Source organism: Lepidochelys kempii, chromosome 2 (assembly GCF_965140265.1).
Source record: "Lepidochelys kempii isolate rLepKem1 chromosome 2, rLepKem1.hap2, whole genome shotgun sequence".
In the NCBI taxonomy this organism is placed as follows: Eukaryota; Metazoa; Chordata; order Testudines; family Cheloniidae; genus Lepidochelys; species Lepidochelys kempii.
This window is the reverse complement of record NC_133257.1, coordinates 208,747,820-208,962,448: the sequence shown is the minus strand read 5'-3', so window position 1 is coordinate 208,962,448 and position 214,629 is coordinate 208,747,820. Positions and strand designations below refer to the sequence as shown.

At 42.2% G+C, this 214,629-nt stretch overlaps 2 protein-coding genes across 13 annotated transcripts; both read right to left on the bottom strand.

The window, feature by feature from the left end:
• Window positions 1-14,881: 14,881 nt before the first annotated feature.
• Window positions 14,882-46,312, bottom strand: GSDME (gasdermin E). 3 transcript variants are annotated; one of them, XM_073329534.1, is made up of 10 exons: window positions 46,030-46,309; window positions 40,336-40,566; window positions 38,531-38,723; window positions 27,744-27,915; window positions 26,391-26,511; window positions 22,227-22,415; window positions 20,210-20,337; window positions 19,825-20,017; window positions 17,214-17,287; window positions 14,882-15,733 (listed from the first exon to the last, which is right to left on the bottom strand). In XM_073329534.1, the coding sequence occupies exons 1-10, from the start codon at window positions 46,220-46,222 to the stop codon at window positions 15,503-15,505; spliced, it is 1,725 nt and encodes a 574-aa protein (XP_073185635.1). In that variant the 5' UTR covers window positions 46,223-46,309; the 3' UTR covers window positions 14,882-15,502. The 3 variants fall into 3 exon arrangements, with proteins under 3 accessions (XP_073185635.1, XP_073185637.1, XP_073185636.1); XM_073329536.1 differs by lacking the exon at window positions 46,030-46,309 and adding an exon at window positions 45,812-46,010; XM_073329535.1 differs by having other exon boundaries at window positions 15,641-15,837; window positions 46,030-46,312.
• Window positions 46,313-68,582: 22,270 nt separating this feature from the next.
• On the bottom strand, window positions 68,583-206,860 carry OSBPL3 (oxysterol binding protein like 3). 10 transcript variants are annotated; one of them, XM_073333694.1, is made up of 23 exons: window positions 206,720-206,860; window positions 156,336-156,582; window positions 139,220-139,336; window positions 139,001-139,054; window positions 138,685-138,798; window positions 137,382-137,552; window positions 128,694-128,820; window positions 127,002-127,105; window positions 126,792-126,884; window positions 126,050-126,203; window positions 119,603-119,733; window positions 113,014-113,121; window positions 104,029-104,163; window positions 103,163-103,256; window positions 97,420-97,670; window positions 92,492-92,629; window positions 89,644-89,707; window positions 86,931-87,009; window positions 78,082-78,226; window positions 76,089-76,233; window positions 75,302-75,428; window positions 72,583-72,705; window positions 68,584-70,694 (listed from the first exon to the last, which is right to left on the bottom strand). In XM_073333694.1, the coding sequence occupies exons 2-23, from the start codon at window positions 156,426-156,428 to the stop codon at window positions 70,598-70,600; spliced, it is 2,664 nt and encodes an 887-aa protein (XP_073189795.1). In that variant the 5' UTR covers window positions 156,429-156,582; window positions 206,720-206,860; the 3' UTR covers window positions 68,584-70,597. The 10 variants fall into 10 exon arrangements, with proteins under 10 accessions (XP_073189800.1, XP_073189802.1, XP_073189803.1 ...); XM_073333696.1 differs by having other exon boundaries at window positions 156,336-156,474; XM_073333695.1 differs by lacking the exon at window positions 206,720-206,860 and adding an exon at window positions 205,444-205,660.
• Window positions 206,861-214,629: the final 7,769 nt, after the last annotated feature.

Below are 214,629 nucleotides of genomic sequence, written 5' to 3'. Positions count from 1 at the left end.
TTAAGCAGTTCATGAGGTACCATAAAATGTTGTGTGTGTATCTATAGAGTTACAGAGGAAATATTGGGTTCATCCTGTGAACGCTAGCTTTTTGCTAGAATGCAATCAGAATGTCATGAACCACAAATTATTCCATGGCAGGATGGAAAAAAATTGATGCTTTCTTTTAAAAGATTAAAAAGAAAAAATTGGATTTTTTAATTTAAATTAAATGCAGGTTTATTTTTAAAATATCTATTTAAATTTGAAATAGACCTTAGCATAGGTTGTCAAACTTATCTATTAAAATAATTTAAATTAAATACAAAAATAATAAATGATCAATTTTTGCTGCCAACTTTTAAAGAAAATCAAACTACTGAGCTGGTAGTAATCACTGGTGAAGCACCTGGAATCAAAGTCTGTTTAAGGGCTAACACAGCAGTTTTGACAGCAGTAGCCTCTTCTGCAGGTGCAGAAGCAATATTTTATTTTATTTCAGTTTATTCAACTAGTTCAATTCAGTTACTAGTTCATTCATAATTAAGAAACCAGGTGGAAAGGTTGTTTTCCTCTTCCAACCTAGGAATAAAGACTAGGTGTCAGGATGAGATCTACTAGTTCTAAAATCTTGAACAAAGTGACCAGAAACTATCAGTTCAATTTTAATTTTAAATGCAAAACATATTTTGATCAACTTTTTTCTTAGGCGTGTAGCACATTTAAGGTAGTTTAATATTTTTAAAAAGCTGGTTTTGTGCATCTTTAATTGAATTAGAATATCCATCCAAATACATCTTGAAACAAATCATAAGTAAAATAATCATCTAGTAAATAAGAAATGCATCATTCACCGTTTTCTAACATAATAAAAGATTTTAAAATTAAGTATCTGAATAAATGTATGTTAAGCTACATAATTGCTTAAATAAATATGTATAGATATAATGTATCCTCCTGATTAGCAAAACAAACACACCAGTTTAGTGTAAAGGCTATATTTAGTTGCAAATCAACATGTTTTCATGGTTACCAACGAATAAGAATCAACCTTTCTTTAGAGAAAATAACTAAAAAGTACACATGCAAAACACAATTAAAATTGATTTTTTAAATAAAGGGTTCCTGATTGCTGATTTAAATCACTTCGATATAAATCAATCCTCCCTGTTTCGTAAACTAATTTAAGTAAACACCAAACTAAACTTTAATGCAAATACTTTGGGTGCATAACCGATTAGTTCATAATAGCTCTATTCTTTAAAAGTTACGTTATTGATTCAACTTAAGTTTCTAAATATTGTGACAAGCCCACAATAGTCTGTTTAAGGTTCAGTGTGGTAAACCATAATAGAACCTGTCAACTTATATATATTTTATGAAGGGCTTTTAAAATGTTTAGTAAATATAAAATAAAAGATGTGAAATTAGAGCAGTATCATAAATTGACACCGGCAAGGAAACTCAGCCTTGTGGGCAATACAGTATTATTTTTTGCCTTGTGCAGTATTCTCAGATCAGAATTTCTGTGTGTATTGAGGTGCAAGAATTGAGAGGAACAGGATGGCAAGTCAACCTTAACTTTGAATGTCTGTGCTTAAAAAGACTGTCAAGGATTGTGAAGGCTCAAAATTTGACCTACTTTACTGGCTCCTTACATGCTATCCTAATTATGTCTTTTAAAATCAAACTTCAGTGCTTTCATTTTACAAAATGCCTGATGCTCAGCACTCAAGAGCTGTCCTAGGTTTCCAGATGATGCAAATATGAAATAGAAAAATGTTTTATGAAATATGAAAAATGCCTGGCTGGGTGTCCTTTTTAAAGTTTGTGTGTCCATACCGTTCCTTATTTTAGCTACAGCAAAGACAATGTGGATCTGGTGGGTTGGGCACTAGACTGGCAATCAGGAGACCTGGGTTCTTTTTCCAGCTCTGCCCTTGATCTGATGTATAACCTTGCCTATGTCAGATCCACTCTCTGTGCCTCTGTTTCCCCTCCACACTTTGTCTTGCTTATTTAGGCTGTAAGCTTTCAGAAACAAGACTGTTTGTTTCTCACTGTGTCTACATAATGCCTACTGCAATACAGTCCCCAGCTCAGGTGGTGCCTCTAGGCACTACTGTGATACAGATATGAGGCTAGATTCTAAACTTAGTGTGGTCCATAGGGGTTTTTGCCTCAAAATGCACCAGTTGAGAAACCCAGTGGGGAACATACATGCATGTGTTCAAAGGCAGGTTCATGCTTCTGCAATTAGAACTCTGCCCCATTCATTAAATCCTGGAGAGATTAAGTATAATTTATATCTCCAAATTCAGTGTAGAAAAAGTCAGGTCCTACTTGTTTTTAAAAGGGATATTTTGGTACATTAGTTCATAACAGGAGTAGTGGTTAACATGTCCATCACCATTTTTCAGCATAGAGAATTCCCAAGTAAGTCAGTGGGTGTTGTCTGTAAGAAATTATTTGCAATATGTTGTCTTTTATGTCGTTCGCAGTATGTTGTATTTCTATTCAAGTTCTAGTTTAACTGTATAAAATATGAAAAGCATCTTGACTAAAGGCATTCTGTAGAGTAAGTAGTTCCATTTCTGTTAAGTAAACCCACCTATAAACAGTTAATTACTTTTGTAGTTGGCAGTATTTCTATTCTATGGGGTAAATTCTACTCTGAAATAAATGTGAAATCATACATGTACATTAGAAGGAAAGACTTTTGGTACTCATAATTTTCAACTTTCATGCTCATGGGTGTGGATTCCCCTTCCTTTGCTGCTAAGATAAGATTGGGTCCTCAAGCATGAAAGAGTTACATTGGCTATGGGGACACTTTCGCCTGTACTACTTTCTTTTTAATGAGACTCTGCAGCTGTTATCCAAACTCAAGGACAAGATAGTTGGGCACCTGTAAGGCTGACCTAAATATTGCTCCATAAGATACCCTTCTCTAGAACATGAAGAATAATAAAGCTTTCTCCAGAACCCAAGTGGCTTTTCTGTACTATCTCACCTCTCAAATAAGGGGTCACAAGATTCCTCTTAACACTGGGTTTCGTTGGATGGCAGTATATTGGCCGGTACAGTGCAGTTTTGAACAGGTGTTTCAAAACACAGTCCAGGACATCACACTGTGTTCATGATGTACAAAATATTACTTCCATAGACTTTTTCTTGACTTTTAAAAATGCATGTTGAGTATGCCCTTCTCCCACAAATCTTACACTTCCTATGTATAATGTTTCTATATATTGTGGTACAGTAAGGGTACCCACTATTACTGAAGGAGTCTAAACTCTGGAGTTTTTGTCAGGGATTGTGCTAAGAAATTCAAGATTTTGGTCAAATTAAACTTTGATTTACATTTATATTAAATATGTCTCTGTCCCCTTGAATTAAGATTTGACTTACCTTGCGTGTTTTCACAAGTGGCTTTTTCTTTTGGATGTTAACATGCATGCTTTTTGTGTAGCTTATTAAATTTTAAAACTAGACTTGGTACTTGTGAGTTTTAAAAATTGTTCTCTTCTGATGTATACAGGTCTCAGCAGTGCAAAAAACAAAACTAAGAAAACCTTGTCGTTGCCACATTAACTAAGACTGTGAAAATAACTTAGCAACTAAACTTTTGCCTAAGAAACACGATATATGGAACAGGTCCAACAAATGGGACCTGTTAGTATTATATCTTTACGTGGATAAAATCAGCTGACATGTCGGACTACGTTTTTAATCATTTTGTATTCTAAGATCTCCTCTCATTATCATGTTGTCTTTTACACAGTCATCTTTTTCATGTCATGCATAGTCCAGCATAAAAATAATGTACAAATATGTGAAATTCTGTTAATTCGCAACAAAATATTTTTGTATATAATAAAATAAAGATTTAATATTGGGGAAAATGTAGTCTTTTTTTCATGTTTGCTATACTGTGACTCTTAACCAAATAGTAAAGTTGACAAGATTAGACCACACTACACATTAGATCAGGAGTGGGCAAACTTTTTGGCCCGAGGGCCACAACAGGGTGCGAAATGGAGGGCTGGATAAGGAAGGCTGTGCCTCCCCAAATGGCCTGGCTCCCGCCCCCTATCCAACCGCTCCCACTTCCAACCCCCTTAGTAGTAGTATTACTCCGGATCCCCTGCTCCCTGTCCCCTGACTGCCCCCTGGGATCCCCTTATCCAACCCCCCCATCCCTGGCCCCATTACCATGCTGCTCTGAGCAGCATGTCTGGCAGCTGTGCCACCTGGCTGGAGCCAGACATGCTGTCGCGCTGCCCTGCATGAGCACGCTGCCCAGAGTGCTCATGCTGTCGCGCTGCCCTGCATGAGCGCGCTGCCCTGCATGAGCACGCTGCCCAGAGTGCTGCCCGCATGGCTGCGGGGGAGGGGCTGGGGGCTAGCCTCCCAGGCCAGGAGCTATGGAGCTGGGTAGGACAGTCCCGCGGCCCGGATGTGGCCCACGGGCCATAGTTTGCCAATCTCTGCATTAGATCCTACCTCAATAAATCCCTAACTAGAGCCATCTTATTCTCTTAAGTGCAAAAATTCCTCTGGTATTGCAAGTGGACTGTCTGTCAACCAAGGCACTTAATCAGTATACCTAGAAATTCTGCTACAGTCTTCTGGCAGACATCATACAAACCAAGGCTCTGTGATCTGATCAGCACCAGTTAATCTTTCTGCCAGGGCTGAATCTCATTAAAGTCAAAGGGGTTACACATGGACTCAGGTCTATCCTCAAGGATCAGATTGCCAGTTTGAGCCCGAAGCACATAAATGTAGTAGTTTTCCTTAGTTACTAAAAATCAGTTTTAACATTCACTCCATGTGAAGTATGGTACTGTTCTCAGAAGTGGACAAGGAAAAAGGCCAGATGTAAAAATGAAATGAAAGTCTTATGTTCTACAGAAATGGCTTGAACCTCTTTCATCAAACAGATATTTTAAAGTTTCTCTGTTTTGTGTCTAAAATAGTAGCAGTGGTCCTAAAGTTTGCCTCTTAACACTTCCACTGAAAATTTATATGAGAAACTAGTTTAGACATGGCCTATCCAAAACTCTCTCTGGGAGGCCAACAGGCAACTTTCCAATAAGGTAATTTAACTTGAAAGAGTCATACAGTGGAGACTATATTGGTGGGATGTATGCTTTAAGTTTAAAAATATCTATGGGGGAAATACCCTGGGTCCTTGGATATCCAGAAGCACTTTGGTGCTTGTGTAACACCACAATCTATTCTAAATTTTTTGGGAAAACCATTCTATTCCTTCCATATATGCCAATGGAAACATTTTTTTTTCCGCTCTAGAGATTGTGTTTTGGCAGGTCTTCTGGCTGTTGTGCTCTTACAGCACAAAAACACCCTATCACCTGCGGGTGAACACTTTTTTCACAAAATGATCACTATATCTGACTTCTCAGTCCTCATGCTCAAAGGAAACCTACACACTTAAATTCTTGTGCTCTTTACAGCACAAAGAAAGGTAGAACTTTGCAAGTGACCCTCATCCTTTCCCTGCTACTAGTGGTTGTGTGCACCACTCAGGGCTCTAACCACTGTTCTTAGGCAACAAAACTATTGGAAGTTTCTTCCTTAGTGAAGGAACTCGTCTCGTCTTCCACCAGGAGCAGTCTCTGGTCAAGATTTTTTAGGCACTTTTCTCAGTTTGCCTTGGCCTGGCCTTGCCAGCGCCTGTATTTGCAGTACTCTGTTGTTCCATCTCCTGTCAGGGTTTTGGTGAGTTGTCACCTTGCCTTGGTGCTTCAGTGTCTGTGTTTTGGGAACACTGGTGCCTTAGTGCCTGTAGTTGGGCTCCTCCATGAAACATTTAATAAAGCCTCAGTTTTCTCTGTGGCTTCAGAGTTTTGGGCTTCAAAACTGCCTGCCTCAAGTATAGTTTATTTTTTAGGATTATACAGAGACAAGGTGGGTGAGATTTTTTTTATTGGATCAACTTCTGTTGGTGAGAGAGACTAGCTTTCCAGCTACTCAGAGCTCTTCCTCAGGACTGGGAAAGGTACTCAGAGTGCCACTACTAAATACCGGGTCAAACAGATAGTTTAGTACAAGTACTTAGCACATACTCTAAGGAACCATTCAAGGTGAAAAGAAAAGGAGTACTTGTGGCACCTTAGAGACTAACCAATTTATTAGAGCATAAGCTTTCGTGAGCTACAGCTCACTTCCTCAGAGCTGTAGCTCACGAAAGCTTATGCTCTAATAAATTGGTTAGTCTCTAAGGTGCCACAAGTACTCCTTTTCTTTTTGCGAATACAGACTAACACGGCTGCTACTCTGAAACCATTCAAGGTGAAGTGGCCTGTTAACACTCCTGTAGTGATAGGACAAAAATGGGGAACGGGGGCAATAGTAGGTTACAGATTGTTGTATTAAGCCATAAATCTAGTTCTTTAAGACTATGATTTTCAGTGTCTAGCAAAGTTATGAATTTAAGTTCCCAGGCTCGTCTTTTGAAAGCATTGAGTAGGTTTCCTTTGAGAATGAGGACCAATATAGTGATCACTTTGTGAAAAGTGTTCACCCACAGGTGATAGGGTGTTTTTGTCTTTTATCATTTTTCTTCATCCCTTCTAAGCCTGGAACTTCTTGCTGTTTGTTGAGGTATTGAGGCATCCGATGAAGTGGGCTGTAGCCCACGAAAGCTGATGCTCTAATAAATTGGTTAGTCTCTAAGGTGCCACAAGTCCTCCTGTTCTTTTTGTCTAAGCCTTGACTCTTGAAATTGATGGTACTAAGCTCTGCCTTATCCAATGAAGTATTTTGTCCTTAGAAGAAATGATGGATAATGGTGCATGGAGGAGACTAAACTGGGAGTTCGGCACCTACTCAGCTTTTCAAAATGCCCTATCTGAATCTTTAGGTGCCTAAATACCACTAGAAATCTGGCCGTAGGAGCTTACCCATTTGCTGCACAAGGCCACAAATCTGGCTCAGCATCAGTTCTGGGTTAGCTATTCGTACAGGAAAGTGTGTGTGTGGGGGGGGGGGGGGGGGGCAGGGGCAGGAAGCTGCTGCCTCAGCTGTTGGTATAACCAAAGAAAACTTGGGAAGAACATGCCCTCAACCTCTAGTTCTAGCTGTAGCCTCAGCACTGGAGGCCTGCAGGCCATGGTCTACGAAAGAGTCCTATACCTAATCTCTAAAAAGGGTCTATCCGCAGAACAGAAAAGATGAAAGCTGGCTTGCATTCTCTTAGGTCTGTGTCTTGAAGAGTTGGAGGAGGCAGGAAGACGGTGGCAGCAGCAGCTGTATGTTCTCCAGTGACTACAGCTGTTAGCTATTCTTGTGAGACTTCTTCAATGCCAGATCCCACCCTCTCTTCTTGTACCTTCCATCTCCCTTGTTAGGGTGAAAGGGAAAGGAAGAGAGCTACTAATTACAGCTCTGTTAAGAGTGCAAGACAGGCTCAATTACAAGGGCCTCCATTAACACCTAGAAATGAATCATACATGTGTCCAGAGTAAACCTTATCCTTGTGTGAACTGAAGTCCCTGCAAGGTTCTACTGACCTTAGTCAGCTTTGTTCAGGACTTAAGGAGTGTTTCAGAAAGATCCAAAGTGACCCAAACGTGATGTGAAAGGGTGGCAGACACATTGGCCTACTTCAGGTCATTCATCCGTAGGCAGGAAGGCTTTGGAACAGTGGGGCTGCATCTCTTGGTGTGGCCAGAGCAAGAGGTGGCACAAAGGATAGAGAAAGTGGTTTGCTAAGTCTGTGTTCTGTGATCCTTGAAGAAAAGATGTGGAACGCTTTGCTTCTGCTGTGGAGGGCAAGCACCCAGTGCAATGAAATGCTGCTCCCACTGAAACCCGTGGCTGCCATGAAAGCCAGCTTTCCAAATGGAACCCCACCCAAAGGACAGCACCAGGAGAGGGGGAGAGTAGCAGCTGGAGCACAGCAAAGTCCTCCTGGAATGCTCCCCTCCCTCCTCCTCTGCAGCAACTCATAAGCCAGTCTTTTGATTGGTTGCCAGGTGATGACTGCCCTGTCTGTTCCTTCACCTTCCCATGCTTCCTGCAGCATCCCTCACACAACCTCCCCCAGCTACTCCCTTCATATGCAACGGGAGGAGCTGTTATCTATGCTTTTCCTGAGTCACAGAGCTCCCAGCCTGCTGCAAGCAGAGTGGGTCAAAGCTGCACTCAGTTAACAGCTTTCTCCCCAACTTCTCCAAACCTAACCGAGAACATTGAAGGGCCCTGAGAGCGGTTGTTGGCTAAGGGAGATCCTCTCAGTCCTGCTCTGCCTACCGCTCTTTCAGCTGGGGAGTGGGAAGAAACCTCGGCAGAGAAACACCGCTCCTTTCTACCCGCCCCCCAAACAGAGCAGGGGACCTGGAGGAGGAGGAAGAGAGACAGAACTGCAGGCTTCTTAGGACAACTCCCAGTCCAACCCCTCTTTCAGCAACCCCTCCCTCTCAGCTACTCCCTTCCTTCTGATTCCCCACACGGGTGCAGGAAGGAGCAGTTTACAGGTGGGCATTGGACTTCTGCCTCCAATCCAATCCAAGGGGCTGCAGCCTTGTCTAGACTAGAATTTAAGGTGTGATATTTGCACCTGTTCACTAATGTGCTGATGTGTTTTGAAAGCATAGTCTAGACAAGCACATTGCCTGTAGCATGCTAAATTGCTTGAGTTACAGCCAAGGTGAGTGCCAAATCTATTTTAGCTACCACAAACACATTATACCTTACCTATTAATCTAGACAAATCCTAAAACTTTGGCTCGGGAGCCAGCCCTGCTGTTTGGGAGCTGCTACAGAACACCCCGGCTTCATTCTGCTGCTCCTGTCTCCGTCCGTCCAACCTTCCTTCAACCCTCTTTATTAGCACTTGTAAAAGGAACAGCTGGCAGCAGAAGGGACTTCAAAATCCCACTGCTGCTGCTTCTCCTGGAGCTGCTTCCCTCAGAATGATCCCTAACAAGGGAAGGGGCTCCAGGCTCCCCATCACTCAAGTGGGTGGCTGTGCCTGCTGAAGAGGGGGAGTCAATAGGGGGGCGGGCACATTTCCACCTTTCCTTGAGGCATATCCTAGCAGAGCTACAGGGAAGATCCCGACCTTTTCCCCTTGGAGCTCTTCTTTGCAACTGATGGAGGGCTTCACAGAGGAAGCCAAGTGCAGTGCATGTGTTTTGTTCCTCGGTTTTGCACAGGACTAAATGAGCGCCAGCCACTGGCACCTGTTACCCATTTACCTATAGGCACATGTCATGTGTATTAAGGCAGGGAGCAGTTGCCCCTTTGTCACTAGTTGTCAAGAGACAGTTGGAAAAGCAGGAGCAGTTATGGTAGCCATGAGCTGCACTGCTCTTCTTCTGCTTCCTTAGCTTTCACCGCGGGGGTCCTGGTCACCCCGTGGCTGCTGCTTCCCCTCCCTTCCACTGCTCTAGCAGCTCTTGTCTCCTCTTGGCCGTAGGATAGTTACAAGGGGAGGGGCCCTGCTGCAGTGACACAGCAGTATTTCCAACCTTAGGGGAGGGGGGGGGGGATTAGATCTCTCCCTCTGAAGCATTATGAAATTAGCCTCAAAATCTTTTTTTTTTTTTTTAAAGATGCTAGACCGAAACACACTATCCTCTTGAGCTCCTAGTGCCCATCCCCAGTGTGGGTGGGACAATTACAGTGCTACTACATCTCTCAAATTCACAGTGAAAAATGTGTTTTGCCCCCAGTGCAGGAGCTCTTAGGGCGGGGTGGGCAAACTATGGCCCAGGGGGCACATCCTGCCCTTCAGATGTTTTAAACCAGCCCTTGAGCTCCTGCTTGGGAGTGCGGTCGGGGGCTTGCTCTGTGCAGCTCCCAGAAGCAGTGGCACATCCTCCCTCTAGCTCCTACATGTAGGGGCTGCTAAGGGGCTCCATATGCTGCCCCTGCCTGCGGATGGGGCAGCACACAGAGCCACCTGGCCGCGCTTCTGCGTAAGAGCTGGAGGGGGGACATGCTGCTACTTCCCGGAGATGCTTGAGGTAAGTGCCACCCAAAGCCTGCACTCTCTGACCCCCTCCTATGCCCCAACTCCTTGCCCCAGCCCTGATCCCCCTCCCACCCTTCTTAACCCCAGAGCCCACACCCCTGCTGGAGCCTTTGTCCCCCCAACCCCTTGCCCCAGCCCTGATCCTCCTCCTGCACCCTGAATTCATTCCTGGCCCTACCCCAGAGCCCACAACCCTAGCTGGAGCCCTCACCCCCTCCCATACCCCAACCCCCAATTTCATGAGCATTCATGGCCAACCATACAATTTGCATATCCAGATGTGGCCCTTGGGCCAAAAGGTTTGCCTACCCCTGTCTTACGGGAAGACCCAGCTGAGGTCAAATGACACAAATTTGTAGATGGTGTCCCCAAAATTCCCATGAAGGCCATGGGCCCCCTCCCCCACTGCCACCGCATCTGCCTATTTCCTTGCCTAGCAATTAATTACAAAGCCCCATGTAAATCTGTGCCCCTCATGAATGGTGTTCAAGCCCTTACATGTGCCCCAGTCTTCAGCCCATCAACTTTGCCTCCTCATGACTGCACCAGTTCTAACCACCACACCACACCCCGCCCACACTCTCAAATAACCCATGTGTGCCCCCAGCAGCCCCACCTCTACTCATCCTGCACTTGTGGAGCCTCTTCACACAAATCTTCCCAGCTGGAGCCCTCACCCCACCCCCCCCCTCGCATCCCAACCCCCTACTCCAGTCTTGAGTCAGGGTGGGGGAGAGTGAGTGATGGGGAGGGGGGGCTTCAGGGAAGTGGCAGTGGTGCGGCAAGGGCTTCTGACTGTGACCAGTGTTTCACCCATGTCCATCTTTGAGATTCAGGGGGCTGCTGGCTTGGGGACCTGTGCAGGAAAATAGGCCTGGCAGTGGCAACACTGTGGGCACCACCATCCCCGAACCGGCACCCTCAGAGCCAGCTCCTTGGCATTTCCCCCCTCACCCATGGCACTGCCCACCCAGCACCTCCCTGCCCCATGGCACACACCCCCCACTCAAAGCCAGCACCTCCTGCCTCCATGGCATCGCCCACCAAGAGCCAGCACCTCCCACCCACACACTCAGAGCCAATGCCCCCCCCCCCCCGAGCACCTCCCTCTCCCACACACCAACATCCCTCCCAGTGCCATAGGGGATGGTGGTGCCTGGGCAGTGTTGCCACTGCCAGGCCTTCTTTCCTGCACAGCCCCCCACATCAATCCCCCACCCTGAGCCAGCAGAGCACGCCCTGCCCCCCCCAGCACCTCTCCCCCCATGGCACCCTTCAACTGAGCCAGCACTGCCTTCCCCCCCCCCCCATGGCACCACCTAGGAGGCAAGGCTACTATTGTTCCTTCTGCCAGAGGAAACCTGGCACCATCCTTCCAGCTCAAGCTGGGCCTGTGGAAATCTCACACCCCAGCAGCAGGGCCCCTGGGTGGGAGCCTCAACATGCATGTGTAGCAAGCTGGCCTACTACTGGGACGCCTGCATCTAGGCAGCAGGGTGTCTAGCGCCATCTTGTTATAGGGGAGATGGTATCGTAGTTTGGGAAGGTGGGCCATTGGCCCTCCTGGGTGGTGTCCTGAAGAACAAGCAGGGGAAGGACATTGGCCATGTCAAGTTTGCCGGGGGGGGGGGGGGGGGTGTTCCCAGCCCTAGGGGAGAGGAGCAGGACCCATGGAAGGAGGAAGGTACACATGAGGGTTGGGTGGCACAGGGGCAGGATGGTGGCTCGGGGGGGGGGGAGAGCAGAGCAGGGTGGGGGAAGAGGTGGTGCATGGGGTAGTTGGCAGGTGTCACACACAGCTGGAGAGAGGTGCCCCCCTCCCCCAACTCACTCAGTAAAAGTTGATCCCCCAGCTGCTCGTGCTGCTGCCACCTCAGAGGCTGTACGGCGCCTAGCTGGTGGGGCTCCTCCTAGACCCCATAGCACATGACAGAGGAGCTTGGGCAGCTGCTGGCTGGCAGGGGTGGGGCTGCCCACATGCTGCTTGTTAGGGCAGGAGGTGCCCATGGGCGGCATGTATCGTAGGCTGGAAGAGGCTGTGCCTTCCCAAACAGCCCAGTGTGACCCTGCCCATGCTCTGCCCGGAAGCCGCCCTTCCCCCTTGGCCCCAGCCCAGGCAGGCTGGTTGCTTGTCTTCATGGAAGCGTGATGGGGCTGGGACTAGGGTGGCTGCCAGTGCTGAGGCTGCCCACCCTATGCTTGGGGGGAAGGGGGCCAGGGCTGACAGCCCTAGGGCTGTGTGTGGCTCTGGACTCCGGCAGGGGAAGGAGGGGCAGGGCTGGACCAGGGCTAGCCTCCCTGAGCCAGCAGCTCACCTGCCACCCATGGATGTGCTGGGTAGCTGCCTCGGTGGGCGGGGGGGGCAATGGAGGAGGGGGTGCTGGCTGTGGGTGGAGAGGACAGGTGCTGCATCTGGGGAGGGTGCCATGGGGCAAGGAGGAGCTGTCACTGTGGGGGAGGGACACTGCTGAGGAGCTGGTGCCCTGGGAATAGTGTTTTCTCTGCCAGGCTTTTTCCCTGTGCAGGCCCCACCCAGGAGCCCAAACTGCACCACTCTCTCCCAGTAGTGCCCAAGGCAGAGTAAAGCCAGGATGGCTTGATCCCAAGCATTGAGCCATAGCAAAGGGCCCAGTCCAGCCTGCTAGTGAGGAGGGAGCAAGGTGGTGCACAGAAGCAGGTCATGGTTTTGTTGCAGGATCACAACTTGTAAGGCCTCCCACACCCAGACTCCAGCCCACCACTTGATTTGTCACAACATCCTAGGTTATAGAGGCCCTAGCTCATGGAGCTGATCCAACTGTTCCAGGAGCAAGGAACTGCATGGTGTGGCCTTCACCCCTGCTTGAGGCCTCAAGTGGCACTACTGGTAGTTGAGGGGTAAATAGGGGGAAACATCAAAAGACCACTGCTGGGGGGTTTGGGAGGAGGGAGTCAAAGCAGTGCAGAGGGGCTGTTGGAAGGGAGGGCAATTGGAGGTAGGTAGGGTTGCAGGCATCTGGTTTTTGTCCAGAAAGGGACCCTGCGGGGTCTGGACAGCACAGCTGACTGGGCCATTAAAAGTCTGGTCAGCAGCCCACTGCGGCTAAGGGAGGCTCCCTGCCTGCCCTTGCTTTGTGCAGCTCCCAGAAGCAGCTGTCCAAAGTCCTGAGATGAATGTGGGCATGCCTGCCTCCAGCCCTTTGGGAATTTGTGCTTGGTCCTGTCGGAAGATGTCACCCGCTACCCTAGCTATATTGACTTGAGCTTTAGTTATGGGCTGTGTGGGAGGAGCCTCACACAAGTTCATTCAACTGTGCTGTTGTCCCGTTTCATCTTTCTTTGAAGAGTCTTCCTAAAGAAGGCACATGACGGCAGTGGCAGGTAATCAGTACCATACAGGACCCTTAAAACAGAAATAGTCCTTGCTCCAAGGTAAAAGCCATTTCCTACTCTCCTTTCTGTTCCATTAGCCCAGCAATTCTGAGTTTGTGTACTAGTATGGTGGCTCCTGACACATCCATGGAAGAATTCTGGGTAGAAAGTTTATGCAAGTCTCTAGCCATATTTCCCTCTATTCACCAACAGACAGGGGTAGAAACCTCCTTCCGCTCTGGAGCAGATCTGTGGCCATTCTACTCTGGGTATGCCTACACAGCATTTTGGACCCAGCCGGGTCAATAAGCCTTGCACTAAAAGTAGCTGTGTCGACAGGGCATTGAATCCACTGCTCAGAGTGCAGCTCAGCCTCTGAAGCCTAGGGAAGGGGGAATTCAGCCCTCATAAAAATCCATTAGTCTAACCCTGTCACTGAAGTCCTTGAGCAAAATACTGTATGCAGGCTTATCCCAAAATTATTTCAGTCAAATGTGCCAGGGACTCTAATTGCTCATGTGTGGGGTGATGTATTATGCCCAAGAGACTGACTATGTCCATAATGTATAAACACAACGGAACAAAATGAGAAGTAAGTTATGGTTCTGTTTTCAGATCAAATGTTAAATTCAAACAGTTGATAATTTACACTGTTACAATGAAAATGCTTTCAAAGAGTTAGTGGTTGGCAGTTAAACAGCAAAGTAGGTTAATTATTATTAGACAAAGGGACTCCACTTTCCCCACTTACAAATTAACACATGACTACAGTAAACGATAGACAGTGTCAGGTTTCAGAGTAGCAGCTGTGTTAGTCTGTATTTGGAAAAAGAAAAGGAGTACTTGGGGCACCTTAGAGACTAACAAATTTGAGCATAAGCTTAAGTGAGCTGACTTCATCGGACAGACAGTGTGTGTCTAGTAAAGGAATTATGTGGCCTTTGCCACCATAGAAGTTGAGCACCTCACAATCTTTATGTATGTATCCTCCCTGCATCCTGTGAGGTAAGGCAGTGCTATTATCTCCTGTTTTACAGATGGGGAATGGAGGCTTAGAGCCCGGGGACCAGATTTTAAAGGTATTTAGGTGCCCAAAGATGCAGATAGGCACCTAATGGGATTTCCAAAAGCTCCAAAGCAGTTTAGGCACCTTAACGGCCATTGCAATCTTAGCTTGTAAATCCCTTGGTGTCAATCTGTACTTTTAGTCACCTAAATATCTTTGATAATCTGGCCCTAAATGACATGTTTAAAATCACAGAGGAAGGGAGCAGGGAATTGAACCCCAATCTCCTTAATCCCAGGTTAGCACCCTAGATACTGAACCATTCTTCCCGCCTAGGCACACTTCCACAATGCTGCCTTTGTTCACTTTACGATCCACTACACGCAGTATAAGAACATGACCCTCAGTCTTTTAACTGAAATCTTCCCAAACCAACATTTACAATTATTTGCACTGTATTTTTAGAGCAGTGATATTTTTATTTTTAGAGCAGTGATATTTTATCACCATTCACACGAGGAGGAAAACACCCCAATTAGGATTAAAGAGGACAGATAGCAAAGTAATGCACTGAGAACAAATACTTTACTTTTATTAAAAAAATCACCACACTGAAGAGGTCAGAAGGGTAGAACAAGTGTTTGTCTGGACTGAACCAGAGTGAAGTACATACATACACCTCAAAAGGAATCATTACATTTTTAAGCGAGAGTTTAGGGTGTAACAAACATCGCATGCTGCTGAAACTTGCACAAAAAAGTGATCGGTAAAGATGCTGTAGTGAGGTCTAATCACTAATTCGATTAGTTTTAGGAAAGTAAATGAGAGACATGGAGTATTTGCTATACTGTGGAGTATTGCCATAAATCAATCTAAACTACTACTGACAAAATAAATGCCTGATTTTGCAAGGTGCCGAGTTGAGTAGCACTTGAGGGCACTCTGCAGGCCCAGGCCCTAAATGAACAATGACCATGCTGGGATGCAGTGCCCTTGTATTTTTCATGTTCATTTACTCACCCACTTGGTTACAAAATTCAGTGATTTGCAGTTGTCTCCCAGGCACATGAGTGCAAAATTTGCAGGGTTCTATAGCACGGCAGATCTGGCATTTATTAGTGCAGTATGTTCAGCTATTATTCTAGGTTTTTCTTTTTTCCTCAGATGGTCCCACCTAAGGCATAAAATCCATACAAGGCAATATAAAGAATGAATGGGAAAAAGCTAGGTTCTTTCATGGTTACAGCTTTCATTGAAGACTCCATCATTTCAAGGTTGATGTTTGACAGGGCAAACAGCCTTTGCACTATGTGAAATCTTCCTGTGTCAGTCAGGGGGGCCAGGGCAGGATCTCTCAGTGTCAAAGTGCCATCAGCTGAAGCGACATTAGGCTGTGTTTATATAGACAGAAAGAGGTTAAAGCTATTTTCATAGAGTACAGTTTCTGACATCATAGATCTTTGCTCTCTGCAGTAAAACTCAGGGGACTCAGGTTCTGGAAAAACGAGAAAATATATTGTCTTGCTGCCAAAAGATACATTTAGGTAGAGTAAAGATTAACAAGTGTGATTCCATTCAGACTGAATCAAGACTTAAGCTCACACAGACATTCTCAAAAGCGTCCACTAATTTTAGATGCCTCCGTTTTTGGTGTCCAATTTGAGACAACATGAGCCTGGCTTTCAAAGGAGCTGACACCCTGCTGCTCCTGGTGACTTCCTTGGGAGTTTGGGGTGCTTGGCAAATCTAAAAAAATCAGGCCCAAGATATCTCAGACTGGCACCGACAATGGAGGCGCTCGTTTTGCCCCAACACTCACTTAAAGTAGGGGCTTGGTGTCAAAGGAAAGTGATGCTTTAACTGCAAACCTTTTCCTCAAAGCAGCTGAGTGAAGCCTCTTGCTCAGGTCCTCACTGTGGGGGCTACTATTTCCATATGTAATCCTTAGCCCCCAGTGCCCTATAGAGACTGCCATTGCTCCGATAGATAGAAAGGATGAGACCCACATCTTTTCTGGCCACTATCAACGTAAGCCCCTGGACCAGCAATCGAGGGGGCGTTGTGACAGTTTCAGCTGGCCAGAGGACTTCCAAAGAAGTTCAAAGCTCAGGGTTCCTACATGCATGGTTGTGTAGTGGGACAGAGTGGTCCATGGCCAAGAGCACTCCAGCCTATCCTACAACCTCAGCTACCTATCCTTCCTCTGCAGGCCTCTGATCCCTCCCCGACACCAGTCATTCTGCTTCCAGATGGCAAGTTCAGCTCCTCTTCCCCTAGCTGACTTTCCACTCTGATCCTTGTTCTTCACAAGCCTGCCTATAGCTCCCTACCAAAGTTTGGTCACTGAACCCAACAGAACCTAGAGCAACTGAGAACTCCCACCCCTCTCCTCACAACCTCTAACAAAGTATTGTAACAGGCAGGCTCAGAGCTTCTGCACTTCAAACCTATCACTGCCTACATATTACTGTTTTCACAATGCAATTCCTACCTCTGATGCCCACTGCAGGTTTTTGGTTTATGAAGTGGTCTAATTAGATGTTTAGTAAAATAAAATTGTGACCTTTGACACTTGAACCAAAGTTCCTATTTTCTCTTGCTTCACATTTCATTTAGTTTTCTACATGCCACAACGTGTCAGAAGGAAGAAATCCAGTTTTGGTTTAAACTAGCTGCACTGTTTGTCATTTTAAAACACTGGACCAGATGGTGACTAGGCTTAATCAATGCCTACTGATGTAATTTGTAGCATATTCTGACCTCTCCTTTATTTAATGACAGATACAATCAGCCAGAGCCTACAGACTCCTTACAGTCACTAGGACTGACCTCTGAACACTAAGGCAGTCCACTCCCTTTTGGATTACTTACCAAACAACACAGGATAGGGACTATTTGTATATCACAGCAAGCACGCAGCAGAGCCAGCGTGTAGTCGGACAATTCTGTGGAAGGAGATATAAGAAGAAGAGTTAAGTTTCCATGATCTCTAAAGCAGGCTGGTTGCTAAAAAGTAGCCTGTAGGGATGTATATGAACAAGCTAAGCCTACACACACACAGTTATGAAATTCCATTGCTGGGCAGTGACAGCCCCACTGCTTCTCTTCAGTGCTGTCCTGATTAGTATAAAGTGCTCTGGAGACCAACACAAACCCACCACTGAAGACTATTGTGTGTTTTATTGAGCACTGTCAGTGTGCTTTGTGCTGTACATCCATAAGAGCCAAATCTAGCCCCTTCCTTGTGTGTGTACAAGCTCTCCAGGCAGCAGAAGCCGCCTTCCAAGCGGCGCAATGGGGGCAAAAAACCTAACTGGCTTCAAGACTGAGCTTGATAAGTTTACGAAGGGGTTGTTATGATGGGACTGCCTACAATGGCATGTAGCTGATCTGCGACTGCTAGCAGCAAATATCTCCAATGGCCAGTGATGGGACACTAGATGGGGAGGGCTTGGAGTTACTACATAAAATTCTTGCTAACATACGCAGGGTCTAACTGATTGCCATATTTGGGGTCAGGAAGGAATTTTTCCCCAGGTCCAATTGGCAGAGACCCTGGGTTTTTTGCCCCCCCCCCCCCCACCACCTTCCTCTGCAGCATGGGTCACAGGTCACTTGCAGGTCTCAACTAGTGCAAATGGTGGATTCTCTGTAACTTGAAGTCTTGAAATCATAATTTGAGGATTTCAGTAACTCAGAGGTTATGATTCTATTATAGGAGCGAGTGGGCAGGCGAGGTTCTAGTCTGACCCCCTGCACATTCCAGGCCATAGATCAGGAGGTGGGCAAACTATGGCCTGCAGGATCCTCCAGCCCAGCCCCTGAGCTCCTGGCCTGGGAGGCTAGCCCCCGGCCCCTCCCCCACTGTTCCCCCTCCCCTGTAGCCCCAGCTCACTGCACCGCCGGCACAGTGCTCTGGGCAGTGGGGGGGGCTATGAGCTCCTGGGGCAGTGCAGCTGCAGAGCCCGGCCTGACCCGGTGCTCTGTGGTGCATGGGAGTGCAGCTGTAGCATTCCCAGCCACCAGTGCTCCAGGCAGCATGGTTCGGGGGGGGAAGGGTTTGGATAAGGGTTTGGTCAGGGGAGTTGTGGGGGGGGCAGGGCGTGTGCTGTTTGGGGGCACGCCGCCTCCCCTAAACAGCCCTCCGTACAATTTTGGAAACCCGATGCGGCCCTCAGGCCAAAAAGTTTGCCAGCCCCTGGACTAGATGATCGTGATGGCCCCTTCTGGCCTTACAGCCTTTAAGTCTACGTGGGGGAGGAAACGGATGCTAGGAGCTGCACTAAGTGTGTACACTCTCCGTGTGAACCTAGCGGCAGCATATCGGGCGGTGCAAGTAGGTTGGCAGGGGGTGGAGCTAGGAGGGCCATGTAAGCCTTTGGGTGGTAAAGGCAGCTTTCCAGCATGGGTGGGAGAATTTCTCTCTCCTTGTCTCCTGCCTATCCTAGTGCCAGGCATGGTATTAGGTCTGGGTGCTGGACAGAGGATTTGGGCTTAAAGGAAGACAGGGTCTTTGCCCCAACATTAATATGAGAGACATGCTGTATAATCCATATCGTTATAATTCCCAGTGGAAAACAGCTACAAAGCAGCTTTCTGGTTACGGATACTGCTTCAGGTATACATGAATGTCAGATCTAGATATTATGTCCAGAGCCAGGTTACATCTGATGAACTGTACATTACTTGTCAGACTATAAAAAGTATCAGTACATCAACAGGTCTGTTTTGTTTCAATTGCTTTTGAATCTCTGCACTGGGTCATGCTTTCAAAAGGTCTCTTATCTTTCATAAACTGGTGCTATGTAGTTGCATAGAAACTGACCTTCCACTGTACAGTGCTACATGGTTACCCAATATAACACTTCACTTCCTCTCAACACCTGACTTAATGGAACGAAGATTTTTATGAGAAAGAAAGTTGGATTTGCAGGTGGCTTTTAATTAACACTGTAGTGCCAATTTCATTGTGAGGGTGGCATTCATTTACATTTATGTTTAATTTCCTTTTTCTGTGGCAGCATAAAAACCCTCTAATTACAGATCTACATATTAAAGTATTTTTGCTAAATATGGTTTGTACTTCAACATAAGCCACGTATTCAGCAAATACAAGGAAGCCAGCACCTACAGTGCAACCCTGAGACACTAGATATGAAGGATTCGGATGCACAAGAACAGTAAATCATTTACAAAACTGAGTGAAAAGGTCTGGCTTCAATGGAAGCTCAAATCAAAGGATTTCCAGGGAACGTTAAATTTTACTTGTAAAATATGTAGTGAAAGGGGTTTGAATTTAATTCTTAGCCTGAACCACAAAGTGCTTTCTTCTCTATCCACCCTAGCCCCATAAAACTGAAACAGAAATCACTATAGGTACTGAAGCTACCCAGCTGTTGCAATTTACCTACAAAATAAAAATTCATGCTGTACACAAAAGAGGAGTTTCTAAGTGGGAAAGCTGCAATTATCTCCATTGTACCTGCCACTGCACTGATCAGGATGTGAGCAGCTGAGAAGAGGCCCTTATAATGAAGCTGGTCTTTCTGCAACAGCTCATTCTGTAAACTGTACCCAACCAGCTGCAAGAAGTCGGTTATGTTTTGCTGCTGTGGAGGTTTCAACTCCTTCAGGTCTGTAAAATCCGGCTCTTCTCCTGTGAAAATACTATCTAACTGGAAAGAGGAAAAAAAAAAAAGATACGTTATTAGGTTCTCACATTTTAAACTAGACAGAGAAACAAACCCTGATCTTCCTCCCACTGAAGTCAACAAAACTTGTTAAAGAATACTTATAAAAGTCGTGTTTGAATAGAGGGACGTGTTAGCTCTATTATTTTTAGAAAAAAAAAAGTTCCATCATCTTACCACCTCCTCCAGTGCAATCACAATTTCTTCATGATGCAAGAGCTCATAAAATATTTTATTTAAAGCTCCTTGCTTGTCTTCTGGAAGCTTCACAAAGGGTTGGAACTGCATCTTTAATAGCAACAGATCTTTTCAAGAAAGAAACACAATGTTAAACTCATGACTCTTACAAATGCCAGTATATGCAACTAAAATTCTGTAATCACTAATCTCTAGAATTCACAATGAAATGTAGGACACATTTGGTTACAGGTGTGTTTTACTAGTGACCCTTGCAAATTAATGAAGTGTCAGTGCAAACTGAGAGAAAATAAATACTGTTATTAGGCATCAATATTCAGTTTTAAGATTTCAATATTTTAATACTGTTTTTCACATGAAAGCTGTTCATGATTCCCAGTAGGATGTTCATTTTTAGAACCAGGTAGTCTTACTTCTCAACCAGAATATTTTATTCCTGAACTGCTTCATATTATGGTAAAACATCATGAATAACTAAGGCTGATGATATTGTTCATACTTCAAATTAAAAACTCAGATAGTAACACTATTTTACTGTCCTCATATATTTCATCATCACCAGCTTTACACCTCTCTCCTTTGACCAAAAAACATACGTTTTATGTTTTACATAATATTTAACCTATTACAGTATGTAGTTTATAAACTCAACTACAGTTTATTAGATTCCTTTTCCTGCAGTGCAAACGTGGTATTAAGCCAAGATGTTTTATGAGTAGGAAATCAATATTCCAGCAGTGAGTTCCAGTCAACAGAAATATAGGGTTTGGGATTTTTTTTTATTTAATCCCTGAAGATGCCGGATGTTACTTTTAAAGCCTAATGTAACACTTGTCAAACAAACACATGATCTTTAAAGATGCCTGTTTCACATCAATAATTATAAGACATTGAAAAACAATAATTTTACTCTAGGTAGTGTCTCTCCATATGGGTCAACCAAATAATTATACAAATACTAGAACATCATGATGGGAGGAAAAGGGGGAAGGAGGTCAAACACCTTCCCCAAATTATTCCAATATAAAAGCATTTCAATAAATAGGGTAGGTTAATCAAAGAAACAGAATGACAATTCTTTAAGTAAGACAGGCACAGAGGGTATTAAGAAATAACAGTGCAACACAGAGTCCTTCCCACACAAAAAAACAAACCCATTATCCCTACAAAGAGAAGTTCTCTTAAGCAAGTCTACACTAGAGAAGAATAGGATTTATTCTAGTGCAATAAAATGGCTATTTTGGTCATAAATTATTGACTAAACTGAACTCAGGGCCAAATTCAGAGGTGACATAACTGGTAAATTACACCTTGGTATGGGGAAGTGGGTGTAAAGGCAGGACTACTGGAGGCAATATAAAAGAGGGATGGGGCCTCCTTTATTTTAGACCTTCTTACTCCTTCCTGTTTGTTGTTTTGGTACAACTGTACCTTTCCACTCCCTAGCCACTTAATTTACCAACATGTAATTTGCACTGCCATTTAGCTCACATCTGAGTTTAGTCCTAGTGTTCAACTCTGATTTTTTCAAGGTTTCTCATAACTCAGAGAGGTTCATAAAGAAAAAACTGCTTTGTATTTCTGGAGATGTCAAATAACCTTCCCTGAGAAGCTTTACTAAGAGAATGTTTTCACATCATGTGTCAAATATTCTCAATGAACATTTTTCAGTGCCAACATAAATTATTAATCTTGTGCAGTTTAGCAGGGATATAATAAAATGGATGTAAAACCAAAACTGTACAAGGTTATATTTATGACAAAGGGTAACAATATGTTCCTAGGAGAGAAACAACTTACTCCCATTCCCTTCATACATTCATTCCAGAAGTACAATATCTTCCAATTTTTTTCTAAGTGATCACCAAGGAGTTATTGCTAGAGGCTATTAAAACAGGACAGCATAATTTCTATGTACTATTCTGCAAGAATACCTCCTTCTGTTATCTTGCTTAAGACTCTGTAGTGTAATCAAATAAAGCGTTTCTGGTAATACCTTGTTTCAGTACACTTAAGGACGCATCGCTGGGAATGATGTTTCTGTCTCCAGAGTGCCTGTCACTATCCACAGCGTCTGGCTGATATAGAAAGGAAGAGTCTCTAAATGGTAAAGAATATGGATAAGATGAGCCTTCTGTGTTTTCTCTTTCAAAACCTCCTTCTTGCTCATTTAGCAGACAGAATTCTGTAATTAGAAACACAAGTGAATAAATAAATAAAACCACATGAGTGGACAGAAGCAAATATTAATGCTAGAACTTTCAATGTAGACATTAGAAACATGCACTCAGGAAGGCTATGTAACTGATTTCTTGTAGATGGAAAAAAATGGCTAACAGTCACTGTCTACATGAACTACGTACATTATATGTTGTTGCTTATTTAGAACAGTACTGTGCACAGATCTGCCTTGATGTAAATGGAAACAGGTACTAACTACAGAACGCGAGACAAGATTTTGTGGATGCATTTAATAATCCGTTCAGCAAATACCAAGAAAAGAAGCAATCTGCTAAATTAGAACAATGCTCCTCATGGACAATTAAAACCTGCATATTATATATGAGGGAAGAATCTATATATTTCTCACATTATCTATAAACTACTAGATGTTATATACAGTGGGCCAGATCACCCCTTCCTGCAGGAAACCCCTGTGAAAGAGCTACAAGTCAGAAAACTCCATGAGCATCCCTCAGAGCTTTGCCCTGGTTCTTCTATGGGGCTGCCTGGCTTTTGGAAGGCTGAAGGTCCATCCCTAAGCCCCATAGATCAGTGAGAGGCCAGGTCCATGCTAGCTCAGTAGCAGCCTGGCTCCCACAGAGTCGCATCACTAGGGTCTTCCTCTGGCCATGGATGCTTCCAGGACTACCCTTCAAGGGAGACACCCACTGTGGAGGAGACTCCATGGGAAAGGAAATACAGCTTCGAGCTGCATTACATTTCCAGTCTAGTCTCGGTCAGTTCACGATGGGCTGATGTACATCCTCTACCCCACCCAATGTGGGGCTGCCACTTCCTTGCCCCCAGCCAGATTTCTATGTGGGCTACTGGAAAGGAGGTGGGAGCAATGCCACAGAAGGCACTGATCCACCCTTCTGTGAAAGAGAGGGGACATTTGTGTGTGGAGGATCCCTTCTCTACTCAATTCAGAGGGCACAATCTGGCTCATCATATGGAAGACTATCGCTAGTAACAGAGTACTGTCTACCCAACAATGTCCAGCTTTACAGTTCTTCACAAACAGTAACTACCCTGAGAGTTAGGCAAGTTTCATTTTACAGATGGGGAAACCAAGGCAGAAATTAAGGACACAAAGGGAGCCACTGTCAGAGCCAGGATTAGAATGTACAAGTTTGTAACTTCCAGACCTATGCTCAGACCACTAGGCCATGCCCAAAAGAATAATATATGTGAAATAATCCAAGACCCTGTATGTTATTACAAAATTTAATGGCCCAAAAAGATATTGAACCATATACCATCCATGGCATTTTGTAGCAAAACAAATGGGTAGACTAAAAAAAGTAAGTCAGTCAGTTTTAAAGTAGTATGTGACAAAGAAGAAAGTCCAAAAGTAAACAGGTATTTCAAAGGGTGAGGGGGAAAAAAATCTCTGCTACAGAAGGAAGGGGAAAAAAAGCAATCTTTCAGAAAGCTGCTGTCACCTGTAAAACAACTTAAAGAGGAACAGAAAGAGATTAAAACAAATAAAAGCCTTTCCCAGCAAGGGCAGCAGCCAAGGCATTACTGACTAAGGAGTATAGTCTTGTCTCAGTATGCTTGTGTTACTCCCATTACTGTTAGAGTGATTTACATACGCACACCTGAAGGGAGAAGCTATCACTAAAAAAAAAAAAAGAAACACACAACAAAAAACCCAACTGCCCTTTATGGGAGAATGAGGCCAGTGACTGAAATACATACACAGCATCATGTGAAAATAAGTGAGGCAGTCACAACTGTCAAATCCCATAACAGATCTGGATTCAAAAGCAAACAAGTCTATGAAAGTTTGTATTGTTACTATCGTTCATTATTTTTATAGCACATTAAGTTTGCATGACTCTTTATAGAGGTGGGGGTGAGGGCAGAGAGGATTGGAAAGTCAAAATATCGTAATGCCACTATATAACATCATTGGTGCACCCTCTCCTAGAACACAGTCATCTGTTTCTGCCAGCATGTTTGAGATAAGGTGACAAGAACTGAAGAGATCCAGAGATGGGCAATGAAAATGATGAGACGCAGAGACACTAAGATTATTAAGGGGAGACATGTCAAAGGTATATAAAACAATGAATGGTACAAAGCAAAATCAGCCAGGTGCTACTATTTATCCGCTGTCGTAACACAAAACCAAGGGGACAAAATGAAATCAAAAGGGAAAAAAATTCAACCCTTTAAAAGGGAGTGTTTTTATATTCAGTGCATAATTAACCTGTAGAACACAGACACACAAAAATCACTGTGCTAAAGGGTTCAGCAGGATTCAAAAAAGGATTAGACATTTTTATAGCTAAGACCCTCCCTAGCCATGTTAGAGAGTGTATATACAGAGAGGAGGAGAGATAGAGAGAGACTAAACTCTCATGCCTTAGGGCATAAGCCAACCACTGACAGAAATGAGAACAAACAAGACTCATGTGAAGGTTATTCGATAATTATCCATTATGGAGATTCTTCCATCTTCCTCCGAAGCAGCTGGAGCTGGCCACTATCAGAGGCAGGACACTGGACTAGATGGACCTCTGATCTTATCCAGTATGGCAATTCTTATATTCTTAAGCAGATATTAATTCCACTCTTACTCTTGCTGAAGAGTACCTTACTCTGCAGTTAGTCCCACTGGTTTCCCTGCCCACTGAAAGGAAGGGAAGGGATGGATGATTATTGCAACAAACTAAAATTTAAAAAAAAAAAAAAAAGACACTAGACATATGTTGTTTATGAAGTCCAACAAATAAAGTCAACATGAGACATATGTTGTTTATGAAGAGAGAAAGACTAGATAATTAAAATGAAAATAGGGTCAGGCAGCAGTGAAGAAACACATGAGAATACGGATCAATGAATGCATGCACACACTAACTAGCTGACAGAACACAGGATATTCCCAGGGAGAGATTCCCAGCCACAAACTTTTACTAAATAATATTTCAATACACATCGTTGGCCTGATGTCTTATTAAGACCTGATTCAGCGTAGTGTAGTTAACTGGGAAATGCAGTTCAGTTCTGAAAAGCGACTATAAAATGCACGGCCTTATGGAATTTTCCTGTTCATCGTGTCTCGATGACTTTAGGTCAAATACATTTTGTTTACAATTTTTTTTTATTATTATTATTATTCCTGCCAGTCCTACAAACTCATCATCAGGAGATTAAAAAGTCAGTCCAGATTCCAGCTGGCCATCATCTCCTGTAACAGACCCAAATGAGATGCATTGTAGGTTTACATCTCAATTGCACGTTAAGGACATCGACAGTTCATCTCGGATGCGCTAACTTTTCTAACTGCCTGCACTGCACACTCACCCTGGGTTCTTTCCTTCTTGCACATTATCCTCTGTAACCTCACGTGGGTCTGGGATTTGTAGTTATGATACACAAGGAAGAGCCCAGATGGACTGTCCAGAGCAGGGAGTTACAAAACAAACCAAAAAACCCAGCAAAACAAACCAAAATCTCCAACCCCAATGTATTTTTACTTGTAATCTGAGTGAATCTGATCTGAAGTAACCAAGAGACAAAGACTGAACATGGCAAGGAAATTTTTACAGTCTTTTTCTGAGCTGATCTATATTCATTTGAATGTAAAATCAGTAAAGCTCATGAACTACAAGCGTCACACTTTATTTCTTCATTTTTTCTAATAAAATTTTGTACAGACAGGCAATACTGTGACTGTTGCCCTGCATCTTATGCAGTTATTTATACTAATGAAAAGTGAGTGTGAAGAGTGTATAAAATGCTACTAAATAAAAATGGTAGCAACATTTTATGCCCATTTTGCACTGGTGTAAACGACTATGCAAGATGCAGGGGCAATCAAGAACCAGGTGCTGTAAGCCTGCAGGTGAATGAAAGGCTTTACTTGAGGAGGTAGCTCTTTTCCATAGCAGAGCTACATGCAAAAGAAAACGGGCATTGTACTTACCGAACTGACCATCACGCTTTATATACAGTTCAGTTATGCCATAGGCAATAGTGGTGGGAGCAGGAATCTCTAAGACCACATTGGAATCCTTTCTCACATTCCCATTTTCGCTCACTGAAACCTGGGGGACAGATTCATCCACTGTTTATTTGATTCAACTACAGAGCAGCTTGCACACAAAATGAACTTCAGGGTAACAAAAATTAGATTAGGAAAAGCATTAGCTCAATTCTCCACTGTGCCCAAATCAAGATCACATGTGATATTAGAGGTCTGAACATTTATCTTAACAAAGCTCTCTGGGCCTGAGCTCAGCCCAGTGGTAAGAGACAAGAGCAGCACCTCAACCCTCAGCTTCCAGCCCCAGTGTGTGCAGGGGTTAGCTTTCACTTATGCTCCTGGTGTAAAGTCCCATGAAGTCAGGGGAAAAAACTGGTCCTTGCTTTGTCATACTGCTGCTCTGCCCTCCCATCCTGACACCCCTCCTGCTCATCCCCATCCTCTTTACAACCAGGTGCACAAGAACTGGTAAAGCAGGTACCTTTGCCAGCTTTAGGTCAGTGGAAGTGCCCCTACAGTGGGGATTTGTTGGTAGTTCTGATGATTTTGCCTCAGTTTGTTAGTTATTTCAGAAGCACATTGAACGCACCTGAAGAAAACGGTCAAACAATGAGGATCCTCATACTCTGTGGAGCTGGGTGACAGGGCAAAATCTGGTTTCTAAATAGTCACTTGAATTTTTACATGAATTGGCTTCAGCTGTGCTCTTGCCCCTTTAAAGTGCTGTTTCTTTAACATTTGTGTTATCATATGTCGTGGGCATGAATGTTCACAAAAACTGAATCACATGCCAAGAGTATTCATGGAAACCAGGTTCTAGATTCACCCCAAAAGAGCTTGCACGCTCATCCAACTAGGGAACTCTACCAATCAGTGACAACTAAACAATGTATCTAATACTTGTGGAGAACCATTTGCAATGGATACAGTTTAAAATAGACAAAAATTGCCAAATACTTAAAAATAATGAATACATATGAAGAAAGTGATCTGTTCTCAGAAAATTCATATGGAGGAGAAAGAGCTAAATTAATTAGATAACATGCTCATTGCCAGTTATGTGCTTAGCTCTAGCAGTAAGAAGAAACAGATCTATTCGATCAATTAATAAATCAAGGGCAGGATATGGTCAGTTATAATATGGTTTGTCCAAAATCAGGAGGAAAAAAAAGTGGAAATTTTCTCAGTTATTGTTTTTTTAATACCATAACTGAGGTTTTTAAGGCATCTAATGACGTTGAAGAAATATTTGTGTGCGCGCTGCATGGTTGGTGGGTTGTTTTGTTTTTTTACCTTTACAATTTTTGTACGGAGTCCCACCACGCCACCATATTTTTCTTCCGTCTGAATATGTTCAGACACCAAACACTTTTGAGTTGTTACGATCTTTTCTGTCAAGATACATAGTACCTCATGTTTTCTTCCTAGCACTTGTTGCAGTAAATTATTGTTTAGATTTATTGTTCTGAAATTTAAAAAAAAAGGATATTAATAGCATAAACACTGCAGCTGATAAAACATTCTTCTTAATTGTATGCCCAGCAATCTTTGTAAGAAGCTTTTATTGTAAAGTATAAATGGTTTCAGTATGAGTATCCTCCTCAAATTATTATGTTCTCTTTTGTTATCTGGTAGCAGCAAGACTCTAATGATCTGTTTGGAACAATTTAAATCCCACCATATTTAGTGAATTCTTGGTTCATTTCCAGCAAAAAGGCTATTTAGTTATTTTTATTTGTTTAAATAAAAGCCAAATAACTTCAGACAAATTTAAGACTCCTTTGTGATTTCAAAATAAATAAACCGATCTTGCAAACATAAGGGCATATCCTCAGCTGGTGGGTCAGTTGTCATGGACTTCAACAGAGCTATGACAATTTACACCAGATGAGACTCTGCCCCACTAGCTTCAATCTATTGCTGACTAACAAGCATAGCCCCATTGAAGTCACTGAGCCACATAATAGCCAATTCCCAAATAAGGACTGCAGTAAGTACCAAAATATATATATATATATTTGTGGTCCATCCAGTGGCATACCTAAGGATGCCTATCTCACACCCTTGTCTACTAGCCAATGTTTTTTGGGTGTAATTTGAAATTATTAGAAGAAAATTAAGGCTGCAAAGTCAAGCACTCAAACGCTAGAAAATACCAGAATTAATTTGCCTCCCAGTCCCAGCTCCCAGTTCCAAAAATCTCCTTGTCCCAATCTACTCCTTTTCCTTCCTCCCTGCTCTGTTTTTTATCCCCTCTGCATTTGATCAGACAGCTTTCTCTGTCTGGGTGCCAGCAGGGGTGAGGTATCATTGAGAGCATAGGAGAGACTGGCTCCACTGTGGCACGGAGCAGCCATTATAGGGGAAGTCCAGCTTTGGCCTCTGTAGCCCTGGGCTGGACCATGTTCTGTCATTCTATGGGGACAGTACATGTACAGTCTGGTCAACACCAGTAGCTGCAAGAGGTTCAAGCATGCTCAGTGAGGACAGAATCTTCCACGATTTTAGCTGGAATGCTCTAGCAAGTCTTGACTGACCATGTGTGAACTGCAATTTTTCAAAAGCTTGTAACTTGGGTAGTTTTATCAGGGGATAGCAAAAGGCACATCCCTGACACAAAGATCACCCTCCTGCAAATTTCAAGTCCCTGCTCCAAAGCATGGGGCCAACTACAGTTTTCAAAGAAAAGGACACCAGAATTTTTTTAAAATGGGCAAAACAAGATTTTTTTCCCTAGCGTTGTTCTCAGAAACAATGCAACTGTTTTGGCTAAAAAATGTTAAAAAAAATTCTGCTTGAGACAGACCTTCAAAGTGGAAAATTTCAGACGAATCAGCTAAAGTTTGGCAATGTTATAAACAACTGAAAACAGGTCTTATAATAGGACATATCAGGCAACCTTAATAAGACGACATTTTCCCAACCCCACCTATAATAATTACCTCCGTTTTCTAATCTTGCTATTAATAAATCCATTTTAGTGTCTAGTCAGACTCATGGCTGGTAAACTAGGGTCACAACTAACCAAGTACTTTACATGGTAGAAGTAGATAACATTTAATAGATTTTAAGGACAGAAGAGACTGTTAAAATCATCCAGTCTGACCTCCTGCATAACACAAGTCATAGACCTTCACCCAATAAACTATTTAGTCCATAAATTTATTTCAGTGATAGCATCCATCTTTTAGAAAAAAATCCAGTCTTGACTTAAAGAAGTTCAAGAAATGGAGAATCCCCCCTATCCCTAGGAAGTTGTTTCAATCGTTAATTACCCCTCATGGTTAAAAATGCAGGATTTCTAGCATGAATTTGTTTAGCTTAAAGCCCTTGCATGGACTAAAAGGTTACCTCAGTGTTATTCCCTGTGTCAGTTCCAATGCACCTGCAAAGGTCAAGGATACATTAAAAAAAAAAAAAAATCAGTTACCAGAACTGTCACATTCAAAAGATGGCGGGGTGGGGAAATGAAGAGGGGGGAGCGATTCTGCCCCCTTTACTCATGTTGAGTAGCACCTTATTATGTCCCCAATTTAGCAAATCATCCCAACTCAACAAAGCACTTAAGCATGTCCTTAAGTCCCACTGAAGTCACTCCTGAAGTAAGATGCTATTCAACATGAGAAAGGGTACCAGAATCATGCCCTAAAAATGTCAAGAAACCACAAAATTTTTCTAAGAAATGGATTACATACTTCATTACCACATCTTCTGGGGTCTATGATTGACAGGATTCAATCCTGTCAGTGAAGTTAAAGGAACTTTTAACTGTATTCCATCAACTAAAATGTGTTAATTATACCAACCTTTTTCAAAATACTCATCTGAGGTTCCTAAAAGAGGGGTCATACCTTCTATTAACAGACAGTTCTAGCTAGCAAGATAGCTAGAAGATTAAAAGATTGCCATCCTTGGCAGGAGTTATTTAATCTTTTCTTCTCCATTCTACTGTAAATGGGGTATTCAGACGGGTTAAACTATCATTCCCAGAAAATAGAATACAAGAGACACGTTCTGCATCAGATTCATTTAAATCAATACATCTCTAGCTCTTTTTTTTTAGGAATTAAAAAAGTTTAGACACCCCAGTTTCTGGAGCTTCAGACGTTACACAGACAGCACAACATCAGATTTAAGTCAGGTTGGTTCTTTAAAAACAAAAAACTAACCCACCCCCTCCCTCAAAAAAAATGAAACACACCATACTGTCAGACAATTTTTGATCAGTGTGGAATTTAGAAACCTCTGTTTCTGTGAAAGCTCAGTCATTCAGAAAGAATGGTCTAAAAACCCTAAAAATTGTGCAGATGAGGAACAAAATATATCAAAGCAATGTAATAATCGTTATAACAATGTACCCAAACATTCCTGAGATTTTTTTTTTTGTAAAGCTTAGTTTTATATCTGAAAGGTCAGGCTCTTTGAAATCCAAGAATTTTCAAATGGTCACAAACAACAGTGTTCTTGGAAACTCCCACCGACATGCAAAACTGGGGCTACTGAGCAGCATAGTAACTAACAGAGATTACACTTTCCATATTATTACTATAATTAAGCTTTATGCAGTATTCAGAAGTGTGCTAGGCATCTTGAAGATATACAGCAAGATGGGTCCATGCTTCAAAGAACTTGCAATAGGCAACATACGGACCAACAGGGATGCAACACTAGAACCTTTCCCCCATGCTCTCTTGTTTTCATTCCACCTATTTTGTGCCTATTTTAGGTGGTTACAAAGTTATAGGACATCCTCCATTCTATCCAGTTATAGGAAAAGAAATGAGAATGTAGAAAAATACAACCAGATTAATTTGGTACCAGAAATAGTACTAACTCAAGAAGTACTTCAAAACCTGCTTAAATTTTGTTAAAAATAAATGGCCCTTCAGAGTTCAGTTTCATCTATTGCAATGGAGTTAATCTGGCCTAAACCCTCTTATACCTTTTGACTCTGGAGTACAGCTAACCATTTAAGAGTCCTGTGTCAAAACTGAAGCCTCCTATTCTCAAGTCTCAATTCCATTGACTCCAACAGGACATACACTAAATGCTTTCCTGAATATGGTCCCTGTACACTAGCGGCCTCCCTCCTGTCCTCACTGACTTTAATATGAACATATATATATAATGGTAATAATTAATCCTGAAATGAGTCTTTTAAGGACAACACAGTGACTGAAGAGGGGAAGTGTGTGTGGGGGGTGGGGGGGGCGGAGAGAGAAAGAGAGAAAAAAAAAAAAAAAAAAAAAGAGAGCCAAGGCTCTCTGTTCCACACAGCTCCCCGCTAGGAGCCTCTTGCCTTAGACTGTGAGATCTGCACCTGGAGTCCCAGGACCCTGGGGGGCAGCAGGGCTCCTGGTGTGGAGCCTGAGTGGCAGCCCAAGCCTGTCTTGGAGTGGAGACCTGACAGCAGCTAACTTTCTTGTCAATTTCAGGGCTGGGGAGCCATGAAATTGACAAGATAGCCACCAGTTGATGTAAGAAACACAGGTTCATATCACCCTAACTACACAGAGGTAAGCCCTACACCTCTCATGGAGGTGGAGTTATGTCGGTGTAGCACAGCACTTACATCGGTGGGAGCAAGGCTGAAGGCTGTAGTGTAGACACTGACACAGGTCAACATAAGCTGCCTATGTCAACCTAACTCTGTAGTATAGGCCAAGCCTAAGACATCTCATTCACTCAGTTTTCCTTTGCCTTGTACTATGAGCATAGTTACCATGAGATGCAGGAAGGGCTACATTAAAATGACTGAGGATGCACACAAATGGAGCTGCAGTTTTTATTTCAACAGGTTTCAGAGTAGCAGCCGTGTTAGTCTGTATCTGCAAAAAGAAAAGGAGGACTTGTGGCACCTTAGAGACTAACCAATTTATTTGAGCATAAACTTTCGTGACCTACAGCTCACTTCATCCGATGAAGTGAGCTGTAGCTCATGAAAGCTTATGCTCAAATAAATTTGTTAGTCTCTATTTCAAAAGTCATATTTTAAAATGCTCTTATTTATGGTAACCAACATATCACTCTAATCTTTCACATTCTATTTTACAGCATCATCATCGATCTGGGTTAACTTCCTATCGCTCCACTGCATTCCTTTCAAACTCTTTAAAGGTGAGCTGAAATGCTTTACAAAGGAAACATTATAAAACATTTGAAATGCTGGATACCTCAAATCACAGATATATTTACTTTTAATTCTGTATGTGTTTTTGTAAGTTACAAGATGAAATGAAAGCTTTTATGATTTAGTTATACATTGTGTAATAAAAGCTTCCTTTTATCAATTTTAAACTCACTTGGGCTGATCCTGCCCCCAATGAAGTCAACAGCAAAACTCCAATTGACTTACCATGGGAGCAGGATTATGCCTACTGTCTTTCAATTTTATGGGAAGTTCTCTTCTTGTATTATAAGAAAGGGTAAATAGGTGCACTGAGTACTCTCTCTCTCTGCTGCAGAACAGAGGCAGCAAAGAGAAAAAGAGAGGAGCCAATAAAAGGAAGGAGCACGACAGGCGGATACAAGCAGCCCAGCATCTGGCACTACTGCATTCTAATAGGTAAAGGATCACAAATCTAGAGAAACAAACCTAGAGCCACCAGCTGAGTGGCCTCCTCAGGTCCCCAGCGGCCAGAGTTTCCTCAGGCGGGCTAGGACCACTCTTCCATCCAATCCTACCTAGATTTTCCAGGGGAAAAAGATGAAAGGCCTTAACCTGCAAACTTTTATGCTAAGTACTCAGCTATTTGCTGGGCTTTCTAAACAAAGAGAGGGCTTGCAATGTTGGGCCCTTAGGACGTTGCCCATCAGTGAGTGTGCCTATCTCCTAGCACCACATATTTCTGCTCACCACTTTAAAACTCAACTACGCTGCTGAAGAACCATTTCCACACGTGAACTGGTTTCTAGCTGCACCAATCAAATGTATGCGACATTCCCCCTGAAAAGAAATGCACCTACTTCTTCACATTGTAAAATGCATTTCTCGGACCTACTCAACAGAAAAGTGCTAGTCGGTTCAATCTTCTCTACCTCACTTATAAAACACAACAGCCTATTTCTTCTATTCACATACTACCTCCTACTTTACAAGGTCAACTCTTGTAAAGCTTTATTCCTTCTCAGAACAAAAGTCTGTAGCCAGGTCTCAGACAGCAGAGAACACCAGTCTAATCCACTGTCACATTCCACTAAACAGTTCCATATTATTTCCTTTATTAAGCCATTTAAAATATCAGTTTTCTGACTGATTACTTACCATCACACCATAACACAATACTTACTATAATATCCTTCAATTTATTTGAGCATAAGTTTCTGTGAGCTACAGCTCACTTTGCGATGAAGTGAGCTGTAGCTGATGGAAGCTTATGCTCAAATAAATTGGTTAGTCTCTAAGGTGCCACAAGTCCGCCTTTTCTTTTTGCGAATACAGACTAACACGGCTGCTACTCTGAAACCTGTCCTTAAATACAGTATTTCACAGTTCCCTTACAGAGACACCAGACAATTACTCTATGCCACATCTTCCCTGAGAGTACTAAAAGACTTATGACTGAGTTCAAAAGGGGGACACTGCTCCAGAATTTTCTTTCCAACTTCCTGTACTCTATTCCCCCTCACCTGATTGTATGCAATTCTGAGTGGTGACGTTTTATGAGTTCACTTAAGCCATATAATACTACTGATTGAAATCTACATTGAACAGATAACCGGTGGAGGTATCTTACCAGTCTAAGTATTTCCAACAGTGCTCAAAAACCCCTTAGGTGCTTTAAAGAACAAATACAAACACATGGTCCCTGCCTTGATGAGATTACAATTTAATTTCATGCATTACTTGACAAATGAGGGGAACAAATAATAGGGAGGGGAAAGAAGGACAAGATTAACAGCAATAAAACTCCCACCATTACTCAGTTTAGGCATATATAAATAAATCTGGCTAATTAACTCACTGCATAAGCAATAATAACGTGAATTTTAAGTTGGAATATACCAGAACATATTTCAATTTGGGCCCGGTTCTGTTCAATATCTTCATAAATGATTTAGAGCAGGGATCAGAAACCTTTGGCATGTGGCCTGTCAGGGAAATCTGCTGACGGGCCGGGCCAGTGTGTTTACCTGCAGCGTCCGCAGGTTCGGCCAATCACAGGTCCCACTGGCTCCATTTTAAAGAACTTTGCTGTGCCAGGCCAATAGGGGCTGTGGGAAATGGTGCAGGCCAAGGGAAGTGCTGGCTGCCACTTCCCACAGCCCCTATTGGCCTGGCATGGCAAACTGCCGCCAGTGGGAGCTGCGATCGGCTGAACCGTTGGACGCTGCAGATAAACAAACCATCTTGGCCCACCAGCGGATTTCCCTGAAGAGCTGCATGCCAAAGGTTACTGGTCCCTGATTTAGATAATGACATGGAGAGAACATATATAAAGTTTGCGGACGATACCACACTAGGAGTGGTTGTGAGTGCTTTGAAGGATAGGGTTAAAATTCAAAATCAGACCATTTCTCCAGTTTGTCCAAATGTAAATAGGATGAAATGCAAAGTACTCCACTTAGGAAGGAATTGCATATATACAAAATGGGAAATGATTGCATAGAGAGGAGTACTGCAGAAAGGGATCTGCAGGTTATAGTGGGTCACAAGCTAAATATGAGTCAACAGTGTAACACTATTGAAAAAAAAAAAAAAAAAGCAGACATCATTCTGGGATGTATTAGGAGGAGAGCTGGAAGCAAGTAATTCTTCCACTCTACTCCACACCGATTAGGCCTCAGCTGGAGTATTGTGTCCAGTTCTGGGTGCCACATTTCAGGAAAGATGTGGACAAATTGGAGAAAGTCCAGAGAAAAGCAACAAAAATGATTAAAAGTCTAGAAAACATGACCTATGAGGAAAGATGGGGGCAGGGAGGGAGGTTTGTTTAGCCTGGAGAAGAGAAGACAGAGGGCACATGATAACAGTTTTCAAGTACATAAAAGATTGTTACAAAGAGGAGGGTGAAAAATTGTTCTTGTTAGTCTCTGAGGATCGGACAAGAAGCAGTGGGCTTGAATTGAAGCGGGGGGTGGGGGTGGGGGGGTAGGTTGGACATTAGGAAAAACTTCCTGTCAGGGCAATTAATCACTGGGGCAATTAATCACTGGAACAATCTCCCTCATTGTCTAATCTGTTCTTAAAAACCTCCAAACACCTGTCAGAGACTGTCTAGCACTATTTAGTCCTGTCTTGAGTGCAGGAGATTGGACTAGATGACCTACTGAGGTCCCTTCCACTCCTACACTTCTATGATGGTATAAAACAAAACAATTATTCTTGAGCTTATTTTCTAACAAATTGATTAGTAGTAGAGCCTCATTTATTCACTCTAAGCAGCTGCAAAACAGTGAATTACTGCATTTTGTGAAATAGCAACTTAGTTCAGCAAACACAGCAAAAAAGAGCAAGGATAATGTATCACAAAATGCACTTTGTTCATGTATTTGACAAGAGTTTTAATTTTAATTATTTTTGATACTTCATATTAGGTTAACAGATGTTGTAGGGCATATTTTGTAAAAAAGTAATGAAATTTTATTTATGCAGGACCTTACATCACACCATTCAGTTGTTAAATCCTTGCTAAAAAAGGGGATACACCATAGGTTTTTTGTAATTTAATTCTGAGCTTTACTATGGTTCTCCTTTAGAAGGTACGTATAAGTGGAGGGAAGCTGATTTTACACCACGCAGGACAGTATCATGTATTATGTACATGGAGGACAAATTCTTTTTTAAACTTTATTTAAACTTCTGAATTATATCACAATTCAAGTAATGCAAAATAAGCACTGCATTTTTGCAAAGGAACAGTTAGGACACACATTAAAAATGAACAGAATAATTATAGATCCAACAAACCCTGGATAAGTCATTTCATTAGGTGAAATCAAGTAATTACGCTCCCTTGATAATATATTGCTTAAAATCAAACCCTCAGTTTCAAGCTCACCAGTGTTTAATATTATCACATAATGTTCTATGAGTAAGATAATAGGTAGATGCTGGAGAAAAATTTGTGGCACATCATGAAACAACTAAAATACAAATACAGGAAATTTCAATTTTAAAGAACTGCCTCAGCATGGTAAATTCTAAGGGCCATACTGCTTATGACCAGGGACACAGAAAAACTGCAAATTAATCTTGTTAATCTTGTTCTGTAATCTCCCAACTCCCAGTGAAACTAGGACTGGCTGGAATATTGGCAATATATTTTGTATCATAAGCATTAAGTTATGAAGTGTCATTTCTAGAGAAAATGAGCCAGATGCTTGGGTGCAATGCAGGCATATTGTGCTGGCATACTTCCAGTGCAAAATCTGCATAAACAATCCAGTGAGACTCAGATACAGTGCATATTACCTTCAGAAAATTAAGGGCCTCAATAATTGGTTTGAGTCTAACAAACCAAGGATTCTGCAGTCCCATGTGCGTTCCCACACTTCAGAAGCCAAATATATTTTTGCTAGATTAGGGCTTGTATGAATTTAATACACTACAGTTACAAACATGATACAAATCATTGGGATCTTAATTTTCATTTTAGGTATTCATAGATTGGTGTATACCTTATGACCATCCCGAGTGGAATACAGATAATGTTTGTAAATGCGGTTTAATTACTGTGAAGATTGTGAGCCCACAGACATTGGATTAACTTCAGTACATTTCCATTTGCTATGGGAGAGTTGCCTATTCTAATGGAGCAGCTAACTAGCTTTTTCAAAATTCATCTTTTCCAGGGGATACTAGGCATGACTTAGTGTGTCACTGTCATGACAACTACTCTAGATCTTAAGAGTTTTTCCCCCCTTTATACTACATATAAATTCATTTTTGAATCATGGCACACACATTTGCTAGGATATTTATGTTTTTAATCAGGAAATTTACTAAGAAAGTAACAAGGTGCCTTTCAATGGCTGTTTGTAAAGGCTTTGACAAGCAGAACAGCAGGCAATCCTTACTGTGAGAAATTGATTACTTTTAGAGGATCTGTTTAAAGGAAATTTACACTGCTTTGGACAACTATCATGCAGCTAGCGAAAAAACTAATTCCTCCATCTCATTTCTACACCTGCCACCTCTCATCATCAAAGCATTAGCAACGGTTGTTAAAGTATGTTGCATTGAATCCAAACAGATTAAGGGCTTGATTCTACCAAATGCTGAGTACCCTTGACTCCCATATGATTCATGCCCCAATCCTATAAGGCAAAAGTGCACAAAATTCCCACTGAAGTAAGTTGGGTTCCACAAAGGGGGTCTGTCCATGGGCAACTCATTGTAGTATGATGCCCTTATATGGGATTTAGGGGCACGCAGAGATTGTCAGGAGGTGCTCCGTATCTTATGGAACTAAGCCCCTGACTTCAGAAGTCTATTTTTCCTCAGGTTATAAGGGATAGTTTGTATTAGTGATAGGAAAGTGCTGTAAAATGTTTTCTTTGATTATTCATTTAATATTTAAATGAATTTTCACTGACATATTGCTCCCCTTTTGTATTTCACTCCTATTAAATTTGAACAATCAAGTTTTACTAGCTTGAACACTCAGAGAGCAGATTTTAAAGCTTGCTTACTAGAATACTGGGTATTTGAAGTTTGGTTTCCATGAGTATTTGCCCTAGACGTCTGGTGAAGAAAATCCTCAAAACGTTCTAGCTTGTAAACAACCAATATACATTAAAAGTATTCTTACTGGATCCATCAAGATCTACACACTCCTTACACAAGACTTAAAATCCAAGAAACTGCCTGATTCTAGTCCATATCTTTGGCATTCCCTTTTCCTCTCCCGTGGTTTGTTACTCCCACTGGTTACAACCTGTCTAAACTCAGGCTCCAGTCCTGCACTAACCACCAAAACAAACAGATCCCTGCACCCACACAGAGCCCCACAGAGGGAGGATTTGGCTCCAAGTTCAACGTGTAAATTCAGCATAAAAATAAGCCACTTGAAGATATATTTCACATGTTCATTATTCCTTTTTAAGCTTTACATGGATGGCAAAATTAAAACTCATACCTTCCCTTGAGGTCTTTCATAAGCTGCTGCAAATCAGCCTCCTGCTTTTTTAGGTTTCCAAACGAAGACTGGCTTTCTACAAAGCCTTTTCCTCCAGCACCCAGGTTGATCTTTCCAAATGAAGTTTCAATACTTCCTCTGACAAAGTCTTCAAACTTCCCCTCATATTTCACAAAGTCAGACTCAACAACAACTTGGAAAAGAAAAAAACAAAACAAAAACAAGCCCACAATAAAAAATGACTAATGCAGACTTGAAAACAATAGATCCTGAAACAGAAGCCTGTGGAAAATATGAACAGGTAAATAAAGTCACACAGAAGAGTTAACTGGCCTACAACCCTTATTTTTGTTTGTTCCATCTTTTCCCCCCCAATTTACACTATTTTTCATTTTGGCATTTTAAGGAAATGTATGATGTTTACAGTACTGAGTTCAAATCCTATGAGAGTTTTATAAAGTACCCTAGAGATTTTTTCCTGCCATACACAGAATACATACACAACTCAACTACCTATATTTTCAGCTTTTTATTTTCCATTATCTTGGTTTGTATCATCATGGGCCTGAGTCAAGATCCACTGAAGCCAATGGAAAGACTCCCATTGATCTAATGGGCTTTGGATCATGGCCTTTAATGCCAAAAATATAACACACTTTAGGCACAGAACTCAAAATTGGGAACTGTAATGTGCAAGTTATAAACATAGATCACTTCAGATTACTTGTTTATGTTGGATAGCATGTCTGCCGAGAGATACTGATCTTGGCTATGCTATTACCTTTCGAATGTTGGCCTAGCAGTGGTTCCCACCATTGAGTAACACAACTTGAGGAAACACAAGTACAGACACTCCACACAGGAGACGACAACATGGGGATAAAAATGCCTGAGCCCTGTCTACACAAATGCTTCCACTGTTGCTACCACCAGTAGATTTTCATTGGTACACATTAGTATAAACCAGTATAACCGGTATCAGAATCAGGCCCAGACTCCTTCACTTGCTGGTCACTCAATCAAATCTAGGTTTAGTCACCTGTGACCAAATGTCTTCAATTTTGGCAGAGATGACAAGGAATAAACAGGCAGGAAGACTGAGCTCTCCTCTGTATGCAACTGGAGCTGGACTTTCCAAGTCAGGGTTGATAAATATTGGTGGGGACCTGTGGGAAAGCTTGCATTCCTGCTACCTGCGCTGTTTCTGTTTTGGGGATCAATATAAAACCTTTTTTTCCCACATCAGCTGATTAAGCATCGGAAACAAACAGTTTTTAAATATGTATTATAAAAGGTCAGACAGCCGTCAAGACTGATTTGCCCCAAATTCATCATTTGCCCCAGGGCTTGAGGATTAGGAGATGCAGCTCACCTCACCTGTGGAATGGCAAGGGGTAACTGCTGAGCATATCGCAGTGCGCTCTCATCTAGAGTGCACTATGACAGCACAGTATTACCACACACTGGAGCCTGACACTGACTCTGAAAGAGCTCTTCAGAATGTCAAGCCATAAAATAATAACATTTAACAACACTGTCATTTGGAGTCTCCAGCATTCAATCACACTACTCCCACTGGGCAAGACATTTCACTTTTTAACTAACATTTTATTAGTATTGTTATTAGCTAAATGACAAGTCAAGCATAGAAAAGATCAAACCATCTCATATTTAAAAGTGCTGAATATTTCAGAGCCAAAAGAAACCCTACAGTAACATGCTATAAGAACTTTAGTTAATAATGGTTAGAACAGATTGTACTTTGCATTCTTATCTACTGTAATGTCATACAAGTATAGTTTTACCTGGTTTTATAGGTTTGTCTTCAGTAAGCACATCATTCAGCGTAACTGTCAAGAAATGGTACTTTGGTTTCTGCCAGCACCACAATTTCTTCTTCTTTGTTACTAAGTTGAGAAGCTGTAATTTATCTGAGTCATTCAAGCGGGATACAGGGATCAAGTCACCGCCACAGTCAGTCTCTCTCACAAAATTTTTTGTTGCTTTCGCAAACATCTTGTGGAATCGTTTAATATCTGAAAGAACAAATCCGCTTTAAAAGTACAATTGGAAAGTATCAGTGCTTAGTTGTCCCCTTTAAAGAAGCTTAGAGTTTTAGAGAGTTAACATGAGAATGTCCGTATTAGTATCACTTTTTGTTTAATGGCCTTCCTCTACCTAAGTCAGTGTATTTCAAAGATTCTTCTAAAAGAGGAACCATATAGAGGAAACAGTGAAAATGACTACATAAAGTTCATAAACTGAGGAAAATATTTTTCTCCCATCTCTGATTTTATATGCCTACGTGTTACTTGTACCAACAATTAAGTGAAATATTTTCAGAATGAAATATTTTTAACTTGACAGTGTTCTTTTAAATCTGACTGCGAAGACTGAAGAGTTCAAGTTGAAATGTAAAGTGTCTTATCTGTCCATTTCTTTTCTTTGAAGCTGTATATTCATACATTCTTCGTTAATTATCTGTTCTGTTCCACACAGATATTAGATCTGTCAATTAGAGGTGCAAACCACGATAGGGGAGGACAGACTTCAAAGCAAGGACAGACACTCAGTGAACATTGGTGCATATTGACAGAAGAGACAGAAAAAAAAAAATACTGAGGGGAGCTTGGCCATAGAGCTCGTTTCATTATTAAATAGAGGGAAAGAAGAAAATATCTTTAAAGACAGAAACTTGCCGTTCCGTTAACTCCCAAAATTCCATTTCAGATAATACTTCACACAATGTTAACCAATTGACGTTCAGGTATTTTCTCATGAGACCCCTGTGGCCTACTCTTAGTTCTGTATTTAAGCAAGTTTAGTAAAAGGTACTTCCTGACTACACAAAAAATGGAAGGAATTTTACAATGTTTTAAAGTCAAACAACATTTTACCTAAAGGTCTCTCAGCACTTTCATTATAATCTGCTATTGCAATGTACTTGGGGCACAGTCCAGTGTCCAATGGGAATATTTCCACTAACTTCAGTGGCTGGTGGATCAATTCCTTAGCTCTAAATTTGTTCAGATTCTTGCATTTTCAAACTCCCACTCGCATCATTTAGGCTCAATGACATGCATATGTACAAGTATGGAACGCATTTCCAGAACATTGTAAAATACAATCGTTCAACTCCATTTATATTTGGAAGGGAAGAACCTCAACCACCAACAGGCAGGGTTTCCCCCACAGAATTCTACTACGGTGAAGTTGACTTCTGGAACTAACCTGACAAATTATTTGCAGTGGAGGAGGAATACCAGAGAAATTCTCACTCCCTGCTAAAGTATCTGTTACCGGTTTCTAAATATCCAATGGCTTCTTATCCTCCCCCCTCTCAGTACACGCATACACCTGTGGTTTGCATATCCTTTGACTCCATTTCAGAATAACGAGTTATCCGGTCTGCATGGGCAGACCCTTCTACATATGAAGAGGGCCACTGACTTCAAAGAGATTAATGCAGAAAGGAGGTTCACCATTCACACATATACAATTGCAGAAATGGAGCCTAAAAATGACACATCATTTACCTCAGTCTACTCTACAGCAGCCTCATCTTCTAGGAATGTCAGAAATCTCTAGATTAACCTGAATCTCAAAGGAAGAATCTAGAACAGCTTTCGGTTAAGATTAGTTTCTGCTACATGAAGGAGTTACCTTGTTTTTTCAATTCAAATTTTAAACCTATTGCTCATAGAAATATTATTGTCTCCTTGAACTTGATGCCAACTAATCCTATATACCTTTTCACAGACTTCCATTCAGATAGAATTGTTTCAAAGGGACACTTCTAGTCTCAATGGTAAAACAATGTTGGACCGGGTTTCCTAAAAAACTTCAGGTGTGCTGGCGGATGGGCAGGGCGCTAAGTGTTGTTGAGAGGACATTACCTTTGAATTTTCTTGCTTTGGAGGTTTATGTTAGACCAGGGCTTGGATTGACAGAACTAGAGGGAAAGCTATTCCCCCCATGCCTAAATGAAACAAATTATTGCAAACTGATGAAAGAAACCAGCAGAGAAGAGGAGGGGTGTTTTGTTTGCTTGACTGGGGACTTGAGCTAAGCCTTTAAAATGAGTTTGCATGTGGGACGGGGAGGGGACAGTGTTTAATAAGAACATCACTAAAAAGATGCAGAGGAAAAACATGTCAGCTAAACTCATTCCCACCCTCCCCCCCCCCATGATGGACACCTCATTATTCTTTGGAGTAGAGATTGTCTTTTTTTCCCCCTGTATTTGTGCAGTGCCTATCACAGTGGGGTTCTGGTCCATATCTAGGGCTTGTAGGTGCCATAATAGTACAAATAAATAAAAAACAAACAAACGATCTAGTTCAGTGTTCTCAAACTTTTGTACTGTGACCCCTTTCACATAGCAAGCCTCTGAGTGCGACACCCCTCACCCCAAATATATCAAAAAGTGTTTTTAATGTAACACCATTATAACTGCTGGATGCAAAGCAGGGTTTGGGCTGCAGGCTGACAGCTTGCGACCCCACATATAATAATCTTCCAACCCCCTGAAGGGTCCCAACTCCCAGCTTGAGAGCCCCTGATCTAGTTAAATAAACATCTCCCTGTGCTTCATAATATTTGCATACATTTATTGCAATTCCATAGCTATATGTTTAGGAACATTACTCCAGTAATCTGTATTTAGGAATATTAATTCTACAGGAACATTTTTACAAGGGACAAAGAGGATTGTGAAAGTGAGTACATTTTACTCTGGACAGCAAAACAGGAAGTTTCATGAAAGTTAGTCAGTATTTCCCAAAAAGAAAAGGAGTACTTGTGGCACCTTAGAGACTAACCAATTTATTAGAGCATAAGCTTTCGTGAGCTACAGCTCACTTCATCAGATGCATATCGTGGAAACTGCAGCAGACTTTATATATACACAGAGAATATGAACCAATACCTCCTCCCACCCCACTGTCCTGCTGGTAATAGCTTATCTAAAGTGATCATCAGGTGGGCCATTTCCAGCACAAATCCAGGTTTTCTCACCCTCCACCCCCCCACACAAATTCACTCTCCTGCTGGTGATAGCCCATCCAAAGTGACAACTCTTTACACAATGTGCATGACAATCAAGTTGGGCTATTTCCTGCACAAATCCAGGTTTTCTCACATCCCCCCCACCCCCATACACACACAAACTCACTCTCCTGCTGGTAATAGCTCATCCAAACTGACCACAGTATTTCCCATTTGTCAGTATATTAAAATGTAATTTAAAAAAAAAATCAGTTTTGACTAAAGAACAAAATTGCTCAAAGCCTTAGGCAATATGAGGAGGAAGGCAGATGTGGAGGATGAGAGCAATACTACAGAATGTTAGAACATTGATTACAAATTCAAGTTGTACATAAATACTTCATAGGAGGGTCCTTATATACCAAACAAGTCTGAACAAGTAGCTTGACAGTCCAAAGAGCTATTAGACTTTATATTTAGTGAAGAACTGCACCAGAGGAGATATCCTTTGAATTCTAATGAGGCCTGAGTCTATACTGAGAGACATGTAAAGAGAGTAGGCGGCAACAAGTAGCATGTAAATTTTATTACCCTGTTATAGCAAAATTTGGAACTTATTTTCATTGCCTTATTTTTCTGGACAACTTAAATGTTTAAAAACCATAAAAGCAAACGCCAAAAGGTTAGTGTGGGAATTATTTTAGGGAAGTTCTAGGGCAGGGGTGGGCAAATTACAGCCCGCGGGCCACATGCGGCCCACAGGACTGTTCTGCCTGGCTCCTGAGCTCCCGGCCAGGGAGGCTCACCCCTGGCCCCTCCCCCGCTGTCTCCCCTCTGCTACAGCAATGCCGCCATGCGGGTAGCACGGCTTGCGCCCGCCCACCTCCCAGTCTTTCAAATAAGCCTGTCCTGCCACTCTGAGTGGCATGGTAAGGGTAAGGGGGTTTGGATAAGGGGCAGGAGGCCCCAGGGGACAGTTGGATAGGGCAGAGGTTTTTGGGGGGGGGGGTTGTATAGGGGGTGGGGTTCCAGGGCGGGCAGTTAAGTACAGCGTTCCCAGGGGACAGGGAGCAGGGGGGGAGGTTGGATAGGCATGGGAGCGGGGAGAGGGTTGGATAGGCCTGTCAGGGGTGTGGACAGGGGTCGGGACAGTCAGGGGAGAGGGAGGGTTGGATAGGGGTTGCCTGGGGGGGCAGTTAGGGGCAGGGGGTCCCCGGAAGGGGGTAGTCAGGGGACAAGGAGCAGGGGGGGTTGGAGGCTCTGGGGGGGGGGCAGTCAGGGGGCAGGGGCCAGGCTGTTTGCAGAGGCACAGCCTTCCCTACCTAGTCCTCCATACTGTTTCGCAACCCTGATGTGTCCCTCAGGCCAAAAAGTTTGCCCACCCCTGTTCTAGAGCCTGTGTTACACAGGTCAGACTGGGTCATCACAATAGTCCATTCAGGCTTCGGAAAAAGTTCATGCAGTTATTCAGTCCTCAAACGAGTTAATTTCAGGCCCTCCTCCCTGCAATCACATGCACATTATTTAGCAGCACTGAAAAGATGATTGTTTCCAATTCTGATGAACTACAGCCTTTGCCTCTAAGGGCTAGTCTACAGCGTTGTACTGAGTGAGCTGTAGCTCACGAAAGCTTATGCTCTAATAAATTGGTTAGTCTCTAAGGTGCCACAAGTCCTCCTTTTCTTTTTGCGAATACAGACTAACACAGCTGTTACTCTGAAACCAATAATTAAAGCAGTAAAAAAGAAATCCTAGCAGGGACCCAGTTTGCACTGGATTAAATTGCTTATGCTAGTACACTTCATCCCTGTAGGGGCAGAGGAATCTGTGGTGTAAGGTCTCTTTATAACTATTTCAGTTAAAAAAAAAACCACAAACACACACCCCTAAGCCCCCCCCCCAAGCCATACTTAGGCCTTAGGGTGTGTCTACACAGCAGCTTGCAGTTGTAACCCCGGGGCGTGGATACACACACCCGTGGTTAGCCAGACTGACCCAAGCCCGCCTGCAATCACCCTCAGGGCATCCAGGCACGACCTGGCACCGATGTCACTAAAGCCCCGCTAAAAGCAGCCAGCGCTTGGCGCGCACGGGGACCCCGACGGGGACCGGGGCGAGGAGAACAAAGGGAGAGAGCGGGAGGGCGAGGGCCCCTGGGGCGGGCGCCCGCAGCGGGAGGAGGGAGGAAGGGAGGGAGGACGCGGGGCAGCGGCTCCCCTCCCCAGAGCTGGCGTCTCCCCTTCGCCTTCCCGGCGTGCCGGGGCCGCCACCGCGGCGCGCTCGGCTCGTACTCACCAGCACGCCCGTGGCTCACCCCGCCGCAGCCTGCCCCGCGGGGGACGGATGCTCGCCGCGCTCTCTAGCCCATTGACTGGCGCCCGCAGCCGCGCGCCGCCCAGCACCGCCTCACTGCTGAGCTGAGTTTGCCGGGCCTCGGCAGCGCGGCTGGAAAGTAGTAACTAGGTTGGCCGCGGAGGGGGGGGGGGTATTATCAGCTGCGAGCACGCACACACCTGGGACGGGGGTGGCTCCCTGGCTGCGGGGGGGGGGGGGTGCGAAGAGACCCGCGGCAGGCAGCACGCTCTGCGGGAGAGGAAGGGCGGGCACACAAGGACGCTTCTCGCCGGGGTCAGTGGCAAAGCGAGCAGCTGAAGCTGGAGGGGAAACACCAGCTGCAGAAGAGGCTGAAACTGCCCTTCCCATCATGGTTTCTTTCCGCGCAGCCGGGAAGCCCTTGGGAGTCTAGAGTCTGAGTGCCCAGAACATGCAAAACCAGCGACTTTGGCTGCCACGCTGGGGTGGAGTGTCTCAGCGGCCCACAATTCCACAGCTGTGGTGAGTGACAGTCTGCAGAGACACTGCGAAGAAGGCACCCTGTGAACTGGTGTTGCCAACCCAGCTCCAGGATTGAAAGATTAATCTTTAATGAAAGATTATGTCATGTGATGAATCCTCCAGGAATACCTCCAACCAGAATTGACAACCCTAGTGTGAACACCCAGGCAATGGAGGGAAGGTAGCAGTTCCGCCAGATCAGTAAGGCCCCAGTCCTGCAAACATGCTCATGTGAAACTTTATTATTGGCGTAACCCCTAGAGTTAAGCGCAGGAGGAAGTGTTTGCAGGTTCGGGCCTAAGGCCTGGTCTAAAAATTACATTAAGCTACCTTAAACCTGTCATTAACCTACCTACAATTCTCAAGGCTCTGAAAGATTTCAGGCCTTGTTTGACAAAGTTAGATTGACCTAACCACCCACTGTAGATGCAGTTAGGGACTTGTCTTCACTGTGGGGAGATCCATGCAGCAGCAATCCATGCAGTGGGTGTTGATTTAGCGGGTCTAGTGAAGACCCAGAGGGCAATGAAAATTAGGAGGGGGCTGGGGCACATGATTTCTTAGGAGAGGCTGAGGGAACTGGGCTTATTTAGTCTGCTGAGGAGAAGAGTGAGGGGGGATTTGATAGCCTTCAACTACTTGAAGGGGGGTTCCAAAGAGGATAGAGCTCGGCTGTTTGTCAGATGACAGACCAAGGAGCAATGGTCTCAAGTTGCAGTGGGGGAGGATATTAGGAAAAACAGTTTCACTGGGAGGCTGGTGAAGCACTGGAATTGGTTCCCTAGGGGGGTGGTGGAATCTCCATCCTTAGAGGTTTTTAAGGCCTGGCTTGACAAAGCCCTGGCTGGAATGATTTAGTTGGGGTTGGTCCTGCTTTGAGCAGGGGGTTGGAAAAGATGATTTCCTGAGGTCTCTTCCAACCTTAATCTTCTATGATTCTATCATGCTATGAAATGAATGGTATTCTATTATTGTTTAACAGTGCGATTAATCACAATTAATTTTTTAATTGCTCGACAGCCCTATTATTTTCATTCCTTGCCATTCAGGAAACAATATAACTGTGTTTGTAACTTAAATTAACATGAAAGGTGCTTCCACCAAATTAAGAAAGTGCCATGTTAACATGAGGCTTTACACACGTACACAAAATGTAATGTTTTGCACTTTAGTGCTTTTTGTCTATAACTCTTAGTGTTCTTTAATAAGGATGGTAAACATAATTATTCACATAGTATAGATAATTGTATTGGATAATTCTGGGGATAGAATTGCCTCTAAGGCTTTATCTTCACTGACACAAAGGTGGTGTTTTTACAGCAAGTTAATTAGTATCTCGCTGTAAAATCCAAAGTGGATACAAGGCACTTGTAGGTGTGTTTTTGTTTAGGGATAATAACTAATGTGTATGAGCTATCCCACTGTGAAACCACAGCGGAGACAAGGCACTTTAATGTTATTATTAAGTAGATGAAGCAAGGTCTGCCAAAGGCAGGGTGCATAATACTGACGTCACCTAGCTACCTCCTGATAAACACTATAAGTCCTTGTCTCCACTGAAGATTTTACAGTGAGATAACTATTATGTGTTAGTTACCTTGCTGTAAAAATAAACAGACAAACAAAAAACACACCACCTTTGTGTCATCAGTGAGGACAAAGCCTAAGTCACCTATTCAAATCTGGCTCATGTCACTAGTGACCAAAAATCTGCTGGAGGTTCAGTTGCCCATATAAAATGAATTTGTTGGCATCTACCCCAGTTCTCCAGGTTGTCTACAACTCAAAAGATGTTATCACAAATACAATTGGCATTTTTGTCAGACTTAGCAGAGTCCAAGGACTGAATGACTCATGGGGACTGAATTACCCTCCTATTCTGAGATGTAGTCCTTCCATAACATGCTGGAGGCACGTTTTGTCAGGATGGCTTGGGGAAGCCTGTTCTGCTACTTACTTTCCTGGTTCAGTCTCCAGTGCAATCCAACTGATACCTTTCATAAGAATTAAGAGAAACATTAATTTCCTAACATAAATGTAGGTCCAATCCCCAATCTAGTCCCATATCTGAAGCCACATGGTATAAAACAAGATGCAAGTGAATAAAAAAACATATAAAATGGAGCGGGGGGATTTATGAAATACACTGTGAAACTATTTGTATGACACCATACACATATACTTATACACATATACATATACTTATAAGATCTTTAAATGATCTTTAAATGTAGCTCTGTTCCTAACTTTGCTCTTAAAGACATCAAAGGTCTGATTCAAAAGAAATATATTTGGCTTTTACACCGGGCTGCAGAAACAGAAGGAAGTCATTTTTTCAAGGAATGTGCACCTTTGCATAGAAATCAGAGATGCCTTTTTCACATGAATCACACCACACAACAGGTAGCTTCCTTGAGAGTCTGGGGGCAGGAGTTCTAGGCTGCAGTGAAATGGGCCCAGATCCAGGTATTTAGGCTCCCATTGAAATCAATAGGAGTTAGGTACCTAATTCCTAATACCTAATTCCTTTGAGGATCTCGGCCATAATGACAAAAATGTCAAATCACTAGGTGTTAATAGGCCCAAGATTGGGCTTTGGAACAAAAAGAAGCTCAAAGTCAGATGACCTTAAATTAACTAACAGACCCTGGTAACAGTTCCTTTTTTTTTTTTTTTTAAAGCAGGCCTATTCCCAGTTTTTCATTCCATCCTACCAAATGTCTCAGCTTCTCCTATGCATTTTAGTGAGGTTTAGATCTGACATTCCATCCCTTAATAGCCCTCATTAATACCCTTAATGACTCAATAATACTTACTTTTTAGTTAGTTACAGTTAAAAAAAAAACAGTGTGAAAAGTTACAAAACAAAAACTAATGACAAACTTTTATAAAGGCAACACGGCCTAATAATATAAAAACAAAGACAGAAAAAACAAAAATCCCTACCATAGCCTACCCCTTAAAATAGAGCCTAATCCTCAGCACCCACAGCTCTCTCTTACTTCAGCGCAAGTGCTCAAAGTCTTTCAGGATCAGGCCACAGCTGCAGAGTCACCAAGTCTTGCAGATGACAGTAAGAATCTCCCCCACTAGCCACCCACAGGTGTCATCCGTTCTCATAGTTTGGACTCTTTGCAGTTACAACCTCTGAGTCATTGTACATGGAAGTGCCTAGTGAAGCTCATTTGAGAAATCCAGCCAAGATGTCAGTGAAATGGATCACTGTGGAAACGTCAATAGGGAAAAAAAAGTATCCACAAATTGTGACTCTTGTCAGCCAGCTTGGGGTGTCTCTTATTGATAGTCAGGCGCTCTACTGAACAAGTGAAATCCTCCTCACTCCCCCAGTGATATTTCCATCTTACCAATGTTTAAGTTTAGCCAGCTGTCATTTATCCAATTTGCAGCATGGCAGGAATCCTGACAGTTTTGAGATACACTCACTGTGGTTGGAAGAGACAGTTATTTAGGTCGAGGTATCAGAATGATGATACCTCAAAACCATACAATTCTATTAGTTTTCACACATTATACACTGGTGGCAAACCTGACCCCTGGAACACTGAATATGGAAGGATGCCTGTGGCAGATGAGTAATCACTCGTACTTCAGTCAGAATATAAATAGGTGATGTTCAGACATGTAGGGCAGTTGAAACTGATAGAAGGAAGAGAGAGATCTTTGAATCATTGTGGATAGTTCTCTGAACACATCTGCTTGATATGCAGCAGCAGACAAAAAGCTAACCGTGTTAGGAACCATTACCAGAAGGAAATATAAGAAGACAGAAAATATGATGACACTACAGAAATCCATGCTATACCCACACCTTGAATACTGCATGCAATTTGGTCACCCCATCTCAAAAAACAATATGTTAGAATTGGAAAAAGTATGGAGAAGGATAACAAAAATGATTGGGGCATGGAACAGCTTCCATACAAAGAGGGATTAAAAATACTGGGACTGTTCATCTCAGACAAGAGAGGACTAAACAGAGATGTGATAGAGCTCTACACAATCATGACTGGTATGTAGGAAGTAAATAAGGAAGTATTATTTTACCCCTTTCCATAACACAAGAACCACAGGTCACCTAATGAAATTAATAGGCAGCAGGGTTAAAACTAACATAAGGAAGTATTTCTTCACACAATGCACAGTCAACCTGTGGAACTCCTTGCCAGCGGATGTTGTGAAGGCCAAAAGTATAAATGGGTTAAAAAAAAATTAGACAAGTTCATGGGGAATAAGTCTATCAATGGCTATTACCCAAGATGGTCAGGGATGCAACCAGGGATGCTTTGGGTGTTACTAAGCCTCTGAGTGCCAGAAGCTGGGGCTGAACGACAGGGGATGGATAATTCAATAAATGCCTTGTTCTTTTCATGCCTTCTGAAGCACCTGGCACAGGCCACTGTCGGAAAACCAGATACTGTGCTAGATGGATCATTAGTCTGACCCAGTGTGGTCATTCTTATGAAATTACTTCACTGGTGAACAGGAAGCCAACACAGTGGCCAAGGCGCTGAGGAAATACAGACTATCAGAGTAGCCTGTGTAAGAATCTCCTTGCCACATTCTGAACTTCTTGAAGGTGCTGGACACCAACAGCAGACGCTTGAAGTCCATTGTATAGAGCTGCATGAAAGAAAGGCACTAGTAGCTGAACCAGAACAAAACTGTAAACGTGTGGTCAGTGTGGCACAGGGTAGAACAACATTCAGCAAAGGACAGGGATGGAACCCAATCGGTTACATCACCCAAATGAAAAACAAAAATCAAACAAACAAACAAACAAACAAAAAAGGAGACAAAATGAAGCAAGCTGATCAAGAACTGAAAAAGTTACATCCCAAAATTTCACCAATGGAAAGTACACTTCACCTGTAAATAGTGACCCATACAATATGCAGGCAGAGAAGTCTGAAGTGAAAAATTCAAAAGTGTTAAGATGTTCCTCAAATGCCTTGGTGTGAGAATCCTCTCACATTGTGTCTGAACTATGGTAAGAGAGTAAATAAGATTTAAAAGCCACCAGGTGTCAGTATTGTAGAAAGATTGTTTCCTTGAACTGATTAATGCTACAGCTTATATTTTTATTTTATATAATAGTATCACACTGATTTATTTTTCAATCACTGATGTAAGGACAAAATTTTCTGCAAAGGGAAATTGCTTAGACAGAAAATAGTCAGTACTGTAGATCTATGGCCTGACTTGTACTTCTCTTCAATCCTTTAATTATGTGCATGTATTAATATGTACTGAATAAAAGTCCTATTAATGGTCATTCAGAGGTCTTTCCATCTGCATCTGTGCCTATTAGAGAATAATTAATATATATATGTTGCATGATTTCTTTCTAATAAGAGTTTAAAAAATCTTGCAAAGTTTGTGGTTCCATTTCAGGCCTCTTCAGCCATCAAAGTGGCTGGAGAAGGCTCCACTGGTCTAGATTCCTTCGGGGAAGTGGGATGAAGTAGAAAGACGGGGGACCTTTTGGGTTTTTATTTAGAATTTAAGGCTGTTTTGTGGAGCAAATTTCCTGTTTAAAGATAACCAACAAAGAAATGAGCAATTGGGTGCCCCTCCCTCCCCCGATTTGGCTTTTTCATTTCATATGAAAAATATCAGAATAGTTTTTCATTAAAAAACAAAGAACCCCCAAACCTTGCTTGTTTTGTTTACTAGGAAGAATCTAAGATTTTTTTGAAAAAATTTCCCACCATTGCTGTTAGTTGTACTGTATGTCTCACAGACACCGTGGTTAAAAAGCCAATGAAGGAGGTTAGAGGCAGAAGACATTTAGGAGCTATTTTGACAAATTTGCTTATGTGCTTATTGGCTCCCTTACAGGAGGAGGAGAAGGGAAAGAGAATTGTTTACAAATCTTTTCAAGCGGAAGGCACTTGGATACTATGGTGATGATGGACATAAAGGAGCCTAGATAGACAGATGAATGTACTTCAGTATAGTTTTGTTAGTTGATTTCAATGTAATGCAGAAATCACCGCTTGTGTCTGAGGTGTTGAACTTGGCTTTGAGAAAGAAGTTACAATATTTAGTTATAGCTGAGAAGTACATTATGTTGTTGGACTCCCACATATCATTGCTAAAACTTTTTTTCCTCTTCCTCAAGGAAAGGTTGGAGAGGATTAGAGATGGGATTTTGAGATTGCCAGACCTTTTTAAAGATCTACTCTTGAAGACCCAAAAATATGATGGTTCTTAGATCAGATGATTGAAGGAGATTGATCAAATGTGGCAGAAAGAAGATGGTTCCTTCCTAGTAAGTGGCATAGTGTTTTGCTTGCGGGTTGCTTTAGGAACCATCCAGCTGTGCCTCTCATATAATATAATGGAAAGCATATGTGATAATAGGTCTGGTAAACTCAATCCTTCAGTAGCTAAGTGATACTAAAACCATAAAACATGGACTAAATATAAAACATAGAAATGTCCTCTTTATTTCCTGTGTAACAGTGGTAAATTAAGGGTTAGGTATGGATAATGTTTCTTGCCTACTTCCAAGGTTGCTTAAATAATACCTTATTAAGAACCATCTGGTCTTTTTAATGTTTATTAAGGACCACCTGAAAGCTGCATTGTCCAAGATATAGGATTTTAACATAAATAAAGCAAAAGGAATAGCTATGAAGACAATAGAAAAGAGCACAAAACATTTTTATGTAGGTCCTACATAAATGTAAAAAAAATCCAAAGTATTTAAATATTCCACACCAGAAGATAAGAATTTTTGCAAATATACTAGATTAAAATTTGGAACCAAACTTCTTGACAGTATCTCTAAAGATTATAAGCAATTACTTTTTCCTTTCTTCTTCAGTCTTATATATTTAGGAGATTGCCTTCGCATAGTTTATGAAGTAAATGACAGACTATACTAGAATAAGAAATATTAGGGTTTGATTTCCAAAAGTGCTGAGAATCCAAGCTGTTAACTCCAACTGGAGTTGTGGGTGCTCAGCATGTCTGAAAATCAGGCCATTCATATTTATATTTCACCACCAATATATCTTTGGGACTCTGTGTTCTTTGGTGCAATGACTGTTACAATTATGTATTTGTATAATATCTAGCACAATGGGGCGGAACCTGGTTGTGGCCTTTAGGTGCTCCTGCACTATAATTGTTTAATAATATGATTATAACAACACAGAGTAGGTTATTACATAATTATTTTGTTATAACATTTATGTTACTCGATTCTTTTCTCTCCCTTTCCCTTCCCCATTTTCATTCTTTGTGTCATATTTTCTCCTTCTCCCATTTTCTTCAATAAAATCCTTTCTTTCGCTCTCTCTCATCTTCCTCAGTCTCTTTTCTACACAGACCACAACCAATTCTTCCTTGTCACTGCAGAATTGGCATGTGCTCTGATGACACCTAGTGTCTAAAGTGTAAAAGTTCATAAGCTGATAATTGCAGCACAGAGATATGGGACACAGACTTACCAACCTCAAATGTTTGAAAATCAAGCATCATCCTAAAAAAATCATGGGATTTGAAATAAATGTCATCTGGTTCTGAGGCTTTAGGGGGCACTTGGATCAAGTTTTCAAGCTTTTCTTCTCAACAATAACTCACTTATTGTTTCCTTTTATATCAAAGTTGAGATTCTTGCATAATTACATGATTCCAGGAGCTGGGGCTTCACACACCAAATATTGTGAGACTTGCTATAAAGTAAGAAGAGCTGGCAACACTGGGGGCATATTGCTGAAAATTACAGGGGTTGCCAATTGTGTGGGAAATTAGATACCAGGTATGATGAACAAATACACAGGGCCTAAATTGGAAACCAAAGAGGCTACCTGTGAGGAAGCAGATGGGGGGAGATTTAACAACCACCTCAGTATGCCAGTGGAATAGTGGAAATGGCCAAAACTGCCCCATTCCAGATAATTATTACTATTTATATTTAGGTTTGAACAGATAACATTTTTATTGGTAAATGTCAGTAATCTCAATTTTACCCTACACAGAAGCCAGGAAAAAATACTGCCATTGCTAATTGAAATGTATAGATAAGCCAAGTAAGAAAAATGCTTCCTGAGCACTTATTAGAGTTTGATGCAAATCAATTTACTTTGTGTATTTTCACGTGATGTTGACAGTTTGTTTAATGGTTATACAGCTTTAACTTTACTGTCATTAAACAATTGTCTTACTCCCCTCATAGTCGGATAAACCCACCCCCCACATAATTTCCTCAAACGGTGAAAATTTAAATAAATAAAAATAAAAAATCCTTAAAACCCAGCATTTTGCATGACTGTGAAAATTTAAATTGATAAGAATGTGCTTAAAAACAGTCAATTATAAAAAAAAATCTAATTCTGCCTAGCCTATTTCTATTGCAGTGGTACCTAGACACTATACAAGCCTAGAGCAAAGAGAGAGTCCCTCCTCAAAGAGTTTACAGTGTAAGCTGGGCGTTCAGTCACAGGATTCAAACAAATGCTCCCCAGCTCCTCTCTCCTTTTGAGCTTTCTGCAGAGCTGAATGGAGGGGTAGGTTGGAAGGTAAGCAGATGAATGGCTGCTGAAGAAGGTGATGCAAGTAGCCTCCATCAATGGCTTTCTTATGGGTGGCTGTGGCCTTTTCACTTTGCAGTGGTTGGAGACATACTACCTTCCATGGAACAGGTCTAAGCCTGGACTGATGAGGCAGAGCCACGGCCCTCCAGGAATTACTGGATGTGCATCAGGAGAGGAGTGACGCAGCCTTTGACTGAGGGGGAAGACAAGTTGTGTCCTGCTAGCCAGTGTTAAGCTAACAGGAACAAATGGTTAACTAGTACAGGCAAAGTGAGTGCTCCCTTGTTCTCTTTACCAGCACTTCCTGCCCACATACTTAATTTCCATGAATTTTATATGTCCTTTTTTTCCTTGTCATTTCAAAGTCGTGGGTAAACACTGTCATTTGTGTGCACCCTTGTCAGCCCAGTATTAATGAAAAAGTAATAACATAGCATTTCTGGAGTACTTTACATATTCAAAGAGCTGTGCAAAACTGATTAATTACTATCAGGGCCTCTTTTACCAGCTGCAAATTTGGTTGGAAGGAGGTGTAACAGAGCTCTCCTGGCTCCTGCCTCTGCTAGGCTCAGATAAAGTCACTTAGAGACCCTTGGGTTCTGAAACCACTGGTGCTTTTATTTACAAGTTTATGCTCCCACCACCTTCATCACCATACAGCATTCATAGCTCTGGGTTCCTGGTGTCTGAACCTGGGCGGGCACGCCAGCCAGCCAGCTAGACAAGCATCCTTCTTCCCAGCCTCTTATATAGCCCTGGGCTAATTGGGCTGGCAGCTGGCTCTCATTCCCCAATTAGGGCAATGTTCCTTCCAGCCAGCTCCAATTTATTCACCTAAATGGGGCTGGCGTGGCAGGGGGCTGATTCTGCAGTCTTTCTGCTCAGCACCCTGTCACGGAAGGTTTAAATTATTTTCTGAATAAAGATAGTTGAACTCCTTTCAAGTATCCCTGAACAAAAGACCCTCACTGTACAATAGGACAAACAGAATGAGTTTGTTTGAGGCAGAGTTTCTATCGCTTAAACACACTGAAGCAGTCAACTTTTTTTGGACAAGCACTGCAGTGGCTAACTAGGAAATGAGCATCCATCTTCTGCTAGCCTCCTTTTGTCCTCCCTGCCCCAACATTTAATCTGGCAGGCACAAAAGTCTGGATTTTGTTTATTTTCTGAAAGAAGGCTAGGTAGCAGTTTAGGACAGAGAAGGGAGTGGGTTTGCCATGTTTTGATATATACAGAACTAAATCAGATCACTATATAATTTTATTTTCCTTTAAAAATAAATTACACTTGTTATTGGCCTCCTCAGATAGTCCTTACTTGGCCAAAGCCTCCGTTGGAATCTGTGGGGGCTTTGCCTGAGGAAGGATTGCAGGATTAAGATCAGAATTTTAAAACCTTTAAGAAAATGCTGTCTTTTTCAAAGCTATTTAACAATTCTATCTTTAGCTGCTTCCAGAAGATTTGTTTGACTAATGGGTAAGTAGCATACATTGAATACAAGAAGGATGATCTCTTGACTTCACTCCATCTTCAGTTTGACCACCACTGTTTACTTTTGTGTCTGGCACCATTTCACAATGGTAAATCACTTCTCTCTGTTAGCTGTTAGACAGAATCCTGTCTAGTGATAAATCTATGTAATCCTTCCAAAATTCCAGACATTGCAGTGATGTTCTGACAAGAAACAAAGAGAAAAATAAGTTTCAAGCCACCTATTGTAATACTTCTTTTTAAACTAGTTTCTAGTGCAGTCTTTTGCTCAAGATCAAATCTTTTCATGCCATTTTTAAATATTCCAGTAATGATATGTTTGGTGATACCTCTAACTCAATTTTTGGTAAAAGAAAAGTATTGTTAATTATGCAAATATAATTCTTTTCTGAGGACTCTCGTTGGCCTTGGGGCAACAGAAGTTAAGATGGAATTACAGGAAGCATTTCAAATAAGGCTTAATAAGAGAAAGTAATGTCTCAACAAGTTACAAGAAGTTGAATCACTGTTGAAGTCTGTGGAGGTACAGACCAGAACTTCATCTGGTGTAAATTACTCTATGTACAAGTTCTTCTATTCTAGGTATTAACTGTTTTGTTTTTCCAAAAATTGTAAAAATTACATTGACAAATTCAAGGGGCCAAATCCTCAGGTGTAAATCAGCACAGTTCCATTGAGTTCAATGCAGCTATGCTGTTTTATATAATTTGAGATTCTGACCCACAATATTAGGAACTAGTTCTTCTCAGTAACAAATAAAGAGTCGTGTTGCAGATACCAGGGAAAAAGTCAGAAGCATACACCAAATAGTGATATATTACAGCATCCAGGCTTTCTACTTGACCTGATTTACAGACAGGCCCTGGTCCTAACAATTCTTGTGCACATGCATAACCCAATGGAACTAAGTCATGTGTTTTAAATTAAGCATGGACATAAGCATTTGCAAGATGGGAAACTTAAAATGATTTTATTAAAAACTTAACATTTGCAAAGAGCTCCTATACAGAGCTAGGTTTCAGAGTAACAGCCGTGTTAGTCTGTATTTGCAAAAAGAAAAGGAGGACTTGTGGCACCTTAGAGACTAGCCAATTTATTTGAGCATAAGCTTTCGTGAGCTACAGCTCACTTCATCAGATGCACTTCATCCGATGCACTTCATCCGATGAAGTGAGCTGTAGCTCATGAAAGCTTATGCTCAAATAAATTGGTTAGTCTCTAAGGTGCCACAAGTACTCCTTTTCCTTATACAGAGCTAGAGTATCTCGAATGTCAAAATGTATCCTTCTATTTAGTGGCAGTAATAGGAGCATCTCAAGTCATCGTGTAGCAAAAGCTGACTTTTAAAATGGAGAGTACTGTAGGACACTTGGAGAATATAGCGTAAGTACAGCAAATGTGGCTCATGAAAGTGTTGTGTCCAGTTTAGACTGGAAGCTCCTAAGAAGTAGGAACTGTGTATTGTGGTGTTTATGTACGCTGCTGATGCTTGGTCTATTATGATGGCCATTGGCAATCTGTAGAAACTGTACCACAAGCTGCAGAATTTAATCCTATAGGCTATGTGGAAATGTTTTGTGAAGTCTGACATTTTTAATGCCCATTAACTCAATACACATACAACACATTAATACATTGTCTAGTCTAGTAAGTTATCTGCATGTTTGTCTTTTGTATTCTTAAAAAAACACCCCACTTTCATCTTCCTCCTCAAATTGTCACATTTCTCTACTCCCTCCCCTCATCTCTTCTCCCACATCTTCCTTTCCCCTTAGGTCTTCAGTCTCTGCTCCCTATTCCTCTTGAGCTTTGAAGATCCTGCTGCTCTCACCCCCCCAATCAAATATTTTATAAAAAAACATTTGCTTCTGTGAAATGTTCTTTACAATTCCTCCAGCCACACTGGCTCTAGTACATTAGCTGATGTTTCTATCAACATAATCAGCAATGAAATAGCTACCATTTAAATGATCATGAAGATGTTAACACCTCACTGATATGAACCAGGGGTAGTTCACTGACATAAGGCCAAATCCTCAATCCAGCATGTGGCCAAAGTGGCTGGATTTCCCTAAGGGAACTAGCAGGAAAGAATTCTCACTCACTGTAGCCATACTTACCTTGGGCTCCTATGCTTGTTCTGCAGAGTGAAATCACTGTAATGTTATGGTAGTGAATTCAGTGATCACACTCTCCCAGCTCTACCATGGCATGCCCCCAAAGCCCTCTCTACAAGCAGGTGTAGGAAATGGAGCAGAGCTGTGCTCCGGGCTGATCAGAGTATATTCCATCTGTATGGGCTTGCCACATCCCATTCCACCCATCCCCTGTGCAACCAAACTACATCTCAGGACCCCTGCACCCATAAAAGGAAGGGCAAGATTTCCACCATAGTGCTATTGATTCAGTATCTGTGTGTGGACTCAAGAAGAAAGCACTGTACTGGTTCACATTCATGTTCTCTCTGCAGCCATAAGTACTAGTTTTATGTTTAAAGGTTTTGTTGCCGATAGAATGTGAAGACTGTGGTCTCTCTAGCTGTGTTATAGCATATTTCTGGGCTGTGCATTTTTCTATTGATCATTCTCATTAAGATTAAGTTTCTCTTTGGTGTAAATGTATGTATTCTGTGATTTTTCTTCCATCCCCTCCTCAGCATAATATCCATGATGTTGTGTTTTATAATGTATGCAGATAAGGGTAAACAGTCAACCTAGACCTTGCTGGGGAATGGCAAAGTTAAGTCCTAGGGGGATTGTGGAAGGGATGCATCAGCTCCACCAGACGAGAGTACTTCCAGCCTGTCGATTTTGGAAAGTATAAAATCATAAGGCATTACAGCAGATAGAATTGTTGGCGTCTGTATAAATGACAGCTAAAATAAATCTGAACAAAAATGAGGATGTTCTGTGACCTTTCATATGTAATATTTATTAACATCTAGCTAATCTGGTTAGAGAGAGAAAACAAGCCATAAATTACACAGTAGAATGATCCAGTATTTTTACAGCAAATGAAGAGGACAGAAATGATTCTGACTATGGAAGTAGTGTCTTCAAAATAGACAGTCGTGATAACTGTAATGAATAAAATACCTTCCTTGAATAGTGTCCAGTCTAGTGCCCCACTGAAAATCAAATACATCTTTTAATTTTTTTAACAGTATAATATTTGTAATAGCTCAGACATACACAATACACTTTTCGAAACATAGGAACTAGCAAAAAAAACCAAGAAAGGACATGATCCTGAGAGATTCCGAGTATGCTCAACTCCCACTGAACTCAGCAGAACTGAGAAAGCTCCCCCTCTCTTGTAGATCAACTCCCAAAAGTTCTCATGTAAAACAAAATTGTACAAAGCTCAAAACAGTAACAAGTATGGAAAGAATTTGTATAAAAATAACCATTTGAAATAATCTTTAATACATGACAACTGTTTACATCTGGGTTCAACTAAACTTGTTTTATTGTTCTCAAAATTAGAAGCTGCAGGAATTGTTTATAACAGCTGCAACATACAATAATGCAATTGGTGATACGTTTAGGCATTTATTAAGTTTTAACAGGAAAGCTAGTTAACATTTTGGCTCAGATCCGCAAAGGTTTCAATGGAAGAGGGAGCCTACTTACTTTTGATGATCTGGGACTTTGTAACCGCTTGTTAGCTTAAGACCTTACTCAGTGGAGGATTGCCCTCAGTAGCAGCCTGGACGGTACTGAGAATAGCAGAGTTATTGATGGCTGAGAAATCTATTTACATTCCATTTTAACTTCACTCATCTTTCCAATAGTACCACTAGCCCCTAGTAATTGCAATAGGAGCCAAATTCTGTCGAGGAGCTGGCTTTCATCAGTTTGTATTATGGGCCAAATTCTGCTTTCATTTATATGGTTGTGAATCCCAGATAACTTCAGTTGACTTCAGTAAGGTTAATCTGGAGATACTGGATGTACTTCTCAAAGCGGGATTTGGCACTGTGTATTGATTATTTGTTAAGCATGAGCAACATAGCCGAAGCTGTACAAAACTAGGGCCATGTCTACACTTACCAGGGATTGAGGCTGCTGCGATCGATAAAGCAGGTCTAGTGAAGACCCGCTAAATCAATGGCAGAGCACTCTAAATGTGATTTCGATTTTAAATTTAGATTCGGTCAACTCCGGTACTCCACCAGAGCAAGAGGAGTAAGGTAAGTCAATGGGAGCGCGTCTCCCATCGACGCAGCACAGTGAAGACACTGCAGTAAGTCGACCTAAGCTATGTTGACTCCAGCTAAGGTATTCACGTAGCTGGAGTAGCATAATTTAGGTCCACTTATCCCGGTAGTACAGACAAGGCCTAAGGTGTAGAGAGAATTTTTAAAAATCATCATTTTGTTTACATTGTGGTTTGTCCACCATCTTGGTACCACTTCTTGTTGGGCCAGTTGGTGCCCTTTTCAGTTAAGGTGGGAAAGATGGTGCCATGTGACCTAGGTAATCTGCCCAGTAACAAGAGGGCTTAAAAAATTTGTGTATCCAGTGCCAGAGACTGTCAGTCCTGTTGGCAGTCCAGTATTTAGGGTGTCCTAGCAAAGACTACTTGTCAACAAAAGAAGATCTACCTGCCATTCCTGTTTCTGATCCTGAGTGTGTCCACTCCTGAATCCTGTGTCATGTGGTCTTTGGTTCCTGATGTTGTTGGTGACCTGCTGTGGCCCTGGATCTGTGTGTGTGTTCCCTGTCCATGATAGCCTGTAATCCAGTGATGTACTGACTTACCTGAATTAGTTGTATGCCTATCTTATGTTTGTTTGGGGACCTTGGTTTAAGGCCAATCTGTTGAATTAACAACCGAGTGCTTTGTGTTACCCGTCAATGTGAACTGTTATTTAGTTGGGAGTCCTGTTTAATAAATTTGACCTTGTTTGTATTTTATATCCTGTTTGCTTTGTGTTATTCCCATGAATATCACCCCCAGTGACAGATGCAGGAGAAGTATGAGTCTGTAGGACAGGGGGCTGGTAGCTAAATTCGGTAGCTCCCTGTTGAATACCCTTTCTGGGTTAACAAAAGAAGGTAGAGTCCCTGCCCTGAGGAGCTTATCCCCTAAACAGATAACACAAGAATGCAGATCAGAGGATGGTGCTAATTTAGGATCGATTTCTGCCACCCTTACTCACCCTGAACAATACCTTACTCATTTCTGGATAGTACATTGATTTTGCAACTACTCTAGAAGTAAGGAAATACTCAAGGTAAGGGAGATGGTCAGAAGCAGGCCTTTAAACATAGCTTACTTGGTTTAAAATAGTACAGTGGGCTTAGCATTTACTAACGTGACAGCATTTGTGGGCCTTTGAGTAGTGAGTTTTGGGGAGGATTTTGAATGGAGAGAGCGAGAGAGAGAGAGTTTTCCACTGGTACACTGGGATAGGGATGGGTGTCCAGGCAGAAGAGGCGGCAGAGAGAAACTAAATTGTGTAACAGACAATTGTATTTTTTGTCTCTTTGGCCATGTCTACACTACCAACTAAATTGACACAAGGGCCATCCTTACCCATATACAAACTACGCAGCTGCATTGGGAACCAGGAAATTTGGGGCACCAAATTGCTCCAAATTTCCTGGTGCCCTATGCAGCTGCGTGCTGCTCCAGTGGCCAGCCCGATCCCCCAGCCAACTGAGCTAGCCAGGAAAGCTGCCCCTGCCCCGCCTCTTCCCACCCCTGCAAATGTGGTGCCCAGAACTGGACACAATACTCCAGTTGAGGCCTAATCAGCATGGAGTAGAGCAGAAGAATGACTTCCCGGGCCTTGCTTACAACACTCCTGCTAATACATCCCAGAATGATGTTTGCTTTTTTTCGCAACCGTGTTACACTGTTGACTCATTTAGCTTGTGGTCCACTATGACTCCCAGATCCCTTTCCGCAGTACTCCTTCCTAGGTAGTCATTTCCCATTTTGTATGTGTGCAACTTCTTGTTCCTTCCTAAGTAGAGTACTTTGTATTTGTCCTTATTGAATTTCATCCTGTTTACTTAAGACTTTCTCTAGTTTGTCCAAATCATTTTTAATTTTAATCCTACCCTCCAAAGCACTTGCAACCCCTCGCAGCTTGGTATTGTCCGCAAACTTTATAAGTGTACTCTCTATGCCATTATCTAAATCATTGATGAAAATATTGAACAGAACCAGACCCAGAACCGATCCCTAGGGGACCCCACTCGTTATACCCTTCGAGCATGACTGAACAACTGATAACTACTCTCTGGGAACTGTTTTCCAACCAGTTTTGCATCCACCTTATAGTAGCTCCATCTAGGTTGCATTTTCCTAGTTTGTTCACGAGAAGGTCATACGAGACAGTTTCAAAAGCTTTACTGAAGTCAAGATAGACCACATCTACCGCTTCCCCCCATCCACAAGTCGATGACGGGCGAGCACTCTCCCGTTGACGTCTGCAGTCCACCTCCTCGAAGGGCGGAAGCTGTGTCGATGAGAGAGCGCTCTCCTGTCGACATAGGTTGACTTACAGCAGTGTCTACACTGCCCTAAGTTATGTCGACTTCGGTTACATAATGTACATAACTGAACTAGCATAACTTAGATAGACTTACAGTGTTAGTATAGACCAGCCCTTTCTTAGATCACAATATGAGTGAGACATAAGTACGAGCCCATCAACATTATAATACAGCATATAAAGCAGGGTGGTGCTACTTAGTCTTTATGGAAGATATGGAGAAACCCAAACAAGCTGGATGTATCGTGACATGCTGAAGTTGCACATCTTGTGACGTGCCTATAGAGAAACCGAGTTGGCAGAGTCTTAGTTCACAAACTTGTTAGAATAACCCTAAACAAAATGGTTGGTTTACATGTGCCATTTGTTTGCCAAGTTTTTCACTCCCCTCAAAACCAGACTGATTTATAAGAGTACCCAGTAAGAGTACCTATAAATAAATATAAACCTATACTACATCCATGCTGCTGATTTACAGGTTTTGTTTAAAAAATAAAAATTTAACTCAGAAAACCAGCAAAAACTACATTAATTATTTGCTTCCAGGAAGATTGTTTTTCCAGTTCAGTTCTTGTTGCTCTATTGTCCAACCTGAAGGTATTTGCTGGGTAACAACCAAGGAACAACATGCTACGTGACAAAGGCTATTCCGATGAAAAATAAGCTGTTGAAATTCTAGGGTGCCACATACAAGTGTGAATGAAGTCCAGCTGATAGCTTATCAAGAGCCATAAACAAATTAAAGGAGTCTATTTTGTTGGGGGATGTTGAAAGCACTGCCTGAACATTTTTTATATAGTTAACACTGTTAAATCAATACAGGGCTATGTACCTGCCTCCAGTGGATCATTCTTTAATCTTACTCCCGTCCAGCAGTACATCTCAGCTTAAATAGTCATCCTTAAAAAGTCAGCATTTGCTTGCACAGTAGTATTTGAGATACTGAGACTAGAAACCTATGGCCACAGTTGGCAAGTGTCTTTTTATAATGGCAATCATGCTATACCCACTATGTATACACATAAAGTGTGTGTTAATGTATATGGCTGTAAATTGTGAAATTAACATTCAATAATTTAGGACTATACCAGTGTTTATCTGGTCTTTATTTGCACTCATTAAAATAAAAACATGAATCACAATTTAAACATTAAAAGGGGACAGAAGGATAGACTGGGGTGTAGCATTGTTGAAAAATCCTGCTGCACGTTGGAACAACTCCAGGAGCAGAAAAACTGGCTGGGGGTGCAATGGGAAGGCTTCTCAAACACTGTAGCAATACTCTATTAGGTAAAAACTAGAGAAGAGCTTTAGGACTTGTGAAACCCTGCAGCCACTCCCTCGCCTCTGTCCCAATATGGGAAACAAAATAGTTTCTAACTCTAGTTTCAAAATAGTTTCAGCAAAAAGTTTAACAGATGCTTTTGCAGTCTGGTCTGAAGTTGGAAGTTTTCCAACTGGCGGTAAGACAGCCATGCTAAATTCCAGTAGAAGAGACACGACATCTTTCAGGAGCTGAGGAACCTAGCAGTCCTCTGGTCTCGAATTCATTTGGATGATTGCCTCTGGCAACTTTTTTTTTTTTTTTTTTTTTTAAAGTGTTGGCAGCTCTAGCTCCAGCTGCACTAGGCATTAGGGATGTGACTACCCTGCGTGTGTACCTATGCTTGCACAGTGCTCATCGAGATGGCACCAGGGTAAACAGTTGTGTGGCCACGGTAGCACAGACAGCAGCAGCGGAGGCTTAGCCAGACCGAGTACAAACCTGCCTCAAACTGGTAGCTCGGTACTTGCTCCCCTGCCGCCACCTGTGCTGCCGTGGCTACACGGCTGTGTACACACATGCTAGTTCGGTAAGAGCTAGTGCAAGTATGTGTACACAAGCCGGGGAATCACCCCCCCCGTGTGGAGTGCAGTGCCCATAAACAGAGCTCCAACACGAGCAGCCGGGAGCCACTTCCGCAGCAGAAAGCCACGTTTAGAGGAACTGAAAGTGTTCCTCCCCACTACCAACCCTTTTAATGTAAGTTAGTCCACTAAGTCCGGTATATATCTCCCAAAGAACCATCTTAGCAACCTTCTCCCACATCTTCAGGTCAGTTCAGATGGGAGTTGGTTACATCTTGAGAAGCAACCAGGTGTTTCACAGGCCCACCCAAAAAAATGCTAAGATCTGCTCTGGTCAAAATTTCAACAGATTTTAATGAGATTCTGCTTACCAAGAATAGTAGTGTGGATTGATTTAGATTGAAGTGATCGAAATCGCCAATTTTAAATCACACTTTCAAATACATTTTTATTATTTAAATAGATAATCCATTTTAATCTTGTTTGCATTTGTACTTTTTATTTTCCTAAAGAAAGGTGGATTCTCATGGTTTAATAACCATTAAAATGTGTTCATCTGCAACTAAATATAGACTCACATTAAATTTAGAGCTCTACTATAGTTATGCTATATCTATACACATTTAAGCAATTACATAGCTTAACTCACATTTATTCCAATTCTTAACTTGTACATTTTTGTATTATGCATATTTTACTTACTAGATTTTTTTACTTGTGATTTGTGCCAAGGTCTATTTGCATACAAATTAAAATTCAATTTAAAATGCACCAAAAGAGCATTTTTAATTTTTTTTTTTTTTTTTTACACAAAATAGTTAAACAACACTCTTATCTGCTAGATACAAACTTTCTTATCAAGAAGGTTATCAAATCATCTTTTGCATTTTAAACCAACTGAATTATTAAATAGAAGTAGCAGTAGCTAATGAATTGAATGGATTGTTTCAGTTCATGAGGCCCTTCAAGATTTTAGAACTAATAGTTCTCATCCTCTCACACCCAGTCTTTTATTCAAAGCTTGGAAGAGGAACACAAGCTTTCTGCTTTTTCAACTCCCTCTTGGTTTCGTAACTGTGAATGACCTAGTCATTGAACTGAACTAGTTGAATAAACTGAAATGAAGAAATATTCTCTCTGCAGAAGAGGCTATAGATGTCAAAACTGGTTTACCCTTCAACAAACTCTGATTGCAGATGCTTGGACATGTCAGTGATTTGACTTTCTGTAAAGATTGGCAGCGTATGTGAATTGCTTCTTAAAAAATTAATTCAAATTTTACACTTCCAAAAAGGTTGTCCTATATAAGCTATACTACTGTTTAATTCCCCTAAAATAATTACATACCGAAAGGTGTGCGTGTGAAGAAAAACTATTTAAAGTCTAATAAACCAACAACAGCAAAATGGACAGAGTTAAAACCTCACTCCTGAAATTCTGCAAGTATTATAATTAGAGATTTTGGCTTTACGTTTACCACGTTTCTGAAATTCAGTGTTTGTTTTGCACAAATTGACTCATTTCAAAATGTCTGTTACTACAATTTTTTAGAAAATCCAAAGGCATGCTTCCCTATGTTCACTCAAATTTTCCTCCCAGTTACAGTGTTTTAGTTCAGGAGTCTGCTCTTATCTATTAACACTGAAAAGTCGGTAAAATTGAAGTCATGACAGCTCCTAATTTCTCATGAACAAATTAGGCGACTGAATCAGTTCTTTTCAGCGTTCATGTTTAAAATAACACCACCAGAAGAGGTAGCTTCAGATAGTTGCATGAGTTAAAACAGAAAGCCAGAATCCCTGGCTATAGCTCATAAGATGCGCAAGACCAGCTAACGCCCCAGAATAGAGGATGGTAGCAATGATACTTGCTCTTCATTTATTTTAAAGATGCATGTCTATTTTAACAGCTTCCTTGGTTTTGTGGGCGGATGTCAGGGCCTTTTTATTTCAATGCAGTTTTTTTGAAAAATGGACAATATGAAAGGAAAACACAATATTTTGTTCTCAGTATGCAGGGAGAAAGTGTGACTACACAGAAATCTAAATTAAACAAAATGTTATTTATTTAGTCATTAAAAAGAAAAGCTACACTATACTTCAGCAGGCTGGTGTGAACTGCATGTTCATCTTGCCATGAGTAATTGCTTACACATATGGGCTATGAATGGGTTTGTGTGCACACACACAGAATGTTTTCAAGGCATTTTTCTTCCACATCTGAACCTATTTGTAATTAACTAAAGGATCAACAACTAGCGTCAGCTAGCAGTGGAAATGTGGTGTAAGAGAAACACCACAGCTCTAACTTTCTCAGTAGCTTTACCTTTCCCAATAGTTAATATTCATGCTGCAAACCTGGGAAGCATACAATGAGAAGGGACTGCCAGGTGCAATTGTTTTACTTCGATATACAAGAAATATTCTGGATTCCTTTGGTACCACAGTATAAGAACTGGAGTAGTACAAAATTAACCCATCTTCCTGATCTAGGAGTTTTGCCTGAAAGAGGAGTGAAGGATTAGGCCTGTGTACCGAGTCATTGGTAAAAATGCATTTTTGCATTAGCTTAGGTCCTAAATTATCCAGGGGGTCCCAAACTGTAGTAGGCTTACCCCTGGGGTACATGAAACATCTCTGGGGGGTGGTACATGGGAGAAATTGGTGGATTTTCTTATTTTATTGCATTTTCATAATAGGCTAGTCAGACAAAGCTTTAAAACTCTGTGGGAATTTGTTATATATAATACGGTAGTTAATTTACTTCAAGATGTACCAGTGAGAAGAGAGATACACAGAACCCTCACCTCTAATCACTGTACAGCATGGGTTCAGTTGTCTAGCAACTGTCCAGTCTAATTGAGCTCAGAATTTAGGGTTCCCCTCACCCCCCCTTGGTTGTATACGTTGCACTATATCTGTACGCAACAGTGAAATAGGGACAAATGGCTAAAGACAGGTTGTTTTAAGAAGAACACACAAAATATCAGTGATGAGAAGGGTAGGGGTATGCAGGCAGCTGGTATATCTGGAAGGGGGTATGTAATAAGAAAAGTTTTAAAGATTTTAAATGGTCACAAATATCCCAAAACAGTATTGCCAACTCACAGTGCTCAAAAATAATGAGTCAAACTCCCCCTCCCCCAATCATGAGATTATCTTAGAAAATCATGAGATACACATTTGGGTTTAATTTGCCTTCTGGAGTCTGAGTTTTTAGGAGCTCGTGTTTGCAAGCTTTTCTCACAATCATGAGAGCTAGAAATATTCCTCAACCGACTCATGATAAAATTGTGAGAGTTGGCAACAGCCTGCTGCTTTGGACTCCATTAACTTACAGTTCTTGAGCCAGCTTCTGATTATTAATGAATTAAGCATATTACACAGATTTGGAGGAAAAAAAAAAACAGACAGCATGCAGAAGGTATAATAATGGTCACATCTGACAGCAATGGTGACACTTGCTAATTGTGACACAAACACTTAAATACCACCTTAGTCCCTTCCTCAAATTTTCCTTGAGAATTTTCTTTTTTAAAGTTAATTTTGTGGGAAAATAATAGTGATGGAAAGATTCTATTTAGAATGCCTGGTAACTACTGACGGCAGGGACAACTAGAACATAGAGATGACCTGGGCCTGCTGAGAGTGGGGGAAGGGGGGCAAAGTGAGGGCCGCAGACTTCAGCAGTGTTACTGAGCATGCTCATTCCATGTGAGCAAGCTCAGTACAAGCCAAGTAACCAATCTGGGGGGCACGTGACCCCCCCCCACATCCCCCCTCTGATCTTGAAGTAGCAATTAATTCTTCAGACAGCTTTTATGAGAAAATAAACTAAGATGGAGATGCAACAACGGATCGGACTGTGCAATTCCCACAACTCTCTCTCAAAACACTCCAACTATGCCCAGTGGATCAGTTTTCCTGTTGAGTCAGAAAGTCCAGATTTCACCTGTCTCACGCTGAGCATGTATTATTTAAAATTGCTGACTTTAAACAATTAGTGTGTCCTGCATCTTTAAAGGCCAGATTAAATAAAAGAGAACAATGCTTAAGTAACATTGTGCAAATGAGAGAAAGGCTGATTTGCAAAGTGAGTTAAACTCCTAAGGTAGCAGCTGTGGCTACGAAATCAGTGAAGTGGAATTGTAAAGGTGTTACCGGGCAAAATTAAATAATAAATTTAACTGACATCACAGAACAGTTTTAAAATGCAACTTTTATAGCACTTGTTTAATGTTATACATGATACAATAAACTTGCAGTAAAGAGATCTAATATTTAAAGGGTTTTCTTTAAGACCGCATCAGCACACAGTAAATTGGAAGTTTTTCAAAGCTTTTGATCTCTCTTAAGTCTTCATCTCCCCTAGCTGCAACTTGCACCAATAATAAACTGGTTAAACATAGCAACAACTTTTGACTCACTTGTGTTTTAATTTGTACAATCTCAAAACCTCCACTAATAATTTACTTTTTCTTTTTTTTGCACAGTGGAAACCTTTCAGTGTTGTTACCACAGAGAGTCTCGCAAAAGGTTTGCATGCAACAGACCTAGAAAATGTGGATCAGGCTTGGGTTCTAGTATGGCCAGGAATGTAAATTGCTTTGAGAGTACAATTTGTTTTGCTACATGTGCTACTGTATTACTTTGATTTTGAGGGAAGAGGGAACACCCCACCACCTCCACTCAAATGTGCAATTTTACATCTATTTTCTGCTGTGGTTTGATAGACATACTTTTGATCTGCATGAAAATACTACCTATATGTACAAAGAGTACAGAAAAGAGATAAAACCAATTTAGTGCAAGACACTTAAATATTTATCTGAACACAACAAGCAGTTAAAGGAAGATCAAAGATTCCATACATATAATTATAAGGCAGATGGTCTTTTTTTTTTTTAATACAAGATCTTAAATATGCTGCTTATAATAAGAGGTAGAATATATCAAAAATGTATTTAAGAAAACGTCTGTTACTTTAACACAATAATTTACTTTACTAAGTTTTTAAAAAGTATCCCTGTTTGATTTTTTCAGGTAAATAAAAGAAGTCCAGCTACGGAAGCAGAAAATTTTGTGCTCTATGTCTATTTTACTTACTGGAAAAGAGAGAAAAATCTTCTTTCATCCCGTCAGTGCTCAAGCATTAACCAAACCCTTTTTGGGGCTGTAAATTTGAAGATTCTGGGTGAGAAGATTTGGTGGTGATTCCTGATCTTCTAGTGTTACATGTAGCAGGGTACAATTGTCTAAGTAAGGCAGTAGAACCACAAATACAAGCTCACTATTACCTTTTTAAATAGGCTAGTGACAAGCAAATAAAAACAGGAATTTATTTAATCTCTACAGAAAAAAATAAAAAGGTTACTCAGACTCCAGCACCAGCAGACTCGCTTTGTTTCAGTAATTAAAAGCTGTCTTTCCAACCTTGGTAGCCCACTTAAAGTTCATGTAACCATGGCTTCCATTCATGTTTCTTAGCACAGCCAGGAGAGGCTGATATTTTCTCCTTTGTAATTCAATAAGGCATACATTAAATCTGAATTTGCATTATTAACTTTTGGAAAAGTAGTGTTAAAGCTTCTTTTTCTCCCCTCCCCAGCCATTAACATTCAATAATGTTTATTTTATTAAATAGTTTATAAAACCAGTTTTTTTATACATTCAGACAATCATGGTAACAATCAAATAGTAAAGAAATCAAATGAAGAAAATATATATGTCAAATTCTAAATGAAGCACAATTCTAGAAGGTACACTTAATGTATGAAGCTGTACACACACATAAATCAGAGAAACACAGATGAGCATCTTCTAAGGTCCTCTCTCACCAGAGAACAGGATTGTCCAGTTTGGAAAAACCAGGGTCTTTTCTAAGATCCATGTATGTTCCATTGCTCACCCAGGAGTCATCTGTGGATTTCCTGTCAAAAGATTAAATGATTTCCTGAATGTATAGCTGAACTTTGTACTTTTGCTGCCCTTTGGTTTCTTGGTCCTGCCACCCCCGTTTAGGTCTTGAGTTGTCCGATTTTCAGAGGTGGTAAGCACCCACAGTTTGCTTTGACTTCTGCTGGAATGGTGAGCGCTCAGTACTTTTTAAAATCAGGCTCTAGGCTTCTCCCTTGCCTCAAGGTTCACAGCCAACTTCCTGGAAACCCTTGTGAGAATGGTTTTCCTAAATGATCCACGATATTACTTTTGTCCACACTATGACTGTCTGAATCTGGACCTGTCTTTAACTTCACTCCAGGAATGGCTTATGGCAGTTATTTTTACGGTGGCAGTGCATAGAGGCCTCAATCAAGGGTCAGGGCCCATGGAGTTAGGCACTGTACGTATAGACAGGTCCTGCTTTGAGAAGATTACAATCGAACTTTAATCTAATGTAGAGCATTTATGCAATGGCAACAGCCATTTACTCTAAAATTATTTTAAATAAAGCCAGGTTTACTCATTTTAGAAGAGAGAAAATCCAAGTAATCAAAGGTAAACCCTGTAAATCCATATCTGAACTAAGGTTTGGGTAACAGCCTTGCTAGAGATTTTACCCTATTAATTTAAACCAAAGCACATGCCCCACATACTCTTAGAGTAACTCTACCTTCATGTTGACCTGCCCTGGCTCTCTGTTAGAGCTCACTACCCTCATAATTACACTTCTACCAATATACATTTTACATATGTTCCATCTTACCCAATATTTAACCAAATTTTGTTTCTCCAAATCAAGGGGCATTCCCTCCTGCAATCTGCCTTTGGGGAATATTGAATAGATCAACAATTTCTTCATAATAAAGGATCTGGGGGAATGCACAATTAAACAGTACTTGGGTCTCTTACCTGCTACACTGACTGGTTAGCCCGCTGGAGGCAAAGCTTGCTTCCCTTTCGTCAAAATCATCAAGTTACCATCCGAGTTTACCCAATATCAGTTATAACTACTAATCAGGGGTTAACTCATCCCCACTCCTCATACACACAAGGAATGTATTTTAGTCACCTCTTTATACGTACATTGGAAATGTTCCTACATTTCTCTCACAAATTCTCCCTCTAAAAGTAAGACACCTACCTCCACTGCAAAGAATTAATTCCTCATGAATCCCCAGGCCTTTTGTCTCAATAGATATCTGTTCTACTCTGAATCTGGCTCCAACCTTCTTACTAGATCCTGAACCAAGGACATGGCAGGTAAGTGCAATGTTCTCTCCAACATTCACTTTTAAACTTGTAGTCGCCAAAGCCTGTGTTAGCCATTTTATGTTATGAATGCAAGGTTTCTCTCTCCCCCCTTATATAGGCAAAACACATTCAAATGATGGAAGTGACTTCATTGCTTGCGTAAAGTGTCAGATTGCTAGCCCAGGAAACAAACCTGCTGCACATGGAATTCCTGTCGACTTCATTGGGAGGGCTATGCAGAGAGGGCTTACACAGACCAGGTGCCAAGCTTAATCCTTCCACTTCAACTGTGTGTCTTAACTCTTACTCGAAGGGATGAAAAGACAAGTTCATTCCCCAGGCAAATTCAATCTGCAGCCTTGGTATGGAGGCTGCCAACTGAGATTTGTTTTCCGGGATTACAAATACAAACAAAAAAAGTTTAGGGATGTCATGGGGAAGGGTATGTTTGTTCCTTGGCTACTAATCTAAGTCTGAAGCAAGTTTATATGGCCAGGTTCCAAAAAAACATGGTTGTAAAAGTTGACTTATGGAAATACTCACCCTCTGCCCCATGGTGGTACAAAGCCAGTGCTGTGACGCAAAAACTTCACTAAATTACAGTATTTGCCATTGTTTACATAGTACCTGAAAAATCTAGGTTGATGCTCCAGGTTGTTTTCTTCTAGAATCTTTCGCCGTTCTCTCTGCAACTGTTCAATCCTTTGCTTTTGCATTTCAGCTCCTTCAATATTCCCTTCCTCTAGAAACCTATAGTACAGCAATGGTATAAGAGCCAAAGATTATTGGTGCTTCCGCTCTTTGTTTTTGCAATGCCCTCTCATTGACTCAAAGTTTCAGAATCTGAACTCTAAGATCCTGCAGTTTGTAGTTCAGCTATTGTGAACAATTAAAATCAGCAGAGCAAGATTTTTCATTCACATAAAAAGAAAGTGATGCATCAAACCGGGAGAGGTTGCAAGCACTTTGGAGGACAGGATTAGAATTTAGATTACATTCAATAAAGACAAGTGCAAAGGACCATAGTTAGGGAGGAAAAATCCAATGCATAAATAAAAAAAAATGAAATAAATGGGTAGACAGCAGTATTGCGGAAAAGGATCAGGGGGTTATAGGGATCACAAATTGAATATGGATTTCCACCACATCTTCAACAATCACCGCCCATCCATCAAACACTCTCTAGAACATTCCCACACCAGCATCATCTTCAACAACGGAATCCTAAGAACAACTACATACAAGAAACCCACTGATCACCACACTTACCTCCACAGATCCAGCAACACCAAGAAATTGGTTTCTACAGCCAGGCTCAAAGATACCACAGAATATGCTCCAGAGAGAAAGTCCAGGATACACACCTAAACACACTTAAAACTGCTTTCACCAAACAAGGACACTCTGCCAGAGAAGTAAATCGCATCATGGAATGGGCCACCCAAATACACTAGGAGCATCTGCTTCAATACAGAAAAAAACACCTCACTGAGAACACAGCCCTAGCTGTCACCTACCCCATAGGGGTTCCATTGTGGGGTGGTGTCAAAGAATTACAATCCATACTTGATGGGGACCACATACTGAAAGAAATCTTTCCTGATCCCCATATTCCATCCTTCAAACCACCACCTAATCTTGCCAAGATCATCATCAGAAGCAAGCTCCCCACAGGCCAGGACACATTAACTGGAAGTGGCACCAGATCCTGCCAGAACAATAGATGCAAAACCTGCAGACATATCTCCACTGCTACGATGATTAAGGCTGCGAGCCTTTCATGGAAGTCTCGGAAGGCACTTGGGGTAGCCCTGGGGCCAGCCGTATCGGCCGCTGCTCTGGCAGCCCCAGGCAACTGGTCCCAGGCACTGTCCCGGGGCATCAGTCCAGGAGCCCCCTCCCATAGCACCTAAGGTTTAGTTAGGGGTATTTTTAGTAAAAGTCATAGACAAGTCACTGGCTGTGACATTTTGGTTATTGTTCATGACTTTTACTGAAAATACACATGACTAAATCGTAGCCTTAATGATGATCAGTATCCCCCTGCCCAACACTCTGTTCAATAACCATGGGTCCTACACATGCTTATCACAACACGTGGTGTAACTCATCCAGTGCATCAAATGCCCCAACAACTGTGTGGGTGAAACCAGACACTCATACAGAAATGTGATAAAAGACAAAACACCATAACACCCGGGGGTGAATACTTTTCACAAAGTGATCACTCCATATCTGATCTGTCAATTCTCATCCTAGAGAACACCTTCAAAAGACAAGCCTGGGAGTTTAAATTCCTAACTCCACTAGACTCTAAAAGTCATGGACTTAGAGATACTGTCTCCTTACAACAAATGTATAACACCCTGACTGCTAACCCTTAATTGCCTACTTCATTTTAAGTGGTCTCCCACAGCATGTGTGAACCCCTTACGCTTAACAATCTGTCAACTTGTTATATTTAGCTCAGGCACTCTGGTTACCTTCCCCAGACCTGAAGGAAAACTCTGAGAAGCTCAAAAGTTTGTCCCTTCCACCAACAGAAGTTGGTCCAATAAGAGATTACCTCACCTATCTTGTCTCTCTCAAACTGAATATGAGTGAACAATGTGATACTGTTATGAAAAGGCAAATGTCATTCTGGATTTATTACTGGGAGTGTCATATCTAAGATGCAGGAGGTAATTTCCCCTCCCCACCCCACTCTCCTCAATGGTGAGGCCTTTGCTGAGGTACTGTGTCCAGTTTTAGCACCATACTTTAAGGAGGATGTGAATAAACTGGAGAGAGTCCAGAGGAGAGTAACAAAAATGATAAAAGGTTTAGAAATCACAGTTGTCTGAGGAAAGGTTGAAAAAATTGGGCATGTTTAGTCTAGATAAGAGAAGACTGAAGAGGAACATGATAATTCAAATATGTAAAAGGTTGTTCTAAAACAGATAGTGACCAACTGTTCTCCATGGCCACAGAATAGCTGTAGTAATCAGCTTAGTTTTCAGCTAGAGCAATTTAAGTTAGGTATTAGGAAAAACTTTCGAACTATAAGGGTAGTTAAGCTCTGGAATAGGTTACCTAAGGAGGTTGTGGGATCCCCAACACTGGAGGTTTTTAAAAATAGGTTAGGAAAACACCTGTGAAAGATGGTGTAGGTATACTTAATCCTGCCTGAGCTCTGGAGGATGAACTAGACCAGTGGCTCTCAACCTTTCCAAACTACTGTACCCCTTTCAGGAGTCTGATTTGTCTTGCGTACCCCCAAGTTTCACCTCACTTAAAAACTACTTACTTACAAAATCAGACATAAAAATACATAAAGAATAAGGAATATATATGCAGAACATGTTACCTTTGGTCTGGCCTAAATCGTGTGTCAGTAGGTGGTAGGAATGGCCTAGTCTGTGGGTCCAGTTCATTTAACTCTAATGCAAACTGTGTAAATCCATAACACTGTTCATAATCTTTAGGCATGGGATCTAAAAAGAAACACGTATAAAGAGTGCAAATTAGGCTTTTATCTTTTTTTTTTAATGAAGTTCTGCTATTTTAATATGTTAAGGCTTTAAAGCTCATACCACCCCAAATAGCTTCTTGGAATCTCAGTCAAAATAAATAAAAAATGAATACATTACATATTGCAGAAGGGCATGACTTCACAGCTTGATACCATTTTGGAGAGAGATGGGTGCAAACCACCTAACTTTGTGGGAGTTCATATTTGAATCAGATTGCAGTACTGAACTTTTTGGGCCCATCTTTAATTTCTAAGAACAAGCATCCACTAAACATCTTCAGAAACTTAAAAACATCCCTTTTATTTTTTAGAAATAAACCCCTAACACCTATACTTGCCCAAATGTGGAATTGAGACCCAAAATAAGGGGAATATAGTGCAGAAAGAAAAAAAAAATCCATGATTAGTTTCTTTACCAGAAGTAATATTTGAGAAATCTAATTATACAATTTAGCTTTTCAGATTTAAGTTTTACACATTACAAGCAGAAGAGCAAATCTGTGTACAATAATAATAAACCTGGACCTAACATGTAGCGTGAGATGAGGTATGAACATAGGGGTAAATTCATTCTCAAGCAAACTTAAATTCTGCACAAGTGTTGATTATACTGGTTACTAACTTGCTCGCCATATGCAGGTTGGTGAAGACGGGGTTCCACAATATATACTCTCGTGCCATTTCCCAAAAAGCCGATGCACTACTTTCCCATCTCTGTCCATGACACTGCCTTCAATCTCATGCATATTAGGATTCCAATATTTTGCCTATAGTTAAAATGAACAGAAACAACATTGCTGCAAATTTGGAAGTATGAACTATTTTGCCATTTAGATATGTTATTGTTGTAGGACTCATCTGAGGGTGCTTTTTCTTAAAGAATAGCTATATGTAAGATCTGGGACACACATCCATTCATTTTCATCTACACTACACAGTGTTACAGACATCAAGCAACCCCCAGTAATTTTAACTAGTTGACTTGCAAAACCCCTTTAAATGTTTATAAAAATCTCTGAAAGTTCCATTTTTTTAAAGGGCAAAGTTAAGCAGAGAAAGGTAAAGCAGGGACTGGACTTTGATTTTACAAATCCCAAGGCAGAACCAGAGATGGGTCAGATCCATGGCCTGTTTATCTAAACTCCTTCACTTCTGCAAATTTGAGAGATTGATGCTCAGAGAAACAGTTCCACTTTTAGCCAGTTTACAATGCAGAATACTTAAGATTTGCAATACATCTCAAACTTTAAAATCTCAGTTCCAAACACGGACTGTATACAATGCCTTTGTAATTTTTCAGTTAAAAATAAGCATTTGAAAATCATTTCAGTGTTACCTAGAAAGTGACATAATAATCATGAAAAAAGAAAAGGAGTACTAGTGGCACCTTAGAGACTAAGGCATCCGATGAAGTGAGCTGTAGCTCATGAAAGCTTATGCTCAAATAAATTGGTTAGTCTCTAAAAAGAAAAGGAGTACTTGTGGCACCTTAGAGACTAACCAATTTATTTGAGCATGAGCTTTCGTGAGCTACAGCTCACTTCATTGGATGCATACTGAGAATACTTTCCACAGTATGCATCCGATGAAGTGAGCTGTAGCTCACGAAAGCTTATGCTCAAATAAATTAGTTAGTCTCTAAGGTGCCACAAGTACTCCTTTTCTTTTTGCGAATACAGACTAACACGGCTGCTACTCTGAAACCTGTCATAATACTCATGGGAACAAATGAACACAAAAATGAAATTTCAAAGGATGTTTTACAGTAGTTTATTTTCTCCTGTTGCAGATGCATGGTGCATGCAACAGCACTTACCATGTGGATGGAAGGGATGAAACAAATACTTGCGCCAAGAAACTTAGATAAGGAGAACCAGGATTTAGGCAAGTATCTCAATATGATATGCAAAAGTCTCAGTCAGGTAGCAACCAGCCTAGTCAACAGATGCCTTGCTGGGTTTCTAGTTGCCATGTGCTTCCAAGAAGCCATTTTAACCCACTGCTGATATAACTTTAAATTGCATGGTCAGGAGTACTTCATGCCTCCTACTGAAGCACACGCCTTACACAACAGCCCAGCTAGTGCTTTGGGTACACAAAAGGGAGAAGCAGAGTGCTGGCTGCTCAGCTGGAGTCTTGTTAGGCACTTGGCCTGTAAGTGCCAGATCTACAGCTGCTGGTAAAAGACAACTTGAAAGCAAACAGAACAGACTGCCCCACAGGGGCTTAGTGAGAGGCATGTGGGGAGTCACCACTAGTGGATACCTAGTGCCTGTCTTTAGTCAGAGGCAGCTGGAAAGTTCCCACTCTTCCCCGACCCTGGTGGTTTCTTTCCATACATCAGGAGTCTCCTCACACCAAGCAGCAACTTTTACTTTCTGCCTGGCCCTCCCGAATGAAATGCAATTCTTTTAGAGTTCGGTTCTCCCCCTGATGGACAAAAATCTCCAACGCACCTGTGTCAATTACAATTAGATCAAAGGGAAAATGTGATTCATAAGCAGCCCAAGGAACAAGAGTACCCTGCTGGGCATGGCTCTACTATATAGCATCCTCCTTACAGCAGTGCTCATCAGAAAAAGTATTAACACCACTGCGGTGAGTGAAAGTCACACCTTTATGAAAGTCAGTTTGCAGAGACAAGTGTCGTCATTCAGGTTTTTGATGATGATCTCGCCGTAGTGTTCAATCCATCTTTGCCCACTTAAGATGTTATGGATACAAGAAGTCACCTTATTCCACTCAAAATGGTCTCTGAAACTTGAAGCAAGATAAAGAGGTGAATGATGCCATCCCTAAAATAACCAATGAACTCATAACAATGACTAATGGAGGAATTTTCTTATTCAAAAATGTTAAATGAGTCTTCTCTCCCTTTCCCCTTTCCCTCCCTGCGGGGCAAGCACAATGACCCAGCAAGAAAATCAATTTCCCTGAAAAGCCTTTGCTGGTGTAAACTTCTGGTGTAAACCATAGCACTGAATTCAGTTAGTTCTCTTAGCTCATCCAAAGTTAAAAAAACAGTGCTCGTATTGCATATAACAATTGATTAAGGGAAGAAGCATTAATGGCACAGAAGCTAGCAAACAGAGCTGTAAACAGGGGAGTTTCAGTGGGAGTTTGTATTGTGGTGCTTGTTTGGGGTTTGTTTTTGCTGCGGGTGGTGGTGTTTTGGTGTGGTTTGTGTTTCCCAGATTAACAGGATTTAGGTGGGAAGGCTATGACAGATACAGAGGCAGCAGTGGGAGTGACTCATGTAGAGGAAGACACAATGAAGATGACTGGATGTGGAAGCTGCGGTATGTACTTGATCCTGGAGGGGGTACGTCGTAAGAGTTTTGTCTGCATGAAATGCTGTCTGATAGAGCTGATGGAGGAAAAGATCCGAGGTCTGGAGATGCAGGTGGAAAGTTTGGTTGAGTTTAGAAAGGGGTTCGAGCAGATTATGGAGCAAAGGCATGAGGTACCTGAAGGGAAAAGCTCAGACTTGCAGATGGAAGCAGGACTAAGGAATTCTGAGGGGAGACTGGGTGAGGAAAGTGGTCAGTGGAAGCATGTGACTAAAAGAACCAGGCAGAGGAAAAGACGGGCTAGTGAAGGAGAAATAGAGCTCAAGAACAGGTTTGCACAGTTGGAAAATGAAGAAGGGACTCAGCAGGTAGTCACTGAAGGTGGAAGGGCAAGGAAGAAGAGAAGAGCGGCTAGTCCTATCAGAAAAGGGGACGAGTCAATGGAGATTACACCAAATATGAGCCCCAGGAGGATACAGGATGGGTTGAAGAGGATTACAAGGGAGAATAGGAATGGAAAGAACTTGTAGCCAGAGGGAACAGGGGATAGACTGGAGAATAGCACCATCACAAGGAAAAGGCAGGTCTATGTGAATGGGGACTCCTTATTGAGAAGAATAGACAGGCCTGTAACCAGAGCTGATCCAGAGAATAGAAGGGTGTGCTGTCTTCCAGGTGCTAAGATACGGCATGTAGACCTGAAGTTGAAAAGGATCCTAAAGGGAGCAGGAAAGAATCCCCTAATTATCCTTCATGTGGGAACAAATGATACAGCTAGATTCTCGCTGGAAAGTATTAAGGGAGACTATGCTAGGCTGGGGAAGACGCTTAAGGAAATTGAGGCTCAGGTAATCTTTAGTGGGATTCTGCCTGTTCCTAGAGAGAAGGGCAACAAAGGTGTGACAAGATTATGACGATCAACAGATGACTTAGGCAGTGGTGCTATAAGGAGGGCTTTGGGATGTATGGCCACTGGGAGGCATTCATGGACAGAGGACAGTTCTCTCGGAATGGACTTCATCTGAGTAGGGAAGGAAATAGACTTCTAGGATGGAGGCTGGCACAACTGATTAAGAGAGCTTTAAAACTAGGAATTTGGGGGAGATGGTTGGGAGATGTCCAGGTAATTGCCACACTGGATTTTAGCATTGAGAGGGAAGAAAACGAAGTAAGAAAGGATACAGCCGTAGGTAGGAGAATGTATATAAGGAGGAAGGGCAGTGTGGATACCAGTCTAATAGGTCATACTGGGTGTAGAATGTCCATGCCTAATCAGGTACAGAATGTGAGCGAGGCCAAACAGCAAAAATGAAGATGTTTGTACACCAATGCGAGGAGCCTAGGGAACAGAATGGAGGAACTAGAGCTACTGGTGCAGGAAGTGAATCCAGATATTACAGGGATAACAGAAACATGGTGGAATAGTCGTCATGACTGGGCTACAGGTATTGAAGGGTATGTGCTGTTTAGGAAAGACAGAAATAAAGGTAAAGGTGGTGGAGTAGCATTGTATATCAATGATGAGGTAGAATGTAAAGAAATAAGAAGCGATGGAATGGATAAGACAGAGTCCGTCTGGGCAAAAATCACATTGGGGAAGAAAACTATTAGAGCCTCCCCTAGGATAGTGCTTGGGGTGTGCTATAGACCGCCGGGATCTAATTTGGATATGGATAGAGCCCTCTTCAATGTTTTTAATGAAGTAAATACTAATGGAAACTGTGTGATCATGGGAGACTAACTTCCCAGGTATAGACTGGAGGACGAGTGCTAGTAATAATAATAAAAAGAAAAGGAGTACTTGTGGCACCTTAGAGACTAACCAATTTATTTGAGCATGAGCTTTCGTGAGCTACAGCTCACTTCATCTGATGAAGTGAGCTGTAGCTCACGAAAGCTCATGCTCAAATAAATTGGTTAGTCTCTAAGGTGCCACAAGTACTCCTTTTCTTTTTGCGAATACAGACTAACACGGCTGTTCCTCTGAAACCAGTAATAATAATAGGGCTCAGATTTTCCTAGATGCGATAGCTGATGGATTCCTTCATCAAGTAGTTGCTGAACCGACAAGAGGGGATGCCATTTTAGATTTGGTTTTGGTGAGTAGTGAGGACCTCATAGAAGAAATGGTTGTAGGGGACAATCTTGGTTCAAGTGATCATGAGCTAATTCAGTTCAAATTAAATGGAAGGATTAACAAAAATAAATCTGTAACTAGGGTTTTTGATTTCAAAAGGGCTGACTTTCAAAAATTAAGGAAATTAGTTAGGGAAGTGGATTGGACTGAAGAATTTATGGACCTAAAGGCAGAGGAGGCCTGGGATTACTTTAAATCAAAGCTGCAGATGCTATCGGAAGCCTGCATCCCAAGAAAGGGGAAAAAATTCATAGGTAGGAGTTGTAGACCAAGCTGGATGAGCAAGCATCTCAGAGAGGTGATTAAGAAAAAGCAGAAAGCATACAGGGAGTGGAAGATGGGAGGGATCTGCAAGGAAAGCTACCTTATTGAGGTCAGAACACGTAGGGATAAAGTGAGACAGGCTAAAAGTCAAGTAGAGTTGGACCTTGCAAAGGGAATTAAAACCAATAGTAAAAGGTTCTATAGCCGTATAAATAAGAAGAAAACAAAGAAAGAAGATGTGGGATGGACTGAGGATGGAGTGGAGGGCAAGAATAATCTAGGCATGGCCCAATATCTAAACAAATACTTTGCCTCAGTCTTTAATAAAGCTAAAGAGGATCTTAAGGAAAATGGTAGCATGACAAATAGGAATGAGGATATGGAGGTAGATATTACCATATCTGAGGTAGAAGTGAAACTCGAACAGCTTAATGGGACTGAATTGGAGGGCCCAGATAATCTTCATCCAAGAATATTAAAGGAATTGGCACATGAAATTGCAAGGCCATTAGCAAGAATTTTTAATGAATCTGTAAACTCAGGGGTCGTACCGTATGACTGGAGAATTGCTAACATAGTTCCTATTTTTAAGAAAGGGAAAAAAGGTGATTCGGGTAACTACATGCCTGTTAGCTTGACATCTGTAGTATGCAAGGTCTTGGAAAAATTTTTGAAGGAGAAAGTAGTTAAGGACATTGAGGTCAATGGTAAATGGGACAAAATACAACATGGTTTTACAAAAGGTAGACCGTGCCAAACCAACCTGATCTCCTCCTTTGAGAAAGTAACAGATTTTTTTAGACAAAGGAAATGCAGTGGATCTAATTTACCTAGATTTCAGTAAGGTGTTTGATACCGTGCCACATGTGGAATTACTAGTTAAATTGGAAAGATAGGGATCAATATGAAAATTGAAAGGTGGATAAGGAATTGGTTAACGGGGAGACTACAGCGGGTCCTACTGAAAGGTGAACTGTCAGGCTGGAGGGAGGGAGGTTACCAGTGGAGTTCCTCAGGGATCAGTTTTGGGACCAATCTTATTTAGTCTTTTTATTACTGACCTCGGCACAAAAGGTAGGAGTGTGCTAATAAAGTTTGCGGATGATACAAAACTGGGAGGTACTGACAATTTAGAGAAGGACAGGGATATCATACAGGAGGATCTGGATGACCTTGTAAACTGGAGTAATAGTAATAGAATGAAATTTAATAGTGAGAAGTGTAATGCATTTAGGGATTAACAACAAGAATTTTAGTTATAAGCTGGGGATGCATCAATTACAAGTAACGGAGGAGGAGAAGGACCTTGGAGTATTAGTTGATCATAGGATGACTATGAGTCGCCAATGTGATATGGCCGTGAAAAAAGCTAATGCGGTCTTGGGATGCATCAGACGAGGTATTTCCAGTAGAGATAAGGAGGTTTTAGTACCGTTATACAAGGCACCGGTGAGACCTCACCTGGAATACTGTGTGCAGTTCTGGTCTCCCATGTTTAAGAACTGGACATTTAAACATTCAAACCGGAACAGGTACAGAGAAGGGCTACTAGGATGATCCGAGAAATAGAAAACCTGTCTTATGAAAGGAGACTCAAGGAGCTTGGCTTGTGTAGCCTAACTAAAAGAAGGCTAAGGGGAGATATGATTGCTCTCTATAAATATATCAGAGAGATAAATACCAGGGTGGGAGAAGAATTATTTAAGCTCAGTACCAATGTGGACACAAAAACAAATGGATATAAACTGGTCATTGGGAAGTTTAGACTTGAAATTAGATGAAGGTTTCTAACCATCAGAGGAGTGAAGTTTTGGAATAGCCTTCCAAGGGAAGCAGTGGGGGCAAAAGACCTACCTGGCTTTAAGATTAAACTCGATAAGTTTATGGAGGAGATGGTATGATGGGATAACATGATTTTGGTAGTTAATTGATCTTTAAATATTCATGGTAAATAGGCCCAATAGCCTGTGATGGGATGTTAGATGGGGTGGGATCCGAGTTACTACTTTCTTTCCTGGGTATCTGGCTGGTGAATCTTGCCCATATGCTCAGGGTTTAGCTGATCACCATATTTGGGGTCAGGAAGGAATTTTCCTCCAGGGCAGATTGGAAGAGGCCCTGGAGGTTTTTCGCCTTCTTCTGTAGCATGGGACACGGGTCACGTGCTGGAGGATTCTCTGCTCCTTGAAGTCTTTAAACCACGATTTGAGGACTTCAATAGCTCAGACATAGGTGAGAGGTTTTTCGCAGGAGTGGGTGGGTGAGATTCTGTGGTCTGCATTGTGCAGGAGGTCGGACTAGATGATCATAATGGTCCCTTCTGACCTTAGTATCTATGAATCTATGCCCATTTTGTTAAGTGTCCACTGTTCACAGTCCCTCACCAACATCTAGGGCCTGACTGAAAGTCCGCTGAAGTCAAGGGGAATCTATTGACTTCAATGCACTTCACTGCACAAGTGAGTTTGTGCTCTAGGTAAGAGCATAACAACACAGACTTAATTAGTTCCTGAAGAGGCAGTTGCATACTAGAGCAAGAGCAAAAGGAAAAAATATTAATAAAATAAACTAACAAGGTAATTATATAACATTAACATCTATATTCCAAGCAAACTGTCCATTTTTAAAAACAATGAACATTTAACAATGTCTGAAAATGAACAATTAAAGGAAGGTTGATAAGTGTTCAAATATCCTCTCAGTTCTTATGGTCTCCAATATATATGCATATTAAAAATACCACATTGCACATTCCCAAACCAACTTTAATTCTGCCAATCTTCTACCTATAGAAACCTTCCTGCACCCAACACTACATTGAACACTGTTTTCATAGGGATCATTGCCTGCAAACTGCACAGGGCCCGCAGACCATCTTCCAGTTCACCAGCCCCAAACCACTGATATCTTGCCTCTTACCCTCCATCTACAGATTTCTCCCTCCCCAATTCAGACTTTCTACAAGAGACCACAATGTATCATCCCCTATTTTTCATGTACAGTCCAGAAACACCAGCATTTCCAAATCCACGATTCCACTAGGAGGCAGAAAGTCTAATTTATTTCACAAAAAGAAAAGGAGTACTTGTGGCACCTTACAGACTAACAAATTTATTTGAGCTGTAGCTCACAAAAGGTTATGCTCAAATAAATTTGTTAGTCTCTAAGGTGCCACAAGTACTCCTTTTCTTTTTGCAGATACAGACTAACACGGCTGCTACTCTGAAACCTAATTTATTTCACTTATCCTCCCTCTGTGGAATGGAACACCATGTACGCTCTCTATTTACCCTCAAAAATGTGAGGAGAATCCCAGCCTTCTACTATTACAGAGTGACATATCTTTACCCAATGCAGTGTACACAAACCTTCATGTACTCCATTCATTACAGCAAGCTAGTACACTGATAATCAAGGAGCGGAGAAAGGAGTTGACACACCTGTATCCGTAGAACAGATTTTCAGTTTTAGTCAATGACTGCAAAGAATTTGGAAGTTCCAATTAAGATGTAAACTTACTCCAGATCTGTAAACACAACCTGAGATCTGAAAGTCAAGCTGAATTATCTTGTTCTTTCATGTACCAGTATCATCACCGGTAATAAAGTATCTGAGGGCCATATCATGATCTCAATAGCATCAATGAAGACTTAACCGCAACTGGGCTCTCAGATACCAGGCTGAGTTTACAGCTGGTAAAAATATTTTAAAAATTCTGCACTGAGTAAATTTGAGACAGAACCATTGAGACTCAAACCTAGAACTCCAGAATACCATTTTATGCAATCGCTTTTCAGACTAGAAATGCATTTTAAGTGACGTGCCTCAAATCATTCAAAGTGGATAGAAGAACTAGGATTACTACCCAGTTATCTTGATTTCCAATCCTGTGCTTTAACCATTACACTATGCTTCTTTATCTAATATTTGCCCAAACTCCTTCCCTTTCCTCCAAATCTCTCTATAAACCCACCTATTCCATTAATCATTTCAGTGAGTGTGATGCATGGTCATGAGTTTGCTTTACATGACATTATACAGGATTGTCTTTAGAACCGAAGTTTTTGGGACAGGGACCCATGCGGCACAGTGTACCTGCATCATGAACATTTACTGATATAGATATAGATAAAATTGTGTTCACAGATTTTACAAGTTGTGTTGCAAAGGAAATCTAGGACATCAAAAGACAAAGAAGACATGAAGAAGAGGAAAGAAAGTACACAGAGACCGGGTGTAGAGAGGCAGAGTGGAGAGAGGAAGTTGGTAGGAGTACACTTGTGAATATTTCTCAAGGAATAGTGTTGGGGCAAGTGTGAGGAACCCCACCTTTAAGTCTTACAGTAGATATCCAGATAGAAAAAAGGCTATTGCTGCTTCTATAGAAACCAGAGAAAGTGGGAATGGTGCTTGGCGAATCAATTCCTTCCTTTTTGCCCCAGTCTTTTCAACTCCTCCTCTGTTCTCTCTCACCTTGAAAATCTTAGTCTGAAGAAGTATTTTATTTCTATAGGTCTTAGAGTCCAGTGCTCTACTGAGTCAATAATTCTAGGACTCAGAAAAGAGTCACTGCTTCCAAAAGGTGCCAATTCAGCAAAACAGGGGACAAGCAGACTAGCCGGGACAGCAAAGTTAAAGGACCTTCAGTATCAAGGATACCTTTTAAATTACAACGAGAACAAAGGAGGAGGCAGCCACTCAAATGACCCTTCACTGGGGCTGTTTTGCACCAACAAAGCAAAATATATGGAACGAGGGTAGGGAGCAACATCATTTTGCTCATGAATTCAGGTAATGAAGAACAATTAGTGAGAATGATTTTAGCCTTTAACTTTTGTGGGTTGTATTTCACAGATCTATGTATGTTCTTCTTGGTGTACCACACAGTGCAGAGTCAACTTTAACAGGAATAAACTAATAAATGTGGACTCAATCATCTCTTCATGATAAAGCTCCTCTTCTTACTTCACCACCCCCTGAGCCCAGAAAGGAACCTGATGTAGCATAAGCATTGCCAGCTAATGAATACATGTTTTGTTTAATCTGTAGATGCATACAAGTTTTGTCTGTCTAGCCAGAGCTTTTAAATGGCAGGTTAATTCAATTTTATTGTTTAGGAAATAGCAGATTTAAATGGAACGCTGCTCAAACTTTAGACCTGTGTTTTGCAACAAAAGATTGAAATAGGCCAGATTCTACCAAGGAGTTTTAATCTTTCGATCTAGTAATGAATACTCTGTGCCACAGCAGCACAGGAACACCTTGTTTATTTCTTTTCTTTTTAATCAAAGGATATTTATTAAGCACTGAAGTTGTGTAATTCATCACGTTAGCTGTTGATTTCACACAAAAGAATATGCTGCTTTTGCTATTTATTATTAATAGTAATTACTTATATTGCAGTAGGGCCCAGTAAGGACCAGGATCATTGTGTTAGGCACTGTAGAAAACACAGAACAGAGTCCCTGACCCAAGGAGCGCTCTCATTATTAAGGGCAGTTAATGTAGCCAAAGAAAGAAAAGAGTCCGTGACCCCCATATACCACAAGTATGAAGCCTGCAGCCTTCTCTTAAAAAAAGGATAAATTAATTTTCTAAGTATTTGTAAAACAATTCTAACTGTGTATGGACAGAAGAACTGCTAAAGGATTTTAGACTTTAAACCAATAGCAAAGGCTCTGAGAGGTATACTACCATACTGTAGTTGTGGTTCTATTTTGTAAATGCAGCCCTGCTTTGTCTGTGGATAGTAATATGTTGATGCAGCACTCACGCTGGCAGAGTTACATGTGTTGTACCAATTGGAACGATTTCCATGGACTTTCCCCAGAATTTGTTTTTCCATCTCACATCTGAAACAGAAAAACATGGACACATTTAGTAGTAAACACAGGTCAATAAAACAATTTCTGAGAGGAATTATTTTGAAAAAGCCTTATGTAATAAAGTGTTTGAGATCCTAAGCAAAGTTTCAGCTATTGACCTGCAAAGCTCCATATAGTTTCTCATTTTTCCAAGGGATGCATGTCTAACATGTCAACCAGAAAGTCAAAGCCAGAAGCAGAAGAAAATGATAATATTCTTTATCCGATTTTGTTCAAATGAATGGAATTGGAATGAACAATTCCTAGATAACATATACTTCATTCACACTCAATATTTTATTAGAACGAGGCCATCTCCAAAAGCAAAGCTCATATTTCAAGGAAATTGAAATTGGGGACTCCAGTCAAAAACCAGGCACCTGGCAACCCTAGGGATACCTCAGGTTGGTGGGACAGAGGGCTCAGCAGTCCACAGTCTAGATTGCACCCCGGGAACCCTGTCACAACTTCGTATCACATAATAAGTAGAAGATCAACATTACCTGAAGTGCTGCCATATAACAGACATGTCAATGGTACACAGACCTCTCACAAAGTTTAAGTGTTAAGGTACTGTACAGATAGTTATGAGATGCTTTATGGTCTCTTATGTAGTTAGGCTGTCATATTTAAAGATCAGTATATTGGAAACATCTCAAGAAAAATGTAGCATGAAAATCCAGAAAGTTTGGATAACATTTGTACCAAATGAGGAGTTAACTGGAAGTCAAAGCACAGATGCTGCGATGGTAGGTGCTTTAGAAGAATAGAGAGACCAGTGTTTATCAAAGTCTCCTTAACATGTGACAGTGGAATAGGCAACCAAAAGTTTCAGTTTCACAATGTGGAAAAAAATGGTTACCAGAATAAACAGCACGGCCAGAACCCACTCTCCTGCCTCACAGAGTTTTAATGACCTCATGAATGAGAAAGACGCATCAGAGCCAGCTTAGAGGACAGAGTCACAATAGAAAAGGCAAGGTAGGGTTGGGTGGGGACGGAGGAGCAGAAAGAGGAATATTCTTCAGAAGACCCCCACAAAAACTGTCACTCAGCATCCAGTTCCTCCAAAACACACGAATGATCGAATTCCAGGAACCACAGCTCTCTCAAGAGGAAAGGAGCCTCTTAAATTTAGAGAGCCTAAAATACTCCATCCGGACAGCCTTGCCAGGCTCAGCAAACCCTGGACTAGACCAAAGTTCCCTCCTTTTAACAAAGAAGGATGCAGGATTGGGAAACATTCACATCATACGAAGAACTTTCCTCACACACTAGCTGCTTTAGGATTAAATTTCTTGATGCTTAGAGTTGCACAAATGATGGGGACTGTCCTGTGGGAAGAGGTGGCAGCCTTAGCCCCAGCATTCTCCTAGCAAAAATCAAAGCGTTGTCAGAGTTCTCTAACAGCTCATCCGACCACCTTTTAATGAACTACGTGTGCCCTGGTTCTGGCTCCTCAGGCACCCAAAAGGAAACTTTAGATTCTCACTTACAAGGCCAGATTCTTTCTGGAGGAGCATTTTGTTCTCACAATGCACAAGATGTTATCATAGCCAGAGATGGTATTTTAAAAAAACAAACACAAAACCAGCCATGTGTATCAGTGTCTTCAATTTTATTAGACAGTTTCTTCCTTGCCATGATGATACTATCCAGTCTTCCCTGTACATTGTCTGGCTCTTTTGCCTGAACTTTTAACCATTAGCTATTTCAGGTCAAGAATAAAGGACTCTTGTCTTGTATTTATTTGCAAGGAAGAGGAATACATTGGAAAGAGGAAAACACAGACTAGTAAGAGCCCCAATTATTTTAAATATGGCCACAGGTGTAATAACTATACTGAAGTCAGACAATACAATTAAAAGACAGACTTAAAGTAGCCCAGATATGTCATGCATTGTCAAACCTCTCAAGTTCAAAGGGTTTAACTCAGTTATGGGGACATGGTTAGGTTCCATCTACTCTATTTCTTAGACTAAGTATATTGGTCAAGGGAAAACCCTGTTGTAACTAGGTCCCATGACTTTGCCATAGTTGTGAAGCAGGCAAGGTCTTTGCACCCATGTTTTTTTGGAAAAATTGGGAATCCCAAGACAGGGGCTAAACAGTCAAACCACACAAATGCCTGTCATGTTGTAATGATTTCCTTTTCTCCTTATGGTTTCAGTTTTAAAAAATGGTACATAGGTTTCTCCATTGTCTTGTCCAAATCTCTTGGGTGGAAGTCGAGGTGGGAGTGGAATTAAAATGTGGTAAATCCTGCAAATGAATCAGACCAGGCCCTAGTTTTCTAGTTCTAATCACATTTTTAATTTTTTTCTAAACTTGAGATGCAACTTTTCCAGTGCTTTATTTAAGCTACAGAACAACATTTCCAGGTTGTTTTAGAAATGCAGACGTTTGTACTGGTGAAATACCATTCATTATTATTCAGGAATGATTTCACAAATGTTATAACAGGCATGCCATAGTCTAGGGGCTGAGATTGCCTAGAGCAGTTCTAATATTACTGAACAGCTGGGGAGGCCTGCCTTTATTGTTCGTCTGGATGTTTAATGTTAGACATAAAATGAAGCTACTATGAAAATGACAGCAGTTAATGATAAACTAAAGAATTACCTTGCCAAAAAGCAAAATTCACAGATTCAGCATGACATGCAGATATTGGTGGGTGATGACTGACCTAGTTGGAAGAAGGGAAAAAATGCATTAACATTAACAAGTTCATTAGAATCTGCTTACATTTTTTCATGTTTGAATTTTACAGTTTAAATGCCTCATTTTCCTTTCATAATTTTGTCCTCAAGGGGAGCTAGTAGAATAAACCGATAACCACTGATGATTAAAAAGGGTTGTGGAAAGTGGGATTTCAAGCAAATATTACAAAGAAAAGACCTGTGACTTTTGTGGGTTGGGTGAACTATTAACTGCATATGTTGCACAGTGTCACTCATGTGGTAATTACATATGGCCTGAGGACCCATGAATGTATTAACAGTAGCCACAAACAGATGTGCAAAAACAAAGGATCAAGTTCACCTCTGGTGTAAGCAGAGTAAAGGGAAAGTTGGCCTCATTTTTAAAGCTGCGGATACCCAAAAATCCCATTAACTTCATTGGAAACTGGTGCTGCTCAGCACCTCTGGGAAAAATCAGACCACATAACCCCATCTTCTGACAATAGCTGCTACAATATGCGGTCTTCTGCACTTGTTCTTCCCAGCAGAAAACCTCAACCACAGCATTTCCTCAGAATTGGGCTTGTGTAGTTGCGTAGATCTGAATTAGGGCAACCGCCAAATAAAGCCAGGGTTGTAAAATAAATAAATTTGACGTTGCAGAGAAAGAAAGAAGAGGAGTGTGGTAAAGCAACCACACAGGGTAGAAGCAGCAGCAATCACATTCACATTCATTTCTTGATAGCTGTGAGCAGGAACTGTGTTAAATGACAGACATTCAGTGCCAGACAAGTAACAGGAATGAGACAAAGAAATTTATTTTCTGTCAAGAGTAAATGCATGCTACTTGGAGTCACATTTCTGTTTTAGCTGGACATGTAAATAATGCAATTTATTTTCTCCTCCGTTATAATTTCTCTTATTCCTTATTAAATCCTTCTGTTTTTTCTGTAAAGGCATTCATGTCCTTATTGAATATCCTTTAATGTATTGTGGTGAGTCTAATATACAGCTAACCTTTAGCACTGTCCTAACCCACATTGGGGTGATAGTCTCCTTCTCAGATGGCACTGCATTCACCCTAGTTTCTAAAATATACTCTATGGGCTAAATATTTACACTGGTAACAGAGCAGAATTATTCTCATTTATTATCTGTATTATAGTAACACTTAGAGGCCACAACTAGGTGCTGGCAGATGCCTGGTAAACGACAATCCCTGCCCCAAAGAAATTTCAATCTAAATAGATCTGACAAGAAGTTGGCTGCCCTGCTTGCTGCATGTTGTGTTCTTTCTGTATTTCTCTGTACCTGCCAACAGCTCCCTCACCCTCTTGCCAGTAAATTCACTGTATTACCTTTCATTTTTATTGAACATATGCACATAGTGGTGTGTGTCTGTAGGATAATAGAAGCCTCCATGATGGTTCTTAGATTCCTAACAAGTTAGAACAAACAAGTTAGTGTTTTTATTATTTGCTTTATTAGGGTTGCCAGTTTTGGTTGGATGTATTCTGGAGGTTTCATCACATGACAATCTTTAATTCCTGGGGACTCCAGGACAATCCTGGAGAGTTGGCAACCATATGCTTTATACAGGGTAGCAGGGCAAATCTTTCCACATTAACTGAAATTACTGTGACATTGCAACAGCGGGCCTGATTCACCACTTCCTTACTCTAGGTCGGTTTTATGCCAGTGCAATTTTCACAAATCAATGGTTTTCATCACCATAAAACTGGAGAACCAGGAACACTAATGGAATTTTAAACCTGATACTTGCCCTACCCATTCCCATATTTCCATCTCAGTAATGCCTGTGACTCATTTCCTGGGGCTAGGTTAAGATTACATAGCACTTTTTTTGGTCACCTGCTTAAGATCTATTGTTCCAGGTTCTGCCTTTACAGTTTAAGAAAAAACTTGTTTCTTAATGGATTCTAATTTAGGGTTACCTGTGACCAAAGTCCTACAATAGGCACAGTTTTTCCCCCATGCCTTTTTATCATGTCTAGATGAGCTGAAACAGTTTTTAACCTGTTACTTCAGTGAATACCATAGTAACCAAAATTCCCCCCCACCCCTTTTAATTTAGTGCTTCAATAACCCCACCTGCTTTTGGTAGAGCCCTGTTTTTAACCTGGTATTATATTTCCTATACTTTAGTCATCTTCCTGTCTGGAGATTATTTGCAGAAATACTCAGACTCTTTGCCTAGCTGTATATGGCCTACAACTACATGAGGGGAGATCCCTGATCTTATAGAGTAAGGACCCAGCCAGTACCTGAAGACAACCCAGGATGCTACAGAAAGTTGCTGGTTGGACAGTTGGTTTATTGCAGTATGCGGGGGCACCATGCTGAAATGCAATAACAAGGTCTGGAGTATTACTGATTGTTAAAGATCACATGAAACTTTTCACAGGAATATGAATACGTGCCCTAGTCCAGGCCAGTTTTCAATATAGGCAATTGGCTTTTGCCCAGGGAAGTTCTTCTGTTACTTCAAGTAGATAAGCTGTTATTCTTTGCTTTGTGGCCGTAAACTGGTGTGTAATGTTAGCACTTCTATAATGGCTGTTACCATGTTTCACCCCAGAGGTAGCTACATTTTAGCAGATAGTGCAGTGATCTCTATAGCTTATAATTCTGCAATGTCTTCTGAAGATGCTATATATGACTTATGCCCACATTCTGTGGGGAGCCCCAGAGGACTGCTGCCATGTATACAGAATTAAACAGTCTATTAAGTGACTAGTGGGACAGTTAAAAGGCACAATATACAGTACCTGTTCTGAAAAAAATTGGAAGCCCTTATCTTCCCGGACACATTCATAGGTTTCTCCAAGCACCGGATTAAATGGCTTACTCCCAGCCCTGTAGTAACTGGATGCATATGCAGATACTGCAAAAGCAGCCACGTACACCTGAGAATAAACAGGATTTTGCTTAATTGGTCATTAACTGTTTTCATTATATAGACAAAAGAGAGGCCTCATACAGATGCCAGATACTACATTCTTCTGCAGTTTGCAAATGTGTGGCTTATTGCAAGCCAACCTTTAACATGAGCATTGAGGTGTGACTCAGTTTGCAGAGTCATTTCAAGGCCTTTATTAAAAATAGGAAGGATCCAAATTCATAAAAGATTAAAACGTACTTCAATTTCTCCTTTCACAACTATGCAGGAAAAAATGAAATCAGAGGCACACCCCAAAAATGGACAGAGAGAGAGACACACACACATGCAGTCTGTGAACTCCAAATGCTGGATCAAAGAATACTTGAGCTGTTAGTCTGCAGTGTTGCAGCCCTGTTGGTCCCAGACTATGAGACACACAAAGGCTATGTCTATACCAGCACTTTTGTCAGCAAAACTTTGGTTGGTCAGGGGTGTGAAAAAATACCCCAACTGACAAAAGCGCCGCTGTAGACTGAGCTATGTCAGTGAAAGAGTATCCCACCACTGACATATCTACCACCACTCGTTGGAGGTGGTTTAATTATGCCGGTGTGAGAGATTTCTCCCACTGGCATAGAGCAGCTACACAGGAAACCTTACAGCGACGCAACTGCAAGAACATGTGTAAGAACATAAGAACGGCTGTACGGGGTCAGACCAAAACTCCATCTAGCCCAGTATCCTGTCTTCTGACAGTGGCCAATACCAGGTGGCCTTGAGGGAATGAACAGAACAGGTCATCATCAAGTGATCCATTCCCTGTCTTCTATTCCCAGCTTCTGGCAAACAGAGGTTAGGGACACCATCCCTGCCCATCCTGGCTAATAGTCATTGATGGATCCATGAATTTATCTAGTTCTTTTTTGAACTTTGTCATAGTCTTGGCCTTCACAACATCCTCTGATTATGTCTACACAGACCATGTTACCAAAGTGGGTAAGGTAATATCTTTTACTGGACCAACTTCTGTCGGTGGAAGGGACAAGATTTCGAGGATTGAGAGGTCAGATATGGAGTGATCGCTTTGTGAAAAGTATTAGTCTATGGGTGATAGGGTGTTTTTGTCTTATCATTTTGCTGTACACGTTCTTTTGAAAGCATAGTGATTATCTGGTTTCACCCATATAGTTGTTGGGGCATTTGATGCACTGGATGTGGTACACCGTATATCTGACCTCTCAATTCTCATCTTCAAAAGGAAACCTACATGACATCTTCAAAAGACAAGCCTGGGAAATTAATTTAATAACTATGCTAGACATTAAAAATCATGGGCTTAACAGAGACACTGCTTTTATGGCTCATTTTATGGCCTAGGACTGCAGATGTGCTACATACCCACTTCATTTTAAGGAGTCTTCTACAACATGTGGACCCTTAATTCTTAACAATCTGTCTCACCTTGTCATCTTCTCCAGAGCAGAGAAAGAGCTCTGAAGTTCAAAAGCTTGTCCCCTCCACCAACAGAAGTTGGTCCAGTAAAAAAAAAAGCTGTTAAAGCAACTCAGAATTTGACACCAATTTAAAATGTACATAAAAACGGTACTTCTAAAAAAATTACTTTAAACAAAATGCCATTCCAAAGAACAGAAACCAGTAAACGAGAAACTGCTTAAAAAGCAATTTCAAATTTTATATTAGAAAATGTCTCAAAACATTAACTGCACACCTGTGGTCCCTAGACTTATGAAACCATATCCTTTGTCCCCCACCCCTAAAACATGGGGAAGGGGCTCATATCTCTAAGGCAACAGTTTACTGGTCTACTTAGGTTTCTGTGTGGGGTCATTAAGGCTATGTCTATACTAGAGAGCTGACAGTAGCAAAGCTTGTGTAGTCACTCTATGCCAATGGGAGAGAGGTCTCCAGTAAACATAATTAAACCACCCCCAATGAGCAGCAATAGCTATGTTGGCGGGAGAAGTGCACACTACCACTTACGCCGCTCGGGGGGGGGTGTGTGTGTGTGGAATATTCACACCCCATAGCAACATACATTTTGCCGACATAAGTGACGCAGCCAGTTTGCCCTGCCATTTGTCTATTGTGTGCTAATCTTTATCTTGCCAGTTTCCTTTACAATAGGTGGCAGATACAAATCCCCCCGCCCCCCCCCCCCGATAGTTATTAGCACCTCTGCAGAACTGAAAAGTCCGAGGAATGAAAATTTGGAAGTTATCCTGTGGACCTTGATTCATCTCTCCTTTCCTTCACTGCCTTCTTCCAAGGAAACTCCCTCCCCTTTTCCTTTCCTTGGGAAAGCCCTAGACTGTGTTGTAGATGTGCTCCCTCTCAAATCTCAGTACCTTAATCCATAAATGAAACACTCAGAAGTAGACTACAAGGTAGTGGGATTTCAGGACATTCATTAACATTAACCCTGGTTTGGGGGTTCTCATGCTGGAGAATTCCCTATTTCTGTTCCCGAATGTAATTTCCCTGACAACTAAGGATCAAAAAAAAATTGTCTTGTTTTTATTTCCTTCTAAAAAGGCAATTACTTATTTCCTTTTTTAATACACATTCTCGAGCAAAAAGAAGAGAGAAAATAATGTCTATTGATAATTGACCTTAAGACATTACTTACTTTGACACAGACTCAAGTATACCTCTAGCAGAATCAGCAGAAATGAGGTAGGATCTTAAAAGTGGGATTAAGTTTTTGTTATACAGAATTTAAAACTTTCTGTTCAGGATTGTTTGAATACAGAAGAGAACAGTGACACTTCATCATGAAAGCCATTGAGCTGAAGTGTTTATTCACTTCAAGGGAAACTGCAAAGCATTAGTTCCAAAACATTAAAAATGCTAATAAGGGATTTTAAACCAATTAGAATATAATTATAGACTTAAAATATTAATATGAGATTACACTTAGAAACAAGGTATGATTGAAATCCATTTCTCCCTCCCTTACCTGCCAAGTTCTGAATTCAAAGTTCTGTCTTTCCGATAGCAAATGCACACCCTAGCCAGCCCGCCCAGCAGTGCTGAGTTAGGTGGTTAGCCCAGGAAATGAAGAAACGTGAAGTCCCGTCTTGGCGATAAGTAAAGGAGAAATGGCTCTTCAAAAATTTCACTTCAAAAGGGCATTTGTGTTTTGACCAAATACACATCTCTTGCCCAGTTTGAGATCGCAAATATTTGATGGTGACTCAAAAAGCTTTACACAAAAAATCTGATTTAAAAAAAGGTAGCTCATTCTGTTAATACTGTTGTAGTTAACATTTTGTTGGAAGACCCGGGACGTGTTCTCCCCCCCTCCAGGGGACGCATGTGTGTGTGGGCGGGAATATGCGGGATCACAGGCCCACCTCCTGATTTGCAGCTGGACTTCTACTGCTGAAGCTGGCTGCCCTCACTCTGCACCTCTCCCCCACTAATTGGCAGGCACAGGTCATCTCTGTGTCCCCCCATGCACTTACAAAATGTTGTGAAAGCAGAATAGATATTGTGCCATTTGTGTTAATCAGTGAAGCATGTTAGGATATAGATATTCAGGCCTGTCTGTAAAGGCTCTAAGAATTTAGGTGTATTCTTATCACTTGGCTAGTTAGAGGTATAAAAGAAAGAATCAAAATCACTGTCTGCCAGTGTAAGGTCCTTCTCTTACTGTGACAGTCTGAGGCCCTGTTCTTAGGCAAAGGCCTTTGGCTAAGCAACAGAGGCAGACATAAGCCGGGAAGCGAACGGTCACCTCCTCACATTCCAAACTAGTCACATTGAAAGAAGGTGCTATTGGGCTGTTAGGAATACAATCCTGTCCTGATAGTGCCTATCGCCTCCAGAGAAAGGGAAGTGCCTAGAAAATGAAAAAGGAAACTTAGTTTGATAGCATCCTGTCTGGCAAGAACTCACTTATCCATAGCTGGGATATAAAACCCTCACTTCTGTATTGTTTTGTCATTATAGTTCCCACTTTGCTATTGTTTGTCTGTATAATCTCTGTCTGGTTCTGTGATTGTTCCTGTCTGCTGTATAATTAATTTTGCTGGGTGTAAACTAATTAAGGTGGTGGGATATAATTGGTTACATAATCATGTTACAATATGTTAGGATTGGTTAGTTAAATTTCAGTAAAATGATTGGTTAAGGTATAGCTAAGCAGAACTCAAGTTTTACTATATAGTCTGCAGTCAGTCAATCAGGAAGTGGGTGGGAATTGGGAACAGGGGTGGGGAAATTGAAATCATGTTTAGCTAAAGGTGGAAATGGGAACAGGGACACACATAAGGTTCTGTAGTGTCAGAGCTGGGAAGGGGGACACTAAGGAAGGAAACTGGAATCATGCTTGCTGGAAGTTCACCCCAATAAACATCGAATTGTTTGCACCTTTGGACTTTGGGTATTGTTGCTCTCTGTTCATGTGAGAAGGACCAGGGAAGTAAGTGGATGAAGGAATAAGCCCCCTAACAAAACATATTAGTTCCACAACAAAACAAAAAAAATCACATTTTAAACCTTTGAGAGAGAAGACAGGCAATACAGACCAGAACTAAGCTTCTCCCTTAACTAAATTTGCAGGAGAATCAGATACCTAAGAATGGCTACTCTGTTAGGACAATGGAAATTATGTCAAACACAGATCACAGGAGCTAGTTATGTTTTCTTTTAAAAACCTGCCCCTCTGTGCTGTAAGCACAAGAAATGAAAAAGTACTTTCTGCTCTCTTAGGCTTAAGAAAATCCATTGTGTTCTGTTTCGGTTACATCTCATGTTGCTCAGAATTGGAAAGGTATGTTTGTTTTTTTTTACCATCCTTTCAAATGAATTCGGGGTACGTGCTGCTTTATCCAGTAGTTCGCTGTATTCCAGTTCTTCACAAAGTCGCTGAAGAGTGTTAAGTGGCTCATTTAACTCAACAGGCATGGCCACCTTGGAGAGATCCTTCCCTATATTGTTTCTCAGGATATTCCACAGGCTGATGTTACTGGTATTAGGACACGGAGCCGGCAAACACGTTCTCCGCTTGGAATGGCTTTCCAACCCACTTTCAGCAATGCAATCTGGAAGGAAATGCCAGAAGCACATTAAGCAATTCATTGTTTTCTTACAGTATCATCTCTTTTGAAAACATTATGGATGTATTAAAGCATCAGCAATTTCCTTATCCTTCAGACAAAGCTTCGCTCCCCATGTGACTCAAATATTGACTTGTGGTTTGAAGATATCTGCTGTACACTGATCATTTAAAACAAGATTTTAAACCAAGCAAGTTTTATGCAGATATATATGAAGCATAAATGCTTGAAAAGAATCCCTTGAAATGCTCTGTAAAAGCCTAAAAGAGTAGGTCTACACTGCAATAAAACACTTGCAGCTGGCCCATGTCAGCTGACTTGGGTCATGGGGCTCGGCCTGCAGTGCTATAAAATTACAATGTAGACATTTGGGCTCAGGCTGGATCCCAGACTATGGGACCCCAGGAGAAGGGAGAATCCCTGAGTCTGAATGTCTATACTGCAATTTTATAGCCCCGCAACTCAAGCCCTGCAAGTACGAGTCACTTGGTATAGCCCAGACACGGGTGTTTTAGTGCAGTGCAGACATATCCACAGGCTCTTAGAAGTTACACCTCTAAAGAGCACATATGATATCTATCTTGTTTTACAAGAGACTGATTCATGTACATTTAAGTAACAAAAAAACGCCTTCCTGACAGATCTTCAATTAAGCGGACATTCTTTTTAGAAGACAAAAATGTGCTTTCCAGAACCCAAGTGTGAAAACACCTCCTCCTTCATCTCTTTATACTGAATTAATAGACTCCTCATATCAGGAAAAATCTGTTGCTGGAGGCAAACACCAGATATTTGTTGGCAGGCTTTTCCATGATGCTCATCAGAGTACCCAAATACCTCACAAACATTACTGAATTTAGCTTCACGACACACCTATGTGCTGGAGAAGGTCACAGGAGGACTATGAGTTTACTTGACATTCAAAAGGATAACTCACACATCCAAGAGAACGGCTGAGCTCTGTGTTGGGGTGTCAGAGCAATCTGGGCACGATAAATAGTTCCAAGTTTTATAGTAAATGACTTGAGATAGATTTTAAATAAAAACCACACCACAGGGATAAGCCTTAGCCCAGAGAGTGTGTCACAACATGAACTGGCCTGAGTAGAATACTTGGATTAGCTATATCCTCACCCTATTTGTCTAAACCATCATCAGGTATATTCTCCTCTCACCCCTCCCACTATCTCACCAGCTTATTTTCAATCAATCACCCTGAACAGCGTCTATTTGTTTCTACAGCGCCCATCTCTGATCCTGGTACATTTGGGTGCTGCCTCAGTACATCATTTCCTCCTTTTCCATGTTGTCTTCCCCACATGAGTCTTCAAGGCCACGTCTCACTCAGAGGGATGGATACGACTGCCTCCATAGTCTGTCTACACTTTCCTGCAAAGCATTGCCCATGAAGATAGAGTTTGTCCATTTTTAAAAAGTTCCCCACTTTGTACTAACACCAGTAAAACTCCACTGGTGCCTGCAATGGTGAGAGGGTGGTAAAAATATAGTGGCCATCTACATTACATTGTCTAACTCTGCTTAGACCATGCCAAAATGACACTGTAGAAAAGTGGCACCTGGCTGGGCTACGCTATTGCTGCCAACTTTGCCAGCACTGTTTTAAGGGCACCAGTGAACTTCCAGAAAGTTGCCAATGCACACAGTCACAGCGCTGCCCAGAGCGCTCTGCCTCTGCGGTTCTCCCAGACACTGATTACCCAAGAATGAAGGACTAAGAGTTTGAACTCTCATCCCTGCATGGTAGCTATGACAAACAACACAGAATAGGTGAATTATAATTTATTGCACATTATTTTCCTGCCTACATGCAATCTGTCATAATGCTAGTTTGCATAAAAGACTGAAAGCATCCTGAACTTGAGAGCCCACCTGGGGTAAGAAAACAATTAACATACTTGAATGACTTCCCTTTCAGAAAGAGGTTGACTCAGACCTTCCCATGGGGGAGGAAGACAATTAACATCCAAAAAAAAAAAAAAGAAAGAGACTCAGCCCAAAAGGAAGCTGTTTTCCTAGACCCCAGCAGGGAGGAGATCTCCTTTGAAAAGGCAACAAAAGTGATAAAAATGTATTCTGGTTCAAAACAGCTCTTTGAAATGGGATGCTGTCACACCCTTTGAAACCCTCAGATTGCATAGCAAGGACTAATCAACTGAACTAAATAGTTTGGGCTACATCCTCAGCTGGTGTAAGTTGTTGTAGCTCCATGGAAGTCACCAAAGATGTGGCCTATTAAAAGCAATATCAACAGCTGTAAATACATCAGGGCATACATAATCCGAGATAAACAGCAGATGTATAGTCTAACCATGCTAATGGAGGCTTGACACCAAGGCTAGCTTTTTCAGTTAGGCACTTACATCCATACTTTGGGTGCCTACATACAATGTTCTATTTCCAGAAGTGCAGATTTTTCAGTGGTCGCTGGTTTCATTTAGAGTTGTGGGTGTTGAGCACCTGTAATAATCAGGAAGCTTCTTTCAGTGTCTAACTTTAGGAGTGTACATTTGAAAAATTTGGTGATGGTTTCCTAGAGCTGTAACAGATGGTCTTGCTACACAGTGTGGAAGATCACGGACATGCTGAGCTGTCTTGAGAGCTAGATTTTAAGAGCAGATGGGACAATTATGATCAGCTAGTCTGAGCTCCTGCAGAACATAGGCCACTGAATTTCACCAAATGATTCTTGTATCAATCCTATAACTTCTGGTTCAGCTAAAAGCGTATCTTCTAGAAAGACATCCAATCTTGATTTAAGCTGAAGTGGCAGAGGGAGAACAGGGAACCAGGAACTCGGCATGCACAGAACTTCTAATACGAAAGTTATAGTTCCAGCCTCTAACCCTTGTAACCAAATAACTCCTTAGTGCAGCTTTCCATAGTCCAGGAAAAGAGAAAAGCATATTTATATGATGTTGGTTTTATGTATTTCTTCCCATTCTCTTTTTTAAAAAGAATAATCATTTTGAATGAAAAATGCAAGGTCCCCATGCAATCAGCAAGATATTTAAATGAACACAATTAGGGCTGTCAAGTGATTAAAAAAATTAAATCACAATTAATCGCACTGTTAATCACAATTAATTTCACGATTAATCACACTGTTAAACAATAGAATACCATTTATTTCAATATTTTTGGATGTTTTCTGTTTTCAAATGTAATTGAAATCAATATAACAGAATACAAAGTGTACAGTGCTCACTTTATATTTATTTTTGATTACAAGTATTTGCACTGTAAAAAACAAATAGTATTTTTCAATTCACCTAATATGAGTACTGAAGTGCTATCTCTTTATCATGAAAGTTGAGCTTACAAATGTAGAATTATGTATAAAAAACACTCAAAATCCAAAAATAAAACAATGCAAAATTTTAGAGCTTGCAAATCCACTCAGTCCTACTTCTTGTTCAGCCAATCGCTCAGACAAACAAGCTTGTTTACATTTGCAGGAGATAATGATGCCCGCCTTTTGTTTACAATGTTACCTGAAAATGACAACAGGCATTCTCATGGTACTGTTGCAGCCGTCGTCGCAAGATATTTACGTGCCAGATGCGCTAAAGATTCCTATGTCCTTTCATGCTTCAACCACCATTCCAGTGGACATGCGTCCATGCTGATGACGGATTCTGCTCGATAACCATCCAAAGCAGTGCAGACTGATGCATGCTCATTTTCATTATCTCAGTCAGATGCCACCAGCAAAAGGTTGATTTTCTTTTTTGGTGGTTCAGATTCTGTAGTTTTCACATTGGAGTGTTGTTCTTTTAAGACTTCTGAAAGCATGCTTCACACCTCATCCCTCTCCGATTTTTGATGGTACTTCAGATTTTTAAGTCTTGAGTCGAGTGCTGTAGCTATCTTTAGAAATCTCACATTGATACCTTCTTTGCGTTTTGTGAAATCTGTAGTGAAAGGGTCCTTAAAATGAACAGCATGTGCTGGGTCATCATCTGAGACTGCTAGAACACGAAATATACGGCTGAATGTGGGTAAAACAGAGCAAGGGACATACAATTCTCCCCCAAGGAATTCAGTCACAAATTTAATTAACACATTTTTTTTAATGAGCCTCATCAGCATGGAAGCATATCCTCTGGAATGGAGGTCGAAACATGAAGGGGCATACAAATGTTTAGCATATCTGGTACATAAGTACCTTGCAATGCCAGCTACAAAAGTGCCATGCAAATGGCATTTCTCACTTTCTGGTGACATTGTAAATAAGAAGAGGACAGCATTATCTCCTACAAATGCAAACAAACTTGTTTCTCTTAGTAATTGCCTGAACAAGAAGTAGGACTGAGTGGACTTGTAGGCTCTGAAGTTTTACATTGTTTTGTTTTTGAGTGCAGTTATGTAACCAAAAAACAAACAAAAAAAAAATCTATATTTGTAAATTGCACTTTCACAACAAAGATTGCACTACAGTACTTGTATGAGGTGAATTGAAAAATACCATTTCTTTTGTTTATCATTTTTACAGTGCAAATATTTGTAATAAAAATATACAATTTGATTACAACACAGAATAAAATATATGTGAAAATGTAGAAAAACATCAAGATATTTAATAAATTTCAATTGTATTCTATTGTTTAACAGTGCGATTAAAACTGCGATTAATCACAATTAAATTTTTTTTTAGTTAATAGTGTGGGTTAACTGCGATTAATCGACAGCCCTAAACACAAAGACTACATCTGCACTACAGACCTTAGAGCGGCACATCTGTACCGCTGCAGCTGCGTTGGTGTAAGGTCTCCTGTGTAGCCACTCTATGCCGGGAGTAGAAAGCTCTCCTGCTGGCCTAATTAAACCACCCCCAAAGAGGGGCGATAGCTATGTTGGCAGGAGATGCTCATGTCAGTCAGGGTTGTGTTTTCTCACACCACTTTCTGACAAAGGTTTTGCTGACAAGTGCTAGTGTAGACAAAACCAAGAGGAGGAAAGTACTATGGTCATACACCAGGCCTATCAGTGTAGAGTTATTCTTACATTTCTTTAAATAAGCTGCATTTTGTTAACCGTAACTATTCTGTGGATTTGAATGGTATCTAAGGGTACAAGTTTGTATTGAAGATCCAGAGTGATGAGAAAATATCTACCTTTTAGTGAAGAGATAGGACCTGGGGTTAGCTACTCCATAGGGTCCCAAGGTCATGGAAAGAAGCTTGGGAGCAGCTGCAGGTCTCTGCAGAGAGGTGACAGACAGCAGACAAGTGTCTATGCTGATACACAGCAACCCTCCCACCTTAAAATGATCAGAGCACAATTGACTGCACTAAGAGTATCCAAACAACAAAAACACCACTCCAAAAACAGTTCAAATCTTAAAAGGAAAGCAAAAACTAGCCAATGTCTACGTCTTGAAATCTGTGATACCAGAGTGATTTCTGGTAAGAAAATGCCTCTTCTCAGAATAGGATACAACAAATCACCAATCTTACCCAAAGTTTGCCTTTCATTCTCAATGTCGTTACTTAGGTTATCCTCTGAGATGTTATCACTTATATCACTGGCATATGAGTCATCATCGGATACCTGGTGGGCAGGGGAAGGAAATAATATAAATAAGTTTGCATTATGCTACTCCTGACAACTGTTATGATGCTTTGTGAAATTAACGGAAAAAAGATCCGTCATTTAAAGAGATCTGTATTGTTTTCTCTGTGTTTCTGTGCTGCATAGAAGCAACAGGTAAGCCTAACAATACAAATAGGTGTACAGATCACAGATCCATCACTAAAAGGATTTCATAAATCATTACTCAATTATTATTTTATTGAATATAAAACTTGTTTTCTTTGATCCTGAAAAATTAGAGATTGGCCTTTCATGAAATTCCAAAAAGCTTATAAAACTTAAAGACTTATAAGACTTTCTTATATTTCAAGAAATAGAAAACAAAGTTTAAAATTGCATGCTGCAGTAGCATCTGCCATAGGTCAACCTACAGGTGCCGCAAGAAAAAAAACGTACAAATACACAATAGTTTGATAAAATTTCTTGCAGCTCCTGTAGGATGACTCAGGACAGATGCTGCAAAAATACATTCCTTATATTTATTTTAAAATCAGGTGTGCAAGCTACGTTGCCTGTTCTCCCTCTTCAGCCACCTCCCGTACATACTTTTTAACTGTTTTATTTTTTTAAGAGAGTAGCAAACAATTAAGTGTATGTGACGTTGAAATCCTCCAAAATATTTCATTTGTAGTAGATCAGCAAGTTTGCAATTACCACGCAAAAAAGATAAAAGGTTAAATATGTTGAAATACGGTACATCAGAGAGATATTCTGATATTTGTGCTCAGACCTCGTTTTCTGAAGAACTTGCAGACAGCAGGACTTCTTGAGCATCAAAAAACTCTGAGAGAGAGTCCGTGACAGACAGCCTACTTTCACTGGAGAGCTGGTGAACCAGGCTTCTGCTTCTTTCTCTTGAATTTTCCTGTTTAAAATAAATAAAAGGCTTTTAGGGAAAAGTATGGTAAGTAGCAAAGTGTACATGTACGTACAAACCAACAGATATACGACTCAGAGAGAGGGCTTAAACGTTGCCACAGATGAATGCATGCGCCCTGCACAGTTTACTGTAGCAAGCATGCATTTCAAAGAGGGGACAAGCAGCAAAGTGCAGAAGAATCAGACACACAAATGACAAAGTGAAGCTCAGTAATGTGTAGTTTGCAGAATCAGTTACTGCTCTTGCGTATGCATCTTTTTTTCAAGAACAGCTCTTAAAATGTTGTAACAGTCAAGTGATCCGTTGAGCTAAATGCATGCGTGTACATAGTTTCCCCATGAAAGGAAAGCAACTACAAAAACTCCGTTTATTGATGTGGACACAACAGCAAAATGGGAACAGACATATGCATGGAATTAAGCGGCAGGCCACAACTTTTATTAAACTTTAACACAGGGGAGGGGCATCAGCCACACATCACACAGACTCTTCTATAGCAGGCACTTAATTGGTTCCAGTGCAGGGTTACAGGGCTCCTTACCATATAACCCACAACATGGGGCAGCTCTCTCCTCAGCCTCCCCTCTCCTCCCTCCCACCAAGGAGGCGGCTCTCTTAGAGTCCTAGCAGCCTCCCCACCACAAGGGGGAGGGACTTTGCAGCAAGGTGGGGACCTCAGCCCACAAGGTCTCACCCTATTACATGAGCCCAAGGTCTATCACCAAAATCCCAAGACTTTTACTTCTGGGAACGCCTCATTTGATTCTCTTAACTGCACTAGAAAAGCCACAGGGGGTGCCAGCAACTAGCCCCACCCAGTCATGCAGGTCAGTATCACAACCCCTGCCCAATCCACGCCTGAATGTATTGTAGCCATATGTCAGCATCTCCATCTGTAGGATGTAGGCCATCATCCCCCAAAACTCCTGGCTGATTGTAATGGATATGGCACTAAATGTAAGACTCTCCCCTAGCCTCTGCAAATTTGTCATTTATTTCCTCCCAAGCCTTGTTTAAAACACAAGATGTTCATTGAATTGGCATACAAAGATTTACAGGAGCCAAAGAGTATTCTAAATGAAGGTCTTCCTTTCCTAGCTATCTTCCTGCTGCTAGGCCACTTATGCAGCAGTAGTACTGCACCCAGTCCTCATGTGCAGCACCCCCTGTTAATGAAGAATATCATATTACCAAGGTTACTTAAAGGAAATAGCCTTTGCTGTGGGATTCATAGCTGAGTTTATACATTATAATGGGGATTTAAGACCACAGCAAGTCTTAAACAGTCTTTGTGTACTTGGCACAGTGACGCTGTTGGCAGGCTAGTGATGGCAGGAGAAGCACCAAGAGACTCATTATTTTGGACTATCTACTGGGTATAGAGAGGGAAAAATCATAGAATCATAAAATCATAGAATATCAGGGTTGGAAGGGACCTCAGGAGGTCATCTAGTCCAACCCCCTGCTCAAAGCAGGACCGATCCCCAATTAAATCATCCCAGCCAGGGCTTTGTCAAGCCTGACCTTAAAAACTTTTAAGGAAGGAGATTCCATCACCTCCCTAGGTAACGCATTCCAGTGCTTCACCACCCTCCTAGTGAAAAAGTTTTTCCTAATATCCAAACTAAATCTCCCACACTGCAACTTGAGAACTTCCTCTCCTGAGAATTGAGTAATCGATCATTTCATGATCGCATTCACCCAAACTGTTTCTGACCTTCAGATGAACAAACTCCTGCGTGAGAATCAAGTCTAAAATTTCTGTCCTCCAGTTCCTTCCTCCACCTTCTGAAAGAAGCCGTTAGAGATTTTGTGTTTTGCTCTGTTACCTTTTCCAAGAGCCGTCTGGGTGGTTAATGTCCCCCATTACTACCAGGCTTTGGGATATTTCTGTTATTTGTTCCAGAAATGACCTCATCCACCTCTGCCCTCCTGATTTGGTGGTCTGTAGTAGACCCCCCTATCACAAGATCCCCGTTTCTTTCCCCTTTGATCTTCACCCAGAGATGTGGAATGGATAGTCAAGGGAGAGCACCCTTTGCTCCAACACTCTTGGTACATGAGGTTTCTTCAAGGAGTTGCTCATGGCCAGGGGGAGATGAGGCTGAATGGGGCCTGGGTCCACTAAACGGCCAGCTCCTCAAATCTAGTTCCCTGGAAGATATCTCAGGGCCCTGCAGGGGGGTTCAGCTCACCAGCAAGCCCTTAGCGCTACAATTTGCCCTGTCCAAGCTCACATTCATTGGAAGGGTGTTCAGAGGTTTGGGCATTAGCACGGGCTTTGGGAGACCCTGTCTGCCACAGTCTTTTTGGGTAAGTTACCTCCTCTCTCTGTGCCTCAATTCCCCCTCTGTAAAATCCCCAAACCCACAGGGGTGGTGGGAGGATAAATACATGACAGACGTAGGCTGATGAGGACCCTGTGTAGATGAGAGAAATAGTTATTCAGCGTGATAAAAGTGCAATTCCCAGCTATAGCCGGGCAACCCCTTGAGTTGCTTTCCAGATTATAATTTGGAGAGATGACTTTTGGTGGATTTTTTCCATTTTATTGTTGAGCTCTTATCTAATTGTACACAATGTGTTGTGGTAATTGTAGTAGGTACTTGATGCCAGCAACACAGTACCGGTACATGCTATAGAACCAACAAGCCCAATACAGGACAGATGGAATTCCTCCACCCTCAGCCTCCTCTTTCAATTTTGTAGACAAACTCTCCTATGCTGCCATTTTACAAGAGGCCTAGTATACCACCTAAAAAGCATAGTAGGCCAGGCCAATATTTGATTTGTAAATGGACACTCTACAATTCTCATCTTAGTTATGGGTTCCAAATTATCTGCTGTTACCTTTTGGGCAGTGAAGCTACAGCATTCAACATTAAGAAGTGGGTAGGAACAAGCGTCCTTGTTCTTTAACACCTCCACAGCTCCTGGGGAGAAGGACAAGGTGGCTTGCTGAGCACGTTACTGCCCTCCAGTTTCATTCTGCATATGCCTATGTTAACTGTAAGATCCAATATAGAAGAACATACTTAACTAACTGGTAGCCTAATAAATGGCTGCCCCTGCTTAGGTAACTGTCAGGGAACACACTCAGTGCAATGAGTTTTAGTGACTGAGCACACGATAAATAGCTCACATCTTCCCCTTATTCCATCATCCGGGGCAGCGTTGTGTTGCAAGCATCTACCACCTTCGTCTGACCAAGGCAACACCAATGTCCACTTGCTTACCACCTTCTTTGATGCAATTCAACCATTGCTTCCTCAGGGTCTCTTTTCCTACTTCCCTCTCCTGCTATGTTATCTTCCCCAGGCCCTCTTCATTCACATCTATATGTATCCAAACCAGCAAAGTTGTGCTTCCTAGATTTTGCCAGCCACATCACAGACTTTGCAAAATGAAAGCATTAGAATGGAAGTCAATCTCTCTCTTTGTGTGACTCTTTATTGCGTACTTGTGACACCTTAGAGACTAACCAATTTATTTGAGCATAAGCTTTCGTGAGCTACAGCTCACTTCATTGGATGCATATTGTGGAAAGTATAGAAGATTTTTTTACACACACAAAGCATGAAAAAATGGGTGTTTTACCACTACAAAAGGTTTTCTCTCCCCCCACCCCACTCTTCTGCTGGTAATAGCTTATCTAAAGTGATCACTCTCCTTACAATGTGTATGATAATCAAGGTGGGCCATTTCCAGCACAAATCCAGGGTTTAACAAGAACGTCTGGGGGGGTGGGAGAGGGTAGGAAAAAACAAGGGGAAATAGGTTACCTTGCATAATGACTTAGCCACTCCCAGTCTCTATTCAAGCCTAAGTTAATTGTATCCAATTTGCAAATGAATTCCAATTCAACAGTCTCTCGCTGGGAGTCTGGTTTTGAAGTTTTTGTGGTAATATCGCAACTTTCATGTCTGTAATCACGTGACCAGAGAGATTGAAGTGTTCTCCGACTGATTTATGAATGTTATAATTCTTGACATCTGATTTGTGTCCATTTATTCTTTTACATAGAGACCATCCAGTTTGACCAATGTACATGGCAGAGGGGCATTGCTGGCACATGATGGCATATATCACATTGGTGGACGTGTGGCTGATGTTATTAGGCCCTGTGATGGTGTCCCCTGAATAGATATGTGGGCACAGTTGGCAACGGGCTTTGTTGCAAGGATAGGTTCCTGGGTTAGTGGTTTTGTTGTGTGGTATGTGGGTGCTGGTGAGTATTTGCTTCGGGTTGGGGGGCTGTCTGTAAGTAAGGACTGGCCTATCTCCCAAGATTTGTGAGAGTGTTGGGCCATCCTTCAGGATAGGTTGTAGATCCTTAATAATGTGTTGGAGGGGTTTTAGTTGGGGGCTGAAGGTGACGGCTAGTGGCGTTCTGTTATTTTCTTTGTTAGGCCTGTCCTGTAGTAGGTGATGAAGTGAGCTGTAGCTCACGAAAGCTTATGCTCAAATAAATTGGTTAGTCTCTATAGTGCCACAAGTACTCTTTTTCTTTTTGCGAATACAGACTAACACGGCTGTTATTCTGAAACCTGTCTTTATTGCGTGAAAACATCTCATTTCAAACACCTGTAGATATTGGCCCTGAACCCATGCTTCTGAATCACGTAGCACTGCACGGCACACCATAGTTCTATACAATTAGGCTTTTAGTCTCAGTGGCATGTGCTTGTCATTCACGACCCCTGAGATGTTATTTCACATACTCCCAGCACTCTCCAGTCTGGATTGTATCTCACGTTCAGGCTTGCCATCTCCTTAACACAGCCGCCAAGCTACTTGAATTGGCCAGACTGGTTTAATGGTACTCCATTAAACTTTATATCCAGTTTCCCTGTGGCACTTTACTGACCCAAGTGACTTCAGTCTTAGGCATGGGATGGAAACTAGTATGACCGCTTAGCTGGTCATACCATGCATAAAGTAGCTTCTCACTTTTTCCCACTGGGATGTTTTTGCTGATGTCATCCATCAATATGGTAAACAGGAGAGGACTGAGGGTCAACCCCCGATGCAGTCCAACTTTCACTTCAAAAGGAGCTCGCTCCAAAACATGTTTGGATCATGTTGGGTAATCTACACAGTGCACGCACCATAGTTATTAAATTATGAGAAACTCCATATTTCCTCAGCACTGGTATGAGTATCCTTCTGTCCACTTTAGAAGGTGCCTTTTCTAGGTCTATAGAAGCCCAGGAGCGATCCTGTTGGTACTCTAGTCCCTTCTCTATCAATTGCGGAATGACAAACATCTGTGGTATCTGTGGTTACTCATCCTTTCCTGAAGCTGAACTGTTCTTATATGGGGATGGCTTCCACCATCTTCTAATCCTAGCATCTAAGATATGTTCCAGTACCATCATCCCAGGCAACAGTAACTTTAATTCTTAATAGTTTCCACATTCACAGATGCTTCCCTTCTTATGTACTGGGATCAAGATAGACTTGCACCAATCTTGGGGGAATCTCTGGTCTTACCAGTCCGTTTTAGTCACTCTGCTCATCTATTTTATGCCTCTCTCTAACCCAAGACTTTCACCAGGTCCACGGTCACCTCATCACATCCCACTGCTTTACCATTCTTCATTTTCCAGACTGCATTTCTCACCTCTCCCTCCGTTATGTCAGGCTCAAGCACCACATTAGGCTCAGATGCGGGCAACTCCACCTGAAAGGGGTTCGCCTCATTTCAGAAAGACTCAGAGTATTGTTTCCACCTCTCCTTTGCTTGTTCGGGTGTTACTAGCAGTCTCCTCTAGTCATCATTTACAAATGGTGTTGCAGCACCATCTTCCTTCCCTCTGAGTCTCATTTTTGTAATGCTATAGTAGTCTTTTTGCCAGCCAACTGTGGGTTGTTTACAAGCTCATTTTACAGGGAGCAACAGACGGAGGGAGGCATAGCTCAATGGTTTGCTCATTGGCCTGCTAAACCCAGGGTTGTGAGTTCAATCCTTGAGGGAGCCCATTTAGGGATCTGGGGCAAAAATTGGGGATTGGTCCTGCTTTGAGCAGGGGGTTGGACTAGATGACCTCTTGCTGTCCCTTCCAACCCTGATATTCTATGTTTTGTTTCTCTTTCTTTATGCACCACTTCCTTATTTTGGATTGCCACCTGCACTTCAGGGGTCCACCACCACTTCTCATTCTCCTTTCTTCCCTTCCTGCACCCCATCTTCCTTGTCCACAAACCTCTTCCACCCCCACAATCCATGATCTTTTGAGGTGGTTCCACTCCTCTTCATATGATGCCAAATCTGTTTCCAGCTACAAACCCTGTCCTGCTTACCCAAACTTCCCTGCCATAGTTCACTAACTCCCCATTCTTTGTTTGTTTCTTTTGAGCTGATCCTCCTTTTGAGGATAAAAAGCACTAGCTAGCCCAGTGTTATTTGCAGACATATTTGCAATAGTTTCCAGGTGTTTAACAGCATAAAGTTTTCATTCTGCAGCCTCCCTATTTTGTTCTAATAATCAAATCTCTTACATTTAATAGACTGTTTTAGTGCTTTATATTTTTAAAGCAATGCTTTAAGGAAGTGAAGTGCACTAGTGCCATATATCCGTGATGCTCTGATGAATTTGGAGGATTGCTTAATTGAGGTGCATTTCCATGGGAGCTTATGCCAGTCAATAAGATTCTACTGTACTATGAAATTCTGTACAAGATCAGTGAACTAACATACCAAAAACAGCACTGATTTTTCTTATACAAATTGTGATAAAACAGAAGAAGAAAAGAAAAAAAAAGGTATGACTTCACAATATTTAAAGCTTCATAATCTTCTTCTTTGTCAGGAGGAGGAAGGTATCTAATAATCTAAATCTTACAGGAGAACTCTTGTTCCTGGGATTGCGTATAACTAATTAGTCCCATCTGAGAATCTGGTAGTTTCTTACAATTTACTATGTGGGAGTTTTATTTTCTCTTCTTTACTTCATAAGACTCCAAGATGAGCAATAAAGTAAAGTCATGAGCTGCTATATGGACAAACTAAACTTTTACCCTAAATCTTGAACTAGGTTTGCCCCCTCCCACACACTGGTTTGATTTCTACAGGGTCTATCATCATAATTTGTTACCAAAGTGCCATGATTACACCGGAGAGTGTAGAGAACAGAGAGAAGCTGTCGCTGAGTCAAAGCCCTGTGACATCATACAGTCAAAGTAAAAATAAGTAGTATATTTCTGGAGTATAACCATGGCCAGAGTGCAACCCGAGCTTAAGAAAGACATCCTGCCAATTTCTGGCATCAAGAGAGTTAGGATGAATAAAGTTGCCCATCCTGTGAAAATTCAATACTTTTCAACATGATAAAATCAATTAGCACCCTCCAAATAAATTAGATTTACCCTGAAAAATGACACAGGAAGCTTGGAATGGCAAAGTAATAGTATCCTTGAGTGTACTTAAATCAAATTTTGTATAGTGGCCCTTTCTCTTTCTCACCACTCCCACTGCTCTAGAGTACACTGCTCTAACAGTCTTCCAGAACACATTTAACTAGAATGAAACAGGTCCAGTGTAAGTGCCTTGGTCCTTGAGCTAACGAAGATAAATCCTGAGCCAAGTTATGGACAGTTTGTGAATGAAACATTAAAGGTTTTTTTCTTTATGAATTTAGGCATGTACTGCATGGTATATACATTGCTTCAGCACTGACCCATTGTCATGGCAAGGCCTTTTATGTATTAATAAGAAAATCTTTTCAAGACTAGGAGTTGGTCTGAGATAAGCTAACATCCAGAAGATCTGTTATACATTTTTGAAACATTGTTCAAATTCTCAAGGGGATAAAAAGCAAAGACCACTAGCACAATCAATTACACTTTAAAATCTACAAGTGTGACCAAAATCTAGCTCAAATGGTACATTATACCAAGACAGTTGAACTAACTGAATAAATGAATAATTTATTTTTTTTTAAATAAAGGAAATTAACTAATACTTTACAGAGGACATGAAACAAAATGAAATCTCCCATTCAACTTCTAATGAAACGTTTACTATACAATTGCTACAGAAGTTTCTTTGATTTAACGTTTAGGAAATCCACCAGAAACAGAACATGAACACACACGCACACTCTCTCTCTCTCTTTCCTTCAAGGGGTAACTTTTTTATTTATAAGTGACATTTGAGACATGTAGGGGACATCCTAGCTACATACAAGGAAAACTGAATTGCTAAAACTGTTCATATATCTCATTTTTCCATTGCTTTTTTTTTTTTTTAACTAGAAGAATGACCTATTTTTGCAAGTTATTAGCACTTATCTAAAAATATAACTAGCCCTGAGTGAAACACCCTGGCAGCTGATGTTCTGTACTAACAAGGAGTCAAACCAAATTCAATAGAACAAAATACACCCAAAGTACAATACTTAATGTATTTTACAGTAAAGTTACCCTTCCCCTTCTTCAATTACTTGGGTTCTGTGTTAAAGCTGCTATACGGGTGACAGTAGCAACTAGGGAACATAAGAATGATCAAGGAGAACAGACAGCGTTGAGAGAAAATAATGCCAGATAGAATGATGGGGTGACTTTGCTCATGCCTAAGGCAAGGGGCAAGTAACAGAAGGAGAACAAAGGACCTGCCAGCAAAAAGCAATGGAAGTGTTTAGAAAAACTGTTCTAAATTAATACTGCACAATGCAACATCATGTGAGCCACACGCATGAGGGAAGAGGAGCTCCTTTTGCTAATACAACTCACTGCATGGGGAACAGAGGAACAAGACAGTACGCAGCTATGCAACAGTCGAAGTGTAAGGGTTTGTAGCAACAGACACCACTGAAACAGGAAATCCATACCCACCTTCACCAAACTGGGACTTGATTTTGCATTAGTTGCTGAATCAAGGAGCATAGACTCGGCATGTATTCTGCGTAACCGGTCTTTAAGATCTGTGTTTTGTGCTATGGCCTGGAACATTTAACAAAAAGTATTGTGGCTATAAAGTTTTCTTAGCTAATGTAGACAGTGGCTTCATTGTGCAAAAGGAGCAGAAGAAAACTTTGAATGAAGCAGAAAAAAGAAAAAAAGGTCACTAGATACATGACCTGTTATTGGTCCTGCATTTAGTATATCACAAATGCTTCAGACATTGCTCCTCTCTCAAACATGAGTATTTGGGGGCGGGGGGCAGGGAAGAGGGAAGGGAGACTTCAAATAAACACCATGGGGAGATGGGAGGGATAGCTCAGTGGTTTGAGCATTGGCCTGCTAAACCCAGGGGTGTGAGTTCAATCCTTGAGTGGGCCATTTAGGAATCTGGGGCAAAAATTAGGGATTGGTCCTGCTTTGAGCAGAGGGTTGGACTAGATGACCTCCTGAAGTCCCTTCCAACCCTGATATTCTATGATTCTATGGGAAATCTTAGGCCACCAGAGGCTATACGCTGGTTTTTTAAAGTTTATGGGTCTTTTCCTCTATCCCCTTCTACAACTTATCCTGTCTAATCATGCCTGTTAATTCAAACTATTTCCCCCAGAACTATAAAGCTGTGCAATTAGAAACATGCATTTTCCTTTCAGCCTGACATAAAACACTTCCCTTCGCTTGCCACTGCATCACTGACAGCACATCCAGACTACTGGCACTTTCCCTAAAAGTAATCCCCAGAGCAGCCATATGATTGGCTTTGCTACTCTAAAACTGCCCCAAATCCACTTCTTTCTGCTGCATCAGAACCTGTGGGTTATAAACACTATGCTACTTGGGCAAGGATGGAGCAAGCAGTGTTAGAGAGCACAGGACAACCCTTATGCACCAGAGGCCAAGCGTGTTTCTCCAAGAACTCTAGTGATGGCAGAGGGACAGTTCCATTGGCAGAGTGGCTGGAACACTGGGGAACAGAAGTGAAAGTGAGGAAAGGCACTTTTCATATTTTAACACCTAAATTCAACAACATTAGGTTTTGTTCATGTAGTTTGCGCAAGATCAAACAGAATTATGAAGTTAATGGGACTAGCTCTGTCTCCCTCAAACTGAGAAAGATATTGTGAGACTTTGTTTAGTGCAAATATTTTATTACTAAACATTTTGAAATTATATATATTTTTAATTTTTGAAATTAGTTTTCACTAACAGTTAAAACACAAATTTCTCCATACCAGTGATAACGGAATGCCCCATTCTATACTCCATTTCAGAAGCAGATATCTCTTCAAATAATAATAATAATAAAAAAATAATACAAAGGTGATCTATTATGAAAAGAAACCACTTATATATAGCATGACGACACTGTACCAAATGGGAATGTTTTCTTTACATTTAAACATGAGTGGGTAGTTTTTAAATACTGAAGTAAGACAGACGGGGAGGTGAGTTCACTTGTTTCAGTCAGGATGAAACAAAAAACAAACAAACCCCTTATATCAGGTGCCTAAGACCCTGACAAATATTCCCTCATCATTTCATAAACAAGATGAGTTGTTAATTTTAGGAAGGAAACATTAAACATTAGAAGATTTGCAGAGGCACTATGAAACGTTTCCTTCCCGATATTTACCCTTCTGGTAATAGAGCCTTCATTAAGTCCTGACTTTTGAGTGTGTACTTTCACTGCAGAAACTGGATGCCGTTGAAACTCAATACCCGGAAGCCATAACTTTTTGGCCAAGGCCCTGTTTAGTTCCCAAATAAGTGCTTCTGAAGCTGAATTTACAACACAAAAATCTTTAAACAACTTCACTAATAAACTTGATAACTTGGAAATAAACTTTCCCTTAAACTGCATATAGAACATATTTAAATAACTATATAAAATTAGTTTTGAGAGGTTACAAAGGCAGCATCGATGCTGGATAAAATGTGAAGTCTACAGTGTAATCTAAGTGGGCGTGACGGACTAGTGGACACACCATTCCCCAGAAAGGAAGTTTTCAGCTAAGAACATTCAATTCTAGCTCTTAGCATTTCCACTAGACCTGAAATGTCTAGGGAATAACAAACTATAAGTAATAAGATAGGGCAGGCTCAGATAAAAGCATATAATCTAAATAATAGTGCAACCCAAAAACTAAAGTCATTTTAAGGAGCGTATGTATGGACTGCCTCTTGGACACTCTTGCTTTCATATGTGGAAGACTGTACATCAGTTGCATAATGTATGGTGAATGTAGACATGCATAGCTAGGTGGCCTCTGCATATATGTGCCGTTGCCTGAGACCTCTCAACCCTGGTGGCTGATACTCACCTGATTGAACAGGCTGTGATCCATCTGAGAACCGGATGCACAGAGATGATTGCAATGGTGTATAAAAGAAACTTGCATCATCACAGATCCCAAAATTTTGAGACATGTCTGAATGTCTGAGAACTGGTCTTTTGGGGAATCTGCATGATCTATTCTGGAGTCTGATTATCCCTTTCTCTCTTGGTTTGTAAGTATTATAAGCGTCCTGTGGTGTCTATTTCCATTCTGAGGCTGGACAGTCTCTTTTAGTGTCCCTTCTTCAGGTTTGGGTGGATACAGTACTCCTAGAGAACAATTAAGGCTTTGGCTGTTGGTTCCCTGGATTCTTGAAGAGATTTGGTTCATCCTGGAATTGATAGAGCAGGGGGCCTGACAACCTAGCTTAATAATGACTGCCACTAGTGCTTAATTTGTAATGGAAGAGGTGCTGGGGCTCAAACAATTTTTTTATATTCATAACTGATGCAGCAAACAGAGGTACAGGAGCTCTGCTCTGGCATAAATTCATTACTGTCTGCCCCTCAGTAGCTTCATGAAGCCTTTTGGGGTTTGTCCAGGTATAGGTCTAATCTGTATGAGAAACACAATCTCATAATGACCGCCCCTGAGAACCAGAAATGCTTCTGCCAGTTATAGTCTCTGGAGATTTTGCAGTTACTGCTGATCTTGCAGTTTCCTATTTTGAATGTGGATTTCTTTATCCATTTAATAAGGTACTGGGGGTTTAGTATAACCATCACTCTCCTGGGTCTCTTCCCATATGAAGAAGGTGGAGCAGTGCCAGGAGACTCTTCTGGTCAGATGGGTTCTATGGCCCTGAGTGAAGTATAGGCCATCTATCTTTTGGAAGGTCTGATGCTTGTCAGGGCTGAGTGAAGTATGGAGAGGGAGCTGGGAGGAGGACTATCACATATCCTTGCCACAAAATTTCTCAGACCCAGGTGTTTATTGTTGAAGCTGACCAGCTGGATCACAAAGAAGAGAAATACCCTCAATTCTGTGTTCAGCCTCAGTCATCTTCTCCGGTTACTGTGCAGGATTTTTTAGTCAGGAGGAGGAGGAGGAGGGGGAAAGACAAGGTCAGCCTCCGGTGTTCTTGTTCCAGAATTTTCATTATTGGATACCATATATCTTCTGGGGGAAATCTCTGCTAGGAATACAGCCAAAGGACTGCTTACTGTAACTGGGTTTGAAATATTTCCTCTGGCTCTTAGAATAATTTGACAAAAGATCATTTGCATGTTTCTATATTCCCTGCCAACACTTTCTCCAGTTTTTCCTGGAGATATACTGAAAAGAGCCAGCTCTCAGCCAGGAAGAGGTGCAGATGGATTCCTGACAACCCTATTATGGAAATGACCACCAGACAAACCACCTTTCATCTGCAAGCTTACAGGAATAATTATTCGCAAAAAGAAAAGGAGTACTTGTGGCACCTTAGAGACTAACCAATTTGAGCATGAGCTTTCGTGAGCTACAGCTCACTTCATCGGATGCATAATTATTGGCTTTTTGAGTGAGTCCCTCCGATTTCCATGGTCTCAGCCGAGGTAGCCTCCCCTAACCACTGTTTTGCAGACCACAGCCCTGGGGGTGAAAAACATTGCATATATATTTAGTGTCTTATGAAAAATGTGGACACTGACATTATCCATAAAAGGACAAAAAAATCCTCTGGGTTGATGAGAGGTCTGTATTTTTTAAATGATTGCACCAGTACAACATCACTCTCATGAAGCAAGTAGGTGTCAATATTTGATGATGAAGGCCTCAGAGTCCTTAAACATATTTTCAGTTCTTCTTTGAGTATGTTTACTAGAAAGAAAAATCACCTTCTGATGGGAGCACCAAGGCCCCAGCTACAGAAGCCATCACTGAGTCTTCTTTCAGGATCTGAACCAGATTTTTTTTTCTTGATCTTGTTTACTCATCTTCCCCCTCTCCCAAAGAAATGCCTCCTCTGATCTATTCATGATTATATTGGGGCAGGGGGGAGGGGGAGGAAATGATGGAGGAGGGAAAACAACATACACACCACCAAGAATCAATGAGTTTCAATTCAGAAGGTAGGTATTTATCTTTCCCCTTCAACTAGCTAGATGAACAGCACTAGTTATTACTAATCTACAGTATTACATAAGCAATGGAAAGAAAGAAAAAACTGACACCCTCCTATGTATCCTGTTCCTGATTTTTATGGTCTGCTGCAGAATGTTCTCCTTCCTGTAGCGTTCAGCCTAAGGAGAGGGATTTGTCTTTGATTATTTACTGCTCTTGGTTTGTTTGTGAAGGACAGGATTATTGCCTTCTCAGCAAGAGAGAGTACCTTTTGTTTGTGAGCGGAGTGCCTTTTACAGGATAAGATAGGAATGAGTTTGTCTTTCAGCCTCCCTCTCTCCAGAGCCAGGAAGAAAGTAGTAGAATGATTTCTCTCTCTTTAAATCTTCCTGATCACCTTCACAGCCTGCTACTCTGAGCACTTAACTCAGGCTGCCCAGAAATCCTTTAAACATCTTGGTAAGGACTGTGGGGATTTTGACTGGAGCTCTATTTAAAAAGAAGCAGATCTTAGCCAGGAAGAGTTTTGGTACTTGGATCATAACTGCTGCACTCTTGATGTACATCCACCCTTCCAAATGCCAGCAAAGAAAGCTCCTGGCTTCTTCCTGAACATTCCCTGCTGCATGGGATGATCAGGTTACTGCTGCACTATCACTGTCTCTAGCTTTACAGGCTGAGAACAGGTCTCACAGTGGATTCTGAGCTGAGGAGTGTAGAGCTTCACAGACGGAGCACTCTTTTCAGTGTGGCGTTCCCTTTTTTTAGTCCTATTATGCAACAGATGGGGATGGGAGCTGGCAGAGAGTTTTTCACGGGGAATCCAAGAGGAAGCATCTGAAGATCAATATTTAGCCTTTTGGGAAAAGGTTACACACTCAACTAACTGACTGTCCACTCTGTGCAGAGAGCCTAAACTAAGCATTTTTTTCCCCTTACTGATTTAAAAGTAGTAAGAAAATAACTTTGGAAAATGACAGCTTGTACAGCTGTGACCTATCTAGTTCTCAGAAGCAGGCCTCATGGGAAGCAAACAGAAAGGTGTGGTCAAATGAACACAGCTGGCATGCAAGAAGCTTCAGTTGCCTCTGATTTCTGTGGAGAGAGGAGGCAGCTAGAAGTTGAACTAGTAGAGATGCTATGAGCTAGAAACTCTTTACCATTCGCTTTCCAGAATCTCTGCTTATGGAGTTACCACCTATGCTAACTCTAGCTGTGCACCAAGTTATATCAGTTCACCCACAGCAGAGTCCCCACCGCCTCCAACCAGAAGATTGCAAGATAAGTTACAATCTAAGAGGGAGGCAATGACAACTCTCCCCTCTCTGAAGATCAACCAATGTGAATCTCGGGAGTTTGATCACCAACAGTCTTGGGAGTGGGAATCTCAAAATCAATCTCAAATTGACTGCTGAGACTAAGCTGGTGCCAGACCAGGGATTGTATTTTATAGCAGTCTTTTCTTCACCAGAATCCAGTGAAAAAAGTTGATCAATGCAAAACTATGAACAAGCATTAGCGAAAGCAGAACTACTGTTTTTAGTTACATTTCGATTCGTTTAGCAGGGGCAGCCAAAGGTTTCAGCCGCCCAAGAAATGACTTTAGGCCAAAGCATGTTGTCCAATGCCTGACTGCTGTAATACAAACCTCCCCACACCTTGGTGGTAAAAATAAAATAGAAATTTTAAAATTAGAATCTGTTCTCTGACCGTTCTGTTTATAATGCCACACGGCTTCATAATTTCACAGCTAGGATTATGAATAATTTCACAGCTATGATCCATCGGGTTATGCAGTTTCCAACAGCCATTTGTACTGTTAGTATAGTACGAAGCACCAAATTAGAGAAAATAGTAACTCTGGATCACTGTCAAACAGCAGCTCTGATTCAACAGAGTATTTCCAATACTTAATAAAATACATGATTGATAGATTAACTCTGCACAGTACTGTCCTGTTAATTTGAGGGGCACATCCGCACCTCCAAGGTTTGGAATAAGCAGATTATATGAAACACCATATACATAGTCTGTTTGCTTTAGTGTTAATAAGATATATAACCCAAGATACAGAAGAATGAGAGATCTTATGAACTGTTATAACCAATCCCTCTGAATTTCACTGAACTCGACATATTACTTACGGATGATAAGGCATTCTTCAACCCAGCTATTTGTGCAGATGGAGATGAGGCTGCATCATGTTCCAGCAGCTGCTTCAGTTTCTCTCTTTCAACGGAGATTGTACTAAAAGCCGACTTTAAGGTGACGTAAGCTAAAATAATTTTTTTTAAAAGTAGACAGTTAGAAAAATGCCACCAGTTGTGAAACAACATTTCAATGCAGCTTAATATACAGTGACAGAAATAAGACTTGTGGGGACAGAGCACTAAAGATAGGCAAGGTTACCCAAGGTTAAGACCTGGATTTTTACTAGGAAAAATGCTCCTTATAAAGGCCCTACTTTGATCGCGGATGATTGTCAAATAATTGCTGCTGAGTTATGGACAAGACATAGAAAAAGTAAAGTAATAATGGATCTTTATTAATTGTGGTAATTTGGAAAAGCCAGAGAAGACACACTTTTTTTTAAAAGACAAATTTGCTGGAACAATATAAACCCTCAAGTGTTATGTTATGTCTGCTAAATTTTTTGATAACCAGACATTTTGCTGAAACTATATTACAGTCACTGTATGGGGTTGACAATGGGAGCCCTGGCCGCCAGCTGCCTGGGATGTCCAGGGTTCCCGCCATCAGCCACACGGCTGGCAAAATTGCCTGGGTAGAAGCTGAATATTGAGGGATCTGCAATTTCCACAATATTGCAAATTAAGTATTTATTATATGACAAATGCTCTGTGCTCCTGTATTTTCAGAGTCAAAGTATTTTGATTCTTTATTATAAATGGTAGCATTATAACTGCACGTGCTACATTAACTTGCTTCCCTTCCTCAGTATGGTTTTAGCCTCCAAACACTTGAGGATCTATCCTGCATTCCTTGAATAAGTAACGTTTCCAGTGAAAAATCAAGGAGACATGCTAACCTGTGCTAACTGATTCACAGGGGAAGCAATCCAACTGTGCATAGGCTAATAGTTTGCTCATGAACAGGGCTCTGTGGTTTTGGGCCATGCTGTATCTATCTGTGTGGGGATATTTACATTTAAGTTACAAGAACTAAATGGAACAAACAACAAGATATTGAATTTGTTTAGTAGGTAACTTGCATACTCTGCAAACTTCACACTTCTATTTCCATTCCTACCTCTGTGTTGCTAACCTCAAGTGTTCACAAATCATGAGTCAGGCCCCAAAAATTTCATGAGATCAGCTTAAAAAGCATAAAACTTCAAGTAGTAATACATTCTGGAATCCTTTCATTTTCTTTCTGGTTTTTGAGATTTTGGGGGTACATGGGTTCATTTTTTTTCAAGCTTTTCTTCAACAATGTTGGCTAGAAACTTTGCTGAAATTCTCATACAGTACTTTCTTATTCACTTGATTCCAGGAGCTGCAGATTTAGGGGTAGGACCAAATATCATGAGACTTGCACATAACTGAGAGTTGGCAACAATACATTCACATGCTCACAGAGTAGATGGGGGCTTAAGATTTGTGAGAAGTGAGGATGACAGAGCCAAATGAAAAGGTAAATGGAGAGGAAAGCAACTAGTTCTATCAAGAGTATGTCTTCACTGCAGAGTTATCTTGGGCAGTCGGCACCCAGAGTTATCTTGGGCAGCCTAGCTCAGGTGTGAGTGATCATATTGCAAAGTTACTGAGTCAAGACTGGTGCTGCACTCACCTGTATGTATCACTGGGACTTCTGGGCACACATCCCATGGTTCTGAGCGCTGCAGTAAGTTGAACTGCTCAGTGAATCGCGGGAAAATTTGTCTGTCCTTCTGGGTATATGGGGGAAATTGTGGGAGGCACTGGAGAAAAATCAGTCCCTGACTGGCTTAGCCTGTGTCCTCACTGAAAGTGGACAGGTTACCATCCCAAGTGAAAGCTTAACCCAGGCTTTAGCCTATACCACTGGATGGACCAGTTAGCCGGGGTGTAAAACACCAACTCAGATTAGAGGTTTGTATGTGTGGATGGGAGAGATGTTGGGGCAACACACGAGTAAGAGCCCAGGTTTACTCTGCAGTGAAGAAAAGCCCTAAAGGGGCTTGATCATAAAAGGGAATTCACAATTCCCAGTAACCATCAAAAGGGAATGCTGTGTGCTCAGCCCCTACTGGGAGGAAACCTATAGTGCTGTACAGCCAGCTCTGTCTATGCTGTCAGTGAGTCTTTTGAGTTAAAACCAAGGGATCAGACTCAGGTACTGGGTCCCAGAGACTTGCACTCAAGATTTACAAAAGAAACTAGTGATTTTAGGTGCCCAACTTGAAAATCTTTGCCTATAGTTACGATGTAGAGAAGATACTCTAGTCATACTCCTAATTACTTTTTGTGCCATATGCAGTGCAAAGCTTACGGAAGCCATTTATGAAATCCCACTCACAATTTTACAGTGGTTACTAAGAGCAGAGGAATAATTTATCACATGTCTAAAAGAAATGGACTGTAGTGTTCTAACAGCACTGTGCAAAATCTGATTTCCAACCCTCATGAGATTACCAGAGCAATCTTCTTAGCGTATGCGCAGTGTGCCTCAGATGGTGCATCGGATTTTAACATCAAACAGCAAGTTGTAGTCAACCTAATAGGATACAACAACTACAAGACTCATGGGTGATGAGCCTTCTTCAATACTGCATTAAGTTGTACGTAGCCATTCTGCATTTCCTAATGGAAGTATTACAATGTGTGCCGCACAGCCTCCATGTGGGCAGTCATTGCCTGGCTGTCAAGAAAAGGGGTGCTGGCCCTTTTAAGACCCCCGCCCTTCAATGGGGTGATTTATACCCCATGCAGCCTCAGAAAAGCCCTTTTACCAGGATCAAGCTGGAAGCAACAGCATCAATTCCAGACGCAGCAGCATGGTGAGATTGGGCGGGTGGGGAATCCTCCCCACCCAGCACATGGGGGACCTCAAATTGGCCTGGGAGGGGTGAGGATCCCTAAACATATGAGACAGGATGCAGAGCTAGGGTACCCCAGGCAGTGGGGGGTGCAGAGGCACAGGAGGAAGGGGACCTCCCCCTCCTAGTCAGTAAGGGGGACACCACAAGGCTCTCAATCGCCCATCAGTAGCAGCTGCAACAAGGAGGCGGCAGAGGAGCCTGCCAGGGCCCCACCATGTGGCGTTGGGGGTCCAGAGGAGCCTCAGGGTGACCAGCAGGGTCCCAGTGGAGGACTGGCTGAAGTCACCTCAGGATCACACCACAGTCGGACAGGGCAGTAGCAGCAGTGACAGGCAGCTGCAGGACCCAGAGAAGGGCGGCTGTTTTCCTTTGGCGGAGGGTTTTCCTCATCCATACATGAGAGCATGTGCAGCGGGGGAGGGCAGGCTGAGCGAGAGTAGGAAAGGTGAGTGGCCTCTTGCAGTGGTGGGTACTGACCAAGGTCCCCATACCACAGAGTGGGCAATGGGTGTGCCACTGAGTGGCTCCCCATACCGCAGAGGGGACCGGTTGGGTGGCTGCCTGGGCTCTCCCCATCACTGCACAGTGAATGCCTGGAGGGTGGGGGGGGGGGTCTCCCCAGCAGGCAGAATACTACAGATCAAAAACACTTTTGATCCAACTCAGAGAAGGAGCTTAGGGACAGGGCCAAAGGACACAGTGCTTCCCCTGCAAGGAGGGGGCATGCAGTATGGTGAGCATCTCTGCCAGTGACAAAAACTGGCGAAACTGAGGTACAGCTCAGTGTGGCAGTGGCCAAAGACTCCACCCATAACTGACACCACTCTTGGGGAAATGGAGGCACATCTCAGGGCAGCTGTGGCTTAGATTACAGCCATAACTGAGGACCACCTTTGGAGGGAACTGAGGGACAGGTCAAAGTTGGCTGCATCCAAGGCACCACCTGAAGTTGAAGCCCAAGTTTAGGAAAACTGAGGCTTAGCTCAGGGTGGCTGTGACCAAGACTACAGATGAAATGGACGGATCAAACCTGGGGAAACTGAGGCACAGTTCAGGGTGGCTGCCAGTAGACATTTGGAACCAGATATGGGAAAGCAAGACAGGCAGGGCAGACCGAGAAGTGTACTAGCTCTTTGGCCACATTCCAGACCTTGACTGGTAAGCTGAGATTACCTCTGGCAGATGGAAAAATAGACGGGCCCTCTACCGACCCACCTGGGGATTGAGTTAAATATGTGAGCTGGTGTATCTAAACTCCCCGAGGAGTAGGAACTATTCTTGAGCTCTTATGCTAAAATGCCGCATTGTAAGTCATCATCATGCTCTGGTTCTCAGCTTTTATTCATTATACCATTCTCAAATGTTTTAGAGAAATGCACCAGAAAGACAAGTATATCACCTGTAGCTAGTTTTACAAGTGCAGTTCCCACAGGAACTCTTCTCTCCTCAAATATTATTTGAGAATATACTCAGAGTCAGAGGGGCAGAACCATTTTAGATAACATTCTAGAATGTGTATTTGTGTAATCTCTCAAAAAAATATTACTTCAGATGTGAAACTAAAGGCTGATTTTACTCTCACTGCCCAAATTCTTAATTTTGAAATGACGACATGTCTGATCTCCAACTACATAATATATGCCTTAAAAAAAAACTCTCTCTCTACTCTCCAGGAGATGTATCAGCACATATTTAGACTTATTAAAGAGACTATGCCTTTTAAATGCTACATTTTGTTTAATTCACAAAAGATAAAACAAACCTCTCCTCCATTCAAAATATTATTTTCCTATTTCAGAAGTATAGATGAGGCAGCGCGAAATAAAGCAGCATTAAGAAATTATTATATACCCTTCACAAAAGGGCATTAAATGACACTGAGCCAACAATCACCCCAGCAAAAAATAGGTATTGCACTTGGGTTTCTAGCGTAAAGCCTATAGCCATGATGTATATTTTCATTTCTAAGAGAGCAATATTTCTGCCATGATTATCTCAAGGAAGAAGATTCTTAAAACATCTTATTTGGTGCTACTGCATTTTAAAAAAAAAAAAAACATCTAATTTTGACCACATGTGATTTTGCAAAGCTCAATGGTAAGAGAGTTCACTTATGTAAGTACAGTATCTAAAACATACCTCCACCACAGGGGAAAAACAAATGAGGAATGTTTATGATAACATTGCTGCATAGCCAGCGAAAGTGGGTTTTCTGTGAGATGTCCTTATTAATCACAGAATCATAGAATATCAGGGTTGGAAGGGACCTCAGGAGGTCATCTAGTCCAACCCCCTGCTCAAAGCAGGACCAATCCCCAATTTTTGACCCAAATGGCCACCTCAAGGATTGAACTCACAACCCTGGCTTTAGCAAGCCAATGCTCAAACCACTGAGAATGGTGGAATGCTTCAAAAAAAAAAAGTCATTTTATTTCCTGTTCATAACAGCCTTATTTACTAGGACTCTCCTTACTCCCCCCACCCTCCAAATAAAAAGATACTGCTAGGGTGTGACAGTAGATGGTGGGGTGGGGATGTGGGGGGAGAAAAGAGAGAGAGAGAAAGACTGGCTGGCTGGCTATTTCATGTTAGCAAAGCATAGCTATGGAAAAAAGAGCTTTTGCAGAGACGGCTGTTCAGTGGCAGCTTGAACTAGTGGTTGCTTACCATGAGATTTTACTCTTCGGTATTCACTAAAAATAGGTTACTACCATAGCAACCTTTGCATCACAAACAAATGTTAGCTCTGAAATACTGAAACCATCCTGAATGCCTACTGTGTGTGTGCACACGCAAGCGAGAGAAAACACGCACATGAGCGAGAGAGTTGGCACTCTCTCGCTCACACACACAGGAGCAATATACTGCTGCATTTATAGAAACTGATTTTAGAACAACTGCTTCTTCCCAGGATAACAGAGTCTTGAGTGATTACACACAAAACTGGGTGGAAAGGCAGGCCGCCATCATTCAACGGGGAGTGGAAATTCCAACAATTCCATTCAAACTGGCTTATTACTCTGAGGTCTCTGGGTTTGATGGGGTTCTGCCCTTGAAAAGAGACCACTGGAGTGTACTATGAACTGAAAAGCAGCTAAAGGAAAACTGAAGTCTATTTAAAAAGAATCAACTTTTAAAAAAAGTATACACAAAATGAGTTTCAATTTATGTATTACATGTAGAGCCCTGCAAATCTGCAGATATTCACTTTATAGCCACAGATTGCAGATCAGATGTGGGATCCACATTTTGCATTGCACAGGGCTCTAACTGTGAAACCACAACATTTTCTGGACTTGGACAGGGCTCAGACTGTACTCTGGCTCCAAATCTAAAATTCTGAAGAAAAGAAAATAATTCAACAGTTAAGCTACTATTTTGATGACCTGAGCCCACCGCATTTCAGTGCCTGTCACATCCTGGGAAGCAGGGGGATGGGAAGTGACGTTATCCAGGACTTATTTTCACATAAGCCAGGCTCAGGTATCACATTATTATTTTAGCTGACACTTCACATAGCCATACAAGAAACACATAGAATCTCACTCACCTTTATGTGCAACGTGACACAAGTCTTCTTGCATTTTAGAAAATTCTGATGTTTCAGAGCCATCAGAGTAATTTTTCTCTTCCCCAAAATCTATTGTAGATAAATTAGGATTGGAAGCATGCAGTCGCATGGGGGCAGAAAATACTGTAGGTACCTACATGGAGGACATTTACAATTGGTAAAATATGACAAGACAAAGTTTTACATTTACATTGCAGACAATGTACAATCAGGCCTTAGACAACAGCATGGGAAGAACTGCTGTTGATCAGCAATGGTTTTTTGCATGGATAGTACATTTGGCAAACCAAAGAATAGGAAAGAACATGCTCAAAGGTTTCAAACTTGGAGATTTGGCAAAAATTTAGTGGAAACATTATTTTTGGTCTGGGGAGTGCTGGAGAGAATATTGTTGTACCATGGTTTAAACTTATTACTCCCCAACAACATGATTTCTGGAAGCCATTAGGTAAACAGATAGTTAAACAGCACTGTAAGATTTGCAATGGCTTCTGGGCCCAGAAACAGAGGGTCAGTTGAGACCGTGTGTGAAATCTTGGCCACTTTTAAATCAATGGGATTTTTGCTATGGATGTCAGTCACTGTGAAATCCAATCTTACATATTACTTCATTTAGAAGGATTCAAATGTCCTTAAAAGCGATAGAGCAAGAAAGGATCAATAAGCAGGTTAGTATTTTGAGAAAGTTGGGTTAGGGCAGGAAAGAGGCTGTTCCAGTTACCTGCAACATTCCTTTAGCATCTTTCCCAATAACTCTAGGCCGCCACCTCCTGTGAATTCTTTTTTCCTTTTTTGGACTTTCAAAAGGTACCCCCTTTTAACAACACAGGGAACAAGAATAATGGTAGGTGTCATAAAACAATACTGCTAAGAAGAAACAACACCTTGACACCCCTCCCACTTCCCTGACGTAATAATTTTCACAACTGACCTGCATGGCATTTATAGCAGGTGCTGAACATGTCCTGTGGAGAACTTCCATGCTCTGTAACAGCTGGCTCATTTCCATTAAATATGTGTGACAATACGAGAGATCTGTTTTGAAAGAGAAAATACTTCCAGTTTCTCCCAAGAAATGGAGACATGGGATGTAATTTTTTACATGCAGTTAAAGTAGGGGTGGGCAAACTTTTTGGCCCCAGGGCCACATTGGGGTTCCAAAACTGTATGGCAGGCCGGGTAGGGAAGGCTGTGCCTCCCCAAACAGCCTGGCCCCCACCCCCATCTGCCCCCCTCAGAACCTCCAACCCATCCAACCCTCCCTGACTGCCCCCTCCTGGGACCTCCCAGCCCTATCCAACCCCTCCTGCTCCCTGACTGCCTCGACCCCATCCACACCCCTGTCCCCTGACTGCCCCCCGGGAATCCCTGCCCCTCATCCAACCCCCCCCACGCCCCACCCCCTTACCATGCCACTCAGAATGGGGATTTGATAGCTGCTTTCAACTACCTGAGAGGGGGTTCCAAAGAGGATGGATCTAGACTGTTCTCAGTGGTAGCAGATGACAGAACAAGGAGTAATGGTCTCAAGTTGCAGCGAGGGAGATTTAGGTTGGATATTAGGAAAAACGTTTTCACTAGGAGGGTGGTGAAACACTGGAATGCGTTACCTAGGGAGGTGGTAGAATCTCCTTCCTTAGAAGTTTTTAAGGTCAGGCTTGACAAAGCCCTGGCTGGGATGATTTAGTTGGGGATTGGTCCTGCTTCGAGCAGGGGGTTGGACTAGATGACCTCCTGAGGTCCCTTCCAACCCCAATATTCTATGATTCTATGAGGACTGGCAGCCGCGCTGCCTGGCAGGAGCTTGCAGCCCAGAGCGCTGGTGGCACGGTGAGCTGAGGCTGCGGGGGAAGGGGGACAGCAGGGGAGGGACTGGGGGCTAGCCTCCCCGGCTGGGAGCTCAAGGGCCGGGCAGAACGGTCCTGTGGGCCAGATGTGGCCTGTGGGCCGTTGTTTGCCCACCTCAGAGTTAAAGTCTTACTTTGATTCACCTTGTCTTTGCAGTCTAGTTTGTAACAGATTGGTGTCAGCAGCACAAAGATTGTTACCACAGTTTGGCATTAGTCAGCCCCCTTAATGGAGAGGGCAATGATGCCACAGGCTTGGAGACTGTACTATCTTCTCACCCCTAGATGTGGGTCCTTCTAGGTCAGGATAGAGGCATATTGATTGGGCAAGCTTAAACTGCTCCTGATGTATTTTTGTTCTACAGGGAAATAACTTCAAAAGAACCTCAAGCTCTTGGACTGTAAATATGGCTGGCACTTGTGATGTCCACGAAGGCCCAGATTTTCAAAAATGGCTAGTAATTTTGGATGCTTCAATTTCTGGGTGCCTCGTTTGAGACACCTCAAAGCCTGATCATCGGAAGATTGATGCCCAAAACTTTCTGAAAAAGTCAGGCCTCTTTAAGAGGTCTCATGTTGGCTGCCCAGAAATGGAAGTACTCGAAAATGACTATTCCTATAAATGTGGACATCATTCACTTAAAAAAAAAGCTACCACCATCATTTTCAGACGTAAACACTACACGAGGACAGCCCTTACAGAGTCAGTCAATTCCAGGTACAGTCAGGAAATCTGAAATAACCCAATAGTTTGAAGTTCCTTCAAATAACATAACCTTTTGAGCATTTTTCCATATCCTCAGAAGACTGCAGCCAAGGTGGAATCTTGGACTCACTACTTGGACAGGAAAACTGTAAGCTACTTCCAATTCGCAATGAGTTCTGGTTTGTCATGCTGTCTGCCTGTTCCAAAGAAACAGAAATGAATGATTAATACAAAGACAATCTATTATTGTGGTGAAGATACATTATGGCATCCAGATGCAAAGGACCAGGTTCAGAAGCTGGTGAAGATTATATGCACCAAAGGTGTCACAAATATATGAGTCAACAAAGATATGCACATTTTTTATTTAATACCACCCCTTATAGATATGTGAAAATCTGAATAAGGGAGTGAGCTGACTAGCAGCTACTAGCAACAGAAAGCCAAATACAGAAGAAAAACCCAACAAGAACTAGGTTTGCTAAAAAGTAGATTTAAAAAGGTTTAAACACTTGAAACCAGTTATGTCAGAGTAGTAAATTGAATAGCACATCATCTGCCTTTAATGTTCTCCCCATTTCCGACTCAGCAAAACAAGGAACAAACCACAAATAGTTTAAATGTTAGGAAGATTTTAAAGAAAGGGGCAAATTTCACCAGATGTTATCTGAAGAGCTGACTAATGTTCATATTCCTATGATTAAAGGTATTGAACAACTTCCATATGTGGAGAGATTATAAAGACTTGGACTTTTCAGCTTGGAAAAGAGATGACTAAGTGTGGATGTCATAAAGGTCTATAAAATTGTAACTGGCGTGGAGAAATTGAATAAGGAAAGAACCAGGGGTCACCCAATGAAATTGATAAGCAGCAGGTTTAAAAACCAAAGTAGTACTTCTTCACACCACACAGTCAACCTGTGGAATTTATTGCCAGGGGATGCTGAGAAGCTATAATATGGTTCAAAAAAGAATTCGATAAGTTCATGGAAGATAGGTCCATCGATAGCTATTAGCCAAGACGGTCAGGGATGCAGCCCCATGCTCTGGGCATCTCTAACCTCTGAACAGGGAATGGATTACTCAATGAATTACCTTTTACATTACCTTTGAAGCACCTGGCATTGGCCACTGTCAGAAGACAGGATACTGGCCTAGATGGACCATTGGTCTGACTCAATTATGAGGATCTTGAATGATAGTCCTTAGTATCCTTTTGACTATATGCCTCTGCTGCATAAGAATTACCATGCTATATCCACCAATAGCTGATGTAGTCTGCTATTCTATTACTGGTCTCCAACGGCAACCAGTATCACATGCCTCAGAACATGTAAATCCCCCATAAAGGCCAATTATGCAGTAACACGCTTATGGGGGAAGTTTCTTCCTAACACTAAAATGAGTTGGTGGTTGGTTGATAATACTCTTATCCTATCTAGAATAACTACAGAGGAACTTCTTATTTATACAAGTGCCTAAGCCTTTTTTGGGTCCCAGTAAGCTTTTTACCCTCAGTAGACTCTTGCAGGAACAAGTTCCCCAGGCTAATTTAGAAGTTTCATAAAACATTTCTTTTAAAATCCATTTTAAATTGCTTCCTTTGCAATTTCATTGTGTGTCCCCTTTATTCTAGTATTATGAGAAAGGTTAATTGGAAGGGCCTAGATAATCTCTATCACCTATTTTATACTCTTCTTTCATGTTTCCTCTTGCTCAGCTCCTCTCTAAACCAAGCAATACAAGCCTTAAATCCATCTTCATATGAAAGTCTCTTCTATCCCTCTATAGTAATAAGCTTGTTGCCTTTCTTTAGTCCTTTTTACTTATGGAGTGGGAAGAAAACTGAATACACTATATCTATTGATACTATTGGTTTTATATACTGACATTAGAATAACTGTATTAAATACAGCTTGTTTAGTCAGAACCAAGACAGTAAATATCAATTAGTAACTTTATCATTAATTAATGTTTGGTTGCTCAGCCATACAGCTGCTCTAGTTCGTTAAAATCACTGCAGAAAGCTGTAACCATCCATATGTATTAAACATGTTACCCACCTTCTGGAATGTACAGATGGAGTTTATAAAGATGTACAATTTAGAACAACTTTGTACACACATTCCACATTTACTTCTCCAAAATTCATAATGTGAAACTTACTTTTGCCCTACAATTCATATACAAATTGGGGGAGTGAGGGGGGTGGAAGAGAAGTTGCCAAAAAAGAGGCAGGAAAGGAAGCAAACGCCTTTATAGCTCCATCTAGCTGGACACACTGACTCGCAAAGAGAACGTTAACTCTTAGAATGCAAACATTCTACAAGTTGTTACAATGTGTAGCATAGAACATTGCCCATGGGCCAAATCTTCAGCTGGTGTAAACTGGCATGCCTCCACTGACTTCAAAGCTGGGTTAATAAATTGGCAGTACACTAAAGTATTTCATATTAAAAATAAAGTTACATTACTGTACCTCTGGTTCTTCAAGTAGCGTTATTCACACAGGTTCCACTCTTGCTATGCATGTGATCAGATTCTTTCAGGCAGCAGTGTCCGTTGGGGGAGCCTCCATGCCTTAGATATCCTTGCATTTTCCCCACCCGTGTGCATAAAGGGTGGAGTGGATCCAACCATCCTTCAGTTTCTTTGCCAATACAGAATCCCAGAGGAGTAGGTTTCTGTAGCAGCGGGGAAGGAGGGCAGTTCGTGGAATCCATACAGACAACACATCTCAAAGGCCCACAGGTACTCTAAGGTAAGTAACCATTCTTTTGAGTGATCGTCCATAGGAAGCAGTTGTCTCTGCTCAGAGGTGGGTAGTAGGAGTGCTACCTAAACAAGTGAGTGCAAGATATCCCTACCAAAGCAGGAATTCCATCTGGACACAGCTACAAAAGAATAGCGTCTTTTAAAGATGTGGACTGCGTTTCCTGTAGCTGCCTTACAGATTTCAGAAATAGGGATATTCTTCAAGCAGGCAGCAGAGTCTGCACGAGCTCTAGTGAAATGAGCTCTAATGTGCTTAGGGGGCTGGCTCTAGCCTGGCTAACTCATAACACGGCCTTATGCAGTTGGAGACCCACTTACCTAGCCTGAAAGGACCCTCTCTACAAAGGCTACAAACAGTCTAGGTATGTTTCTGTATGGCTTTGTCCCATCACTGTAAAGAAACAGTGCCCTTCACTCCATCAAGTGGGTGAAGTTTTGCTTCCCTGGAGGTGGAGCGAGGCCTGGGGAAGAATACTGGGAGATGAGTGAATAGGTTCACCCAGAATTCTGAAATAGCTTTGGCTCAAGGGGGAAGGGGAGGGGAGAATCCAACAAGCCTGCTAATAGTATATTGAGGTCCCAAGGGGGAGGGAGCTCCTGAACTGGGAGAAATACATGAATGAGGGTTCTTAAGGAACCCTACCACTGTAGGGTGGGAATATACACTCCTATTCAGGGTCATATTGTAAGTGCAGCTATTGCTGCTGCATGGAGCTGATAGAAAGTCAAACTTGTTTCAGGGCTAATAGATGGTCCATAATTGCTGAAATGGGTGTTGTCAGGAGAGAAAGCGGGTGCTGAAATGTCCAACTGGAATAACTCCTCCACTTTGCTTTAAATAAGTCCAGCGGAGGCTTTTCTGCTGTGGATCAGATTGTTCTGAACTCCAGCTGGGCAGCTTCTTTCGAGGCTACCAGATGTAAGGAGGTTGGGTCTGGATGCCGGATCTGACTATTATTCGGTGAGACCATGTCAGCCACAGCAAGTCATGTGCTTGGTGGCTATGTTGAGAGATTCATCAGATCCAAATACCAGAACTGCCTGGCTCATGCCAGGGCTATCCTAATCCTCAGTCCTGCCTTTTGCCTTAGTTCTGAAGAATCCTCTGTATCGTGGGGATCAGCAGAAAAGCATAGATCGGTCCCAGTGTCCAGGGGTGAAAAAAGCATCTGTCACGGGCCATTGAGCTGACGCCCCCGCTCTGAAACAGAATGCCTAACACTTGTCATGGTCTGGGCAAACATCTACTTCTGGGAATCCCTACTTGTGAAAGATGTACTGTACCACTAGTTGTCTGAGAACTGTCTGCCTAGTTGATCTGCCAAGCTGTTCTGAAGGCTGGGAAGGTACACAGCCAATGGTGCAATTTGATTCAAAATGCACCAACTCCAGAGCTGCATGCCCTCCTTACTGAGCAAAGACATTCTTGCTTCCCCTTGTCTGTTGTCATAATTAGGGCCCTATCAAATTCACAGTCCATTTTGGTCAATTTCATGGTCATAGGATTTTTAAAATAGTAAATTTCATGATTTCAGCTATTTAAATCTGAAATTTCAGTGTTGTAACTGAAGGGGTCCTGACCTAAAGAGGGGTGTGTGTGTGTGTGTGGAGGGGAGGTTGCAAGGTTATTGTAGTGGGGGATTGGTGATCTAGATAAGCTCCCCAGGGTGTCCATCCTCACAGTCTCACTGGGTAGAGATGCAAAGGGGTTGCACACATGAAGAGGGTCTTTCCACCAGTTTAATGACAAGAGGGCTTCTTGTGGGACCATGACCATTATGTCTATGTGATGCCTGCTGTAGATACATTGATTTCAGCCACTCTTGTATGGAGTGGAGGTGAAGTCTGGCAAACTATATCATTTAGGTTCATGAGGCCATAAATCCCAGGTAAGTTCTCATGGATGCTCATGTGTGCGCTTGAAGCTGGGAAGGTAAGCTCATTGACCTGGAATCTCACACTGCTCCTATGAACGCTACGCTTGGAGTCTGAGTCAGTGTGGATTTCGCTCTGTTGACTTTGAGACTCAATAAGGTAAAGAGCTTTAAGGTTACTTGGATTCAAGTTGGTCACCTGTTGGTGTGATCTTTCTTGGATCAGACAGTTAAGATGTGGGCAAACCTGGATTCCTTGTCTCCTTAGATGAACAGCCACAACTGCCAAGCATTTGGGTAATGCCCTTGGTGTTGTGGAAAGACCAAAGGGCAGGATACTCTACTGTGTTCCTACCAAGACTCTGAGCAATTACCTGTGGGCTGGATGATTAGGTGTCTTGCTGGTCAAGAGCTGCAAACCAGTCTTGAGGCTCTGATGAGGGAAGTCACCATCCTGAACTTGAAACAAAATTACTTCGTTCAGACATTAAAGGTCTGAGACACCCCCTTTCTTCTTTGGGAAGAAAAAATAATAGAAATAGACCCCCTGTCCCTGAAGGTACCTCCTTCACTGCTCCCAGTTGTAGAAGGCAGTCCACTTCTTGCTTTAACAGTATCTTGTGAGACAGGTCCCTGAAAATTGATGGGGTGGGGATAAAGGGTAGGAAGGGTTTGGAACTGGAAAGATCCCTTTTTCGCAATCTCTAGGAGCCACCAGCCCAAGGTGATCCAGTCCAGGCTTTCCAAAAATAAGATGCAATTTCCTTTTTTACCCCCCTTTGGCAAAGATTCCAGATAATTCTGTTGGGCTCTTGAAGTTGGCATCAGACCTGCTGCCTGGTGGACATCACAGCATGTGCAGAAGCAGAGAGAAGGGCAGAGTCTCATCTCTAGTGGAACTTCTACTTCTCCTGTTTCAGCTACATCTTTCTTGTGTTTTTGAGGTCCTCTGGGGCTGACAACAGCACTAGGCAGAGAAGCACTGCTTGAAGGACAATTGTTGACATGTTTGCTTCCTTCTTTGGGCTGCTGTGTTCCAGTCTCAAGAACAGAGTTGTCCTCAAGTCTCAGGGAACGGAGGGCCTCATCCATCCTAGAATTAAGAGATTCACTATCCGCCAATGCAAGGTCATCAATTGTTGTTTAGGCCTTCCAGGGGATCCCTACAGACTACAGCCAGGAAGACCTACTCATTGCCACCAATGTGGCCATATTACATATGTGAAATGTGTTCAGCACAGTCTGTCAATTGGTCCTTCAGCAAAAGGTCCTTCATCTTCTCTTGATGTGCTTTTGGAAGCTTATCTATAAGCTAGATCCCATACTTGGAGAGGAGGGCCTGATAATTAGTTATATGCATCTGGAAGCTGACTGAGGAGTATCTCTGACACCTAAAGAGGTCCAATTTATTTGGGGTCTTCTCTCAGGGTATTCATTTGGGAGGTCCCTGTTTTTATGTTTCCTGGACAGTGGCCACTACAAGCAAACCCAGTACTGGCTCTGAACAGAAATATCTAAATTCCCTGGAAAGGAGGTAGTATCTGAAAATGATCTATTGGCTCACTTGGGTGTGTTTCAGGCTCCAATAGTCCCTCATTTTGTGGGCCTGGTGAGCCTGCCAGGTGTGGAAAGGTATTAGATGTCCATGAGTTGATATCGTTTCTCCTGTACCACTTCAAGTAGTATACCCAGGGTCTTTGCCATGTTCCTGGAACACCCTGAAGTCATCCACTGAGGAAGACATTGCAGAATTCACTGCCCCATCTGGGGAGGATGCGAAGATGGCACGGAAGACGAGATGATTTTCCTCCTTGCAGCTAATGCTCTTCCTCACTTTCCAACTCTTGCCTTACCAATATTTGAGACCGCACCAGATGGCATGGCTGGAATGACCTATATTACCTCTTTGGGGAGGAGGATCTAGCTCTGGAGACAGTAAAAGATGCAGGCTTTCTAGAGTATGGCTGCCCACCCCACTGCAAATACTTTCTTAACCTGATAAACTGATACTCAGAAGCTGGTGGCTTGAATATCACCACCTTCAATCTTTTAAGGAGGGGTGACTCGGGTATTGGGCTCACGGTTAAGTCACTTGGGTACAGTGTATGCTTTGGGTACCAAAATAGCTAGTACTGGGGAACACTCTTTTGAGATGACTGGTATGGAGGCAATAGGTACCAGGACTCAGGGTACTGAGACACACTGTGCCAAGGCTCTGGATACCAAGATACCCAGTGTTGAGATTGATGCCGAAGGACTGGTAGAGAGAGAGACAGAGGTCCATAGACTCTGGGACTACTGCTGATGCTGTCTTGGTAATTGGTACTAGGGTACTTCAAGAGGCCTGGTTATGCTTTTGGGCTTTGGGAGATTGAGCCTAAACTTGAGCCTAAACCAAGCCAAGCCAGAAGTTTGATGGTTCTTCTGTCTCTGCTTGCTAGGGTGAAGGTGACCTGCACCTATCTTGGCCCCGCAGTGGTGCTCTTTTCTGCCCATCAGAAGTTGTTAATGCTGGAATAGCAAACAAAGCCTCTAAGAAGTAGTGGTCTGGGAGCGCAGATTAGAATCTTGGCTCACCGGTGCACTAATAGAAAGGGGCCGCCCAGATGACTATGGTCCAGTTCCGAACTTCCTTCAGTGTCCCAGGAGGAGAGCATCAGGCTCTCAAGGTGGAACAGCTCAGATGGACTTTTCTAGTTTTCCGAGTGTAGCTAGAGAAAGAGTGACATACTCCCCCAAAATGCTCTACATGTCCCTATCCTAGGCAGATTAGGCACCAGAAGTACCCGGCATTTACAGGTCTTAAAGCTTCTGCTATATTGGTAGGATGGGTGCATCTAGCCTAAACTGATATTTGTTTTAAAAAAAAAAAAAAAAGAAGTGGGCAATAACCAACTAGTAAATAATTAGCGAGAGTACTAGCTAATTAACGCTAGCACAGTATACAGAAAAGTAGGCAAACACTGCAGGAGTTTTGACTTGCTGCCACAGGCGGTAAAAAAGGAACCAAAAGACCCATTCTGCCCTTTATTCCCACAGGAGCGTGTGCGTATGGGGTGGTTAGCACAAGGATATCTATGGTGCAGGCGTGGCCCCAATTGCTGCGGCTGGCCAAAAGAATCCAAACTCGTGCACATGGGGTGCATGCATGGTAAGACTAGAATCTGTGTGAACAACTCATCTTGAAGAAAATTTCATGTCAATTAAACACACTGGCAAATTTATGATTTACAGTTTTATCATCACTGCACCTTTTTAAAGGAAGCCTAATTACTTATAATATTGGATTGCTAATGTTTTGTAGTTCTTATAGCAAATAATTTCATAAAGTATCTAAATTTTAATGTTAAACCATTAAACCATTAACCACACATTTTCACCACTTTAGCATGAATGGACAAAGCTTAAATTTAAGTAAAAATCTAGAGTTACTTTTCCCATTCTGACAGCAAAACTCATGTGTACCAAAGATATTTATTATGCAACCATAAAAAGATTATAACTTTTCCGATACTGGCCTTGTTACTGTTTAAATGAAGCAAAATAAAATTAAATTTTAATACAACTTTAAACAATGATATTTTAAAAACACAGGATAACTGTACAGTATTCTATAGCAGTGGTTCTCAACCAAGGCTCCGGGGCCCCTTGAGCAGGCTCCAGGGGGTCCATCAAGCATGGCCAGTCACTTGGGCCCACGGCAGAAAGCCAAAGCCCCACTACATGGGGCTGAAGCCTGGGGCCCTGAGCCCCGCCATCTGGGGCTGAAGCCAAAGCCTGACCAACTTAGCTTCGCAGGGGCCCTTGTGGCATGGGGGCCACAGGCAATTGCCTTGCTTGCTACCCCCTAAAACCAGCCCTGGCTTTTATATGCAGAAAGCCAGTTGTTGTGGGACAGGTGGGCTGTGGAGTTTTTATAGTGTGTTGGTGGGGGGTGGCGGGGGGGGAAGAGCCTCAGAAAGAAAAAGGTTGAGACCACCTGCCTTAGACCATTTTACTGTTTACATCTTACACCAAATCTTTATCAGTTTGTGAAAGACCGTAATTAAGTTTTTGGTTTGGTAGAGGAACTCAAGCTACATTAATCCTTGATGAAAGCTCATCATTACCTTTCTACCTGAGACAGAGTCGAACACACCAGGTACAGAGTCTGCGGTAGAGGACGCGGGGAAGAAATGATTATTGATATCATGTGGAAACATGGCAATTTCATTTTGACGATACAGTCTGTGGTGACGCAGTTTTGCTACCCATTCGTCAAACAGTTCCTGAGATTTCACCTACAGAAAATAGTTAAGTTATATGATAGGGAGTCATGGTTCAACCTTAAATTACTAGACAAAACTAGATCTTATTTTTTCTTATTTCTTATAAGGTGGCCACAAAGGGTTCTGAATTCTTGACAAAGCGTCAATAAAGTGTGCCTGTTAAATAGTACTCATCACTTGCCTGAATACAACATAGAAAAAAATTCATGGAGCAGTTTAAGAGGAAAACTATGTTAGCTGAAGTCTCTCTGTAAGGCCCCAATTCAGGAAAGCACAAACAAATGTTTGAGTCCATCCCTATTCAGGGCAACACTGACACACATGCTTAAGTCTCACTGACTTCAATAGGACTTAAGCACACGCTTAAGTGCTATCCTAAAAAGGTGTACCTTACTAAATAGGGCCTGATAGTGTGAACTTAAATACAAGTCTTGTAAGCCTGTCATCTAGAAGACAGGCTCAACTTAGACTCACAGAAGCATGGCAGCATTAAATCTTTGCACATGCCATAGTTGTGTGTGTATATGTATATATGTTTTCAGTTTTACTTCCAAACTTATTTGCTTTTAAGTTTAAAAAAAAAAAAAAAAAAGATAAACTTACAACTTTAAAACGACAGAATATAGTCCACAGATAAAATAAATACATTCCTTCTTAATTATGTCCTATTAATAGATTAGATAAGTGCAAGTACGCTCACATAATGGAAAAGATGCCAGAGGGCACAACAGCAGCATCTAATTACTCTGGTCCATTTCCTCCCCCCCGCCCCCCCCCAACGTATTCATCTCACAAAAAGGAGTACCTAATTTAAGTATAAAAAATTGCTGCCAACAATGAGACTTTGTGTTTGACAAAATTTAAAGTTAGAGAGATTTTAAAGAAATTACAAATTCCAGAAACTGAACTACAGCAAAATAAAGGAGATCAACTGCTTCTCAGCAAACTATAAAGTTTTGCCAAATTTGACAACTGCTGCAGAATTTAAAACGTTTTTCCTTCAAGTTAACCTACATTTCCAGCACCCTTTATTAAGAGGCCAACAACACACACACACACAGAGATCACTAGGTACATCACAATGTTTTAATATTTTTACAATTTGATTGGTAAGATACAGAATACGATTGCCTTGAAGAATTACCTTTAGATGGTATATGTATTCTTCTGTATCCAAATCTATACATTTTGTTGATTTCTTTACAGACATCACTGAAAGTCCAACATCAATGCAGCCATGCAGCTTCTCTCTTTCTACCTGCAAAGAAAGATTTTATATAGAAAATTAGCATTAATGCCTGAGGCAGGGTAGGAGAAGAGATGCACTGATTGGCAGGACCAATATTTTTAATTCATCTTGTAGTTTAGAAATTCAAAATCTATCTTTCCTTTTCACAACATGACCCAAGTCCTGGTATTCATATGAAATACCACAAAATCGAGGGAGAGACACAACTTACATCAGCTTGACACTTGGCATACTTCAAAATTCCTCTGTCCAAGAAGAAGTATCTCTGTAATCAGAAGTGCAAAGAAACCTTTTATAGCAGAGCAGGAAATGATACAATATATTCCACTAAAAGGGCATCTTCTGCTGTTAACTTTTCAACAAAGGACAACACACCAAGTGAGTTAAGTTTAAATAGCAACTAACCCTAAGATACACACTTCTTTCCTACCTTGTGCCAGCCTTTCAGAGGCCATTTCCTCTTTTTCAGCAGGTAGCCTTCCTGTTTCTGTGGTTCCTGAGTATAATTCATGACTCCTCGCAGTCCTTCTACAACTTCCCAGCTGTCCTATTAAAACACAAAATCCAAACCTGCTTTTTTTTTTTAAATAAAGGAACAGAATGAAAACATTTCTCTGAATAAAACCCAGTGAGACCAGAGTCTCACCTTGAGAGAGACAACACAAAGTAAAAGAAGTGCAATTTTTCTGACACCATGTCTCATTGAATGTATGTGCCTACCAGGATTATTTACATATAGTACATAGCCACAGGAGACACCACAGTTTAGTATAAAACCTTTATATTAATATGGGTAAAAACAACTCTTACTGAAAAAGATCTCCTTAGTGCATCATTGCCTGTAAAGCAGACCATAAAAACCTAGATTTCTGGCATGTTTTTCAGCACACGTGAGCAACTCAAGGTCCTCCCCTCTCCCGCCCAAAAAAACCAACCAACCAACCAACAAACCCAAAGCTAGATGAGCAACTCAAGTACTGAGACATGCAAGAGGCAGGAGCAAAGGAGGAAAACCTAAATGAAAATGCCAACAGAAAACGTTTTCTTCTTCTGCATGACAGTCCTAAAGGAGTGACCTTGAAGTAATCTGACATACAGGTAGGAACAGAGCTGCTGCTGATTCTACGATTTTTGTTCATGATTTTTTATTTATAGAAAAATGTTAATGAAAGTATAACAACTTCCCAGATTTCTGACCAGAGGTATCCTCCTATAAAAGTAGTGACTTTGGTTCAACTATCATTGGACCAGACAATTTATTTTATTTTATTGGTTAGGTGTTGATGTGAAAAATATTCTATATATAGGGGGAAATTTATTTTTCACAGTAGTACATACATGATCTTTGTGTCATAGCCACATATTTAGCAGGAGTGGAGGGGGAGGATGAGGGAGGAAAAGAGGGAGGGAAAAAAATCTAGATAATCTTACCTTTACCTTCTGGCTTTTAATGATTTGGAACACTACTGTAATGGAATACACTGGCCCTACCAAATGACAGCAGGAAGGGGAATATTTTAGGTACCTGGCTTCCCTACTTAAATTATACAAAGCAGTAACATGCAGAGGGGTCACACAGCACTTCCTTGATCCAAGAAATCTTTACAAAAAAATTCTAAAATGGTATTTGTTGCATTCCTCTATTTATTCGGTGTTCAAACAATTCTGGTTTGCAAAAGATTTTTATATCTAGAACACCCAACAAGAGTTTAGTCTGAACCATCACACTGCCCCTTCGGTAGAGCCAAACTAGACCAGCACATAGAGACAAGAGGTCAACAAATATAGAGGCACATCAATCCTTCATTTTGTGCAACGTTAGTTGACATGGGAGCTACAGTAAATACAAGTGTCTAGGTACAATAATCCACTCCCCACAATCCTTGGGAAGCTAGGTAAAGCAATATATTCATTAATAAAGTAATGATGTAGAATAGCAAGATACCACAAAGCAGGCATTCCATAAACAGTTTAAGCAAAATTATTCCCCCATTTACTTGTGTCCCTGGTGAGGATTCCTCAATTTGTTCCTCTATTTTCCCTGCCTTGCACTTCAGAACAGTTTCCTGCACTGAGAATCAATATTCCCCAGCACTAAACAACAGTCCACAAGAGTTAGAAGGGTGGCACTAATCAGGTCTCATAACACAACACAATATTTAACTCACAATGGGATTCCACAAACCAAAGATGAGCTAAATGTCCAGTTTCCCTAATTTAAATTCCTATTATAGGAAAAGTTTTGCATGTTGCCCTTTGTTGGTTATGCCTCCTTTTTTGGCTGTGTTATAGAAGAATATTTTCCTCACCCCTTCCAATCTGCAATATTTTTAACTGATCACTTAAGTATTATTTATAATAAGACTTATAAAAACATGGTTTTCCTTACTAGAAATCAGAAGTTATGCTCCATGTTCTATCCTTTTAATCTTTCCTCATTTGGGCTAGATTGTAGCTTGAACTATACATCCACAGGAGGCTCTCTGCCCCCTTACACTTCTAAGTAAGTTACCTGGACCTTTAATCACGACACACAGAGCAGGTGGACATGGAGTAGTTGGTGAATTGATGAACTCTTGGCTCTGTCCTCCAATGAACCAGCCAAAAGTGAGCCAGAGTAGTGGACATTGTAGTTTGCTTCTGGTTGAGGATCACAGCAAATTACTACCCTTCTCCTCTGGAGCAAGGATCCAAGCAGAGAGGTAACTAGGCCTTAGATGGGTACCCCTGAGGCATAGGGCCTCCCATCAATCAATCAAGCTAGCCCCTAGTTCAGTGGTTCTCAACCTTTCCAGACTACTGTACCGCTTTCAGGAGTCTGATTGGTCTTGCATACCCCAAGTTTCACCTCACTTACAAAGTACTTGCTTACAAAATCAGACATAAAAATACAAAAAAGTGTCTCAGCACATTATGACTGAAAAATTGCTTACTTTCTCATTTTTACTGTATAATTATAAAATAAATCAATTGGAATATATATACTGTACTTACATTTCAGTGTCTAGAATATAGAGCAGTATAAACAATTCATTGTATGTATGAAATTTGAGTTTGTACTGACTTAGTTAGTGCTTTTTATGTAGCCTGTTGTAAAACTAGACAAATATCTAGAGGAGTTGATGTATGCATATGCAGAGGTCTTCCAGGGGGTACCCTTGGTTGAGAACCATGGCCTTAGTTGACTATTTACTGCTAGAGATATATGCAAAAACTAAAGCAGGCTATAATTTCATAAATAAAGGTGTTGTGGGTTTTTCGCGGTGTGTGTAGGTAGGTCTCCGAGGGAATCCCAACAACATGTATTAATGTATACTCTTTAAAGCCAAAGAAAGTGTATGTTCCACCATCCTTTCTATACTAAAGGTGATTGAGTCTATAATGAAACTGCCTCCATGGTGACGCAGGATGGAATACTCCAACCTCTAAGGGGTTGGAGTCTATTGGGGTCTATTGACTCTCACATAATCCCAGCCATTTTAAATCATTGAAGAAGCATGATATTAGGAAGCAGCTCCCAGGAAACTCAGCAAATGCTGTATGAGGCTATGAAGCTGGAGACTATGATTTAACATAGACTACGTCTTCCCTACTTAGTCTTGAAGGTTCTTTTGCCCAGTGAAGTGCTGCTACACTTGGTTTGGAAAAAAGTCAAGGCTTCTTTCATGTCGTCATCATTCTGCCCAAAAACGTTCTGACCTCATCCAGGATTTTTCAGTAAGTTTCTCAGGCTAAAAACAGAAAGTGACTCACAGAGACGTTGTCAAAGAGCCCCAGGTGCCACCCCAGAAGAAAGCAGTGCTATGTAATCCTGGCACCATCTGGATGCTAGTCTGGCCTGAAAAGGCTGTTCTGGCAGCTGGGCATAAGGAAGTCCAGCCTCACACTGCACCACCCAAGTTTTAGAGACTAGTCCTAAACCTAAACAACATCTTTGCATCACTGGAGTAGCTCCAAGCTGTCCGCATCATATATCAGAGAAGTGGACATGCTTTACAGAAGTGTTCAATCATTTAATTTCATTCTAGCTTCAGCACTGTAATCTGACTAAAGCATACAGTTATGCAGTGTAAACTGAAACACTGCACACAACAGAATGCAAGTACAGTAGTTGACAGCAAGTGCTGTTTTCAACAGGAAACCAGTGATTTTCAATTACATTAGTTAAGTAACGGGAATACGTTAAAATGTCACAATTATACTAACCGTTGCAAAAGGTTAATGGATAAATTTCCTTGTTAAGGAAGAATTTTCCACTAAGCTTAGCTTGACAAGGGTTGCTTTCGAATTTGGTGCTCAAGAAAAAAAACCTAGAGAAAAGCTGCTGGATTTAACTGAAGTCTTCCTTGGCTGGAGAGCCTACCAATGTAGCTAAAAGACTGAAAATGTACTTGGTATTTCTACAGATTTTTATCCTTGGAATGAGCCAACTGCTTAAGAGTTGTATTGGCTTCCCCATCAATTAAATTACTCCCTTCAGAGAAAAAAATTCCCAAGCAAGCATTATACATAGCAACTGTCGCCCACTGCTTTAGCCCAAACATACTTGATAGCAGCACCCAACATCACAGCCTATAATGAAAAAGAATAAATCCAATAAGAACTGAACTACTGAACATGGAGCCTTCTTAGTACACTACAGATCATTTGTTTTTTTGACAAGTTTGAGGAAGTCCTTGATCATCTGGGTTCAGTCCTTGTGCATTTTTGTTAAGCATAAGCAGAGAATAGATCTGATAGAAAGGTCTTCAATCTTTTGGAAGGCAAATAATTTCCTAAGTGCAGGAGATTTACAGTACTTTCTACTGATCTAATGGTCATAGAAGAAAACAAACCAAGCATGTTCACATAAGCTCTTTAGCAAACCACAAACACCTTCACTTGGGATGGGTGGGAGAGAAGCTGAACCTTATTTCAAATTAGTTATTCATAGTTAAATCTGCACTCCTCTCAACCAACAAGAACATATTGAAAAGGATCAGAGCATAATAGAGCTCATGTCTAATCTTTTCCTCAGAATACTATCCAATTTCCAGGTTGGAAAACACCTGAGCACAGGGGAATCAGGACACTTGTATAGGGGGAAGGTTACAAAGAAGTGGAGTCCACAGGTGACGAGAGGGTCATAGCAGATGGGGGCACATGAGGTGATGAGGAAAGACTAGAAAGAAGGCTCATCAAAATGCATCAATTTGGAGGCATAAACTTGTTTGCAATAGCTCAAGTAAATGCATTGAGGAATAGCACACGCTTCTTGCCATGCTCTTCGGGGTCAGGGTGATTGAAAAGCTGAGATCAGGAGAGGGGTCTTCTCAGATCTCATATTTCTCCAAATCTGAACAACAGTCGGAGCTGGCATCAGCTCCAATAGGAATCTGGATTGGCAAAACACAAGAAAATGCTTTTAAGGTCACAAGACTTCTTGTTTGAACTTTCAGAGATATGTAGGATGACTGGATGTCTGGTTTTTAAAGGGACAGTCCCGTATTTAAGCCCTTTTGCAGGTGTCCCGACTTTTTCTTAAAAACAGACAAATTGTCCCGTACTTGCTGTCTCCCCCTCATCAGGACTGGCGGGTCCTGCCGCTAGCCGGATCCCTGCTCGCCAACCACTCGCCCACCAGCAGCAAGTGGCTGGGGGAGGAGTGGGGGGCATGTCCAGTGGCCGACAATGGGGGTGGGTATGCAAGGCTGGTGGTAGTGTGAAGATGCAGCACATGGAGCCAGCCGCTCCCTCTGCCAGTCTGTCAGCGCAGCCCCCACTGTGTACCGGCTCTCAGCCAGCAGGGCCCTGCCCCTGTCCTGTTTCTGGCTGGCACTGGCTGCATGCTCCAGTGGCTGGCGAGTGTGGGCAGGTGGCAGCTGCTGCCCACCCATCAACCCTTTACATGCTCCCCCTCTTGCTCTTCTCTCCCTGCTTTACCTCCAGAACTGCTGCTCCTCCATATCCCCTACAATGGGACGCTTCTCGCTCCCAGCACTGTGCAGAGAACCAGCCCCTGGTCGGAGCATCCAGCTTACTAACAGCCTGGCCTGCAGCCCCCTTCCTTCCCCCACTGCCTTTGGCTGGGCCTGGGGCACTGGCCAGGAGGAGGCAAGCCCTGCACATGCCAAAGCCCCGCACAGTGCTGGCACGGAGAAGCCTCTCCGCCCCTCAGCTAAGCTCTGGCATGGTCGGGGGCGGGGAGCAATTTCCAGCCTGTTCACACCCTGAACCTGCAGGCTCCACAGCAGCTCCCAAGCCAGGGGCTTAGCACCCTCTTCACCACCCACCTGCCCCGCCCCTCCCCCGGGTCCTGTCTCCATGGAACACGGGGCTGCTCCATCCCCTAGGCAGCCTCCCCTGCTGAGTCACCTCTCTGGCTGGGTTCGCTGAAGCCCCTGCAGCAGTAATGTAGCTCAGGGGGGGCGGAGGGGGAAGCAGCCGCTCCCACTGAGCACATTCTCCAAAAGTGGCACCTTAGGCGCCGACTCCAGGGCTGGAGCACCCATGAGGAAAAACTGGTGGGTGCTGAGCACCCACCGGCAGCTCCCCAGTCCCTGCTCTGCCCCCTCACCCAGCTCACCTCCGTCTCCGCTCCACCTCCTCCCCTGACTGCACCGCCGCCTTCTGCTTCTCCCCCTGACTCCCAGCGCTTACGATTCGTGCGGCAAGCCGGGGGTGGGGGAGGAGGGGGAATGAGGCAGGGCCAGGGCAGGGATTTGGGGAGGGGTCCAATAGGGGCAGGGAGGGGGCGGAGTCAGGGCAGGGCAGGGGCACGAGCACCCACCGGCACCAAGGAAAGTTGGCGCCTGTGTGATGCAGGACAAAAAAATGTGCTGACAAAAGAACGCCGACGAAAGAGCACATTCCGATACAGGTACCTCCAAGTAATTTTTGAGCGGTCTCATTTTCTTCTGGACAAGCTTCCATCCCATAATCAAATGTGGTAGAAATGTTGTCTGTATATCTGTAACACTTTACCACTCCAGCATCAGTCTTGTAACACGTGAATCCCTTGCAAGAGCCAAGAGGCCCACAATTTTTTTTTTTAAACATTTTGTCTTTGCCCTTTTGTCAGTGCTTTTTTAAATCGGTTGACATGTACACTCACTCACCCAGGCACCCACACAACTGTGCATACTCCTAAGAATTGTTTCCTGCAGTGTAAAGAAATGCTGAACCCTTTGGATAATTTCAAATAGTTCAGTCTGTTTGATTACTTCTTAGTGTGTGGATTGTTTTCGCTTCTCCTCTAGTTTTGAATGAAGTGGTGCCTTTTCAACTTTGCGACCCAATTTGACGGGCGTCCATTTCATAGAGCTGTGAAATTGACCTGGCTGCTGTGTGGACAGTTTTTTAAATAAATCACATTTTAAAACAATCGTATATTGTTCATATTTATTTTATTTGTTTCTGATAAGGGATGGATAAGTGCACTAAGAAGAAACTATCCGGGTGGGACAGAAAGAAGATGAAGGAAGATGCAAATCGAGTAAAAGAATCATCAAAATATGTGAGGTTGGAGGCCTACTTTTCATTCGACACACCCACGACGTCTTTTGCACCAGAGGTGGAACATTCTGAAGACTTGCTACCTACCTTCAGCCCAGGAGCTGGAGACAGTGCCCTGGCCATTGCGGCTTCACCAGAGGTAAAACCCTCTGAAGACTTGTTAGTACCTACCTTCAACCTAGGAGCTGCTTACAGCATCCGGGCTGCTGCGGCTATACAGGTAGTGGAAGTAGAGTCCTCAGAAGACCTGATTACTTCAGCAGACTATCATGCAGAGGACAAGAATGACACAATAAGACTCCGTGCTATCGTTGACACACACAGGGAATACCCAACAGATCCACACTTGTTTTGTGACACACCTGTAACACCTGATCTAGTACGTGCTCTGCTTGAGTTAGGCCCTTATCAGCCAGGACTTAAAGACAATTTTGACAATTTTCCAAAAGATGAAGCTGGACGTCATTTCAGTGCAACTTGGTACAAACAAAAACAAGTGTTCGTACAATTGACCGGCACTGGCTGGTTTATTCACCAAGAGCAAACACTATGATTTGTTTTGCTTGTTGGCTTTTTGCAAATCGGTCGGATGCTTGAAGTGATCCAAAAACTGGTTGCAAGAATTTTGCTAAAGGTATGCACAAAACTGAAAATCATGAAAAAAGTGAAAGTCATAAAAAAAAAGAGAAAGAACTTTTCCTTACCAAATTCCATTTGTTCAATGATAGAACAGTCTTGGCTGGTCTTCTAACAGCGGAAAGGAAAGAGATAGAAAAAATAGGATGATTTTATGACGTATTATAGATGCAGTTCTCTTTTTGGGAATTCAGGGATTGGCATTCCGCGGTCATCGCAAGTATCGAGATTTAGGTTCCCCAAGTACAAATGACGGCAATTTTTTGGAACTTATTAAGCTGTTGGCTAAAAATGATACATTACTGGAACAACATTTATTACTGAGTGATCGAAATGCAACATCTCAGTCCTGACACATAAAATGATCTGATACAGTCCTTATCAGCCGAACTTCTATCAAAGATAGTAGCTGAAATCAAAGTACTTTGCCTTAATTGTTGACTCTACTGATCAATTTTCTTTATCCTTATGATATGGAACAGTAAACGGTGATGCAGTGGAACGATTTATACAATTCAGCGAATTACCTGGAGCAAGTGCTGAAGATTTTTTCAACATTCTTCTTTCAGCAATCAAAAACTTGGGGCTATCAATAACTATGTGTTATGGTCAGTCTTATAATGGAGCAAGCACATGTCGGGTGAAATATCAGGTCTCCAAACTAGCATACGGGAAATTGCTCCAAATGCACTCTTTACACACTGCTGTGCGCATACTTTTAATTTAATTCTGATTGATGCATTAAGCTCCAATATTCAAACTCGGTTGTTTTTTGGAACTCTAGAAAGTCTGTATATTTCTTTTTCCTGGCAGTTTACTAAAAGAAGAACAATGCAATCTTATCAAATCTTTTGCATTAACTCTAAAGAAACTTTGTGATACCAAATGGGCGTCTAGAAAGTCAGCAGTAGAGGCAGTCTTGCAAAATTTTCCAGCACTAGTAATTGCCCTGCAAAGAATTGTGGATGGTGAGATAAACCGTACGCCTAAACAGCTCACTGAGGCAAAGGGTATTCTGGCAACAGTCGATACTTACGAATTCTTAGTTGTTCTTATATTCTGGAGTAAAGTGCTAGAGAAGGCTTTCCATTTATCCACATATTTACAGAAAAGTAGTCTAGATCTGGTAACAGCTTCTCATTTGCTTCAGATTTTTTAAAATGATATGCAAAACATTCAAAGTGAATTTGAATCTGAATTCAAGCAGATTGAGAATGAAGCCACTGAGTTGGCTCAAAAATGTGATATTACTACGGAATATAAGCAGCACAGAATATGTAAGAGAGAAAAAGATTCCATGAGGAAATTGCAGAGGATGAAGAAGGAATATCTGATGCCCGGGAGAAATTCAGAATCCTACTTAGTGTCCTTAGATTCTATTATAAATAGCACGAGTAAAAGATTCAAGCAGTTTAAAAATGTGGCTGCCAAATTTAGTGGTTTAGATCCAAAGCATTTTGACAAAGAGGATAATGTGAACAAATTAGAATTTTTGGCAGACATACTCAGATGTGATCGACAGTCAAACCAAAATTGTGGAAGAGTTTCTTTCATTTAAAGACATGTACAAAGAGATAATGAGCACTAGCAGTAGGGTAAAGTCAAGCGTCGACGAGAAACTCACCATCAACAGTGTACTGAAATTCATGATCGCCAATGATGTGTTCCATTTATCCTAACCTTTCGAGATTGTCCCACATTTTTCTGACCTTGCCAATAAGTAGAGCAGTTGGCGGAATGATCCTTTAGCCAACAAACTTATGAAGTCCTATCTGCGCTCTACAATGGGTGAAGATAGATTGTCTGGGTTTGCTTTACTCTCCGTTGAAAGACAATTGGCTACTGAAATAGATTATTATAAAGTAATAGATAACTTTGCTAGAATGAAGCTTAGACGAAAGAGGCTGTTGTAGTTGCTTCATAGATCATATTGTTTTGATCTTATCTTTGAAATATAAAATAAGTAAACAACACGTTTTTATTATGTTTTGATTTTATATACAATATAAATAGATGTCATACTGTAAAACTGTTTTTATATTTTAAATGCAAAACATGTACTTGTAAAACAATATTATTCTTGTGTTTTTATTTTAAGTACAAAATAAATATGTATAATGAATTTAAAAGTATGTAATTAGTAATTTGATATGTTGGATGGTGCCTTTTTTTGTGTGTTCGTTCCCCGATATTAGAACCTGGCTAAGGCACTGCCCTGCAGTGAGGCTCCCTGGGCCCTGGTGCCACCATGCATCCTGAGGGCTTAACCCCTTCCTGCCTGCACGGTAACCAGGGGACAGGAGGTGGCTGGATTATGTTGGTGGGGCCAGCAACCACCTGGAGGTGTTAATTGCCTTTTGACACTATGCAGGCAGGAAGGGACAAGCTGTTTCCAGCCACACCGGAGCAGTGGGAGAGAGATGAGCTCTGCAAAGACACAGGCCAGGTCATCCCTTCCCCCCACCCCCACTTTTCCTCCCCTGCAGTTGGAAGCAGCTCCTATCCCTTCCCTCCTGCACAGTGCCGAAAGGCTGCTGCTGGCCACATTCTGGCAGAAATCAGGCAGGGGGGCATGTGACCATGCATGCCCCCCATGTGTTACCTCAGGAAGACGTGATGCCAGGTACCAGAAGAGGCAGCTCTGTCCGGGGGCCCAGCCAGGCATGGAGGGTCAGGTTGGTCGGTCACTCCCATACTCCTCTCTCACACAGCGGGAGTATGTGTGTGTCAACCCTCCCCATGTAAAAAGGTAAATAAAAAGAAGCCAACTACCCAGTATTTCTTTTTAACAGAGGCTCAGTCAACTTAATGTTAATTTGAATGTTTGTACGATTGTCATTGAACTCGCTTGAAGGAGTAATTTTACCAGGTGTCCCGTATTCAGCATAGGGAAATATGGTCACCCTAGAGATATGTGGCAATAGGAAAAGGCAGTTTCTATAGTTCCCAAATGGTTAGGGTGAGAGGTGGGTGATCACACAGCCACTAGCAGGTTCTTGTCCTGCATTAATAATCAACACTTGAGCAACGATGAAAGACCTCAGACATGTAGAAGGTCCAGGAATCAAATAACTCCCAGATGAACCCTTGATTTCCTTGGTCTCTCCTTTTCTTTTGGAAGATGCAATTTTCCCTTGATCTGAATCTTATGCCCCTTAAAGAGCACACCACGCTGAACAGAACGGAGCTGATGTGGCCTGCAATTTATCCACAACTTGTCTCATCTTGAGAAAAAAAAAAAGAAAAAGAGAAAAAGGATCTATGGTTGTATGCTGCTCGAAGGAACTACTGCAGTTAGACAGGTCTGCTCAGCCAATGATCTTAAAATGAAGTCAAATAAATCAGTCTGGCTGTCTCTCTGTTCTAATCTGTCTGAAATATCAGAGCGGGAACATAAGATTTCTTCACAGTTGCAGGCAGCATTTATAGCATGTTCTCTTGCTGATTCTTACCCCTGCTGGGGACTCAAAACTAAGGTTAAGTTTGGAGAAGCTCAATTACATTAAAAAAAAGTAAATAGCAGCAGCACAGTCCGGGTCCAGACTGGCGGGGATGCAAAAATGCAATGCTGCGGCAGAAAGCGACTTCAGTTAGAACAAAAATTGACTTCCTTGTGGACCAACATCAACACAGAATGAGCAAAACCATTATCTCTGACAGCAGTGACAACAAAGGCCAAGGGCTGAGGCAGGTCAGCAGAAGAAATTTGCACTGCTGCGGTCTGGGTCAGCCATGGAACAGTTCTGAAGGACTTTGGTCTCAAGGTCTGGTAACCTGGCATTAAATTAACTCATCAAATAAAAAACCCCTGATTTTCTACCACACAGCACATCAGAAACTCCTCAAGGCTATATTTTGTTTCTGGAGAAAAGAATGAAGTAACGAGTTTGAGTGGCTCTCAGATCGATGCCTGAATATAGTTGAAGCCAGACTTCCTTCTAGTATAAAATGCAGCCAGATGTACTGCATGTTTTAAAGTGCCAAAAATAGAAAGTGGCTTCGTGGAGGATAAGATTTTGCATCAGCAGCAACTAAAGCATTTGTTATGGTTCATAACTTTGGCAAAAGTTACTGAATTTTCTTTTTAGTACAAGATTTTAATATAGCTCTCAGTGCCTTTCCTTACTGTATCTGCTTATTTCACAAATGTATTGCTTTCCCATCCACACTATTTATTTTGTATGTCAATTTTAAACTTTGAAAAAGATAATGATGTTTTTCCCTCCCTCAAATATATTTAAAATTATGGCCTAATATTATATTGCATTACGGGGGTGGGGATGGGAGGTGTGGAAATGGAAATCATTTCACATCAGCTACTGAGGCTTAAAGGTGAAGGTCAGTCCCATTTCCTGGGAAGGGATTAAATTGTCAGTGTTTTCAGGGTCATGCTGCAAATGTATTCAGGCTGCCAGAAACAGGGCACTAGGATTAGCGATGGAAGGAAGACTGTCCTAAAATGAAAGTTCCGCAACCCCACTCGAACCAATCTCTCAAGCCATAACGATTTCTGGTCTGCATCACGGGGATCTTTACATAAGTGTCACCAGTGCCATATGCTGCTTTGTGAGAAGGAGCAGTCACATCACATCAGACTAAAATACTCTGATCCCAGGAGGTGCCCTTATTCCATCAGTCGCACAATACCGCAGTCCCAAATAAATTTCCCTTTCTCTGGGGCCCGAGTGCACTTGTGGTAGCACTCCCTGCTTGCTTGAGTTTGAGAAACTGGTAACGCGTACCCCACTGCTCCACAAAACGTCTGCCAAGATCCCTTTCTCCCCTGTGCTTTGTAACAGTTTCTTTTCACTTAATCTGATTAAAGGACTGTCCTGTCCTATGAGATCAGCTGCAGAGACCCTGAGGCAAAGGGGAAAGAGGTGGCCGGCCAACACTGTCTCGATATAGCAGAAAATAAAGAGGACAGTTCTGACTGAAGCGGATCAGGAAGGGGCATATGGGTGTGCGTGCAGGGAGGAGGGGGAATAAATTCCTCACTGGAATGGAAGAAGGGGAGAATACTAGATGATTAGAAACAATATTCTTCACCTTCCCACAGAGGATCTGAAATTGTAAGCTGTAGTTTTGGGGCTCCTTCTCATAAAAATAGTGGAGTGTACTCTATTTGTCCCTCTGGAGCACTGCTGGACCTTTTCTCTCAGCTAGTGTGGTTTTAGTTCCTATAGTTTCATAAAACTACCCTGGTTAAAAAAAAAAAAGTTGTTTTAGAAAAACAAGCAATGTAAATGCTGTAATTTAAGCAAATTAAATTCTGCAGTGATGGAGAAGAAACCTAAATACCTAGTAAAAATAACCAGTCTCTTTCATTTAAGGATTGGTGTTGTCTCTACGGATGGGGAAGGAGGGAAATGCCTGTCTGATGTCTGGACAGTGGCAGGGATGGGAACGCAGCAATTATTCACCAGTTAGAAGGGTTTGGGGAGAAGAGGGCAATTAATTAACAATGCGATGTGTATTCTGTCAAATCCAATTGACAGTACCAAATAGAAACTCCCCATATAATCCAGCCTCACAAATTTCTGCTCCCCCACAAGTTACCAGAAAAACCCACCACATAACTTTCAGCGTGGCTATCATCAGCATCAGTATCAGGTTAAAGGGTGAATGAGCAGATTTTGTGAAGACTCATAACTCCTTTTCTTTTCTGGGCTCCCTCCCTCTCTTTGGGAGAATCAACTTCAGAACCCATTTAAATTGAGCTACATAGAGATTACTCTCTCCTCACTAGCACTGAAACAGTTAGAGAACAGAATACATTTCTATTTAAACATGAACAGCAAGTCATCTAGCAGCATGCCTCCTCCTTCTTAGTTGATCTACAATGTGTAGAATACTGCACTATTTGGTCCAAAGTGTGTGTCTTTTTCATATGCAACAGAAAGAAAAGAAGTATTTTCTATAACATTGCATTATTTTTTGAATTTCATGAACACTTGACAGTCATACTTAACATATTAACTTTTAAAAGTTACATGTGATCAAGCCATCTTTCTTAGTCAAATTTTATATTTCTTGTATTTCCCACCTACTGGTTATTAGCAGGTAAATATCCAAACGGGAAAGACCGTGTTTGTGTAGAATCAAAACAATATTTAAAATATTCCACAAAACAGATCTTGATTTGTACAGTCTAGTGTAGAATCAGTCATTTATGGCACACCAACATCATTGTGGAGTTAAACAATGAGCACCAGTAACGTAGTAGTCAAGACAAGCTCACTTCCGGGAACTCTGACAACTGATGATGAAAGTCCACCAATTCAATTCAAAGTACTACATTTCTGACAGGAATAGACTGTACTGAGAGAAGGCCTCCTGATCTCCTGCTTGTATTGGGCAGTTGGGTAGAGCTTGTACTCTAAGTGTCAAGCCTACTAAGTTATTATATTTGCCCCCCCAAAAAGGGGAGAAAAATATCTGGCAATAAGTAATTACAAATCCACATTTAAAAAAAAATCCTTCAGAAAAGATTTCACTGCCACCCACACTTGATAACATATGCTCTTCAGCAATACATTTCTAAGAAATAAGCATTCTGCATTTCAACTGTATAATGCAGTATTGGCCCCAGCTTTCAGCATTCCTCCTCCATATCTCAGCCTGATAGCATGCTTTAATGGTCACATGTTCTACCAATTACCAATGTTCTCCTCTACCAAAGAAACCTGCTGAATTCTGTTTCTGACTCGGACATTAACTTTCTCCGAGGTCTTGGGCAAGTCACTCAACTTTCATGCTCCAGCTTCCCATATGTGAAATCGGGATAATATCCATTTAGAGTGTTGTGATGATTGACTACATTTATCAGACTCTTTAGAAGAGGAAAGGTCTAAGTATTAATTAAATCAGGAAGATGGTATATCACTAGGTCTCATACTCTTATGAGGAGGAGATATGAATTGTGGTGCCTCCTGGATACAACTGGCATCCAGCTTTATACCTCCATCTCACCTGACCTGGTTGGTGCGGTTGAGCAATTTAGCCAGTGCCTAACAGACAACATGGCTTGGTTGAAGGCTAGATGGCTAAGACAACCCAGACAAAGGTTTGTAGGGTGAAGGTATGCTCCATGTGCTAGACTTGTAATCTTTTCACACTCAGGGCTAGATTATAGCTTGGATTATATGCCCATATAAGAAACACTCCCTTCCCTAAATCCCTGTGTGAAGACTACCCAGACCGTGAGTAAGAATACACAGCACCAACTCCCTCGCAACCCCCCCATCCTCATAGAGAAGGTAGGCATGGAGTGGGTGGATAGTGAGTTCTACCCCAATGCTCTGGCCAGCAAAGCTGAGCCATGCCAGTGGGTATTTATTTTGAAGTCTTATTGTGCATGTTCTTACAGAAATTGTGCCTGCAAATGTACGAATGCTTTTACTATGCAATATACTTTTAGTGGGATTTAGCCATGCTCATGTAAATCTTATTAAGTTATAACTGAAATCCTGTGTGCTAATAATGCTTGCTTGACATTATCTCTAAGAACAAACTTCATTTATATCTTGTAATTTTTTAAAGTTAACCTTATAATGAAAAAAAAAAGAATGCTTGAAAGAAAAAAGTATCTTAAAAGCAAATGACAGATTTCAGAGTAGCAGCCATGTTAGTCTGTATTCGCAAAAAGAAAAGGAGGACTTGTGGTACCTTATAGACTAACAAATTTATTCGAGCATAAACTTTCGTGAGCTACAGCTCACTTCATCGGATGCATTCAGTGGAAAATACAGTGGGGAGATTTATATACATAGAGAACATGAAACAATGGATGTTACCATACACACTGTAATGAGAGTGATCACTTAAGGTGAGCTATTACCAGCAGGAGAGCGGGGGGATGGGGGGTGGGTGGGAACCTTTTGTAGTGATAATCAAGGTGGGCCACTTCCAGCAGTTGACAAGAACATCTGAGGAACAGTGGGGGGTGGGTAGGGGGGATAAACATGGGGAAATAGTTTTACTTTGTGTAATGACCCATCCACTCCCAGTCTCTATTCAAGGCTAAGTTAATTGTATCCAATTTGCAAATTAATTCCAATTCAGCAGTCTCTCGTTGGAGTCTGTTTTTGAAGTTTTTTTTGTTGAAGTATTGCCACATTTAGGTCCCCCCAACCCCCTGCCCCATGAAAGTAAGTGAGGGTCAGGGAGAGCAAGCGACAGAGGGAGGGAGGATGAAGTGCATGGGGTGGGACCTCGGAGAAGAGGCACAGGTGTTTGGGTTTGTGTATTAGACAGTTGGCCACCCTAGTGCCACTGCAGCAATCTGCACTCATGGGCAGATTTTCAGTATCAATATTGGCAACGTAGGCAGATAAAGAATGTTCCTAACTGAAATACACACACACACACACAAGCCACTGAAGGCTTGAGTAGGCAGCTATCACTGGGGTGACCTTTTCTACAGGAGATTTAGGGGTTCTAAGCACCAAACCACAGAAGCCAAGCATTCAGCAGCAGACTATAGGTTGGGATGGGCAAACTACGGCCTGGGGGCTGCATCTGGCCCTTCAGATGTTTTATTCCAGCCCTCAAGCTCCTGCTGGGGAGCAGGGTCTGGGTCTTGCTTTGTGTGGCTCCTGGAAGCAGCATGTCCCCCGTCTGGCTCCTATGCAGAGGGGCAACCAGGGGGCTCCACCCCCCGCAGCTCCCATTGGCCAGCAAATGGGGCCAATGGGAGCTGCAGGGGCGGCATCTGCGGAAGGGGCAGTGTGCAGAGCTTCCTGGCCATGCCTCCACGTAGGAGCTGGAGGGACAACATGCTGCTGCTTCCGGGAGCTGCTTGAGGTAAGTGCCACATGGAGCCTGCACCCTGACCCCCTCCTGTGCCCCAATCCCTTGCCCCAGCCCTGATCCCCCTCCCACCCTCCAAACCCCTCGGTCCCACCCTCCTGCACCCCAGAGCCCACACCCCCAGCCGGAGTTCCCTCCCACACCCTGAACTCCTCATTTCTGGCCCCACCCTAGAGCCTGCACCCCCAGTAGGAACCCTCTCTCGCATCCCAACCCCCAATTTCACAAGCATTCATGGCCCACCATACAATTTCCATACCCAGATGTGGCCCTCGGGCCAAAAAGTTTGCCCACCCCTGCTATAGGCACACTGCATCTAGAGAGCAAGAGCATGGCATTAACTGAATTCCCGGTTGCCCTTTCCAATGTTATAGGTATCTGCTACTCAGTAATATCTGTTTATTTCACTGGACTGAAGACAAGATGCTGCCACTGGCAAAAAAAAGAAAAATGGAAAAAGAAAGGAAAAAAGATCAAACAACTGCACAACAGACCCATAAACACATAATTTTGTTCATCAAGGTTACTAGAACGGACCATTTCTCCTAATACTTTGAATTCCCCCCCCCCCCCAAACAAATAGGAGTGAGTGAAGTTTACTTTACCTGTCGACTTCCCTGTTTGGAGGAGCAGCTGCTGGTACTTCTTGAAGGTGACAACACTTTCTGGGACATACCCAAGCTTTTTTCTTCACTCATGATCCCAGAGACAGTTTGTTTTGTGTCTATTCAGTTAGAACACCATCTGAAGGGAATTAAGCAAGTGTATTGGAAGACATGGGAGAGACATGGGCAAGAGTCATTGTTTACCCATATGCATTCCAATGGCATCCTTGGAGCCCCAAGGAAATTCCTAAGAGAAACAAACCAAAAACACATGAGCAGCAGATATAGTCCACGTTATTTGGAAACATGAGAATTCATAAGAAAGTCTTTGGTTATGTAGTTGGACTGCACTACTATTTGTTATTAGAAATTAACTGAACAACTGCTTTAGGATAATTTTAAAACAAGTAGTTAGAGCCCACTGTCTTGTTGTTTCTCTCTGACATTTGAAAGTTATGATACCATCTGACTGCTTGTAAAGAACACAGTTCAAATGCAGCATCAAGCGTCTCTTTAAAGATTAAATTATCCCAAACCATGAGCAAGTTCATATTGCATTATTTATTTATATATAAATGTAGTGGAGTGACTGCCCCATTCCTATCCTAGATGGGGCTTCAGCAGGCCAGGGAGGCGGTGCAGGTGGGCGGCCAATCAGAGAAGGCCTGCTAGGGAGCCAATTAGAGGCTGAGTTAGAGACAGCCAATCAGAGCCAGACTTAGCCATATATAAAGGCTGCTCAGGAAGGGAGTGGGTAGTCTCTCTTTGGTGGTTAAGGGAGGAGGACTGGCTCCTAGGCTGAAAGGTAGCATCTTGGACAGAGCAGTGCTGGGGAGCTCTGACCAAGGAAAACCTGAGGCTGCCGGCCTAGGCCAGGCAGGGGCATAGGATCGAAGGGAAAGTGGCCCAGGGACAATAGCAGGGCAAGGGGAAAGAAGGAGGGCAGAGAGGCTGCTGCTATGGGTCCCGACCCAAGGACCCTCAATAGCGCGGGGCCTGGGTCCCCCTCTTCCCCTTGTGCTACACCTGGCTGAAGAGGAGCGTGGCTTGATCCAGGCTGTGGCTGGTCCCTGCGATAAGGGGCTAGACTTCCAGGCTGCAGCCGGCCACTACAACAGGTACAGATTGTGGAGTGCTAGTAACACCAAATTCCTGGGAGGAGGTGGGACCGGAGCAGTGGGCATGGGCGGAGGGCAGTGTCCTGAAGAGGACCCTGCTGAGCAGGGAGCAACAAGTGTCCCCGAAGCAACAGAGCGGATGAAGGGCAAGGCACCATGTGAAAAAGGTGCTCAATGACTGGACAGAGCTAATTCCCGGAGCAACCAGTGGGAGGCGCCAGCGGTGGTGAGTCCTAACCCATCACAAGAAATATAAAAAAATACCTGAACAAGGCTATTACATAAAAACAAGAAATTCAGAAAGTTAGAAAAGAACAGAACCTTTGTGAATGGTGTGGAGAAACTAAATATCCCACAAAAAGGGAAAAACCAGAACACAATTAACTTCCCAGGTTCCTTGAGAATTTTGATACAGTGCACATTTGCAGCTCCAGAAGTTGCTTTCATTTTTAGTGAAGAATTGTGCAAACTTAGCTACTTACAGGTGGGCATGACTAACTGTACCTGGAGTTAGAAATTGGTAACTATATCACTTCTGTGACTGAATGGCAGGAAGATTAATTAATAACTTGTCTAATAACAGTGGTGGTTGCAGTGTGCGTAAAAAAAAAAAAAAAAAACTTGATGGAAACCCCAAATGACGGACTTGCAGTGTTGGCAATGGTTGCCATGGCAATGGTTTTTCACCCAACAAAGGAGACAGTCATATTTTTCAAAACCTGGGGAAAAAAAGTATTGTGCAAGTTGTGTATCACTTCATACTTGACTGCTCATGGACAAAGCAGCCTAAGAATTTCCATGATAGGAGGAAGGGCTTAGAAAAGTAAGGAAGTTTCTACACAGTGGAGGAAGATTTATTGCTGATGTAAGTGCATGTGACTCCATTGCCTTAAATAAATCACTGCCTTAAATAAATAGTTGTGCCAGCTTACACTCCAGTAGTACATTAGTCTCAGTGTGCACTGAGCAGGGTTTTTTTATTTTGTTTAATTTGGTTTTGTTTGAAATACATTCAGAGGCCAGATGAATTAGAGCAACCCTACTAAATGGAGAGGCCTAAGGCACACATTTTTAAAGAATCCAAGCTTCCTTTTTGAAAAAGCTAGTTTAAAATAAGGTCCAAACGTAACCTAATACAGTGCTGTCTTCCCCAGATCTTCTGTGCTGCTATAAACCAGAATTTAGATATCAGAAGATCTTTTTGAAAATCAAAAACTTATTTTCCTCTAAGGAAACTTAATGGAAGACTTACTATAAAGTTTCTACCAAAATACCCCTTTTTCATCTAACCCACAGTATTTTTCTTACCTAATTCACCTTATATTTAAATGAGATACTTAGCCCTACCATTCTTTAAAGTCAAATTAAAACAAAGTCCTCACAAGACTGGATGGCTCAGGCATCTGATAATAGTCCGGGGGGAGGGGAAGGTTGGTTGTTTTTCATCTCCAATATAACATTTATCCAACAAAATAACTTGAGAATTTTGTTTGCCAGCTAAATGTATTATTTTAAAATAATACCACACAGAAGACTGCTGACTCAATGTGCAAAGGTTAGTGCACTAGGAGTGCTGCAATGACTTCCATTGGTTATTTTTTTTTATTTTCCCCTGCCTTCCCTGTTCCTCCATTCATAAAGTGGATTTCAGTGACAGAAAACTTGCATCTTACTCTGTCTCCACATTTAAATGCTCACTATAGCACTTTTTACCCTAATTGCAGCTGGCTCAGAGTTAATTAGGGTAAAAAGTGCTATAGTGAGCATTTAAATGTGGAGACAGAGTAAGATGCAAGTTTTCTGTCACTGAAATCCACTTTATGAATGGAGGAACAGGGAAGGCAGGGGAAAATAAAAAAAAATAACCAATGGAAGTCATTGCAGCACTCCTAGTGCACTAACCTTTGCACATTAAGTCAGCAGTCTTCTGTGTGGTATTATTTTAAAATAATACATTTAGCTGGCAAACAAAATTCTCAAATTATTTTGTTGGATAAATGTTATTGGAGATGAAAAACAACCAACAAACCAGATTTTTGCCCTGAAAGTTAGTGTTAATCTAATTAAAGTGCTTTCATATCTACCTAGTCTATGTGCTGGAAAATAAGTCAATTAGTTTAAACATCTTTTCCACCATATAAAAATTTAAATTGTAAAGTGTCACAGAAAACTATGAAAACATCAGCTTTAATCTGACAGCCTAACATAGTTCCCCAAAGGTAAGAGTCATCTATATAGAAAAGAATTGAATACAAACTGAGAAATATTGGTAGTGTCTTTTTGGAAGAAGATACCTGTATTTCCAAGGGATTACAAGATTCAGTCTTGAAGGAGAAAAGACAAATCGTAGTATGTATATACTGTTAAGTTTCTAGGTTGCCTTTTGAAGAAAATGCTTGTAGAAGCATTTCTGATGGTTAAAGTACCAGTTTATTAAACTCCACTGGAAACAAAAAAAACCCATAATTAAAAAAATAAACAGGCTGTATTCATCAAAACAGGTTTCAGCTAGAGCCTGACTGGAGCTTACTTAGATTGTAACCTCTGAGACAGAGACTTCTTTAGTTAGGTGTTTGTACAGTATCTAGAGCAAGGAGGTTCTGGTCCATGACTGGGGCTCCTGAGAGCTACTGCAATATAAATTTATTCCCCTTACCTAAACCCTTCCTTGAGTCCTGGGTCAGGCTTTCATAGTACCTAGGCACCACTATTTTAATGAAGAAAGTTAAGTAGGTTATTTACAAACTAGCTTCAAAAAGCATAAACCATTTAAAGACCATTTGGTAGCTGATGGATAATGCTTGTAGTTAATCACCCATGAGAAAAGACAGTACCTATTCTAATCCAAAAGGAAACAGGAGAATTAGAATTTAAGGAACATTGCACTAGAATAAGTCTGAGGCATATTTTTCTTTGATATTTTCCTTAATGTCAAGCTTCTCGGGGAGCTAGACAAGCATTTCTGCTGTTTCCTTAACCCTTGGGTTGATTCAGTCTTTCATATTAGCAAGATGTTACATATATTCGGAAGTCAGTCAATGTGCACTCCCTAAAAATATTTAAATTACCTCCTTCCTGCCCACCCCAGAAATTGAGTATTCGATGTATGGTGTGACAAGGATAATTGTGAATGTACTATACAGGCATTAATTTTTATCCAAGGAGCTATCCAACAGATGTGTGAAATATTGCATATATAGTTTGCACTAATCTGTAAATAAAGAAAAAAAGCTGTCGAGACAAAATTGCAAGTTGTAATGACTGTATCATACATCTAATCAACTCACTCATACTAGCCATATGATCCAATTGATAACGTGTTTTCATTTTCAACTACATTTAAGTAATATGACCAAAGTTACCTCCAGCCAGTCTTAGGCCTTAAGAGTTTAAAATATCCTTTTTAAGACTCTTGGCTAGTGGTAGGCAGTACATTGCACTATAATGTGTTCTGGTGGCCTTCCACAAGAGAAGCCTCCAGACCATCACTTGACAGCTGATACACAAGATACATACAGCATTCAAGGCTGTTACATAAATAGGGAACCCAGACAGAATTATTCTGAAGCACTCCCTTGCAACCAATTAATGCAGAGGTACCAAAGACAGCTGCAGCAGAAAGTGCATTTCTTACCCTCAGCTAGAGGCAGTGCCTTACTAGCAGCAAGAAACAGAAGATAAGGGAGCATACAGGAGAACAATGTGTAGTTTTCAGTGAGGAAAGCACATCTGAAAACGATGTAACTCTTTAGGGCATACACCCACCTCATCTACAGTAAGAACGCTCTGAAGCAATCACTTATGATACTTAATTATTAGAACCCAGAGATGGGTTACAAATGTAAAATGTTTACCACTAAGCTTCCAGATTTCAGAAGTGGCTGGCTGCTTTTTTTTGGGGGGTGGGGTGGGGAGTCATCACCTACTGTTTAAAAAGGAGTAGGCCTTGGGAAATAATGGAAGTAGTGTATCTAATGAACAGAACTAAGTTTTAAAGCAGCAATCTCTCCCTCATCCCAGATTTCTAAAAATGAGTTCTCGCCCTGTTTCTACAGGGTTATTTCAATACCCACAGCCTGATGAAAACATACCTAAACTTTGATGTTCAGTGGCATGCCTTCCCGTGGCCACGTAACATGGCAGATGCCAGCAAAATAAATCAGCATCTTAAGCTGGTAGTGTCTGTGAACTGAGACAAAGTCACTTCTGCTGCTAGAACTCTGGAAGCATCAATGTCTCTTTATCAATGGACAATGGAATAGACTGCCTAGGGAGGTTATGGAAGCTCCTTTACTGGAGGCTTACAAAAGCTGGATAGCCATTTGTCTTGGATGGTTTAGACACAACAGATCCTGCATCTTGGCAGCATTAGACTAGATGATCCTTGTGGTCCCTTCTAACCCTATGATTTTATCATTTCATATCAGAACCCACTGGAGAGCCTTAAAAAAAGGGGGTGGGGAATTCTCTGAAATTCCAAGACTACATCCTGACGTGCAATGAGAAAAGGGGGAAAAAAAGCAACAGGGTGTGATTATGACACAGATAGTTCCGGGTTTATTAAAGGTAAGCCAAGAGCAGAGATGCTTCAGCCACTTTAGGGAAGTGCACATACTTACAAAAGGGTGCTGGACCCTACAGTAACTTGCCTAATGAACCCCTCTCAAGCAGTAATATTGGGTATCACTCAGGAGCATTGGTTACTTTTTCCAGCTTGTCTTCTGGAGGCAATAATTTGGAAATAGTGAAGGAACACGAAGGTTTGAGAGGACTGGGCTATCTATCCTAGGAATTAAATACTGTCAAGCAGAATGTATTTTCTTCCAATTCCTACTGGAACTCTGCTACATACCTGTCTAGTGGACATCACAGGAAATTTTTGAAAATGGAGGTTCAATTAAAATAAATTAGGAAAAAAACTGCACTTTTTGCAGATTTTTAATTTTTCCATTCTTTGAGAAGTTCTATCACCACCTAGGGTTTTAAAGCTCACCACCAATGAGCATGGTAACTAGACACAGGTCTTCCTTTGATCTACAGAAGATAATTTAATCCTCCACAACTCAATATGCCATGGCTTCATTCTCTCTTTGCTCTGCTCACAGAGTGAGGGAGTTACTGGAGGATCTCACCACTTCAATCAACTGCACTCGTATGTGAAAAGTTCCACAGCTATTCCCTTAATGCCAGGAAAGTTTAAAAAAAACAAAACACAACCCTCTAAGAACTCTAGTTCATATACAATAACGAGATAAACATGACAAAAAATGGTCTGAAAGAGCTCTTGAACTTGTATCTGAAAATTCTCTCCCCCCTCCCCCATAAATTAGTGGGCCATGGGAAAATTGCAATAATACTGTGTTTACAAAAACATTTGCCCCGGAGAAATGAGCCAGCGTGCAAACAAAAAACAAACACTCTTTGCAAAGGCCCCAATCACACAAAGCACATGCTTAAATTTAAGCATGAGAGTAGTCCCATTAAACTCAATGCAACTGTACTCCAAGGGACTTCTCATATGCTTAACGTTAAGCATATGCTTAGGCTTTTGTGGGATTGAGGTCTCATGTTTTTGGTATAGTTATGCATGGAGGGAAGTTGCCCAGAAGCATACTTCAGAATAAATATAGGATTCTCCATTCAACAGCACTCAGACAACAACAAATGGCGACAGGAAAACATTTTCCCCTCCTCCTATCTAATTATGGTCCTTCCTTCCAGCCACCACACGCACACACACTATCAATTTTCCCACTCATCAGTTTTATTTTAGTGTGCTTACATCCCTCAAATTCTGTTTCATAAACTGAAATAACATAATTATACCCATTACATAGCTTTTGACTGATTCTTTGTCATTGTAACCATGAAGAACCCTCTTGCTGGATTGTAGGATTACTAGATTCTGTACTATTAAATTAATGTGCTATGAATATAGTAATTTATTAGATAAAGGAACTAAGTGCCCTGGTCACCATCTCATCTTTATTTTGTAAGAACACTGGAAAATCTGCAAAACAAAACAGCCACAAAATATAGAACTGCATATATACATGTTCAATTTACAAATATTGCCTGATGGAGCAAATATGATCTTAAGCATAGAGTTGGACATTAAAGGGAAGGGAAAGGTCACAATGGCTGTTTTTATGCAGTAGAACACAGAACCTGTTCCAGCTAGATTATAAACACGTTCCTGCACACCAAATTGCCTAATGACAAGCAGGATGTAAAACAAAGGGAAAATGGTTTCACGGTCTCAAAAAATCTTCTAAACAGCTGTTGCGACCTCACGTAGGATTGAAACTCACTTTTCTAAAATAGGCAAGGAGATGGATGGCAATTCCATTTTATTGATCCAACAGATCTTTCACTCTTTTCTTCATGGTTTGTGACAAGATTACCCACTGATACAGTTACAGTAATGTACAAGTCTGTGAAGTCTTGGTTATAAAGTTTCTAGTTTAAGCAAAGGTTATATTAAGTGATACTGTACTGTTTTTAAAAAAAAAACTGTTCAAAAGTATGTAAGTGACTTGGGAGCCTAAAGTTACTTTTGAAAATGAGAATTAGCTGCCTTTGAAAATTTTACTCAATTTTGTCTGTTAGTGAAGGACCTGCCTTTCCTGAATTTGGGAAAATGTTAGTGTAATTTAAAGAGATTCACTTAAAAGAAAAAGGACCCTTCGCTTCCACTGCCCTTTCCAGGATGCCTTGGAGTCCCACTAAGGGGATGCACTATTTGAAAAGATGGGCATTATTAGAATTTAAATTTAAGTCTGATACTCCTTTTTATATTGAAGGTAGTAAATTCCATGATTTTGAGAAGCTAAATTTTTTTTACCTAGGTCAATTTAATATCTATGATGTCTGTAAATTGTAAATAGGAAATTGGCCAACAAGGAAGGATTTGAGTTAATAATGAATTTAGCACTATTGCAGACAGACCAGAATATGAAAGATGTACGTGAGCCTTAATGGACTTGCCTTATTCCCAAAGAGTCAATCCTTCCAACTACAGTATAGCACTCAAATGCAAACCATGGTGCCACTCCAGGAAGAGGAGCCAGTGGTACAAATCCTTATTCCTATGGAAACTTTTATGGGTTTCCATGAGGGCCTACGGTCTGCACTGGTGGCTCGCTTTGCAGAATCAAGATCTGTATAGGTTATTGCAGGCTACTGGATAACTGCCTTTTCTTTAAGTAATTGAAGAAGCTGCAGATGCATTCCTCATTTCCTGGTATTTCTAGAAGTTAAGATTGAAGTGGCTCTAAAATGAGTTACCAGCACTGTGTTTAAAACAGAATTCACAATGCACCTCAACTGAGTCGGGCATGTCAGTACTATAATTTAACAATCTGTCTTATTACTGCTAGGGAGAGCTCTATCACTTCAGTTCTAGCTCCAGTCACCGCTGAATGGAAATACTGAGAAGACTAGCAACAGAGTTGTCATGGACACTTTATAATTCATTCACCGTTTACTATTTTTCTCGCTGCTTAGCATTTCCATGGCGGTTTTAAAATTATGGTTCTATTATAACTCAGTTATCTGGGGTTTATTTTTAGATTATACAGAAGAGCAAATGCAACCTTCCTCCATAATTTGTTCAATTCCTGTTTTAAACTTGCTTCTGAACACCGCCAAAAAAATGGAAGTCCCACCATTTTCTTTTTCTTCCTCCCTCCCTTCTATTTTTCCAAGTGTGTGTGGGGGGAAATAAGCAAGATGGCTTTCTAGATAATCAATATGGTTGCCACAAAGATAGTTACACCTATGGTTTTAGACTTTTCCGAAGCTTTAATCCTGACCAATTTAAAGATTTTCCTTTATTTGTACTAATCCATCTGACTAATTAAAATGTGCTTTGGCAAAAAGACCTATTGAGTAGAAGCAAAGAGCTAAAAGCACAAAAATAATTCCACACATGACAAGACTAGGGTGTAAAGTTGAGGAAACATCAACATTGAAAGTAAATTTCTAAGCCGGTGCTGATTGTGTCCATTCTAGGAAGAACTTTTTTTTTTTTATTAGAGACAATGTTCTGAAACATTCATGTTCGGTGATTGTTTTCTATGCTTGGTCTTTAGCTGAAGAGATATTTATGTAATTAAAAACAAAAAACCCAAAACCAAAGAGAGAGAGAGAGACAGAGCGCGTGCATGCAATTTTTGTTTTGTTAAATCTCTCTGGCATTATATATATATATATGGAAGTGTGTGTAGAAGGAAAGGGGGGGAAATGTTTAAACACAGACCCAAGTTTTTCAGACAAACATGAAGTTTGAAACCTGTTGCATACACAGTTTCCACGGAAGGTTATTGCCTTTGCTTGATTTAAGGGGGGGGGGGGAATAAGGTTCCTCTCCAGCAAACACTTAAGTTTATGCATAACTCGAGCACTGACTTTGTCAGGAATAGATATTATACACATGCAATGCAGACAATTTAACAGTGCCGTTGGAACCTTAGCTTTGCATTTCTTGAGATTGTTATTTTAAACAATATGATATTAACATTAAAATATAATGTATATTCAATTCAAAAAATCCTTAATTGTGAAAAGGAAAAATGAAACTTCATTTGCAGCAAAACAAAGATACGGAAGAGTAAAGGTAAAGAGAAAATTACTTTGAATAGTAACATAAGTAAACAGAACTCAAAACACCAGTGTTAAAGCCACTCGGCTCCCTAAGCTCTCCTTTAAGAAACTTAAGTGTCTTTGAAAAGACAAGTTCAGTTTCTGCTTAACAACATCTTATTGTACTGTGTTGGGAAGATATCACAAAATATGTCAAAATGGCTGAGCTTTTATTTTTATCATCCCAAAATGACAAGCATTGCTGCAGGAAGCTTGTTTAAATATAAATGTTGAGAGATGAGCAATAGCTGAAAAGATTACATTAGAAGACGTTACATGAATCAGCATTTGTAGTTTCAGTAGATCTTCCCACCTCCGCTCAAACTGAAGAAAGCAAGTCATATGCTTGTCGCTGCAGCAAAGGAAAGAGTGGGGAGTCCCACTGAATTCAGATTTCCGATTACCAACTCCCTCACTACTACTTGCCACCACCCACTAAGATCAGCAAAACTGGAAGGAGTTTGAGCAGATTTCACTTCCTTCATTTGCAAGATAAGGGTTGCTCTGAAAAGAAGCTTTATTGTTGTGAATGAGGGAAAAGAATCCCTGGTTCATCTCTCTAGGCTTTCCTTAAAGATGAGGAAAAAGGTTCACTTTGACAGATTTCTGTAGCTGACATACACCAAACAAGTTTTGCTGTTAGCAGCTTGCGGCTGTTGAAAGGGCACAGTATGCATAGCAAAGAACGCTCAATGTATCTGTGTACTTCAATGTGAAGGAGGAGAGGGTCTTAAATTAGACTAGAATTACAGCCCAAGCAGTTCTGCTGATAACTAAAGGCCATGTACGTCCAGAACTTTGTCAGAATGACATTTTGTGCTTTAAAGCTGGCCCTAATCTGGAGAATTAACAGACAGGCTGCTGTTGCTACTACTAAATTGGTCAGCGATTTAGAGCCTGAGAAGGGAGGGTTTACAATACCAACTGCTGAGGGTGGAGAGATTAAGTAATGAGACAACTCCTGCCAAATCATTCAGTGGCCAGGAGGCTGGACCATAAAATTGATGAAAAGCACAAGCAACAGGCCTCCTGCATCATTCCGGCTCAGCATTTCTCAAAGGCGGCCACTGTGACCGCATGCAGCCAGCAGCAGAGTTTACTGCGGCCATGACAGACTTCAAAGGATGGCGGAGATTAGGGAGAGGGGAGGCAAAGCTGCGGCCCCGCCCTGAATCACTCAGGTGTTGCTCTTGGATACACTGCCTTGGTGTTTGCACTGGTGCAGCCAGCAAGGATCTGCACCCTGCACCACACAGTCTCCTAGGTGGCTCTGGACAGCGCCTCTGGAGACACATGGGGCCAGTATGTGTGGCACAGCAGAGGCAGCTGCAGCTTGGCTGGGGCACAGGGCACCTGGAACTCTGCAGGCAGCCAGTGAGCTCCTAACCCAGCTTTCCTGGGGCAGGGCGGCTCGGGCTGGTGGGGGCCCCACTTCTCAGGGTCAGAGTGCCCACCAGCAAGAGTTGATGGCTGCATTCTGAGGCCACCCAAATTTTGTTGTAAGAACCTCTGCTCTAGTTCCATCTGTGACTTCTGGAAGAAGACAGTTAAGATATAGGACATTTCATCATGTTAACAGGTTATCATTGCTTTCAGCAGTTTACAAAAGCTAATAATAAAAAAAAAGACAGACTGCGGCAGGACACAATTCGGTACCTTTGATTTGGATCCATCTTAGTAAACTGAGTTCTGTCAATAATATGTAAGGGACTGTTGCCCCCTTACTAACATTCAGTGGGGGTGTTTTAGTTGCTAGCTCCCAGTACTCAAAGGGGAAGGGTCGATGGGGAATCAGGACCCTGAGACTGCCAGTCCCCAGGAACAATGGAGAGAGGCTAATGCTCCAGGTCAGCCTGAATGACAGGGTGGGCAGGCTAATCAGGGAGTCAGGAGGCCAGGGAGGTCCCGTCCTCCGTGTGAGCTGGAATTGCCTGGGTCAGACAGAGTGGGGCCGAGCTAAGGAGAAAGCAGGGGCCCATGCTGAGCTGGGAAGCAGAACTGTGCCAGATCCAGAGAAACCAGAAAAGCAGCCCAGAGAGAGCAGACCCTGTCCTGGGAGCAGAGCTGCAGCAACCAGAGCCAGAGGGGCCAGAAAAGCAGCCCAGGGAGCTGGAGGCAGAGCAGCTGAGATGCCTCAGCCAGGAGGCTCTGCAGGCCAGACTCGAAGAGGGATTGGTAACCCCGACAGGGCGGGGGCAACACTGGGAAGAAGGGCCCTGCCACCTAGAGCCTGTGGCCGCCACCTAGAGCCTGTGGCCGCCACCTAGAGCCTGTGGCCGCCACCAGAGCAAGTGTCCAACCCGCAGCATCCCTGCGGCACAGCCAGGGCCTGAGAAGAAGGCCTGGGACTTACAAGGAACAGACTGAACTGCCCTGACATTCCAGAGACACTGTTTGTGATGTTCCCTGCCACAGAGTGGGTTGATGTGTTTCCTCTAACCTTTCCCATTTCCCCTTTTTCTTTTGAAAATTAATTGTGGATTAAATAACTTGCATTTGCTTCAAATTGCATGTAATAATCAGTGGGTCAGAAGTGCCCAGTGCAGAGAGAGTATCCTGGAGTGGGGACACCCTAGCCCCTGTCCTAGGTGACCACAACAGGGTTGGGGGTCGAGTGCCCCCAGGAATCCTGGGCCCAGCCTTGTTGGAGTTACGAGGACTCTGCCAGACAGGAGAGTGGAAGGGGAGTCCTCAAGGGCAGGGAGGCCACTGGGTAAAGGAAGTGGGAGTGAAGACTCAGATCCTTTTGCCAGCCCACTTCACCGGGGTAGTGCAGAAGCCAGGAAAGTTCCCCCCAATAGTGGGACCATTCCCCCCGCTTACATAATAGTAACCTGAACGATTCAGGAGCAGGGAAAAATAGTTGTATTCTGCCAAATACCTAGACTGAGAGATTCTGGTATTTCACACTGAACTTTTATCTTTGTAGAATTAGGTTTTAGCTTGGGTGGGTTTTTTTGGGGGGGGGGGGTGGTTCAAAGGCATGAATGGGAGGGAGTTGAGTGCCCAACTCCTGGTGACTTTCCATGAGAGCTGGGCACCTGTCTGCCTTCTGTACGTTTTGAGAATCTCCCCTTAATTCTAGCTCAGTTTTCAGTTTGTGTTTAAAATACTCTTCTGACCCAAGAACTGCATTCTCTATCCCACTTTGGATTTTTAATATGCTGTAAATGATACCATGTTCGTAGGCACCCAAATTCCCATCCATCTCTGAATTTCTTTCTTGCTTCCAAACACTAGAAATAAAGTTGCATTTATTCTTCGTGGTGTTTAACAAGCTGATTTTTAGAGAGCCTAAGTCAGGTCTTGCACTTCAGTTACCCTGAAGGGCCGTGTACTGGAATTGCATAAACAGCGTCCAGTAAGTGCTGTAACTTACTGCCTATGCCTCATTCCACAAATTGGTCCGTCTTCCTGTTTGCCTGGGGACTCCACACGTGGTTTTAATAGTCTCTCAACTGTTACGGCCAATCTGTCTACTATCAGCCTCATTTTTCCTCCCTCCCAAATACCTAATTTTTGAAATTCTTTTCTACAGGTAGCCCAGAACACTGGATACAGAAGCGTTTCAGGTGGGTGTCACAGCTAGCTACATTCCCCACATGGGAGAGGTCATACCGCTTTCCCCATGCTTCCCAGGCAAATCTAAGAAGCTAGCAGCACTTGCACAAACGAGCACACGAGAATTGTCATTAGTTGGATGCCACACAACGTGCATAGGAAAGTAAATCGAGCACAGTAATCCAGTTACTGTTCATTTAAAAACCAAGCATTCCTCCTTCTCTCTCTCCGTAAATGAAACTGAATACACACAGATTGGCTATGTCTACACCAGGAGAGCGATAACATTTGTTAGTATGTTTAGATTTTGGACATTGCAAAATCAATTCTAGAAATGCTATGGGCCTGGTTTTCCTTCCTTCAACACTGATCTAAGTAAGGAGTTACCCTGATGTAAATGAAAAAGGACAATCAGGCCTCACGTCCTTATGCAAGAACATAGGTTTCTCCCCTAGATAGTGAGTTAAATATTAAGGTCTCGAAGTTGTCTACCATACAGTTCAAATACAATGAACAAATGACATTGTATCTGAGCTTTTGTAGAGCTATCTTGCACAGGCTAGTGTTGGATCATATTAAAAAAGTTCTGTATTAAAATCACAAATGAATTTGATTCCCCATAGTTTAAATTCCAGGGTATTACTAATTAAGAGGTCTCTTGGTTTTTGGTACTGTTTCTCTCCCTCTGTGTGAAACTTGCAAGCTGCTAATTGCATTAGTACATTCTAAGACAGAGTCTGTTCTCAAAGCAATTCACACAGAGAGAGACTCAAAGCAATACTCTAACAACAGAAACAGCACCCAGAGACTCCCCACCCTTTTGTTGTATTAACAATTGTGATTAAAATAGAGATAGAGGATATATGTGGATGGATGCTTGGTGTGGATAATAACTGAATGATCAGGGAGGTGGCTGAAGAAGGTGTCAAGTGGAAATAACCCGAGGACCCCCGGAGGGCAGACTGGAATCCACCCAACAGCCTCAAGAATGGGAGAACCAAAGAACAAGATAACATCTGGCAGCACGGAGCCATCAGGAATGTGCCATCTGCTGATTGATTCAGCAACACATGATGAAGCAATTCCCACAGACTGGCATAGGAAGAAATTCCTATAAAAATGGACTCTAGAAAGTGAGAACTTTGGGGTCTGATTCTGCAAACCAACTTCCAGGAGCATCAGATGAGCATCTGACAAGGCCCTGTTCCCTCCTCATGTCCAGGCCACCTGGCCAGTGGCTTGGCATGAGCAACTCTAAGGCTGGTAACTATAATAACAACCTTGTAGAATCTGTGTGTGTGTGTGTGAATAAATAAATGAGATTGAATGGAATGTTACAGCTATAACTAACTGCTTACTATGATTCTTTCTGTATTCACAATAAATGTGGTATTTTGCCTTTTCCTCTTTAATAAGATCCTGCTGGTTGTTATTTTATTGGTATAACACTAGGTCTTACTCACATATTTCAGAGACAAAATCAACATCCTGTATCTCAAAATTTCAAGGGTGTACTTCAATAATCAGTTACAAGGTCAGAAGGAATGAAGCAGGGGGAAGGTCTGGTTCAAAGAATGAATAATGAAACATGGGGAGGTTTCTAAAAAGAAGGCCTCTGATCAACAGGGATAACTGCAGATTATTTTAAATAAAACAAAAAATCATCTTAAAATGAGCCAATATGGTCCTGCCCATCCCACATAGCAGTGTTATCTCAAAAATTAGGGCCTCTGAACCCAGGTGCAAAGGAAAAATTGTTGCTCGAGGAGGAGGAGGAGAAGAGATAGGGAGGAAAGGAGGTTGCAAATCTTATCTGGGATTAAGTCTGGAAAAAAGGGGTCAACAGGCTCAAACAGGTTTTTAGCGGAGGTCAGTACTTGGCAATGACATCACTTGTTTGTTGAAAGGTATATAAAAAGTAAACTCTTAATGCATTCATTGCCAATACCTGACTGACCACACTGGAGCAAGCCAATATGGGTATAAGCACCCCTGGGTTTCACCCATTTGTAAAGATCTTGATCAAATGCAGATAAGTGTTTTGTTACTGTTTGGATGTAGTAAATTGATTTAGGCTTTTTATGCATGTTTACAGCAATTGCATAAATATCATTTGGCCTTTGGGTTTAATAAAGGAATTTATGGTTAAATGAGTGTTGCAGGAATACCCTGCATAAATAATAATTCCAGCAAGCATCTTGTCCCCTGTTATAACAACCACATCCTAACTGGAGACCATGTTAAGGCTCCTAGCTGGATCACAAATAAAGCCAACCTTTGAAATGAAAAATTAAAAACATTTATGTTCTCCGTCTCTAGGTCAAAGACTAGAATTTCATTTAACTAAGCAATACTGAAGTCTTGCACTCAATCCCATTCCTCAGGGCCTAAAGACAATTAAATGTCACCGTACATTAGATGATGCTGGTCAGAGAAAGTAGCACATATTTCAAGTGCTTAACTAAAAGGCAACTAACTTATGAATTAAGACTTTGTCATTGAAGAGTCTGAACATCTTTGAACATTTCACTGAACATCTATCAAGTCTGTTCCAATGTTGGACTCAGTCCTAGCGTCTGTGCAGGAACAGACCAAATGGCAAAGGAACGCTGCAGCTGACTGATTAGCTTAGTGTGGAAGATGACAACAACGACTGAACATCTGTATCAATTTTTCACATTTTTATGGCCCTGGACATTGTTCTTGCAGATCTGCCACACTCTTACCCCAGCCTACAAGAGAGAGACAAGCTGACACTACTGTTCCTCTAGGTCAGCTTTTGGTTACCAGATGACGCTATGTTCTACCCAATCAACAGGAGAACTTTTGTAGTAGCACCTGGATGAAGTCAGAGGGTCAGGATAACTCATACTGGCAATAAAGAAACTAGGTGTGAATTAACATTGACAATGTTTGATTCAAAGTGCAGTTAACCCTTTCCAAATCAACAGTAACTATCCTACACTAGGGGGTGGTGCCCTACCAGAGGAGCATGGAGTAACTTTTGGGGGTGGGGGGGGAGAAGGGGTGCCCAGGACAGACCCTACGGAGGGTGGGGAGGGAGCACCACACTTCCAGCCCTGCTCTGCCCCCAACCCCGCTCAGCCCCCCAGTCCTGGTCCGTTTCCAGGCCCAGCTTCACCCCCAATCCCACTCCATCCCAGCTCTGCTCTGCCCCCAATCCAGCTCTGCCTTCATTCCCTCCCTGCCTCTAGCCCCAGCTCCTCCCGCAGCTCTGCTGTGGAGGAAGCCTTGGCTGTGCACAACTGGAAAAGTTTGCACACCACTGACTTAGACTGTACGCGGTTAGTGGCAGGGACAATCTTCTCTTACATGTGTGTACAGTGCCTAGCACAATGCGACACTGATACTAACTGGGGCCTCTAGATGCTGCCACAATATTTATAATATTGTATATTACAATATATAATATTATATAGTCAGCCTCCACCTAAGGAGGGTTAGGAAGAAACTTTTCCTAAGGACAGGTTATTCCGTAACTGTCCAGTACAGGGACTCTTCTGAAGCATCTGTTATTGGCCACTGCTAGAGACAGGATCATGAAATAGATGGGGCACTGGGCTGATCCAGTATGATAATTTCTATGTTCCTGTGTCACTGCCCTTCCATTAAGAAGTTCATAACCTAGGCTAGGCAGAAATCTTCACAAAAGATGACAATGTGCATGCTGGTTAGCGAGGGAAAGGGAGACTGCACAATAGAAAGGAGATACATGCTCAGGAGCGATCACCTGTTGTCTCTGCAGTTATTTACAATTATTTATGTTCATTTTTATTATTTCATTTTAAATGGTCTGACCAGGCACTAGATCAAGAACAGAGCCAGAGAGTTTTATGGAGTGAAATGTGAATTAATGAAGTTGAAGGAAGAAAGCAAAGATGATCCAGGTGTAAGGTACAGCACAAAGAAGGTGGGAGGGAGCGGGGGGAGTACACCGTTTTCACATTTTATAGATTAGAAGCTCAAAAAAAGTTTCAAAATTACTGATTGAAAGGACTTTGCTCATTTTCATTCAAAGCCATGCACTAACCACTCCCATAAAAATAAGTGCAGCATCCACTACTACTGATTGGATGTGTCAAATTTAAAGAAAAAAAATATTACTTTGCAGATGTAGTCCATGGTTCAGAAACAAAAACGAGGAATAGAGAGACAATGCATTTCTAGGAGATATAATAAATAAAACATGTAGACTTGGTCACACAAAAGAAACAACTGGTCTCCTTTCCACTTGCTAATTTTCTAAAGCAACACACCATGCTATAGCCCCACATTTCAAATTAAGACAAACATTTTCATTCACTCATTGTGCAGAGCATTTACATACATATCCTGTACATGTCTGAGAAAGCATGCCACAAATCATTCTTGTGCCCATTAGACTGCTGTAAGAGAAACTTCCCCATAATCTACATTTCCATTGTTCTAGAAGGCTTTACTCATGACCATTCTGTAAGGAAACTCATTGTACTCATTGGATCTCTCAAAAAGCAACAATGCCAGTTTATATCACTGAGATCTAACTAGCTCCTATGTAAGAGCCTTCTATAGTTTCCACCATTATAATATACTCTTGGAAACCAAGTAACTGGCTCATTCTTTTATTTGTGTGACACTGTTAGAGCTTTTGCATATTTAATGACCTGTTGTTTTCCCCTGTCTGTCATGTTAACAGAAGAGACGCAGGAGAGCTTCCATACCATACGTCTGAAATCCGAATAGATGCTGGCACCCCAATCTCCTCCCCCAAATGCCTCTCGAGTCCTGTTACTGTGACCCTCCATCTGGAAGCGGAGCTGGATATGACCGTTCCTAAAGGGAGACAACAGTACTTATGACATTTACCTGGAGGATGAAAGGGAGAGAGAATGGGAGTCACTAGAGAACAGCCAAATATATTTCCTTCACCAACTAAATTCCCATGCCAGGACCACAATTTCAGTTCCTTGTCTCCACACTGCAGTACTTAACATCACTACAAAACTGAAAGGGGAAATCTAGCAATTGCACTTGTTTCTAAATCTAAGCCACGTTTGCTTTACTCCTTTAAATATCTTATACAGTCCAATAAGAGGTCTCGTTTTTCTGAAAATTCCAGTGTGACAATTATTCATTGTTGATATTTTTCTCAGACCTACACACCTAGAAAGTGGCAAATCTCTTCTTTGCTAATCCATCCATTCTTGGTAGACAAATAAGGCCAGGTCTACACTATAAAAACTTACATCAGTAGAACTGCTTCGCTCAGAGGTGTGAAAAAGGCCACACCCCTGAGCGACACAGTTATACCGACCTAACCCCCGGAATAGACAGTGCTAGTTGATGGGAGGGCTTCTCCTGGCAGCACAGCTACTGCCTCTCACAGCGGTTGATTGATTACGCAGACGAGGGAAGCTCTCCCACAGATGTAGTTGCGTCTGCATTGAAGCACTACAGTGGCACTGCTGTGGCGTTTTAAGTGTAGACCTGCTGTAAGCAGCTCCTCAGAATCTCGGCAGATTTAAAAGAACATGGAAGGGTTGGGTAAATATTCATTCTAATAAAACAAGATAGAATGTACACCTCTACCCCAATATAATGTGATGACATAAGGCAGGTTCGCATACAACACGGTAAAGCTCCCAAACGCTGCTCTGAGCAGCATGTTAAGGGGGCCGAGGGGTTGGATAAGGGGCAGAGGGTCTTGGGAACGGTCAGGGACTCTCTCCCCCCACCCCGGGTCTGGGAGGCAGAAGCTGGGGGGGGGGGCACTTTTGGTGGCCGGGAGATTAGCTGGGGGGCTGGGAGCAGCCCGCTCCACTTCCCTCACCCCAGCCCCAGCCGTGTCACTCGGGGGAGGAGGCTTGGGGGAAGGGATGCCCCCGCACCCACCGGCAGCGGTGGAAGCGGAGCAGCCCGGTCCCAGCCCGCTCCACTCTGCCAGCTCCCAGGCGCGGCGCTCTGCTTCCCGCCGCAGGTGAGTACGGGGGGCATCTTTTCCCCAACCTCCCTGCACTCACCAGCGGCGGGAAGTGGAGCGCCGCGGCGGGGAGGCAGAGTGGAGCGGGCTGGGGCTGCGTCGCTCTGCTTCCTGCCGCTGTCGGTGAGTGCCTGTCAGGGGGCAGGGGGTGTGGATAGGGATTTATAATGGAAAGTATTAGGTAATTTAACTATAGCGGTTTTCTACCAGCTCCCTCTATAATTATGTGTATATACACTCACACACACTATAGACATGCGTACATCATAGAATATCAGGGTTAGAAGGGACCTTAGGAGATCTTCTAGTCGGAGCAGTCAGGGGACAGGGAGCAGGGGGGTTGGGTTGGGGGGGTGTCCTGGGAGTGATTAGGGATGAGAGTCTCTGGAGGGGGCGGTCAGGGAATGCGGAACGGGGTGGGGGGGTGGGGGCGCAAAGCAAGTTCAATATAATGTGGTGAGATTTTTTGTTTCCCGAGGACTGCGTTATATCGGGGTAGAGTCTACCATGTTTACTAGGATGTGAACTTATTGAAGACTGGGGTTCAACCACATGCAAATAAGGACATCTTTGCATTACCAGAGGTACAAGGAACATAAGTTGCTGCTATTTGTATTATCACAGTGCCTAGGTTACTACTGGCTTCTTTAACCACAAAGTCTATCTAATCATGGGGCTGAATTAGTGGATAAGCTCTAGATAAAAGGGTATACACAACTTCAGTGAGAGGTGGAAGAATTTTGAGTGGGAAGAACTTTGGCTTCCTCCAAAGCCTTTAGGAAAGGTGGTGAAGAATCCCATGTTGCACAAGTCCTACTGTAGGTTTCAGAGTAACAGCCGTGTTAGTCTGTATTCGCAAAAAGAAAAGGAGTACTTGTGGCACCTTAGAGACTAACCAATTTATTAGAGCATAAGCTTTCGTGAGCTACAGCTCTCACGAAAGCTTATGCTCTAATAAATTGGTTAGTCTCTAAGGTGCCACAAGTACTCCTTTTCTTTTTAAGTCCTACTGTAATGCTTCCAGAAGTTAACTTACTCCTGTTCCTAAAGTGCAGGCCAGCCAAGAAAACTTCCTTCTAAAATGATCAGACACTACTTTTCCATAGTTTTCCTTGCACGCAAACTTTACTGCAAGAGTTTGCAATGCAGTACACAGGGCTCATATTCTTTATAGATCTATTGTGTTTAGTTATGTTAATTACTGCTTCTGTTACAATGACTCTGTTACAAGCTCTTTGTTCCTCTCTACCTTGTGAGTATGAACAATTGTAAGGCATTGAAACGGGAGGGTTTAGACCAATTGCAATCCATCCTGAATCTAGGCACTAGTTTGTTATAGCCTAATACAGAAGGATCAAGAAAAAAAATGTCATGGCCTTGATTAATTACACAGGATTATGGGCATTGAGAGCAGCAGTAAACACATTTAAAACTACCCACTAGACAAAAACCTTAGCCACTTGTTCTAGTTAGTACCAGTCAAGAGAAATAAGTGTTGATGGAAGAGTTGCAGCCATTTATTTACAAATTCAGGAATTAAAATATTTAGACCTTTTTTTGTTTTGTTTTTAAACAGGCTAAAGGTAGGATATTAGTGACCCTACCGTAACAGACCTCTTCCAGTCTATTTTTTTTCTTTAAGGTAAAGAACTGGGGGCAGAAGACTTAGGGATGGCCCTGGCTCTGTCACAGACTTCTTGTGTGACCTTGGGTACAAACCACTCACTCTGTTCATTCCCCCCCAGTCTGTGAAATGAGTCCATTTACTTGCCTCATAGTGGGGGGAAGCTTTTTTATTAAATGGTGTTCATTGAAATTCTTGATTAAAAGGCATTAGACCAATGCAACTTTCTGTCAGGGTAAAGAGCTCATGCAGCACCCAGACATTTCCCTCAACAGAATCCAGGTGTGTCATTCTCACTACATGACTATGCTTTATTGGACCAAGAGTCAGAGAGTGCCTTGGCCTTTAAAGTAGGTCTCCAATTGCACAAGGCAGTGGGCCCATGTAGTCAATTGATTTGATTTTACACTATAATTTTATCTTAATATAGTTACTATGAAAATTTGCTGAACCAGTGTTTTTAAAACAGCATGTGTGTGTGTATGCATGCATTTATACCAGACTGAGTCCTGTGCTTTCCAGCCTTACTAAAAACCACTGTGCACTTCTTGGGATGAGAATTCTCAGTGTAAAAAGAAGAGAATTGTCCTTGCTTTAGAGGTTGAAAGTCTGATACTGTGCATCAAACTTGGAGAGTCTGAGATACTAAAAGTGTCCTGTTTGCTGTAGTCCTGGAGAAGAGTTTTTAATATGAGGAATACCTGATACTTAATCAGATAAAAGTTCCAGGCTACCTGATACTACGAGCGCATTGGAGAGAGAGCCAAGCCTTAAGGGAGTCAATAGCTCAAGGCAGCCATTTCTAGCTAAAAGAAAAGGAGTACTTGTGGCACCTTAGAGACTAACCAATTTATTTGAGCATAAGCTTTCGTGAGCTACAGCTCATGCTCAAATAAATTGGTTAGTCTCTAAGGTGCCACAAGTACTCCTTTTCTTTTTGCGAATACAGACTAACACGGCTGTTACTCTGAAACCTGTCATTTCTAGCTAATTAGATCCTCCTTAGAAAATAATGTGTAGCTATAGAACATCACAGTAGGGAAGCATGGAGAACAAAAAACCAGCACCTACTCATCAATTTCCCTTAGGCCAGACAGCTGAGAATGAGGCAGTCCTCACAAATTCCTGAAGAAAATGGGGATAATGATACCAACCTTCTTTGTAAAGTGCTTTGAGATCTATGGATGAAAATGCTATAGGAAAGTTAAGTATTAATTCTTAGTATTATAAGAAATAATATTTGCAATCCTCACATGCCTTTCCTACAACTAGCAATAAAATTATTGGTTTCAGAGTAACAGCCGTGTTAGTCTGTATTCGCAAAAAGAAAAGGAGTACTTGTGGCACCTTAGAGACTAACCAATTTATTTGAGCATGAGCTTTCGTGAGCTACAGCTCACTTCATCGGATGCATGCCGTGGAAACTGCAGCAGACTTTATTTATACACAGAGAATATGAAAAAATACCTCCTCCCACCCCACTGTCCTGCTGGTAATAGCTTATCTAAAGTGATCATCAGGTGGGCCATTTCTAGCACAAATCCAGGTTTTCTCACCCTCCACCCCCCCACACAAATTCACTCTCCTGCTGGTGATAGCCCATCCAAAGTGACAACTCTTTACACAATGTGCATGATAATAAAGTTGGGCCATTTCCTGCACAAATCCAGGTTCTCTCACCCCCTCACCCCCCTCCCAAAAACCACACACACAAACTCACTATCCTGCTGGTAATAGCTCATCCAAAGTGACCATTCTCCCTACAATGTGCATAATTAAGGTGGGAAAAAGAAAAGGAGTACTTGTGGCACCTTAGAGACTAACCAATGGTGGGGGGGATGTGAGAAAACCTGGATTTGTGCTGGAAATGGCCCACCTTAATTATGCACATTGTAGGGAGAATGGTCACTTTGGATGAGCTATTACCAGCAGGATAGTGAGTTTGTGTGTGTGGTTTTTGGGAGGGGGGTGAGAGAACCTGGATTTGTGCTGGAAATGGCTCACCTGATGATCACTTTAGATAAGCTATTACCAGCAGGACAGTGGGGTGGGAGGAGGTATTTTTTCATATTCTCTGTGTATAAATAAAGTCTGCTGCAGTTTCCACGGCATGCATCCGATGAAGTGAGCTGTAGCTCACGAAAGCTCATGCTCAAATAAATTGGTTAGTCTCTAAGGTGCCACAAGTACTCCTTTTCTTTTTAATAAAATTATTGAAAATTTCTGGCTACTTCTAGAAACAAAATATATGCACAATTTAGGTTTCCTCCCCCCCCCCCCACCCCCTTCAGCTATTCTTTGTCTTGTGAGTCTGTTTTCAATTCTCAGACGTTACAAGTCATATTTTCTTTAGATGGGCAGTTTCCAGGAAAGATGCAATATCACTGGCATAGCTGGGGGCCTGCTACATATTTATGTTTTTCATTACTCTTATCTGAAACTATTGAGGACAGAATGTGAAATAAGCTCTGCCAGATCAAGTAGGGGCTAACAATCCTGCACATGCTCACAACTCAAAACACACATTAAAATTACAGGTTTAGCATACCACAGAAAAGTTTGTCTGTTATTCTTTCATTTGCCGAGCTTCAGAACTGTTGGTTAATACGACAAACACTGCAATAAACTAGCAAAGCAAGACAGAAGTATATACATTTTTATGAGAAGATGATACATGGAGCTATTGTTCTCAAAGATTCCAGAACACTATCTATATGCACAATATCTTCCTAGTCATCTCTGGGAAGTAATGAACCTTAGACAATACCTTCATGGGTGGGAATTGAACAATTTCCCTCCCACTGGCAGACCATAAAATACACACCGTGTGCCCCAAGGTTATGAACAAGCTCATTCCTCCTCTCCACCCCAGGCCTCCATTTTAGGCAGCACCAATAAGTATAATGCATCATCCCAAAAGAAAATGAAAGTTCTCCCCATGTCTAAGATTTTCCCCCCCTCGCCTATTTTTGATGGTTGAGAAAATTTAAAGCCTAGTTGTCTCCAGCTCTGTATGTCTGAGGAAGTTTCTTTCTTTATGAAAGCTTGTCAGAGCAACAAAGTCCATCCTCTGGGCTGAAATTAGGCTCCCTAATAACTTGGTTTCTACTTGAAGTCTGGAGAGAGAATTCACAACCATAACAAAGAACTTACACTGGATCACTCCTCTACTTGCACAAGTGCAATGAATCTAAACATCTACTTTCTCTAGCCATTCTGAGTTCAAGCAATCCCGTCAGGAAAGTCTGACAACCTCACACATTAAACTGATTTTAGACTAGAAAGAGACATAACATATGAGGAGAAAAGGAAAGTTGATTCTCACATCTGGCCTTTGGGGTCCCATGAAGCCTGTGACCCACTATGACTGGTGGAGGAGGAAGGGGAAATCTACAAATATCAGTGTCAGTTCTAATTTAAAAAAAAAAAATGTAACTAGCTTCTAGCTCTTTTCCTTATGAAGATTGGTTTGCATTTTCAAGGCATTACCAAGGCTGAAAGTACATTACTGACTTTTCTTAACATATTCTGAATCTTTAAGATCCCCTCTCCAATCATAACGCATCAAAGGTCCAAATTAGCAGAGCGCTGCCATGGAAGACCGTGAAATTTTAGCCTGGAGTGAGATTAAAGTCAATAAAATAAATAAGTAGTGGATTTCTTAATGGAAGCCATCCCTACCCCCAAGGCTCCAGGACACTGTACAATGGCTTCAGAGTTATATTAGCAAACAGAGGAAAGAAGGAAAAGGAAAAAAAGTGACCTATGTTGACCTCCGCCACCTATTATTAAATTGGTTACCTTAAAATATACCCAAGGTTTTCAGTTCTGACCTTTAGTTAAAGCTACCCCCTGTTGATAAGACAATCACATTTTGTAGCTTTAGGGGCTTGAAGAGTGGCACCATTGGGTACGTCTACAAAGGGATAAAAGACCCACGGCATGGCCATGGCTGGCCTGGGTCAGCTGACTTGGGCTGGTGGGGCAAAAAATATCTATGAAGACATTCAGTCTTGAGCCTGAGCTCTGGGACGCTGCACCCTCTCAGGGTTCCAGAGCTTGGGCTCCAGCCTGAGCCCAAACATCTACACAGATTTTTCACCCCAAGAGCCTGAGTCAGCTGACTCAGGTCAGTCATGGGCTTTTTATTCCTGTGTAGACATACCCAGAGATACACCTGTAGAGTAATGAAAGCCCTGTGCCAGGAGGCTGTTTCTGACAAGGTCTTGGGTAGATGATAAATAATTTTAGGTTACAACTATATTCATAGATTTTAAGGCCAGAAGGGACCATTATCATCTAGTCTAAGCATAGAACTTAAAAGTGCTTCCTGCATGAAGAAAATAACGTTGCCATCCTATATCAGCCTTTTACCCAGGATCAAATCAAGCTAGCCAATTTATCTGAGTCATCCCATTTACCCTTTGTAACTCTTAGAGCAACATTCGCTTTTATCCTGTCCTCTGGGACTTCCCTAGTATTCCAAGATGTATTAAATATTAACATCAATGGCTCAGAGATCTTTTCATTTCTCTAGTCCAGCAGACTTGAAAATATTTAGCTTTAGCAGTTGCTGTTTCTATTTTGACAGAAACTAAAGAAGATATTTATTTATTAAGCACTTTTGCCTTTTAGGAATCATTATTGATATTACCATCCCTGTCTAGTAATTGGCTTACATCATTGCTGATGGCTAAGAGTTCTTTTAAAAAAAAAACCGTATTGTCATCAACCCATACACTTTAGGTTTTCGCACCAGTTGTCTACATTTCATAACTGCTAACGTATAGCCATTGCTATCAACTTCTCCCTTTTCCCATTTGTTATATTATATTCCTGAAATTACCACTACCGAGTCATAAGCTGCCTGTGAAGCTAGACTCCTTGGTATTTTTATACTAGCTGTTTCACTTTATTAGTTCTTAATATATTTTTGATAAAAAGCAGCAGTTAAATACCAGGGATGGACGTTTTAAAAAGGTAGATTAAAAAAAAAGTGATGTATGACAGAATCAGTTACAAAATGTTATCAATCCAAACTTTTTTTTTCATTGTTTTGTGTTGCCTTACAAGATTAAATAATTAAAATAGCTAACAAAGCAAAAGACCACCAGCATTTTTCACTTGCAGGAACTTGCAATGTGTAGGGGTGGCTGAAATAGCGTGACATAGAAATTTTATTAGTCAGACACTTCTAAATCCATTGGTTAGCATTTTTTCCAAATGACACACAAATTAGACTATCCTATGTTAAATACCCTCACTGTTTAGGTAATAAAATTCCTTCTTGAGAAACTAAGAAGCTTGTAGCTTCAACTCCTTGTACCATTTATATCTGTAAAAATTAAAACAAAAATATTCTGATTAGAAACAGGCTATTTATCAAACTATAATTGAGATATATTTTGTATACATTCCATTAGAGACTCTAATATGGATCTCAGCAAAGTGACATATGCAGAAGAGTACCTTTTAATGCACTTCTACCACAGAAGTGTTTGATGAATTAACATGTATAGCAAAAGTGTTCAAATTTCCAAAAAGTAAAATATGTAGACTTTGGCCTGATTATTTTAAAACAAAACAAATGAGCAATTAGGTTTTGGCAGGAAAGATTTCCCACCTACCCTGCCATTAGTAAGTCATCCCCAAACCAAACCAGGAAAAAAAAATGGGAGAGGCTTAAGCCCAAAGAAAACCAAAAACAATTGCAGTTTTAGCATGGCCTACAAGGCCCAGGCCTTAGACAGTAATTTCATGGGTCAAGGGAATAGAAGGGAGTTACAGGTAGAAAGCATCACTATTTTGCTCTCCAAAAATCTGCTTTTCTGCCTAAAAACCAAAAATCCCACTTCACTAAAAGCCACAGAAAACAAAATTGGAGAATTTTCCACAGCCCTACAGCGGTGGCTTTCTGAGCAGACCTATCTGCGTAGGAAGGACTGTTCAACCTTGTCTTTATTGCAAAGTTAACTTGAGTTATAACTAGAGCTTTGCTCCTAATTTGAGTCTTCCCCACACCCAACAACCTAGAACTTGGATGTGGTGGTTCTTTTTGACTGGCCCATCGGGGGCATAGCCTTACTCAAGCATTAGCCTATGTCTACACTAAAAACCTTACAGTGGCACAGCTGTACCGCTGCTCTGTGCCGACAGGAGAGAGCTCTCCTGTCAGCATAACTAAACTACCCGCAACAAGCGGCAGTAGTTATGTCGGCAGGAGAGCTATGTTCACACCAGCACTTCTGTCGGTGAAATTTATGTCTGTCAGGAGTGTGGTTTTTTCCACACCCTTGACCAACAAAAGTTTTACCGACAAAAGTGCTAGTGTAGACATAGCCTTATTCAGCTGCTAGCATGCTACAACCGCTCTGTAGCATGGATGCTGGCTAGCATCACTTGAGTGCAACTAGTTCTCCGATCCACCCCTACCCCTCGCCAATATATCCAGAAAGAACAGACAAGTTCTCCCACAATTCACTGGGAAAGAATTTATAGAACAGCCTAGCTTACTGCAGCACAAAGAACCATGGGACACGCCCCAGAAGTCCTAGCAACACACACAAATAGTGCAGCACCAGTGTGGATACAACAACTTGAGGGTTGCCCTGCAGTGGAGTGATTCTCATTTGAGCGACACTAACGGGAGAGGAGTAACTGAAGTCTGCATCACTGCAGTTAACTCCATAGTGAAGATATACCCTTGGTCAGATACCTCAGCACACAGCGCATTTCCTCCATTCAGCCAACCTCTGCTCTCTTCTTGGCATTGTAAGCAAGACCCCAAAACTTCAGCCTGTAACACAGAACATGCCTGTGTGACATACAAGTTATCTGTTGATATATCAACCAGCCTGATAAGACTATAGAGCTTGCTCTTCATCTCCTGAATACCCCAGCAAGTTCTTTCCACAAATCACTTTGCTTGTTTTTTGTTGGACCAATTGATAATCCACGTTTACACAAACTGAATTCTTGAATACCATTGCAATGCAGTGCACTTCTGAATCTCCACTGAAATATACAAACTAATTTGACTGCATCCACCTCCAAACATTTTGTAACTCTGAATGGCAGACAATTTTTCACCTTTTTATTTAGTTTTAGGAAGAAAGAATTCCACACAAGTAGCCACTTAAGTCCTGTATCTCACCTCCCAAAACAAGCCCTCTACTCTCAGCTCACCTATGGTCTGAGATCCTATGGTGGTCAGAAGAAATGCTACAAAGACACACAAAGTATATCACAAGCTGGGAGGAGCAAGCCACCAACTGACCTCAATGGCACCACATCCTCCATCAGGCAGTGGCCTGCTTCGAGGAGAAGAGCCTGGCCCTAGAAGCTGAAAAGACAGAGAGAAGGAAGAAATTTTCTCCCAGCAGGCAGCTGCCTTGCCAGAAAATGTCTGTGCCTACTACGGACAGATCTGTGGATCCAGGATCGGACTCCTGAGTCATCTCAAGACCATATGTAAATCTGTGGTAAAGGTCATCTTTGAATTGAGGGGTCGCCGACAGATTAAACACATATGTATGCCAAGTTCACAAGTTTCCAAAGAGAGATTTCAGAAGAATTTAATATATGAGTCATTGAAGAAGAAGTTAAGAAATAAAGTATGTTTGCCCATGGGTGACCACAGCCAAGGAAAGAGATACAAAAGAATTGTTTGGTACCAAAGAAAAAGGAACCAGCAACACAATTGCCCATTTCACAACCACAAAGCAATCAAGCTTTTATCTACAGTGCCAGTTTCACAGAAACTGCACATTCCTGAAAGTATTTCTGGGGCAAAAAAGTCCACCACGGAGCCCAACAAAACTAAGTCAACATTAAAAATTAAACACTGCACAGTAATAAAGGCAGACATTCTTCAACAGGTACCTGGAGTGATCTAAGTGCATTCTAAAAATCACACTAAGGCTTATGTATCAAAGCCATCAGTGGACTTGATTTTTAAGAGAAACTGCACATTAAAGTAGTTTGCATGAACTGCACCGCAGATAAGCTATTTACAAGAAGTCAGTATTTAGTGCTACCCATGCCACCCTTATTTCTGCACTGCCTTCAGAGCTGGGTGCCCAGCCGCTGCTCTCTGCCAGCCCAGCTCTGAAGGCAGCACGGAAGTAAGGGTGGCAATATCGCAACCCCTACAACAGGCTTGGGATCCCCTTTTGGGGCAGGATCCACAGTTTGAAAAATGCTGGTCTACACTGCAACGTGCACACCTATCCTTCTTCAAACCTAGTCAGCCATTCGTCCTCTCTATGACTTAATGCAAAAGCACTAAAGAGACTCTTGTCTCATGGCACGGAACAAAGATATCTGTGAATTCCAGTTTTAATGATAAATCTCAAGAATTCATAACCAGTACCTACCTCTGAAGATTTATTTCTAGCTGTCAGCTAACAATATATGGGTTCAGCATTTCTCATGTAATTAAAAAAAAGCAAATTATAAAAGTTGAAGTGAGACAGCAAGATACCCTACCAACACCTCTTCTGTTTTTCAAGATGCACTGGCATCCAATGTTTTTCTTAAGGAGACCCCTAATAACTGACAGTTAGGTACCCCATTTCCTCTCATGCATGCATGTTGCTGCACAGTTGTCACCAACTTCTCCCCACTGCCTATTTTCTCTCCCATTTCACCAACCCACCTCTTTTTCTTTCATATGTTGAACTTATTTTTGTTCTTTTGCTCTTGTTTTGGGGTTTCCCCTCTTTGTTCCCCACTCACAGAAGGTGGAAAGCTACCTAAGGTGGGCATGGGCATTCATTGGGGGCTCCATAAGCTTAGTTGCATACAGTTTTAGCTGAGTGCCACGGGAGCAGAGAAAAAACATGGATCTGTGCCTAAGAGTGCAGCCTTGCCAACGTCATAGGGTTGTGATCATCTGCCTTAAGGACTAATGTGGGAGTTGCAAAGGAAGGAAGGTGGCTTTCAAAGAGCTGTCACCTGCATTACACATAGTTACAGCAGCATGTTTGCATTAAGAAGAGGTGGATCCAAGGTGCTACAACTTACTCTGTTCACTGCCCTGGCCCTTCCCCCACCCACAAACTGGACTGGCAAAACACTCAGAGGAATGTTGTTTATTCTTTAATTTCCCTTTAAAAGGAAGCCAAGGAGGCACACTGAGAACTTAAGCAAAGTTCTGCATTAGAGCATAAAAAGGCTACTAAAGTTGTTAAGATCAGTGGCTCTCAACCTTTCCAGACTACTGTACCCCCTTCAGGAGTCTGATTTGTCTTGCAGATCCCCAAGTTTCACCTCACTTAAAAACTACTTGCTTACAAAATCAAACATGAAAATACGGAAGTGTCACAGCACATTACTGAAAAATTTCTTCCTCTCTCATTTTACCATATAATTATAAAATAAATCAATTGGAATATAAATATAGTACTTACATTTCAGTGTATACTATACTAGAGCAGTACAGATAAGTCATTGTCCGTATGAAATTTTAGTTTCTACTGACTTCCCTAGTGATTTTTATGTAGCCTGTTGTAAAACTAGGCAAATATCTAGAGGAGTTGATGTACCCCCTGGAAGGCCTCTGAGAACCCATGGTTGAGAAGCACTGGTTTAGATGGACTTTGTTACCTCAATTTACTCTCTGAATAAGGAAATTACTACAAGTAGCTAGGACAGCGACCTAATAGTTTACTTAAAATATTTAAACAGTTTCATAAAATAAGGATCAGTATATAGTTCATGGGCTCTGTAGGCGCCTTCTACACCAGTGGTTCTCAACCGAGGGGTCCGTAGCCCTGCGTCGGCCCCCATGGGGCTAAAGCCAGAAGTTATGGGGCTGAATCCCACAGCCCTGATGCTCTTCCCAGGGCAGAAGCCTTGAGCACATGGGTGGAGTTGGAGGGCATGGGGAGCATTGCCACCCCAAACCGCAGTGCCTTACCCAGAGCAGAGCAGTCCCAAGAGCAGCTCCACCCCTCTCCTCCTCTCTCCCAACCCCGGAGGCCCTGCTCCCTGGCCAGGTTGGAGGCGGGAAGCCAGAGCCAGGCAATGCACTTCCTGGTGCCATGGAGCAGGAAGCCGTAGCATTCCCCCTGTCTCCTGCTGCTGCCCAGGGTTGTGGCTGCTCCTCAGCTCCCAGTCCTCTTTGACTGCTTGGGCAGCTGGTAAGAGTCTCCCAGGAGGAAGGACCTGCTCCAGGACCGGCAGAGCCCTTGGGAAACAGCAGCCGCAAGAGGGGACCCTCCCGGGACACAGCCCCTAGCTACCCCCCTCTCTGTATCATGAGCTACCCTCCTGTCTGCACACAGCTCCTAGCTACCCTTCTCCCTGTACCCGGAGGTACACCCTTCCTGCACAGCCCCTAGCTATCCCTTTCCCTGTATCCTGAGCTACGCCCCAGCCCACACACAGCCCCTAGCAACCCTCTCCCTGCGCTGTTTTCAAACTTTTTGAACTGCGCCCCCGCACCCTACTTTGAGTTATAATTTTTGGTTGCACCATCCCCTACACACACATACAACCCAGACAGGCTGGGTGGCCTGCTGAAGTGAGTCGGGGGTAGAGGTGGCACTCCCTCCCCAGACCCTGGCATGCAGAGCTTGCTCAAGCCCCTCTGTCCCCTGCCCCCCAAAAATACAAGTCAAACTATACCTATGCCCAAGCACTGCTCCCAGCCTGGAGCACCAAGTCCCCGTCCCCCCCGCCACCCTGGAGATTTTGTAGCGGGTTGCGGGAGCCTCAGAAAGGAAAAGGTTGAGAACCCCTGTTCTACACTGTAATTTCTTGCCTCACACTCTTACAAACTGCTCTGTTTTGGTAGGAGTCATTCCGGTTTTAAAACCAGCCCCAGCCAAGGCGGAGTGGCCTTTTCAGCGTATTCATATATATTTTAAAATAATAGATGTTCAGTGTATTATAAGGAAACACACTTTTAAAGTGTGCCTATAATGCTGCCAAGGAGTGAATGCGAGGCTGGTGACAAGGGCTTTCCACTCTCCTCCCTGCCTTACATTCTCTGATAGCAGAGACCAATCAGATATGAGCAGAGCAGCTAAGTAAGGAGTGGATGGAGAAGAGTCAGACAGTGGCATGCTTTGTATAGTGACTTGAGTTCCCAAGCACCTTACATCCTCCCCATACCTAGTACCAGAGTGGGTAGCTTCAGACTCCCTGCCTCCTATCTAAAGGTATGTCTACACTACGAAATTAGGTCGAATTTATAGAAGTCAGTTTTTTTAGAAATCGGTTTTATATATTCGAGTGTGTGTGTCCCCACAGAAAATGCTCTAAGTGCATTAACTCGGCGGCGTGCTTCCACAGTACCGAGGCTAGAGTCGACTTCCAGAGCGTTGCACTGTGGGTAGCTATCCCACAGTTCCCGTAGTCTCCGCTGCCCATTAGAGTTTTGGGTTGAGATCCCAATGCCTGATGGGGCTAAAACATTGTCGCGGGTGGTTCTGGGTACATATCGTCAGGCCCCCGTTCCCTCCCTCCCTCCGTGAAAGCAAGGGCAGACAATCGTTTCGTGCCTTTTTTCCTGAGTTACCTGTGCAGACGCCATACCACGGCAAGCATGGAGCCCGCTCAGCTCACTGTCACCGTATGTCTCCTGGGTGCTGGCAAACACGGTACTGCATTGCTACACAGTAGCAGCAACCCATCGCCTTGTGGCAGCAGACGGTGCAATAGGACTGGTAGCCGTCATCGTCATGTCTGAAGTGCTCCTGGTCGCCTGTGTGAGGTCGATCAGGAGCGCCTGGGCAGACATGGGTGCAGGGACTAAATTTGGAGTGACTTGATCAAGTCATTCTCTTTAGTCCTGCAGTCAGTCCTATTGAACCATCTTATGGTGAGCAGGCAGGCGATATGGATTGCTAGAAGTCCTATTGCATCATCTTCTGCCGGGCAGGCAAGAGATGAGGATGGCTAGCAGTTGTATTGTACCATCTTCTGCCGAGCAGCCCTGAGATGTAGATGGCATGCAGTACTTCTGCACCGTCTGCTGCCAGCCAAAGATGTAAAAGATAGATGGAGTGTATCAAAACAAGAAATAGACCAGATTTGTTTTGTACTCATTTGCTTTTCCCCCTTCCCCTGTCTAGGGGACTCATTCCTCTAGGTCACACTGCAGTCACTCAGAGAAGGTGCAGCGAGGTACATCTAGCCATGTACCAATCAGAGGCCAGACTAACCTCCTTGTTCCAATAAGAACAATAACTTAGGTGCACCATTTCTTATTGGAACCCTCCGTGAAGTCCTGCCTGAAATACTCCTTGATGTAAAGCCACCCCCTTTGTTGATTTTAGCTCCCTGAAGCCAACCCTGTAAGCTATGTCGTCAGTGGCCCCTCCATCAGAGCAACGGCAGACAATCGTTCCGTGCCTTTTTTCTGTGCGGACACCATACCAAGGCAAGCATGGAGGCCGCTCAGCTCACTTTGGCAATTAGGAGCACATTAAACACCACACGCATTATCCAGCAGTATATGCAGCACCAGAACCTGGCAGAGCGATACCGGGCGAGGAGGCGACGTCAGCGCGGTCACGTGAGTGATCAGGACATGGACACAGATTTCTCTGAAAGCATGGGCCCTGCCAATGCATGCATCATGGTGCTAATGGGGCAGGTTCATGCTGTGGGACGCCGATTCTGGGCTCGGGAAACAAGCACAGACTGGTGGGACCGCATAGTGTTGCGGGTCTGGGACGATTCCCAGTGGCTGCGTAAACTTTCGCATGCGTAAGTGCACTTTCATGGAACTTTGTGACTTGCTTTCCCCTGCCCTGAAGCGCATGAATACCAAGATGAGAGCAGCCCTCACAGTTGAGAAGCGAGTGGTGATAGCCCTGTGGAAGCTTGCAACGCCAGACAGCTACCGGTCAGTTGGGAATCAATTTGGAGTGGGCAAATCTACTGTGGGGGCTGCTGTGATGCAAGTAGCCCACGCAATCAAAGATCTGCTGATATCAAGGGTAGTGACCCTGGAAAACATGCAGGTCATAGTGGATGGCTTTGCTGCAATGGGATTCCCTAACCGTGGTGGGGCCATAGAGGGAACCCATATCCCTATCTTGGCACCGGAGCACCAAGCTGGCAAGTACATAAACCGCAAGGGGAACTTTTCAATAGTGCTGCAAGCACTGGTGGATCACAAGGGGTGTTTCACCAACATGGGATGGCCGGGAAAGGTACATGATGCTCGCATCTTCAGGAACTCTGGTCTGTTTCAAAAGCTGCAGGAAGGGACTTTATTCCTAGACCAGAAAATAACTGTTGGGGATGTTGAAATGCCTATAGTTATCCTTGGGGACCCAGCCTACACCTTAATGCCATGGCTCATGAAGCCATACACAGGCAGCCTGGACAGTAGTCAGGAGCTGTTCAACTACAGGCTGAGCAAGTGCAGAATGGTGGTAGAATGTGCATTTGGACGTTTAAAAGCGCGCTGGCGCAGTTTACTGACTCGCTTAGACCTCAGCGAAACCAATATTCTCACTGTTATTACTGCTTGCTGTGCACTCCACAATATCTGTGAGAGTAAGGGGGAGACGTTTATGGCGGGGTGGGAGGTTGAGGCAAATCGCCTGGCTGCTGGTTACGCGCAGCCAGACACCAGGGTGGTTAGAAGAGCACAGGAGGGCGCGGTACGCATCAGAGAAGCTTTGAAAACCAGTTTCATGACTGGCCAGGCTATGGTGTGAAAGTTCTGTTTGTTTCTCCTTTATGAAACCCCCCGCCCCTTGGTTCACTCTACTTCCCTGTAAGCTAACCACCCTCTCCTCCTCCCTTCGATCACCGCTTGCAGAGGCAATAAAGTCATTGTTGCTTCACATTCTTTATGCATGTGCACATTCATGCATTCTTTATTCATTCATCACACAAATAGGGGGATAACTACCAAGGTAGCCCAGGAGGGGTGGTGGAGGAGGGAAGGAAAATGCCACACAGCACTTTAAAAGTTTACAACTTTAAAATTTATTGAATGCCAGCCTTCTGTTTTTTGGGCAATCCTCTGTGGTGGAGTGGCTGGCTGGCCGGCCGGAGGCCCCCCCACCGCGTTCTTGGGCGTCTGGGTGTGGAGGCTATGGATCTTGGGGAGGAGGGCGGTTGGTTACACAGGGGCTGTAGTAGCAGTCTGTGCTCCACCTGCCTTTGCTGCAGCTCAACCATACACTGGAGCATACTGGTTTGATCCTCCAGCAGCCTCAGCATTGAATCCTGCCTCCTCTCATCACGCTGCCGCCACATTTGCGCTTCAGCCCTGTCTTCAGCCCGCCACTTACTCTCTTCAGCCCACCACCTCTCCTCCTGGTCATTTTGTGCTTTCCTGCACTCTGACATTGTCTGCCTCCACGCATTCGTCTGTGCTCTGTCAGTGTGGGAGGACAGCATGAGCTCAGAGAACATTTCATCACGAGTGCATTTTTTTTTTCTTTCTAATCTTCACTAGCCTCTGGGAAGGAGAAGATCCTGTGATCATTGAAACACATGCAGCTGGTGGAGAAAAAAAAAAGGGACAGCGGTATTTAAAAAGACACATTTTATAAAACAGTGGCTACACTCTTTCGGGTAAACCTTGCTGTTAACATTACATACATAGCACATGTGCTTTCATTACAAGGTCGCATTTTGCCCCCCCCACCGCGTGGCTACCTCCTCAACCCTCCCCCCTCCCCGTGGCTAACGGCGGGGAACATTTCTGTTCAGCCATAGGCAAACAGCCCAGCAGGAACAGGCTCCTCCGAGTGTCCCCTGAAGAAAAGCACCCTATTTCAACCAGGTGACTATGAATGATATCTCACTCTCCTGAGGATAACACAGAGACAAAGAACGGATGTTGTTTGAACACCAGCAAACATACACTGCAATGCTTTGTTGTACAATGATTCCCGAGTACGTGTTACTGGCCTGGAGTGGTAAAGCGTCCTAGCATGGAGGACGCAATAAGGCTGCCCTCCCAGAAACCTTTTGCAAAGGCTTTGGGAGTACATGCAGGAGAGCCGTGAATGCCAGGGCAAATTAATCCTTTCACATGCTTGCTTTGAAACCATGTACAGTATTTTAAAAAGGTACACTCACCAGAGGTCCCTTCTCCGCCTGCCAGGTCCAGGAGGCAGCCTTGGGTGGGTTCAGGGGGTACTGGCTCCAGGTCCAGGGTGAGAAACAGTTCCTGGCTGTCGGGAAAACCGGTTTCTCTGCTTGCTTGCTGTGAGCTATCTACAACCTCATCATCTTCTTCTTTGTCCCCAAACCCTGCTTCCGTGTTGCCTCCATCTCCATTGAAGGAGTCAAACAATACGGCTGGAGTAGTGGTAGCTGAACCCCCTAAAATGGCATGCAGCTCATCATAGAAGCGGCATGTTTGGGGCTCTGACCCGGAGCGGCCGTTCGCCTTTCTGGTTTTCTGGTAGGCTTGCCTCAGCTCCTTAAGTTTCACGTGGCACTGCTTCAGGTCCCTGTTACGGCCTTCATGCCCTGGGAGATTTTGACAAAGGTTTTGGCATTTCGAAAACTGGAACAGAGTTCTAATAGCACGGATTCCTCTCCCCAAACAGCGATCAGATCCCGTACCTCCCGTTCGGTCCATGCTGGAGCTCTTTTGCAATTCTGGGACTCCATCATGGTCACCTCTGCCGATGAGCTCTGCATGGTCACCTGCAGCTTGCCACGCTGGCCAAACAGGAAATGAGATTCAGAAGTTCGCAGTTCTTTTCCTGTCTACCTGGCCAGTGCGTCTGAGTTGAGAGTGCTGTCCAGAGCGGTCACAATGGAGCACTCTGGGATAGCTCCCAGAGGCCAGTACTGTCGAATTGTGTCCACAGTATCCCAAATTCGACCCGGCAAGGCCGATTTAAGCGCTAATCTACTTGTCAGGGGTGGAGTAAGGAAATCGATTTTAAGAGCCCTTTAAGTCGAAATAAAGGGCTTCATCGTGTGGACGGGTGCAGGTTTACTTCGATTTAACACTGCTAAATTTGACCTAAAGTTCTAGTGTAGACCAGGGCTAAGCGAGAAAAGAGATGACAGATTTTTGGGAGGGGGGGGGAAAAGAGTACGCATTGAGGAAGGAAACGGGTGGATCTCAGCAGGCGAGAAAGAAGAGTAGAGACCTGCAAATCTGCGGATTTCAGCTTTATATCCATGGACCATGTTTGCGGATCGCAGATCAGCTGAAGATACAAATTTTGTACCCACCAGGGCTCTAAAGATGAGGAACCCCCACCAGGAAAGAAGAAACTGATCTGCTGTCCTGCCTCTGAACACACCAGAAAGGATTTATCTTCCTCCTCCAAGTATGAGTCTGAGGGTGGGGGAAATGAATCTTATGAGTCCAAGCTCCATAGGCTTTGATAAGCATCTGGAAATCTGGATGATTCTTAAGACTTTATAGAAGCCCCCTCATTTTTTTACAAGGTTAAAATAACCTAAATTTCACCAGTATGTACAAGTCACCCTCCAGTAGCTGAGGCCTACTGATATTAAGCTTATTCAGAAAATTGTTCCTGGAAAAAACAAAACAAATGTATCTAATGTTTCCAGCAATAATACATACACATCCCAGAAGTTGTTCACTGTCCAGTTCCTTTTCTTAATATTCTTACAAGAATGACTAAATTGTAGCCCCAGCAGCACCTATTACTACATTTTGAGGCCATTGTGGAAAATTTATAGGTCATTTTTAAGAAAAACAAAACAAACAAAAAAAACAAAAAAAAAAACTTACCATCGAATTGAATAGCTTGCATGTACTGTAGTTCAGAAAACCCACATATTAAAATAGTCCCTCTAACTAGGTGTACAGTTATTTCCACCTTGCCCCCAATCATCTGGGTGTCTTGTTTAGTTGATAGTTTGGGCCAATTAATTCTACATCCCTGTTCACGTACATGGTCATAGCTACACCATGTTCATTAGGTCACTGCTCTAGAAATCACATGAGTTCTTCCTTCCACTCCTAATGGAACAGTTTGATATACTAGAAGGTCATATCCATATACGATCTTCTGTGCACCTCCATACAGTCCATTTCTCTTGACAATATACAGTAGGATGAATGCAATGTCCCTTGATTCATTGGTCATATGCTTTCCATACAGTCACCGGATATTTTCTGTCATAAATTTAGATTGTAAAGTCTCAAATCTAAAACTGCTGTTCTGTCCTAAAGTTATTTTTATTTGTAGTTCCATATTAGTTTTTTTTAAACCTCATACATATTATAATTAGGGCTTGTTTTGGGGGGTTTATTAATTTCATTTTTTAGGCACTGAGTTTTATGTAGATGTAAAACAATTGGGGGCTTTCAGAGCTCATCTAATATATTGTAATGATTTACGTATATTATATACGTTACTGTAGTCCATATTGTAATGTGTAATCTTGTTGTAAGGTTCCCTAGTGTGCTTTAACATACTATTGTTTCAAACAGCACTATGTTCAAGTGCACTAGTGAACCTTTAGTGCACACCAGCAGGGTCTTCATGGACCAATCAATGCACAACATGTTAGTGTGCTTTAAAAAAATAATAATAAAAAAAAAATCACACCCCAGTAGTCCACATTACTACTGTGTAGACAAACCCTTAGATACAAGTAACCATTTCCAGGGTTTATTGGATAAACACCGATTTCATTGTGTGTGTTTGTGTTTTGTGGGTGTTTTATATGTTAAAACCAAAAATCAGAAGCCTTAATTGTAATACACATTTCTTTACATCTACTCATATACCCTAGGGCAATTTTAGCACTGGCATCAGGGAAATACTTGATTTTTCTCACAATCACTAGCACTGTTTTTTAATCCCCGTCTCGTGATTTGTATCTGTTGTCTATAACGTGCTCCCTAGTACCACAAACATTGTCATTTTCATGTTGTTGCTCCTGGAAGGGCTATGTGCAGGAGCAGCTGAGGCACCCACATAGTGGGAAAGAGAACCATACAGTTATCTAGATAGGCCAGAACACGCGAATGCTTACAGAGGGAGGCAGAGCCGTGGGGGGAAGTGGAAAGAAGTCAAGCAATATGAAAAGTACATTTTAACAGAAGACAACAGTTCTAAAAATATTCCATTTTGATTCCTAGCTCCTGCCTTCCCCATCTCCCTCATTTCAGGAATATCAGTCTACAAATACAGAAGCTAATTAGTCTCTAGTTATGTAGGCACAAGTGAAGCATAGTGCTCAACATATGCCCACATGTTCCCTCCTGCAGTTCAGAAACATTGTCTCATAGTTGGGCAAGTGGCAACAAGTTTTGCCACTGTTGAGCAATGATACTAGGAAAGAAATTCCCTTCAGAGTTCAACCTTAGTGATAAAGTCAGCAGATAACAGACCATGCTAAAACAGCACTATATCCTTGCCAACATGCAAGATACAAACAGAAAAGCTTTCAGCCAAAGCTCTAATGAAACAGGCATTCTATTCTGCAGTGAGTTGAGATTAATCTGAATAGCCATTCCATATGCAACAACTATTTAATAAGTACTTGTGGCACCTTAGAGACTAACCCATTTATTTGAGCATAAGCTTTCGTGAGCTACAGCTCACTTCATCGGAAGCAGCTCACGAAAGCTCATGCTCAAATAAATGGGTTAGTCTCTAAGGTGCCACAAGTCCTCCTGTTCTTTTTGCAGATACAGACTAACACGGCTACTACTCTGAAACCTACCATTTAATAGTTCAGCTTGAGAGTACCAAAGGTAAACATTTGTCTTTCTGCATTAAACAAAGGACTGTTTTATGCTTCCCCCATAACCTAATCATGGGAAAATAAATAATGCAAGGTCATTTTGCAAGATATGGATGGCAACATAATATGAATGGTCATTATTGTAGTGATGTTATATCAAAGTTATCAAGGCTGTGAAGTGGAACCATTAGTTAAGAATCTTCACAGAAGATCTTTCATCACAGACCCACTTTATCCTTCTTGTAGCTCTGCAGTGGAGAGTAGCTGTTGTCTTAGGCAAGTGGCCTACTACTTCCAAATATGGGAAAATTCAACTCATGACGACACCAGGATATTAACAATACCTTACAATTCAACTGCAATGAAACATTAATGAGCTGTTTGTTTGAAAATAAAAGATAGCTGAACGCACAGCTAGATCTTAAATAGGAAGTTGTACTTCTTTCCTGTTACAGCTAATCAAGCTAATCAACTCAGATTGAAAGCAGCTTTTGTAAAGCCTGACCATTTTTTTTTGATGCATAAGAAAACATCAAATGATGTCCTAGTACTTGAAATTTGATCTTTTAGAAGGGAAGATCAATAAGGGTTCTTCAGTGCACAAGGAGTTACATACAGAAGCCATGGTAGCAGGCAGCCAGCTTGTACACGTTATTGTTACTTAGTACAGGGGGAAATGTTTCAGACGTTTCCCTTAACATACTGTATTCCGCAAAAGAAAAAGGAGACTGCTACTAGATTTTTTATTTTCAAGAAGTTTCATGCGAGGGTGCAATCCTGGCACCACTAAAATCAATGGAAGTTTTACCATTAACTTCAACAGAACCAGGATTTCAATTTAGGACTTTAAGGTGTCATTCAAATATATAGAAATGTTAGCTGTGAAATGCAGTGAACACAGGCACAGATATCACACATGTAAAGTTCTAATGCCTTATCTAGGAGTTTGAAATTAAGTTATTTTTACTCCGTTAGTATATTTCAGCTCAAAATTTTCTTCTCAGACTTGGCTGTTCCTTGTGTTCGCTAGTAGGTCTGGTCTGCCCACAGCTGGATCTACCCCTCCCTTAGAGAGTCACACCTACCTCTCTGATATCTAAGCGGGGTAATAAGGGACCTGCATCAGTGAGCCAGCAAAACCCACTTCAGTTTTCCACAAGGATAAACATCTGGTTTCAGGCAAACACCCCCTGCTACCCTGCCACTATCTACAGCGGTACGCAGGGCATGCACTTTGGTTTCTTCTTCCCTGTGCAGTCCAGCTCCTAGATTTATTTAGATTGAAATACTAATTACATATAAGGATGCCTCAAGCCTTGTAATACAATAAAATCTCAGTAGCACTAAAAATAAGTCATTTCAAGGAGGAACTCAGCCAACCAGCCACCTACAATAAAATGCTTCCATCTTTCTGGGAAGAATAGTCCCAGGGGCCTGATTCACATTTACATGAAGGCCCTGGTAGCAAAAATTACATTTACATTCACTCTATGGTTTCTTTATACTGCCAAGACAGTGTAAAAGGGCTTTTGGGTAAATGAGAATCCAGTCCCATCTGTGCAACAGACAAGTGATGGGGAAGCAGAAGATAAAATCCACAGCACTTTAAAAAGGCGGATTATTAAACAAGCTTTCTTGTAGCAAGATATGAGCCTCCTGCTTTTCTTTGCTATTCTCAACCCTTTGTAACATAATGGCTCATGGGACGTTTCATTCAGGAAGCTAGCAGGGGAGAGAAGAAAGAGGGAAAGGAAACTCAAAGGTTCCCACTTCATGGGAATGACACATGGGATGTGTGCACAAGCAGAGATGAGCGAAGTCTCATGCATACATGTGGCTCCACTTGTGGCTGATGTGATGTTAAGAGTCTGTGTTTGCATTGGATGCCTCTATTGTTTGAGCAAACCGTGTACAAATGTACGTCAAGGGAGAAGTGACAGTGTGGGTGTGCTTTGTGTGTGGTCGGTTGTAGGGCTTGCATGACGGAAAGCATATAATTAACTGTAACGTCCTGGAACTTAACACAACTCTACCAGCAATTAAACAAATACAAGCAAAAAAAAAAAAAAGTAATTTTAATTTTTTTTTTTTAAATGACAGACCAGATTGAGGTCAGAACACCACCACATTTATAGAAACTGGGATGAGGAAAAGCTCCAGAACAATGGGGAAACTGCATAATAATAAGTCACCAAAGAAAGGTACCTAAGCAATTGCAACAACTGGCAAAGCATAACAGTCCTTTCAGGTGACAGGTAAAATTTCCGGTTGTATCATCTTAGGCAGAATAAAGCAAGTAGGTGAGACAAAGCAAAGGGATGATCAGACTGGACTGCAACCCAGAAGTTCATTGTTGACCAGATTTTCACCCTAAGAACAATCCTTGAAGAGCGCATTGAATGGCAAAAACTACACCAACTTCATAGATTTCAGGAAAATGTTCGACAGCCTCCATCAGGATTCACTCAGCAACATCTTGCAGTGTTATGGTATGCCAACAAAACCCACCACCAGCTAGGCTTTTTAACTGCGTGTGGCATGTTGATAAGGTAAACAGACTTGAACGAATGGTTCAAAATAAACACTGATGTCAGATTTCAGAGGAACAGCCGTGTTAGTCTGTATTTGCAAAAAGAAAAAGGAGTACTTGTGGCACCTTAGAGACTAACCAATTTATTTGAGCATGAGCTTTCGTGAGCTACAGCTCACTTCATCGGATGCATGCCGTGGAAACTGCAGCAGACTTTATTTATACACAGAGAATATGAAAAAATACCTCCTCCCACCCCACTGTCCTGCTGGTAATAGCTTATCTAAAGTGATCATCAGGTGGGCCATTTCCAGCACAAATCCTGGCCCACCTGATGATCACTTTAGATAAGCTATTACCAGCAGGACAGTGGGGTGGGAGGAGGTATTTTTTCATATTCTCTGTGTATAAATAAAGTCTGCTGCAGTTTCCACGGCATGCATCCGATGAAGTGAGCTGTAGCTCACGAAAGCTCATGCTCAAATAAATTGGTTAGTCTCTAAGGTGCCACAAGTACTCCTTTTCTTTTTACTGATGTCAGAGATGCTCTCTCTTGCCTCTACTGTCAATAGCAACGTCATAATTCATTACGAGAAAAGTGTAGACAGATGCAACAGTCTTTGAATGGCTCATCAACAGCACACTAAGATCTAGATTTTACTGATTCCATAGGTGTTGAGCCATTCTTGAAAGCACAAGGGTTTTGAGACGATACTGAAATGAATGAACATGAGATTTACTTTGAAATCCAGAAATTCACAATGGGGCTAGCTGCTCCATTTCAAGTGATGCCTTAGATCTCAATGAAAGTTAGCTTCCAGACTTATTCTAGTTTCCATCTGTACACACCACAGATATACAATTGACGGGAATATGAATTTCTTAAGAAATGACTTAGGATTGAGTAGTAGGGGTTTTGTATCTGAAGAGAACTAGCAGAATTGCACAGTAAAGCTTGCACAGTACCTGCAATACTAAAACTGGATCAAGTCACTAGCTCTTTACTTTCATTATTAGTATTATGGTAGCACTCAGAAGCTGCAAAAAGTATAACATTGACTCATGTCTCAACCTTAAGTACATCACAAGTAAGAGATTTTATATAAAGAGAGGTTTCAGAGTAGCCTGTAAGTCTGTATTACAGAGTAGCCTGTAAGTGTGTTAGTCTGTATTCGCAAAAAGAAAAGGAGTACTTATGGCACCTTAGATACTAACCAATTTATTTGAGCATAAGCATCTGTAGTGAGCTGTAGCTCACGAAAACTTATGCTCAAATAAATTGATTAGTCTCTAAGGTGCCACAAGTACTCCTTTTCTTTATATAAAGAGAGATGAGCAGCTTCAAGAACTCTTCAAGAGTAGCAGACTACGAACTGAAGCTGAATGAATAAGAGTTAAGGAAATGCAGCATCTCTCAGGATCAGGCCAATGGTAAGAGGCATATTTTCTGTTCTGTACAGGTACTTATAGCACACTCATCACCATAATATCCCAGTTTTTACTTTTGTTGATTTGTATGTCAGTCTAGGTGCTCAGGGTTAATTTAACCAAATTTCTCTTAGTTGTTTCTATATTAACTCACACACACCCTTCCTCCTCTCCCAGAGAGGCTATTGTTTCATTATTTTAGCTTCCTCTTTACTTCCAGGCACCTTTGTGGTGTGTCAGGATTTAAATGCCTCCACCACAAATGATTAGCTTGCACAAGTCTAAATCCACACAACCTGAAGAATGTACCCCTTCCAAATACCAGTAGGGGTTGATGTATATAAAAACAAACCATATACATTATATCCCACTCACTTTCAGCCAGTTATATATGTAACTGACTGAAAGTGCCAAACCAGCAAAGTTTTGGTCCGGTAACATTTTGTAAGAGACAAATTAGCTCCAATGCCAAGTTACAGACTCTGAAGCGAGATATGGAAGTGACCTCATTTTCTTTGTCAATACAGGATTGTTCTCTGTGGTCAAGGCCCTGTGAACTCCATATCAAACTGGCCCTAGATTCTGTGCCACTCTGGTGCAGGTTTCAGAGTAACAGCCGTGTTAGTCTGTATTCACAAAAAGAAAAGGAGTACTTGTGGCACCTTAGAGACTAACCAATTTATTTGAGCATGAGCTTTCGTGAGCTACAGCTCACTTATGCTCAAATAAATTGGTTAGTCTCTAAGGTGCCACAAGTACTCCTTTACTCTGGTGCAGGAGATTGGAAGTTTTGTAGCTGCTTTTTAATATAAATGAAGCCAAGTATTTTGTTGAATTACATATGAAACAATCAGTACTGTAGCCCCAAGTTATTTTTATGTTACATTTAACAAGCTATCACCAAATCTTTAATTTTCCAGAACCACCACAAAAATATATTGCACAACTGCAATCCTAGAATCCATCAGGGGAAGCTGAAGCTTTTGGCAGGTGCATAGGAGACACCCGTGAGTTGTTGGTACCGGAGAAGGCATGAGAAGCAGCATGGAATTCTGGGATAAGTACATTAATAGGAAACTAAAATGATCAACATTGAAATAGTTAAATGACATTCAGTTTGTCCTCTTTAGATTTCAGAGTTAACATCACTTTGAAATGCATTTCACATTTCTGAGCTACCATTTCATGCTATCTGCAGATTACAGAAGAGGACAAATTAAAGCATGAACAAAATGTGATAAAAAATTGTTGCAAAGAAAAAACCTTTTAATTTAAAAATGAATGTTTATTACAGAGCACAATCTGTGATACAGTCATGGATTCTGGGTCCCTGCACAACAGAATATGTGCTACTGTTTTATCCAATCTAATTCTGCATTAATCACATGATGGGGCACCTTCCCTAAAGCCCTGAATAGAGAAGGTGTGTGAATGGGAAAGAGGATCTAATTAGAAGGCCCTTTACGCTAACAGTCCATATGTAGTATGAGTGTTGTTGCTGCATGACTATACTGCAGAGTTTCCAGGCCTTTACCACTAAGATGTTCACCAACATCAGATCCTAATGCCATTGAAACCATGGCAAAAGTTTCCACTGGCTTCAGTGTCCCCAGGTGAAGTAAATAAGCCTCTTCTAAGAGAAAAGCTAGCCATAATTTTATAACCTACTGCAGCCGTATTCATCATAGCATTCCTTTGAACTGACCACCACAGCAAGATGAAATTTAGCTAAAAGGTTAATTGCTACAAACCAACAGAAACCTTGATACTCAAAACACTAATTAATATATAAACTGCTAACACCACTGTAGCAACTGAGAACTCATTTTTTGCCATTAGAATCCATGAAATCTAAGCATGCCAGAATAATGCAACTTTTCATCTGTTCTCTAGATGGTATGCGACAAAAGTACATATAATATAGCAAATGTATGCAGGGGAGGCCCATTACTGAATGAAATGTACTCTTATTTATAGTTGTGCTTTTAACTGCTCAAGCTGTAGTGAGAAGACAAATATCAAATATTTAGCATTTATATATAGTGTTTGCATTTGCAAAGTGCACCACAAAAACTATATGTTAATCATTGTACTAAATAAACCCCACGTGAAGTCTCACCAGCGTTTCCTGTCTTTGGTATGTAAGCTCATAATTCTCAGCTGCGACCTCCTTGTTCTGAGCCTGATTCTGCACCAGCCCCTAGCACACACATGCACCACTGAGTAATAGTTTATTCCACGAATAGGCCCACCTTCCCTGTGGAGTAGCGTGTGACATCAGCAGACCCGGTGCATTGTTAGAATTGATGTTAAATTGATAAGAATGTGTTTAGTGTTATAGGATGCCACATTACTGATCTCACTTATAACCTCGGTAGCCCATGGTATAAGGTTACATTGAGTGTTTGCATTGTAAACCTCTGTAACTGTGGAACTCAAACAGAAGAGAAGCCTTTTCTAATGCAAATGCTGGCTTCCTCCAGAAAACTTTAGGGCCCCGGCCAACAAGAAGGCCTTTGAAACCAAATAAGCAGATGTGAGGGTCAAAGAACAAAGACTTTGTTAATTGCATTCTTCAGCCCCTCCAGGAAGAGAGTGGTTCACAAACTCATCACACCAGCTTGGACTATGGGGAGAAATGGATAAACATCTCTGACAAGGAGAAACTGGGTTCTTTTTGGCTGCTTGGACTACAAGTGTATGTCCACACTGCAATTAGACACCTGCAGCTGGCTCATGCCATCTGACTCAGGCTAAGGGACTATTTAATTGCAGTGTAGATACGCAGACTTGGGTTGCAGCCTGAGCTCTGGGACCCTCCCACCTTGCAAGGTCCCACAGCCTTGGTTCCAGCAAGCCCAAATGTCTACACCATAATTAAACAGCCCATTAGCCCAAGTCAGCTGGCATGGGCCAGCCACAGGTGTCTAATTGAAGTGTAGACATATCCTAAAGGGGAAGAATTACTAAGCACAAAAAAACACCACCCCACACTACCCAGTTTAGCCCTAGAGAATATATGGAGTTTGCTTATTATAGAAGTTATCTTTTGGAATTTAAGATTGTAACTCATTTGTGTGTACATGTCACCCGCTTTAACCTTGTAAATAACTCATTTCTTTTCTCAGTTAATAAATCTTTAGTTAATTACAGTATTGGCTACAAGAGTTGTCTCTGGTGAGAGATTTGGGGCACAATTGACCTGAGATAAGTGACTCATCCTTTGGGACTTGGAGTAGCCTGAATATTATTGTGATTTTTGGTGCAAGGATCAGCTACCACAAAGGCAGGCTTACCTGGGTGGCAAGATAGACTGAAGTGCCCCAAGGGCCTGTCTGTGATTCCATGGTAAGGCTGTGATAGGGCTTGTGGAGTTTACTCTTGCTACTTGGTTGGTGAAATCTAATTACAGAACATTCAACCAATTCATTTAACAAGAACTACATTAATTTATTTCCTATTCTAGGAAGAACTTTAAAAAAAGATTAAAGTGTATTTGTTAATTATTGTTACATTTTTCAACCAGGAGATGGTCCCAATAATTACATTAAAGATCATGGAAATTAGAATGGTTTCCTGTTTGCCTGAATATTTCTTATGCTTTAAATACTTAATTACACCTGCATACTCTTCTGAAATTCAGTAGGGTCAAAATTACATTACATTACATTCGTTTTAGCCCATGAAAGCTTATGCCCAAATAAATTTGTCAGTCTCTAAGGTGCCACAAGTACTCCTTGTTGTTTTTGCTGATACAGACTAACACAGCTACTACTCTGAAACCTGTCATTATAAAATATGTGGTTAATCAATGAAAATGAAAATGAAAAGATAAAAACAAACAAACAAAACAGCCACCCACATCCTTTCTTCTCAAGGAAGTCAAGGCTGAACAGCACTCTCACAATCATTAGGGGAAGGGGGCGGGGGGAGAAAGACAGGGAAGCCAGACACATTACCTCCCAAGGAAGAGATGGATGTAGTTAAATAGTCTTTTCTATATCCATTCCAAATGGTACACAATATTAAACTACTGAAAGTCAGCAAGTGAGAGCTGAGAGTACCAGATGGATTTCATGCAGTAGAATACTTAAATGCTCATTTACTCATTTGGACTCAAAGTCCTGATGGAAATTACACAGGTTTGGAAATTGTACTGAAGTGATTGGATTTAATTAACCTATTTTTCCTTAAAGAGGTGGACAAGGAGAGAAGAAAAATCATGGCAACTTTTGTTTTTTTACTACTAAAGAGAATCACAGAATCAGCTGAGAGTGAGTAACTTGGAAATATCCTCAAGATCTCTGAAGTTACATTTAGCAGCCAGCTGGCTTCCAGTTATATTTTCCAAAGCACACAGCAAGAGGGGAAAATCTGCAGTGGCTCCCTGCTGAAGACTCCCGGGAAATTCACCTCTCAACCCTGAAGACTTAGTAATTGATACAGGATTATGTTTTAGAAACAGATGCTTAATATATCAATTAATCTACAATTAGGTCTATTTCAATGCCACAAAGAAAACACAATGAACCCAACAAATAATGAAAATCTTGAATGGTGCACAATTCAAAGCTGGTCAAGATTTGTTTTTAAAATTGTGTGATCAAAACAAAATAAATACTCCGTACTGTAACAGCACATCTAAGGATCTCAATGAATTTCAAGAGATGACTAGACTGATATATAAATCCTATTTCTTTTTAGGACACGTTAGTAGAGGGGCCAGAATATACAGCGACTGACATGGTAATGTGTTTTGTTTATATCTCAAGTCAAGATTCCCCATACATTAGAGGAAGAAAGGAACTATTCTCCCCGACTGGCTGTATTTCACAAGAGGGAACAGTCTCTAAACCCTCTTCAGACATTTGCACTGAAACTTACAGGACAGCTGATAGCTCTGGCAAGGCGAAGGTTTCCAAGCAGCGACATGAAGGCTGAGCATAAGTAGCTCGCCCCCAAGCCAGTTCTTTTCTCCCAAGTCTCCAGCTAACCTTAATTCCCAACGGCCACGTACTGAAAAGTGTGTGTGTGGTTGTTTTTAAGAGCCACTTCGTTGTTACGAAGTTTCCTTGGTGCCTCTTCAATTTTCGCAGCCTCTTCACTCTCTCTCCGGGCTGGCAGGGGACACCCCAAAAGGCACAGCTCCTCTTTTCCCAGTAAGCCAAGCCAGCTCTTCAGCTTTGGGGGGTGGGGGTGGGGGGGTGTCACGGAGCAAGGGGGAAAATCTAACCAGACCCATTTACCTGTACCGTACGACTGATCCCCCGCGCGTTGGGCTCCTCGGGAGTTAGCAGCAACATCCCACGCCCCTTGGAAGCCCCCCAGTTCACATCCCCGGGAGAAGATGCAACAAGCCCCCACCCCAGGAAGACCCCCCTCAGGGGCAGCAATGCACCCACCCCAGGGACACCAACCGGCTGGGGAGGGGAACAAGGTCCCTTCACTCCCAGGGCGCCGAGCCCCAAGGGCAGGCAGCGGTCGGGGGTGCCAAACCCCAGCCGGGTCCCTGACCCCCCCGCAGGGTCACAGCGGGGTGGGAGCCGGGCACCTACCTGAGCGCGTGCCCGCAGCCGGGCTAATGGAAGCTCCCAGGCAGACACCAGCAGCTCAGCCCTTCTCCCCAAACGGCCGCTACAGGCGCCAGCAAAAAAGGAGGTGGGCGGGGGATGGCAACCAGAATCATAAACTCAGCGGCTCCACCTGGGTGCCTGCTGGAGCGGGGAGCAGTGGGACCGGCTCTTCGGGTCTCTTGAGTCCAAGGGAGGTTCCAGAGCTGGCGGGCTTCATCTCATTGATTGACAGCTGGACTGACCAACGAGAACCTCTACTCTGGGCCACGCAAAGGAGGCGCTAGCGCCCGCCTTCCCGGCCAGTCTGAGGAGGGCGGGTGTTTCCATGATGTCAGCGAGAGGCGCCTCTCGGACAGGTGGAGAAAGAGGATGGGGTGCGGGCGGTCAATACGCTGCTGCCAGCGGCGTGGGGAGCTGTCACTCAGGGGGCCAACCGGAGGGACAGGTTCCCAGCCCCTCTCTGAGCAGCAGCTGGCACTTTAGTGGAAACAAGTGCGGGGTGGGCCGGCTCCCCCGGCAGCACAGCAAAGCCCCGTGCTCAGCAGAGGTGCTGGATCAGTTTCTACGCCCGGGGTGCTGAGCGCCATTGAACCAAACCCGCAAGCCCTGTGTATAACAGAAACCTCTTCAAGCCAGGGGGTGCGGCGGCACCCCTCGTTCCAGCGCTTCTGGGGCTCAGCACCCAGCTGGCTGGGTCTGGGCCCCCAGCAGCCTGGCGCCGAAGGCTGCACAGCCTGGATTTCAGTGAACCAAACTGACTCCGAACTTTGTTGCACCTTTGTCGGAGCCAAGAGACGGCGGTTTCCACAACCACTGGGGCGGTCTGTCCGTGGCCGGAGCATGCCTACTGCCCATGGGGTAACAGGCAGACCTGAGCACCCCTGGCACGTGTGTGGTGCCCTTCCTCCCGCGCAGCCCCCGCTGGAGGCCGGTCACCGTGCCCCCAGCAGGCGGCACACTCGCGGGGACCGGGCTCTCCCCCAAGGGCGCGGACAAGAAGTGTCACGCGAGCTGCCAGGGCTCCGGTCCCAGCCGCGGAGCGGAGCGGACAGGACCGGGCTGTCCAGACGCTGCCAGGCAGATCCATTTACAAACACGCCCCGGAACGTTCAGAGGACACCAGGAAGGTCCATGCGCTGAATTACCCATGTCCGTTCACACGTGCAAGGATCGCACCCCCACCTTACTGCGCACACCAACAAGTACAATGCAGAGCTAGAAAAGAAGAGCAACGTAAGGGAAGGAGTCAAGATTATACCTTAATTCTTAAAAGGAGGCAGGAATGGTCCCCAGCCCCTGTTACACTGTTTCAGGCAGAGATCTAACTTCTGTCTGCCTTTCCCCGAACAGGCTCCGTCCTTGCCCATCCTGTGGTTTCGCTCGGTACACTAACGAAGAACAGCCTTAGCCAGTCCCGCCTCCGCTGGGGCGGCTGCAGCTACTGGCTCCTCGGAAGGAGGGGGAGTTGCTTGCACATTGCATTTTTCTAGTCCTCGCATTAAATACTTGGAGTCTTTAGTGACAGGACATAAATATTCCATTAGCCAACAAGAACATGTTGGATGCTAAGGTTAAGATCTGCTCCCTCAACTTCCAGATTGAGAACGGCTGGGTCAACAAGGAATCTGAGTTGTAGGGCTCTCTAAAAGGCAGTAGACTCAATTAAGAAAAAAATCCAACCTCCCCCGCACAGAAAAAAAAAGCCATTAACACCCTAAAATTAACATGCTTGGCTGAGTTGTATTGAAAAAGAAGCAAGGGGAATCACTAATGAGTTTTTTTTTGTTGGTTTTTTTTTTTTTTTTTTTGGTGCTTCAAACGTGGTTAGAAGTGCTAGGCGGATTCTATGTACTCTTTAATGGGTGCTCTAAATCTTTCCCAAATTGTTAGCTCAAGGCTTCCAGGGATGTAGGCAGGTGTGTGCCATGGCACACAATTTTTATTTTCAAAGTAAATACTTGCTACGCCCGGGCTTGGAAGAGAGAACTGGGGGTTTGTACTCAGTTTTCTTTGACCAAGAAATCAGTTACTTTCAACTTATGTTCTGAGCTTTGCATTTTCCTTAATTGGGATGATTGTGGTAAGTGGACAAAGTTCCTGCTCAGATATGCCACTATTCCAGGTTCCAGGGCTGCATGCGGGGGGAAAGCAAAAGGCCCATTTGAGAGGGCCCTACTGGCATTGCGATGTAGCACATGGTGGTCCTGATGCCACTCACTCAAATTTGCCCCACTGTCCTCTGTCATGATGGAGGAGCAGCTGGGCCAAACCCCAGAGGCCCTGTGACCCCATATGCCAGGTCGCACCACCCAGAGTGAGAAGGCAGGCCCAACCCCACAGGACAGGAGCCGCCCCTATGGGGTGAGTGAGTGGCAGGCTTGCTCTCCAAGCCCCCTCAGTGTTAATTTTTTTTTTTTTTTTGGAAGGGTGTGGGTGGGCTCAGTTTCAGATTTTGCCTGGGGCCCTCAAACACCTCTGTGCAGCCCTGCAGGGTTCAGTGCCAAGCTGTTAGGGAAGAGTAAAGGCAGGCTGACAAAATGGGCTTAATGTGCCCCATCACAGTGGGGTTTAAGTTAAAGAGGGATAGAGGGAGAGGAGAGGTTTTCAGGGACAGGAATCAATGCAGGCAAAAAAAAAAAAGAGAGCGTGGCAGTGCCCCTAGTTTTGGGGGGAACTCTGTCGACCACATGAATGTGTGGGACCCAACTCAGTATCATATTTATGTCAAATAATACAGCTTAACTATTTGGCTGCAGTTTAATGGAAAACTCGTGCAGCGCTGTACTATGTACCTTATGAATTTGTTCGAAGTACATACATCAGAGAATGCTGGCACTTTAAAAAAAGACAGGCAGCGGAAAAACTATATTGTAACACAATATAGATTTTACCTATGCTACTAAAATCACCGTAGACTATAATTCATAATGCTTTACAGGAGACAAATAATTTGTCACTTTTTATGGCCAATTTTTACATTTCTTGGCCAATGAAAAGCACTGACGTCAGTTTCACTTTCATTTATATTTTTCTACTTTTAGGTTGCAAGTGCTGCAGTGTATGGGTTTCAAACATTGCAAGGAAATGTATATTGGTCTGAAAACAATTGGAATTTTAAAATAATGAGTAAAGATTTCTATTGGTTTTAGGTCATATAAAAGCTTGTTTTTCCCCCAAATATAAGTTTTGGGGCATATTAAAGTTGGCAATACCCCTTTAAAGATTGCCATTACTGCACTGAAGTTATGATGGCCTCCAGCTGCAAAGTGATTAAGTGCCCATGATATCTACAGAGCTCTACAATAAGAAATAAATCAAAGCCAAACGCTAAACAAAGACAAACTGAATTCCAGTCTAAAATATTGATTTTCAGCCTGTCTTAAAGGCAGGGATATTTAGAGTTCCATATATTCTTACCAAGATTTAATGTTCTCTTATTCATCATGGACCAAACACATCTCTGGGGTTCATGTTACTGCAGTTCTACCAGGAAGGAATGTGGCCTACATGTGTAAATCGGTCCCTCTGGACAGCAATAACCTTGGACAAGACAAAGCTCTTTGAGGGCTCAGATGTCTGCCTCTTTTTCACAGAGTCATAGAATATCAGGGTTGGAAGGGACCTCAGGAGGTCATCTAGTCCAACCCCCTGCTCAAAGCATAACCAATCCCAAATTTTTGCCCTAGATCCCTAAATGGCCCTCAAGGATTGAACTCTCAACCCTGGGTTTAGCACGCCAATGCTCAAACCACTGAGCTATCCCTCCCTTTTCTTTTGTTCTACTCTACAGTTTGACAAATAATGAACAGCTATTTTAGGTGATCCCTTTTGTGGGACTAACTAAAATAAACATTAAATGGACACGCTTTCAAGAATCACATTGTTATCTCCACCAGATATGGGAAGACGGAGATATAATGGCAGTATGTAAATTCAGACCACAAAATTAAAGTTAGATGTATCTATCGTTCATCAGAGGAAACTGTGTGGACACACAAAAATCAGGTACACATATAGACTGGTGTTTTTCTTCTTAAATAGATCTGTTACCACAAAACCATCCCATTTACAATAATGAAAGGAAAGCTGGGGAGATATTCCTCGGTCTTGTGCACTCAACCTTCACTTTATCCTCATGCTTTGATTTTCCTCTTCTGGTTGATAGAGCTGTATGCCACTGTAATTCTTCCCGAGCTATTAAGAAGAGGAACTTCATTCTACATATTCCTTGTTCACTTTCCCTTTGATCTAATGTAATTCCAAATTAAATTATATGGTCTGAATTAAGACCCTGACACTACCTGTGTGTATCTATCTTGCTCTTTCCCAGGTTTTGATTCTCAAAAGTACACAGTTAAAGTCCAGTTAGTCCAATGAAAGAGTCTGCCTTTTGATTTCCAGCCTTTCCAACCCTAACACAATTACCTCTCCTGTATCCTACTCAATGAGATGTTAAGATTTTTCATTTTTGTCAGACTTGTGTGTTACTAAGTAGGCCAAAGACAGAAAAAGGCATGGTGTGCCAGGTGCATGTTACGCTGCCAAGTGTAAGTTAGGCAACCGAGAGAAAGAAAAATGCACCTGTGCAAAGCATCTACACTCAGTGCAGTGTCCTGGTGGCTTAGGCAGTTTGAATAGTGGCAGAGGTTTGTGAGCAGTGAAGTGACCAGCTTCATCACTGCTTATTGTCGGAGCATTTTGCGTGTTACCCTTTTTTATAGCCTCCCTCCAGGCTCACTGTCAGAAATCTGTTCATCCTCCCCTAGTAGTACTCCTTTTCCTCCTCCTCCTCCCTGGGGAGTCTCATCTTAACCACCTAGTGGTAGCCTTACTTTCCAGTATGTGTTGGTGACCACTGAGAACTGGGAAGGATAACATCTCATCCACACTGTTGTGTTAAATGGCTGGACACAGTAAGGTGTCTAGTCACTCTGCTGTGTTTACAGACTAAGTAGCTCCATGATCTTGTGTAAAACTAGTTTGCATCTCCCCCTCAGTTATGTTTCCAGCCATTTGCACTACTGCTGAATGTGGCTATCTTCCTAATCTGTCTGTCCCTCCTTTCACCTGGCCATGGCCTCCTTCACTTATTCCCCCTGCTCTCTAGCAAGTCAATGTGCAATTATACTCCTGTTACATTTCTGCTGAATGTCTCTGGGGTGCAAGTTATCCCTCTCGAGCACTTATGGCACAGTGTCAATGCCTTTGGCCCTGCTGCTTACCCATGTTGTTCCAAGAACAATGAACTTTGCCTAATATTTCATACCAGTTTAAAAAAAAGAAAAAGAGGACTCTGTCTTTGCCTTACTAAGTTTGCAATGGACGTTTCAGCTTGTCTATAGCTGTGGAGGCAAGCAACCAGATCATCTGCTGCACCAACCCTTACCCGCATGCAAATCACCTGATTGGCCCCCCAGCTTTTTAACACAAAATGGGAGGGAAACCTGGAAATTTCCATTTTGGCAAGGGAGGGGCAGGGGAAGGGAACTTGACCAGAAGCGATCACATGAAGAGGAAGGAGGTGAATGAAAGAGAAAAATCACTTTCTGCTGGATTGGCCTTTTCCCATAGGTTAGACCTGCGGATTCCTCCACAAAGGAGGCAGCCTAGGATTTTTTCCCTCTTCACGTTCAGACTCCCTCTGCTGGAGTCCCGCAGAACTATACTCTGACCCCAGCAACTCCCTTCCAAAAGCTGGAACTATATAAACTGAGTAGAAAAGTTGTTAACCCCACCGAAGAGAAGATTTAATTTTTATCACATATGTTTTGATATATAGAGAGGGTCTGTCCAGACCAGTGGATGCCTCCATTATTTTAAATTATTTTTCACATTCATGGTCTGGACATTACCCCTGGAAAGTAGGAAGCAATGAGCCAATTCCTAAGGAAGGAGTCTCAAATAAAATGCAATATCAATTCCTTTAAAAGACATGAGAAATGGAAAATGTACTTGTAAGCTCTTTGGGGCCAGGACTATTTTTGTGTTCTGTGAATGGACAGGGCCTAGCACCATGGGGTCCTGTTCCTTGACTGGGGCTCAGAGGCACAACCACAATGAGATGGTTTACTGATTGCCTGGGACCGATTCATCGCTGATGTGTGCCCAGTGAAAGCAATAGTGTTACACCAAAGGGGTACATTTGATCTGCAGTGGTCTAAAGAATGCTGAAAAAAATCATATGTACAAGCACTGTAAATTAAGCTAATTAATCCTTTTCTCCTATACCAGTGTAACCTTGTAGACTTTAATAGACTTATTTCTGATTAACACTGAATGGGGGAGAGCAAAGAATCAAGCCCCCACTATATAAAGTAGATACTCTGGAGCATGTAAAACTGGAAATGGGATGCTGCTATGGTGTCTTAGTAGCCCAAATCAGTGGGTGTGGTTCACTACCAGGACTGTCAGGGAAGATGCTCCGCAGGTTGATAAAACCCACAAGAATGACATTTTCACACACAAGCCGGGGGCATCTGCAAAGGCAGCAAGTGGGAAAGCGGTGTTGAAAGAGGGTGGTGAAGCACTAGAATGCATTACCTACGGAGGTGGTGGAATCTCCTTCCTTTGAGGTTTTTAAGGTCAGGCTTGACAAAGCCCTGGCTGGGATGATTTAGTTGGGGATTGGTCCTGCTTTGAGCAGGGGGTTGGACTAGATGACCTCCTGAGGTCCCTTCCAACCCTGATATTCTATTATATGCTTGGGCTTCACAGGTGCTGTGGAGAAGTCACTGGTGCTAGCTCTTGTGATTTTAATCAGGTAAGTCACAAGATGACATTTTTCTTCAGAGCCTAGCACCTGGATGAAGTGATTTTGTGGGAGTCACAGCTTTCGTTTTAAGGAGTTTTTAACCCTCAGAGTTAAAGAGAAGAGCCAGCAAACATGAATTAAGAGTATCCTGAAGCCTCAAAACTGAGAAGAAAGATACCTTCCCTTGCCCCCGTTTATTATTTTTAAAATCCAGTTATTTAAGCCATCTCATGATTTTGGGGTCTAAATCCTGGTTTTTGTACGCATGGCGTTGGCAACACTGAAAATGGTTGGTTGGCTAATGCTGTCAGTGCCTAGGCTGCATGTTGTGTGTTGGTGAGGGCTGCTCATATGTCTCACATCTACTCCTGGCTTGCCCTTTGTGTTGGTCAGTGCACCGTGATGTTGTTCAGCCTGGAGACCTCCTATGGTTACCCTTCATCCTGAAGAAGTGCTAGGACACTGAATGCTTGCTTACCTCTGCCCTGCGCGGTGTATAGCCAGTCCCTATAAGGAAGCAGCTGAAGGCTCTGTACTTGGCATTTGTTCCAGGCTCGTGCACATGCAAAGTCTGATCCTTACTGGTAAACAGTGAACTGCTGCAATAGCCACAGCTCAGTACATAGTAACTGGGTGGGTATTTGTACTGGATCAGTCCTCACGGTTTCCCTGATTTTTGTTGGTTAGTTGTGGTGGTTACTGACTGGTTGGGTCTGTTGAATTCATGCCTGTGCTGATGACTTCTATGATGGCAATGTAGCTACACCCCTACTTCGACACTCCTTTCCTTCCTCCACCCACACTAGCTCACCATTTTATTTTTTTAAATAAAAGATGCACTCTGACTTACATTTTCCCCCTTTCTCTTTATACCAGGGCTGCATTACAGGGAGTCTCAGCATGCATAGGCCACACCACCTACACCATAACACCTGAATAAAAGATAATACATCTTTCCACCACCCCCACATTTGTACCCAGCCCTCATAGAGCACCATGTAAGAACCAAACTAGAACAAACTGGAAAGGTTGCCCACAGCTTAAGTAAATGAGTGGAGTGTTCTGGTAGGAAACACTTTCAGTCCAGCCTGAACCTTGCTGCATTAACAGAAAGCTGCAGTTAGTTTTTCCTTGGTGGAAAGGTGAAGTTAGATAGACAGAATTCTGCTATTGTCCTGTAGAAACCTCACCTATAAGTCTTCCATTAGCTTCAGGGGCTGAGTTTTAAAAAGATTTAGAAGTGAGCTAGAATGGCATATTTCCCATTTTAACACCTGGCTGTAGACCTCAGAGGATAGGAAAAGTACAAATCTTTCTTGACCCTGACTGCACAGAACAGGTCAGTTACCCCAGGCAAAGTTTGTTGCCAAAGGCAAGATACAGCAAAAGGGAGGAAAAACTAGCATTACAATTCCAGGCAGTTACTTAGGCCCAGCTCCTAAAAGGCAAGAGGGGAGAAGATACCTCAGTGGTTTGAGTGTTGGCCTGCTAAACCCAGGGTTCTGAGTTCAATCCTTGAGGGGGCTATTTAGGGATCTGGGACAAAAATTGGGGATTGGTGCTGCTTTGAGCAGGGGGTTGGACTAGATGACCTCTTTAGATCCCTTCCAACCCTGATATTCTATGAATATCAATAGCAGTTATGAGCTTAAATACCTTTGAGGATCTGGGCCTTAGAGGCTGGTCCAAAAGTCACTAAAGATAATGGGGAAAACCCCTCTACCATTTGACATCAATGAATCATACAATTGTAGGACTGAAGGGACCTCAAGAGGTCACCTAGTCTAGTCCCCTGCACTCATGGCAGGACTAAGTATTATCTAGACCATCCCTGTCAGGAATTTGTCTAACCTACTCCTGAAAGTCTCGAATGACGGCGATTCCACAACCTGCCAGGGTGATTTATTCCAGTGCTTGGCCACCCTGACAGTTAAGTTTTTCCTAATGTCCAACCTGACCACCCTTGCTGCAACTTAAGCCCATTGCTTCTTGTCCTATCGCCACAGGTTAAGAACAATTTTTTCTCCCTCCTCCTTTTAACAACCTTTTTGTACTTGAAAACTGTTATGTCCCCACTCAGTCTTCTCTTCTCCAGCTGAAACAAACCCACTTTTTCCAATCTTCCCTCATAGGTGGTGTTTTCTAGACCTTTAATTATTTTTCTTGCTCTCCAACTTTCTCCAATATGTCCACATCTTTCCTGAAATGTGGCACCCAAAACAGGACACAAATATTCTAGCCGAGGCCTAATCAGTGCAGAGTAGAGCAGAAGAATTAATTCTTATGTCTTGCTTACAACACTCCTGCTAAAATGATCCCCAAACATCCCAAAATGTTAGTGTTTCACTGACTCATATTTAGCTTGTGATCCACTATGACCCCCAAGTCCCTTTCTGCAGTACTACCAGTCATTTTCC

Coding starts and splice junctions, on each gene's coding strand:
- GSDME (XM_073329534.1), bottom strand. CDS start 46,222: ATGATGGGAAGGGCAGTTTCAGCCTCTTCTGCAGCTGGTGTTTCCCCT. Junction 22,416..26,390: donor AAAGCGTGATGGTCAGTTCG/GTAAGTACAATG, acceptor TTCTAATTACAG/AATTCTGTCTGCTAAATGAG. Junction 17,288..19,824: donor CCTGATCAGTGCAGTGGCAG/GTACAATGGAGA, acceptor CTCCTTCCACAG/AATTGTCCGACTACACGCTG.
- OSBPL3 (XM_073333694.1), bottom strand. CDS start 156,428: ATGAGTGAAGAAAAAAGCTTGGGTATGTCCCAGAAAGTGTTGTCACCT. Junction 104,164..113,013: donor CAAGTCCCAGTTTGGTGAAG/GTGGGTATGGAT, acceptor TATTTTAAACAG/GAAAATTCAAGAGAAAGAAG. Junction 70,695..72,582: donor CATCAACCTAGATTTTTCAG/GTACTATGTAAA, acceptor ATCTTTTGACAG/GAAATCCACAGATGACTCCT.